This window comes from Microtus pennsylvanicus, chromosome 14 (assembly GCF_037038515.1).
Source record: "Microtus pennsylvanicus isolate mMicPen1 chromosome 14, mMicPen1.hap1, whole genome shotgun sequence".
Classification (NCBI taxonomy): Eukaryota; Metazoa; Chordata; class Mammalia; order Rodentia; family Cricetidae; genus Microtus; species Microtus pennsylvanicus.
In genome coordinates this window covers 33,715,295-33,943,383 of record NC_134592.1, presented here as the reverse complement: position 1 = coordinate 33,943,383, position 228,089 = coordinate 33,715,295, and the positions used below count along the sequence as shown (strand labels likewise).

At 43.2% G+C, this 228,089-nt stretch overlaps 1 protein-coding gene across 7 annotated transcripts; it reads left to right on the top strand.

Moving 5' to 3' along the window:
• The first annotated feature begins 82,099 nt into the window (after positions 1 to 82,099).
• Positions 82,100 to 227,453, top strand: Pcnx1 (pecanex 1). 7 transcript variants are annotated; one of them, XM_075948282.1, is made up of 38 exons: positions 82,100 to 82,252; positions 113,696 to 113,904; positions 124,209 to 124,314; positions 128,971 to 129,016; positions 129,816 to 129,905; positions 140,103 to 141,809; positions 149,971 to 150,103; positions 155,523 to 155,707; positions 168,164 to 168,254; positions 169,767 to 169,824; positions 171,311 to 171,528; positions 177,467 to 177,620; positions 181,112 to 181,144; positions 183,711 to 183,882; positions 184,413 to 184,523; positions 186,928 to 187,019; positions 189,213 to 189,322; positions 189,837 to 189,942; positions 192,413 to 192,505; positions 195,145 to 195,295; positions 197,074 to 197,215; positions 198,322 to 198,499; positions 199,207 to 199,315; positions 200,072 to 200,201; positions 203,520 to 203,578; positions 206,986 to 207,201; positions 208,879 to 209,132; positions 210,967 to 211,197; positions 212,995 to 213,095; positions 213,971 to 214,121; positions 216,850 to 217,080; positions 218,196 to 218,470; positions 219,841 to 220,046; positions 221,620 to 222,062; positions 222,396 to 222,536; positions 222,650 to 224,774; positions 225,230 to 225,423; positions 226,472 to 227,453. In XM_075948282.1, exons 1-36 carry the CDS (start codon positions 82,100 to 82,102, stop codon positions 222,788 to 222,790), a joined length of 7,026 nt encoding a protein of 2,341 aa, XP_075804397.1. In that variant the 3' UTR covers positions 222,791 to 224,774; positions 225,230 to 225,423; positions 226,472 to 227,453. The 7 variants fall into 7 exon arrangements, with proteins under 7 accessions (XP_075804397.1, XP_075804398.1, XP_075804399.1 ...); XM_075948283.1 differs by having other exon boundaries at positions 149,974 to 150,103; positions 222,650 to 225,423; XM_075948284.1 differs by having other exon boundaries at positions 171,326 to 171,528; positions 222,650 to 225,423.
• Positions 227,454 to 228,089: the final 636 nt, after the last annotated feature.

The window sequence follows — 228,089 nt, the reverse complement described above, 5'->3', positions numbered from 1 at the left end:
CTGGCCGGCCCTGGGGACCAGCTTCCGTCCTCTCCCGCCTCCATGCACACACTCACGCCCCGGAACCTTATGGCACGCGATGGAAGGACTCTTCGGATCGCGCTGCTGGCCTTGCTGAAGACTGCACGCGTCTCTGTGAGAAGAAGTTGTTAGAATTCCGAAAGGGAGGTCACCTAGGGGGTCTACCGCAGGCTGGGGAAGTCGTGCGGAACCAACTGGTATGCGCTTGCCTTGTGGAGCTGGCTGTTTCTAGGACCCTGGTGACGGCTATGTAGATCACACCAAGGGCTAAAGCACAGTCTTGGGCAAGGGCCGACCTATGCTATGTCCTTTTGTTACTCATCTTCCGTGCTTTCAACTTCCCTATTTCAAAACAAGCCAGTACTGAGGAATCCAGCCTGATATCTACTAAACTGTATTGCCTTTTCCAAGGCAGAAATAGATGTGATCTATTTAGCAAGAGTTAGTTCTTCACTGTGTGTTTGTGTTTTTGATACAAGGTCTCACTATGTAACCCAGGATGGCCTCACACTCACCATCTTGCTGCCTCATCTGCCTGAGTACTAGGATTACAGGCATGTGCCTCCGTGTCCAGCCAGACTATTACTTTGTTTTAATGTTAGTTTGAGGTTTATTATTAGGCAAACGAGCAATTTGGAAAAATAGCCTGGCAGCTTACATGACCTTGGGCAGTTGTTAAACACCGCTGCATCCTCCTCCCTGAAGTGAGGAGTGGAGGGATAGGCCTCCTGTGTTCTAAGTTGGACATCAGGTGGTTTTGCTGGTGACTGTGGGTAAAAAGTTGCTGTACCCAGATGAGCTTCTCCGCTGACACAACAATCCAAATCAGACCAAATCAAACCGAATTAGAAAAAGCCCAGGTTTAAAGGATACAAACGCTCCCGGATGATTTTTCCAGCCCCCCAGAGAGAACATAGAAAAGGAAGACCGAAAACCACGTATTGGTTTTCTAGGGGCAGTTTAAGATGCGGCAGGTTTGGAGAGAGATGGGGGGAGGGGCTTGGGGGCGAACTTCCATCCAAACATTACAGACTCTTTGAGTAGGGAGGCTGGGCTCAGGTGAAGCTTCCACCAGAACAGTGACTACACTGTAAATGTAGACTGTGCACATTTAAGGTCTTAGGAAAGAGGTGAGATGGTAACTGTCCAAAAGAGCATCCAGGAGGTCCCCAAGATGGAATCCCAGAAGTAAATTCCCAGTGGTCAAGAGTTGGCTGCTCTTTCCAAAGACCCAGGTTGCATCCCCAGCGCAGCGCACAAACATCTGTAACTCCAGCATCAGGGGAACTGACGTGCTCTGCTGGTCTCCATGGGCACCAGGAACGCACATGAAGTATGTGCGTACACACATACGGACAACACACTCTCACACATAGAACTTTTGTTTGGTTTTGGTTTTGGTTTTCAAGACAGTGTTTTCACAGTAGCTTCAGCCACTGTGGAACTCACTTTGTAGGCTGGCCTCAGACTCCCAGAGATCCGCCTGCCTCTGCCTCCTGAGTGCTGGGATTCAAGACGTGCACTTCCACACCTGGCTTTTTATTTTTAAGAATATTTTTAAAAAGAAACACAAGAAAGAAAAATGTTAGCTGTGGGTCTTCAAGTAGTAGGATTATGAGTAATTGGGACTTTTAATTGTCATTTTGTTTCTCTACTTATGCATGCTCTTTTCCAAGAAAGCAGATGAGAACTGGAAGAATTAAGGAAGCTAACTCCCTGCACAATTTAAATGTTTAACACATGTGCTTAAGATCCCGTGAAGAGCCTCTCACCAAACATTCCAACAAGTCACCTGTAAATATTTGTTGAATGGATAAGTGCTAGGAATTCAAACCAGGGGAGATTCTTTAGACAAGAGTTGCCTGGCAGAGATTAATAGTAGGAGCAGAAACAGAACTGGTCCCAGAGAGGTGTAGGGTGGAGCAGCAAAGGGGGAAGGGATGGAGAGGGGTGGGAAATCGTGGGACAGTGAGCCCATGGTGATGGCATGAAAGGATAAGAAAGAACGCTCGAAACCTGACACAGGATTGCAGAGGGCTTTGTCATTATTTGATTCATATTAATAATTATTTAATTGATCATTTGAAATTATTTAATGACGAAGGTGTTTGCCATCAGGGACAGGAACCGGTCTGACTTGTTCCTTACAGCTTTCTGGCATCTCAGAATACCTGGTTCGCAGCTAGTCGCCTATCTGGACGCAGTCACACCTGATGGCTGACTTGGCTACACGCCTAGGAAGTCTGGGTTTTGTTTAGCAAACCAGGGTTATCACAGGGTCAAGGAAATGGTCCAGTGGGTAGGAATGCTTGCTCCACAAGCAATCCCTCGCGAAAAAGCTAGATTTGGCTGTGTGTGCCCGAAACCCCAGCAATGGAGAACCGACAGGCAAATGGCGGAGCTTGTGGGCTGGCCAACCTCCCTGAACCACTAGGAGGTTCAGAGCAGGTCTTTGGGGTAAAATGACAGATTATTGGCACCCTTAGGTTCCTCAGCCTGGAATTGACAAATGTCACCCAGAAAAGCAACCTTTTCTCCACCACACTGGAAAGACTAGAACCAAGCAGGGAGAAGACAAGTGTCACTCAGTGACCACTCAGCACTAGGCAGATCGGATCGTGGGATATCCTGACTATATCCTGAGAAGCATCTGACTTTGTACGAGACAAGATTTACTGTTGTTTTTATTAATTACATAATTATATACAATATCTTTCATTATGATACTTTCATACTTGTATATTTTTTTTCATCTTCCATCCCCCATTACTGTCTCTTGTTCCCTTCCCACTCCTAACTGGTCTTTGCCTACAATCATGTTTGTGAGTTGTGTGTGTGTGATGTTTGTGAGTGTGTGTGTGTGTATGTGTGAGATCTCACTGAACCTCATTAGAGTTGCTTGCGGGATCATGGGCACCTTTCTCCTGGCTACCTCACTGAAGAAAATGGCAAGACAAATTTTTGAAGCTGTTTCCTCATTTATGTAGTAGTGGAACATGCTTTTTATGGATGTTGTAGGGTTAAACAAGACACGATGCCCACAGCGTGCTATTTAGCATCCAGTGGCCATATTTCTTTTTCTCGGTTTCCACCTTTAGCAGCACCTTAGAATGTAGTGGGTGTTGACTGGAGCTAACCTAGAGTTGGTCTCAAAAAGATTAAAATTAAATTAAAAGTAAAAAATAAGGAAGGCAGGAAAAAGGAAAGAGATGAAGAGAAAGAGGGAGAGAGTAAGGGAGGACCAATAAGAGAATGAGGCCTTGAATTTGAATTCTGGTTGATGCTTATAGGCAAGTTAACTTGTATCCCAGGTCCCTCCTGTGAAAATCAAGGCTAGTAACACGGTACCTCTGGCCTCCCAGACGAAGTAAGGGACATGATGCATGGTTTATACTAGTACCTAATTATCACCATTCATCCTAAAATTCAGCTTAGCAAGTGAATGCCACCTCCCCTTAGTTCTTTTAGGAAACATCTTATTGTAATTTATATTGGCATATATTCATGGTTCATAGTGATGGGCTTCATAACGTCTGTATTCAAGTGTAACGTCTACTTTTAACCACATCCATCCCCACCCTCTCTTCTCTTCAGTCTTTGCTCCTCTCTAGTTTTTCTCCCCCAATCACTCTTCTGCCTTCGTGTCATATGTGTGTGTTTAAATGTATATGTTACCACACATAGCTTTATGACAGAGCTATATAAAATGTAATCTCCACAAATAAAAAAAAACCACAACATGTCTATATTTGTTTAAGCTTTTCAGCAAATGATGTAAATTTTTAGAGGTATTTACTATCGTGTGTGTGTGTGTACATGGAGGTCAGAGGACAATTTCATGAAACCTGTTTTCCACCTTTATGTGGGTTTAGATTTGCATGACAAATGCCTTTGCCTACTGAACCATCTCTCTAGCCCTAAAAATGACCTACTTTTGTCTATGGTCAAATTGAATTCTGTTGTGTGCACAGTCAACACTCTGTCCATTCCCCTGTTGATGGACAGGTAGCTGACTTACAATCGGCTCCAGTGAATAACGCTGCCATAAACCTGGTGTGCAAGCTGCCTGGGCCGTGCCTTAGCTCTGCTTTCAGTTTCCCGAGGAAGCTGCAAGCTGATTTTCACAGGCTCCGAGCTGATTTACGTAAGTTCCCACTAGCAGCGTGTGCTGGGAACGTCTTAAATGAGTCCTTCGGTTCTTAAATCCCTCAAGCGGACACTGATCATTTCTAACACAGTCAACAGCGTGTCCCTCCCTCCCCACGCGTCGTCACCGCAGGGAAGGAGCGCCCAGCTCTGAATTCAGATACTCTGCTCCTGTGGACCGCGACCGGAAGCACATGTTTTGGGAGAGTGCGGCAGGGCGATGAAACAGAAGTTTGGGGACACACGGACACCACTGGCTCAGATTCCTGGCTGAGGAGGGATGGGTCCGGTGAGGTACTTCCCTACTTATTCCACTATTCCCAAAAGACAGGTGTAGACAATTGGGTTTCTGTAGATCAGTGGTTCTCAAACTATGGGCCGTGACCCCTTGGAGTTAAACAGTTCTTTCACAGGGGTTACCTATCGGATATCCTGCATCTCAGATATTTACATCGTGATTCACAGCAGTAGCAAAATTACAGTCACCACAACATAAGGAACTGTATTAAAGTGTCGCAGTGTTAGGAAGCTGAGAACCACGGCTGTAGATGGAGCAAGTGGTCTCTGGACAGTACTTACGGATCCCATTGCGATGGATAGTGTGTTCATCTTTGTCTGCTGACAATTAGTGATAGCAAGTGTCCCCTCCTTTCTCCTCTCTTGAAGACCTGGGTTCAGGGAAGGAACAGGTGACAAGAGCTGTCTCATTTGTTCATTCCCTGGAGAGTCCCATCTTAGCAGTCATCAGAGCCTTTCAAACAGACTCACGGCACAGCCAGCCCCCGGCACAGCTCTCTGTGAAATGGCACACTAGGCTTGCAAGGCCTTCCTGTGAGCCTTCCAGTGAAATAGGTTCAGGGAAATGGAGGGAGAGGCCGGGGAAGGAGTCACCATTATAATTAATCATAAAGAAGATATAATGCCTGGGGAAATAATCACGCAGAGTGAAAACATGACCACACTATCATAATCTTAAATTCAATAAATCTGGAGGAAATATATTCCTAGTTTTATGGAAAATAATGTCCATCGATATTAGTGAAAGAAACACCCTGGAATGTGAATGGCAGCCACCTTCATCTCGATAAGGGGTTAGGAGTAACTATTTTCCTCATCTTGATCTGTTTAGTAGTTTCTACATTAAAATGTACAGATTTCTCAGTATAAAAGTGTTAGACTCTGAAAGACATACCTACATGATCTCAATTACATGTGGACCCTGAAATAGTTCAATTCATGAAACAGTAAAATGATAAGAGGCTAGGGGCTGGGACGAGCAGGGTTGGGGGCTGGGAGGATCAGGGCTGGGAGCATTGGGCCTGGGAGAATCAGGGAGATAATGGTCAAAGCATGCAAGATTCCCGTAAGAAAAAAAAAACAAGCAATCTAATGTAAGGCAGGGTGAATATTAATTAATAATGATATATTTTAAACTTGAAAATCATTGAGTATGTTAACTGTCTTCACCTTACATGTATGTGGCAGTACATACATTTACTAATCTGATTTAACCTGTCACAAATTCTACAAACATATTGTTCATCATAAATATATAAGCTTTATGCTATTTAAAATTGTTAAGAACGATGGTGGTTGGAGAAAGGGCTCAGAGGTTGGGCTACTGTTGAAAAACAGAGTTGGATTCCCAGAACCCCCATCAGGCTAATAAACTCTAGCTCCAGGGGAATTTGATGCCCTCTTATGGTCATGGCAGGCACTGCACTCGTGTGTGTGTGTGTGTGTGTGTGTGTGTGTGTGTGTGTGTGTGTTGTGAGAGAAGGAGAGAGGCACATAAACACACCTCACACACACACATAATTTTAAAAAATAATAAAATTTAAAAAGAGGCTGCAAGTAGTGACACCATTCTTTAACCTCAGCACTCGGGAGGTAGAGACGGACAGATCTCTGAGTTCAAGGCCAGCTTGGTCCACACAGAGTATTCCAGGACAGCTGGGAGTACATAGGGAGACCCTATCTCAAAATAAATACATAAAATTATTTAAAAAGAGAGGCTACCACCAAAAAGGAAGAGTTATTGATTGTTACGAAGCATTTAAAAGACATGGGAATGGTTAGGATATGATCACTAGAGAACAACGGGAAACACTTCATGCACTGTCACACATGGAGGTGCATCAAATCTTAGTTTTCTGGACCAAGTAACGGAGTGGGGGGAATTTTTCATTTTTACAAATTTCCCATGTAGCTAAGATAACCATGTAATACTTGTGTAAGTAAAACAACGCACCAGAGAATCACATCTACTGTTGTGCATATGTACTGAGCATTGGATCACGACTACTGTTGTACATGTGTACTGAACATTGAATCATGTCTACTGTGTACATGTGTACTGAGCATGGAATCATGTCTACTGTGTACACGTGTACTGAGCATGGAATCATGTCTACTGTGTACATGTGTACTGAGCATGGATCATGTCTACTGTGTACATGTGTACTGAGCATGAAATCATGTCTACTGTGTACGTGTGTACTGAGCATGGAATCACGTCTAATGTGTACACGTGTACTGACAGCATTGAATCACGTCTACTGTGTACATGTGTACTGAGCATTGGATCACGTCTACTGTGTACATGTGTACTGAGCATGGAATCATGTCTACTGTGTACATGTGTACTGAGCATGGAATCATGTCTACTGTGTACACGTGTACTGACAGCATGGAATCATGTCTACGGTGTACATGTGTACTGAACATGGAATCATGTCTACTGTGTACACGTGTACTGACAGCATGGAATCATGTCTACGGTGTACACGTGTACTGAGCATGGAATCATGTCTACTGTGTACATGTGTACTGAGCATGGAATCACGTCTACTGTATACATGTGTACTGAGCATTGAATCATGTCTACTGTGTACACGTGTACTCACAGCATGGAATCACGTCTACTGTGTACACGTGTACTGACAGCATGGAATCATGTCCACTGTGTACATGTGTACTGAACATGGAATCATGTCTACTGTGTACATGTGTACTGAGCATTGGATCATGTCTACTGTGTACATGTGTACTGAGCATTGGATCATGTCTACTGTGTACATGTGTACTGACAGCATGGAATCACGTCTACTGTGTACATGTGTACTGAGCATTGAATCATGTCTACTGTGTACACGTGTACTGACAGCATTGAATCACGTCTACTGTGTACATGTGTACTGAGCATGGAATCATGTCTACTGTGTACATGTGTACTGACAGCATGGAATCATGTCTACTGTGTACATGTGTACTGACAGCATGGAATCACGTCTACTGTGTACATGTGTACTGAGCATTGGATCATGTCTACTGTGTACATGTGTACTGAGCATTGGATCATGTCTACTGTGTACACGTGTACTGACAGCATGGAATCATGTCTACTGTGTACATGTGTACTGACAGCATGGAATCATGTCTACTGTGTACACGTGTACTGAGCATTGGATCATGTCTACTGTGTACATGTGTACTGAGCATTGGATCATGTCTACTGTGTACACGTGTACTGACAGCATGGAATCATGTCTACTGTGTACATGTGTACTGACAGCATGGAATCATGTCTACTGTGTACATGTGTACTGACAGCATTGAATCATGTCTACTGTGTACATGTGTACTGAGCATTGGATCATGTCTACTGTGTACACGTGTACTGACAGCATGGAATCATGTCTACTGTGTACATGTGTACGGACAGCATGGAATCATGTCTACTGTGTACACGTGTACTGACAGCATGGAATCATGTCTACTGTGTACATGTGTACTGAGCATTGGATCATGTCTACTGTGTACATGTGTACTGACAGCATGGAATCATGTCTACTGTGTACACGTGTACTGACAGCATGGAATCATGTCTACTGTGTAAATGTGTACTGAGCATGGAATCACGTCTACTGTGTACATGTGTACTGAGCATGGAATCATGTCTACTGTGTACACGTGTACTGAGCATGGAATCATGTCTACTGTGTACACGTGTACTGAGCATGGAATCATGTCTACTGTGTACATGTGTACTGAGCATGGAATCATGTCTACTGTGTACACGTGTACTGACAGCATGGAATCACGTCTACTGTGTACATATGTACTGAGCATTGAATCATGTCTACTGTGTACATGTGTACTGACAGCATGGAATCATGTCTACTGTGTACATGTGTACTGAGCATGGAAGCATGTCTACTGTGTACACGTGTGCTGAGCATGGAATCATGTCTACTGTGTACACGTGTACTGAGCATTGAATCATGTCTACTGTGTACATGTGTACTGAGCATTGGATCATGTCTACTGTGTACATGTGTACTGTGCATTGAATCATGTCTACTGTGTACATGTGTACTGACAGCATGGAATCATGTCTACTGTGTACATGTGTACTGAGCATGGAATCATGTCTACTGTGTACATGTGTACTGACAGCATGGAATCATGTCTACTGTGTACATGTGTACTGAGCATTGAATCATGTCTACTGTGTACATGTGTACTGACAGCATTGAATCATGTCTACTGTGTACATGTGTACTGAGCATGGAAGCATGTCTACTGTGTACATGTGTACTGACAGCATGGAATCACATCTACTGTGTACACGTGTACTGACAGCATTGAATCACGTCTACTGTGTACATGTGTACTGAGCATTGGATCATGTCTACTGTGTACATGTGTACTGAGCATGGAATCACGTCTACTGTGTACATGTGTACTGAGCATTGGATCATGTCTACTGTGTACATGTGTACTGAGCATTGGATCATATCGACTGTGTACATGTGTACTGAGCATGGAATCACGTCTACTGTGTACATGTGTACTGAGCATTGAATCATGTCTACTGTGTACATGTGTACTGAGCATGGAATCACGTCTACTGTGTACATGTGTACTGAGCATTGGATCATGTCTACTGTGTACATGTGTACTGAGCATGGAATCACGTCTACTGTGTACATGTGTACTGAGCATGGAATCATGTCTACTATGTACATGTGTACTGAGCATTGGATCATGTCTACTGTGTACATGTGTACTGAGCATGGAATCACGTCTACTGTGTACATGTGTACTGAGCATTGGATCATGTCTACTGTGTACATGTGTACTGAGCATGGAATCACGTCTACTGTGTACATGTGTACTGAGCATTGGATCATGTCTACTGTGTACATGTGTACTGAGCATGGAATCACGTCTACTGTGTACATGTGTACAGAGCATGGAATCATGTCTACTATGTACATGTGTACTGAGCATTGAATCATGTCTACTGTGTACATGTGTACTGAGCATTGGATCATGTCTACTGTGTACATGTGTACTGAGCATGGAATCACGTCTACTGTGTACATGTGTACTGAGCATTGGATCATGTCTACTGTGTACATGTGTACTGAGCATGGAATCATGTCTACTGTGTACATGTGAACTGAGCATGGAATCATGTCTACTGTGTACACGTGTACTGACAGCATTGAATCACGTCTACTGTGTACATGTGTACTGACAGCATGGAATCATGTCTACTGTGTACATGTGTACTGAGCATGGAATCACGTCTACTGTGTACATGTGTACTGACAGCATTGAATCATGTCTACTGTGTACATGTGTACTGAGCATGGAATCATGTCTACTGTGTACATGTGTACTGAGCATTGCAAACATGTCTACTGTGTACATGTGTACTGAGCATTGGAATCTTGTCTACTGTGTACATGTGTACTGAACATGGAATCATGTCTACTGTGTACATGTGTACTGAGCATTGGATCATGTCTACTGTGTACTTGTGTACTGAGCATTGGATCATGTCTACTGTGTACATGTGTACTGAGCATTGTATCATGTCTACTGTGTACATGTGTACTGAGCATGGAATCACGTCTACTGTGTACATGTGTACTGAGCATTGAATCATGTCTACTGTGTACATGTGTACCGAGCATTGGATCATGTCTACTGCGTACATTTGTACTGAGCATTGAATCACGTCTACTGTGTACATGTGTACTGAGCATGGAATCATGTCTACTGTGTACATGTGTACTGAGCATTGAATCATGTCTACTGTGTACATGTGTACTGATAGCAAGGAATCATGTCTACTGTGTACATGTGTACTGAGCATGGAATCATGTCTACTGTGTACATGTGTACTGACAGCAAGGAATCATGTCTACTGTGTACATGTGTACTGAGCATTGAATCACGTCTACTGTGTACAAGTTTACTGAGCATTGAATATTGTCTACTGTGTACACGTGTACTGACAGCATGGAATCATGTCTACTGTGTACATGTGTACTGAGCATGGAATCATGTCTACTGTGTACATGTGTACTGAGCTTTGGATCATGTCTACTGTGTACATGTGTACTGAGCATTGAATCATGTCTACTGTGTACATGTGTACTGAGCATTGGATCATGTCTACTGTGTACAAGTGTACTGAGCATTGAATCATGTCTACTGTGTACATGAGTACTGAGCATTGGATCATGTCTACTGTGTACATGTGTATTGAGCATTGAATCATGTCTACTGTGTACATGTGTACTCACAGCATGGAATCATGTCTACTGTGTACATGTGTACTGACAGCATGGATTCATGTCTACTGTGTACATGTGTACTGAGCATTGGAATCATGTCTACTGTGTACATGTGTACTGAGCATTGGATCATGTCTACTGTGTACATGTGTACTGACAGCATGGAATCATGTCTACTGTGTACATGTGTACTGAGCATTGGAATCATGTCTACTGTGTACATATATACTGACAGCATGGAATCATGTCTACTGTGTACATGTGTACTGAGCATTGGATCATGTCTACTGTGTACATGTGTACTGAGCATGGAATCATGTCTCCTGTGTACATGTGTACTGAGCATGGAATCATGTCTACTGTGTACATGTGTACTGAGCATTGGAATCATGTCTACTGTGTACATATGTACTGACAGCATGGAATCATGTCTACTGTGTACATGTGTACTGAGCATGGAATCACGTCTACTGTGTACATGTGTACTGAGCATGGAATCATGTCTACTGTGTACATGTGTACTGAGCATGGAATCATGTCTACTGTGTACATGTGTACTGAGCATTGGATCATGTCTACTGTGTACATGTGTACTGAGCATGGAATCACGTCTACTCTGTACATGTGTACTGAGCATGGAATCATGTCTACTGTGTACATGTGTACTGACAGCATGGAATCATGTCTACTGTGTACATGTGAACTGAGCATGGAATCATGTCTACTGTGTACACGTGTACTGACAGCATGGAATCATGTCTACTGTGTACATGTGTACTGAGCATGGAATCATGTCTACTGTGTACATGTGTACTGACAGCATGGAATCATGTCTACTGTGTACATGTGTACTGAGCATTGGATCATGTCTACTGTGTACATGTGTACTGAGCATGGAATCATGTCTACTGTGTACATGTGTACTGAGCATGGAATCATGTCTACTGTGTACATGTGTACTGAGCATGGAATCACGTCTACTGTGTACATGTGTACTGACAGCATTGAATCATGTCTACTGTGTACATGTGTACTGAGCATTGAATCATGTCTACCGTGTACATGTGTACTTAGCATGGAAGCATGTCTACTGTGTACACGTGTACTGACAGCATTGAATCACGTCTACTGTGTACATGTGTACTGACAGCATGGAATCATGTCTACTGTGTACATGTGTACTGACAGCATGGAATCATGTCTACTGTGTACATGTGTACTTACAGCATTGAATCATGTCTACTGTGTACATGTGTACTGAGCATGGAATCACGTCTACTGTATACATGTGTACAGAGCATTAGAATCATGTCTACTGTGTACATGTGTACTGAGCATTGAATCTTGTCTACTGTGTACATGTGTACTGAACATGGAATCATGTCTACTGTGTACATGTGTACTGAGCATGGAATCATGTCTACTGTGTACATGTGTACTGAGCATTGGATCATGTCTACTGTGTACATGTGTACTGAGCATTGGATCATGTCTACTGTGTACATGTGTACTGAGCATGGAATCACGTCTACTGTGTACATGTGTACTGAGCATTGAATCATGTCTACTGTGTACATGTGTACTGAACATAAAATCATGTCTACTGTGTACATGTGTACTGAGCATTGGATCATGTCTACTGTGTACATGTGTACTGAGCATTGAATCATGTCTACTGTGTACATGTGTACTGACAGCATGGAATCATGTCTACTGTGTACATGTGTACTGACAGCATTGAATCATGTCTACTGTGTACATGTGTACTGAGCATTGGATCATGTCTACTGTGTACATGTGTACTGACAGCATGGAATCATGTCTACTGTGTACATGTGTACTGAGCATTGGATCATGTTTACTGTGTACATGTGTACTGAGCATGGAATCACGTCTACTGTGTACACGTGTACTGAGCATTGAATCATGTCTACTGTGTACATGTGTACTGAGCATTGGATCATGTCTACTGTGTACATGTGTACTGAGCATTGAATCATGTCTACTGTGTACATGTGTACTGACAGCATGGAATCATGTCTACTGTGTACATGTGTACTGAGCATGGAATCATGTCTACTGTGTACATGTGTACTGACAGCATGGAATCATGTCTACTGTGTACATGTGTACTGAGCATTGAATCATGTCTACTGTGTACATGTGTACTGACAGCATTGAATCATGTCTACTGTGTACATGTGTACTGAGCATGGAATCATGTCTACTGTGTACATGTGTACTGAGCATGGAATCATGTCTACTGTGTACATGTGTACTGAGCATGGAATCATGTCTACTGTGTACACGTGTACTGACAGCATGGAATCACGTCTACTGTGTACATATGTACTGAGCATTGAATCATGTCTACTGTGTACATGTGTACTGACAGCATGGAATCATGTCTACTGTGTACATGTGTACTGAGCATGGAAGCATGTCTACTGTGTACACGTGTGCTGAGCATGGAATCATGTCTACTGTGTACACGTGTACTGAGCATTGAATCATGTCTACTGTGTACATGTGTACTGAGCATTGGATCATGTCTACTGTGTACATGTGTACTGTGCATTGAATCATGTCTACTGTGTACATGTGTACTGACAGCATGGAATCATGTCTACTGTGTACATGTGTACTGAGCATGGAATCATGTCTACTGTGTACATGTGTACTGACAGCATGGAATCATGTCTACTGTGTACATGTGTACTGAGCATTGAATCATGTCTACTGTGTACATGTGTACTGACAGCATTGAATCATGTCTACTGTGTACATGTGTACTGAGCATGGAAGCATGTCTACTGTGTACATGTGTACTGACAGCATGGAATCACATCTACTGTGTACACGTGTACTGACAGCATTGAATCACGTCTACTGTGTACATGTGTACTGAGCATTGAATCATGTCTACTGTGTACATGTGTACTGACATCATGGAATCATGTCTACTGTGTACATGTGTACTGAGCATTGAATCATGTCTACTGTGTACATGTGTACTGACAGCATTGAATCATGTCTACTGTGTACATGTGTACTGAGCATGGAATCATGTCTACTGTGTACATGTGTACTGAGCATGGAATCATGTCTACTGTGTACATGTGTACTGAGCATGGAATCATGTCTACTGTGTACATGTGTACTGAGCATGGAATCATGTCTACTGTGTACATGTGTACTGACAGCATGGAATCATGTCTACTGTGTACATGTGTACTGAGCATTGAATCATGTCTACTGTGTACATGTGTACTGAGCATTGAATCATGTCTACTGTGTACATGTGTACTGAGCATGGAATCACGTCTATTGTGTACACGTGTACTGAGCTTTGAATCATGTCTACTGTGTACATGTGTACTGAGCATTGGATCATGTCTACTGTGTACATGTGTACTGAGCATTGAATCATGTCTACTGTGTACATGTGTACTGAGCATGGAATCATGTCTACTGTGTACATGTGTACTGAGCATGGAATCATTTCTATTGTGTACACGTGTACTGAGCATGGAATCATGTCTACTGTGTACATGTGAACTGAACATGGAATCACGTCTACTGTGTACATGTGTACTGAGCATGGAATCATGTCTACTGTGTACATGTGTACTGAGCATGGAATCACGTCTACTGTGTACACGTGTACTGACAGCATGGAGTCACGTCTACTGTGTACATGTGTACTGAACATGGAATCATGTCTACTGTGTACATGTGTACTGAGCATGGAATCATGTCTACTGTGTACATGTGTACTGAGCATGGAATCATGTCTACTGTGTACATGTGTACTGACAGCATGGAATCATGTCTACTGTGTACATGTGTACTGAGCATTGAATCATGTCTACTGTGTACATGTGTACTGAGCATGGAATCATGTCTACTGTGTACATGTGTACTGACAGCATGGAATCATGTCTACTGTGTACATGTGTACTGAGCATTGTATCATGTCTACTGTGTACACGTGTACTGAGCATGGAATCACGTCTACTGTCTATATGTGTATTGAGCATGGAATCATGTCAACTGTGTACATGTGTGGGAAAGGAAAAATACCCCTTACCAAGAATGACACTAATAATATTTTTGAAAAACAAAATAAAAAACCAGTCATGGTAAAGCCACCTGTGACTGCAGGCTCACCGCACAGCCTTTATTACTTATCACAGCTTTAAGTTCTCGCAGGTTAACAATGGTCCCAGACTCTTAATTCCCCATTTTTCCCTACACCTCCCATCTCACAGAGGGAACGGCCTTGGTTGTGCACACAGATGTGTAGGCTGATTAGCACAGCGTGGCGTTGCTCATCTGATGCTGAAAGACCTTCCTTTGAGTTTTCAATTTTTTCTACCTTGAATTTAAATAAAATGGCTTTTGTGGAGCGTGGGAGGGCTAGTTTTAGTTTAAACATCAACTTACTGTTTGGTTATGAGATTTCAGCCTTATCTGAAGCAAAGGTAATTTAAAGATTTTTTATTTGATATTTAACAAGCCAGTATGATTTGATGAATTACTGAGCCTCACTGTTGTTCCTGTGCACATTTTATGTACAGGGTGGTCAAAGCTGTTTCATAAAGGAACTGGCCCAGCAGTACTGTGAGACAATAGTCGATAGTGCCACCGTGTGGCATTGTGGGGTATGGCACCTCTCTGGGCTTTTTTTTTTTTTTTTTTTTTTTTTTTAAGGTTTTACATTTTGAGTTCTACTAACTTAAGTAGTCACTAGCTGGCGCCCTTTAGGTTTGTTAGAAACCAAGTCCTAGACGGGAATAAACACTGCTGGAACTTGAACTTTTCAGCTTAACTCGATTACATCTGGAGGGAAATTTAGACTCGGATGCACAGGTTTGCATGCAAAGAAACCAGACAGGGTAATGACTTCCTAATGTGTCTAGAGCTAATTTGAGGTCCCTGATTTTTTTTTTCAATTTTTATTTATGTGCCGCTGCATTTCTCATGTGAAGATCAGGGGACATCCGCAGGAGTCAGATATCGAACTTGTTGGGTCCAGGGGGGTCGCACAAAGATGGGAACAGACCACCAAAGACTAATAAACCAGAAGCAAACTTAATTCCAGAAACCAGAATCCAGGGAAAATAAAATAAAAGTCTCCATGGGGTACAAAAGGCTTATCAGCTAGCTGAGACCACAGCCAGAGATTTTTGTTCTTGTTATTGTTTGTTGTTGTTTGGCTAGGCTATGGCAGAAGCCAGTTTTGAACCCATCTTTTTATAGTAGGGGCACCAAGCATTAGGGTCTGAACAAAGGAATTTTTATAATCTCAAGGTAAAACTCAGATACAGATTGTCTTACTTTATAATCTCCGTTAACAGAGTTTCTCAGTTAAACTAGTGTTTGTACTTAATCTATTGTATTATTAGTACTTTCAGGTAGTGTTTACTGAAGCCTTGTGCTCTCCCCTTTGATGCTGCCAGTTTCACATAGCAGGGATACGGCATAACCCAGAGGTCACATATCTATCTCCTAAAAGTTGACTCAGCTCGTGTCCGTAGGCTAGCTCTCGGTTTGCAGAGAGATGCTTTGGCCTTGTAATAGAGCTATGGGTTGTAAAGCGAAATAACCCACTGTTAATAGTTAATCCTCAAGCTTCTGAGAAAGCTGCTGACAGTCTGTTCTCTTTCTCCTAGGCTTATAACTTTATATTTCTTGATTTCTACATTCTTATTTTTGGAATCTACATTTTTATATTCTTATTCTAGGACCCTTCAGAACTCGGGTCATGTCTAGCGTGGTGACTGCCTGTACCTGATGAGCCTTCTTGCTGGCCCAGGCCTCTCATGTTTATTATAGTCATTCATTCACTCATAAACAGTTATACACATGAATTCAATGTATATAAAAGCACTTGGGTTTAACAACAGTGAACAAAACAGGCGCACACACAGGAAAAAAAACCCACACAAACACAACTCTTTTTTTTTTTAATTTATTTATTATGTATACAATAGTCTGTCTGCATGTATGCCTGCAGGCCAGAAGAGGGCATCAGATCTCATTACAGATGGTTGTGGGCCACCATGTGGTTGCCGGGAATTGAACTCAGGACCTTTGGAAGAGCAGGCAGTGCTCTTAACCACTGAGCCATTTCTCCAGCCCCCAGACACACAACTCTTAAAGCTCTTGTTCCAAAAGGAGACTTGCAAGGTTCTGAAAGGAGACTTACAAGGGGCACAGTGTTAGAAAGGGTGTATGCAAAGCAGAAAAGAAAAAAAAAGGTGGAGATGGAGGACATGAAATGTTACCTTCAGTGAGGCCATAAAAAGCCTTTTGACAAAGTGATCTTTTAATACAGATCTCCCCCCTCCCCAAGAACTGAGCAAACCGCTATACAGATGGAGGGGAGGAGCATTCAGGTATATTTGCATGACTGCAGTAGGAAATGCACCAGAAAGGAGAGCCAGAGCAAGCAGTCAGGGGTGTTGCAAGGAGGCCACTTGTTCTTCCTGGCTGCCCGGCTATCTTAGGCCCGAAATAATCACACAGAAACCATATTATTTAAATCACTGCTTGGCCCATTAGCTCTAGCTTCTTATTGGCTAACTCTTACATATTAATTTAACCCATTTGTATTAATCATTAATCTGTGTATCGCCACATGGCTGTGGCTTACTGGCTAAAGTTCCCAACATCCGTCTCCAGCCGGCTACATGGTTTCTCTATGACTCCACCCTTCTTTCTCCCAGCATTCAGTTTAGTTTTCCCCACCTATGTAAGTGTAAGTTCTGCCCTGCTATAGGTCCAAAGCAGTTTCTTTATTCATTAATGGTAATCACAGCACACAGAGGGGACTCCTACATCGTGGTGAGGGCTGCAAGGAATGGCAGGGTCATGTGGGGCTTGCTGGCTGGTGGGAGGGAGACTTTGGCTGCTGCTCTTACTAGGACAGGGCTGTTGAAGAGTGGAGGAGAGGCATGGTGAAAAGAGTAGGCTCACAGTCACCCAGAAGGGGAAAGCAAAGGCAGGAGGCAGGCTGTGCAGGATGCTGTTGAGGGAAGTGCAGATCAGCCAAGCGACAGTGGTATAGAAGTGGATGGCTAAACCCTCCAGAGGTGTTTCAAGGACTGAGCACCAGGCTTTGCTAATGGATAAGACTGAGGACAAAAGAGAGACAGGAGTCAAGGATGATACCAAGGCTTTTGGCCAGATCAACTGATGGGCTAGCTCTTATGTAATAATGGAAGATGGTACAGTACCGATCTGGGGGAGAATCTCCACAGTTTAACATTAGACACGCTAAGCCAGAGATCATGCACTATTAAAGCCCCAGCTAGAGATGTCAGATAGGTAGTTGATAATGTAGGTCTGGAGTCCAGTCAAGGACTGTCGATCAGGACATTGCAGTCAGGGAAAACACCAGCTTCATAAAACTACCAAGAACAAAATAATGACTAGAAAAATTTCGAGCCCAGATGATAAAATACTTTGCATTTAGTGGGTGGGTTCCCACACATCTACCCAGTGAAGTGATTTGAAATGTCTCTGCCTCTCCTCAATGAAGGACTTAAGACAAGTCTTAGGTATTCTCTACTACTGTCATAAGACACCGGGACCAAGGCAACTTATAAAAGAAAGCATTCAGTGGGGCTTACAGTTCCAGAAGGTTAGAGTCCATGACTGTCATGGCAGGGGGTATGGCAGGTCACAGGCGTGGCACTGGAGCAGTAGCTGAGAGCGGTCACCCACAAGCATTGGGGCAGAGACAGAGAGACAGCTAACTGGGAATGCCATAGGCTTTTAAACCTCAAAGCCCCCCCCCAATGATACACCTCCTCCAAAAAGTCACATCTCCTAGTCTTTCCCAATTAGTTGCACCAACTAGGAACCAAGTATTCAAATATATGATCCTGTTGAGGGGCATTTACATGGAAGCCATCCCAAAGTGAGTCTCCTAACACTAGATAGCTCCTCAGGGCATTTGTCACCTAGGCATCTGGGGCTCGCTTTTACGAAGGGTGGAGATGTAAAGGCCTGAAGATCCACATTCCCTCTCTGCTTCTAGCTGTGTGGCCCTCTCTCTCCTACCACATTACCCAGGGTAACAGAGAGATGTAGAACTTATGAGGACCAGACACCAGCGAATTGACGCGCACACCTTTGGTTAGTCTAAAAGACAAAAACCACTTACCTGTCAGCTACCATGAGTCTAATGACAACCAGCATTTTCTGATAGTATTTGTGGTTCGGGAAATGCCTTCACAAATAGGTACTAACCAGAAGCGTTGGCTCTGGAACCAGGTTAACCTCCTCCTTCTACGTGGTCTAGAAGCTCATGTCTAGTTACCGGCACCTGCTTCTGACACCAGCTTTTCCCACTTACAATGTGCCATAGCATCAATCACCCCACCCCCGTCCACGCTGGTGATTTACTCCCCAGAGTCACACGTTAGTTGGCATTTGGAGATGAGGGGTGAGCTAGTTCACTCTGACGCTGATGGGTTAGCAAGGGTGTGGCTTTGTTGTAAAAGCCAGCTCTCCTTGGGACACACTTGCTGTCTTCCCCACATGATGCCCTGTACTACTTGGGACTGTGCACAGTCTCCATAAGCCAGAAAAGTCACCAGATGTGGCTCAGTCACCACATGTGGCTCACTTACCAAGAGCTGTTCAGTCTTCTGAAGCTTGAGCCTACCTAACCTTTATTTGTTTTTAATTTTTTAATTTTTATTTATTTATTTATTTTTGAGACACGGTTTCTCTGTAGCTTTGGAGCCTGTCCTGGAACTAGCTCTTGTAGACAAGGCTGGCTTCAAACTCACAGAGATCCCCCTGCCTTTACCCCCCCCCCCCCAATGCTGGGAATAAAGCGTGCTCCACCACCTCCTGGCTACTTAACCTTTATTCTTTAAAAAGTACTAAACTTGTGGTATTTGGTTCTAACGCAAAAACAAGCTACAAATGCATATCCTGGGAGCATACGCTCTTTGTCTAAAGCCAAGCTTTCTTGTACCTCTCCTATTTCCTGTCGGCTTTGCTGGATTTGGAGGGCGAATAACAGCAAAAATAATCTTGTGGAGAGCACCCGGTCAGGGTGTCAGGCCAGAAGCAAACACTTCACATGCCTTTCCCATTCACCAAAAATCTAGGCAGCACGCACTTTTAATATCTCTTGTTAAAACTGGGACACAAAGCAATTAAGTAAAAGGAGTGGTTGCGCAGGAAACAGGATGGGGACTCCGCAGTTTCTGACCAAAGCCCTAGGGTTTTGGTACAAGAAGCTCTGCCTGCCACAGTTAAACTCTGTACGAAGATCACCGTACACTCTAGAGGCCCCTCTTTCAGGACGTCCCAGGGATAGGAGGGATGAGATTGGTCTGCGACCTTTGGGCACAACTGCAGCCAGCCCGGATGCCCATAGTAGCGCTGTACCTACTAGCCTTACATCCAGAACCACACTTCCGTTCCCTCCCCCGAAACTGCAAGAGGGCGCACCCCAGGCCCAGCCCTCCACTCCCACCTTAGAGTCCGCAGTACCTAAAATTCTGCCAGCGTGGGGTCAAACTGGGACCTGTGAGATTCGTCTGGGCCCCAGGCTCCTGACTGGTGACCTTGCCTGCCCCGCACACCTGCTAGGCACTCTAGGGAGGTCGATCAGATGTGGATCGTTGCCTTTATGTTTACCGACCCAAGGGTTCCAAGCCCCAGAGGGGAACAAGTAAAGTCTCACTTAAAGGGGGCAGTTTCCTCCCCCGTGAAGCTGGGGGCAGGAGGAAGCCTGGAAACCGCAGAGGCAGCTGACTGAGTTTACGTATTGATATGAGATCAGCACCTTCCCCCTTCCTCCTCTTTCTCTTCTTCCTCTTCTTTCTTCTTTTTCCCCTTCCCCGCTTCCCTTCTTCGCCTACATCTGCAGCCCACAGCCTGAGCAAACACCCGCCAAGGTTCTTGTTTCTGCCTCCTCAGCCCCTTAACCTAACGGACACTGGGTTAAGAAATCTCACTTTGCGAGCTTAGAGAGTCTTTTGTGTGGGTCTTGGATGCATCTAGGTGACCGTTCTGTCCTTCGTTTAGGTTACTGGATGTAAATACACGTTCTCGTCCCTATTAATAACCAGCACTCCGGTACACTTGCCTCCTGTCACTCCAACTAATTCCACAGTGCCTCTTCTCTTCCTTCCCCTCCTCCCTGAAGTTCCCTCCATACAGACTGAGGAACTGGGAGCAGCTCGTGGGCCTGGGTACACCGACCTGCTTCGCTCTCATCTTCCCCACCAGGCTTTCTCCCTCTCTTCCCTGTTCATGTTCCTAGGGCTCTGATAGCAGATCGTTGGCTGGGGCAGGGGGATGGCAGGGAAGAGAGAGGGAAAATAGAAGATAACACAATAGTTATTCTGATAAGCCCTCGGAATCACCCATGCCAGCACCTTCATTTTGTTCTGAATGCTGGTCCTGTTTCTCAGAGCTCCTGAAAGCTATGGTTAGTATCAGGGTAGAATTACTCCAGACGGGGCTGGAGAGATGGCTCAGGGGTTATAAGCCTTGCCTACTCTTCCAGAGGTTCTGAGTTCAATTCCCAGCCACCATACGGTTGCTCACAACCATCTGTAATGAGATCTGGCGCCCTCTTCTGGCCTGCAAGCATGCCTGCATGCAGAATACTGTATGTGTAAAAAGTAAATCTTTAAAAAAGAAAAAAAGTATTGCTCTAGAGGAGTGAACCCACCCCAGTCTAGCAGGCGTCTTCCTGGTTGGAAAGCTTCAGCTTGACTCCCACCTCGGTCCCATTCTGCTTGCTTCTTCCCTGCCTCCACTTCTCTCCTTTTTTATAATAGGACACCAAAAAGGGTTTGAAACTTCGAGGGTAAATACACTCTAACCTAAGTAGGGCCTGAGACAGGAACTCAACATCTGCAGGGAGCAAAGAGAAGTCTCTTCGTGGAGGGCAGGGCTCTCCAGAAGATGTTGCCCTGACTCCTGTCTCCAGTAGCTGGAGAAGCTTCTCTTTCCCGCGGGTGGCTGCAGAGCAGAGAGCTGTACCAGATCACGTCCTAGGGTCTTGCCTAGCTCGGAGAAACCAGGGATTGCACAGTGGGGTAGATGCTGCCAGCTAGCAAGGAAAAGAAGCCAGACTCTCCAAATGTGGCCATAGCCCCTTCACCTGCAGGCTGGCATTGCCCTTAGAATTGCCCTGTCCCCTGCGAACACACCCGATCCTCCAGAGCAGTCAGAGACCTTGTGGGAAGTTTCCTTAGCGGGGGACTTCGCAGAGTCCACTGTGTGACCACCACTGTCTAACCATCTCTCTGGCTATACTTCCGGAAGCAGAGCACTTAACACTCTGGGCCTCAGCTGTTTCGCCTGGAAAACAGAAATTCAATGTAAACAATGTCCAACATGTACAGAGAGTGTGGCAGAGAAATCCAGAGGCAAAGGTAAATGAGATGAGTCTCTTCCCTCAAAATTTCAAGTCAACAGAAGGGAGAGATTTTTTTTTAATGGAATCTAGAGCGGGATAAAGTTGACTTAGAAGCAAGAACTCTACTAACTGGACAGTGTACATAACTCTAATCCAGGGTCTGGGGGCTTACGTCTAGGAGTTTGAGGCCAGCCTGGGCAACATAGCAAAACCCAGTTACACTACACACACACACATACTCTCTCTCTCTCTCTCTCTCTCTCTCTCTCTCTCTCTCTCTCTCTCTCCTCCCTCTCCACCTGCTTTTCCCTTTTCTCAAGGTTACTCCAAGAATCAGGTGAAAGAAAGGTTTCCTCCCGTTTATAAGGTACTACACAAATGTAAGCAGATTCTATATCCTCACCTTGGCTGAGTTGTCTGCACAAACATCTTTACCAAAACAGCTCTTACAGCTGAATCTCTACGGTAACTGTGGCATCCTCCACCCCTCGGGTACCATCTTGGCTATTCGGTTAACTGAGTCAAGTGCACAGGCTGAACCAAGCTGAGCCCCTGGGAGCCCTTGTTCTGGGTTTAGGATGGGAATGAAGGGAATCCAGTCTCACTCTGGGTGGGATGAAATCAAAGAGTGCCAGCCTGGCTTTTCGAGACAGGGTTTCTCTGTGTAGCTTTGGAGCCTGTCCTGGAACCAGCTCTTGTAGACCAGGCTGGCCTCGAACTCACAGAGATCCACCTTCCTCTGCCTCCTGAGAGCTGGGATTAAAGGCATGCACCACCACCGCCCTTAGAGAGGACATCTTTTGCCAAAGGCAGCTGTGGTGTGATTCAGGCGGGGTCCTGACAGAATGATTTGCTATCAGTTTCTAAAGTAGCGTGTCGAAGCTTGTATGGAGTACAAGGTAAGAACTGTGCCTCTCACTCAGTCGGTGACTGAGTGTCCAAGTCAATGCCCATGAAAAGGAAAAGATGGATTCACCCTCAATGGTATAAGTCAGCCATGGGTGGCAGCCTTCTGGCCAGCTTGATCTCAAGGCTCCCCACGTCACCCAGTGTGCCCTGGGAACATGGCTGACACCTGGAGCTATCACTTGTGACTGACCCTGAGAACTTCTGCCGTCGTTCATATCCTTTTGCTGCTCTGTCCATCCAAAGGTAACAACCCTCCACCATACACACTTCCATATCCTTCAGGTAATGTCCCTGCCCTAACCAGGAAGTTAACGTAAGGCTCTTTCTGGTCAGGGATGGAGGGATGGCTCGATGGTTAGGAGCACTTGCTGCTCTTCCAGCAGACCCAGGTTTGATTCCTGGCACCCACATTGTGGCTCACAGCTGTCATTAGCTCTGGTTTCAGGGGGAGCCAATTGTGGGGGGTCTCCATGACCTTAATGGACTGCAGACATGAGTTGTGGGAGGCAAAACAGCAGTTAGGCTCAACACAACTCAGAAACTGGTGTTGGTTCAAACTTCTGGAGTTTGACTCCAAGCGGTTTATGTTAGGCATATTTAAGCACAGAACAATTTGGTGAAAATTACTCTGGTGACAATTAACACAATCCTACACAAACAATAAAGCATACAGAGATCTCCTTGAGGAACAAAGTAAGCTAAATACAGATCAAATGTGACTACATAGAAACTCTATGTAAGGTCCATAAAGATAGGTTCTGTAGACTGACTGAGAAAAATAAATTTACAGTGAGGGTCTGAGGGAGAATCTGGTGCTGGACAAGTCTCTACACAGACAGGGCAAAGGTCACCAGGTTAGAAAGCATGCCCACTTCCCACCTTCTGGATGGATAATAGGTATTGCATTCCTTCCCTTGAAGGAACAACCAACCCGGTGTGCTTAACATTCCAGGTTCCCCTAGTGTTTATCTGTTAGCACAAAGACCTCTGTGCTTCCTACATCTCCCCCCACCTTTGTTTTCCAAAGAGAAATATTGTTTTGTAATAGAAGCCAGGGTTGAATGCATCTCCTGCATTGCTAGTCTGACTATTATAGGCAAACACAATAGAATTGTAAGAACAGACAGCAGAGGACCAATATTGTGGAATATTACTTCAACGATATAAAGGTGTGTTACATTTGTTTTTGCTGCATTTGTTTAACAATGTAAAGATGTGTTGCTTTGCCTGCCTAAGGCACTTGGTTGGTCTAACAAAAAGCTGAATGGTCAATAGCTAGACAGTAGAAGGATAGGCAGGGCTGGTGGGCAGAGAGAACAAGTAGGAGGAAGAATCTAGGTCTAGGCACGAGAGAGAGAGAGAGAGAGAGAGAGAGAGAGAGAGAGAGAGAGAGAGAGAGAGAGAGAGAAATGAAGGAAAAAGAGAGGGAGATGCCACCAGCTAGCAAGACATGGAGGAAGCAGGAAAGAATGAAGGGAAGGTAAAAAAAATCCCTGGGGCAAAATGTAGATGAAGAGAAAAAGGTTAAGTTATAAGAGCTGGTGGGACAAGCCTAAGTTAAGTTATAAGAGCTGGTGGGACAAGCCTAAGTTAAGGTTGAGCATTCACAATCAAGTCTTTGTGTCATGGGAGCTGGTGGTCCAAGAAAGCCTGCTAGAGACCAAAGGGGAAAGTCATCTTAATCACAATAGCCCTTCAAAAGCCACTTGAGAGATTTTGTTTATCTCTTCTGCAGATCATCTATCTGCCGCATTAAAGCAACACATGCCAGGAAGTGAAGTATGGATTCTGCTCTGACAAGCTGAAAATTAACACGTAATATAGTCAGTAAACATCTCATCATTTCGAGGTCAGTAGTATTGGGGTCCTTATTGTCACCCCACCGTCTTGGCTTGGTGTTAAAATCTTGATGTCTCTTCAAATCATTGGCTTATTCTTCTTCTTGGGACATCTCCTCTGGATGGGTTTGGTTTTCTTCTTTGGATGCTTCATTTGGTCAGTGGTCTCCAGGGTCCTGGCCTGGCCACGGGCATGGGAGACAGAACCATCTGGGACTTCATTTATGTTCTGGAAAGACACAAGCATAACCTTGCCCTGACGTTAGAAGAACATCTGTCCCTTCCCACTGAAAGTTTCTAGATCTTTGCTTTTAACATACACGTTAGGTTTTGTCCCCTTTAGGGCAAAATGTTTGGACGGCAGCGGAAGCATTATCGCTTAAAGTGAAAAAAAGTGAAGTAAGCATGGATAAACATAGCACAGCACGTGGGCTTTATGTGGCTGTATAGACCTCCTTTTTATTTTGAAAATTTGTCATTTAAGTATTTGATGTTGGCCGGGCGGTGGTGGCGCACGCCTTTAATCCCAGCACTCGGGAGGCAGAGGCAGGCGGATCTCTGTGAGTTCAAGACCAGCCTGGTCTACAAGAGCTAGTTCCAGGACAGGAACCAAAACCACAGAGAAACCCTGTCTCCAAAAACAAACAAAAAAACCAAAAAACAAAAAAAAAATTGATGGTGTTGTTCCACGAGAGCTTGGCACTATGAATGGTAAGGGATTCCAGTAACATAATTAATATCCTTTAAATTGTCAAATTTCTTGAAGCATTTGCGAGTATAAGCAGAACCATTGTCAGTTTTCACCTGTAATGGGACTCCTAGGAGGGGAAGGTGTATAACACATGATTAATGACATCTGAGGTTGTTCTGCGAGCAGAAGCAACAATCACATTAGGAAAAGTATCAACCGTGACATGAGCATATTTTAAACGTCAAAATTCTGAGACATGAGTAATATCTGTTTGCCAAACGGCATTAGATTTTATCGTTCAAGGATTAGTTCCACCAGCAGGTGGCAGTGGAGTGAAAGGACAAACGGGGCAGCCTTGAGCGATTTGCCAAGCTTACTCACCGGGTAAAGAGAATTAACTTGTAACAGCTCTGTATTTTGATGGAAAAGTTCATGAGATTTTTAAGAGGCCCGGAAAGCAAGCATGAGAGGTGAGGAGGGAGCCAGAGCATCGGCTTGAGAGGCGGCAGATGTTAATGAAGCTGACATGGGAGGATGAGCATGAATATGAGTCACGAAAAGACGTGGAGATGATTGTAGTGTAGACGTCTGAAGGGACAGAAATAAGTGTGAGGAAGCCTTGGTCGTGGGGCGGTAGGGCTGGGTTTAAGTCTTGTCGTTCCTAGAAGAGAAACAGTTCGATCACAGATGGAGACTCAGTTAAAACACTCAACGGCTGAGAAACGTGGGACAAAGCTGTTTGATTACAGCGCGTTTAGACTGTTGAGCTGTACAGCCAGCGTGGGCCCAACCTTTTCTGAGGAGGATGTGGAGTTTGTATATAAAATATAAGCTCCGTGTCCTTTTGAAGGTCCATCTGTAAAAGCATTAAAAGGGATCTCTATAGGATTTTTAAATGTAATTTTAGGTAATGCACACGGGGTAATTTCAAAAAGGGGATGTTTAGGATAATGATTATCTATCGAGCCCAAGTAACATGCTAATGCCACCTGACACTTATTATCAGCGTGGAACAAATAATCAACCTGCATTTTATTTAGTGGCACAGTGATTTCTACAGATTTTTTTTTTACCAGTAAATTGTCTAAGATCTGTCCTTCCCATCATTATTAAGCCTGTAATTTCTTGTAAATAAGGGGTTACAGATCACTGCAGAGAATTATGCCATGTGTAAAGTTCTTTTTTCTTTTTTTAAATTGATTTTTATTGAGCTCTACATTTTTCTCTGCTCCCCTCCCTGCCTCTCCTCTCTCCTTCAACCCTCCTCCAAGGTACCCATGCTCCCAATTTACTCAGGAGAGCTTGTCTTTTTCTACTTCCCATGTAGATTAGATCTATGTATGTCTCTCTTAGGGTCTTCATTGTTGTCTAGGTTTTCTTGGATTGTGACCATGTGTAAATTTCTATAATACTTTGTTCATTTATAATCTTAGTAGGTAATGAAGGAGACGAAAGGCTGAGTAACTGGTCAGGGAGTAGGGGATTCTTTCTGTGAGCTACTGCTTTTGCAGCAGCATTACTTAACAAACTAATAACTCACTCCACTTTGGGTATTATGTTTCTGATAGAGCTTAACCAAGATTCTCCAGAAAGTAAATTAAAGAGCAGGGCTAAATCTTTAATAGTATAAGGCAGATAAGAACATACCCAACTGACACGGCCCCAAATTTTTTTGAAGTATTTGAGGGTATGATGTCTGGGAAGATTTAAGCTGAAAGAGGATGATGGCAAATTTGTTGCTGAGTAATAATATATTTTTAATAATTATAAGGTGATTGTTTTTGTATTTTATCTGGAATTATGTTTAAGTTTTGTTCTTTTGGTTTATTTACCATGAAAGTTAAGCGTTCCTTTAAGTATTGATTAGGCAAGCATGAGAGGAGAATATCATCCGTAGAATGAATGACTAATACCCCAGGAAATTTAATCAGCACCAGCTGAAGTGCTTTATGTACATAATATTGACATATAGTGGGGCTATATTTTTTGTCCCTTGTGGTAACACTTTCCCCTGATTTTAAATCATTGGCTATTGATTGTTTAAAGTGGGAACAGAGAATGTAAAATATTTCTTATTATTGGGATGTAAAGAAAGGGAAAAAACAGTCCTTTAAATCAAGTATAATTATGTAATGTCCTTGGGGAATGATAGTAGGAATGTGGAACCCTGGCTGGCAGGCAACCATTGTTTTCATAGTAGCGTTTATGCCCCCTGAGATCATGCAACAGTTAAAAATTATTTTTTCTCTTTTTATGACTTAGAGGAGTTCCCAAGGACTAACTGAAGGTTCTATATTATAAGTCACAGCTGTTCCTGAAATAGAAGTTGGGCCTGCTTTAATTTTTTTCCCATGAAGGGGCCACTGATCAATCCATACCGGGTTGGTTTCCTCCCTGATTCTGGGGCTAGGAGATGCCCCATTGGGAGTTTAAAGTCTTATCATCCTTGTTAAATTTGGATCAATGTTCTGTTTAGCCCAGTGTTTTTCATTTTTATATCATGAGCAAAGGGCCTCAGGTACAGTTGGGGAAGTTGGTGGCAGCCTCAGGGCAGCTTCTGGGTGCTGCCTCCACCCTTCAGCCACCTCTAGAAGCTGGGAGCCACCTGGCCCCCTTGGCCTGATTTGCCCCCCTGCCAGGAAATGCCCAGAGGACCCTTTCAGTCTTTCTAAAGAGGGTTCAAACGATATATCACCACAGCCCAGAGTGCAAAATAACTGACAGGGATTTTATGCCCCTTTTCATGGGGTCTTTTTACTCCTATGTGTCCCCAATTGCCTACATCATCCGTCCCTTGTTTAGGAAACTAAGAATTGAATACTACAGTCACTAGTACAGTGTTGCAGAGCTGTTTTCTGAGTGTTTTGCTCCCCTGGATCTTAACAGACATCTAAAAATAATTGTATAAAAGGCTTTGCTTCAGAGGGTTGAGAAAAACCCGTGTTCTTCCACTCTCTCATTTCAGCTGTGACCCTTGGGTGAGAGGACTGAACTCCGACCCTCCGCTTCTATTTAAAGAAAAAATATGTTTTTACCTTTCCAGAGGATCAAGCCCATGTTGAGTGTCAGATGTGGGGGTATCTAAGACCCTAATGGGCTGTAGAGAGACAGCTGTGGGAGGCAAAATGGCAGTTAGGCACAAAAAGGTTCAGTAGCCGTGTTGGTTCAAACTTCTGAAGTTTGACTCCAAGTGGTCTATTTTAGGCATATTTAAGCACAGAACAATTTGGCGAAAATTATTCTGTTGATAATTAACTCGATCCTTTGTGTACAACAAAGCCTACAGGGATCTCCCAGGGGAACGAAGTAAGCTAAATATAGATTAGATGTGATTACACTGAAATTCTTTGTGAAGGTCCATAAAGATGGGTTCTATAGACTGACTGAAAGCACACACACACACACACACACACACACACACACACACACAATTTACAGTAAGGGTCTGGGGAAGAATCCAGTGCAGGAACGTCACCAGAATGGAAAGCAGGCCCACTTCCCACCTTCTAGATGGATAACAGGTACTGGATTCCTTTCCTTGAGGGAACAACCAACCCGGTGTGCTTAACATTCCAGGTTCCCCTGGTGCTCGTCTGTAAGCACAAAGACCTCTGTGCCTCCTAAGATCAATACCTTCTTCTGGCCCCCAAGGGCATTAAGCATGACCATGGCACACAGACTATATACAGGCACAACACTCATACACATAAAATGAAATCTCTAACAACAACAGAAAGACCCATACTGGTCAACCAAAGTTTCTTTAAAGGGAACCTGAACCAGCTGAGAAGCAAATATGGAGGCCTATGGACTTGGTCCTCTCCCATAGCCACTGTGACAAAGTAGCCCCTTTCATGGACATAGTTACCCCTTTGAATATATAGCCATCCTAAAAGTCATCACTCAAAAGATAAAGATCATTTGAGACAAATAAGCCAGTAAGTTTTTTTTTTTTTTTTTTTTTTTTTTTGGTTTTTCGAGACAGGGTTTCTCTGTGGCTTTGGAGCCTGTCCTGGAACTAGCTCTTGTAGACCAGGCTGGTCTCGAACTCACAGAGATCCGCCTGCCTCTGCCTCCCGAGTGCTGGGATTAAAGGCGTGCGCCACCACCGCCCGGCGCCAGTAAGTTATTTTTAACCAAAGACCCTTTACACATCAAATAAAAATCCTCACTGGGCTTGATAGTGCACACCTTTAATCCTCACACTTGGGAGGCAGAGGCAGACAGATCTCTATGAGTTCAAGGCCAGCTTGGTCTACAAAGGTAGTTTCAGGGCAGCCAGGGCTACACAGAGACTCTATCAAAAAGACGAAACAAAACAAACAATCCTCACTTAGAAGTGAAGAAAAGGGAAGGAAACTGTGTAAGAGCCAAGTTGCATCATATCCCCTACCCAAGCTGCAGCCACAGCCGGGCTCCTGTTTGAAGACCCTTTAATGGATCTGTATTTACCATGTTTTGAAACTTTTGTTTATGGAAATTTACACAAGTCACTTGGCTGAAGGCTGACGCTTATTTCAGGACGGTGAATCTGTTACTTATATGAAACCCCACCCACCCCCATCAGCTCCTTCTGCATCTGCTCATTCTGCCAAGCCACCTGTGCTCATTTCCAAAGGGGAAAAATTCAGAACCCAGAATCCAAAGCTGGGCTTAAAAAATAGACCCAGGCACAACGGTATGCACCCAGAGTCCAGGAGGAGGTCAAGGCAGACTGAACCCAGACTCATCTGAGCAATGGAGACTCAGAGATGGAGGGAGGAAAGGAAAAAGAGAGAGAGAGAGAGAGAGAGAGAGAGAGAGAGAGAGAGAGAGAGAGAGAGAGAGAGGAGAGGCACTTCTAAACTGGGCATGGTTGTACATGCTTGTAGGTCCAGCAATTGGAGGTAGATGGAGAAAGAAGTTTCAGGTCGTTCATTGTATTAGGGGGGTCTGGAACAAAACAGAACTGACAGAATGAACACGCACATACACACACAATACACATATTCTATATATTATATTCATATTATATTATTTATTATATATATTATAATCATATGAAACACATACACATGTGGATTTATTAGAGTGGCTTATGGACTTTGGTCCAAGTAGCCCAATAATGGATGAAAGAAAGGTCAAAGATCTGGTAGTTGTTCAGTCCACAAGACTGGATGTCTCAGCTGTTCCAGGGTGGTGCTGGAGTCCTAGGGAAGCTCTAGAGAGCAGCCATTTCAGTCCACGGTAGAATCCTGAAGAAGTTTCTAACTCCAGTCTCCAGTGAAGGAATGGCACGGGGACAGGATAGACCAGCTTGCCACTGAGAGTGAGGACAAGCAGACAAAAGGCAGAATCTCCCTGCTCCATGTCCTTTTACGTGGGCTGCCACCAGAGGGTGTGACCCAGATTTAGGGTGGGTCTTCTGACCTCAAAAGGTCCAACCAAGAAGAATTCCTCCCAGGTGTGTCCAGCTGCTTGGGTTTTAGTTAATTCCAGATGTAGTCAAGATGAACCATTTTATAATTCATCCTCAGCTATATATCTGATGAAGAGATCCACCTTGAGATTGAAGAACACCTTAGTTTCTGCCTGGTTGATGGTTTTAAGATAGGCAGAGGGACATAGTCTCACAGCACCCACATCCAGGACAGAAGATGCCCTGATAACAGTGTCCTGGGCAGGAGGACACTGTAGATAGGATAGGGGTCATGACAAAACTTGCCTCAATAACCCAAGGGCCTTGTGGAGAGAAAGCCCAAGAATCAGCCATTGTCACCCCAAGGACTCAGTGGAATTAAAGACATATGACTAAGGTGTACTCCATCTCTGTTGAGACATACGACCAGCAAGGATTCCTGGCTCATGTCTGCAATCTCAGCATTCTGGAAGCTGGAGTAATATTGCTACAAGTTCCAAGCTAGCCTGAACTACAGAGCCTGTCACAAGGACAATCAGAAAGCCACATAACCAATGTGTATTGACCTTTCACATTCTCCCAGCTGTTGTTCTAAGCAAGATGTGCAGATAGTTCATCTCATCGGCCTGGTAGCATATCTACGTGGGAGGAATTGGTCGAGCATGGACTTCTACACTGAGCCTTTGGACCCATTCCCAGCATTCCTCATTCGAGGGAGGAGTCATGGTGTACAGGATGATGTTGGCCAGTTTTCTGTTGCTGCAACAAATAACCCTAGAGAAATGGTATAAAAAAAGAAAGGTTTACACTGGCGCATAGATACAGAGGTCTTAGTCTATGATTGGCTTGCTGCATTGGTGTGGGGCTCATAGTAATAGAATATCGTGGCCGTGGGAAGGCAAAGAAGAGCAGAACTACCCACCTCATAGGAGAGAGGGAATGGAGTTGAGGGTGAGACACTCTCCTGGTGGTGACCCATTTCTTCCAACCAGACGCCAGCTCCCACTGTCTCCCCATGAACACCATCAAATTGTAAGTCCTGCTGAGGTCAGAGCCTACATGATGCAATCACTTCTCAGTGAGTGGACCCACCAACTAGCAAGAGGCCGGCCTTCAAAATGACCCTTTTGGCAGGAAACTTCATATCCAAACCATGACTGGAGGAGAAAAATGTCACTCACCACGCCAATACGGCAGGCCAGATTTCAGGCCCTGGCTGTTATGGTGTGAGGGGTCATACCTCCAGACTCCTTGGCTCCTGAAATTCCACCTTGTGTCATTTGAGCACATGGCTATTGCCCCAAAGCCCACTCCAGGGACTGGGTGCTGGGTCAGGATGGCTTTCTAGAGCCTTCATTCTAACCGCACTGGCCTTTCTAACAGGTGCATTGGTTCTTGCTGTAGATTTAGCTTGCCTTTGGGGAGTGTAGAAGCCCTTTGCTGCCTCTGGGACGATCCTGGGCATCAGAACAGATCAAATCATGTTAAATCCCAAGGGAGATGCCATCTGGCTGTCATTAGATCCACCTCACTGATTGGGCATTCTTGGTCCCCAGTGAATATTTCTCTCTCCCTCTCCCCAAGTCAACCACATACCAGTGATGAAATCATTCTCAGCCATGTACATGTCCTATTTGCAGTATTCCTCCAGGGCAGTGGGCTGTCACTTGTCTTAATCCTGTGTAACCTAGGAGCCAATATGGATACTTCTTCAAAGAAGGATCTGAACCCATTCCAGAGAGCACCTCCAGCAGAAGCCTCCCTCTACTGAAATAATGAAATCTTTACCAGGTTTGAGCCCTTCTGCTCGAGCTCGGCAGCCAACAGCATAACTCATTCAGCCTACTTACAGCACCAGCACAGGCAGGGTCCTCTGTGGAGCCAGAGACAGAAAAAAAGATGTGGTTTTCCTAAGTGGAGGGTACATCATTCACAAGGATGCCCCGAGATGTCAGGAAGGACATGAGGAAGGCAAAGGAAAGCAGAGCAGGCATGTGAGGAGAGAGGAGGCAATCCCAAGAAGTCTGGAGACTGTCTGCAAGGCCTACCGGCACAGCCTGACAGTACGTCTATTTAAGGACAGCCCCAACAAAGACACCTTATTAGCCAAAGCTATCAAAATAGATACACTTACTAAATATGTAACCAGACTTCTCACTCCCACTCGGCTCCATATAGAAACAGCCTACAGAAATAATGTTTTTTTAATGAACTCTGAGATGTGTAGTGACGTTTCTGTTTGAAAAGTCAACTAGACGGATATAGTGGCACATGACGGTCATTGTAGCACTCAGGAGGCTGAGGCAGGAGAATTGGTCAGGCCAGCTTGGGCTACATAGTGAGACCCTATCATAACAGAAGAACTGGGACTGGAGAATTGGCTTAGTGTTTAAGAGTACATATTGTTCTTGACGGGGACCCTAGTTCAATTCCCAGACCCACATGGTGTTTCACTACAGTCTGTAATGTACAGTCCCAGGGGAGCCAATGCCCTCTTCTGACCTCTGCTGGCACCCAGGCACACACAGACACACAAGCAGGCAAAACACTCACCACAGAAAATAATAGATATAAATCTTAGCTGGGCTGTGGTGGCACATGCTGTTAATCCCAGCATTTGGGAGGCAAAGGCAGGCAGATCTCTGAGAGTTCGAGGCCAGGTTGGTCTGCAGAGTGAGTTCCAAGACAGCTGGGCCTCTTACACAGAGAAACACAGTCTTGAAAACCCAGGAAAAAAAACTTTAAAAAAGAAGTAAACAAACTAAATCAAGAATAAAAGAAAAGCAAATTAATTGAGGGGAAAATGGCGAGCAATCTGCCCATTATTAGAGCGAGGCAGTAAGAATGCTAGACACAGTTCTGGGGGGGGGGGTCCTCCTGGGAACCTGCTGTTGATTTCACAAATGGCCGGCCCAGAGGAATTATGTATGCGTCATTGCATTTCGGCCACCCCAAGACTCACCTCTTAGAACAACCGTGTTTGCTATGGTTCTCTACCTGCGGCTCACCTAAGTCTCCACCCAGCATCTCTCATGTGTCCGATGTCTTCTGGAGCGATTGGACAGGATTATCTCAGATGACCTCACTTGCTGGCTTGAGTTCTTGGTGCCTGCTGTCATCAGCTGTTCCTTTCAGCTGATGTCATTCGGTAGCCTAGTTCTGTCTCACACCACCGCAGGAGGAAGCCAAGACGAGCCTTGTGGAAGCTACAAGGTCCCTGTCATTCTCCCAGAACATACTCAGAGGGACAACCCTGTAAGAAGCTATCTGCAGAACCAAGAAGAGGCCTAGACCAGGAACCTTGTCAGAATCTTCAACTTTCCGGACTCAAAAAACTGAGATTAATTTCTTTCTTTTAAGCCATCTGGCCTGTGGCATTTTGTTAAGGAAGCGACCTTAGTTCAGGCTACTAAGAGCCCGGGCTCTGGAGGAGCTAACACATTTGTGAACAGTTTTTGTGTGGGGATGGACTTTCATTTCTTCTGGGATATTTACACAAAGGGGGGATGACCTGGCTCTGTGGCACAGATGTATTTACCTTTTAAAGAAACTGAGGAAACCTTCCAGCCTTCCAAAGTAGCTATAGCCATCTTGCATTCCCACCAGCGTAGACTGAGGCGGACCCTCGTACCCTGTGATCACGCTGGTAACAGGAATGGTAGCTCATGCTGGTTTTATTTCCTTTTCCTGAATGACTCATGGGGTCTGTCAGCTTTCCATGTACCTTTCTTTGGTCACCTTCCTGTCTTCTTTGGTGAACTATCTGTTCAAACCTTTTGTCCTTCTGTTACTGGTTCAGAGTTAATTAGATGTAAATTTGAGAAAAAAAAATGTCAGCAGGGGAAATCCAGAATTGTACTGTCTCTCCAGGTCCAGCAGGCTGGGGAGACCAGGATTTGTAGAAAGAGGCGAAAATCATTGAAACCTTACAGGGGTTGTGAGGATGGCAGATAAATGTGGCAGCTTCATGCTTTTGTCTAAGTTTATCCCTCCCTAACTATTTTCTCACCATGAGCACCGACTTCCTCCAGCTCCCCCGATAGCCCCGTCCTTTTGACACTTCCCTCTGGAATTTCCTGGGTCAGGAGTACATCATTTCTACCACTCTTCCGGGAAGTTTGCCAAGTCTGTGGACAGATACGAAGCCACCCATAAAAAGGGCCTAGATAAGATTTGGCCCAGAGTGTTGTCTGGGAGCACCAAGCAGTGTCCAAAACACAGTCCACTCTAGGGAGGACTTTGGAAGGGAGGGAGGGATGGTGAAGGAGGCATGAGGAGAGATAGGAGCAAGCAAGCCCTTGTCATAACACTGAGGGCTATAATCAAGGACATTGTGTTCAGCCATGGGTAACACCAGGCTGGAAGGAGATAAGGGGGAGACGGTGCAGACCAGAGCAGGACAGATGATTAAGGACCAGGCAGCTGAGTTATGAGGCTTATTTAATAGAATCCACTGAAGCTCATCCATTTAGCAAAATGTCGCTGAAGCTAATTTTCCATCCGAGCCCAAAAGGAACCACTGGTAAAAAGATAAAAGATCAGGGACACAGCAAATATAAACGTCAGCTTGTCTGGCAAAGCTGAGCAAAAAGATCATGTTTTCCACATGAAGAAGATCTGACACAATCTGAATCTGAACATGTCTCTCTTGTGTTGTGACAAGCCTCTTGGTGACATTTTTCTATTCCATCTCTCTCTCTTTCTCTTTCTCTCCCCTTTTTCTTCTTGTCTTAGGGTTTCTATAGCTGTGATGAAACACCATGACCAAAAAACAAGTTGGGGAGGAAAGGGTTTATTTGGCTTACACTTCAGCATTGCTGCTCGTCAGTGAAGGAAGTCAGGACAGGAACTCAAACAGAGCAGGATCTCAGAAAAGGAGCTGATGCAGAGGCCATGGAGGGAAGCTGCTTTCTGGATTGCTTCCCCTGGCTTGCTCAGCCCACCTTCTAAGACTCTAAATAAAGCAGATTGGTCTCGAGCCTGTGGTAGGCCTCACCCTACCTGTTGAAGGCCCAACTAGAGCAAAAGGCTGCCCTTGCCAAGCAAGAGTGACCTCTCCAGCAGATGGGCAGACTGCCTCTGAACCTCATCCACAATGGCAGCTCTTCCTGGTTCTACAGCTGCCGCCTGTGGACTCAAACTAAACCCCTTCCTGTGTCCCCACCCTGCTGGCCTTTCCCTTTAAACTTTGGAGTCATTGAGCCTCCCTAAGGTGTGGTAAGGCAATTTATAAACACAAATCTCTTTACGAACACACACAAACACACACTCACACATACACATATTAGCTGTGTTGATGTGTTATGTAAACTATCACTAGCAATGCAGGTAAGCAAAAATCCTTTTAAAATGTGGCCACATCACAACTTCCACAATTAAGGATCCCAAACTGGAAGCTTTTAGGTATCTGTAATTATTACAAGCTCAGATGTAAGTTGGCATATATATATGTGTGTGTGTGTGTAATTTATTTTTTGTAGGGAGCAGGAGTGTGTGTAGGAAATACATATACTCCACATCACTCATGTGCAGGTCAGAGGACAATACTGGGAGTCAATCCTCTTTTCCAGCATGGAAAGATTCCTGGGGTTGAACTCAGGTTATCAAGATTGGCAACAGGCTCCATTAACCACCGAACCATCTTGCTGGTCCCAAGGTACAAGCTTTTGCAAGCAAAAGTCAATAGTCAATAGTTTTTTGAGGTATTTTCAGTGATACAAAAGGCCATTGATAAGAGCACACATAGTTCAACTTGCTCTGAGCGTAGTGAAATTAAAATGTGTTTCAGCTTTAGTTGAGTCATTAAAATTCGTCTCTTTCTATTTAATCATTTCTCTCACAGCTGAAAGACCTTATTTGAAAAGAGATTCCAGTGCCAATTTAATATGGAGATAGCAGCCTTGGCTATAAGATAAGAGAGTATTCACCTCCTCATCAGAATGCTTTGTTAAGTGTCTGTCCTTTGACATGCGCTATACAAAGACCTTTACACAGTGGCTTGAAAAAGCTATCCATCTAAGTGGCCAATGATGATCATTCATTGAGCATCTACTGTGTGTATAATAAAAGCATTACCTGCACAAAGTCCTTATTCTCACAATGAATCTGTTTGGTAGCATACTATAAAGAATTCATTCATCTTCTCCCTTTAGAACTTCCTAAGGGATCATAGTGTCTTTGTCACTCATGGAGGCCCCTGGGATCCGTTTGAGTTGATGTTAACGAAGTGACACAGATAACATTTGCTCACAGGAGAGACCAACCATGAAGTTAGAGAGTTGGAGCTCTGGGCTTGTGATAGGAGTCAACCTATTCCACAGGGCCAGTCTCTTCACCAGCTCCAGCCCATCCTAGATGGCGTAGATGCTATCTCCAACACTGGTGGCAGACACAGGATATCCCAGAGGAGTTCTGTTAGGCTCCAGTGATGATGGTGTACCAGAAACCAAGAGGCCTTGAACACAGACCAGTGACTCTTTGCAGTGAACACTTGACAGTAAAGTTGATGGGACAAAGAGGTGTTCTATACGGCACACTGAAGCCTCCATTGCCACCAGGATGAAACAAGAGGTGTTGGAGAACCCGGAAAGAAGGAGAAGCAAAGAGATATTTCTGTTGTTGGGGTATTTTGTTTTGTTTTGGTTTTGGTTTTATTTGTTTCTTTGTTTGTTTGGGGGATTTTTTTTTTTGCTTTTGTTCACTTGATTGCTTACTTTGATTTGTTTCCTTATTTTGGGTGTGTGTGGCAGGGGTGAGAGGAGGATGGGGGACCGGGAGGTAAACAGAATTAGGGTGCATGATGTGAAACTCCCAAAGAGTTAATAAAGAAGTTATTAAAGAAAAAAAAAGAGTCAACCTGGGAAGAATAGAGCTGGGGAGGAGGGTAGGGAGGAGGGTAGGGAGGAGGGTAGGGAGGAGGGTAGGGAGGAGGGTGGGGAGGAGATGAGTTTGATGGTGTGGCTCATTCAGTCACGACTGTGAAGAACCACAGAAGTAGAAACTCTACATGGCATCCTGAATGTGCAGAGGGGCTGACCCAGAAGTTAGACAGTGTCGCCACCCCCGTTAGCACTTGGAGAACAGGAACTCTGAATGGTGAAGTTCAGAGTTCCCTGGTTGGGGCAAGAGCTGATTATAAGGAGCTACTGGGGGATTTGGAGGAGTGATGTCTCTAGCCTATAGCAAGGCTATATACTTTTGTTAAAAGTCATAGAATTGTACACTAAATAAGATGACTTTTACTATGAATACATGTTTCTGTAAATAAATCCGCCCTACACATTTTTTATAATTATAACCAAAGACTTGAAACTAGATTATTTATTTTTTAAAAGGCTATAGTTCTAGAGGTCGGAAGTCAGATAACATGATGTCACATTTGCTTCATTTCTGGCGAGGGCCTTGTGATTCCTCAGCTTATGGTGGGAAAGGAAGGGACAAGCAGAAGTTGTGGAGGAGGGAAAAGGTGGTAGCTAACCCATCTACAGGAGGAGAGTATTGGTCCAATGTGAAGGCTCCATTTCCGTGATCCAAACGCATCCCATAGCCCCTACCTCCAGACCCTGCTGCACCGGGAAGAAAGGCTGCAAACATGCATGCTTCTGGGTGGATGGGTGGGGTATGATAGTCAGCTTTACCTGTCAACTTGACACAGCCTAAACTCACCTGGGCAGAGTGCCTCAGGGAGGAATTGTCTATCAGGATGATTGTGAGTATGTCTGTGGGAGCTGTCTCAATGAACTAGCCACCGTGGATGGCACCATTTCCTAGACCACCTCTAGAAGGGTGGAAACACCGAGCTGAACACAGCAAGCAAGTGCGCATGTCCGCATTTCTTTCTCTCTGCTCTTGACTGTGGATGCGACGCGACTAGCTGTTTGAAGTCCCCTGCTTTGACTTCTCCACAATGATGAACTATAACCTGGACTTGTAAGCTGAAATAAACCCTTTTCTCTCACAAGTTGCTTTTATTCAGGTTCTTTCCTTCTCAGCAATAGAAATGAAACTAGGGCAGAGGGGCACTCATACAATAGCAAAGTGATGCCTTAGTAAAAAAGTGTGTGTGTGTGTGTGTGTGTGTGTAGGGGTGGCTTGCTGAGCTGAAGTGCCTGCTTGCTTGCTACACAAGCCTGATGACCTGAGCTTAGTCCCTGGATCCCACAGCGGAAGGAAGAACAGAGTCCCCTCTCCCCTTGACCTCTGACCTTCGCACATGCTCTGTCATATTACACACACACACACACAAACTAAAAACAAAAATCAGTGCAGAGCAGAGGGGACACTGGCCTCTGAAGCACTACATTTATCCTCAGCAGCAATACGTGTTAGCTAACACGGCAGCTAGCAGGGCCCCTCCATGGCCTCAGCTTCAGTTTCTGACGCTAGGTTTCCGCCTTGAGTTCCTGCCCCGACTTCTTCCGGTGACAGACTGCGATGTGATGTGGAAGTGAAACAAACCCTTTCCTCCCCAAGCTGCTTTTGCTCATGGTGTTAATCACAGCAGCAGAAGCCCTAAGACATCCATTATAATGAGCCTCCTGGCCTCAGGCTGAAAGACCATGGACTGCCATGCCCAAACTGGGAGCCCAAAGTGAACCTTTCATTTTTATAATGTGATGACCCCAGGTACTTGTTATAGTATCTGGAAGGTGACTAAATATAATACAATATTAATAGATTCACCTTTACACCAGTGTGGTTGTAAAATACACGTTTAAAACTATTCTCTGTGTGAAAGAAGGACTCGAAAAGGCAAAAGTAGCCCAGGCTCTTTTAAAATCACAGGGTAGCTCTTCCTAAAGCAGCTTTCTGTGTGTCTGTAGCTTACAAAATCTCTCTGGAATAACTAGGTCAGCTTTTAGCTGTCTACCACTTAGCCAGAGGGGAGCGAGCCAGATCAGACAGCGCAGCTCTGGCCTCTCCTTCCTGTCCCTTCCTACTCCTTTGTCACCACAGTCCTCTAGACTTCTCAGGTTACACAGCAAGACTCAAGCCAGCAATCAAATGACCATCCCCAGCAGCCATTGCTTTCAGTGTGACGTCGATATACCCATGTCCTCTTAGCCCAGAGTCTTATACCCAAAACACCTGAGTGTGCAGCGTTTCCCTTTGAGTCTCCCAGTTCAGAAAATAATGTTATCACTGTTAATACCTACACCCTTTCTTTACCAGTTCAAATCCAAGTACTCACTAGTTTTTCAAGTAGCCTGGCCTAACTGTTTGGGACCAGTATGTTGAGAATCCTTGGAGAGGCATGTGAGGGTTGGGTTTTCCTACACACACACACACACAGAGAGAGAGAGAGAGAGAGAGAGAGAGAGAGAGAGAGAGAGAGAGAGAGAGAGAGAGGGAGGGAGAGAGAGGAGAGAGAGAGGAGAGAGAGAGAGAGAGAGAGAGAGAGAGAGAGAGAGAGAGAGAGAGAGAGAGGAAAAAAAATTGGTTCTCCTTATAAAAGATGGAAACCCAGGAACTGATGACGGAGAGGTTCAAAGGAGGCAGGGTCAAAACAGAGTCAGGTGCCCAGGAAGGGCAGCGACAGACCGCGTGATGGGCCCTGGGAGAAGCTGATGGGAAATGGGGTAAACAGACAGAGTTCTTTCCGGCTCAGGATGGTAGCCACTAACTATCCAGCTGTGAAGACTATCTCAGAGAGTGTCCCCCATCACGCCAACACTTCACGTGAGCTGGTAGAGAACCAGCAGTGGGCAAGTGAGACACTATCTTACTTCCTTTTTTTTTTTTTTTGCCATGACAAACACTAGGCAGAAGTAGGGGAAATGTTTATTGTGGCTCATCCTATGGGGGAAGGCACAATGGAGTCGGTGGCAGCAGGAGTGTGAGTCTGTGGCTCATCACACCTTAACAGATCAGGATGCAGCGGAGAGGATGCTAGCTGACAGCTGGCTTCCCCCTTTCCCCTCTTCATTTTGCCTGAGATCCTAGAATGTGGCGCACATTCAGGGCATGTTTTACCCTTCAGCTAATCCTCTCTGGAAAGACCTTCACAGACACACCTCATTAACACACCAGGTATTTTCTTAACCCAATCAAGTTGACAGTTAACCATCCCTGGTAACTATTTCTAACTTTTGGCTCAAGAGCTCCAACAACTTCACCAGAATGTCGGGCTTTCCCAATAGAAGGCGCCATATGGAGTTGAAACGGTCCTCGGCCTCCTCAAGAAGGAACTCATGGATCGCCCATTTTCATATGTAAGGAATAACTTGGATACATAACTCACTAAAACCCCATTGGGCTCTCGCGACATCTTAAACAATTAGTCCCCAGACACAAGTCGAATCCATTGGCTCTGAAAGTCAAAGCATGAGCATACTTGCTCCATCTGAAAAGCCCAAACCTTGTATTTAATGATTACAATCTAGCAGGGGACAGTACACGACAAGGCAGGGGAGGCATTCTCCATCTTTTCCAGCTAGTGATGGAAGTCCATTGCGATTAATGAGGCCAGCCACAGGTCAAGGATGATCTGGGAACTTGGAGTGCTGGTTCTAAAGGGTTCTATGACTGTGTGAGTCATGTTACTCCTTGAGCTTTGGCCTCCACACTGGAGACATAAAGACTGCACCTGCCATTTCATCACCTGCCATTGTACTATCTTCCCGGGTCTAGTTCGCACAGCACCCATAAACTGGGTGGCTCAGCCAGCGGATACTTTGTTGTATCTTGTACTTCTGGAGGTTCCAAGTCTGAAATCAAGATGTTGGTAGGGTTAGTCTTCCCTGAGGGCCTTGGAAATCTGCCTTTTGCATTCTTCTGGTTCCTGTAGTCTTGGGAATTCCTTAGCTTATGAAGACGGACATCTTTTCCCTATGGCTTCATGTTGCTGACCCCTGCCCAAATTTCTACTTTTTTGGAAAGACACCATTGGCATCCATTAGTATTAGTGCCAACCCTGATGATCTCATCGGAACCTAATTATCTAAAACGATCCCATTTTCATTGTTTCATTACTTTTTATTCTGTGTGTATGGGTGTTTTCAACTGCATGCATATCTGTGTACCATGTATGTGCGGGCAGTGCTCACAGAGGCTCAGAAAAGGTTGTTGGATTCTTTGGGACTGGAATTGCAGGTGGTTGTGAACCACCATGTGGGTACTGGGAATCAAACCCCGTTCCTCTGGAAGAGCAGCCAGTGCTCTTAGATACTGAGCCATCTTTCCAGCCCCCAAACATATCCCTTTCAAATATGGAGACATTCCTAGGTTCTGGAGATGGATACTTCAACATCTTTTTTTCCCCACTGAGATAGGGTTTCTTTGTGTCACCCTGTCTGTCCTGGAACTTGCTCTGTAGACCAGATTGACCTGGAACTCAGATATCCACCTGACTCTGCCTCCCCAGTGCTGGAATTAAAGGTGTGTGCTGCCACTGGCTGATGAGACTTCAACATCTTTCAATGGGAATATCATGTAACTTATATATTAATTTTCTTTAAAAATCAGTAAGAGCAAACACAAGAACCCACAAGTCCATTGACATGCCCATAAGAGGAAGGACTGTAGGTAGGAACCACAGTTGCCTACCAGCATAGTCTGTGCTTCACACAGCATCCAGTTGAGCTGTGGTTCTCAATCAATGGGTTGCAACCCCTTTGGGGAGTCAATCAACCTTTCCACGGGGGTTGGTCGCATATCAGGTATCCTGCATATTAGATATTTATATTATGACTCAAAACTATAGCCATGAAGTAGCAATAAAATAACTTTTTGGTTGGGGGTCACCACAACATGGGGGACAGTGTCAAACGTAGCATCAAGAAGGTTGAGGAACACGGCAGTAGAGGGAGAATGACGGTCTCTCACACCACCAGAAACAGAAATCCAGGAGCGCAGAGGCAGACACATACAGGTCTATTTGCCCTGTGCACACAGATAACCAGCAACTCTCAAGCACTTAAACCCACACTTTCACACTAGAAGAGAAGTCAGCCGGGCGGTGGCGGTGCACGCCTTTAATCCCTGCACTCGGGAGGCAGAGGCAGGCGGATCTCTGTGAGTTCGAGACCAGCCTGGTCTACAAGAGCTAGTTCCAGGACAGGCTCCAAAAAAAAAAAACAAAAAACAAAAAACAAAAACAAAACACAGAGAAACCCTGTCTCTTAAAACCAAAATAAATAAATAAATAAAAAATAGAAGAGAAGTCAAAATGAGTGTCTTGTTCATTTACTAACTGGTTCCTTCTGACCATACAAACCCCATCTTTATTTTGCCCACTGGGTGAAAATGGAAATCACATTAGCTCACCCAATCTCCCAGACTCCTAGCAATAAAGGGTGAGAGTCTTTTGTGAGCTGCATGTGCAGGCCAGAACCCAGAGACTGTCCTGGGCCCTGAGTGAAGGCCAGTTCCCTCTGCCTGCCCCTCTACCTTTGCCTCTTCGGCTCAGCACTCTGTGAGTCTGTCACATCTCCTTGCCTTACCCACATGATCTCTGAGAAGAAAAGCAACATCTTCGGTGAGTAGCAACCTGTATAACAATGGAAAGAAAAATTCCTCCCTGGATGGCTGGGGACAGATGGGAGCCAAGCCGTTTCCTTCAGTCCCTGAGCACAATGTTTCTCTCCAGTGACTTCTACATCCAGAAAAAGTTTCAAATGACAGGAAAACAACATTCTGAACCAGTCCCTTTTGTTTTTCTCTCTGGAGAGAGGAAAGAGAAAAACAAAAACAAAAAAACAGTCCTTGAAACACCGCCAGGTACGGTATTCCCAAGCCTGTGTGGATGGAGGTTTGAGTCCAGCGGCCCTTTTTATTGGAAGGAAGGAAAGGAAAAATAGGAGACTTGTAAAACGATGGCCTCGGGCGTGAAGAAAACTCTGAGTGAGTGGAGCGAAGACGTTATGCAACAGAGAAGGGACGGAACCAAAGCATTGCTTGAGCAACTGAGACATGTTCCTTTCGCCTGCTTCGCTGACCTGCCTCTCAGTGTGAGCCGGAAAGCCGGTCTAGTTCAAAATTTTGTGTGAGCCGTTCTCAGTTGACTCTAACCTAATAAAACATTGTGATGTATAAGAAGGACACTGCATAATGAGAATGTTACTAAACAAATAACTTACTCTTATAATTTGTGACCTCTAAAATATAAACTGTGTGTCAATTTACAGCACATTTTTTTGTTTGTTTGTTTTTCTTTCATTTGCCTTTTGAGAGGCCCGTTAGCTTTATTCATTTCCTGCTATGTCTGGGCAACTGGTTTTTATGGGTGGAATACCTTCTGCTTGGGGTTAACCAGGAGCATCTCCAAGAGATGAGAGAGTAGACAGGATGACATGTGTCTCCTTGTGTCCATCCCTGATGGGTCACCGTGCTTGGCTGCTATCCCACAGTTCAGTAGGGAGGGAGGATGTCCCTACTCTTCATGTGGCCATGACCTGGCTCTTTCCCTCACCCCACCTGGGCTGGGTTTACACAGTTGCCCTCTTCCTTTCCAACCTTACCAGCACTTTGATGAAACTAGGACTCAAACCCCTCCTAGAAAGTTGTGCAGTGTGAGTGTACTCTATTGCCAGGAGGTGCCCCGCCTGTTCTAACACAGGAGGTCTCTCAAGTGTCATCTCCTTGGAAGACCTGGTCTCCCTGAAGTCTCGCACGGTTCTGTGCACAGACCAAACACTTATAATCCATACTGTTGATGATTTGGGTTAACTCCTTCACTTGGTCTGGTCTCTCTTTTCAAAGTCAAGCTTCCAGACCCACGTAGGGACTCACACAAGAGTCTACCTCACAGGGCTTGAGGTCTCATACACCAGTCTGTCATTCATACGTGAGACTGTTTAACCAACCACGCCTGATCAGTATTGTTGCCCAATACCTTCCCCGAATGGAAGTTTGCTACTTAGGGAGAGTAGTGAGAGGAAGTAGAGTCAGTAGGCGGTTTAGAGCCTAATCATCTCAGACTCATTTCTCAGTTATATTTCTTATAAGTCTGGTCCCTTGGAAAAAGCTAGTGAAAGATCCCCAAAATCACCTTTGTCTTATAAAAACATGAACTGCAGAATTGCCACACCTCTTCCTTCCTCTCTGTCATTATCAGTGTGGTCAACTTGGAGTCCTTTGTACTTTGTGAACACAGAGGTCGGTGGTAGGATGAACCAGGTTCCTGAGGAAGAGTACCTAGAAAAGAAAGGTGTGGCGTGGTGGTTTGAATGAAAATGGCTCCCACAGGCTCATATATGTGAGTGCTTAGTCCCTACCTGGTAGACTGTTTGGGGAAGGATTTGGAGGTGTGGGTGTGTCAGAGGAGATGTGTTTGCCTTTGAGGTTTAAAAAACCTACACCAGTCTTAATCCCTTGTTCTGCTCCTCAACTCCAACTTAGATAAGAAGGAAGCTCTCAGCTGCTGCTCTAGCATAGCCTGTCTGCCTGCTGCCATGTTCTCGGCCACGATGGTCATAGACTCACCCTCTGAAACTGTACACAAGCCCCAATTAAATATTTGCTTTTATTACTTGCCCTAGTCATGGATTATCTTCACAGCATTAGAAAACTACCTAAGACAGAGGGGAAATATCAGAAAACATAAATATTGGCTATACAGTCAATAAGTTAAATATGATTGGGAGAGAGGTGGAGGTGGCAAAAAAAATTATACCTACTGAGGCTAAAACAAAAAACAAGAAGAAGAATACAAAGCAAGACAGACAGAATATTCCAGTACTGCTTGTCCCAAGCAATGGTGATATAGTAGAAGTCCTCCCAGGGAGAGCTGGGCTGAAGGAAAGCAGTTACTCAATGCAGAAACTAGGCCACTAAGTAAAGAATGTATTCAAGAGAGAAACGTGGGAAGCGACCACAGCTCCTTTGTCCTGTTGGCTGAGTGGTTCATGGTAATTCATAATTTCCAGCAAAAGTGCAATTTAAGCCTCCTGACTCTACCAACAAAGCAAGAATCACAAGGCCAAACTCTTGGATCGAGTTGCTGTACTGTTATTGTTTTCTTTCTAGATAAAGACTCTGGTTAGTTGAGGAGGGTAGACAAAGAGGCATCCAGGCATCCCAGCAAGGCAGACTTGTGTGGACAAAAAGACTCCCCCAGGGAAGGGGAGAGGGGGGTTTCATCAGACGCTTGGCTCAGAGTGTCAGCATCATGCTGGGGCTCAGTGTGTTTTGTCAGGCAATGGGCCAAACCTGTATGCCTGCCTGGATGTTGCAAAGACTCACCACAGGATGGCTGGGATTGTGACATCCTCTTCAAAGGGTTGCCATGAACTACTCCAAAGAGACAACATATACACACAGTACCTAGCACTCCCCATAGAGCTGGCAATGCACCCATGCTCTTTCTTTTGTAGAGATTTACAATCTGTGTACAATTGAGAATGGTTTTTTTTTCTGGAAGCATCATTATGGTTGACATTCTGCTAGTTGTCATACCAACTGTGTCAATGGTTCCAAAAGGGTTGTTTTCCACCTCCTTCCTCTCATGATGTTGTGGGTCCTTGACAGATAGGAAGGGGCCCTAACAACAATAATTACACCAAATGTTACAATGGAGTTATAGTGCACAAACATTTGAGTTGTTTGAATTCAACTATATGCTCAGCAACAGAAAATCCAGATGAATATATACATGTAGATGTAACCCCCATTCCTACAATATGGCCCTTAAATTCAAGCCAACGACTTCATCTGGTTCTCAACCAAAGAAACAGCCTAGGCCATCTGTTAAACTTTAGAGGGAAAGCTGGCTGGGCTGAATTTACTAAGATGGCACAGAATGCATAAAATGGTGTGATCTGTACCATGTGGGTGATCGAAGGGGTTTCAGCGAATCTTTTTCTGTACCTGAGTATTGCCATCACAATGACTTTAGAAACCAAACTCCAAGCTTGGTTTCACATTGGTCCATGTACGCTTGACTGCGTGTGTTTCAACTTGACAGACTCTGAGGGGCTATGGAGAATGACTTTGGACAAAACCTTGTGTCATGCTGAGGCTGACAAAAAGGACCATTTGCACCGCCTTATAATGGTAGGGTTGTCTGTGCTATCTTGCTCCATTAGAATCAATTCCTTCTGCCAATTATTTCCAAGTGTTTAGTTAAAAATAAGCCACTTACTGTTCTCTATGACCTATTGGGACCTCTGCTCAGATCTAGGATACCAGAGTGAAGGAATCCAGCTTGATATTGGATCTTCTTGTAGAACTCACTTCTTAAGAGGGCAATCAGAAACACTGAGCTGGTGGTCACAGAATTCACATAGTCACGTTCAATGGACATTAAAAACCAATCATGTGAAAAGATATGTCAGAGGTGCTGGGATAACATGTTCAAAAAATTAGAAACTCTCTAGTAGGAGATTTATGAAAGACATAGGATTGTGTAAACTACATCATAGGTACTTACAGATCCCAAGGAGAAATATTAAATCAAAAGGAAGATTTTAGGGACTGGAGAGAAGATGGTTCATCTATTAAGAGTACTTGCTACACTTCCAGCGGACCCAGATTCAGTCCCCAGCCCCCATATCAAGTGACTCACCACTGCCTTTAATTCTAGTTCAGAGGGTCTGTCATATTCTTCTGGGCACTACAGATATATATATGTACATGCAGCACTCACACAGACACACAAAGTTAACATTAAAACGAGATTGTAAATGGTATGGGAATGGCTTATTTCAGACAGGAACAGCCAAAAGCCTTCCTTGAGATGGAGACCTGGCTTTTTTGTCCTTCTTGTTATTGTAGTTTGTTTGTTTGTTGAGACAGGCTATGTAAGCAAGGGCTAAACATCCCAGGCTGGCCGGAATTCATGATCCCCCTGCCTCATGCACCCTAGTACTGAGACTACAGTCTTGGACTAATATCAGCCAGAAGATGTCCTATCAGTAAAGACCTGAAAGAACTGATTGCTTTAGCCCCATGGATATCTAGAAGAAGGACATTCAGGAAAAGATGGCAGTCAGTGAAAACCCACAGGTCCTTAGCATGGAGGGGACTGTGTAACCAAGGTCAAGTGGTACAGATTCAGAGAGAGAGAGATCTGGCTCTTCTGAGGCTGTAAAAGGAGAAGACTCAGGGAGCTTAAGCAAGGGATCAAGTAATCCGTCCCCTGTATTAATACCATCACTCTCGCTGCCAGAAGTCAAGGGAAGGGTCAAGCATCTAAGGAGAAGGCTGTCGCAATAACGTTGGCAGAATGCGATAGCGCTCAGGCAAATGGGGTGGTAAGAAGTGGGTGAGCTACGGATATGGTTTGGAAGTGGAGTGGCTAGGCCTTGCCAATAAATTAAAAGGGAACAAGGAAAGAAAGGAATCCCAGATACCATCAAGGTTGTTATCTGAGCAATAGGAGAGGGAGATACGGCTACCACTAAGCAATAGAAGGGCTGGTTTCCAAGGCAGAGCGAACTGGGCCGGGTCTTCTTTAGCCTCAGTTGCCTACTCTGGACTGTCTGGTGGACTGCTGCATAGGTGGGCTGGGGCTCAGAGAGTGAGCCTGGAGGTGGTAGGTATTTAGAGGCATGAACCCCCCAAGAGACAGAGCACAGAGAGAAAAGCCCAAGACTGAATGGGGAGGGTGACATGTAAGGATCTAGGGGTGGGATGAGAAACCAGTGAAATAATGCTGGGAAGGATTGACTAGGCAGGTAGAAAAAAAAACCACACGGCTTTCTGGAAGCCAAGAGTAGAAAGCCTATCAAAAAGGAGAGATTGATTAACTGTCAAGTTTTCATTCGCGCTACTTGGAAAGGCCTGGGGTTCCAAGAAAGTGTGTCATGGATGACTCGATTTAGATTGAAGACTCGGGCAACTGATATTTAAGTTGGATGTTAAAGGAGAAGCCCAGGGACATTCACCTTCCTTACTTCATTCCAGTGGTGTCTCCGGTCAGTTATACATGCAGTCTACCTGTGGACCTGTAAGTACCATCTCCATCACATCTACCATCCCAGAGAGCTTGGCAGACAGGCATGAACAACGATAGAAGCTCAGAATGGCTTCAGTGGGAGAGGTGAAACAGCAACTTCCATCCGGGCGTGTTGGCATGTACCCGGGAGACGGAGGCAAAAGGATTGCAACTCTGAGTTACAAAGCAAGACCATCTTAAACTCCCAGGGAAGAAAAAGGAAACACACCTTTTCAACCCAACAGTCATTTGGATGATTTCTGGCAATATATATCCATTTGTCTCCAGAACCTCTCTCAGGGGCTCCTGCTGCGATTGGTTGACACCCATGAAGATGCAGCCAGCAGTGCCAGTAGTTGGGGTCACTATCTGGATTGGATTTGGATTGAAGATGGATTTTCATATTCTTAATGTTTTATTCAATAATGAAATAGATTATTAAATTTATTTTATTGTGAAGTCACACAGACCGTATATTTAAAGTGAAGCACTAGAAAAGATCAGAATAAAGCTACAAGGGAGTAATGGGCATATGAATGACAACATACTGAGGCCCCAGGTTACTGTCTGGTTCTCTTTTTGAGGTCTGAGGATAGGAATAGATTGGATGGCTCTCTATTTTGATTGATAGATTAAGCCACGCAACCACTTCTCTACACGTTCTTTCCCATAACATCCATAGGCATAAGATGACAAATAGGGAATTCTTCCTCAAAGTTCACTTAATGATATAGTTTCGTCTTGTTGCTCATTCATCCCAAACCAGTTCAGGCCAGCTAGGCCTTTTCATCTTTCTATTCAGATGTGACAAAAATAATCCAGACTGAATAGGATCTGTTTCACTGTCATTAGGAAAAGTTCTACCTTTATTTAGAGGGGTGTGTGTGTGTGTGTGTGTGTGTGTGTGTGTGTGTGTGTAGGGGGGTCTGGTTGCTAGGCGTATTGTTTAGAGTGGAGTGTGTGCTCAGCACACATATGTAAGGGACCTCTGCAAAGCACATTATTACTAAAGAGGGTTGTATACAACCCAAGCCGAGTAGGGCCCAAAGCTGCTAAACTGTTGCTTATGCTTGCCGACTTCACAGGTCCTAGAAAGTGGACCCTATTTTTTTCTAAGTAAGAGACAAAGAAGTCAAGAGAGGAAAGAATCCCTGCTGGGAAGTCAAGTGAGATAAACTGGTACAGAAACTCTCTACACCCATGGCTACCTATTTTAAGGAAAGTATTGCCCAGGTGCTTCTTGCTATTTAGACCCTCAGAGGAAGTCAAAACCAATGACCCTGGCATAGCTGGTTGGATTAAAGACTCCATAATAAGTTGCCCAGTGACTAGGACAACTAAGTTAGAGGAAGCCAAAGACATATTCTACAAAGAGAAACATTCTAGATTGAACAGTGTCAAGGTGATTCATCAGTCCCCTTTGGAAAAACTTACACACTACAAATGAACAAAGAGAAGCAAGAGCTTGAATGGTTCTGCATCCATGTTCAAAGCACCAAGACGTTGAAGCAACCCAAATGTCCATCAATGGGTAAACGAGTAAATAAAATGAAGTCTACACATATAATGGAATGTTATTCAGATTTAAAAGTAGGGAAATCCTATAGCATTCCCTAATAAGGCTGAACCCTGAGGACATTATGCTAAATGAAATGAGTCACTGTGCGTGCGTGTGTGTGTGTGTGTGTGTGTGTGTGTGTGTGTGTGTGTGTGTAGTGTATCGGTATATGTGTACATGTCTAACTAGCCAGCTTGCTCTAGGGATCCCATCTCTACCATTCAAGGTTGGAATTACAGGCAGGCCACCACCCCTGTCCAGCACTTACATGGGTTCTATGGGTGTGAGCTCCAGCCGTCACACTTGAACAGCAAGCCCTTAACCACTGAGCCATCTCCCCAGTCCAAAGGCAGCAAACCCCAAAGCCACTAAACCAAACAGAGCTTGCACTGGGGGTAAAGGATTTATTTCACATTTGGTTTTGTTTTCTTTCTTTTTTATATGTGTGAGCACAGACGTGGGTGTGCCTGTGGGTGTGGGCGAACATGCGCTCTCTAGGAAGAACTGGGACATTAAAGACAGGAACAGCTCTGGGTGTCGCTCTGTGAGAGAGCACAAGCCTACCACGTGCAAGGTCCTGGCCTTGACCCAGTGCCCCCTATGCATACACACACAGACAGGACAGAGGGGGTAGCAATCTTTTTGACAGTTTGTTGAGCACTTTGAAACCTATCATATACCTATTGGTTTTCCATGAATTCTGCAATGATGTCTTGATCTTTTCATCACTATGTGCAAATACCTAACAGAAGGCAATCTAAGGGAGTGAGCGGATTCTGTGGCTCATAGTTTACCATGGCTAGGAAGGCGTGGCAGCCAGTAGGATGCTAACTGGGAAGCAGTGAGAGAAGAATGTCAGAGCTCATCAGGCATACTCTTTTTATTCAGTCTGGGCTCCCTAACCCAAAGGATGACACCGCCCATATTCAAGGCAATCCTCAGGCAATCCTTCCAGAAATGTCCTCACAGATACACCAAGAGACAGTCTTCCAAGAATTCCAAAATCAGTCAAACTGATGAAGATTGTTACCCATAGGCTGTGTGCTCTTCACCAACACACAGCATGTGCTGACACCCGTCCGAACAATGGCATGTATTTCCCTCTGTGTTGTTCCCGCCAATGTTTGGCTCTGCTTCAATCTCTTCCAACCTCATAACCTTCGGAGGCACTTACACTTACAGGTGGCTTGGTCAGGGTCAGGAGAGCAGCCGGAGATCTGTGAGGAAAGTAGGGTAGCCACATTCTGGAACCAGAGCCACAGTCTTGGTCGCATCAGAAACTGAACTAACAGCTGAGCACTCCAGGCCCAGAGGAAGTCAGAAATAGCCGAGAGTTTCTTTACACAGAACAGAGCATTGGCTCTTGTGCTTGCATATGTACCACATATGTGTTCCTCTCGACTGGTTCTGTGCATTTCCATCTCTGCCTTAAATATATGCATATAGCATCCTTTAAATACTTTAGCTAAAATGAAGAAGAGCAGAGAAACCGAAATGGTTCTGTTCTGTTCCGCAGCAGAATGTTTAATTCCACAGACTTCAATTCTGCCTGCTTTCTAGCATCTCTAACTCTGGGACAGAGCAAAGAAGAAGAGGATGAAGGTATGATACAATTAAAAAAGAACGGATGGGAAAGAAAAGACAGGACCGAGGAGATGGCTCTGGGGATAAAGGGCTTGCTCCGCAAGTGTGGATTTTGGTTTCCCAGATCCCACATGAAAATCACTTATGTGACTGTCACCTGGGAAACCAGCATTTGGGAGGCAAAGATGGGTGTGGTTGTCTGAAAGAAAATGGCCCCCAAAGAGAGTGGTGCTATTAGGAGGTATGGCCTTGTTGGAGGACGAATGTCACTGTGGAGGCAGGCTCTGAGGTCTCATATATGCTCAAGCCATGCCCAGTGAGTCAGTTTACTTCCTGTTGCCTTTGGATCAAGATGCAAGAACTCTCAGCTCCAGCACCATGCCTGCCTGCATGTTGCCATGTCCCACCATGATGGTCATGGACTAAACTGCTGAGCTGTAAGCCACATCAATTAAATGTTCTCCTTTATAAGAGTTGCCATGATCATGGTGTCTCTTCATAGCAATAGAAACTCTAACTAAGACAATGGAATTCTCAGGACAGGGTGGATATAGATTCTCTAGAATCTGCAAGCTCTGTGTTCAGCAAGAAATCTTTTCTCAATAAATAAGATAACGAACAATTAACTAAGATTCCTGTTAACTTTAGGCCTCTGTCTGCACATGAACACAGAATATGCACACACACACACTATACATGCAATAACAAAGAAGAAATTTTAAGCAGCTGTAATTGGTGTTGGTCCACATTGCTTTAAATATCTCATAATAAGCCAGAAAGATAGACATAATTGTTAGTATGACCTAGCAGTGAGAAACAGAAGCTCAAAAACATGAAGTAGTGGTTTAAAAGTAAGAATTCCCACACAGGAAATCAATTCTAGGGTCTATGCTCTGATTTATTTATTTTCAGATGTATTTATTTATTGGCATGTGGGTTGAACATAGAGTCTTATGTGTGCCAAGCATATGCTCTGCCACAGAGGTATGCCACAGTCCTCGGATGCTACACTCTTACTTTCTGCAGATGTCTTCTTGAACTTGGAAAAGGTAAGAAACACAAAAGTGGGAAAGTGGGGGCAAGGAAATCGGGAGTTGGAAGAGAGAACAAATTAAGAAGGGAGGGACTCAGGTTGGTACTACAATTTGGCCTAATGGATGCTACCTTCAAAAGAGTAGCACTTCCCTCTGTTATTCTAACTCACAGCAGTTAACCCTTCTTTGTCTTTGCAGCACTTCTTAGACTAGCACGACCTACCAGCCACCGTTCTGTGAGTCCCATTGATCCAGCAGTGGATTTGCACAGGAAACACTGACAGATTCTCAGGCCAGCAGGGGATTGCAAGATCTGTGGCAATGAGACCTTTGGGTCACATGCTTTCGGTTGCTTACTGCTTGTCTCAAACCATAAGGCACTGAGAACTAGCCCTGAACAAGGGTGGCCCCCATACACGGTTTTCTACGTAATAAGTCCAGAAGTATCCACATAATGGGTTTGTAGCATGAATAATAAAAAAAACCCAGAGACAGATATTGGGGTTCAAGCTGAAGATCAGAAAAGCAAAGCAACCAACCACTAGAGAGACCTTTCACCTCTATCAAACCTTTAGACCCAAAGGGTGAGATCCTGTCTCCATGAATCCTCAGACTCCACATTCCACGGAGTTCCTGTCTCTTCCTCTTTATTTTCCTCTCTCCATCCAGCCTTATCACTCCTGTCTCCACCTCCCTAGTGCTGAGATTAAAAATGTGTGACTCCCAAACACTGGGATTAAAGATGTGAACCACCACCATCTGGATTTGTTTCTGGGTAGCCCAGGGTAGCCTTGAACCCACAGAGTCTGCCTCTGCCCCCCCGAGTCTTGGTTCATCCCAGCTGTCTGAGACGGGGTCTGAGTTAGGCCGCCCTAGGCAGACTGACCCAGTGAGTTAGAAACATGGTCTTGTGGTTTGAATATAGCATGCCTCCCATAAGGCTCACCTGTGTGAGCACTTAGCTGGTGGTGACTGAGAAGCTTATGTATACTTTAGGAGGAGGTAGAGGCTTGCTGGAGGAAGTACATCACTGGGGGTTGCCTTGAGGTTTTATAGCCCAGGCCTACTTCCTGTTTCTCTTCTTCCCGACTACTGCATGAGCAGCAGGGCTTGTGGTCCTGTCTCCACCCTGCCAGGATGGACTGTATCATCCATGCAACTGTGAGCTGGAATAAACCTTTCTCCCGTAAGTGGCGCTGGTCAGGTAGTTTGTCATAGGACTATGTGAGCTAACTAAAGCATATGGGTTTTTCTAGGCAGTTCTGGAAAGATGCTTACTTGCCTTTAAGACAGGGCCATGGGAGAGTCTTATTCAGCCATAACGAATAACAAAAGCAAACAAAGAACAGCTGTGTCATTTGAAAGTAAATATGTGGAACTGGAGATAATTATGTAAAGCAAAATAAACCAGTCTTAAAAAGACAAATCTCACAATCTTTTCTCAGTGCGGAACCCAGGTTTAAAAAAAAATGAAGATACAATGTAAAAGGGGGAGTGTTCAGGAGTAAGAGGGGGATGGGCAGTGTGGGGCAGGGAAGAGTAGAGGTAGGGTGAGTATAATAAAAACATATACGCGTGTAGAAATGTCATACTAAAAAATGATTTTTGCTGCCAGGTGTGGTGGTGCACGTCTTTAATCACTCGGCAGGCAGAGGCAGGCGGATCTCTGTGAGTTTGAAGCCAGGCTAGTCTACAGAGTGAGTTCTGGAACAGGCAGAGCTGTTACACAGAGAAACCCTGTCTTGAAAACAAAGCAATGACAACAGCAAAAATTATTTTGTGCTATTAATGCATATTGATAAAAGGTGAACGGGGAAGCAAACAAACAAAACGCCGTAGGGCGCCAGTGAGAGGGAAGAATGAACCTAGTAACTAGTAGAAGCCTTCCAAGTCTCAGGAGGCTTTCCTCGGGGTGAAGGCAGCATTGCGGGAACACAGCAGAGAGCCAGGAAAGGGCCATTGGCATAAATGTGTTGTGAGTAACCAACCACTTTCTGATAGGATTTGAACCCTGTGCCACAGGAGAAAGTTGACGCCCACACTGTAAGGTTGATCATAAGCCAAGGACTAGGAGATCATAGGTCTAGAAGGGAGCCTAGGATGGTCATGCAGCATGTCTTAGTTAGGCTTTCTATTGTTGAGATAAGAACACTATGATCAAAAGCAACTTAGGGAGGAAAGGTTTATTTTAACTCAAAACTCGCAAGTCTTCCTTGGTCATGAGGGAAACAAGGACAGGAAATCAAGGCAGGAACCTAAAGGCAGGAACTCAAGCAGAAGCTATGGAGTACCACTGCTTGCTCCCACGGGTGGCTAAGCCTCCTTCCAGCTGCCCAGGAGTAGCACCCACTCTATGGACCGGCCCCTGCTGCATCAAACATTAGTGAAGAAAATGCCCTATGAACTTTCATACTGGCAATGTGATAGTGCTAATTTTCTCAGATGAGGCTCCACTTCCCAGACAACTCCAACTTGCATCAAGTTGACAAATCATAGAACTGCTTTCTAATTGTTTATTTTTATACCTCTAGATTCTGGCTACGTACAGACTAAGCTGACGGTTGCTGGTCATTATTCGCTGAGCGTGTGGTCACTGGTATGCTGACCGTGTTCCAGTGGATGGTCACACACCCATGTACTTATAGACAGCCTTAATCTGGACTCCGTGGGCCATAAAGATGGAGGAAGGAGAGGAGGTGAAACTAGGAAGGGGATGTGTAGGAGTGTGTGCGTGTTAGGTTTTGGGTTTGTTTCTGTTTTTTGTCAGCTGAACCCAAGCTAGAGTCATTTTGGAAGAAGGAATTTTAATTGATCTATTTTCTCTGTCAGATTGCCCATAGGCAAGTCTGTGGGACATTTAAATATATAATATATATTACATGTTTGAATATATATTTTCATATACATATATAGAAAAGGATAGTGGATACACCAAACTCTCTCCTCCCCGGACTTCCTGTATTTAAGTCAATAAATTTATTTGTGATGGTATCTAGTTTTGAGATTGTGTTGGATTACCTGTTACATACGTCTTCAAGTATTCTACTGATATAACCTGAGTGCATACAGCCTGATTTTATCTCTAGGGTGGTTCACTTGTTCCAACTATTCTTCCTCTCTGTGGTTATGACAGCTGTTCCCTCAAATGACTCAGCTTTCTTTTGCCATGGCTCCCTGGCTGCCAAAGCTCAGACAGGAACTCAGTGCCTAGGAACTCCTAGCCAGCCGTCCAGCCAGCTGAGTATCAGTGAATTTATATCAAGCACTCACAGAGAGGAAGACATTTGTTAGAGACTGTAAGCTTATCAAATCCAAAAACACATATAGCTTTGAAAAGGAAAATTAGTTCTGTCATTTCCTCTGATGAAATACACGAAATGGTTGTTTCCAGAGAAATCAGGATAAAATACCACAGCACAACAATAAAGACACTATGTCCAGTTGGAAAGAGTCAGGACATTTCTGTGGAGAAGACAGATTTTGTAACCCCTCTTGGATAATATAAAACGGTTACAGAGAAAATGGGAGAGTTAGAATTCTTGGCAGAGTGGGGCAGAAGCAAAGGCCTAGCAGAAAATCACAAAGAATGGGTGGAAGACTTCTGGCTGGGAAAGAGGACTGGAATTCAGAAGGGTCATGGGAGCCAGATGGGGAGGAGGTGGCTATGGTTGCAGGTCAAAGCGCCTTTCTGGAAGCAGCAGGATGGATCTGGATAATCCAAAGTAGTTTTGAATGAAAGGGGGAAAGCAAATGTTGAACACAGCAGGAGCAGAGAGGAACCTGGGGCAGGTTTTCATGAGCTAGGGTGAGAGATGTATATGACTCTCTTTGTGAGGCAGTTAGGTCTAGAAAGGGGGTCAACACACACACACACACACACACACACACGACACATTAGCACGCGCACACACACCCCAGCTCAAGTGAACATTTAGCCTTCAACTATTTGAGGCGACTATAGAACCTTTAAGACATGAAGTTTGGCTGAGCGGTAGTAGGTCTCTGGAGGTCGGCCTTGGGCTTCTAGCTAAGCTGCTTCCTCTTCCCTCGCCTCTCAGCTTTCTTGTCTTCAGAGACTTGAGCGGTCTCAGTCATACAGTCCAGTTGCCATGAACTCTGCCCACACCTTCCCTGCTACCATGGACTCTACTCAAGCCATGAGCCCAAATCAACTTTTCAGCTCTTTAGATGCTTCTGCCAATTATTCTCCATAGCAACGAACACAGTAACTGTTGCAGAAGGTTAATTTGAGGTTCCATGTAACTAGGTTCAGAAATACCTAGGAACCAAGGACCTATCTGCTCAGGGTGCAGGTGTGGGTGTCTCCAGAGGAGGTCTGGATAGGTTAGGAGGGGAAGACCTGCAGTGTAGGTAGAGACACCAAGAGAACAGACTGAAGGGGAACTGAATGCCTGGGACCTGCTGATGCCTGCCTTGACCATCAGAACCCAAGCTTGCCGGCCTTTGGGCTGGATGACCTACTCGTAAGGTAGGCTCTTGGGCTTTAGGCTTCCAATTATCAATCACAATCAATCACTACCGCTATCACTACCAATCAATATCAACCACTATCAATCACTATCTATCACTTTCCCTTCTTTGCTTACCTTTAGGCTTGGCCTGAGTCAGGCTACCACTCTCCCAGAGAATGAACCCACGGATGACTTCTCAGGCCCCCCGAACTGCAGTAACCTGTTCCTTAATAAGCTTCCTTTCAAAATCCACCTGCATATTTTGTTGGTCCCAGCTCTTTGAAGAACCCTGAGTAGTGCAGGCACTCCCAGACTCTGGGAGCTTCAGGCTATGTCTCATTGGTTAGCACACTATTTTTTTTCTATTCATTTTCTTTTTCTTTGATACAGGGTTTCTCTATGTAGCCCTGGCTGTTCTGGAACTCACTCGGTAGACCAGACTAGCCTTGAACTCAGAGATCCACCTACCTTGCCCTCCAGAGTGCTGGAATTAAAGGTGTGCACAGATACTCTTGTGGGTAGCGAGATTAGGAAACTTTGGGCTCAGAGCACGTGGACCAACATGAAATAGGTGAATGTCACGTGTACCCAGCAGGCAGACAGGAGGAGTGTGTAGTCCTGAGAAGGCCAGAAGGAGATAACTCAAAAGCTGACTGGGCAGAGGCCTCAAAGGCCTAGGTAAAGGGTCAGGAAAAACGGTAGGGACAGCAGCTGAAATGTGGAGACAGAGAAGAACACAGGCCTCAAAATCAAGGAGACGCAGGTTTGAATTCAAGGCTGTTTTTATCAGCGGTGTAAGCTTGGGCGCTCAGTTCTCCTTGACTAAAAGGAGCACAATGCCTATTTCCTGGAGTTATCACAAGGACTGTAAATAATGCAGAAGCAGTGCCTGGCGCTTGGGACATTCTGTAAAGGAGCCCTGTTGTCCCTAGCCACATCATCTCCCTTACTTAAATTGAGTCACAGAGATCACATTGGCTCAGACAGAGACGATAATAAAGGAGGCCGAAGGAACATTGCTGAGAACAGGGCAGCCGGGAGGGAGAGCCAGGGGCCTCTCCAGAGCAGAGCGGAGAAACCATAGCATTGGTCATTTGAAACTGCCCTCCTCAGTGTCTCTTTGGTGCTTGGTAAAACAAGCACCATTAGCACTACTTTCTCCAGCATTGAGACAAAATGAAACGGTTGGACAGCGGTGGTGCAAGCCTTCAGTCCCAGCGCTGGAAGGCAGGGGAAGGTGGAGCTCTGAGTTCAAGGCCATCCTGGGCTACAGAGCGAGTTCCAGGACAGCCAGTGACACACAGAGAAACCCTGTTTCGAAAATAAAATAAAATGAAATAAAATAAAATAAAAAACAGAAAAAAACAACAACAACAACAGCAAAAATCAACCAACCAACCATCCAACCAACCAAAAAACAAAAAGCCCAAAACCAGAATCTCAGGTTTCTGTGAAACCACCCTGATGGCTCGACTGCCCCTAGACTATCCAGTCATCTTTTCTGTGAGGAAGCTGTCACCGAAATTCAGGGACACACGCCGCCTGCCCAGGGGTTCTGGGAGCCTTCTCTGGGGCTTAAGGACGGAACTCATTAGCTCAGTGAGGTCAAGTCTGGCAGAGATAATGCTGACGGGACCTGGGGGAGCGAGGTGCACAGGTACTGATAGGGCATGACTGACCCTGTCTGGTTTAGGGAAGGCTTCTGGGGTAGAAAACTAAGGTCACAGCCTTCTGCAGTCCCTGGGGAGACAGTATGTCTCCAGATGAGCATGTCAGCTAGAGCCTTCACTCTCCCAACTGGTTCAGTTTGCCTGTTCCTTTGATGTTTGGTTAACCTTGCTATTAGCGCCCAATCCAATAATAACCGCATTTATCAAGTTAGTAAGCCTTCACTCAGTGCTAGGTTAACGATCGGCTAAAACTCGCTGCCTTGTTGAATTCTCTCTCCACATTCACATGCTGTAAGTTTCGCTTGCTCTATTTTTAGAAGTTCAGCAAGGCCCAGCAATGTGTCTCCAGTCACACAGCTAATAAAACTGGTGAGCCAGGCCAGAAACTCTGGCTTTGCTGAATCAAGATCTTTAGCGCTGACTTAGACACTGTTCGTCCCTCTCTATAACATGTATGCTGATCACCAGGAGCTCTCTTAGAATGAAGATTTTTGACTCAGTACATCAGATGGAAACTGAGGTGCACTATTGCTAATGAATAAGTAGTCCTGGTGGATTTTGAGGACCCATACTTTGAGTAGCAAGGGACCTGTCTGATAGGTTTGGCCCAAAGTAATTGGTAGGCTTAATTGGTTTGGTCTCTTTGACAAAAGGTTTTTTGTTTGTTTGTTTTTGTTTATTTGTTTTAAAGCACTCACATTGGCTAGGAATTTAGTTCGGGGCAGGGCAATTGCCTAGGATGTGTGAGGTACATCCAGAGGAGGAGAAGAGGGAAGAGGAAGAGGAGAAGCCATTTATAAATTGTGGATTCTCGCTCCACACTGAGTAACAAGTTACCACAAATTTAGCACCTTCGATAACACCCATGTATTTTTCTCACAGTTTTCCCACAAAAACCATGGCAACCCGGAGAGCCAGCATTCTGTTCATGTTCGCAAAGGCTGAATGAAAGTGTCAGCCAGGTTCTGTGAGTGTGTGTGTGTGTGTGCGTGCGTGTGTGTGCGTGTGTGTGTGTGTGTATGTGTGTGTGTGTGTGTGCGCGCGCGCACATGTGTGTGTATGTGTGTGTGTGTGCGCGCGTGCGCACATGTGTGTGTGTGTGTGTGTTTTAGACAGTCTCAGACTGGCCTCATACTCAGGAGCCTCCTGCCTCAGCCTGCGGTAGGACTACAGGCACGTGTCATCCTGCTTGGGTATGTTCTCTCTGGAACCATTGCCCAAACTTACTCATATATTGTCCCAAATTCAGTTCTGCGCTAGGATAAAGGCCTGTTTCCCGGCAGACTCTCCACCCATTCTTAATTCTTAGCCTGGTGTATGTCTAACTTTTTTTTTTCCATAGCTTTGATGATGCAGTACCACCCTTCTGCAGAATTGCTCTCTTGGTCAGGTCAAGTCCATCCAGTCTCCCCACCTCAAGCCTGACAAATTTAAGAACTCATTTCTGTCTCTTCTCAGCAGACCCCAGGGTGGTATTTGACGGAATGCTTGAAATAAGGCTCCTGAGCTGTCAAGCAGATCTCCGCCTCTCCCAGAATTATGCCGGTGTCAAGCATTCTGATTTTCTGAGCCGAGCTGCGTTAGAGACGTGGAAACGGAGACTGTACAAGCTGGCTCACTTCGGCTTTCACGGCTGCTCATTGGCTCTAAGCCTCTTCTTTAGTGTGCAATTTACGAACTATGGTTCCAAAACAAAATCGGATTGTCCGTTCCCAGCAAGTCCCCCTGTGCCCCCTCTTGCATTGGTTGTGTAAGTGGGAAGCGTAAAGCTGCAACTGACCCATAGTTCATTTCGGGCCTCCTCACTGACTCATCAGCCAGGTCCTTGGGAAGCACGTCCAGATACAGGACGGTCAGCTGAAGCCAGTTCTGCATACCCACGAGGCTCTGGATGTTCACGGGTTAGCCAGGCCCTCGGGAAGCACGTCCAGGTGCAGGACGGTCAGCTGAAGCCAGTTCTGCATACCCACGAGGCTCTGGATGTTCACGGGTTAGCCAGGCCCTCGGGAAGCACGTCCAGGTGCAGGATGGTCAGCTGAAGCCAGTTCTGCATACCCACGAGGCTCTGGATGTTCACGGGTTAGCCAGGCCCTCGGGAAGCACGTCCAGGTGCAGGACGGTCAGCTGAAGCCAGTTCTGCATACCCACGAGGCTCTGGATGTTCAAGGGTGACAGGTGTCTACACACCCCAGGGCTTGCGTTCTAAAGAAAGAGAACTTGTGACACTGTGTGTCAAACACTGCACTAAGATGAGAGGAATGAAGTCCATCTCTTCTGACTTGTAGCCTTTTTTCTTCCAACGCACAGCTCATGCTTATGCGCTTAAAAAAAAAAGGCAGGAATTGTTTCTCTAGTCCCCAGATTCTAAGAGAAGTCAGAGAAAGAAACGGGAAGCAAGCTTCTGAAAACCCGAGGCAGTGAGGGAGGGGAGGCTTTCCCAGGGGTTTTTATCACTGGGCGGAATTCTTTTCTGCCCAACCAAAGCCAAGAGAGAATCAATACATCTTTCCCGGTGCTGCTGGGCTCCAGGACAGAGATGATGTTAGTCCACTGTCACTGTAACAAAACGTTATGGACTGGATGACATCTCAATAACAGGAACTTAGCTCTTACAGTGCTGGTGCCTGAGACATCTAAGAACAAATTGCCAGTACATACGGCATCTGGTAAGGGACTAATTCTTGTTTTCATGTGCATGAAGGAGCAGCGGAGCTCTCAGGATCCTTTCCATAAGGGCATCAGTCTCCTACAGGACAGCCTCCACCTCATGACCAAACCACTTCAAAGGGCCAAGCTATCACATTTAGAATTAGATTCTAACATATGAATTTGGGGAGCCTGGCATTCAGTCCGTTGTAGTGGCCCTTCAATAGACAGGGCTGAGCAGGATACAATACTGGTTATTGAATCTCAAAACCATTGTCTTTTTTAGTTGTATTTCCTTTGAAGACTAGTTTTCTTTATTTATTCCTTGATGACTTCATACGTGTCATACATTTGGTGGTTTGAATGAGAAATGTCACCCATAGGCTTAGACATTAAACTCTTGATCTCAAACCTATTTTGGGAGGTCTAGGTGGTGCAGTGTTGCTGGAAGAATGTGGATCACTTGCAGGGGGTGGCTTTGATATTAAAAGCCTCATGCCACTTCCAGGCTCTGCTTTCTGCTTGCATTTGAAGATGGAAGCTTTCAACTCTCATGCTGCCATGCCTGCCACTTGCTGCCATGCTTCCCTATGATGATGGACTCTTACCCCTGTGGTAAGCCCAAGTAAACGCTTCCTTCCATAAGTTGCTTCTAGTCATGGTGTTTCATTGCAGCAAAGGAAAAATAATGAACATATGCACACATACATTTTATAAATATATATAATGTGTTTTATATATAATATATGTGTTAAATATATATTTATGTATGTTAAATATATATATTGGAAAGGGGATTGGAAGGATATATACACATATATTTAACATATATAAGCATATAAATACACACACACATATATATATCCATCCAATCCTCTTTCCAATGACCCCCAGACATCCCTAATATTTGTGCCTCTTCCACTTTTATGTCCTCTTCTGAGATCTCTCCTCTTTCAGTGATCACTAATTGCTAATAGCTCCTCAGCTAGAGGTGGAACCTCATAGAGCCTGCTTCCATGCTGAATTTATTGAATAGTTTGATCTTGTGCCGGAGACTGTGAGCTGCTGCAAGTTCATGAATGCAACAGCCATGTCACGTCCAGCAGACAGCATTCTGTAGCACGTTACCAGGCCTTCTGGCTCTAACATTTTTTTCTACTTCTTTTGCAATGCTTCCTAAGCTCTATAGGGTTGACATAAATGTCCCATTTAGAGCTAAACACCCACAATCATTGACTCTCAGCACTTTGACCAGGTAGGAGTTTCTACACTAACTATTGATCACTGCAAAAAGATCTTTCCCTCATCACGGTTGAGAGTGGCATAAATCTATGGGTATAAAATACATATTTAGAAGGCAGTTTGACAACATGGTTCCTCCTAGGCCTATGATCTTCCCAGCCATAGACTTTGGACCAGTTTTACAACACTAGACATGAATTCCCTGCTATGTAGCTGGCTTTAAATCCAACCAGAGAACATTTGTTTACCCCTATAACTATCATGCCAACATTGTACCTGTGGTTCATCTTACCTGGTATTGTAGCATGTAGGGCCCACTTCTAAGTAAGTCCATTGACAGCTTTTCTCTCTGAGCAACCTGAATTGAATCTTACAGCACTGTGAAAGCTAGCCAGTAGGGAGGATAATGTAGGATATCTCTCTGTATGCTGTAAAGATATTTTATTACCATTGGTTAATAAAGAAGCTGATCTGGCCAGCAGCTAGGCAGAATAGAGCTGGGTGGGAAATTGAAGCAGAGATACAGGGATAAAGAAGGTGGAATCTGGGAGATGCCAGCAACCACGGGGGAAGCAAGATATAAAAGCCATGAGCCTTGTGGTAAAATATAGACCTATAGAAATGGGTTGATTCAAACTGTAAGAGCTAATTAATAATAAGCCTGAACTAAAAGGCCTAACAGTTTCTAATTAATATTAAGCCTCTGAGTGGTTGTTTTAAAAGAAGCTGTGGGACCAGGAGGGATTAGAAACTTCCAGATACAGGAGATTGTTTCCATATCAGTTCCAGATGGATTTATGTGTCCTACAATCATAGTGTACTGGTAAGATGGTCTTCAGCAAGACCATCTTACTATCTCATTAGAGTGGGCAAGCAAGAGCAATGGCAATAGTGATGCCATTTGAGGGTCCTCTAGGGCCTCTGTGACCAATAACTCACAGGGTATCACACACCTGGCACTAAGATTTTAATAACCTATGTCTTCTGGGGGAAGCATTTACCATCCACGGCGAGTACCTCTATTGAAACATCTTCTAAAAAATATTTTAAATCAGCTTACAGAGTGGTGGGTTTCCATAAGGCTTTTTCATGTATCCTTAGTTTTTGTGAGCACCCCTCACCCGATCTCCTTCTCTTCCCCATACTCCTGATGTTATGTGCAATTTTGTTTGTATCTTTAAAGCTCGGTAGCAAGATTATGACGCAGGAAAAAAGCCCCAGTTTTTGTAGCCTCTCATAGCATAAAGCACAGAGAAATACTTGTGATAGGAGAAGCCAAGTGTCCATTGGAACCTTGGGGGTTAGGGTGTTGTAGCATGCAGGGGGATTGCTTGCAATGCTTCTCCCTCAGGAGCTTAACAGGCACAGCCAAGGTGACTGCCCTTAATGGCGCTTTTTGCCAATACAAACAAGCGCTGCTTTGCATTTTTAGTGCCATGGCATCATTTTTGAAATATGAATCATAAAAGCAGCACATTGCTGCTTTGCCTGCTGGGATTTGCCTTATCAGCCTCCTATTTCAGCATCAATAAAATGATGTTGTCATTCCAGCTTGGGGGCATTATGATTGTTCCAGACAGAACTAGCTAATCACATTGTGTGTGTGTGTGAGCATAGAGGTGCACTTGTGCCCTCTTTATGGGCGTAGAAGGGAAACCGTCTCCACCTTGAAATGGATAAATGCATTTTGATGGTAACTGATTACTAAGCTTGCACTTTCTATAGCAACTCTAGCATCATGGCAATTTACTGACAAAGAGAATTCCTTGCTAAAGGCATCATTAGCAAAAAGCCCTATGCCAGTAAGTTCTAAATAGAAGCTTGATTGTAGGGTAGTAAAGTTGAGACTAGGAACAAAATAAGATGGTTTGGGTGAATGATCTGTAAGAACCTCTGTGATTAAAAAAAAAAAGATTCCAAGCTTAACTTTTGGAGTACGTGGAAATGGTACTAAATGATTGAAACAGGGGAATATAAATTCTAGAAGGAATGGAAATCTTCCCAAACGAAGAGCTCATCTGTGAAACGGGCCTTTGCGCTTGTGTGTTCCTCTGTTCTTTAACATTAAGAGGAGTGTTTTTCAGAATCTCAGAGCAAAAGCTCAGGTGGGTGGTGGAATGGAAAGGACTCAGAGGCCAGCCAGAAACCCGGAGCAACACAGGCATTCCCAGAAGGTCTTGGCAGCAGGAGCCAGGCCGAAAACAGGCTGGCACCCAGTGCCAGCGAGAGAGAGATGGACTGTGGTGGGTGGAGCAAGTTGGCTCAGTGCTGAGGTCTGGGCAGCACTGAAATCCACATTGGCGGCTCTGGGTGGTGGCCAGCAGGGACTGCACCTGGAGGGAGAGGCTCAGGGCAGAATTGGGTTATTAAGAGGATTAAAAGGAGCGAGAATATAATATCCGATCATAAAAGGGTCACCAGAATAGGAGCTAGGGACTTGATCTTCAGGCATTTAGGATGACCATGGGAACCAGGGAATAAGTTTATATAGGTCCAATAGCAAGCAAGGCTGACGATGCTGTTCTCTTGAAGAACTGGTGTAAGAATACTTAAATTCTCCCAGGGTATAGAGAGACTTCAGAGGCTGCACAGCCTCCCGCTAGGCTAATAGCCAAATTCTAGAACTAGGTAGATGATTCTAAGGAGCTTAGAATATGGATGCTGTTCTTAAGGAGTTTATAATATGAGAAGGACAGATCAGATCTCGAGACGGAGAAAAGTGTCTGTATAGCCCCGTTGTCTGCCTCACATAGAAGCTGCAGGTGTAGGGGCTGGAGCTAAAGCCTCTTAGCAAAGAATGCAGGGTTAGCAGGTACAAGACCTGAGATCCAATCCCCAGCACTGCGGGGAAAAGCACAAGTATGTGCTAGAAAAATCAAGGAAGGCATCGTGGAAGAGGAGGTTGGGATGGTGTGGATTCTTTAAAGCTGAGAGCATATCTGAGCCCGTGTGGGAGATAAGAGTCCGGCTGCCCTGAGATCTTTCCTATTCTGCTCCTATCCGGGCAGGGCTGAGCATCTCATTCCCTCAGAGGAATCTGAGGGTGGAACCGCTGAAAGTAAGGGTGAGTGATCTCTTAGAAAGTAGGAAATGGAGTTGGCTTGATAAGAGGGTAGCGTGTTTAGAGTGAGTGTGGAGGCAGCCCTGGCCTCTTTCTCTGTCCCTGGGTAATCTGGCCTTGGAGAAGGATGACAGTTTCAAGTCCCCCGGCATTCCTCTCCGTGCTAACAACCGGGTTTTCCCACTCTCATCAGCCCCGTGTCTCGTTTTCCTCCCACGTGTGTTCAGGGACTAGAATTGAACCGAAAATTCCTATTAATGAAAACCTCTGGGACCTTGGAGCCTTAGTCAACCCCTTCCCCCATATATGACATCGTTAATAGTCTACAGTGTGTTCCAGTGGCGGCTCCAAATCCCACTGCTGACAGCACAGGTCATCTGCTTAGCACAGTCGGGATGAACATCACCATCAAGATGATTGCCCTGGATTGAGGGGGATGAGTCAACTCAGCACATTTGTCTACCTTCGTGACTTTTACTGCTGGGGGGAGGGCGGCTGGGAGGAGTTTGAACTTGCTTCATTAACACTGACAGTTGCTGCTCCCAGTCTGCCGTTGCTTAAGGAATTCCTAATAGTTAATGTCAGATCTCAGCTCCTCCTGGCCTAGAATGAGAAAGGAACCCCGTGTCAGAGTCTTGGCTCTTGGCTGTGGTTTTACTCTGCGGGAGCTGAGAGAAATCTGAGCAGGGGTAATCCTTTACTTTGGGTGGGAGCTTAAGTGGACCTGACATTCAGGTTGGAAAAGTCTGTCATGGACTTGGTTTGGAGAAAAGATAAATTTGACCTTAAGAAAGTAGTGCATGCATTGCAATGCTGAGGTCCTTCCCCCCAACAGACACACCGGGCACCCTCCGGACCACCCCTATAGACCTGGAATTTTTGCAAGGACCTGGTGGTTGTGGAAGGTAGTGACAATGATTGCCAAGTGTCTGGCAATTTATAGCACCAACCCCCTCTAGTCCCCCCCCCCAACAAGCCCGAGGTAAGGGGTTACTTTGATATGCATTCCAGAGGTGAGGAAACAGATGCATCTCCGAAAACAACAGGCTATGAATTGAACCCAGTGTTTGTGCAGGCCCCAAGCATTCCCAATAAAGCAGATTTCTCTTTTTCTGTTTGCCAGCCATTTGCGAGATGTGTTACATAATCGTTGATCGTTAACAAACAACTTAGATTTGAAGGAGGTACACTCTAGAAACACAAACCGGGGCGGGCGGTGTTCCGCTGGGTCAGACTGCGGTAAGCTCCTGGGAGAACTACATATAGCAATTTCATCTGTGCCATAGCACCAAAAGGCTACGGATGGTAGAAGCAGTAACGGTTGTCACGATCACAAGTTATTGTCATCCTTTACTTTCCTGTGAAATACCAGGCTTCGATAGCTTCCATCTGACTTCTTCCGTAAGAGCGTGTTGGTTGCGTGAATGACATCCATTCCGAATATCTCCGAGAGGCAGCAGTGTAGAACGCATCTCATCATGCAGCCTTCCAGACGGATCCGACTCTGGTAGTGCACAGCTCAGTTCCTTGGAGAGCCTACTGTTTATCAAAGCTGTGTACTCGTCCCTAGCACGCACTCGTGAAGTAGCTTTTCCCTGCAAAGAAATGTATACATTCAACTCTTGCTCTGCGGTTCAGGCTGAAGGCAAACTCCTGAGCATCTCCCATCTCAGCATCCAAATAGCTGAGACTACAGATTAACCTACAGCACCAGCCAGCCTGCTCTGAGTTCCTATTTGTACATAAGGTTACAATTGTAGTATGCTGTTATGGCCCTAACTATTACCATATAAATATAAACTATGGAAAACTGTGTGCACTGTTATTGCACAAATTCTGTAAAAAAAAAATCTCAAACAACTCCTGGCTAGTCCCCAGAAGTTAAGAGGTAGAATTAGCAAGGCAGACACCCTGGAAATAGTTCATTCAACTAGACAGTTTCACAAAGTATCACTGTTGCTTTTCTTTTAGGTTTAAAGGGGCACGTTAAAAGGGTTGCAGATATAGCTGTGGCAGAGCCCTTGCCCAGCATGCACAAGGTCCTGAGTCAGGGCCTCAGCACAGCCAAGAGAGAGATAGAGAAAAGGGCACATTTTATGTAAGAACACAGGACGAGTACACACTGTGGGAGGCTTCTGTCTGCATCAGAGGTTCCCTACTTGGAAGGAGAATGGAAGCATGTTTTTGCCCCTCACCTGTAAGAATGCTTAGAAAAAATAAAAGACATTTTAAAAAAAAATGTGTGTGTGTGTGTGTCTATGTGTGTGCATGCTTGCCACGTGTCTGCAGGTCTCTCAGAGGCTAGAAGCCCTAAAGAGCTGAAGTTAGAGGTAATTGGGAGTCACCTGATTTGGGTGCTGGAAACCAAACTCCAGTCCTCTGCCAGAGCTAGTGCTCCTAATGGCTGAGCCATTGCTTCAGCCCTTTCAAACGTAATTGATGTTTGAGATGGCTCAGCCATTAAGAGGACTTCCTGTTCTTGCAGAGGACCTGAAGTCAGTTTTCTGTACACCTGTTGAACAGCTCACAGCCACCCGTAGTTCTAGCTCCAGGGGATCTGACACCCTCTTCTGGCCTCCTTGGTTACTCACCCACACATGACATACACAGATACTTGCACAGGAATAAAAGCAATTCTTTTTAAAAATAAATAATAAAATCTTTATTTTAAGAGGTATTTGTTGTCACAAGGGGGGTCTGGTGGGCTAGTGTTTGTGGCATCTGGAAGAAGGGCCCAGTGGTACTGCTGAACAACCCACAAGAAGGCCTCTTTCACCCAACACTCAATCGTTTGGCCCCAGATTTGAAGCTGGGAAACTGTCCTGTACTACCACGAAGATGCAAGTCTGCAGGTTCAATCACAGAAGAGAAGGTGGATGCTAACATAACCCAGCAGCCACAAGACCTTCAGCCTCCAGCCCTGGGTAGACAGACAGTCACTCCACATGGTGGCGGTTTACAGTGACTTGCTTTCACTGTGGGCTGGACACGCTTCTGCCACACTCACTGTGCTGGCCCTGTTCCCAACCATAGCTTTCAGCTTCCGTATCAGCCCTGCCTTCTTGACCACTGTGCTCCCGGTTGGGGACCAATTCTCTTTCCTCCTCCAGGAAAGCTGTCCCTTTATATGTCCCTACTGTGGGCTGCGGACTGTCGCTGACGACAGACCAGGGTGGATTCAGGCTTCTTCACCACAGGAAGGATTTAGCTGTCCCTCTAAGCTGCCAGAGTCCCTCACACCCTCCTCTTTTCAGATTCTTATGCTGTCACTTGAGCAACCGGCTAAAACTTCATAAGCTCTTGTCCCTTCCTTACACAAAGCAATTTACCCTTCTTTGTTTCTCGTTGCTTGCTCTGGGTAGGATGGGAATGGGATTACTCAAATAGGAACATCCAAGTCGTTCCTGAGACAAACAACTGCAATCAGGAAACAAAACAAAAGCCATATCTCCCCCAGGTAAAGTGTTCTCCAAAGGCAAATGTGAGTGGCTGCCCTTGTTTTAGACAGAATTTCTTTTCTTCTCAACACACTGGGGAGAAACAATGTATGCAGCTGCTCAGAGCTGTGGGCACAGAGTTATGTGGCCTGGGCTTTCAATCCTGCTTCTCTTTCATCTGTTACCCACATACTGACAGATATAGTTTGGATCTAGAATGTTCCCAAAAGTCCACATGCCAAAGCCTCAAAGCCTTGGTCCCCAGGGTAGTGCTACTGGGAAGTGATGGAGTCTTCAAAAGGTGAGGCCCATGGGAGATGTCTAGTTGTTGGTATGCCTTGAAAGGGAATCGTGGGACCATAGCCCTCTCCTGCCTCTCCTCTGCTTCCTGGATGTGAACTGAGCAGCTTCGCTGTCACATATGCTCTCCATGGGCTGTGCTGCTTTACCCTAGTCCGTCTCACAGTAACCGGGGCAACGGACCACAAGCTAGCCACTCTAAAACTGGGGCCAGAACCAAACTTTCCGCTCTGTAAGTTCATTATGTCAGGTCCTTGCCGAAGCAAACCTTTACTCGTTATAAATGACTCCTTCGAGTATTTGTTCTAGTAATGAAAAGCTGACTGACCTAGTCCATGGCCTGAAGGGAGCTACTGTATCTCTCTGTTCTTCAGCGTCTTCACCATCCCAACAGGGGAAATGTAAGTACCCACGTCACGGAGCTGTTGTGAGAGGTCAAGACAAGGTGACACTTGGGATGGGCTGTGGGGCAGGGGCTGACATTTGGCAGTGGCTCAGCAAACAGTGAAGAGTGGGACATAGCCACAGACTGTGCCCAGGAAAGCCAGCATTCAGTGGGCACATTCCAACAGGAGGGGTGAGCGTACCAGGCCGTAGGGATTCAAAGCAGACAAAGAGCTTCGGCCCTTCAAGAAGCCCTGCCTCCTGGGAAAGACAGAACAATAAACAAATAACTGTAATAGAATGTGACAGACCTACAGAAGCCTGCGCGGACGTGTCAAAAGATTTTACTCGGTGGTGGCTGTGACATCCTGTTGCTGTGACAGAGATCAGCTTCTGTCCCACTAGAGACTGATAATGCGTATCACAACCTCCTCAGAGCGAAAGGGAGTTACGTAACTCGTCCCTGGTATTTAGATTTGCCTAGTCCCACTGCCAGGGTTCACAGCTTCCGGACTCAAAATGTGTCTCTGTTCCGGCTTGTACCACTGCGCTCCTGTCCCTGGGGAAGTCTGGGAAAGGCTTCACGCCCCTTGGTGGGATTAAAATGATGTCTTATCAACATGACAAATGTGAGCCGAACAAGGATGACACCAATGGACATGCTGAAGGGGACAGTGGAAAAGCCCACGAGCCTCAACCCTGTACAGACAACTGTAGGCGACCAAGGAAAGGGGGGAGCAGAAGAGGTGGGCTTCCCTAGGGAAGAGTACACCTACTGGCTGCCCAGTGCCCAATGGTCAGTTCTGAAAACATACATATCATACATAATGTTACTTCTGTGATACTATAGACTACACAGGAGACACACGCACGCATGCGCACACACACACACACACACACACACACGCACGCACGCACGCACGCACGCGCGCATGCAATGACAAGTCCTGAAAAAAGAGGCCATGAATTTGAAGAGTGGGAATGGGTATATAGGAGAATTTGGAGGGGAGAAAGGGAAGGGAGAAATGTTGTAATTATATTATAATCTCAAAAAAATCTTCTAAAAACGGTGGCCGTTAGAGGCTGAGGACAGCATGTGTGTGTTGGGGAGGTGGGGGACTTGTTGATGAACGGGTACTGAGCTACAGTTAGGCATATCTGGTTCTGCTGTGCTAGTGCATAGACAGGTGATTAAGATAACAATAATAAACTATATATTTCAAACATGCAGAAAGGGGGATTTTTAATTATTTTCACTGTAAGGAAATGAAGTTTTAAGGATATGGATATGCTTAATCTAATTTACACATTACACAGCATGCTTATGTACCAAAACATAACAATATGCTGGACATGGGCCACACACCTTTGCTCCCAGCACTAGGGAGGCAGAGGGAGGAGAATGTCTGAGTTTGGAATCCCTGAGTTCAAGGCCAGTCTGGATACATAGTGAGATCCTCTCTCTCTCTCTAAAATCACAATATCACATTAATGCGTATAATTTTATGTTTCAGTGTATCAGTTAAATGCATAACACACACAACCTCTTATTAAAATTAGGCATAGAAAAAGATCTATGAACAGGGTCACAAGATAAATGATAAACTGGATGGATATTTGAAGCACTCCTGCAGACCAAAGTCTAATTCCTCTGGATGTAATGAGGCCCAAATATCAGAAAGCAAAAGGTTAGTTCCATAGAAAAAGAGGCAAAGGATTTGAACAGACAGGGCCTGGGGGAGGAAGGACAAATGGCGTCTTGGCACATGAAAACAGCTCGACCTTACTCACAAGAGTGAAAATTTGAATTAGAGATCTCCGATTTTGATGATCAAATTATTGAAGATCCAAAAATCTGACAAGCTTTGTTGACAAGGGAACTGAAATTTTCCTAGAGTATTTTCAACCCCTGCCAATGGGAGCATACGCTGGTTCAGCAGCTAGAGTCCTGGCAGTCACTGTGCTATGAAGCACCAAGGCTGTCTCCCACATCACAAAATTAAATACATACCATGTTATGGCTTGAGTCTGAAATGTCCCCGCTCCCAGGCTCGTGTTTGGAACATTTAGTCTTCCAACTGGTGGCGCTTAAGGAACTTTGGGCGCCTGAGGTCTAGTTGGCAGATACAGGCGGACAATGGCTGGCCTTTGTAGGTCTCAGGTTTCTGGTCTATTTCTGTTTCCTCATTTGCCAGGGTGTGAAGAGCCTCTGCCACACCCTCCTGCCACCATGGACTGCCATGTCTTTCTTGATATGATAGACAGAAACCATGAACCAAAAGAATACATCCTTCCTCCCTGTCGCTGTGTCTGTCATCTGTATGTTAGAGAAACAACGAAGGGGACTAATCTGTGCAATATTATTCATTATATCAACGTGTGTGTAAGTGTGAGTCAGAAATCAAACCCAGGGTCTTGTCACATTACACAATGGCTCTACCCCAGAACTACATGAATTTAAAATTGATTTTATTTGTCTGTGGCAGTGTGAATGTATGTGTGTGGACACGTGGCCAAAAGAGGGTGTCAGGTGTCCTCCTCTGTCTGTCTCCAGCTATTCTTTGAGGCAGAGTCTGTTTCCTCAACCCGGGGCTTGTGTTTTCTCAGCTAGGCTGAAGCTGCCAAGCCAAGGCGAGCCTAGCTTATGCCCTCCTTGGAGCTGGAGTTGCAAGCGTGTGCCAGACACCTGGCTTGTTAAGTGAATGCTATGTTCCCCATGATAGTGCAGCAAGTGCTAACTGCTAAGCCTCTCCAGCCTCAAATCGTTAAAATTATTAATGAACTGAATGCCCATCCATAGCCATGACAGTAATTGGCATATTCATATAGTATAAGACAACATAGTTTACAAAATAGGATGGTGAACCTCATTGTGTGTGTGTGTGTGTGTGTGTGTGTGTGTGTGTGTGTGTGTGTAAAATGTAATTTCCCCCTTTGTCTATTGATTCAGTGCCTTAATGGCTAGGGGCAATGATAAAGAGAAGTTGCACTATCTGTCTCTATTACATATTTATTGAGTCCTTAATTATGTAAAGCTATTACATTTTAAAACCTTAAAAACTGACATTAAAAAATACTAACTGACCAAACACTGCTGAAGACTTTATGTAGATGTACATTGTAGTTTGTATGCACAAAGTCCGGGTTTCTGAATCTGTGTGTGGTTGGGCACCCGTGTGTTTGGCTTGTAGTCTTCCTCTCAGATCCTTAACGAAATCCAGTTTTCTTCAGGAATTTATCCCTCTCAACCGATTTCCTATGCCTCAGTCCTCATCTGGAAAAAACAAGCCTAAGGGTGATTCCATTTTCCTGGCCAGTAATTGGTTTATGAACCTAGGCCAGACTCAAGTAGAGTATATCAGTGCCCTGAAGAGAGGCTGGCTCAAAAATCAGCACAGGACCAAAAGCATGGCAAGGTTCTTGAGGAAGAAATGTCTTTGCTTATGAGTGGACTTCTGGTCAATGGCATCTCCGAGGGACACCAAGAATGGTAACAGCCATTTTGCTTCCAGGTCAACGCTGACACACAGATAAGACCATCGCAGGGTTCTTGGGCCACAGCGGACTTCTGCTAGGAGTTGATGATGCTCTAACCTGCAGCAGCAGGCTACTACCCGCAAAGCCCAGAGAACGCTGCCAAGACTCTAAAAGAAACACATGGGCAAGTCAGAAGGAAAAAATGTCTCCCGAAGTTTCTCAGACTGAGCAAACTGCCAAGGCACATGGCATGTGTTGACATAAAACTTTTCCAAATCAGACACTGGATTCCACCAGGAATACGGCACTGAGCAGAGGGGCGGAGGGTGCAGAGACTGAGGGCAGAGGGGAGAGGGGCGCAGAGACCGAGGGCAGAGGGGAGAAGGGCGCAGAGACTGAGGGCAGAGGGGAGAAGGGTGCAGAGACTGAGGGCAGAGGGGAGAAGGGCGCAGAGACCGAGGGCAGAGGGGAGAAGGGCGCAGAGACCGAGGGCAGAGGGGAGAAGGGCGCAGAGACTGAGGGCAGAGGGGAGAGGGGCACAGAGACCGAGGGCAGAGGGGCGGAGGGCGCAGAGACTGAGGGCAGAGGGGAGAAGGGCACAGAGACTGAGGGCAGAGGGGAGAGGGGCACAGAGACTGAGGGCAGAGGGGAGAGGGGCACAGAGACTGAGGGCAGAGGGGAGAGGGGCACAGAGACTGAGGGCAGAGGGGAGAGGGGCACAGAGACTGAGGGCAGAGGGGAGAGGGGCGCAGAGACTGAGGGCAGAGGGGAGAAGGGCGCAGAGACTGAGGGCAGAGGGGAGAAGGGCGCAGAGACTGAGGGCAGAGGGGCGGAGGGTGCACAGACGTAGGGCAGAAGGAGAATAGGGTGCAGAGACTGAAGACCAAGACAACATATATTAGCTGTGACTGTAACTGGGTAGGGGCTTACTAGCTAAGTGCTAACTTTTCTATATCTTTCTCATAATATATATACACACACACACACACACACACACACACACACACACACATATATATGTCTATATAATTTAAAGGGTTAAACACTAGCCAAAAAAAAAATAGACCAATCGGATGCAAATTGATAGAGACACTGGCCCAAGCACACTCGTAATAAGTCACTTCAGGCTTTCAAAAGACAAACCTGGGACTAGGGTGTGTGTGGATCAGGGGTGGACCCTTTGACTAAAATTCATGAGGCTCTGATTTATTCCCAGCACTGGAAAAAAAGTGAAAAACACAAGTTAAATGCTGATTAAACATTCCTCATACATTAGAGGTTGGAAATTTAGCAATCCTTCCTATTCCTGAGGGATTTAAAACAACCCCAACTATAACAAATACAGATTAGGGCTGTGAAGTTGAGAGCAGAATTCATGACTGTGTTCTTCCGACCACGATTTTTAGAAAGTTTTTGAGATGCCCTACTTCTAATCTCTCTTGAGGAATTTGTTTCCATTGTCCGTTACCTCACGAGGTTGAGGGTCACTATCTCAGTCAGACTGGAAAGATATTTTATCTTTTAGAACAAAATGCGCCATGGAGATGAATGATGGAGATGTCTCCTCTCCTTATTAAGGAGGGATTCACCTTGGATGACGGAAAGAAAGAGAGAATTCCATAGAGGAGACTTGAGACAAAAGTGAGCAGGCAAGTGGAAGCGTGGAAGAATGAGCGAGGACCCCGAGGAAGCTGAGGTTAAATGTGGCAGGGATTGGGCAGCACCTTTTGGATTTGGAGTCTAGGAAGTAACTGCCTATGTGGGCAACAGCAGGGATGCGCCACCGGTGGGAAAAGTCCTGGGTTTGATCCCTAGCATAGTAGAAAACACGTAGATGCACACACACACATATGTGGAATAGGTATGGATATTAATCCTCTAATTCGGCGACACCTAACATTGTGGTGGCTTTTCTGGTTTGGGGGTTTTTTGTTTTGTGTTGTTTGGCTTTTGGTTTTTGAAGACAGGGTTTCTCTGTGTAGTCCTGGCTGTCCTGGAACTTGCTCTGTAGGTCAGGCTGTCCACAAACTCATGGAGATCCACCTGCCTCTGCCTCCCAAGTGTTGGGATTAAAGCACATCCCCTGAGCCATGATAGCTTTTCTAAAGCTTCATATGTAGATATAGTGGAACTTAAGAGTTCTGAGGGTTTTTAAAAAATATTTATTTTCATTTTATGTGCACAAATGTTCTGCCTGTGTGTATCTATGTATGTGCCTACATGCATGACCGGTGCCGGAGGGGGCCTGAAGAGGGTGTTAGATCTCCTGGAACTGGAGTTACAGATACAGAAAGCTGTAAACTGCAGTGGGGATTCTGGGAACCAAACCTGGATCCTCTGCAAGGGCAGTACCTTTAACCATGGACCCAGTTCCTCAGGCCCGGAATTCTATGTTTTTAGCAGAAGGCTATGGTTTGGGTGGTTTGTAGACTACACAGGGAGAAAAACGTCACAGGGCTCAAGGTCATAATGAGTCTAAATGATGGAAATGCCAAGAAAGGGAGAAAACCAGAAGAACAGGGAGTTTTTTTGTTTTGTTTTGCTCTCTACTGTGATTTGGAGAGATTTTTACTCCATGCATAGCACTCTCCTAGAACACACACACACACACACATTTATATTTATATTTATGGCACTTTTGTGCATAGTTGGAAAATATTATGTATATTATCATTGGCCAAATCTCGTAACAAACAGGCAAAACAATTCCCCTATCCAAACCTCAAAACTCAAACCAAATGAATAAACAAAATTAATAAGAAACGCATTCCCATGTACTATCAAGGGTTCCATTAAAAAAGCTATAAAAAAATCTCCAAGGGATATGACTTCTTATTTTATCCTTAGAAATGTTCAGTTTTGTTATTAGGAGAGGGAAAAAAAACCCTCCATCAAAACTAAAAGCAATGAATCTGTAGGCCTGAATACCCTGGGAGTCTTCGGTTCTGTTTGGTTGGCCTCACTTAGGTTAGGACTAATTTAGAACGTGGCAGAAGGTGGCTGGAACCCAGGTTTATCCGATTGCACACACTATGATCTTTCCACTGTGAACACTGTGGTCCCTCCAAGGAATGTTCCTGGCACTCCTTCACTGAAGAGCCAGATATCTGGCTCTTCCAAGACGACAAGTCTGTCATTTCTGCCCAGCTCCTGAACAGGCAGGTGACCCACACTGCACAGGTAGCTACTAGCAGGTGGCCAGGCTCTTTGGAGGGCATCCTTGACATCAGCTCAATAGGTCCTGCTAGAACTGTGCTACCCTGCCTGAGACAGAAGGGTAAATGACTCTTTATGTGACATAGACACTAAACTACCAGAGGAATCTTTTAAAGATGAAAAACAAGTGCCCATAAAGTTTCTAATTTAGGAATCCCCAATATTCGGGGAGTTTCACAACATCAGACGTATTTCCCTTTTCCTGCTCTGAAAGTGTTGGGTGTGAATTAAAGAAAAGTTTGGTGCTTTTTTTCTCCCCAACAGCATACTCTCAGGATGACACAACGCTGTAGTGAGAACTACCCAGGCTGTTAGTGTCAGCTAAAAGCTGTCCCTTTTCCTTCATTTGTGACAGGGTCTCATGTAAACCAGGATGATCTCAGAGCTCTATCTACCTCTGCCTGAGTGCTGGGATTAAAGGTGTGTGCCACCAGACCTGGCTGAAGCTTGTCTTAAAGTACACAGTGGAATTGATATTCTAAAGCAAACGGATGGAATTGGGGTTTCCAGGGATCATCCCCCCCAGGCAGCAAGAAAACCACAACACTTCTTTCTGTTTTCTGTGCTGTGTGTTCCGACACTGGCCGTTGCTTCCTGATTACCATAATAAGGTTTGGGGACTTCTCCTCCCTTCTTTTGACGTTTTTCTGCCTGGTGTGATATAAAGTGGCACCTGGCAAACAGCTGGTGTGATATCTAGGGCACTTCTCTTCCAAATTCTCTTCATCTTTTTTTCCCCACAGTTTTTCCTTTCTTGAACAGATCTTCTAAACTTCAAGAATGTTTTGTTGTTTTTTTTTTGGGGGGGGTTGTTTGTTTTTCTGTTTGTTTGTTTGTTTGTTCGGTTTTTCAAGACAATGTTTTTCTGTGTAGCACTGGCAGTCCTGGAACTTGTTCTATAGACCAGGCTGGCCTCGAAGTCAGAGATCTGCTTCTGCCTCCTAAATGCTGGGATTAAAGGCATGCACCAATACACACCTACCTCTTTGGCTTTTGGAATGTTTTTTAAATGTAGAAGAAGTACCAAATAAATGGTTTAAAAAATAAATTTAACTCCCTGATTGGAAAGTCGCTGATTCCTGTGCTGTCTTCTGCACCCCATCTGTATCGAGGGGACTGATACAACAGCTTCCCAATGGGCACCCGGGACACGCGGAGAAGCACCTTGCCCTCAAGGAATGCATTTCATTTGGAGGCATATAAAGTAACAGACTATTAAGTGCTAAGTGAGTGGAACCTGTAAGCAGGCTGGCAGGCTGTTTCAAAAAAAAAAAGGGGGGGAGTTTGAAAGAGTTTGTAGTAGTCGTTATGAATTTTAGAAGCCAGGTAAAGGACTAAAAGCTTCTCGATACAGTGTCCATAACAGCACACAAGCATATTAATAACTGGGTGGTTGATGAACATACTAAGTATATATGCTGATACTCACCAATAAAACGAGTTCCTGCCGGGGAGCAGAGGAGTTGAATGCAAGAAAATATTCAGGTTGTAGGGAACCGTGAATGCTTGGCTAAGGACCATGCCTTTACTCCCGTAGCTTACTGAAGGGAACTAAAGGCTTTTAAGAAAAGTAGATTAGGGAGATTAATTTGCTGGTAGAAGGTACAAAGGTTTTGAAGGGGGAGAGACTAGAGGCAATGGGCTATTGGGTAAGAGCTGCCAACAGCATCCACTCGGAGCACCGATCAGGCAGCATGCTGGGAGGGGGTAGGAGAAGGAACACGGGTTTAGACCATAGTCGAGGGCCCAAGTCTGAGCAAGTAAGGAAATGTTGGTTTCCCTAAGGGAGGGACGAGGATCTAGTCTCAGAAAAGACCTGGATACTTTCAACTTTGGGTAGTTGGCAAGACGTGGGCCTTAATATTAGGCCACCTAATAGACAGAGCTGTAGCATGGAAGCCTTTGTCCCAGGTGACCCAGGTAGGGTCATTAGAGGGTTTGCATGTTCAGCTTTGTCCCTTTCAGGGCAGGAGAAAGCACCTGGTGTGGGTGTTCCCAGTCCTCTAGGGGCCTATGAGTTAGTCAGGGGAAAGCACTTTAATAAGATCAGCTGACAGATGAGCCAGTGTCAGGGGGTGGTTTGGCAGTATGTCACGGGCTGCTAACTCTGACACGTTAAGTGTGACATTATTGATGACTTTTGCGCCTGGCTAAGAGTGTTGACAATTAGTAAATTAGATCTCTTCATTTTTGTCTTGCTCTTAACATTTTATGGGCGTGACAGAGGGTGTAACCTGGGGCAAACCATTTAACCTTTCTGTGCCCCTGCCGATGACACAGGGAGCCTGTGGGAGCGCTTATAAACAGGGAAAGCTGCAGATGAAAGGGCACGTAGGCTCCACCCACTTCCTCCCGTGACTGAGTCAGTCATCTGGGAAGGGCAGCCTTTTCTAGGCTTTCTTTCAACTACTTGTTAATAAGCATTTTTTCCCCCTAAAATGCTTCTGCCAGTTCAGGGTGGAAAGAGATAGTTTTTAACTGCCCCCTTTCACATTCTTGCTGGCCGCTTTTCACCCAGGCTTTTGCCGTATAACTCCCATCTGTAGGTTCTGGGATTAAGCCCGGGAGTATTGGAAGGGAATAAGGGTTTTATGCGAATATCCAGGGGCCTCAACATAAGGCAAACCCACTCGGTGTGAAATTTTGGCCCAGTTCTAGGCATGAAGCTATTTTTTTTTTCTGTAAGTTTCACTCCATCCATCAAATCTGGCTTTTGGATATTTGTCTTGTTCTCCAGGGTCACCAGAATTTTTCCAGGACCTGAACTCAAGGACATGAGTTTGGACCCCGAAAACCCCAGCAGTGAGGCTAGGGTCTTGCAATAAGCAACATATTTTCTCATTCTTGCCATGATTCCCTCGTGTTTTTCCTGCCCCTTGAGCTCTCCAGGCAACCTTGCAGCCGTCCCTTGGCTTCTAACACACTGGAGATACCTCCTATCGGCTGCCTTCCTGGCTTGCTGAAGGTTAGTTCTACATCTGCCACCATAGTCTCTTCTGGTCTCATCTTATGGGCGCATTTAGTTCTAGACTCCATTTCTCCTGGTCTGCCCCACTGTATGGCAGTTCATTTTCCATATTAAACCACGGCAGATGTTTGCTGGCATGGAAACTGATGTGCTATTGGAATTTTAGCCCTGTTTACATCTTCCTTTGTGTTGGAAAGCTCGGGATCATGTCCAGTTTCTCAGAGAGCTTTCCTGTCTCCTGCAGGAGAAACAAAAGAAAACTGCGACTGTCTTGTGCCAGTGAATCAAGCCACTAGGCCTTATTTATTTAATTATAATATTGTATTATTTCATCTTAATTTTGTTTTTAGGCATACATTTAAAATACATGCTGATGTGAACTTATTCATACCTTTTAATTTTAAAGTGTTTTTAATCGAACTTAAATAGCTTTATGATTATACAATAATAAATCAAAGTTGAGAAGGGTGTTCTCCCTACCTGTTCCTTTAAATCCTCTGGAAGGTTTGTTAAAACTTGCTAGGTCTCCCCCACTCCCTACCCCCAACTCCCTCACCCCGCCTGAGTTTCCCTAAGCATTAATATGAGAATTTCCATTTCTTAGTCATTCTTAGGTAACGCCCCTCACACCCCTTTGAGAACAGCTGACCATACTAATTCCTACCTGAGTGGATCTGGAAAGCTCTCACAGTCCTCGCAGCAAGAATGAATGCTGACTTCTAAGCTCTTTATGAGAACCTGGGCAATCAGTTTGAACAGCACAGCCCTCATTGATAAAAAAATAAGGATAGCCAAGGCATTGCCTCAAAGGAGCGTTGTGAAGGGTAAGGGAAACAGGTGTGAAAATAATCACCTCTACAGTGGCATGGCGCCCAGAGGCACTGCAATGGGTTGTTAACCACTTTTTAAAAACGCCATCAGCTGCTCCGGCTCACTTGCTCCCCCCCATTAATTATAGCAACTTTAATCTGGGGAAACAGTGCACATTTATTGCTACAATAAACTCAACCTTCAAACTCTTAAAAAAAATCATCCAGTGAGATCAGACATTAGACAGGGTCAAGAATGAGTCCCAGTTTTTCACAACTATAAAACGAGAAGGACAAGACCCCATTCAAAGTTTGGGTGGCATCGGTCATTTTTCAACCCCGCTGAGACTGGCCCATTGAGGAAAAAACTGGCTACTAGCTACAACACATGAAAAAGAAAAGTTGTGGTGCACATATGACTTGTTCATGTCATACTTTTATATCTCTTGCAATTTGCATTAATTTATGCCTATTGGGAAGCAGTAAATGCTCACAGTTCTCACCGTCGTCCTTTTTCTCACCCCAACTGCCTCCGGCCCAACCACAGGGCTAACATAGTTCGTGCTCAAATTGTGGGCGCTGTTGACTTTTCCACTCGGCTGCAGCCTTACTTCTTCCAGGCCTGTGGCGTCAATCTCAGTTTACCCCCAAATGTTTTTAGGTCTTGGACAAACGCCACAAATGCCAGCCCTGTAGGCAAGGTCTACCAATTCGCAGCCTGGAAGGCCATTCCCCTTTAAGGACTGGTAACTGAGCTTGCGGGGTGTGTCGTGCCTGGCGCAGTGGGGTACCCTGGCACGTGCCCCCACCCCACCCCATCCCACCCTACCCCACCCCCCACTCCCTCTCCGCGTCTGTACGCTTCTCCCGGGCACCCACAGGAGGCGCTCGCGCGACCGAGGCGCTGCGCGTACCGGTGGGGCCCGCTCCGCGGGCGGAGGGAGCGGGAGGAGGAGCCGGAGGGGGCGCGGCTTCTTCCGCGTCCTCCCGGGCGCCCGGTCGCCTGCTCCGCCAGGCCCGGGCTGGCGGCCGGCGGGGGTCGCGGCGGCGGAGGCGGTGGCGGCGGAGGCGCTGGCGACTCAGGCTCGGGTTCGGAGCGTGGAGACAAGATGGCGGCGGCGCTCCGGAGCCTGGCCTCCTCCTCCTCCTCCTCCTCTTCGCCGCTCTCCGCCCCACCGCTTGCCGCCTCCTCCTCCATCGTCTCCTCCTCCTCCTCGTGCAGCAGCAGCAGCACCAGCGAGCGCCGCGGCTCCGGGCCGCTCTCCTGGAGCTCGGGAGGGGGCTAGACCGGGCCTTGGGCGAGCAGGCGACGAGGCCGAAGCTGGGGCCCGGGCGGGGACGACGACGGCGGCGGCGGCGACGCCGGGTGGGGATGGGGTCGCAGACGCTGCAGATCCTCCGGCAGGGGGTGTGGGCCGCGCTTAGCGGCGGCTGGTACTACGACCCGCACCAGGCCACCTTCGTGAACGCGCTCCACCTCTACCTGTGGCTCTTTCTGCTCGGCCTGCCCTTCACGCTTTACATGGTGAGTGGAGGCGGGGACGCGCTGCGATCGCCTCTGGGGGGGGGCACCTCGGGGGTTCGGGGGTCGCGCCCCTGTCTTCCCGGTGTGCGGCGGTCCGGGCGGCGGACGGACGCTCCCCTCCCCCGCCCCGCTCTCCTCCCCGGGTTTCCCCTCTTTTCAGCACCTCCCTCCCGCCGGTCCCCGGCCGGCTCCCGCTTCCTCACGCGCCGGGTCTGCGTAAATTGCACCCGAGGCCTTCCCTCGGGGTCCCCGGTCCTCCCAGGTCTCGGGCTACCCTTCCTGCCCCACTCCCCGGGGCATCCCCACCCGCACCTCGGCCCCGGCTGTGCGCAGCCTGGGGGAGGCCGTGCGCGCTCCGCCTGGAGCAGAGTCGCGGGGTGTCCCGGCTCGCACTCGCTTCCCTGGCCCGGGGGGAACCCCGAGCGGGCTCGAGCTTCTGCAAACCGCTCATCGGTTGGGTGCGGGTTCCATTCGGTTCAGCCCCACGACGAGGGGCTGTAGTGTTGCCAGGCCAGCGCTGCGGGCAGGGAGCGGGGAGACCGGGGAACCTGGCTGGCATTTCACCCATTTGTTTTGCGTTGGTTCAAGGCCTTTGACTGGCAGGGAAAAGGAAAGTACCGCCTGTTGCTTGGTGCACTAGGGCCAGTTTCTCTGAAGTGTTTTGGTGTTCCCGGACTGTTTCCTTCTATAGCCAAGGCTGGCCCTGAGACTCGCTGTGTAGTCCAGGCCCTAGAGTTACTGGGATTACCAGCGTGAGCCACCTCTCTAGAAAGTTTTTAAAAGATGTTTTCCTGAAAAAATGTTAGCACATTTCTAACAAAGCAAAACAGCACTGTATTTTAGATTGGGGCATTTGAGAAAATAAACCTTTCAAATTTTAATTTGGAAGGAAGGATAGTAACTTTCGTTTTCAGGGAATTTCTGTTAACTTCGTGGTTCTTCAAGGTGCTAGAATAAAGGTGCTGGGTTAGAAGATCCGGGAAGAGGAGTATAATAAGTGCCACAAGTTAGGACAGCCTATTTGCCTCATTGCTCAGTATCACTAATTGGCAGGAACTTGCCTTGGGGGATGGTGAGTGTGTGTGCTAAATGTCACATTGCCAAGCAGATTCTGATTTCTCATAGAAATGTATTTGAAGGAACTTACACGAGCTTAAAGGAGCTATTTTTAAAAACGCTGATGGCTTATTACAGGACTTGTTCAGTCTTGTCAAGATCGGAAAATTTATCACCAAATGTTATAATTTGAATTTATTTTGGCCGACCAGGTTCCCTTTACATCTGTGTACCTTCCAGCAATATGATGTCGTTAATGAGCAGCTCCCGTGGCTTTGGTTGTGGGGATCCTCAGGCTCACAGGGCTTTCAGAGCTGGCGTCTCTTGTGTCCTGACAGGTTGTAGGTTTAAGACAAAATGATTGTCCGGAGGTCAGGATTTGTTGCCGTGCCGCTGTAAGGTTTGTGTCGTAAGCCTCTTTGTAGAATTAACTGAACCACAGACGAGACTAGGGGAATGGCTCCTCTGCTTAGACCTGCTCTCCTGGCTTGCCTCTGCCGTGTCTACAAGCAGTTCACCTGCTTCGTAATCTTCCTAGCAGCTGATGTGTTGCTGCTGTGCCCTGGGCCATCTGCACTTGTTCTTCCTACTCTTGGGGAGGGGGGGTTGGGAGGGCACAACACCGACTCTTCCCTTCTTGGATAGTTGGGTGGCTTGCTTTGGTTAGATTATTTCAGGCTTCTGGCATGTGAGACTTTCCTGGATAAGTAACATAGCGCTTCTGAACTCTTCTGCCTGCTTTCTAACTAACATTTTCTGCTGGATGATACATGTACTTAATGTTTTGTCACCTTGTTACACTGTGTAAGCTAATAATAGACTATGCGCTCTGGCCAGGTGGGGGCTTCATTGCGTTCATTGCTGCTTTCTCGGGGCTTAGAGCAGTGCAAGGCACATGAGATGATTAGGAAATGAACAGGACTCCCTTTCTTCTGTCAGGGAACTTAAAAGTCTAGCCTAGGGATCATAAGCAGCAGCAAGTGTTCTTTCTGATTGTAGGGATGATGATGAATGATCAGAGTTCATGGTTGGGGAGTCAGCAAAGAGGACTTGTACCCTTTTAGGAAACAGGCTAGTGCTATAGGATTGAGATATCTAGTATTGAGATAGTGTGACATAGATATCCAAGTTAAAGCAAAATTCTGCCTTTTGTATTAAAACCTCACGCATGGTTATTATTCATGTGTTCTTCCAGTAATAGTTGCAGGTGATGGTGACTTTACTGAGCCTGTGTACAGGTTCTGAGCCCTGCTAAGTATCCTCATTGTGACTCGTTTTATTGCCGTAGGTAGGCGTGAACTGGGATTAATACAGAACTTTTTGAAGCCAGAGTCACCATTCAGGATCCCTGTAAGCACACACATACACACACACACACACACACACACACACACACATACACATGCACACATGCACGCACACACACACGCACACACACACCCTTTCAGCTTTTGTGGGTCTTTCAAAGGGGTAGGATACAGTTTCTACAATTAATTTCTAAGTAGTGGAAATCAGGAAGAAAAGCTTCCTGCTTATCTGATTATCTTCTGTTCTACTTGTTTACCCCTTTTATATTGTTCTAATGGTAATGGGCATGACTTGTCATGTGTGAGATTTTTGGGAAGTATAGGGTAGCTTTTTGGGGGGTTGGGTGGGAAATAGGTGTTATCATGATTTTGATCTTGGCCTTGCTGTTGATTTGTGCTCTTTGGGCAAGATTACTTTCCTGAACCTTGATTTGCTCATGTGTGACATATTTCATGAGTATTTTACAAGAAAATATTTATGAAATAGGTTATTCACCTTGAGAATAGCCTTCAGTAAATGACATTTCAAAGAATGTCTAGGTAGAATTTTTCTCTATAGTGCTGCATGCCTAGAAGAGATTAGATAACTCTGATTTATCGAGTGAAACCATTGTCCTAACATACTGCTCCACATACAGTCACTGATATTAAGAGTTATGTGTTTAGATGATGAAACACTAAAGTGTATTTACATTAAGATAGGCTGAGTGTAGAATGCTTATCTATCATACGTGAGGCCCTGGGTGCAATTCTGGGCACCCCTCTTCCTCCAGTCTGTTTACATAAGATGTTCTCAGAGTTTAGTTGACATCAAATTGCTTGACAGTGTTAAAAATGTATACTTGTATAAACCTGTTCCAGTCAGAACATCTGGAGTGTGGTTCATTCATTTATATACTACGTGGTAGGGAAGTACAAAGAACTTGATCAGTATACCTATGATTCCTAGCCTATTTTTAACTTCTGAGCTGGTAGTCACATGTCTTCAGGATGCTCTAGAGGCATCTAAGAGAAATCGTGTCTAAAACCATTCTGAGGGGCTTTAGCAGTGGTCCAGTGGTTAAGAGTGCTGGCTGCTCTTCCAAAGTGCCTGGGTTCTAGCCCAGCCCACATGGCAGTTCACAACTGTCTGTAACTCCAGTTCCAAGCATCTGTTGCTCCTTTCTAGGCATTTAAGGGCACCAGCCACACAAGTGATGTAACAACTCCTATACACATAAAATTACAAAAACAAACTTCTGAATTTTAACTGGATGGTCCCATCCCAAAACAAACAAATGAACGGAGGAGGAACCTTCCCTCACTGTTGCATATTGGTTAATGGTATAACCAATTCATTCCCTTGCCCTTGATGTAGACACATACATAATACACACCTACCTCTCCTTTAACCAAGTCTGCTGTCAAGAGTAGCTCAACTCTTCGATTCACTTCCTTCTCCAGCCTGTTTAGTCTGTAGTTATTATATAAATACATACATTAATACATTATATATGTATATATATAAACAGGATACATAGTATATTGTATCAGCCATGTAACTGTTTCTTGACATCTGTTCTTACCCCTAACTCTTAGCATAAGCAGAAGACTTAAATCAGTTGGTGCCACCCCCTTTTGTATTTACTGGTTTAAATGTTTTTCATACAATATATTTGATGATATTCTTTCTTCTCCTCCAACTCCTCCCAGATCCTCCTCAGCTCCCTACCCACCCAAGGAAATGTTTTCTCTCTCAAACAAAACAAAACAAAAATCCCCCAGAACAAGAAACAAGAAACCAAAAACAGAAGCAAAAAAAAAAAATACAAAAAATATCAAAACAAAATAAGCATACACACAAGAAACATGGTGTCCATTTTGTGAGCATGGGGCCTACTGTGGAGTGTGGTTGATATATACCCAATGTCACTTAATTGATTTTTTTTCTCTCCCAATAAATATCAGTAACAAATTGCTTCTTGGTTAGGGGTGGGACTTGGACCCACTTGCCCTTCTCAGTGCTCAGATTTTATCTGGTTGGAACTTGTATGGGCCTTGTGTGTGCTGTCATGGTTTCTGTGAGCTCAGAGGTGGCTCTGCTCTTGTGCTTAGAAGACACTCTTTCCTTGGAGTGACCCATAACCTCTAGCCCTTATAGTCGTCCTGCATAAATCCCTGGGGGAGGAGTTCGATAAAGGCATCTCATTTGGGGCTGAGTGCTCCAAAGTTTCTCACGCTCTGAACATTGCCCAGCTGTGAGTCTCTGTGTTAGTTATCATCTACTGCAAGAACAAGCTTCTCCGATGAGGGTTGAGGGACAATGCACTGGTCTATAGAAATAGCAACATGTCATTAGGAGTCATTTCATTTCTATGTTCATCCAGCAGAATGATAGTAGGTTTCCTCCTAGGGTCTGTGAAATATCCAGTCTCAGGCCACTCTGGCAGTGCCAGGTATGGCTCCATGTTAAGGAGTGGACCTTAAGTTCAGTTTAAAAGAGCAGTTGGCTACTCGTATAACGTTGTGCCGCCCTTGCACCAGTATCTTAGAGGCAGGATGCTGTTGTAGGTCACAGGGTTCATAGCTGGATGATGCTGATGAATGCTTTTCTCCTCCTCCCAGCACTTTAAAGTTAGTAGAAGTGAGGCTGCTAGTTGGGCACCAGCTCAATTTCCCCATGTCCCATGACATAAGCAAGTGCTATCTTCAACAATAGGGTCTTATCATCAGCTTGTGAAGGGTAACCAATAGTATTGATAATAGCCTGTAATTTTTTTTCTGGGGGTATCTGTGGTCCCTTTTGGCCAATGACTTAACAAAATGTAACTCCTTCCTGGTACTGGTGGTTTTACTTGGTATTGTAAGCTGTCTAGTTGGGGCATTGTCTTTCCCATTTTATGGTAACTTCATTAGATTCCTTTTGTGTGTGTGTGTGTGTGTGTGTGTGTATATATATATATATATATTTAGGAAGTTTCTAGTTTCTACAGGAGTAGACTTCGATGTGGTTTTTCAAAAGGCTAGTGTTAGTTGTCTCTCTCTATATTCCCACCTTTACCCTTTCTTCTTATCCCCCTCCCCATTTGATCCTATTCTAGTATCTCTTTTATATCTTCATAATACTATATTCTGTTTCCTTCATTGGAAGACCCTCTCCTCCCTGTTTCCCTGCTACCTGCCTAAGGGTTACTTGGATTTAAACACACATCTGGAGCTCAAAAGCTAACATCCACATATAAGAGGAAATGTGCAATGCTTGTCTTTTTGGGGCTGAGTTACCTCACCTAGTATGTTTGTGCCGTTACTGTAGAAATCAGTGTGGAGGTTCTCTAAAAGCTTAAAATAGATCTACCATAGTATCCAGCTTTACCACTCTTGAGCAGATACCCAAAGGACTCTATACCTTACTGCAGAGATACTTGCTCATCCATGTTCATTGTTGCTTTATTCTTTTTGTTTGTTTGTTTTTTTGAGACAGCGTTTCTCTGTAGCTTTGGAGCCTGTCCTGGAACTAGCTCTTGTAGACCAGGCTGGCCTCAAACTCACAGAGATCCGCCTGCCTCTGCCTCCTGAGTGCTGGGATTAAAGGCATGCACCACCACCGCCCGTCTGCCGCTTTATTCTTTACAGCCAGAAGTTGGAAACAGCCTAGTTGTCCATCAACTGATGAATGGATAATGAAAATGTGGTACATTTACACAGTAAAATTTTATTCAGCTGTTAAGAAAAATGCATGGAGCTAGAAACAATCACTTCTGCCTTTTTAATATCTTTGCCTGATTTACCTTAGAACTTAGACTAGAAATCAAGCATCTCTACCAGGACCACACTGAAGCCAGCTCTGCCTTTTCTTAGTTTGTGCAGTTTCTCCTGTGCTAGAATCAGGTGGCCTCCTTTCCTTCTCCTTTTCCTGCTAAGCTGCTTCCTCTTGCAGGAGCTTTGCTCTGGCTGTGTCTCCCGAAAGGAGACTCTCCTCCGGGTTCTTCTCAGGCTGATTGTTGCAGGTTGTTTGGGGTTGGACTTAAGTTTCCTCTCACAGAAGTGTAGCCCGGTAACTGTAATCAGCAGTTGTCTTATTTCATCTCTTCATCTTGTCAGTTTCTTTCATGGCTCTTCACAACCATGTATTCGTATCTTTGTTTCTGTGTTCGCTGTGTAGACAGCCTTACTGCCACAGTACTTATCAATTCAGTGAGGGCAGGGACCAGATAGAATAAATACTCAGTGTCTTCTTTGAATAAGTGTTTGTTGACTGAGAACTGTATTACATATGTGGACCTTCTTTAGGCTGACCACCAAACTGATGTGGAATAGTTGGGTGCAGAGGGGATGTCTAGGAGGTTGTGTTGTCTGGCAGGGTTGTTAGTTTCTGTGGCTGCAAAATCATATGCCGGGATGATTCCAGACAACGTATGGGTTTTGTGTGTACAACCTCGCACAATTATACGCATATAACAATATATAAAGTAATATATGCTAAGTACCCTGTGGAGTGATTATCTTAAGTTTATCATTCATATAACATTTATGGTTCTAACTTTACTAGTTGCTGTCATTACTCATTTTTGTAGTTGATCTTTATCATCTGTAAAGATTGCTTTGAAGCCCTCAAGTAATTTTCTTTCCTAAAGATTCAGAAATTTTAAAGATGACTAAAAACTCATACTTCATACAGTATGGTTCTCTTATGATTGGTGTCTTTAGAGCCCTAACTAGCAGGGGCTGAGGATGTAATTCATTTGACAGTATGCTTATGAAGTATAGCATAATACCCTGAGTTCAGTCCCTGGAGGTGCACAAACCAGACCTGGGGTTACAAGACTCTAACACTCAGGAGGCAGAGGCAGGAGGAGCTCAAGTCCACCGCCATCCTTCTCAACTACACAGAGCTTGAGCCAGCCTGAGCTATATGAGACCCTGCCTCCAAATAAATTAATTAAAATCAAACCCTCTAGCTAATGGTCTGTTCAGATGCTTAGGAGTGATCTAGACATGTCCGTAACTTACTGTCTTAGTCGCTGCTCTGTTGTGTGAAGAGACATCATGACCTCTGCACCTCTTATAAGAGAAAGCCTTTAATTGGGGCCTGCATACAGCTTCAAAAGCTTAGTCCATGATCATCATGGCAGCAGACTTGGTGGCAGGCATTTCAGGCATGGTGCTGAAGTAGTTGAGAGCTACCTCTTGATCCAAAGGCAAAGAGAGAGTTAAGACTGGCAGGGACTTTTGTGACCTCAAAGCCCTCCCCCAGTAACACTTCCTCCAAGGAGGCCACACCTCCTAATCCTTCTAATCCTATCAAACAGTTCACTTTCTGGTGACAAAGCATTCAAATATGTGGGCCTATGAGGAATGTTTTTATTTGTTTGTTTTTTTGAGGCCGAGTTTGTCCGTGTAGCCCTGACTGTTCTGGAACTCCTTCTGTAGGCCAGGTTGGCCTTGAACTCAGCAGAAACACCTGTCTACACCTCCAAAGTGCTGACTTTAAAGGTGTGCTCCACCACTGCCTGGCTAAAAATGACAAGGTTTGATATTCCTAATAAGAGCAGAAAACAAATCACCACACTAATTCTAGAGATATCTCCTTAAATAAGTGGTCAGACATAGGGATCTACAGAAGAAGGCATGGGATGCAAAACCGGAGTCAAGTGGACAGTGCTAATTTCAGCTCCTCTGTCTAAAAGTTCTCATTGGTAAAAGGCCAGAAATTTTAACTTGTCAGGTCAGTGAATTGAGAGACTTCCTGATTAAATCTGTGTGTTCACAGGCTGGAAAAGAAACAGAAACTCCTTTAGTTTTCCAACAATTAAATGATTTTATGGCTTACAGTGGTTTCTGAAACTGTGGTATTTAATCTTTAACAAACATAGCAGACAGCTTGTAAGTGCCTATAATTCCAGCTCCAAGGAATCCAATGCCCTTTTCTGGTTTGTGTGGGTGCCTATATATTTATGTTCCCTCCCTTCCTCTCTCTCTCCCACCCTCCCTCCCTTCCCCCTCCTTCCCCCTCCCCCAAATAGTTCAGTTTGCTTTGCAGTGTTGTAGAACTTTTTGGTTTCTTTTGACTGATGTTTCCATGAGGGAACATGAGGGTTTTTTTTTTGTTGTTTGTTTGTTTATTTATTATGTATACAACATTCTGCCTTCATGTATGCCCGCACGCCAGAAGAGGGCGTCAGATCTCATTACCGATGGTTGTGAGCTACCATGTGGTTGCTGGGAATTGAACTAAGGACCTCTGGAAGAGCAGCCAGCGCTCTTAACCACTGAGCCATCTCTCCAGCCAGGAACATGAGTTTTTAATAGCTTCCAGAGGGACCACAGTGTGATGTGTTACTGTGGCAAATCCCTTTCTTGATTATAGGTCAAATATTTTCACTTTATAAAAAACTTCAGGGGGAATATTTTTGTAATTAAACATTGTGGCTCTTTGGTTTAAATTCCTAGGGATAGGAAAGGGTGAGTGCTGATGGAGGAGGAGCTGAAAGTTGAGATCCATCCTGTAGGGTCTTTGTAACCTGTTGAAGTACAGGGTGTTGAGAGTGAGAGGGAGATGCAGAGAGTCCAGGTCTGAGCGGGATCCAGGTATGCAGTGCTTTCCTTCGTGAATGGGAAAGCGAATTGACTGTCGATGTCAGACTGTGAGCCATACGGAGGGCATCTTTGTGACTGACCGGAGAACTGGAGTTCACAATGTTGAAGAGGAATGTTCAAGAGAAATGTGGGGTAAAAGTTATTTACTTGAAGTTATTGGCATATAAATACTGTGTTGTAGAGCGATCCTAAAACTAATTAAGAAGAAAATATCATTGGACAGAACTCCAAGACCCAATAGCATCTAAAAATGGGCAAAGAAGGTTACAATGGCAGGAAAATGAAGAGGAGTAGAGCCAAAGGAAAGACTGTTTTGAAAAGGAGAGAGTGGTCAGAGTTTGCCAAGTTGTCCTCCCAAAGGTTAATGCAGACTTAAGTTGCCATCAGCTGTGTTGAGAGCACAGCCCAGTATGCCCTTCTCTCCCCGTGCAGCTCTTTTAACACAGGTGGCATTGTCTTAAGCTGCTTAGTCAATGGAATATTGAATAAAACATTTCAGTAAAATTTTTGTCTTTGATAATGGCAAGATTCTTTCAGAGTACCTTTTCATTCAAACTTAGTTCCAATTAAAGCTCTTTGCTGCACGGATATACCATCGCATGGCAACTTTGATCTGTTTTGTTTTTCTAGTTTTGTAATTGTTAATTCTGGGATGACGTTGCTTATTATGTTATTTGGTTAAGTCAGATGATTTTCCCTGTCTCTAAGTGTGCTTGGGGGAGATGAGAAGCATTGTCTGGATGTGCTTGAACTCCTGGGTACAGGAGCAGGGGAAGCCAAGACCCCAGAGGATGTTTTGTAGACCTCTTCTTGACTTTGTCAGGTTGCAGGTGAGCTTTACCAGAGCCCAGTGGAGTGAGTGGGGGACTCTGATCCCCTCAGGTGCCCTGGGAAGCTGGGGGTATGCATATGTGTTCTTTGGTAGCACTGGAAAGCCATCTGCACTCCTCTTTGGTCCTCGGAGGTTCTGATTCTCAGAACTTGCAGCTGATGCCATTTTTGTTAAGATAAGAAAGAAAAAGCCCAGGGAAAACAAGCTGTTTCCTTCCCGAGGTTTTGGGCGTGGGGAAAGAAAGTCCCATTCTGTAGAGCTTTGTGTAAGCCAGGCAGAGCCCTGAGAGCCAGCTGATGTGGGCAGCCAGGAAACCTAGTCACAATTTGAGAAGCTTGGATCCTGGAGCCCGCCGCCCATCCTCTTTTCCTCCCTCTCCCTTTGTTACCCTGTTGTCTAGACATAAGCCAAATAGGGCCAACCACCTGTTATCCTCCGTAAAGCTTTCCATTTGACATAATTTTAGGGTTATAGAAAAGTTACAATATTGTGCAATTTCTATGTACCTTTTCCAGCTTCCTTTTATATCAAAGTGTTGCATAACCACAATGTGTTTATCAAATGAAGACATTAGCATTGGTGCAGGATATTAATGGACCACGAGTTTTGTGTGGATTTTGTCAGTTGCCATTTCTGCTCCAGGATCCATCCCAGAACTCTGTGCTCTATCATCTTTAACTTGTGGTTTTCACTCTTTTCCCTTAATGGGCCAGGATTGTTGTCTTTGCAGATTCCACATATATCTTTTCAGAGATATTATGTTTGTGACTGATGCATTTTAGACTGGGCAGAAAGGAAGAATATTCGGAATATTTTTGAACTGTGCACTACTGTCCTGTAGTAATAAGCTGTTTGAAAACAGACATTCAGCACATGCAGAATTGTGCAAAATGAAGACTCCAAAATGAAAAGTCTTGATACCTTATTCTTGGCAGAATGGGCACCTGTGCCTTCCTATATAAGCTGCTTTTTTCTTAATTTATAAATTAGAGGTGATGAGACTAAGGTGATGAATTCCTTCAGTGTCCTAAGTGTTCTTGTCCTAGGATGCTTCATGCAGGGGAGGGAGGAGGGGGTAGTCCACCCATGAAGTGGGGGGAGGAGGGTAATCCATTCTTGCAGGGAGGGGGAAGGGGGTAGTCCATTCATGCAGGGAGGGGGGGAGGTAGTCCACTCTTGAAGGGAGGGGGTAGGGGAGTAGATTAGGGATGAGGGTAGGGGTAGGTTGGGGGTGGGTAGTTCATAGTCCATACATGCAGGAGATGTGCTTGTATGCCTATGCTGGGTCTCCAGCTCTGTTCTTTGTGCTGTTCTGGTTTCATTACCTTCTTATCAGGCAAATGGATCTTTGTTCTGAGGAAATAATTGTTCATTAAAAGAATAAATGCTTTGGGGTATAATGTCTTATTGTTGTCTGGTATTTCATTGTTACACATTCAGTGTAGTGTTAGTTTCTCAGTGAGTCGCTTTTTGAATCTGAGAATATGATTTGTGCTGTTAAGACTACCATCGTGGGCCAGTATCTGAAACAGTCAGAGGACATAAAAACAAGCTGTTGAGTAAACGCAGTTACCGTTCGCAGGAGCCCTATTTTCTCTTATTCACGCTCCAGCTATGCCGTGTTAGACGTCGTTTCCACAGGCACCTCTGACCCCGTGGCAGAAACAAAGTGAACTTGGCAGGTGATCAAAAGGATCCTAAAATTTGTTTTCCTTTTGGCATTTTGGTAACATGAAATGAAATGTTTTAAAAAGATAAAAAATACAGCTAATCTAAAAAGATTATATATTATATTATCAAAAAGATATTTAAGTTTGTCTATTACTCCATTGGCACAGCAACATTGAAGCATATATGTTATTGAAAAATAAACTTAACTATTTTTTCTACTGTCTTCATGACTTTCAGATGAACAGGAAAGTTACAAGATGCTGTGTGATCATTTGTGCCTCCATCTAGATTACATTTGTATATTGAAAATCCTATTTTTTGGACTATACAGTCAGTTTGTACATATGGTGTTTAACAAGTCTGTGGGACTTGTTTGAGAGTGTGTACTGTGACCCCTGGCCCTGGGCTTCATCTTCTTTTAATGATGATCACAGTAGTAATACTCACACCACACTGAAAGTAGCTGACAGTCATCTGCTAAGATGAACTGTCTGGTCCATGTCAGACTTCCCCAGTTATTTTTAAAAACCATTTCCAGACAGATTTCCCAACCCAGGATCCAGATATAGTTAACCATTCTTTCCCTTCCAACTGACTTTTTAATGCTGGCTATACTAGGTGCTACATACCTTTATTTTTTTTTTTAATTTATTTTTCCTTTTTTGTGACAGGATTTCTCTGTGTAGCCTTGGCTTTCCTGTAACTCCCTCTGTAGACCAGGCTGGCCTCAAACTCAGATATCCACCTGCCTCTGTCTCCTGAGTAATGGGATTAAAGGTGTGCACCACCACTGCCCAGCAAAGATTTATTTATGTATTTTATGTATATGAATGCTCTACTTGCATGTATGCCTGTGCACCAGAAGAGGGCATCTGATTCTATTATACATGGTTGTGAGCCACCATGTGGTTGCTGGGAATTGAACTCGGGACATCTGGAAGAGCAACCAGAGCTTTGAATCATTGAGCCATCTCTCCAGGTCCTTTTTTCATTTTTTTAAAGATTTATTTTTATGTGTATTGAATGCTTTGCCTGTATGTATGTATGTGTGCTGCATTCATGCCTGGTACCCACAGGTGTCAGAGAGGTTGTGAGGTCCCTAGAACTGGAGCTGTGAATGGTTGTAACTTTGATGGGTGCTGGGAATCGATCCGAGGTCCTCCACAAGAGAATCAATCAGTGCTCCTAACTGCTGAGCCATCTCTTTAGCCCACTTTCCCAGTTGACATTTTAAAAGTCAAGGCCGAATGAATTATTCTGCTTCACAGAATAATTTTTGCTTCATTGTGCCGCTCCCCTCCCCTCAGTCTCTGTTGCTCCTGCAAGCCTCAGCTGTATTTTATTGTCCAAAGTTAGTTTGCAGAATTCTCATTTATAATAACATAATTCTCCTCCTTTGTAGATTTCTCCTCCTTTGCCTTTGATTTTGTCATCTTTCTCTCTTACTGTCAAATGTCACACTTAGGCTTTGTCAGTGTCACTCAGGATCCGTGTCTCCTTTGCTTTTCTTCCTTAAACACATCTAGGTAAAATCACACAGCCCAGCCCCTCTCTTTACTCCAGGCATTGACCTGTGGCCTTCAGCTAATTATACCTACCTGTTTCCCTGGCTGTTTATTGGGGAGAAGGAGTAGAACTCCTCATGTGATGTTTGGAACTCCACCCTTGGTTGCATCCCCTGCCCTCAGTTCCTGTGAGCCTCTTGGTTCTCTTTTCCAGGAGATAAAATCTGTACCACAGCACAGTTAGAGTGAGGTTAGCCCTGGGAGAAGGCAGACCACTCTTTGTTCTGTTTCCTTTTAAATTAGGGGATTATTCTTTTGCCTTAGAAGAGTATTAGGGAACTTTGGTGTTGCTCTGGTTGTTGTTTTGACTTTGTAGTTTATTATGATATTCTGCCTGAGGATTGCTGGCCTGAGGAGCAAGGCATGGTCTTCTACACAATTATTCATAGCACGGAGCAGTCGTTACCTTTCTTTAAAATAAAATAATGAAAAATAATTTGTAACTAGGAATTAATTACCTTTCTTTAAAATAAAATAATGAAAAATAATTTGTAACTAGGAATTAATTTGTCTGAGGTTCTGTTTTGCTCCACTTCAATGCATCAATATCTGGGGGACAATTCTGGGCATGTGTCTTGAAAAACTCCAAATCAAACCTCCCTAAGTACACCAGCAGTGAAAGCCTTTTTGTGATTGAGGTCCGATGCAACTAGGCTTATCCTAGGAGGGCTTAGCCTGTTACTTGTGTGTGTTTCCGGCTTAGTTCTCCTTTAATTTAGCTCTTTTTCCATCCCAGAGAAATAACTGAAGAACTTTGAGTCTTGCTACAGTGTACACTCTTGTTACTCTTTGTGTGTGTGCATATGACAGGCACATGTGGAAGTCAGAAGTCAACTTTGTTGTGGAGGTGATTCTTTCCCTCCCCTCTTCTCTCTCTCATTCCCACTCTCCTTTCCTTCCTGTTTGATAGAGTCTCACTATGTAGTTCAGACTGGTTTAGAACTCAGTTCTGCCTGCCTCTGTCTCCCAGTCCTTTTCTTCCATCTTGATTCTACAGATAATGTAGGTTGTCAGGCTTGGTGGCAAGCACCATTACCTGCTGAGCCATCTCATTAGCCCCAGTTTTCTCTTCTTTGGTTATCCTGTTTTCTTCCTATAATTGCTTTACACAATAATATTAATTTTATGTATTAATACCATGTATTAATGCCATTGGAAATGTGGACAGTTTTGTCCTGTCCCTTACTGCAAGGAATTCTTGTATTTTAATGGAAATTCTAGTGTTTTTGTTTGAACATTAATTCTTTACTGTGTTACAGAATCATTCATCAATTTTCCATTCACTTCTGCTCAGTCATCAGACTAATACATCCGTATTCAGTCCACAAATGTTAGCGGTTGGCATCTATTTTTAAGCGCCTCTGCAGTGTCTAAACCATATGTGGTCAGAGATCTGTTTGTTGGTCTTCATTTTGTCACTATGGAGTGTTAACTTTATTAAAAGCATCAAATATTTATTATGCTGTTGTGTACCCATACATCACCTCCTTTCAAGTTTTCTGATGTAACCCTCAGCCTAGTCTGTGAGTGGAGGAACGTCACTCACGTTTAGAAACGGAGATTCAGGCTGCTGGGAGTGAGGCACCGGATTTCAGACCGCCTCCGCCATTTATTTCCTTTCGACATCAGGGCTCCCTTCCCAGTCACTTTCAGTCCTTCTGTTACATGTAACCATGCGGGATGCTTCTTATGAATCTGCTTTTGAAAGCCAACCTCTGACTGATTTGTGATGCTCTAAGTGCCCCCTAGGTGTTCTCAGAGTATGTTCTGAATCTAGAACTCTCAGAGCTGTCATTTCCATCACCATCTGTGTGTTCTTAATTCTGGCTTTGCTTCTTGACTAGCATATTATATGGATACTGTGCAAGTCCATTTGTAGAATGCACTGCTCTCCTGGGATTTAGTTATGGCCTCATATACTTACAGTGAGATCATTTGTCTCACTGATCATTTGGGGTGGGGGTTAGCCTTGTTCTATGACACTTGGTAAATGGAGCTATTAAACTTTAATGTCCTTTCAGTTACTGGTCTAATGTAGGGTTCTTTCCCTGCTGTGTTTAAACTAGTTATGACCGTCTTGCCCCCACTGCTTCCGTTATGCCTGCTGCTTCATCCTAACTGTGGAGATGCATGTGCCGTGTGTGTGTCCCGTCATTGTGTTTGTTATGGACAAGCCCAGAATTGGCAGTCCTTACACCTGGCTGGGGTGTAAGGATAGGGGCTTTTGGGGAAAATTTTAACATGATTTTGTCTTGGGCAGTGTCATGGACTTCTGTTGGATAGTTTCAACATCCCATGATACCCAGGATAGCACCCCACACCAAGAGTTGTTTGAACTAAAGTGTCAGTAGTGCTAGACCTGAGAAGCCATCCCAGAGCACGCATTCCCAGAGACAGCCATTGAGAGAACAACAGTTAGTTCTTGAGTGTATGTGACATAGACCTTGTTTTTTAAAATATAAAGTACAGAGAGGCGTACACCCAGTATATACAGATATTAAGCATATCCGTGGTATTAAAATTTCAAGGGGCCAACATGATTGGCAGAAGAAAATATCTAAAAGTTTTTTTTTTGTTTGTTTGTTTTAGGAGGGCTTTACTGGGGCTGGGGGATGAGTTGAGAAATCTTGCCTTGGTCTAGACCATCTAGTTGGTGATTAAAAAACTCAGACCATGATAGAGAGATGGCTCAGTGGATAGACACTGGCTGCCAAGCCCGATAACCTCAGCTTGATTCCTGGGACCTGTGAGGTTGAGCAAGAGAACCCACTCACAAGTTGTCCTGTAGCCTCCATGTGAGCAGTGTAAGTAAATAAATATAATTAAAAAAACAAAATGTCTCAGACGTTAGGGACAGACAGGATATAATCCTGTTTCTATCTTTTTACTAGCTCTGGGCAGATGATTTTATAGCCTGAGTTTGTTATCTGTAAAATTGAAGATAATAACTACTTTCTTCTAAGGATTAGCGTGAGATAAGGAACCAGATTAGCCATCCTGAGGGCGCCCGGGGAGAACAGTTCATATTTATTACTGTATAAGCATCCCTTAGAAAAGTGCTTGAGACTAATGTGTGCCCAGGGGTAACTGGTGAGCCAATCAGTGGGTAAAGCTGTGATGCACTGGGTATGTCCAAGGGCTCTAATGGAAATTCTGGTGGTGGGGGAATTACATTTGAAGAGAAAGTACTAAAACTGGGCCATGCTTTGTACCCCCGGGAGGGGGGGGTAGATAATTCACTTTAAATGAACATTACATTACCCAGTTTTAGTTCTTTCTCTTAAAAAGTAGACCTGGATTATGGGGTAACCACTTTGTTGCAGACAGAGTGAGTGAGTTTAGGGCAGCTGTGCTGTAAAGATGTGTGGGTCAGAGTCTTAGGAGTGAGTGCTGTGTACTTCTCATTTATGAATCTTACTGGTTTTTATTTTATATTAGGACTTTAGCTTACAGTCCACTTCACTGAATTTTAATGAAACGAATGTAATCAAATGACTCGATACTCTAATCTTTGTGTATTAAGATTTAAAATTTTTCTGCTTGACAGTTTTGATTTTTTTGATGTGACTATAAAAGTTTATCATAATTTGAAGCCCTAAGTTGAGCTATTATGTTATGACATTTTCCTGATTGCATAGTGTACTATCTATAAGAACAGTTATACTTCTGTGGGAAAGCAGGGTCTCATTATATTATGTGTATAAGGTAATTCTGTCGAACACAAATGGCATTTTTTAAAGGTATGGTAACTAAAGAACCTACCTGCCATTCTATAGCACTGATGTTATGTTGACAGATCTTTAATGAATGTTTAACTTCCCTTACTCTGAATACATCAACAACAAGTGTGAAGGTGTTGAAGTTAGACTGTGAGATAGCTTCTGGTCCCTTTATTTGCATATGGAAATTCAGCCGTGATTTACCCATGGATTTATTTAGACTGATTAAACTTTTGTGGAAGGGATGGCTGTATCATAATGTCACGGGTTTATCAAAGGAGATAGTAATCAAGAGAATTCTTAGTGTAGAACATTCCACACTCTTTCCAGAGTGGTTAGGTTTACTTGGAAAACCACATATAAATCAAACAGTATGGAGATCTCACAAGTCACTTTTCACATAATAATTCTCTCAGACCTGAGGTGGGGATTGTGGTTGAGTGTAGTCCCTAAATATCCTCTTGTAGGGCGCCTCCTGCTCTATGGTATGGTTCGCGAGGGGATCGAAACACACACACCCACACACACACACCCACACCCACACCCCATCCCTGAAACAAGAACACCAAGAATGCCCCCTCGAATCAAGAATGCCATCTTTATTGTGTTCCAGGGCAGCTTATGTAGGTTCTCCTTGACTAATGGCCACACCTAACTCTCAGCTGCAAGCCCACCAGAAACCACTCCCGTTTTGTGCTCAGAGCAGCTGCAAACACAGGAAAACAGGTTGTTTACAGGAAATTCAGGGTCTCCGGGGGTCCACAGTCCCCTACATCCTCTGAATGATGTAAAGGATGCGTGTTTTGCAGATTCTCTTGGATGAATAAATACTTTTACTTCTATGGTTTTATTTGCTCAAACAGTTGTAATCCCCAGATGTCTCAGTTACTTGTAGTTACACTTAGGTTTGCTAAGGCTTCCTGGCCGTCACATCAGAAAGCATTTCAGTACAGAGGATGGAGTAGTTTGGGGAAGGTCCATTGATTCCATTACCAAGTTTAGGCTGCTGGGCATGTTGCATTTACAGGTTTCTTGGTTATAGTCAATCTTGAAAAATTCCACAGTGTGCTATCTTTGACAAATGCTTTTGATAGGAATTGTTTGTGGAGACCCTTTGGAATTATTGAAAGTTGTTTATTTCCCTTTGTTCTCTGTAATAATTTAAAGATGGTTTTGGAAATGGGAGAAGCTGTGCTGTGGAAATCATCCCACTCTCTGCCCTGCACTTTGCTCTTGTTTTGCAGAATTTCTCTTCTCATCTATATGAGCCAGTTGTCTCTTGGTATTCTAGTGGAACTGGTTCCAGGACCTTCCCATGCCAAACCCCAGAATGCACAGTTCCCTATGTGAAGCAACTGTATGCTTAAGTCTGCGTAACATGCAGCACCCAATACAGCATACGCGCTGTCAATAGTTGTTAGGCTGTATTGTTTATAGCTATGGCAAGAAGAAGCTTGCTCATGTTCAGGGCAACTAGAACTTTTTTCTTAGGTTATTTTATTCTAAGTGTATGAGTGTTTTGCTTGCCTGTATATATGTGCACTCTGTGAGTGCCTGGTGCCCACAGAGATCAGAAGAGGGTAGCAGATTCCCTAAAACTGGGCTTTTGGGTGATTGTGAGCCCACCCTGTGGGTGCTGGAATCGAACCTGGCTCCTTATCAAGAGCAGTGAGTACTCTTAACAGCCAAGCCACCTCTCTGGTTCTGGAATTTTTACCCAGGAATATCTTTATTTTGCTGTTGGTTGAACCCACAGATGTAGAATTCGTGGATGTGGAGAAATGTTCCTCTGCAAGGAAAGCAACCCTGTCTTTGGTTTCTCAAAGGTAGATAGATGCTCTGCATATTTGCCACATGCCCAGTTAATGTTTTCTCTCCCATTTTCCTTTGGGTGTTGGCAACATGACTTGACTTTTGAAAGGCTTAAATATCACCACATCTTTAATCCCAGCACTTGGGAGGCAGAGGCTGGCAGCTCTCTTGAGTACAAGACCAGCCTGGTCTACAAAGTGAGTTCCAGGACAGCCAGGGCTGCACAAAGAGAAAACAAAGAAACAAAAGGCTTAAACACCTTTATATAGGTTACACTGTTCCTGGTATTACAACTTACAATGTGAGAATATTGAATACCATCACAACCCATTGTTGAAGATAGGAGTATGTATAGAATGTGTGGAAATATGTATGGAAAAGAAGCAAATCAGCAAAAACTCCTTGATGAAATACAAATGAATTTTCATATAAATAGAATTCCTAATAATGGTGTCATATTGTATGCACTCAGCATTGTAACTCAAAAATTATGAATCTTGGAGCAGTTGATCAGTAAGTTTATGCAGTTAATGCAGATCAGCGTCATAAGATCTACCCAGTGCTGTGGTAAAGACTGAGATGAACGAACTGAGCAAGAGTGTTTAAAGAACCAAAAGGAAAAATATGTCTAAACGTAGTTTATAAAGCAATTAAATGTGAAGACCTTGCTCACCAAAGTTTATAAACCCAGATTCCTTCAAAGCTAGCTCCCTTGGGAACTTTTAAGAAGTATAGGAATTATTTTAGTCCATCAGTATATGACGGACTTTCCCAGAGCGCTAGAGTACCTGCTGGTGATGAACAGAGTGCTGCATTAGTTAGTCCCGTGGATGGGCATACATTCTGACTGTTGTTTCCCTAAGAAATGCCTTCACCTGCAGCTGAAAATATAAATATTTTATGGAGTGGTATAAGTATGGGGTGCAACTATAAGATAGTAGCTAGTACTCTTAATAATTCTATTTGTATTATAGAAAAAAAATCCAGAATTGAAACTACTTGTGAATTTGTTGCCTTTAGGGAAAATATATTCTGACTTTGTTACAATTTCCTAGCCAGGCCTTTGGAATTAACCTGACCTATTGTGTGGATGGACTTACAGAATATTTTCCCTTATGGAAAAGTGTGCTTGAACCTCAGCACTGGGCCAGTGTTACTCCTTTTCTGTGTAGCATCATCTTTGGAAGAAAACATCTAACTAGAATGCTTCACCTCAACCCCAGAGGAGAGCTCGGCCAGAGAGCTGGATCCTCAGAGTCACAGCTGCTGCTCTCAGGGCCTTTTCTAAGTCCTTTGGGGGCAGCATGTATGTGACAATTGGAAGGCTTATTGAAAACATTCATCTTTCTAAGTCCCCTCTCATCATGATGAGCAGGTGTTTTGTAAGTTCTTAGGCACTATTTAATTACTGAGCTCTCTTCCTTTTTCCCGACATTCCCTTAACCACTAACTGGAGGTGGCCTAGCTATAAAATGCAGTTCCACACATTGCAGGCTTCTTGTTTCTGTCTGCCTTTCTTGTGAATAAGCCAGAAGTGATCTTTGCACATAGTAGGTGGAGTATACCTGACCCCCCCTCCCCATAGCTCCAGGTGCACAGGAAGTAGAACACAGGGCTGAGTGCCTACTTAGGTGTGTACTTACACAGAACGGTCATTCTTTTCCCAGTTAGTCACTTGTACCTGGTGGAAATAGCTATAGGTCTGACTGAAATTCTGACAGACCTAAAGGACACTGCTCTCATGCCATTAGGACTTCCTGACGGTGCTGTTACTTGGGGTGTGCGTGCTAGGCAAACCCGACCAGTGCACTGCATTCCCAGTTCTCTTTTGACTTTGAGAAAAGGTTGTTTGAGATGGCCATGACCATGACTGTAGTCTAGGCAGCCCTTGTAATCCTCCTGCTTCAAGCCTCTTCAGTAGCTAGCATTTACAGGCCAGGCGTGGTGAATATTTAACTTTTATTTCTCTTTCTACAAGAGATTGGCAGAACCCACAAAGACAGACAGACATTACTTGTCAGTTAGGTGTTTTAAAATGCTTTAAAAGTGTTTTTGTAAAGAATGCTTTACTCCCAACTCCAGAGCCAAATTATTAATGTCCCTGTCTGGGACCAAGTAGCTGACTTCCATGTACCTCAGCTTTTCTGTCTGTAAAATAGGAGACCAATAGAGCCAACCTCATGAAGTGAGGCCAAGTTAAATGAGTTGCTCCTACATAAAGCACTTAGAAATGCTAAAAAAAAAAAAAAGAAAGAAAGAAAGAAAAGAAAAAAAGAAGTGTACATCACACGTAACAGCTCAGACCTTAGTTATCACTCTAACATAATTGCCAGAGTCACTTTAGTGGGTGGAGCGTGCCTGAAGTGCCCCAGGAGGCACCCCGCCACAGTGCAAGACAAGACAGGGACAGTCCTGAGCACAAAGGCGGTAAGCATGCCGAGGGAGGTGGCTGTCGTCCAAGCTGATTGTTGCCATGCAGAGTGCTGGTTTGACGGAGGATCACTCGCTTGGAACTGGAGTGCAAGGTTGTCTCATGACTACTAATTCTGTCTGCTCTTGAGCGTGTCTGTGATCCCAGTGGCTTCTTCAAGAGTCCTGTCAAAATGTCTGAAAGGTTGCACAGCTTCAGCCTTCTACTCCTGGATGAAGTCTCACCGTGTCTTATGTTAAAAATAAGCTTCCAGAGTCAAGGAGAACTGAACTGGGTTGGGAGTGCCTCTGTCTCACTGCTTGGTCCTAGGCATTTCTTTTCTCCTTTCCTCACTGGAGAGAAGACACAATGAAATAGTCATCTGTCTGCTTCCCCTCCCCCTGTCTGTCTGACTCTTTCTCTCTGGTGTCTGCATGTGTGAAGGCCAGAGGTGGATGTCACGTGCCTTCCTCAATGCCTCTTCACCTTAAATACCCAGGCAGGGACTCTCACTTGGACCCAGAGCCTTCCTCCCCACCCTTCCTTTTCTAAATTGTAAAAAGGACCATACTTCTTTATATGCAGTACAATTTAGAACATAAAGAAAAATACTCGATCACACTAATGATCAATATCCTCTGGTTTCCACTTGGTGTGCCATTGAAATCTTGGCAAATCATTTATCTATTAAAACAAATCAATAAAAAAAGACCTCTACAGGAATCAGACTAACAGTTATCTCTCTACACAGTGAGTTTTCCTCTTCAGTAGTCAAATTGGCATCTGTTGGTGATGGAATGAGATGCAGGCCCAACGATGATGCTCATTTATAAGAAGACGAGTTTTCTCTTGAGTATGAAATTAACTTTGCACAGCACAGACCTGATATAACTGGTAGCTACTGTGTACTCAGAAATACCCCAGAGGTCACATTTTTTTTTTCTGTACAACTTAGCCTCACAACTGAATGAACATGGTCCCTCAGGCCTAGATCCTGAGGAGATACAGGGTGCTCCTCCCCCTGAAGGGTCCTTTTCTTCACCTTGGCTTCATAATGGTATTTTGGTGGTGGGTGGCAGACTCTTGTTTGTGATTGTCACCGTTCCAAAAGTCCTGGCTGAACCTAAATGTAGCATCATATCTAAAAAGATGTTCTCGGGGTCCAGAGGCAGAATTCTGTTCTTTGTATGTGGTACCCATTGGCTCTTCTGGGAGACACATCATATCTAAAAAGATGTTCTCGGAATACGAAGGCTTCTGTACTTTGTATGTAGTACCCATTGGCTCTTGTGGGAGACACAATTTCCTTCCTGTCTGTCATGTGTATCCTCATTTATGGAGCAACCAAACCAGTTATTATTGGATTTGTCCTGTCCTGCCCAAAATAATGTAGGAATTCTTAAAAGTATTGAATGATGGATGCATTGTGTTCCACTCCTCTTCATCCATAGGCCTAGGGTAGTCACACTGTGTGCTGGGCCACTTGATCAGTCTCTTCTTCTGTGACAACCAGAAAACCAGTGTGGGTGAAAATCCATAGAACTTGCAGTGGCTTCGTTTGTGCTCTTTGGATCAGGGTGATGGAAGTATAGTTAAATTGGCAGAGATGGAACATCACCCTTGACTTAAATCACCCCCTCCCTGGTCCTCTAGACGAATGTCAGGGAATGAGAGAAGCCAGGTTGACCCTGGTAGGCCTTCTGGGTTTGGGGCACTTTGGAGAGAGTTGTGAAGGACAGCGGTCGGTCCCACAGGTCTTGCCAAGCTTCATCGTGATTTGTTCTCCAGCCTGCCTTTTTTTCATGAAGTCAGAAAAGCTCCTGGAATGCAAGTGTTAACGCTACTGATGTCCAGGACATAGGCTGCCTGGACTCGCAGGGGCTCCTGAGGTGCTGCCTGGATGACCTGGGTGGGTAGGAGGGAGGATGGCAGTGGACTGGCTCAGTGAGACTCAGGCCCCTCCACACGGTCCATCCTGTTGCCTGAATAGTCTTCAGGCTCTTGTAGCAGCCAAGTTTTGGAGACTTCATCTCCTTCCACCATTCCCCCCACCTCCACCCAACATTAAAAAAAAGAAGAAGAACAAAGTACCATTTTGTCTCTTTTTATCTTTTCAAAAAATTCTGAACCTTCTTTTGAGTGAATAGTGCCATAGTTTCACTTCAGTTTCAATTCCATATGTCAACGAGTGTCTGAAAATGGGATCTGCAGGAATCTATCTACCCTTCAGATGGAGCACTGTTGTGCGGAGGTGCCTGCTTGCCTGGGAAGGCACCATCATTTTAGATGCACCCTCACTGTATACTCTGTTCACCAGTTAGTCCTCCATTTGTCTTGGTTTTAGCTTCGCTGTGGCAAGAATGCCACATTGTTCAGGCACCTTCTGTTTTACCTAATGGGCCTGCCCTGTCTAGTTTTGTGTCCCCTTGACATTGCTAGAGCCATCTGAAAGGAAGGAACCTCAGCTGAGAAAATGCTGCCATAGGATCCAGCTGTAATGCATTTTCTTAGTGATTGAAGGGGGAGGCTCCAGCCCATTGTGAGTGGGGCCATCCTTGGGCTGGTGGCCCTGGGTTCTATAAGAAAGCAGGCTGAGCAAGCCAGTAACCATCAGCTTCTGCCTCCGGGATCCTGTCGTGTTTGAGTTCCTGTCCTGACTTCCTTTAGTGGTGAACAGCTGAATAAACCCTTTCCTCCCCAAGTTTCTTTGATCATGGTGTTTCTTAACAGCAGTAGAAACCCTGACTGAGGGCCCAAAGCTCCAGGGTAATGGCAGTGGTGACTCAGACACACTGAAGGGATGGTAAAAGATACTTCTTCAACATGAAAAGCTCAAGTTCTTGAGATGCACATGCTGAGGTTGAGTCAACAGATGACCATTAACCTCATACTGTGCCTAATTTATTAATGAAACCTCATGGTGTGTAGGAAAACACACGAACACACGTGCATAGGGTTTGTTTTTGCTGCTGTCTACATAGACATTCACTGGGGGCCTTGGGTGTGTCTCCTCCATGGCAAAGGAGAGATGGCATTCAGTAATATCAAATATTGCACAGCGCATTTCAGAATTTCCCCATCTTCCAAAATCAAAGCTATGTGTATTAAATAACACCCTTTCCTCTACCACTTCTGCCGGCCTCAGATAACTTCTAGTCTGCTTCTTGTTTTGTGGATTTGGTATGTGTATGTGAATTCATCAGAAATACTGTCTTTTTTTTTTAATGGACTTTGGTATTTTGCCTGCACGTGCGTCTGTTTGAGGGTGCTGGATCCCCTGGACCTGGAGTTGTAGATAGTTGTGAGCTGCTTGTGGGTGCTTGGAATTGACTGGGTCTTCTGGAAAAGCAGCCAGTGCTCTTAACTGCTAAGCCATCTTTCTAGCCCCTTGAAAGAAAGACTGTCATTTTGATACTACCTTATCTCACTTAGCAGAATGTCCTCAAGGCTTCTGAGTATTGTGGCGTAGGACAGGATTTCTTTGCTTTTTGCTGCAGAGCACCCTGCGTGACTATACAAGCTAGTGTTCATCCACCAGTAGGCATTTGGGTTGTTTGTGCTCAGCTATCAATAATGCTGTAAGTACACATGTGTGAGAAAGCTCTTTGCGATCTCTTCCAGTTCTTCTGGATGTGTGAGTCGGAGTAGGCTTGCTGGATGATATGTGGTTCCCTCTTTAACCTCTCAGAAAGCATGCATCATTTGTGTAGGCATGTGTGTGCATGATGCTCGAGTGTGGGTGCCCGTGCGGGAGTCGGGATAGTGTGGTGGAGTTGGTTCCTTCTTTCCTGGCTTCTGGAGATTGAACTCAAGTCACTAGGCTTGCGTGGCAAGCACCTTTACCTGCTGAGCCATATCATCCCATTTTTAACTCTGAGGAATTGTTACACCATTTTCACAGGCTGAACTGTTTGTTCTTCCCATCAACAGTGTACAGGGAAGGGTTCTCCCACTTTGGCCACTATCTCTACCATGTAGTCCTCTCTGCCCTCTTTGGGTCAGATGGCTTTGAATTGTGGTTTTAATATTTCTGTCCCTCAAAAATTTTTTTTCAAGACAGGGTTTCTCTGTGTAACAACCCTGGTTGTCATGGAACTCACTCTGCAGACCAGGCTGGTCTTGAATTCACTGAGGTCTGCCTGCCTCTGCCTTCTTAGTGCTTAGTCACCACGCTAGGCCTGTCCCTCCAATTTATTTTCTTTTTTTTGGGGGGGGGGCTTTGAGACAGTGTTTCTCTGGGTGGCTTTGGTGCCTGTCCTGGAGAGAATAAAGAATTTTTTTTTAAGATGTCATAGATATGAAGGAAAGTCAGAGACTGCCGGGTATGTAGCTTGATCTGTTGTTAATCAGGCATCATTGACATGATGTAGATGCTTGTGTTAAAGGTGAAAGCTAATATACTCTTCTAGGAAAACCTTTTTATTACTGTTTACACCTTAGGTTTGGGGAGGGAGTGTTAGAGAGATAGCTCTTGCTGAAGACCTGTGTTTGGTTCTGAGCACCCACTTGGTACTGCACAGCCATCTCTGCCAGATCCAGGGCATCTGACACCATCTGGTCTCTGTGGGCACCTGTGTCTGGTGACACAGGTGGTGCACTGTTGTGGAATATTGTTTTAAGATGTGTTACATTTGTTTATGCTGTGGACCATTTGTTTAATGATGGAAAGAAATGTGGTGCATTTTTTCTGTTGCATTTGTTTAACTCTGTAAAGCTGTGTTACTTTGTCTGAAGTACCTGATTGGTCTAAGAGCTGAATGGCCAATTAGCAAGGCAGGGGGGAAGGCTAGGCAGGGCTGGGCTGGCAGGCAGGGCTGGGCTGGCAGGCAGAGAGAATAAATAGGAGAAAAAGAAGGATCGAGGAACAAGAGAACAAAGAGAGGAGGCCATTAGGGGCCAGCCACCAGCCAGCCACGGACTAAGAGTGAAAGTAAGATACACAGAAGTAAAAAAGGAAAAGCCCAGAGGGTAGATGGGATAGTTTAATTGAAGAAAAGCTGGCTAGAAACAAGCCAAGCTAAGTCTGGGCATTCATAAGTAAGAACAAGTCTCTATGTGTATTTATTGGAGCTGGGTGGTGGTTCCCCCCAAAGAGCCAAAGAACAAAGAGTAAAACCAACCAACAATAGTGCACATACATACACATAAATCAGAATAAATTTTTCTTTTTTCCCAATTATACAAGAAATATACACTCTTTGAGAGTATACACCTGGCACTTCATGTTGTATTGTGTGCACTGCAGGTCTTACTTTTCACTTCCATAGATTACACTGATAAGTAGCCTACAGTTTTCATGCGGCAAGATTGCTCATGGGTAAAGGCACTTGCTGCTAATTCTGGCTCCCCGAGTTCAGTCTTTAAGTTGTCCTCTGACCTCTGTGCGCACTGTGGCATACAAGGCCACAGATACATGTGCCTGTGCACACATACAAATAAATAAATGTAAGAAGAGTCTCCAATTCTCCAGTTCTGAGGGTTGGTTTTCAGTTGAGATTTCTTATATAAAAGTCATCCAGTACTGTCTGTATTAGAATTTCAGTTTTATGATTTTAAGAGGAGTTGTTGGCTCTAGGTTAAAACTGACAATTTATGTTTTCGCTTTTTAGCAAGCTACAGAGTTTTGGTGCCGGGAATCAAACCAGGGTTTCCTGGAAGAGCAGCTGGAATTCTTTTTTCTTAAGAGTGAAAAAGGGATTGGGCAGTGTATGGAATTTAGTAGTTTTAGTCTCGCCAATTTATGTTGACCGTACATCACTAGTGCACACAGTGTGACCAATTTATGTTGACTGTACATCACTAGTGCACACAGTGTGATCAATTTATGTTGACCATACATCACTAGTGCACACAGTGTAATCAATTTAGGCTTACAGTACATCACTTATGTGATCAGTTTACACTAATATTTTAAATGTCTGGTACCAGGGTGTCTACTGAGCCATCTCTCTCCAACCTCTCATGTAGTTTTTTTTGGTTGGCTGTACTACCTTTGCAAGGTCTCCTCCTCCTTCCTATCCTCTTGCCTTTAATATTTTCTCGTGTTTATCACTGCTCTGAAGGAGGTCTTCATATGTCTTGTCTCTCCTCTGTATGTGTGCACACAGATCTCATATGTCTTGTCTCTCCTCTGTATGTGTGCACACAGATCTTATGTCTTGTCTCTCCTCTGTATGTGTGCACACAGATCTCATATGTCTTGTCTCTCCTCTGTATGTGTGCACACAGATCTCATATGTCTTGTCTCTCCTCTGTATGTGTGCACACAGATCTCATATGTCTTGTCTCTCCTCTGTATGTGTGCACACAGATCTCATATGTCTTGTCTCTCCTCTGTATGTGTGCACACAGATCTCATGTCTTGTCTCTCCTCTGTATGTGTGCACACAGATCTCATATGTCTTGTCTCTCCTCTGTATGTGTGCACACAGATCTTATGTCTTGTCTCTCCTCTGTATGTGTGCACACAGATCTTATGTCTTGTCTCTCCTCTGTATGTGTGCACACAGATCTTTATTTCGCAGGTTTTCTAAATGCCTCATTAGTCTGTGATACCTAAATTTAGTAAACAGCACCTTACATAGTGAGGAAGTTATGATTTTAGAAGCCCCAAGCAAGCAAGCAAGCAAGCAAAAAAGACATCTTATGTTAAAGATGGATAGTTAAAAAGAAAGCTTGCTTAAAAATTCTTTTGAAGTCTTGATGTCAGTTGTAAGTGTTACCCTTAGCCTCACACTACTGGATTGTACCTGCACTGGCTGGAATACCTGTGCATCACTGCACACTAGACAAATCGCAGGGACCACACAACCACCTGATTATCATACTGGAGAAGTAAAACCCACTAGCTTGCCTTCCTTAACTTAGTCCCTTGCAGGCTCATGCCATCTGAAACAGTGCTCTTAAGACCCACTGTCTGAGGTGTGTGAGGAGCTGCTTGGAGCCCTCATGGTGCCACAGGCCTTTATCTGTGTGCTGGGAGCTGTGACCTTTATGGTTATTTAATGAGGGCCTTGTTTGTCCACCAGTAGATGCCAGCTGCTCTGCTGCCTTTTCATCTCTTCTGTCCACTGCTTGTGGTTTGTCTTTGGCCTTAACTTAAGGTAACGCTCATAATAAAATTATATAACTTGAAGATAAAAAGTGTCTTTTTGGAAAAACTGGAACTTTGTGAAGTATTATTTGTAGAACAGAACTATTATGAAGTCAGTAGTTACTTTCCAGAAAGATTAAAAATAGAGATTTTAATGTAGAACTTGCTATGTCAAACAATGCATACACATTATACTTTATATATATATATACAATATATATAATGTTTATATATTTTATATAATGGCTATACTTTAACCATTAGATTAAGCTAAGCTGTTATCTTGCCCGTTGCTTTCTCTCCCAAAGTGCCTAATTTCCCTGGACTTAATACTTGTTGCAAATTAGAATTCTGAGTGTTTCTGAACACGCTTTCCTTAAAACATAGCATGTGTATTCTAATATTCTAAAATAATGCAGCAGTCAAGCAGGGAGCTGAGGGGTAGCTCAGTCCATAGAGTGCTTGCTCTGCAAGCTTGAGGACTTCATTTGGAGCCCCAGTGCTCAAGCTGGGAGTGCAGCTCCACCAGTGGAGGACGACCACAGAGAAATGGACCCCTGAGCCCTTCGGCCAGTCCATCTATCAGTGAACTCCAGGTTCAGTGAGACACCCTGTCTTGAAAAATAAAGTGGAATGTGACTAAGAAAGTGTGTACCAGCACACACACACACACACACACACACACACACCCTTCTAGTGTGTAATCCATAAAGTAGAAAAAGTTTCAGCTAACTACTTTGCAATGATTTTGTGTATGTTTGGTTCAGGTGTTTGCCCTAGAAAACAGTATAGTGAATCACACTTGTAGCAAGGTGGATGAACCCTAAGACTGTATGCTAGTGTGGCTGTGCAGCAGCTTACATGGTGTCTGCTTCCGTCCCTGGAAGGTTTGGGACTGTGGCTGGACTCAGGCACCTGACGCGCAGAATGGAAGGACAGACGAACACTTTTGTAATCTGAGTGTTCTGACCTGACACTGTTGCCAGTATGTAAGGTTCTCCTTAAATTTCTTAAGGAAAATTCATTTTCAGTCTTTCTGTGATTAGTATCTTTTCAAAAAGTGATTTTCTGGTTGTCTTTAAACCCTCACATTTCAATGGGTTTGTTTAAAGAACATTTACACTGTTGTTAGTAGTATTCGGGGTATGAGGACTGACATTATTTAGATGAGCTTTGAACTTTGACAATTCAAAATTAAGTACTCTTTCATTTATTTGTTAACATTTCCATTGAATTTGTTTGACACAGATGTTGGTTATTTCCCTTTTGTCCAGTTCATACAGTCAGCCATTTTACCCTTAATGTAGACTGTGGTGGGTTAGGATGGAACTGACCTATTTTATTGACTATGAAGATGGAATTGGTGTGTGATTTATGACATTGAAATGGGCATATGAGTTCCCTTAATGTTAAGATGTTAAGATAGGTAATCTTGGCTAAATCTTTTATATTCAGCATACCTTAATATCCTATCAGGAAACGGAGACATTGAACTAACAGGCCTTCAGGGATTCTATTTTTGTGCGGAAATTTCAGAAGGAAACAAGCACCACTCAGAACTTTGTAAATTCTCCAAATGGGTGACTGGTCTCTGTGTCTGTGCTTCACTCCCTCTCTGTCCCTCCCTATGTCTCTCTCTGTGTTTATATCAGTTTCTATTTTTCTCTCTCTGCTTATATCTCCTCTCCATCCCTTGTGTGTGTCTCTGTTTGAGAGTGGCCTTTTCTGTTCAGAAGATTCTTTGGGGGTATTTGTTTTTATAGTGAATATTAGGTTTGTTAAAGATACAAATCAACTAAGAATCTTAAAATGTCCTTTTCTCTGAACATTTTAACCTTCACTTTCCAGAGGTTTACTTTTTGTATCTTGTTGTACCTTAAGATCTCTTTAATTTAAATTGAATTTATAAATTGAACATCTTAAAGTACTTACATGATAAATCTTACAAAATGATCTACATCTGATATTTATTAATTTAAGAAAATAGGTGTTTAAACAAAATCACAAGGCTAAACCAGTTATTTAGAACATTTTAAAGGTTCAGCAATTTACCTTTTCAATTATATTAATATGTGGTTTTTTAAAAAAAGATTTATTATTTTATGTGTGAGTGCTCTATCTGCATGCATAGCTTTATGCCAGACAACATGTGGTTGCTGGGAATTGAACTCAGGACCTGTGGAAGAGCAGCCAGTGCTCTTAACCTCTGAGCCATTTCTCCAGTCCTATGTAGAGTTTCTTAATCCAAGTATTTCAGAAGCCAAATGTACAACTGTTATTCCCATCCCAACATAAAAACTGGAGTGAGGCTGTGGCCTTTGTCTCCTTTCCTAATTCTCAGGCCACTTCAACAAAACCTACACCACATATTTCTGTTGTGAAGCTTCGGCTTGTCAAGGAAGGCTTTTTCAGTTTCACCGTTTCAGTCTGGGGCTTCCTAAGCTTGTTTGGGGTTCTGCATGGCAGTGGCTGAGGTTGAATCTGATGATAACCCATGAGGTTATCCTGCACAAATCCACGATGCTTGATAAGTTCAGCCTGATAAGTTTATGCTCTTTGACAGTGGTGACTGAAGCTTTGCCTTCCAAGTGGGCCTGGCCCCAAGCCTGCAGCCCTGGTTTTCGGGTTTCAGGTTATTTTATTCTTATATAGAGTGGGTCTCCAAGTCTTCAGAATAGGTGACTTATTTCAATTTACCCTTGATTGCCTTATTATTTTCTAAGTTCTTCTGTTCTTTTTAAAATAAAACGAATCTATTTTATGTGTATCAGTGTTTTGCCTGTATGTGCATGCCTGGCCTGGTGTTCATGGAGGCCAGAGCCATCAGATGGCCTGGGGCTAGAGTTATGGATGGCTGTGAGCCTCCATGTGGGTCTGGGAACGTCTGCAAGAGCAACAGGTTCTCTTAATTGCCGCAGCCATGTTTCACAGAGACATCAACAGAGACTGCTCACATATACAGGGTTATGCAATATCTTAGCTGTTCGGTTTGGATTATAAGCGCCGCTCCCCCACTCCCCCACCCCCAGACTGCGTCAGCACTCTGCAGTAGCAATGTAGTGTGGGCCACACAGGTAATTTTAAATTTTGTAGTAGATATAGTATTAAAACAAGTGAAATTATTTCCAGTAATTTTTAGCTAAGTATAATTCAAGTTTTCCTACCTGCACTCAGTTTAAGAATTGACATATCATACCTTTTTCACACTTAGTCCTAACTAAGCCACATTTCAGGTGTTCAGTAGCCACATGAGTAGCCTCTGTTTTGGGTAGTAGAGTCCTTTACCTTTGCAACTTAGTATTATAATTGTTTTGTGTATAACTTCATTATTTTAGGTACAGATTTCTAGAATAAGTAAAATATAAAGTATTCTAAAACACATATATTTCCTTTCTCTTAAAGGCCCTTCCTTCTTCCATGATTATAGTAGCAGTTTATTGTCCCGTGGTAGCTGCTGTTTTCATCGTTCTGAAGATGGTCAACTATCGACTACACAGAGCACTTGATGCTGGAGAAGTTGTAGATAGGCGTACAAATGAGTTCCCAGACCAACGAGCCAAAGCTGAACAAGGCAACTGTTCAACAAGGAGGAAAGACAGCAATGGTCCAAGGTAAGAGAGGAGTATGCCTGCGCCTGCCTTCTAGATCTAAGTGATGATGTGTGTTCTGTGTCCTTGTAGATGGGATGGTGTGTGCACAGCTGTATGTTTGCTCTCTGGTCCCTGTTAGCTTAAGGTTTTTAAGCAGCATTAGTCTACCACTGTAGATAGTGACAAGCGCACTATCTACACGTAGAACAGAAGAATGTAACTAGCGTGTTTGGAGGATCATCAGTACTCATGGCCTCATCACTGAACAGCTTACAACAGTAATGCTTCTGCATAACGGTCACACCAAAGACCAAGACACAGGAAACACAACTGAAGGAAAGTTACGCATTGTTTATAAATCTCAGCATCACAACAATTTACACATACAGAAGCCAGACAAGCCGGCACATAACTATAATCCTAGCAGGTGGAGACAGGAAGATCTTGTGTTCCTGGCCTCCCGAGTCTTATTCTGCCCCAGGAAAAAGAAAGAAAAAAATGCCCATAATTAAAATGTATATATAGCTTAAGAAAATTTTATATTGTATTTGATATAATCTGTATTTTCCACTTAATCTGTTGTAAATAATTTTCAGTCTTACATTCTTATAAGTACCTCTGTTGCTTAGTTATATTGTAGCATGTTTCCTTGGCGCCACCAGGGCTTTCTGTTTTTGACAGAGGGATCTAATTTATCTATATTGTCAAAAATTTCTTGAGATCTTACAAAGTAGTGCACACCACTAATGTGAATCTAACAAACAGTTCCTGTGTGAACAGGATGTATGTAAGTTGATTTGGTGCTTAAAGCAATTCTGTGAGGTAGATACTGCCAGTCATCCCTGAATCACAGCTGTGGAACTGAGGTAAGACCACCCAATAACCTGAGCGCTCAGATGGAGTCTGCTTCTAGCCACGCAGCATAGTATGAGTGATTTCAGGTTGCACTGTAAGGACAGTACAGTAGCAGAGGTCGCATCCATCCAGGCACCCATCTCTGTATGCCTCCCGCTATCGAAAGGCTTACTTCCTGCCTTTCCCTCAACCATTCTGCAGCCACCTCATCTGTTTACTGAGCAAGCATTTTACTCTTGTAAAAATTTTGCTCATTTTGGTGATCACAAACTGCCATTATTTTCCTTAGCTTCTTAAAGTTGGGGACCTTGATTTTTCCTATAGACTATTTTCAGCTCTTACATCAGTGTTTGGCACTGATAGTTACTCACTGATTGCAAATATTTGAAGTAGTAAAAGTGCTTTTTCTAAGATATTTCTAATGACATACACTGCCTTGTACAGATGTATTGTAATTTAACTTCTATTTTTTTAGATAAATTATTACTATTTTGCTTATTGTATGTCTGTGCACATGTACATGCCTGGTGCCTTTGGAGGCCCGAAAGAACTGGAGTCAGAAACCGTTGTCAGCTGCTCTGTGGTGCTGGGAACCAAGTCCAGCTTCTCTGCAAGAGCAACCTATGCCCTTGTCCGCGGGCCATCACTCTAACCGCCTCTTTGTAGCTATTTTAATATTTCAAATTTAAATTTTATTGTGAAAAAGATCACAGTGGCACTCATTTTAAATTATTGTATTTTAATCTTAATTTAACAGAAGTGTAATTATTGAAAAGGCTACATGTTTCTAAGTTCTCAAATGTCATTAAGTTCCCAAGTTTTGTTTTGTTTTTGTCATTTTAACCACTATAATCAATAATTTTTGGCCTCATTTATTTTCTTTTAGTAACACTGAGTATTTAGTACTCTGACAAAAATGTCATTATTGAAGTTTTAGATTACTAATGGGTTAGAAGTTTTTCATGTGTTACTTCTGTTTGTATTAATCTGCTGTCTATTTGCTATTTGTAGTACTGCTTTTTCAATGTTGGGATTTATTAACGATATTTTAAAATAGACTTTAAGCACGAGGAATGCAAAAAACAAAAACCAGGCCCATGGGAAGGAAGGAAGATATACCCCAGAGCATGAGTGTGGGCTCCTCTCAGAGAGGGTTGCTGTCAGTGATATTGCCATTAATTTGATGAAGATATATATTTATGGTGTTAGTCCTCTGTGGTCTGTGTCAGATAGTTCCCGGAGCTTTAGCATTTGCCTGTTTGTATGCCACAGATTATAGTATGTGCCGATTCATTGTTTATTAGTTTTTCCTTTACTACCAAGTTCTGTAAGAATGTCTCCCCAGTTATATAAATATTTGCTCTGATTTCTTTCTTATTTCTATTTTTTTGATTTTGCTCTTAAATTGTATTCAGTTAGAAAACATCCTAATTTAGTTTAGATTTGTTTGTCCCATCCATTAAATAATAAATCCATTAAATAAAAATATTTTCTTTCCCAGCAAGTTGAAATGCCTTTTTTCCTTGCTGCTGTTTTCATCTCACGTAGTGACTCCCCAGCCTGGCTGCCTGGAAGCCCAGAAGCTCACGTCCTCTGTCTCCAGAGTGGTGGAGCATTCGCCCATCTCCACCACTCGGCCTTCTTTGTATAGTGTAGATCCGTAGTGACTTAAAACCTAATGCAATGTATGTGAGCTGTGCAGGTAATTGCAGTGTTTAGGACCAATAAGAAGAACATTCATACATGTTTAGTGTAGATGTTAATGTTTTTCTTTTTCTGAATACTTTTGATCCACACACAGCTGTCTAAATCCCTTGGTTCACAGCTTGCAGATGTGGAGGCCAAGTTTATCTCTGCCAGGTTCTGTGCTCTGTTTTCTGCCTCGGTTCTTTTTTCTGTGTCTGTGTGTGTGTGTCTGTGTATGTATATGTGTACACATATATATGTATGTATATAATTGCAGTCCTATAACAGGCTCACTGTTTAGTACTATGAGTCCTCCTCAGTGGTTTCCACCCCTCAGTATTACTTGGCCATTCTCATGTGCTTATTTAACTTTTCTGGTGAGATGTGTACTTGCTTATTCTCCCCAAAATTTTTCATTGGAATTTTGATGATTGTATTAAATTTGAAGAAACTAAATCTTTCAAATAGGTAATTTTCAAGAATGTAGTAGAGATTTTACTTATTTTTATCTATTATATAAAATTTTATAAACTTAAAAAAGAGTTGTGCATATTTCTTTAGCTTATTACTTCCATATAAAAGGAAGATGGGCTTGAGGGCCATTAGCATTCTGGAAACAGAGCGTTTGAAGCCACACTCCCACAGGTTAGCAGCAGAGCACAGACTGCGCTAATCTGGGGTTTGCATTATTTCTAATCGTGTGGTCTTGGCAGAGTTACCTGAGCTTGTCAGGTGATGAGGCCAGTGGAAGTCCCATTCCGTAAGCTCATTATAAAGAATAAGCGAGTTAGTCTGTGTGCAGCACCAGGAATTGCCCTGGCACAGGGAACTGCTCTGTGATTGCTCTGGTTATGTGTAGTATGTGTTAGTGCTTCTGTTGAGTTTCTTTTTTTCTTTCTTTCTTTCTTTTTTTTTTTTTCAAGACAGCTGTAGTTGTTCTGATCTTGTACACCAGGCTGACCTCAAACTCACAGAGATCTGTCTGCCTCTGCTTCCCGAGTGCTGGGATTAAAGGCGTGCGCCACCACCTCCCAGCTTTATGTTTACATTTTCTTTATTTTAAAGAACTTATTGTGAAAATGTGTATGTCAAACAGTGTACCAAATATAAGGATAATTGAGAGACATAATTTAATATTCAGGTCAGTATGCAATCCCTCATCACACAGCTTAGGACAGAGCATTGTACAGCTGTGGAGAAGCTCATGCATCATTTCCCATTTCATTCATGTGGTCAGTACTGAACATTTGCTGGACTTTTTGGTTTCATGCCATGATCCTTATGGATGTCCTAAATGTATTTATTATTTATTTTGTGTACTTTGGGCTCTGCCATATTTCTCTCTGAGGGGCATTTTTTGCATAGGAAGTTTACTTATGTTAATGTTTGTAACTTTTATTTATTCACGTTCACCAGCAAACAATCTAGGGAGAGATTATGGCCTAGTCATTCCACTAGTGGCCATTCAGATTATTTCCAACTTTCTCCTCTGATAATATTATTGAATATCTTCTGGTACACTTATGCAAGCTGGTTCTTAGGGCATCTCTGAGTTCATCTTATTAGGTAATTCCAAGCTGTTTGCCAAAATGATTTCTGTCTATTAGTTTTCAAAGTCCTTATTGTTCCCTATCCACATGAACATTTGGTAATGGTGAAAATTTAACTTTTAGCCAGACACAGTGGCTCACACCTACAGTCCCAGCACCTGGGAGGTTGGGGCAGGATTACTGTGACTCTGAGATCAACTTGGCTGCAGAGGGAAACCTTATCTCAAAAGACAAGCAGCACTTTGCCATTCAGCAGTCTAACTGTGCTTCACTGTGACTCCAGTTGGGCCCTGATTGCTGCTGAGGTTGAACATGACGTTGGCAGCCGTTAGCTTCCTTTTCTTTCCTTTGCCCATTTGTGACGTGGGAAGCTGTCTTTCTTTTTGATTAGTTGTTTGTTTATTTATGCCATTGTTTTATTACTTATGTATGTTAAGCATCTCTGAGTTTGCATTTTTCTTTCCTTAAGTTTTCTTAGGGTTGTTAATACTTTCGTTGTTGGCTTGAGATTGGCTCTCAAGTCATACAGGCCAGCCTTGAACTGAAATAGCTGAAGATGGCCTTCAATTCTTGATTCTTTTGCCTCCAACTCAAGGTGTTGGCTTATAGACTAGTACTATGACGCTTGGCTCAGTTACCATGCTTCTTAAAGTTGATGTGTCTTTTGGATATTGTTGGTCTAGGAATTGAATCCAGGACCTGGGGAATGCAGGCAGATTCTCTACCAGCTGAACTGTATCTCTAATCCTTTCTTGGATTTAATAAAACAAAACTTAGCCTTTTTAGTAAGTGACATTTTTCTGTCTTCTAAAAGTATTCCCTGTAGAGTCATCTGATGTTTTTCTATGTTTTTTAAAACTTTGTTATTTTATTTTTGCATTTGAATTTTATATGAAATTACTTTAGTCAATAGTGTCATGTAAGGGGTCAGTGTTGTTTGAGTGACTCTTGGCTGGCAGCCACTGTGTTCTCTCTGTTAGAATGAACTCTGCACACAGTGGTGTGTTCCCGGCTGTCCTTTCTGCTGTGCTGCTCCAGTTGTCTGTGCCTCAGTCTGCTCATTACAGAAACTCTGTGCCCGGCTCTTGGTAGCCTCATTCCCGCTTAGGAGTACTGTAGTCATCTTGGTTGGGCTTTGATCTTTGATACAGACAAAGATCTTTGGCCTTTTTATTGGAATTGCTTTGAAAATATAGATTCTCTTTTTGAGTGTATTTATCTGTAGTATTAAACTTTTCTCTATTTTATTTTTCAAAATTCCATTTATCATTTCTCCATTAAAAATAATTTATTTTTGTTTTCTACCTGAAAAATTTAAAAATTTTGCTGTCTTTTTCTCTCTCAAATGTAGCCGTTTTTGTTGTATCTAGAAATCTTACTAAACTTGCCTGTCAATGATGCACTTCGTGTAATTTCTTGATTTCCTGTGTGATGACATTTTATTTTTACCTTTGTGATTAGAGCAGCAGTGAGCATGGCTGAGCAAGGATCTGTGAAGTAGACTGTTGAGTCCTTTGGGTGTAGCCAAGGAACTGTGTAGTTGGGCCATAGGGTGGATTTAGGTTTAGTTTTTTGAGGATTCTCTATCTTTTTAAAACTTGCCTGTTGAGATTTCTGCTGTAGGCTTTTGTTTTTACATCTCCTCTTCACTCTCCCACTTGTCTCACATTCTGTTCTGAGGGACGGAACAATCAGGACTCCATAGAGTTCCTATGTAGGCCACCGTGCTTGGTTCCTTAGGGCAGTAGTTTATTGCATGAGTAAGTAACTCTTGGAACCATTTGGATTTTCAGTGTCCTCTCTTATGTGATACAGTAGTTCAAAAACCCTTAAATCTTTACCTTAAAGAGTTAGACTCTTTAATGCCTGTATTGTATATTTAAAGTATGAGTAGAAATTAATCATTGAATTTAAAGATTTGGATGCTAGTATTCTGGAGACTTGTATTTTCTGTTTCTATAAACCAAACCTCCGTTTAATCTTTTTGTTTGTTTGTTTTGTTTTGTTTTGATTTGGTTTTTGTGAGACAGGGTTTCTCTGTAGCTTTGGAGCCTGTCCTGGAACTAGCTCTTGTAGACCAGGCTGGCCTCGAACTCATATGGCCTGCCTCTGCCTTCCTAGTGCTGGGATTAAAGGCGTGTACCACCACCGCCCAGCCATTTAACCTTTATGAAACTGGATTTTAGGCTAAGATCTACTCTGCTTAGAGACTTTTTTTTTTAAAAATCTACTTCTATTTTTATAAACATCATTAGAATCTAGATTACAATTGTAAAGTTAGCATTGTAAGGGTGTTATATTGTTTCTGACCAAAGCCTGAGCGTCAGCAGTTGATATGATAGTAATGATCCGAAACCTAGTTTGTGATGGCTCCCCTGTAATTCATGGTAGACTTCTGCTTCTCTGCCTTTCCTTGTACCTGGTTTGTGTTTTGTTTTGTTAACAGATGGGGAAATTAAGGCATAAAGGTAGAGGTTCCTTGAATTTGACATTGCTTGCTGCAGTGAACCCCTTTGCCTCTGTAAGAATTGTAAACTGCTGAACTCTACAGGTGTGTGTTGAGCACACTTTGCTACACCTAGCCAGTCTCACTCCTAAGGAACACTGTACCTCACCGGTCTGTGTGTCAGACTGTATTCAAGCCACAATTTAGGGTTGTGGAGAAGAGAGAATGATAGTTATTTCATTAGAGGATGTTTAAAATAAAGGAGGCATTCTTTCTTTGCCTTTTAGCTTTGTCCTTTTGTTTCTTGAACGTTTCCTTTCTCACCCTCACATTGACTAGGGACCAGTGTTTGGTCTGGGTCATTGCTTTTCATCTGGGAGTGATGCTGGCCCTGGGTGTCTGGCAATTCTAGGAGACTCTCCAGTTTTCACAACAGGGTATGCTGCTGGCATCAGTTGTGGGAGGGTAAGGACCAGAACGGCTGCCAGCCATTGTGCACAGCCAGTCCCTCACAGCCATGACTTACGGGCCCAGTGTCGACAGGGATGGCGTGAAGAAGCCTGCCCTAACTAATAGTTAATAGTTGGCAGTTGGGGACAGAAGAACCTCAGTGTCTGTTGTTAAAGGGCAGGACAGTTTATTAGAAAGTGTGTGTGGCTTTATATTTTATAGACCTGGTGTTCAAACACACATGCACCAAGTGTATAGCAAATAAAGAGCAGATTTGTCCACATACTGTAACTTCCTACGTCACCAGGTTAGCTTGTTCACTTGGAGATCTTCTGCTAGAGTTTACCTCTGTAATATTTTACTTTTTTATATGTAAAACAAGGATAGAAACATTTACAAATTTTAGGGAGGATTTCATCAGGAACTAAAAAAATAATTATTTCTAAAACTGGGATAGACTCATTTACATTATGACTGCTTGGATTTTTTAAAATCAGAAATAATATATGAAAGTGAGTGAGATAGTTTTGCCTCTGGCTGAAGAAGCAAATATCTGTCCATACAGTGGAGTGTTGTTTGGCCACAAGTATAAATGAAGTGTTGCATGTTACAATGTTACGTCAAGAGGAGGAAGCCATTATGTGCACCATACTTCCTATTTCTGTTGATATGAAATGCCCAGGTGGGCACATCTGCAGATCAAAAAGTAGGTCAGTGTTTGCCTAGTGCAGGAGAATGGAAAAGACAGAGAGAAGCAAGAGGTGTTTGCTTATGAGGTGATGAATGATGATGGTTTCATAACTTTATGAATGCCTAGAAATACTGAGTTATAAAGTTTAAGTGGATGGGTTCTGTGGTATGTGATGAAGGTAATATGTGTACACATACATGTATAGACAAACAAAACAAGAGGAAAGCTTCCATCCTTCCTCTGGTATTGAGTGTTTATTTTCTTAGTCTTCATTTTGCTCTGCGTCTTTTGGTTGCTGTGGGTCTGACTGAGAGGGTGCATTTTAATGGCATTACTGGGCGTTTCTGTGATGAGAGTCGCTACATTATATACTCTTAAGTTCTTGGTGTAGGCTTTAGAGCTGGTATGAATTAATACAGAACAGCTAACAACCTGGAACACATATATTCCCTCTCCTCACACAGGAGTTAGTGTACTGAATTAGCCGTGAACTTGGTATCTAGTTTCTAGGATGCTGTATTTATGTAGATGTATAACAGATTAGAAAGTTCTTAGTGGCCTAAATCCTTAAGCAAACCAGGAACACTGCCTTTAGTAAGAGAAGGAACATAAAGCAGACTGCTGCTCTAGTAATACTTGTAAAGATGCATTGCCAAGTGAGTTCCCTTCTGATGGCAGAGACGCCATCCAGACACTTAAGGGCTTTTTGTCTCACGATACTAGAGAATCTGCCTGTGGGGCGTCTTCAGGTGTCTCACCTCAGGACGCTGCTTCCCATTTTGGTATCCAGATTCTGATCTTTCAGTCAGTTGCTGCTGCTGCTGCTGCTGCTTGTTTTTAACTTGAGAGAGAGGACCTCACCATGGAGCTCTAGCTGGCCTGGAATTTGATATGTGAACCATGTGACTCAGATAGGCCTGCTGCTGCTTCCTGAGTGCTGGGAATAAAAGGTGACCACCTCCATTCTGGCCTCAGTGTCTGCAATAGCTCCAGGTTTTAAAGTCATAGCTTCAAGACTACCAGGTACATGGACCAGAGAGATGGCTCAGCAGCTGAGAACACTCGCTGTTCTTCCAGAAGACCTGAGTCTGGTTCCTAGCACCCAAGTGGCAGCTCACCATCACCTGTAACTCCAGTTCCAGGTGACACAGTGCCCTTCTCCTGTCTCTCCGGACACCAGGTGCACACGTGGTGCCCAGACATACACACAGGTATATTCACACACATAAAATGAAGACTAAAATAAAAATGGGCAGGCACAGAGAAATATATTTCAACTATGGGACTTTTCTGGCCTGACCCATACTAGTTTGAACTGGACTAATGTGCCTTCTCTAGAACTAGTTCGGTGGCCACAACTGGGCTGTTTCTACCGCCTTTGGTGGGTAGAGCTCATGTGTTGGAGTCAATGTAATCTAAACGTTGTGAGAGTTTGGGGTGAGGAAATTAGAGTGCTAGAAAAACGTTTTGATCACCAAAATTTTTTGGCTACCCAGGGATTAGATACTGGCTGGCAGGGTTTTAAACTTGAACAAGTAAACAGCTTCCAATAAAAACAGGTTGCTTTAAGAGTTGTGTTCTTGAGGAAACATAGACCATGTTAAGATTTTGAAATTTGTTAGTTTTTTCACCTAAGTTTTGCTATTATTTCTAATTAGTATATTGGGTATCATCAGCTCTTTGAGTCTAATACCTTACTCTTTGATTTTCTAAGACCTGCTATTAACCACTTTTTATCATTGGAATTCTAGCTCAGCAAACAAATCTTTGTTTTTTTATTTTGTTTTGGTTTTAGGTTTTTTGTTTGTTTTTGTTTTTTTGCTGTGGAGTCTCTCTGTCCTGAAACTGTTCTGCAACTCACTCTGTAGACCAGGCTGGCCTCTAATTCACAGACATCTGCCTGCCTCTGTCTCCAAAGTGCTGGATCAAAGGTGTGCGCCACTATACAGGCAACAAACATAAATTTAAATGCACAGGCTTCTAGTTCTTTACAGCAACTAGATCCCAGGTACTTTCCCTTTACTTACAAAACACAGCTGAGCAGTTCACCCAGGATGAGTCTTCCCTGGTGTGTGTGTGTCTGTGTTGCACAGTCACATGTGTCTCTGAGACATCAGCTCACGTGTTATCTGATTGTTTTCAGTTGGCCTCTTTGGCTTGCTCTTGGGAAACAAAAGGCAGTAACTTCTTTGCAAGAGTGGTTTTATGGCATGTGTCATCAATTATTTACTTTCTATAATTAAGGCCAGTTTCTTCTCACTGAGCCTTATGTGGACAGCTTGAGATAGGAATTGTGAGTTCCTCCAAACAGTGCTGTGGTTCTTAGATAGTTCCAACTTTCAGATTTGCAAACTAGTCCTCATTCTTTGTTTTACTCTTTGAGGAAAAAAAACAAAACAAAGAAAAAAACAGGACCCCTGTCAGGCCCAGTGGAGCATGCCTTAATAGCACTTGGGAAGCAGGAGAAGGTAGATCTCTGTGAGTTTGAGGTCAGCCTGGTTTACAGAATAGGTTTTAGGACAGATAGAATTAGTAGAGACCCTGCTGCAAAAACCAACAAGAGAATAAGAAACAGAACCTCTTGGTTTTACAGAGAACCCTTAACAAAGGAGGTTCATAGTTAATGACAGTTCTCTTTCTCTTGCAGTGATCCTGGTGGAGGGATTGAGATGTCAGAATTCATTCGAGAGGCCACACCTCCGGTTGGTTGCAGTTCAAGAAATTCTTATGCTGGTCTGGACCCAAGCAACCAGGTAGGAATGTGTTGCTGTGTTGTGCCCGGTTCCCTTCTCCTGGCGGTGGGGCTGTTGGTTGTTCTCCTACTTGGAGCCATCAGTTCATGGCTCGCTCTCTGAGGATCATTTTTGATTGATGTTTACTATTTGTTTTTACCATCTTTATTTGTTCTTATTTTTTAATTTGATTTGTATGGTGTTTTGCACCATGAATGTTCCTGTCGAGACATGAGGAGCACATCAGATCCCTTGATGGTTGTGTGCCACAGTGTGGTGCTGGGTACCAAACTCAGGTCTCATGGAAGAGCAAAGGACCTTCCTGAGCCATCCCTCTGCTCCCCAATTGGAATTTCTTCGTCGTTGTGGTTTTGATTGTTTTCGAGACAGGATTTCTCCATAGCTTTGGAGTCTGTCCTGGAACTCCCTCTGTAGACCAGACTGGCCTTGAACTCAGAGATCGCCTGTCTCTGCCTCCCAAGTGCTGGGATTAAAGGCTTGCACCAACACCACCAGGCAACTAATTGTTCTTCCTTACTAGCTTTTTCACAGCACTAATATGTGTTTGCTGAATGTGTACCACATGCTCTGTTGTATTTACTTTTGATGAAGCAGCTGTAAATGCCGTAGGACTCTAGCTTACCTGGCTCCATCTTCCCTACCTTTCCTTGTCCATATTGGAAACAGAGAAGTCTGCGTGGCTAAAAAATAAAAAAGACATACCCCAAATCTCAGTCTTGTAAATGCTAATGGTAAAGTGAGAAGTAGAATGTAAGTCTGCTTCTGACAATTGTAATGTATTTCTGTTGGGTAACTTTATTCTTGGAATGTAACTCGGAAAGTGTTTCCGTAGACAAGGGGGTAGCCTGCTGCATGTCTGACCTCAGCTCTGCTCGTCTGCTCTCACTTGTTCTGAGCGGTGCTGCTTCAGGCCAGGCCTTTCCCGCCTGATTTCTCAGCAGATCGCTGGAGTGAAGGGGGAACTTTTCACAGAAGAACTTTACCCCATTGTGGGGTTTCGGGGTCACTGTGTCAGTCCTTCTATCATGAAAGGGAGGCAGCCGATTTCCATCAGGGGCTAGCAGAGTACTCACTTCCTAATCTCACTCCAGGGCCCTTGTCACCTTCATAGCTCGTGATTGAAATGCTCTTTCCCCTCATGTCCCAGAGAGACACTCGGTCTCCTGTCCTACTTAACTCTCTGGAAACCGCCCCCAGATCCTCAGTGTTTTCAGACTGTGGTGTTGGCTCTTTTTGCACACGACACTTATATTTATTACGTTAGTTCTCCGTGTATGACGTGTGGCGAGTTGGAAGCCCGCAGAGTAGACTTCTCACTGCTCTGTAGTGTGCTGCCCGTGCTCAGCCCACTCTCAGTTCGTGGTTGCTAATTACCTTCCTGTGTAGATAATCAGGTTCTACAGATGGAATTGAGCTCAGCCTCTCTCTTAGCGGTAGCCAGCCTGGTTCTCTGGATGCTCGCTCACAGTCTTCACCTATGATGCCGAACACTAAGCAGCATGGTGAGATTACCACAAACTGAACCAGAATCTTGAATACATGTGCACAGTTGTGCTCCAAGTTTAAGTGAGTTCTTAGTAATGGTTTTTATTGTGAAACCGTTGCTCATGATAGAACAAAGAGAGTGTTAAGTTCTTTTCGTCATCTATGGAATGGGGAAATTTGGTATTTTTTAAAAAATGCGGAAAACGACTATTGAGACAAAAAGGCCGATTTCCATGAGAACGATTGGTACTTTGAAGTTACAGGTTGTACAACATTTGGAGTAAAGCCCTGCTACCCAGCTTCTTGTTCTTTTGGTTGTCTTATGCTTTCCTCAACTTCTGTGTATAGAGTAAATAACTGAATCCTTAATCACTGTGACTGTGTATTCTGTGTTAGCCCTGGCCCTCCTACAAGTGCAGGCACCGGCAGGTTAGCCCTGGGAGTTAGCCTATGTTCCCACTAGTGTTTGGAGAACCAGTCTTAATCTTTATTTATTTATTTATTTATTTATATTTATTTATTTATTTAAAGGAATTTTTAGGACAGGACTGGACATAGCAGGGGCCAGTCAGTCACCTTTGGATACCTGCCCTTGGTGTCCTTTCTGTTGATCTGTCTCTAACTGTCTTCTGGAGTATAATTGAAGCATTTGTACATCTAAACACATACTGCAGACAATTATGTTTTTCTTAAATTGTAATTCTTACATTACAATGAAAATATTTTAAGCTATTTTTTTTACTTGGTGTTTTAGACTTTATAATGTGTAATGTTTTCAACATAATTATTTTTACCTTTTAGATTAGTTAAAGTGAAGAAGTTAATTTAGGGTATTAGTCAATCCATGATTGCTACCAATATATACAGACGCACTTTTTCTTGTTTGTTGTGTAACTTTCCTACACGCCGTCATGGTTGTTTATGTGACTGTATTCTGTACCCAGTGGGACCATGTCCGTGTGGAGTTAGCACATCTTCTTCCCTTTGGCTCCTTCTAACTGCTTCTTCCCATCTTTGCTGTTCTCTGTCTTAGTCATTTCCCTCACTCCCCCTGGCCTGGGTGTGAGTCTGGAGGCTGCTGGATGCTGACTGGCACTGTCTCGGTTCTGTAGGTTGTCCTGGGCTCTGGGGAGAGTACAGCAGCTCCTCTCTGCTGTTGGAGACGGAGGGAGTAGTGGGGCAGGGGCAGAGGCCTCTCTGAGCACAAGGCATCTCTGTTTGGACCCCTCAGAGACTTTCCCCTTATATTCAGTCATCAGACCTAGGGCCTGTAGCCCTCTCTTGGTGAGTCTGGGATTCACTTCTCCTGGACAAAAGACATGGAGCAACATCTGGACAAAGTGGGGAGCTTAGCCAAGAAGAAGAACGGGCGCATTTGAGGATTGTGAGCAAATAGCTAAAACTCGATTTAAAAAGTTTATTTTCTAAGTTTAAATTTTCAGAAGGATATACATTAAATGATGTTTGTATATACCTTTTTAAAAATTCGATCTGGGAAGTGACTATGTGTTCATATTTCTGGTAGACAAAAATAATATTTTTATATAAATTGCCTAAACTGAACTGTTAAACATTTAAGAATGGAACTTTGTTATGCAGTAAAAAAAAATTAGGGGCTTATTTATTAATATTATTTGTTTTTAATTTTGGAAATAGGTTCTCACTATAAAGCCAGGCTGACCTCAAACTTGAAATCTTTCCCTTTCAGCCTCCCTTGTGCTAGAATTATGGGCTGGTGACATCATGCCTTGTGACGGTTTCCCTTCAGGGCAGTACAGTGCCTTATCATGTATTTAAAGCAGGTGTTGAGAAAGCCTGAGAGGATCAGGTTTAACAAACAGCCCCAAAATATTACAAAACTTAATGTGCGTGGTGTGTGTGTGCATTTGGGGTATGTGTGTGCCCACGCACCTGTGTGTGTCCATGCAAGGGCTGGCCAATGAATCCTAGAGATGTACTTTCTCCACCCATCTGGTGACGGGCTTGCAGAGCTCCCACTGTTGACACGGGTGCTGGGGATCCAGAGTCTGATCCTCCTGCTTGCACGGCACTTTGCCAGCAGTGTTCTCTCCAGCCCTGCAGAGCTTGCTTTTTATTGGTAGCATTGATTTTACTAGTTTTGCCTGTGTGTGTGTGTGTATTTTTTAGTTGCCTTTTCGCTGACCAGTTACTTACACATCGTAGCACACATCTCCAGTGTCTAGCTCACCAAGTCTCTGCTGTTGACAGCAATCAGTGGCCTTTCAGGTTAGCTCAGCCCCTCCTGCTCTCCCAGAAGTCTATGTATCACCTCTGCTCCAACTTTATTTCTTGTATTCTGCTGTTACAGTGACTTCATGAAAGGAACAGGGTGTGGGCAAAGTAAGGAAGGCATTGTATGAGTTAAATTGTATTTACAGTGCTGAATGTGCAAAACTGCTCAGAATCCATTGAAAACAGATTTACTGGGAGAGTTCTAACGCTTGCTGATTCAGTTGACAAAATCATGCTGTATTTTGTTCTCTTACTGTGTGTGTGGAATTGATGATATTTGTTTATATGGTTTTTATGGTTGTGTAAATAATGTGTATAGCATTTAGGGAAATGTCAGGCCATCTTGAATATAAACATTAAAGACACATCAGTTACATTTTAGTTTTCTAATTACAGTTTGTGCTTAGAATTCATTTTTTTGTATGATGGTTAGATTTTTTATTATTTTTAAATGTTCTAACTGGCTATAAAAAGTATTTTATGTCTAGGAACCAAGAATAGTAAAATTTTCTGTTGCTCTCTGTGTATGTTAGTATATTTTGCCCCTCAAACTTTGTGGTTATGTTCTCTAAGAAGTCTTAAGTTTATTTCCCACAGACTCAGTGTGTGGCTTTGCTTTGGTTTATAATACAAGCATGCCTGATATAATGTCAAAAATGGTCATAACTGTGTGCTGCAGTTTGCCTGAGTGGCAGATGTTTGGCTGCAGAGACTCCATCAGTCCTGAGTCCACAGGGGGCTCATCCACGTGTACCGCAACAAGCAGCTGTGCGCCTCTGCTAGTGCGTGTGCAACAGTGTCTCTAAGTATTGGTAAAGCAACTGACAGCATGCCAGAGAAGATAGCTTTAACAGTCTTGATGCTTTGGACTGGTGGTGTGTTAATTGGTCTTACTTCACCTTTTTGTCTTACTTTTAGATTGGATCCGGATCCTCTCGCCTTGGAACAGCGGCAACTATTAAAGGTAGACACAGTCTAACTGAGCATTGACTGACTATTCATCTTCTCTCATCGTGTAATAAAGACAGTATTCTCGAAATAACGTAACATTACACTGCCTGATTTAAATTATATTATTCTTTCACCATCTAAATATCACAGAAATATTTGAACATTTGTATTGTTTATAAGTTTTGATCTATAAGAAACCTTTTTGGTATAACCGGACATGCTTTCCTAAGTATGTGTGCAACTTGTGAAAAATTAATTTGCTATGAAATTTTTAAATGTGAGCATAATTGAAACATTAAAGGAGAAAACACTCTTTCTGTACATCTCTCTAAACTAAATTCACAATTTTGCTCCACAGCGCTGTAGCTGCTAACCTCCCTCAGGGAGGGATTTCCTTCATTTCCGGGTTCTCACAAGATATTTGGCATTTCTATTTAGACTCTGTTTTATTTTGTTTTTCAAGACAAGGTTTCTCTGTGTAGCCTTTGCTGTGCTGGAACTCACTCTGTACACCAGGCTGGCCTCGAACTCACAGAGGTCTGCCTGCTTTGCCTCCCAGGTGCTGGGATTAAAGGTGTGTGCCACCCCTCCCCCCGATCTGTTTTTAAAGAAGCTAACACAGTCTGCCATCTTGCTTGCATTCTGTGGTATTAGTTACATGGCCCGTGGCACTCGGCATGCAGTGCTTTCGCCACATAGTGTCTCCTGTTGTGCCGGAGCTGCTGTGGCTGGTAGGTCTCCCTCTCTGTGGCTGTTCTCTGCCGTCCTTTTCTGTAGTGTCATGTCCTCTTGTGTTTCTCTTATCTTTGTAGGAGACACAGACACTGCTAAGACTTCTGACGACATAAGCTTAAGTCTGGGCCAGAGCTCCAGTCTCTGTAAAGAAGGAAGTGAAGAACAAGGTAAGACATCAGACCTTGTAATGTGTGGCGAATTTAAGAAATACCTTACTTTTTTTTTTTTTAAATGGATGACGACTGCTCTGTCTGCACGTGTGCCTGACTGCCAGAAGAAGACACCAGATCTCATTACAGATGGCTGTGAGCCACCATGTGGGTGCTGGGAATTGAATTCAACCTCTGGAAGAGCCGCTAATGCCCTTAATGGCTGAGCTGTCTCTCCAGATGCCCCTTCCTCACATTTAACAGAAGCGTTTGTTTATTCATTTTCTACACAGTCTGTTGCTCTATAGCCCTGGGTGACCTGTAACTCATCTTATAGCTCAGATTGGCCTCAATCTTAGGTGATCCTCCTGCCTCTGCCTCCTGGGTGCTGAAATTACAGGCAGCAGCCATCATATCTGTCTCTAATATGGTTATTTTTAGGAAACAATAAAATAAAATAATTTACTAGAATAGTAGTCATGCAGCATTTTAAGTGTTTTTACCATACCGAGTTAAGTTAGACTACGCAGAGAAAGAAATTTATGAACATGTGCCCCAGTGTATGAGATGATGGGTGAGAATCTGCTGTTCTTTAGGTGCCCATTAACTTGATGCCTTACCCAATTCCATTTCTTTTTTTCTCTTCTTTTGGAGACAGGCTCTCAATGTGTAGCATTGACTGGCCTGGAACTCTCTGTGTAGACAAGGGTGACCTCATGGAGATCCGCCTGCCTCTCCCTCCTGTGTGCTGGATTATAGGTGTGCCTTTCTCCTACCCCACCTTCACTAAACTTCAGCTCTTGCAGGTGTAGTCTGTTGCTGGTGCTTGGAAGTTTATCACCTTTCTTTCTCCTCTCTTGTCATTGTTAATTTGCCCCCCACCCCAAGGCCTCTGAACATACTGCATGGCATGAATTTCTTTTTCTTTTAAGTTAAAGGTGAATCAGTTACTTTGCATAGTGCTATATCCATTTCTATAATCCATACCATGATAATGTCCTGGCAACAAGGTCATATAATCTTAAGAGGACTGAGCCTGTCTGCATTTCGGAGTCATGTGCCTCATTATCCTTCCATATATCTGAAAAACACTAAGCAAAGGTTTTGTTTTGTTTAATGATAATCTGGCAGGTTGAGGTTTATACACATACAACTCTATCATTGTAGCCAGGTACAGAGTAACATAGATAAAATGTCTGGCATTCACTTGGCACAGACTGTTGTCTAGGTTGGAGGTTCACATGCTTGTTTTGCAAAGGCCTAGGTAGCTTTGCAGGTCAGTTGGTACCCAGCTCTGCGATTGTACAGGGAAGGATGCCTAAACCATTTCTAAGTGATTGGGCATGGCTGTGCCACACGGACACTTCCTTTACAAACATGGCCAGGCTTTGTTCCATGGTCCTGTTGGTGTCAGCCTTGGGGTTAGTTCTCTGTGTATGCATTTACTCGTTTGTCCCTTTAGATATCTGAATTCAACACTGTTGGCATTTTTACTTTACAGAGTGTCATATTATGACTTGAGGAGTAAAAGGAAACTTTCCCACTATCACAGCTAAATTCTAATTACTATATTACTTTAAAGTAGTTCTTTAAAAATATTTGTGTGCATGCATGTCTGTGTGCATGCACCCATGGAGGCCAGAAGAAGGCCTTGTATTCCCCAGAACTGGAGTTAAAAGTTGTTTGTGAGTCCCCTGACGTAGGGGGAACTGAACTCAGGTCCTTTGCAAGACTAGCCAGCACTGTTAATGGAGCAGCCCTCTCTCTAGTCCCTTAAGTAGTTTTATAACTTGCTTTGTTCATGCAACATACCAGTTTCTGTGTACGTTTAGCAGATATTTTCATGTTGTTATTATGTGCACAGCACTGTTTTAAATATTGGAAATAGTCAGTGAACAGAGAGCAGTTTGTGCCCTCTTATGGCTCCCATGTTCCCAGTATGGAGTTGTATTCCTGTGAGTCCATTATAAGAGCACATGGATGGAGAATGGAAGTGGTGGGGTTGGGAGAAAGGTTATCTTAAGATACCTACAGCAGAGACCTAATGAAAGGGAAACCGAGGTAACAAGCCCCTTCTATGCAAGGGGAAGAGTAAGTGCAGGAGATGTAAAATAGGAACATGCCTGTTGGCTTTGAAAAGCAATGTAGCTGGCATAGGATGTCTGTGGGGCTAGGACTTTGTAAAGTCTGAGAGGCCAATTGTTTTTTTTTTTTTGGTATTTTATTTTTTTGTTCTTTTTAATTGTTTTTATTGAGCTATATATTTTCTCTGCTCCCTCCTTCCGCCTGCATCCCCTTCTACCGTCTCCTATGGTCTCGTGCTCCAATTTACTCAGGAGATCTTGTCTTTTTCTATTTCCCATGTAGATAAGGCCATGTCTGTCTGTCTGTCTTAGGGTCCTCATTGTTGTCTAGATCTCTGGGATTGTGATTTGTAGGATAATTTTCTTTGCTTTATGTTTAAAAACTACTTATGAATGAGTATATGTGATAGTTGTCTTTCTGTGTCTGGGTTACTCACTCAAAATAATGTTTTCTAGCTCCATCCATTTGCCTGCAAATTTCCAGCTGTCATTATTTTTTTCTGCTGTGTAGTACTCCATTGTGTAAATGCATCACATTTTCCTTATTCATTCTTTGGTTGAGGAACATTTAGGTTGTTTCCAGGTTCTGGCTATGACAAACAGTGCTCAAACATGATTGAGCATCCTTTGGATATATACCCAAAAGTGGTATTACTGGGTCTTAAGGAAGGTTGTTTCCTAATTTTCTGAGAAATCGCCACACTGACATCCAAAGGGGCTGTACCAGCTTGCATTCCCACCAGCAATGCAGAAGTGTTCCCTTTACCCCACAATCTCTCCAGCATAAGTTGTCATCAGTGTTTTTAATCTTGGCCATTCTTATAGGTGTAAGATGGAATCTCAGAGTTGTTTTGATTTGCATTTCTCTAATGACTAAGGATGTTGAATATTTCTTTAATTGTCTTCCAGCCATTTTAGATTCCTCTGTTGAGAGTTCTCTGTTTAGGTCTGTACTCTATTTTTTTTTATTGCATTATTTGTTCTTTTGATGACCAATTTCTTGAGTCCTTTGTGTATTTTGGAGATCAGATCTCTGTCTGATGTAGGGCTAGTGAAGATCTTTTCCCATTCTGTAGGCTGTCGTTTTGTCTTGTTAACCATAACCTTTGCTTTATAGAAGCTTTTAAGTTTCAGGAGGTCCCATTGATTAATTGTTTCTCTCAGTGTCTGTGCTACTGGGGTTATATTTAGGAAGTGGCCAATGCGTTCAAGTATACTTCCCACTTTCTCTTCTATGAGCTTCAGTGTGACTGTCTTTATGTTGAGGTGTTTGATTCATTTGGACTTAAGTTTTGCGCATGGTGATAGATATGGATCTATTTTCATTCTTCTACATGTTGATATCCAGTTATGCCGGCATCATCTGTTAAATATGCTTTCTTTTTTCCATTTGATATTTTTTGCTTCTTTGTCAAAAATCAGGTGATAGAAGATGTGTGGATTGATATCTGAGTCTTTGATTTGGTTCCATTGGTCCTCCTGTCTGTTTTTATGTCAATACCAGGCTGTTTTCAGTACTGTAGCTCTGTAGTAGGGTTTGAAGTCAGGGATTGTGATGCCTCCAGAAGTTCTTTTATTGTACAGGATTGTTTTGGCTATCCCATGTTTTTTTGCTTTTTCATATGAAGTTGAATATTGTTCTTTCATGGTCTGTGAAGAATTTTGCTGGGCATTGCTTTATCTATAGATTGCTTTTGGTAAGATTGCCATTTTTACTATGTTAATTCTTCCTACCCTAGAGCATGGGAGATCTTTCCATTTTCTGGTGTCTTCTTCAATTTCTTTCTTCAAAGATTTAAAGTTATTTTCATACAAGTCTTCCATTTGTTTGGTTAGAGTTACTCCAAGATATTTTATGCTATTTGTGGCTATTATGAAGGGTGATGTTTCTCTGATTTCTTCCCCAGGCCTTTTATCATCTGTGTACAGGAGGGATACTGATTTTTTTTTTAAGTTAATCTTGCGTCCTGCTACATTACTGAAAGTGTTTATGAGTTGCAGAAATTTCTTGGTAGAATTTTTGGGGTTGCTTATGTAAGCTATCATCTCATCAGCAAATAGTGAGAGTTGGACTTCTTCTTTTTCAATCCCCTTGATCTTCTTTTGTTGTCTTATTGCTCTAGCTAGGACCTCAAGAACTATATTGAATAGATATGGAGAGAGTGGACAGCCTTGTCTTGTTCCTGATTTCAGTGGGATTGCTGGGAGTTTCTCTCCATTTAGTTTGATGTTGGCTGTTGGATTGTTGTATATTGCTGTTATTATGTTTAGGTATGTTCCTTTGTATCCCTGCTCTCTCCAAGACCTTTATCATGAAGGGATGTTGTGTTTTGTTGAAAGCTTTTTCAGCATCTAATGAGATGATCATATGGTTTTTATTTTTCAGTTTGTTTATATGGTGGATTACATTGACAGATTTTCGTATGTTGAACCATCCCTGCATCTGTGGGATGAAGCCAACGTGGTCATGGTGGATGATGGTTCTGATGTGTTCTTGGATTTGATTTGCCAGTATTTTATGTAGTATTTTTACATCAATGTTCATGAGTGAGATTGGTCTGTAATTTTCATTCTTAGTAATGTCTTTCTGTGGTTTGGGTATCAGGGTAATTGTAGTCTCATAAAGAGTTTGGCAATATTCCTTCTGTTTCTGTGGTATGGAACAATTTGAGGAGTATTGGTATTCGTTCTTCTTTGAAAATCTTGTAGAATTCTGAGCTGAAACCATCTGGTCCTGGGCTTTTTTTTGGTTGGGAGACTTTTGATGACTGTTTCTGTTCTTTAGCAGTTATAGGTGATGACCAATTTCTTGAGTTCTTTGTGTATTTTGGAGATCAGCCCTGGGAGGTTGTTTTTACAGATACCTGTTTTAATTTTTAGAAAGATGAACTGCTACAGTGACTCTGATCAAAGGGATAAATGCTGAAATTGAGAGGTCATTGTAAGGGTTAAGGCAGTAAGAAGTTGCCTGGCCCCATATTCCCCCACCCCCTTGTGTGTATGTGTACTAATAAGATGTTGTGTTGGTGGATTTTAGTGTTCTTCAATAAGATTTTATAATACTCATGAGTGATTTATTTCAGACAGTTTTGCGTTGAACAGCAGGGAAGATGGGGTGTTCCTTAACTGAAAGGGGTGTTTACTTTCAAAGACAGGATAGCATGGAGGGTAGGATGTGAGTTCAGTTTGTGATTCTTTGGGACCTCAAAATAGCCATGAGGAGGAAGAAGTCAGATTAGATGTTTGGATTGGACATCTAGAAGTTGTCATTGTATAAATACAACTAACCATTCAGCACATCAAATATGGAGTTAGAGCTGGGCATGGTGGGTCTCACCTGTAACTTTGGAGGGTGAAACACAAGGTTTGCCTTAATTCAGAGCCAATCTGGAGCAGTAGAGTGAGTTTCAAGCCAGCCTCCACTATAGAATGAGGCTCTTTCTAAAAACAAAAACAACAACAATAAAAGAAAAAAAAGGTGCAAAGCAAAACCAGTACAAAAGCACACAGTGAGCTGGATTCTTCTGAAGAACCCTACAGGGATTTCATGATCCTGGCTGTGGTTTGTCACCACCTAGTGGCCATTGCTTAACCAGCTGTAATACTATTTAGGACTGGCTTGGCTTTAGGTGTTTAATTGGTTAGCATTTGGTTGACAAGTTGACACTCATTTTGTCCTAAGGTTTCAGATTATTACTAGAACCAAGAATGTGGAGTGCACCTGATTCTTCCCTTCCAAGGAGGAGTTCCTGACAATTTCCCTTCTCCTCTCTCTCATGTCTTCTTTGTCCAAGATCAGAATTATAGCTCACCCCCATCCCATTCAGGCCAGACAGAATATGGAGAAAATAGTCCTAGATGTTTCCGAACGTTTATCCTGATTCTGGGAAATTGAAAGAGATCTACAAGGAGGAAGTATAGGTCGGAAGCTGAAAAATCTCAGGGCTGTGACCGGAGCCAATAGACTTGCAGCCATTTAGACTAAATAGAAACAGCTTATGGTCCAAAGAACTCTGAGCCTGCTAGATGCCAGCATGATAGAGAAAGTTTGATCTCTTTGCCAGTTCTGCTTCTGAATGAAGAGATTTGAGAATGGGGCCATTAAAAGCATTGAAGATACTGCTTATCCTATAAGGAAGTTTCATGCCTTAGTATTAGAACCTGTTGAAACTGGGCTGTCACTGGGGGTGGAATGCTCGCCTAGTCTGTGTGTGTTAAGGTCATTGGCTCAGTCTCCAGCCTACAAAACAGAAAACAACCTGAGAATTAAAGAAAAATAAACCACCGTGACTATTAATTACTCTTCCAATAAATTCTTGCAAAGGAGAAGAGAACCAAGCCAGTAGCTAGCATGAGAAGTGAAAGATAAGGGTTGGAGTATAGATTTTAAGAGAAATAATAGCATGTTTGTGTCATTGGTAGAGATGGCCCAAGAGAGAAGCCTATAGCATGCTTTTTATTTATAAATAAGTGTGGTAGGTGTTAGCGTCAGAAACAGTCAGGTGTGAGGTGTGACGTAGTCATGCTTCTGCCATTGAGAACATTCGGGTCGCCCTTTTCTGTGTGCAACTTTGTGTCCTGTTTTCCTTTTTGATACGACTTTCATGCCATAAAACCGTCCCTTCTGGTTTACATACTTTTTAGTGTAGCACAAGTTTATATTCCTGTTATCACCGCAGAAGAAACTTGCAGCTGCCGCCCTCTTTGCTGCTTCCGCCTGCCCGAGAGCGCAGGGTGTTTGTCTGCTGTTTGTCACCTGTTCTGAGTACTTCCCAGACATGAATCTCTATGATGTGCGGCTTTTATGCCGCCTTCGTTCATTTACCATGTTAGAGCAGGTATCAGACTTGATTTCACTTGTGGCTAAACACAGTAGATCTCTTGAAACACATGCCGTGCAGCCCAGCACTGTGTGTGGACTGCAGAACAGAAATTATAGTTTTCATGCGGTACTGCCGCTTTTTTCGTAAGTGCTGTCTCATGGTTTTACAGAATGTTCAAAATGTGTCTAGTGCCTCTATAACACTGTCAGTAGATTGTATAATTTACACAACCATTTTATTGGTCATTGTTAAAATTTTTATGTTTTAAGAATTTTTATAAAAAAAAGGAGCCTTCTGTAATGTAACTTTCATCCACTTTCTCCTAAGAATTTTCATATCAAATGAATAAATTGGGAGAACCATGGAAAAAAAATCCAAAATGAAACCTTTGGGGGTAAGATCTAATGCTTTACTCTTTAGCCATCATTTCTAAAAGTAAACCAATAACCCGAGGGTAAGACCTTTCTTCTGAGAGTTTAGGGGCTAGGGAGATGGATCAGCCAGCAAAGTGCTTGCTGTGAAATAAAGGACCTGAGTTCCGTCCCCAGCACCATGTAAGAATGCCAGGTGTGCAGAACACACCTGCGTTCCTTCCTAGGCATGACGAAACAGGAAAGGCAGACTGCCGGAGCTTGCTGTCCAGGCAGGCTAACCAAGTCAGTGACAGACCCTGCCTCAAAAAGTAAGTTGAGAGCAGTTGAGGAAGACACTTGACATCAACCTCTATCTCCACGTGTTCACGTGCACACAGCCCACCTCAGCCACAGTTCTTAGAGGAAAGTTGATTTTGATCATTAATGTTAAAAAATTTCAGTATTTATCAAATTATTTTTATGTGTATGGGTGTTTTTCCTGCGTGTGTGTCTTTTCATTACTTGCATGCCTGGTTAGAAGAAGGCATCAGATTCCTGCAACTGGAGTTAACAGATGTTGTGAGCTGCTCTGTGGATGCTGGGAGTTGACTCCATATCTTCTGGTAGAGCAGTCAGTGCTCTAACTGCTGAGCCACCTCTCCAGCTCTGATCATTAGCATGTTAAAGTCCCACTTCATAGAATAGTTGTGCTGGTGGTGGTGTATGTGTGTGCGCGCGCCATAGAGCAAGCACACATGGAGGTCAGAGGACAACTTGGTAGAGTCACTTCTCTCTTTCCACCTTTACGTAGATTCTGGGGATCCAGTTCAGGCAAGCCTTTTCTCAATAAACCACATTGCTGGCCCCAGATTTATGTTCTTTTAAAGTATATAAATATGTATAGTAGCTTCATTTTTATTTTAATCTTACGCAAGAGTGTTTGCTTTTATCATTGATATTCAGGTGAATAGAATCTGACTTACAGTTTGCTCACATGGTTACAATAATTTTTCTGGCCAGGTGATGGTGTCACACACTTTTAATCCCAGCACTCGGAAGGCAGAGGCAGGCGGATCTCAGAATTTGAGGCCAGCCTGTCTATAAGAGCTAGTTTCAGGATAGGTTCCAAAGCTACAGAGAAACCCTGTTTCTAAAAACAACAACAAAACAAAAACCAGAATAATTTTTCCTTTTTGTTGTTTTTTTATTTCTAACCCAGGCTGGCAGGTCCTGATGCCCCTGTCTCCAGGGTGCTTAGGTTAAAGGCCTGTGTCACTACATACAAATTAATAGTTTTCTTTTGTGTGAAGCTGACATTGGGTTTAGGCATCCTTTTCTGCCAAACACATAATTTCAAAATCAGCTTTTGTGTAGGCAGATGGAATTTTGTATATCCATAATTCTATTTATGATGCATATGATAATTTCAGTCCGTAACTCCTACCTTAATTGGAAACTAAGGAATGTTCTATACAGGAATGTAATACAGAGCAAGATGTATTTTTTTTGGGGGGGGGGATCTTATAATTGTTTCATCAGTGATGAGAGAAAATGCAGGATTTTAGCCTATAATTATTATTTGTTGTTGTTGATACTTAATATATTCTCATTGAGGGCATATAACATACGTCACGTGATTTTTATTATACTTGTATTCTTGAAGAGTTTTACATCCATACAGTGTATTTTGATCACATTCATCCCCACTCTTCCCCCAACTCCTTCTAGACCTATCCCCTGCCCCCCTCATCCCAACTTGGAGTCTTCATTGAAGAAGAAATACACACACACACACACACACACACACACATACATATATACACACAAATATACATCACTCTCTATATATACAAAATTATATACATTTGTATGTATTTTTTCCCTTCTAATTTGTGCTGTTGCTGCAGTCACGGGTGTGGGTCCATTCAATACAGTACCCTCCAAGGGCCTTCTCTAAACTGATTCTTCCTCCCTGAGAGATCACCAGATGTCATATCTTCGAAGTGAGGCCTATGAGTTTCTGTCATTTTGTGACTGTGACAAATCGTGAGATACCTTGCATCACTATGTGGTCTCTTGTTTGAGCATTGATCAGCACTTTAATTTTGTTGTTTATTTCTTCTTTCTCTAGGTTTTAATAACTTTTTTAATCTTCTTAATATTTGTGTGTGTATGGATAGTGTAGACTTGAGTTGCTGTGGTTTGCGTGCGGAGGTCGGGGATAGTTGTATGGTGAATGCCTTGTTTGCTCTCTTTACATGTGCTCCTGGAATCTCTTTGCCCACCGAGTGATTTTGGAGACCCCCATTCTAAGTTTTTAGTTGTAAAATAATTCTGTTTTTTCCAAAGAATTAAAGTATTTCCTAAGGTATAATAATGATAGTTATTATTAATTTTGATTTTGTATGTGTAACTATATATGTATATATTCAGTGTCTACTGCCTACTGCTTATGAAGTTGTTAATACATTTTTTTAGATGAAGAGCCAGTCTCAGAATGATAACTCAAGGCTACCTATTTGTAAGTTAGAAATAGAACTTGGAGCAGATTGTGGTGACGTACACCTGAAATTGCAGACTCAGCATGCTGAGACAGGAGGATCTTAAGTTCAAGCCTAGCCTGGGTTAAATAGTGAGACCCTTTTCAAAAAGGGAGGGAGGGGAGGAACGAACACACAGAGAGTGAGAGAGACAGACAGACAGACAGGATGGAACTTTTTCTGAATTCTTTTGAAGACCTCAAAAAATTGAAAAGGTTAGTTCATTCCATCAGTTAGAATGTTTTCTTTGTGCAGTTTTAAACAAACCAGCTCTTTGGGATGACTGGCCAGCTTGTTCAGTGAATTGAGAATTGCTTAGACTTGATTTCCTGTGTGCTGTGAATTCTTTCCTTTGTTAGACAGTGAGGAGCTGATCACGCGTCTGTGTTAACATTTTCAAATGTGTTTGGAACAGATTTGGCGACTGATCGCAAGCTCTTCCGCCTGGTCTCCAATGACTCCTTCATCTCTATCCAGCCTTCCTTGTCCTCTTGTGGACAGGACTTACCAAGGGACTTCAGTGACAAAGTGAGCCTGCCAAGTCATAGCCAGCACCACCATGTCGATCAGTCCCTGTCCAGTGCCTGTGACACAGAAGTGGCTTCTCTCGTACCTTTACATTCACACTCTTACAGGAAAGAGCACCGGCCACGAGGAGTACCACGGACTTCCAGTTCTGCTGTGGCTTTTCCTGATGCCTCTCTGAATGACTTTCCTCTCTACCAGCAGAGACGGGGATTAGACCCAGTCAGTGAGTTAGACTCTTCTAAGCCTCACTCTGGGTCTAGAGAGTCTTTAGTAGAGAAGTCCTGCCCACCTGCAGAATTTCAGCCTGCTGGTGACCTGAGGAAAAGTAATTCTCAGCCACCCACAAAGTGTGGGAAGAGCAGAGCACTGAACGCTGACAAAAGTGTGGACAGCCTGAGGAGCCTGAGCACACGGAGTAGCGGGTCCACCGAGAGCTACTGCAGCGGGACCGACAGGGACACCAACAGTACTCTGAGCAGCTATAAAAGTGAGCAGACCAGCTCCACTCACATCGAGAGCATCGTGTCTGAGCACGAGGAGTCTCCCAAAGTGGGAAAGAGGAATGCCAGGAAGAAGGGCTGCTCTGACTCAGCAGAAGAGAGGCGCCACGGTGCTGGTGACCAAAGGACTAGCAGTGACAAGACTGCCCCAGAGGGGAGTGAATCTGGTGGGCCTCCTGAGGACCCAGATGCTCAGGCATCCGGGGAGGTACCTGACCAGGTTGCTCCTAGCAGCTCTGCATCAGAAGATGCCAATAAAAACCCCCATGCAAATGAGTTTACTGTCCCTGGGGATAGGCCATCTGAGCAGAGTGCAGAGAGCAGAGAGGAGCAGAGTGAGAAGCCCAGCATTTCCACAGACCCCAGAGTTTGTAGAGACAGTGGTGGGAAGCAGAAGGAAGGTGATGTCCGACCCAAATCCTCCAGCGTAATCCACCGGACAACCTCTGCGCACAAGCCAGGCAGAAGGCGCGCAGGAAAGAAACGGGCCAGCAGCTTTGACTCCAGTCGCCATCGGGACTATGTTTCCTTCCGAGGCGTCTCTGGCAGCAAGCCTCACAGTGCTGTGTTTTGTCACGACGAGGACTCTAGTGATCAAAGTGATTTGAGCAGAGCACCAAGTGTGCATTCTGCTCACCAGTTCAGCAGCGATAGCTCTTCCAGCGCCACCTCTCATTCGTGCCAGTCTCCTGAGGGCAAATACAGTGCCCTCAAGACCAAACATGGCCATAAGGACCGGGGCACAGACTCGGACCACACACACAGAGCTCATGCAGGCCCAGAGGGAACCGCCAAAAAGAGGGCCACTCGAAGGACTTCCAGCACAAATAGTGCCAAGACGCGGGCGCGGGTGCTGAGCTTGGATAGTGGCACTGTGGCCTGTCTGAATGACACAAACAGGCTGCTGGCACCTGAAAGTATAAAGCCCTTAACCACTTCAAAGTCAGATCTTGAGGCCAAAGAGGGAGAGGTGCTAGATGAGCTGTCTTTGCTGGGCCGGGCTTCCCAGTTAGAGACAGTCACTCGGTCTAGGAATAGTCTGCCAAGCCAGGCTGCCTTTCCTGAAGGGGAAGAACAAGATGCAGCCCCTGGAGGTAAGTGAGCCACAGGAACTCAAGGGTCACTGCTGACTGTGACTGTGCTCGGAGTAGTCTAATAGAAGCTTCAGAAAGTGCCATTTCCCCGTGTTAGGAAGCGGCTTCTTTCAGTGGGAGTAGTCTCTGATGGTTCGACTGTCTGATGGGACACATGAGTTTATTCTTGATTGCTTCCCTTTTCTAAGCTAGTTTTGCCATTAATAACCCAATTAGTTCTCTTCTTTCTACAATAGCAACAGTTTTACAACTATATGAGGGTGACAAACGGCTATAGCCAAGTCTTCACAGTGTGCTGCTGAACTCCCAGAGGCAGCCGCTCACCCCGTCACAGAAGATTGATTCTCCAGATACTACTGTGGCACTGGGCTCGTTCTGTTTATGTGCTTTTCTCAATTCAAGTTTTAGATACTAAGAAAATGATATTTTCCCCATGATTTCTCACTGTACTTAAGGTAAATTAAGTTGAAGTTTATAATTTATATTAATTAGCATTCTATTTTTTATATGCTTATTTATATTTTGATTTTTGAGACGGATCTCAATGTGTAGTCCTGGCTGGCCTAGAATGTACTATGTAGATCAGGCTGGCCTCAAACTGTTCTGTTAGCTTTGCCTCCTGAGTGCTGGGATTAAAGGCATACATCATCACTTCCTGCTGTATTAGCATTTTAATCTGTTAATTGATGCATGGTATTCCCTATGATGGTGATGGTGTTTGGGTAAAGTAATAACTTACTAATTTCAGGCTTTGGGGGAGTTGTACAAAGTTGGATAGGTGATATTGTATCAGTGTGTGTTGACCTGTTTTTCAGAGGTGGTGTTCTTCACTGTTTTCCTCCTACCTCAGACTGTTGACTGTTTTGCTGATTATAAAGTCTTTCTGGGTACAATGAAAATGAGGCCTTCTGCTGTCAGCACACATGAGTCTTGGAGGGTCACAGTCATTTGCTATAATAGTGGTGATTCTCTCCTTAACAGTTAAAGTTGATGCTCTGTTCATACAGGCATTTCAAACGTGTCTACACTTACCTTAAAAGAATTTCAGGTTCATCTGGAGTATTTTAAAGATCATACTGTAAAGATGTTCTTGCTTGTATTTATTTTTTTTCTATTTCTAGAAAGCTTCTAACAAAAATTAACTTATAATGGGATTGTAAAGAAATTATTTTTAGTGCTGAAGGAGTTCTCAAAGTAGTCTTCTAAGCTGTATATTAGAGGTGATTGTATCTGAAGTGGTTCTTACCACTTGGTTGCTGCATAAATGTCTTACAATTTTGACCTGGATGTCATTCTATAGTTTATATAGAGACTTCTCAGAGAAGCTTTCTCATGTGTGTCTGTTCTTGATGTCAGTGGCTCCATTGGGTTTTAAAAAAATAGCTTCTTTAAGTTATCAAAATAAATTTTGAGAGTGAACATGTTATAGTATATTCTAAATATTGCTAAAATAAATGGTATTGCCAGAATATAAATGTTACTAGCATATATACAAGATGTGCTATGGAAAGTCTCTATCTTTGCTTTCTTACCGTCGTTTCCTTTCCATAGTGAATGTTGATTTTCCTTTTTTGTTTTGTTTGGTGGTTTTACAAAATTGCGTGGAAAGTGTTATTACCTTCTTCATGCAGTTCTGTGACCATGTAAGTCTTCATATTTCCAGATTCCAGATTTGTTTGTTTGTATCTTTAAAATCTCCACTAAATGCTAATAATAAAACAATGAACTAAATTTTTAAGATCTCAACTTTAGTTGAAGAAATTCACTAGTATGCGGGAGGTTGAAGATATTTTTTTGTCAAATAAGGGTACTGCTAGGGTGTTTATTTTGTTTGTTTGTTTGTTTGTTTTTATTGTGCTTAGAATGAAAAACAAAACAAAATGATTTAAATGTGTTAGAGATTTCTGTGTCCATTACACCTAAATACAAGGGTTTGCTGTGTTTTAGTTGAACTTCCAGAAAACTTGGAAGTAGCAGGAAGGAATTTAAATGTTCCTGTTTAAAATGGACATAATTTCAGTGTGTGTCGATATGAGCGTCATTCGTTACAGCCTTGTCTGGTGATTTAGGAGTGATGTGTCTGGGTTGTGCTCCAAAACATGATGAAACATGATGGCACACATGGTTCTCTCTCTCTCTCTCTCTCTCTCTCTCTGTTTCTCTCTCTCTCTCTCTCTCTCTCTCTCTCTCTCTCTCTCTCTCTCTCTCTCTCTATGTCTCTCTCTCTGTCTCTCTCTCTCTCTGTCTCTCTCTCTGTCTGTCTCTCTCTGTCTCTGTCTCTCTCTCTCTCTGTGTGTGTGTGTGTGTCTCCTGGACAGAAAACCGTAAGTGAATTTTAATCTGGGTAGATCTGGAGGTATTGCAGCCTTCTCCAGATACTTTATTATTGGGGTGAATGGTGTTAGGGTGGAGACATGGAGTCTGGGAAGTACTTGAAAGTGTTAAAATAAAGCCCTGGAATAGAGGTGATGTAGCCTAGGTTCACATGTGTGTTAGTGTTTGGGCTCCACTGTAATTGGTACCCTCAGAGACCTGTTTATCTTCATGAGGCCTCCACATTGTCATCTGTGGATGAGGTGAGAACATTATCTGTTGCCTAGCGAAAGATGAAGGGAGTTCATCTGTAAGATGCTTAGAAAGTGCCCGGCATGTCGTAAATGTTTAATAGCTACTGTTATTGGGAAGCAGACTAGTGCTGTGCTACAGAAATGTGTCCTGTCCTGTTCTGCTCTGTTGGTCCGGAGGTAAATACAAGGAAGTAATTACATATTGAAACAAATTAGAGTTGTTCTACTTGTGTAAAACTATATAATAGTGAAAATACAAATGATATTCCCAATTTCACACTTAACAGGAAACATTTTTAGTAGCTAATCTCTTAATGTAGGTTTTGCCTTTTGGCAGTGACACGCCATAACTTACTGTATGGTATGTAGTCCTGTCACAGTGCTTTGCTTGTGTTCTTGGCACTGTGTGGCCAGACAGGCTCTCTGCAGCGGAGCTGTGCCACCAGCAAGCTCCCCTGTCTGTTTTAGGATCTCTTAGCCTTCATCAGGTCTTCTGCTCAAAGTCACATTTTACTAATAATTGTCTGCAGTTGTGTAGGTGAAACTTTTTGAGTTCAGTTTGTTTTTTCATTGACCTCTTGCTTTGTACTTAATTTTTCTTATAAGGCATATCTCTAATTTATGACTAATACTTTGAATAAAAAATACACACACACACATAATAGAAAAATGTCTTGTTTTTGACTTGTCCTATGTCAGATAAAGATGGTCTTCTCTTGGGCCCCTAAATTTATCTCCTATATGATACGATAGTATGCTTATAATATGTTTTCTATATCGGTTGTCAGGTTATAAAGAATATCTGAAGTCGAGGGGTTTGTGTGTGTTTTATGGTTTATGCAGTATTCTGCATTTCTGTGGGGTTTTTTTGTTGTTGTTTTGTTTTTAAGACAGGGTTTCTCTGTGTAGCCTTGGCTGTCCTAGAACTTGCTTTGTAGACCAGGCTGGCCTTGAACTCACAGAGCTCCCCCTGCCTCTGCCTCCTGAGTACTGGGATTAAAGGTGTGTGGAACCACTATCTGGTGATTTATTTATGTTATTATTTTATGTAACTGAGTGGTTTACTGTGTATGTGCACAGTTGCACAGTGTAGGTACAGAGGTCAGAAGAGGATCCTTGGAACTGGTGTTACAGATCGAACCATCCTGTGGGTGCTGGGAATTGAACCGTGGTTCTCTGCAAGTGCTCTCAGCTACTGAGCTGTCTCTCCTGTTCCTACTGAATTCCTTAACCTGTATCTCTCTGAGAAAAGTATCTTAAAAGAATTTCTTACTGTCATGTATTTTATGTGTGTGAATGATTTGATGACACATATGCTTGAGTAACTAGTGTATACTTGTTACCCTCAGAGGTCAGAAGACCCTAGGTCTCCCGGAACTGTAGTTATAAATGGTTGTGAGCCTCTGCACATGTGGGTACTAGCTCTTGGCCTGGGATCTAAACCACTGAGCCATCTCTCCAGCCCCTGAGAAAATTGTTTTAGATACATTGTTTGAACCACTGTTCTGTGGGCTACATCCCTTGTCCCTGAAGTCAGTGTTTATATATACACAGTTCTCAAATTCAGTTCAGTGCCAGATTTGCCAGGGAGGAACAAACAATATTCTCTCTCTAAGAGCAGTGGAATTCTACATGAGCAATCCGGTGAGTCCATAATCCACGAACTGCATGAGTGAAATAGTTTATAGAAAACTTCTTTACTTATTTATACTCAGAACTCTCGAGCTTTGAAGATTTAGGGGGTAGTTTTGGTTCTACTGCTCCAGAATCTTCTATTTAGTGTACATAGCCTTGGATGCTTTTCTTGTTGTCATCCACAAAGCCAGCTGATAGTGTTTTAGGGCATCCGTATAAACAGAAATTGCTGTACCAAACAGTTCCATATCAAATGTGTAGAGTTTCTATAACTTTCTGAAGTAAATTAAAAATAACCCTAAGGTTTGATTTTGCATTTCTTTTTAATGGTCAGGAATACACTATCCCATCGGTCTCCAAATGTCCAGGATATTTGCCTGTTTTCTATGTTATGCATTCAAGCATAACCCTGATCGAGAGACTGCATTAATATAAAGGAAATAAAGCCCAGAACTGTAGCATTTTCTTGGGATCCCTGTGCTCTTGAGGTCAGACAGGAGAAATGGGAGTTTGAGGTCAGCCTGGGCTGCCTGAGATGTGTCTCAGAGAGGGAGGGAGGCAGAGAGAACACAAAACTGAATAAAAGCTGAATTTTCTGAGATTATCGTAAATTGTGTCTTTTGAAGACATTTTAATGAGAATAAGGAAATTATTAGAAAGTCAAGACTTATTATAAAAGCATACTTAACTTAAAATATATCCTTAATTTTTGTACTTCATATATTCATAATTTTTGAATCACTGGACCGCTTCTGAGTTTTTCTTCTTTACCTACATATACATACAAATTAGTTCTGCTTAGAGTGCTTAGTTTTTCACTGTTTACATTTGATAGACAGGTTTGAACAGTTAGCTTGTTTACTTGCTAGAAAATCCTGAGTTTTATGTAAGGTTAAAGAGCTAATTTTAAAAGATTTTGTAGCATTTTTTTTCTCCCTTCTGGTGTCCTAATTTAAAAAAAAAAGAAGAGGAGGAGAAGGAAGAGAGTTTCTTCCCAAGGCTTAGGATTTGATTCTTCAGAGGCCTCGTCAGTTATTTTTTTTAAATGTTCTTTCTCTTGTAAACTTGAATGATTCGTAAAGGCTGGAAGATGACTTATTAGGTAAAGGGCTTCCTGTGCAAACACAAGGACCTACGTTCAGGTCCTCAGTGCGTCTATGGGCGTCTCCACAAATGAGCACATTCCAACACAAACAATATGCATATATACATAATTAAAAGACTATTGTGGAAATACGTAATTTATATAACTATTTTGTAGATTGAAATATGAATGTGTAAAATTATTTAAAGTTTTTCTTTAAGAAGAAGCCAAAGAGATTTTTGTTGTTACTGTCTTATGTATATGAGTGTTTTATCTGCATATGTGTGTTATGAGTGTGCCTGGTGTTTACAGAGTGCAGAAGAAGATATCAGATCCCTGGAACTGTAGACATGGTTATGAGTCACTAAGTGGGTTCTGGGACTCAAACCTAGGTCCTCTGAAAGAGTAACCAGTGTTCTTAACCACTGAACCATTTCTCCAACCCGCCAACAGAGTTTTCTTTTCTTTTCTTTTCTTTTCTTTCCTTTTTAGTTAAAGAAATGGACACTGGCAAATTTTCTTTCTTTTCTTTCTTTTTTTTGTTTAGATGGTTTTTTAATTTTGTTCTTGTCCTTCTTAGAGACTTAGCTTTCCTGTAAAAGTAATACCTCCAAGAGTCTCCAGTAGAAACAGATTAATAAAGAAGAGCATTTCCCTTTTCCTGTCTTATGTGGTTAGTGATCATATGCTGCTTTCCAAAACTCAGCTCATAAGATAGGTCTGGGTTCAATTTTCTGTTCATTTGCAACAGAATAGAGATTGAAGATTCCATAATGAAGTTGATTCAACCAGTAAAATTGATTATAGTAGTTTGTTGTTAAGTAATGGTTTGTAAAAAATGGGATATAGTTTATTTCAACTTTAGAATAAAATTTTCAGTAATGTGGTCCACAAGGTGGCTCTTGAATTGAGTTACCAGCTAGTAATTGTATCTGTAACGTGACCTCTCTGTGCTGGTGTCTCAGAGCTGTGACAGGTGTAACCTACTCACCTCATTGTTCTGTCTTCCCTCACCTGGTGTGTTCCTCCTCTGGTGGCTGCTCTGCCAGTGTGTGCTTCTCTGCCGATGCAGAAGCATTTCCGTTCATCAGGTTGTGGTTGTCAGTGGTCGAAACCTGCTTTACAGTTTATGCCAGCGAAACAGCAGCCTCGTCTGCATCTGCTTTCTGTTGCGATAGGCAGGTTCCGTGTCCGAGTTGTCCAGCAGTGATCAACATGCTCCGTGTTACTACTGAGTGTTAGGTGTGGGTCAGGAGGACTGGCTGAAGTTATAGTTTCCACTAACAGAAATGTGAGTAGCTGCTGCTGGCTGGTTAGTGGCCTCTGTGTTAGACAGCCAGGCCTAGGTGACTACTGCTGGCTGGTTAGTGGCCTCTGTGTTAGACAGCCAGGCCTAGGTGACCACTCCTGGCTGGTTAGTGGCCTCTGTGTTAGACAGCCAGGCCTAGGTGACCACTGCTGGCTGGTTAGTGGCCACTGTGTTAGACAGCCAGGCCTAGACGTCCACTGCTGGCTGGTTAGTGGCCTCTGTGTTAGACAGCCAGGCCTAGGTGACCACTCCTGGCTGGTTAGTGGCCACTGTGTTAGACAGCCAGGCCTACACAAGCAAGTTCAGTCAGCTTCATGGTTTTCTGCAGACATGTTTGACTTTCACAGACAAACAACAACTTTTCACATTTAAAGGCTCTTTCATGTTTGGAAAAATGTTTCTGTATGAGCTTCTTTATTCTTTGCTCATATGTTCACATCAAAATATCCTTCCTCAGAATCCAAAGAATCCCAGAAGACTTAGAGTCCTGGGGAAAGAGCAGTTATTTCATGTTCACCTGTGAAATCATTTTACATTTTACAATGATTAGATTGGTCAGTTAGTGTGGTTTTATCAAAATGTGTATAATTTCTCATGGTCTCTGTTGCAATTTTATTGTTGTCTTCTTGTTTTAGCTTGATTCCAACTTAAGTGATCCTCCGTGCTTGGTTTTTATTTATATCTGCTTCCTAATGCTGAAGAGACTAGGACCAGGGCCGTAAAGTTTCCAAATAAAGTTTTGCCAGCACTTTCTGGTTAAGATATGTTTGTTACCTTGAACGTTTGACAAACTAGTTCTGCCAGCTGTCAGTCAGTTTCAGAATTATAGCCTGGGGTGCTGGGGGATGCAGCTCACTCCCCTACTCCCCTACTCCCTGGCATCTACAGTGAGTAGTCTGAAGTTGGGTGGTTCGAAGCTTTCCCCCTTAATGGCGATGCAAAGCTGTCACCATTTGGTAGAAATCATGCTTTGGATTTGCTCTTCTCCTGGGTGAGCGATAGGCAGTTGACTACTGCCTCAGTGTTGGGCAGTGGTAGCAGCCCGAGTCAACGCTCCCAGTCAGAATGTACCTGCTGAATTGAGTGTGTGTATCAAGTGCACCTTTGACCCCTGGTGCTTTAAGTTAATGATGGTTGATCAGATTGTAGTCCCAACCAAAGGTAGGGAGCATCCGTGTGCTTGCACTGCTTTTACTAGTCCCACGAGAAAAGGAGCGAGCACTCATTCCCATTAGGGACACTCACAGCTTTTCAAAGGCTGACTTAATTAAAGGGCAAAAGGAGGAAGAAGTGCCAAAAATAACGAGGCTTTCGGAAAAACATTTAAAGTGGCAGAGATCCTAAAATAGAAAGTTAAGGATGAAGAGAAAGTGTTGAGGTCAGATAATAGATCCAAAATGCTATTTTCCAAAAAACTAACTTTGGAGAAAGGGTACATACTTTGTATATATTCCCTAATGTGACAGAAGACCCAAGTGTTCCTTCTCCCAAGAGGGTGGGAAGTCCAGAGAGAGACAGGCTCAGCTGACCTAGGCTCATGTTTGACCTAAGTCTGTCTTAATGCAGCAGCACAGGCCAGCGAGGAGGCAGTGGCCTTTCGCCGTGAACGCAGCACATTTAGGCGCCAAGCAGTACGGCGCCGGCACAATGCAGGGAGTAACCCTACCCCTCCTACCTTGCTCATCGGATCGCCCCTAAGGTACGGTATTTTACAATTCCACCAAGTTTGGCATGCATGCAGTGAACCTTCTAACCTGTTCTTTCCAACCCAGGCAAGCTTTTGAAGAACGCTGCTTTTCTTTCTTTCTCTGCTATACATCTTCAGCTCTTAGGTTTCTTCTGCATGTGACCCTGAGCTTACTGCATTATGCATGCCTTATGTTGTACTGTTTAAACAAAGCCAGCAGACTGATTTTGTCCAGTTTTTAAATTGCAAGAGCATGTTAGCAGTTATAGAAGTGAAAGCCTAGCCATTAAGTTAGATTTATTGTTTTACCTACTCTAAATTATTAGTGCAATATCTGACAGTGTTTAATAGGGACAATTACAGGAAGAGTGGTGACCTCATTGAGAAATAGAAATCTGACCTGACCATATAAAGTCAGTTTGGTTATTTAATGTGATTGAAAGATTACATTTTATCTTATTTATATTGTAAAGTTTGAACCTATTGAAGGACACAGAACTAAAATATTTTATTTATGAACGTGGTCAGCTTTATATATGTTTACATGTAGAGATGTATTGAACTTCTCTACCTCCATCGTGTATTAAAAAACATTTTCATTTTTACAATTTCTCAACTAAGAGAGCATCCATTTATGATATTGGGATAACCTCTTGTTGGATTTTTAGGACTCTAGAGAGTCCATGTCTTGATTTAGAAATATGAAGATCTTTTCAAAAGACTTGCGATTTATTTCATAAGAACAAACATGAGCATCACATGATCCATGTGCTTGCCAAAGCATATGGACAAAAACCCTCCCCTTTCCCTTTTCAAACTTGTTTTTAAGAATAGCGAAATTCTATTTTTAAAATTCATTTTATACCCCCTAAGATTTCAAACTTGGTTTCTTTAGTTTTACATTATATCTAGGAATTTCATCTCCGTTTTCTAATGCTTTAAATAATACACAACTATATTAAATATATATTTATACATAGACAATATTTAAAACATTAAAGTGGAAATTAACTAATTTAAAGATACATTTGTTGTAGAAATGTTTGGAGCTCTCCACTTATGTGTCCTCCCTCCCTGCTGCAGGGCTCCTCTCGGCTGGTGAATGTGGGCACAGCCCCCATGTGCAGGGGCTGCTCAGCAGCAGCTTCTGTTCTGTTTTGTTTAAGCTTCCTTTTGCCCCTTGAATAATGCTTGCTGGTTGTAGACAAGTCTTTTGCCTTCCTGCTTTCTCCATTTTTTCCTTTAATAAACATTTTTAACCTATTTTAAGAAATTCTTTCATTCTTTGCCATGAATATGCTGACCAAGTTTCACTTGCCAAACATTGTATACAGAGTCATTTTTTTCCTCTGCCTGGTGGAACACAAGAGTTATCATAACTCAGGCCAGACACACAGTACTTCCACTTTCTTTGTAGAATTTGAAATGTAGCATGTCTTAGAAAATGGTCTGGAAATTACTCCTCCAGGGCTTATGTTGGACCCTTTAGAAGTCTCCTTCTTGTGGTCAGCATGCAGGCTTTGTTGAGATTCCAGGGAATTTTCAGCATCATGTTGCATGTGTCTAAATAGATGAGCCTTATTACAGGTGAAATAAAATAAAATTTAGCTGTGAAGAGTTAGGAGAAATACCAACTTAGTAAATTACCTTTTGCAATTGGAAAAATCCCAGGTAAAGTAAATTGCCATTATTCTTCAGTGTGATCTACTTAATAATGTTATCTTTAACTAAATAGGGAATAGTATAGCTATTTAAACGTTGGGGAAACATTTTCTCAAAGATTAGTAGATCCAATGTGGCAGTACTTTCACTACAGTTGCTATGTAAATACCAGTAAAATCTTCTGTAAATCGTTCCCCGTACCCATGGTGGGTGGGACAGAAATGTTCTGAACATTCGTACAGTAACTTGAAGCCACGGCCCATACAGTGCCCTATATGTGTATAGTATGTCTCCCCTCACTTTGACTCATTCTTATGGTATGGTGTAATCTATAAATTCAACCCAGCAAGAAGTCAACAACAATAGCTACTAACAAAGTAGAGCAATCACAAAATATATAAAGGTATTAAAAAGTGTGGCTTTATTTCTGAATTTTCCAATTTGATGTTTTCAGATTGATTTTGACTGTAGGTAACTAGGGTCAAAGAAAGCAAAACTTCAGAAAGAAAGACTATGAAAGCTTATTGTAAACTTTGGTGAGTAGCTTAGGCACCCCAAAAGGCATGTGATAAAATACAGATGTGGAAGAATTCAGATTAATGCATCAACTTCCTCACAAAGAGAGTTTGCCTGCTTTTAAAATCTTATTAGAATAAGCTCCTTAAGAATTATTTTAAATTTTTAAAATTAAGTAAGCTTTGTAGGTAGGTAGGTTAATTCTTCTTAAGTGATTAGAGCTAAAATAAACACAAATATTAAAATTTTTTATAATACAAGGAATTTGATATTTATTACCGTAATGTCATGTTTTCAAGTCCTGAGAAGACTGGGGTGGGAGGAAAACATCTTATTTTGGTTAAAAACGTAAAGCTTCAGTATATCTTTAGTTTCATTTAAAATATAGGATTAAAAGATCTATAATAAAATAAGGTTACAGTCATGGTTGAGAATCTATGGTTGGAAATCCATGGGGTCATTTTGTGTTCAGATGAATTCATCATTTTTGTTTTGTTTTGTATATTCAGGACATTCTTTTTCTGGAACCTGTATGGTCTTTGGAATAATGGTGTCATACTCTTAGAATTTGCATTTTAGTAGGAGAGATACCTGCCAAGGTAACTAACAGTAAAGCAGTATTGCCAGGTACCTACCACCTTGGTGTGTGGAGGAATGGATGGCCAATGCCAGTTGTCTGTCATTTAAATTGGGATGTTGATCAGTATGCTTGCCAGCCTGGAATAACAGACTTAGATTTCCTTTTACTGTGTGTTAAAGTACCTACTACTGCTAAAAAAATAAAAAAAGATAAATTTATGCCATATTCATGCCTGTTAGCCTAAAGTTAGTCCACCCTTTGGGGATCTGATTCTCAACCATTTATGCTAAGAACTGACCTTTTCTGTCACCTGTGAGGGTTTTGAAAGCAGGAATTAAGGGATATAAACATTTATTACTGACTTTTGATGTTTAAAGTACAATGATTATAATAATAGATTTTGTCTAATTTCCTTCATTTGTTTGGGAGTTGACGCTCATGCACCGTTTAATATTGAAAACATTTTATGTATTTGTGCAGACTTTGTGCATCCATAGCTTGAAGATTAGGATAGTCCCAGGCCCGTTCACATTAGAATGTGACTAACTGTGATAGGACCTTTGCTTATGACTTTGAGTGAAAAAAAAAAAACTGATAGAAAAATTTGAGTACAAATTCTTTGGTTAAGTTGTAAGCTTGATCTGAATTTGAAAGTCCATGATATTTGAATTTCCTGGGACTTCTTCCTGTTTTCTTGTGTGAAACCTGTTCATTTTGATAAGATTCATGGAAAAGTCTAGATCGCTTCTGATGAAGAGGGATGTATCAGCCATGTGTAGAAGATAAAACTGTTTAATTAACATGATCATCTTTTCTTCTCTAAATTTGCAGTGCTGGAGGTGGACCCATGGTTTGACACATGTAGGCAAAGGCCCCGCCACTCAGCTACATGGCTAGCCTCTCACAGGCCTCTCTTGACTAGCAGCTGCTAGGAAAGTCTCCCAAGGAAACTACTAAACAAGTGCTCTGCAGCATGGCTAGGAAGTGCCAGTGTGAGCCGCAGTCTCGCTTTTCTCACGGTAGATGCACTCCTGCACCCGGCTTAGAATGCATACCGCTCAGTGGTTCTGAATCAAACCTGCTGATTTGTAGGCCTTGCGTGATGGGATAAATATTCTTTAATACATGCTGTCCAGTATGGCAGGCAGTCGTTGTGTGCTGCTGATCGCTTTGGTTGTACTAGCTGCGGTGTGTGGTTGTTGTATTTGAAATACAACTGTCATGATGAAGAGCTAAAATTTAGTTAAATATCCCGGGGGACTGGTGTGCCAGAGAGTGTAGTGTTGGATCGCCATAGCCGCAGCTCAGCCTTTTACTTCACCGCCAGTCGACAGTATCTACGTTTTTTGTTTCCATTGTTTTGTTTTTAACCAAAAAACCAGAGGGACAATTGCAGTGGATTCAAAGGATCAGAGAGAATTTAGTAGAAAATGATATTATTAAAATAATAGGCTACCCAGGCCATGTTGAGTCACATCCTTCTTGTTCTAGTTGTTTTAGTGGCAGCCTTTGGAGTTTCTCAGAGTACACTTAAATTCACCGAGTGTAACATGCTGGGACATGGTGCGGAGAATAATGTGTGATAGTTAAAACAGTTCAGCAATTTCAACAGTTTAAATTAGAATAAATCTTCTATTAAAAATATTAATAATAGAGGCAGGTGGATCTCTGTGAGTTTGAGGCCAGCCTCGTCTACAAGAGCTAGATCAAGGACAGGTTTCTAAGCTACAGGGAAACCCTGTCCCGAAAAACCAAAAAAAAAAAAAAGTTAATAATAAAATCCATATTATCTTAAATAATCATAAAAGTAAAGGAGTAAATAACATAGAAAAATTAAGTTTTATAAATAAAATAAATTTATATTAAAATATAAATTTTTGAAATTTTAAACAATTTATAAAACACTAAAATATCCTTTGAGAAATTAAGATTTTCCAGTTACTAAGATTTTTCTAAAATAATGTATTCTAGTTGAGAATTCAATATGGACTGGAAAAAAGGAATAGCAATTGGTTATAAAAATCTAATTGTTGTATATGTTTTATCTGTAACTCTTAGCCTTTTCAAAATATGGAAGCTTTTACAAGTAGTACTTTATAATAATTCTCCTTCCAGGATCCCTGTGGCCATCGTGTATCACTCGGTCCGGCCACACACTCTGGTTCTCCTGCAGTAGTTTGTGATGTTCTTTTGCTTACCCTTGTATTTTGGTTGCATTTGATAGAGAGTCTTTGGCTTTCACATGTGTAGGAACTTGGTTTTATTGTGTATCTGAATCTGTGATCTTAGGACATTAGAGGAAAATAGCAGTCATGCTGGTGAATTTTACCCACTGGAGCTCAGCACCGAGCCATGTCCTTGAGCGCCCCCTGCTGCTCTTCCTCTTTAGTACCCAGTTGGGTTGAGCTGAAAGAAAGTTGCGGATTGACAGTTAACATCGATATTTTGCTGCACTAAATATTGTTAAATATTTACTGCATTCCTCCCCATGAATCAGATTGGTAACGACCAGAACAAGTGTAAACTGTGTAATTGTACAATGCTTCTTGGCTCTTTCTTTGGTTATTTGAAAAAGTGTCATTTTTGAAATCAGTGTTCTCTATTGATTTCATTCTAGCTGTTGTTTTCTCTTTTCTTCCCTGTAATGTCTCCCCAATCCGTGTTTTCTCCTAGCCTTCAAGATGGTCAGCAAGGCCAGCAGTCCACAGCCCAGGTCAAAGTCCAGTCCCGCCCCCCATCCCAGGCTGCAGTGCTCAGTGCTAGTGCCTCCTTGCTGGTGAGAAAAGGGAGTGTCCACTTAGAAGCCTCACATGACCATGCATCTGCTGTAGGCGGCAGCAGTTTGCACGATGAACTTGGTATGCAGGCCCGTGTAATCTCGGTGGTTGGAAACTTATTGGCAGCGAATGGGTAACAGCGATTGCAGTTCTTTCCTGAGGTGGCTTTACTTTGGAGCTATGTATCGGGGCGCTGTTTGAGTGGGTTTGTTTGCCATGTGTGTGAGAAAATGACTTGCTTTTTCTTTCTGTATTTCTCTTCACTTTTATTTTACTTTTTCTTTTGAGCATGTCTATTACTATAGGCAACTAATATGCTAGTAACTGTTCTTAAAACTCTAACGTTCTGTTATAATAATTTGGTCATTCCTATTTTCCCAGGCATCTGTATCATGTGATTTTGAGAAAACTTTTATTTTTAAAATCTATTTGAATATGTTCTTCACAGGAACTGTGGACATGCTCTTTAATAGGCTTGTTACTACAGTCTTGCTGTAAGACCCAGCATTTTGCAATATGTCCATCTCCTGCCATAGGACTTGTTATAATCCTAAATGTAATGTTCTTAGGACAACTTGGCTCTACTTATGACTGATAAGTTTATAAAATATTTTATTATCTGTTAAGGTAATATATAAATATACTCAAATTATGAAAGTTAATTTTTAGAAACGCAGCATATTTTAAATCCTCAGTAATAGCAGATTTACTTAGAATGCATGGTTTTTGCATTGGCATATTGTACACTACTTTAAAGTTTTATCTCTTTATGTTGATGTGTGTGTGTTCATGCACATGTGCATTTGCACGTATCTATTGAAGCCAGAGGAAGACACTGGGTGACTTACTTTTTGAGGCAGAATCTCTCACTGAACTGCTGCTGGCTGATTGAGCTGTACTGGATGGCCAGAAAAGTTTAGGGACCTATCTGTTCCTTCCCTCCCCCAGCTCTGAAGTTATATGTGCAAACCTTGCCTGACATTTTTCATGGGCACTGAGGATCTAAAACCAAGGCCTCAGCTTGTGCAGTAAAGCTCTTTACCAACTGAAATCATGTTCCCAGCCCCTGCTCTTGGATTCTTATTACTCTGTGTGACCCAGATTTTCTGTGCTCAGTTTCAGAGTGGTTTAAATTAATCTAATAAGGAAAGTCTGTTATTAAGTAAGACTCACTTTAAAGCATTTACTCATTCTGATCTTACTGGCCTGTTATACAGGCTTTTCTCTTACAGTGACTTTGCAACTTATGTGATAACTGGAAGAATATATGGTAATAAGGAGCCAAACTTAGGTTTACTATAACTTGGTACGCTGTTTATTCACTGACTTCCTTTTCATTGTGTAAAACTCAGGACTACGGAGAGGTGTCGTAGATAGGTAAATGTGAAGGTCAGATCTTCAGAATCTGCAAACTGGTCACTGTGATGGTTACAGCATTGCATGTCTGGCGGGCAGTCCTAAACGCAGTGAGAAAACAGGACACTGAATGCAGAAGCTTTCCCTTCTGAGTTTGTAACCTGAAAGAGAAGGAAGACTCTCAAAGATGTTTGGGATGAAATAAAATTGAATTCAATTCAGTTGCTTTATTGGTTTCAACTGGCAATTTTTAGATACGTAATATAACATAATATAATTGTTATAATAGCAATACCAATTACATGTAACCCAAGATTACTGGCAGCAAAGGATTCGTGAATCTACAGGTGTAAAGTCCTGGTCACATTTAATTGCTTCTGGCCATATGGTAGTGGATTGGCCTCAGTAAAGGACTTCATTCTGAACTGTTTCAGAGTTTTATGCGAATAGACCAAGCATAAAATAAAACAAACTCTTGATAATTTTCCCCAATAAGATACACACCTGATAAATAAAAATGTTAATAAAGAGAAAAGTTAGCTAGAATGTTCCCTAAAAGTATGACATATTTACAAAGCTTGCTATTTTTCAGATTTAGTTAGTTCTATTGAAAAAAATTCCCATGTGATTTTTGCATGTATATATACACACGTACAGTATATTTATAAAAGACATGCATGTATACATAACTATACATGTATCCTTATATTCATACAAATCACTATTTAGCATGCATGATTGTTAATCATTTTAGAATCTGAATTATAAGCAATATAATTTAAAGAAGCAACTTGGAATATTGCCTTATAGAATTCATTTCTGTGCAAGGTTAGTAAATATGTTTTAAAGGGTTCAAATGATACCCTTTAAACCTAGATAAACTTTGAGCATAACATCACTTTAAAGATTTATCTTATTTTTGAGTATATACATGTTTGTGGGTCTCTGTGTGGGTCAGTGCAGGTGTGCATTGAGGCCATCAGTGATGGATCCTTCAAGCTTGCCTCTTGTCGACGGTGTGACCTTAGGCAGGTTGTTCCTCTCCCTCTGAATCACTTTTCACGTATATCAAAGGAGGCAATAGTAATGCCAGTTCCCAGGCTTATTGCAAATGTGCCAGTGCCTGGCATTAATAAGTTAGCCAAATGACCATTGTATTACTGACTAATAAAATATTACTAGGTCATAGTTTATTTAGTCAGTTAAGTAAGCTCACTGTTGACTTTTCAGATGTCTCCTGATGCTTGCTGTTGTAGTAAACCCTTTGCTGAAGGCGCTGTACTTGAGCCTATGTGGACAGCAGTGTTTAAATTCTTCAGGATTAGAGGTAGACTTACCAGTCAAGGACAGTGACAGTCCCTATAGCTTTGTGTCCTGCTCTCAGTTACTCTGTTGAGAGCTCAAACCTTGTTTATATTGTATCTGGCAGATTGGAGGTTTTTGTTTTATTTTTAATGCTCACAAGAAACTCATCCAAACTTTTATTTCTTAAATAATGCTCAGAAGTTTATCATAGAAGAGCTACAGAGTAATACTTTAAACAGTTTTGAGTACCTGAATTGCTCCAGGAGTTTTACGGAAGCTCCAAGGACTGTCCCTTACTAACATACTGTGAAGAGGCCTTTAATATGAAGACCAGATGGTCTGCACCCCGATGTTACACACTCTTAAGGCCATAGACTAAAGTTGAGGTGCCTGAGTTAGGTAGAATGAAAGCTGGATTCTTGGGAGATTCTCCCCCTCCCCCCCGAATCAGTGCCTAAAATGATGATATTTCTGTTCTTTTCTAAGGGTGTCCTAAGAGCCATTCCCTGCAGATAGCCTGGCTCTTCTGTTTTCCACTTGTGTCTTTCCTGCCTGGTTAAAGAACTGCTGTGGTTGTTGAAATTTCCCAGCAACAGGGGAAGAGGGAGAATCCAAGTCAGACACCTTAGCCTGGATGTTCTGTGTAGTGACTTTGAAAATAACGTATCTTTTACTTTCTTCTTCCTCCCCACCAGTGGCCTAGATAAGGTTGCTGTATAACTCTGAGCTGCAGGAGAGTAGCTGCTTGGTTAGGGGATGGTGTAAATACTAAACGCGTGGTGAGAGGATGGACCCTGGAGCTCATTTATCAGCCTTTGGCACGGGAAGATCACAAGGATTTTTCACCAATAAAAGGAAGATCACAGACCTGCTAGAAAAGCCAAATGGTTAAGTGGGCATGGAGGTCAGGGAGATGGGGACCAGGAAAGGTTGGGGGTTGCCTGGGAGATGGGGGAACAGGAAAGGGTAGGGGACAGTGGTCAGCCAAAACCATGAAAATGCAAACAAAAATGAATTTCAAAAAGAAATATGAATGTAGTCATAGACCCAAATCTTGACCTTGCTCATGAGTCTTAGAGTTAAAATTAAAAACAAACCTTAGGATTCCTTTCATATTGTTGAAACTAGTGGTGTCCATGGCAACAAGCCCGGAGAAATGGGTGGCTAAACAGCAGGTCATTTTTTAGAGCAGGTTAAAGTCACAGACCAAAATGTCCATGTTTTTGTATCCCCAGATTTTATAAACATGAATTTTAATGAACTTAGTCACCTAGTACTGTTAATAATTTTGAAAAACTGTAAAGAAAGACCTTTTTAGTGCTCATTGATAGAGAACCAGTTATAAGTGATAAATTGCATAATCCAGATCATAAGAGTTGTTACAGTAGAGGCTGGTGCAGTGCCTCAGCCATTATGAGCACTGACTGTTCTTCCTGAGGACCTGGGTTTGATTCCCAGCACCTACATGGCGGCTTACAACCATCCATAACTCCAGTTCTAGGGATCTCTGATACCTCAGGGCATGAGACATGCATGTATATGTGCATACGTGTGAGCAAAGCATCCACGTACATGAAACAGTTTTTAAAGAGTTGATAATATTCAGATCTTAGTAAATCTGTATTAGTGGTATGGGTGTATACTTGAGTATGCATGTAGAGGCTTGAGATCAACATAGGCTTCTATCATTTCCACTGTGTTTGAGACAGTTTCTCTCACCCTGAACCTGGTTTCAGCTAGACTGGCTGGCCAGAGAGCCCCTCCTTGCACCCCTGTCTGCCTGTCTTTACCTTCCCCCCTTTCCTGGGATCACAGGTGTGTACCACCATGTCCTGATTTTACATGGGTGCTGGGATTTGAACTCAGGTCCACATGCTTGTTCAGCAAGTACTTTATCTACAGAACCATCTCCCCAACCCATAAATCTACACTATTGACAATGAAAGCTGGCTGAGAAGGGGTCAGTTTCAGAACAATATATGAGAGGAGAGTGGTCCATTTTTTTCTTGGGCCAGAGTGTTCATCAGATTTGTTTTGAAGAACACAGAAGATGCTCTTGGCACTGAGTGTCTTAGAGGGAGTTGGGAACATTTCTCACTTTTATATACTCTGGATCCTCTAAGATTTTTTAAAAATGAGGTGCAAATGGCAAATCCTCGGTATCATTCCCCAGTGTCTGAGTAGGGTTCTGTAGGCGTTCCAGCGTGTATATACTTTGACACTCGTCAGTCCACCCAGACTCACCTGGGTATTCCTTTTTTAACCTTATTTTCCCTCAGTTTTATGGACGTATTGTGTAGATACAGTAAGCTTCACCCATTTAACATGTACAATCAGCTCAGCAAGTTTTATCAGGTGGTGTTCCTGTAAATATGCCACAGGCTAGAGTTAGAGTACTTCTGTCCCCTTCGGAAGACCCCATGTGTGACCCAGTGCAGCCCCTCCCTCTCTCTCCTAGTGGGAAACCACTAGTCCCTCCCCTTTCATAAAATGTCTTATTTCGCTGTTATAATGGAGAGGTTATGAATGCGTGTCCAGCATGAACACAAAGCTTTGTAGTGCTGTGACAGATGCTTCTGAGGAGTTGTGTTGCTGGAGGCAAGGCACCCGATATTTACAGGGTCGTTAAGCATTAAAGGCCCTAAGTGGAATGGTGCATTAGGGAGTGTGAAATGTGAAATAATAATGTGTATCCAATGCGTAAAATTAATGCTTGATTTCTGACATTTTCCTAAAACTTGGCTTTTGTGGTTTACCTTTCGTGACCTTTCAAAGGAGAATAAGTTAGCGTACTCTCAGAAAGCCAGACCAGTTCTATACTAAGTTGTTACAAGAATGCTATTATCTCTGGATAATATCCTGCCGAGGTCAGTCATACTGCCTCTCCAGGGACCACTGTGGAAGTCAACTCTGACACACCAGTAAGTACATGTGACTTCTGAAGCTCGTGCATCCAGCGTGCATTTGACATCGCCAGCTGGGTGCAGCACCATGCCAGGTGCTGTGGAGGGGAGCGTAGCATGGCCATACTCCGACAAGCTGACACTTCTTCACTGGCAATGCTGTAGCCCTCCTCACTTGTTCTAAGCAGCTTTGTGAAAGAAGAGTCAGGAAAAGTATGTTCATCCCTTATTTTGTTTGATCTCTGAAAAAAACAATTCGTGTCAGACTAATCAAGCTTTAAAAAGAGAGTTGAGGTGGGCATGGTAGTGGACACCTTTAGTCTCAGCTACTCAGGGGGCTAATGTGGGAAGGGCACTTGAGCCCTAGAATTTGAGGATAAGAAACATCTCGGGCTGTACATCAGTTTAAGGGCTGGTGCCCCTTGTCAATAATATGGCACAAACTGAGAACTGGATTAGGTGTGTAGCACCTTTGGCTCTTGATGAGCCATTGTTTCATTGTCTTCCGGCAGTTTCCTGCACGGCATAAGCCCCATTCTGCATTCTCAGACATTGCTCTGCTTTCTGTCGCTGAGGTCTTCCCTCTCCTGGAAGCAGATACAGTGGGTTGTGTGTGGTCTCCTGTGTTGTTTCCATGACACGGCTGTTGAGGCTCATCATGTTGTATTAGTTTGTTCCTTACAATCAGTAGTACATTGTTGTGGGGCATATTATATATGACTTATCCGATTGCCTGCTGATGAGCCCTTATGTAATTCCTAATTTATGGATATTATAAACAGTGTTTAAACTGGTTCTCTCTCTCTCTCTTGTATGATGTTGGGGATTGAAGTCAGGGTTTTGAGTTTGCTAGGCAAGTACTCTACTACCATTGAGCCTAGCTCAATCCCTCTGTCCCTCTTTTCTCCCCTTTCTCCTTTCCCCCTCTCTCCCTCTCTCTTAATTAGGGCTAGGAAGATGACCCAGTGGTTTAGAGCATTTGTTGTACAAGCACAAGTACCTGAGTTCAAATCCTCAGCACCCATGTAAACAACTGAATGAAGCCACATGCACATGTGTGAAGTAGAGATGGGATTACTGGGGTGTGTTAGTCCCTCGTCTAGCTCAGGTGCAGTGAAAGACCCTGTCTCACAGAACAAGGCAGACAGTGATTGAGCAGGACATCTGATGTCCTCCTGTAGCTACACCACACGTATTACCATCACGGCCAGTAACAACCAAGTCAATTCTGTATTCCCACCAGCAAGTTCATTTGCTCCATCCTTGCTGGTGTTTAGCTGTCATTGGTATTTACATGTTTAACCCTGATGGATTCATGATGGCATCTTACTGTGGTTGAAATGTGGATTTCTCTCTTGTGACTATGGATGGTAGACATCTCATAATTTGGGGGCGGGGCATGTATATACCACAAATATCTCAGTATTTCTGTCATGTCTAAGAACTAGGTTGCTGGTCTTCTTCGTAGTTTAGATTCTACTCGTTTGTCAGTTGCAGGTGTCTTCTGCTGTGACTTGACCTTGAGCTTGCTTGACCTTGAGCTTGCTTGACCACTCCATATATCATAATACCACCACAGTGTGTGTCCCTTTGAACTAGTGTGTGGGTAGATGATGAAACCAGAGAGGGTGAGTTTGTGTGTGGCTTTTGGAAAGTTCAGCTGATCTGGGGATTAAGAAGCAAGACTGGAGCCTTAACAGGGAAATAAGACAAATTGGAACCTGAGCGTGGGGCCCATTGAGTAAAACACACCAGTCACACGTCTGCTGCCAAGCAGTAGATCCCTGTGTAATTCAGCATCCTCCGCAGCCCTTTTTAAACCAGCCTTTCACACCTGCCTTCCTCGTCACACTCCTAAAGCCCTGTCACAGCCTTGCTTTTTCCAGGAGAAAGGGCTGGTTCTGAATAATAAAACTTGAAATTACAAGCTGACTTTTGTTGTATCTGAGGAATTGAGGTTGGCCTGGAAACCTAGCTCCGCAGTTTAGAGTGTTTACTGGTCTCGCAAAGGATGTTAGTTTGATTTATAGCACCCATGTGGTTGGTTGGTTGGTTGGTTGGTGTAGTTGGTTGGTGGCTTAAACTGCCTATAACTCCAGTTCCAGGAGATCTGATGTCCTTTTCTGACTTCCACAGGCACTCCACTCAAGTGCTCAGCCCACACTCAACACACACACACAGACACACACACACACACACAGACACACACACACACACACACTGAAAATAAAATCTTTTCAAAGGAATTAAAGGGTTTAGACGTCTGAAACTCAGGGTCTAGATGGAATACAGATTAGTATACTACAGCCTGTGGGCTTTAGTACTGCTTGGTGCTGGGTTTTTCTTGTGTTTTAAGATTTATTTACTTATTTATTATGTATGCAGTGCTATGCCTGCATGTATACCTGCAGACCAGAAGAGGGCACCAGATCTCATAGATGATTGTGAGCCATCATGTGGTTGCTGGGATTTGAACTCATGACCTCTGGAAGAACTGCCAGTGCTTGCAGCCTCTGAGCCATCTCTCCAGCCCAACACTTGGTTTTGTAAATAAGCTAGAGGATGTGTGTTTTCTGTTGTGTGTTGTTTGGTGACTTGATGCTAGAGTGACAGACCTGAATGTTAGGAGTATTTGCTATTGTAGTTGGTGGTGTAACTTGGGAGGATGGGGCCTAAACATCAGGTCAATTAAAGTCTCATGGCAATAGCCAGCTTTATTCAGAGCATCAGACAGTTCATATTCTGGGGGTGAAAAAGAACCACATGAGTAAAGTGTACAATCACAAGGGCAAGCTGCATGTGGCTGCCAAGCCACTCATGGCAAAAGCATGTTTCCCCATAAAGGCATGTAAACAAATAGCCATCTCCAGTTGTCATACACAATCTGAAGTGAACTCACTCCTGTGCACGACACCTGGGAGGGGCACAAAAGAATTTTCTGTGTTTTGAAGAAACTAAGGTCACTTAGACTCTTATTTCATTTTCTTGGGGCTTTCTCACAAGCACTCAGAATTCCCTCGAGCAACCTCGTTCTTGGACTGTGTTCTGACAAAAGAGCCTCTCGAACACACAGCCTGAGACGTTTGTCACCTGCTTCCTCATAGAGAAAGCTCGCAGGCCACTGGTGTTGGGAGACACAAACCCATTAGCCTGTCAGCAGAAAGACAGTGAGTCATTCCTATCTGGGAGACTTAGAGTCAGCACTCATGGAAGTAAAGAGCTGCCATCCAGGAAGCCATAGCCTCCCTGAAGCCTTCTCCCTTGAATGTATAGTTCAGTCACAGAGAGGTGGAGCAGACCAGACGCATTAGTACTTCCTGAGAGTGTGTGGCCCACCAAGTTTGTAAATGCATTTACATCTCTCCCCTCCTGTAGCCTGTTCTGCCCTAAGTGTAAACACTTCCTAAGTGGGAGGTTCCAGGATAGCACGTGTCAGGTTCAGGCTTGGAGGACCAGAGGGAAGAGCAGACTCAGAAGTCTAAGGAGAAGGGTCCGGGAAAGGAAAACAGCTCTTGTTACTGGGTCCTGGAGAAGCAGAGAGAGGTTGGCCCTAGTAGCCTTCTCCTCCCAGAGCATACAGGTGTCTAAAGCAAGCATCAGGGATGCCGAGGTTTTGAAGGTGAGCGAGCGTCTGTGCCTACGAGTCGCCGCTTGTTGTGCACCGTGTGCTGCGTGTCCTACAGATGAAGACACTGGAGAGTCAGTCTCCTTACTGCCCCATGTCTGCAAGTGGTGTGCCGTGATGTTTAGAATCTCTGCTCTGCCGTTTCTGGCTTCAGTCTTTAGACATTAGGTCTCCGTTGTTCATGCTTCACGCTCTACACTTGGGTTGCTGAACAGCTTTCCTGTGTAGAAAAGATTTTACATGATTAACAAGTTGAGTTTTGTTGGCAGTAGCATTAATTGTTAAGTATTCATTGGTGGAAGTGCTGGGTACCTTATCTTTTGTCTTTAGAGGTTGCCTTGTGGATGAGAATATCATTTTTTACAAATTAGAAATCCCAGCTTTAGTGGGTTTTGGTCACAGATTGACCCGTTTTCTTCTTGTATAATGCCTGAACCATTCAAGCATGGGTAATTGTGGGATGGAGAGGGCGTTCTGCAGAGATGTCCAGCTCTCTGCATTAGGAAAGAATGTGCACTTTGAGGGGGTTTAATTGCTAGATATTAAATGGATTCATAAGAACATTTTGAGTTTAAAGTTTAAAATTTGAAGATATTGTTATAAACAAAGTGGCAGTGTATAGTTCTGTCTCCGTTGGGGAGTAGATTGCCCTTTGCTAGGTTGTTGGGTTAGTGCGTTGCTGTAAATGTTCCACCGAATCCTCGAGCTGTGTATTTCTCGTGTGCTTTCCCCTCGTGTTTGTGTCATGCATAAAATGCAGCACTAGCAGCATGCTGTGAGTGGAGAAGCCAGTGCAGGAGCTTCCGTGGGTGTGCTGCCACATAGACTGCCGGGGCTCTGGCCCTAAGCTTCCCTTCCGCAGGGGAGGCGGGCGGGAGACTTACCTTCTCCAGAAGATCCGTGCCGCTGGAGCCCTGCCCGTCTGCTCATCTCCTTTCTAGGACATGGTTTATGTTTCTGTTGAAATGTCTAAATTTTATTACTTTAATTTGTTAAAATTTAATTACATTGTTTCCCCCTTTCTATTTCCTCCCTCCAACCCCTGCCATGCATCCCCCTTTCCTCTCAAACTCATGGCTTCTGGTGTCTTTTCCTTTCATTGTTGTTACATATGTATTTATGTATATTCCTAAGTGAATTGTTTTTTTAAATTATTTTAAATTCATGTTGCTCACTGCTGCATTTGGCAGTTACGAAGATAGTATCTTTTGTTGATTGGTTGTCTAGACATACAATTTTAAATATATGGAGACCGAACACATTTCTGAAATTCTGTGTAAATTTAAATATTCCGAAAACCCTGAAGTAATTTGAACTGTTGAGTACAAAATGAACTGGTCTCCTAAATACGTACAGATCGTGGCTTGTGACAGCGTGTGCATTCCTCTCTTGGTGACCTACACACACCGTCGCTTGCTTGCTTCCTTCACAACAACTTGTGCAGCCCCCTCTGCCGTTCGTGAGGGCAGTGCTCAGGGACTCCTAAGACGGAAGCAGGGTGACAGCTTTAGCAGCTCGTTTTTGGCCACTATGTGGTTTTTTTAATTACTCGGGACTGCTGGAAAGGGGAGAGAAAACAGTCTCGGGCAGTCCATGTCCACTCTTTGAAAAGAAAACTCTACTATGTGGGCTAAGTATTTCTCCCCTTTATGTTCACTGTAGTGGTTAAAGTATTGGAGCTCGTCCCTGTCGCCGTGTTTCCCCTTTATTGTACACTTGAAGAGTTTTCCCCTCTTTGTCTCTGTTGAAATGAGTATTTCATAGAATTGTTTTCCCGACTTACCTTATTGTATTATTCTGACAGACAATGCAATAGTAAATTTTCACATACTTTATCTAGTGACCAATAGAATATAATCAAGGATTTATTATTTACCAGAGAATTATATTTGGGATAGAGTTCTGTTAAAAATGAAGTGACAGCTGAAATGTTCTGTAAGTCTTTAACTATAATATCAGGATATTAGCAGGTCTTTTGTTATTTAAAAGTTCTTGTAATTTAGTGTTTTCATTTTGGATGTAGAGAAATCTGATCTTTCACCTTGGCATTTAGTTGAAATACTCCCTTTAAGAGTCTTTATTTTGGGTGGCAGAAATAAGAACTCATTGTATAATAATTTATATGTATATATAAAATTGTGAAAGATTAAGTTTAATTTTTAAAAATTGTAAAGATTGCTCATATTTAAGACTAGGATGTAGCAGAGCTGGTCCAGTACTTGTCTGGTGGGTACAAAGCCCTGAGTTGGATCCCCAGCACTTCATAAACTAGATGTGGAGATACACCTCTGTAGTGCCCACACTCTGGAGGTGGAGAAACTGCAGGCCATCCTTGAGTAGGTAGGGAGTTCAAGGCAGCCTGGGTATGAGACGGTGGAATCCCAGTAATTCCAGCTTCTCAAACAAACAGCTATAAATTCTCAAAGCCTGGACAGAACCATGTAGTTGCCCAAGTATATGCCTTACCTCACTGGCTTCTTAGCAATTCAGATTTATTTATATGAGGTACTTATATACCCTCCCCATCATAGTTACACCGCCATGAGCCTTGGGAAGACATTTCAAGCAGTGTTTCTGTTTTCAGATACCATTATTAGAAACTATTTTATATAATGGAGTTTGTTTTGAGACAGCTGGACTTTTGTGCTATTCTTTTCTTTTCATTTTATTTATTTTTCCTTGTTCTTTCCAAGGATAGAAAGGCAGAGTGTTGTAGACAGGGCCATGGTTATAGGTGTAGGACATTGTAGCAGGGCTTGTTTGGAGTGGGGGATGGGATTGAGCTCAACTTCCCATAGATAGGTTTTTATCTACGTACATTGTAGTCAGTTTAATTTGTAATCCTTTTAGATTCTATAGAGCTAGTTGGTTTTAACAGTTGTCATTTCTAAATGTTTATACAACTCTTATGGAAACATTGTATTACTAATGATGTTTATTAAATAGTTTAGCACCAACATTATTTAACTTCCTTTGAGCCATTTGACTTTTCAAAATTTCTTATGAACAAAATAAAAAATAACCATTTTATTTTCATGAAGATTGAACTGCCTCATCCTTTAAGTAACTTTGCATAGGGCCATTCAGGCAGGCGACTTCTGAACATTAAATCTTTCATCAACACAGTTACTTTAATTGGGAGGGAAAAAGGAAGCAGACCCAAGTCTCCTCCTTTTAATACTTGATCACGTGTGCTGCCGTTTTACCATTCATTGTTCTGAACTGCATGGGGATTGTGGTTTTAAAACGGATTGTAGAATTTTAATAATGTAAAAAGTTAGGAAATTTAGTATATCACAAAGGAAAACTTCTGGCTATCCTGACTTTTCAAAATTGTTCATTTGCTAGGTAAGTTCTCATCTACGCTCTACGAGACTGGTGGCTGTGACATGTCACTTGTGAATTTCGAACCAGCAGCAAGAAGAGCATCCAATATCTGGTAGGTGTGGAGACACCAGGAGTGTGTGTGACTTATGTTTAAAGGTTTAACTCTTGAAGTAGAGAAGCATGTTTTAAAACGTATTTCTTTAAAAGATTTATTTATTTATTACGTATACAATGTTCTGCCTGCCTGTGCTCCTGCAGACCAGAAGAGGGCACCAGATCTCACTGTAGATGGTCGTGAGCCACCACGTGGTTGCTGGGAATTGAACTCAGGACCTCTGGAAGAGCAGCCGGCGCTCTTAGTCGCTGAGCCATCTCTCCAGCCCTATAAGCTGTATTTTTTCTAACAGACAAAAACATTGCACACACTGCTGGTGTCCGCCGTGACGTTTTGGAATATTGTATGTGTTGTGGAGTGGCTATACCTACCCTGTTTATATGGCTATCTTATTTTAAACCACGGTCTTCTCTCACTTATTTTCAGAGTTATAATGAATTGTTACTGACTGAAAGTTGCCATGTGCGATACAAATTATTTTGAAAACATTTATATGAAGTTTATTAATCATAATGCTTTTGTTTCCATAGAATTAAGGGCTTTTCTGTTGACGTTTTGGTGTGGGGGCGGGAGAACCATATTTAAAATATGTTATTCTGTCTTAAAATAATTAAGTAAAAATTTTCATTAAATCTTACGGGATAGAGTTTGCCCGGTTCCAGATCTAACTAGATATCTGATGCCCTCGCTATATTGCATGATATAAAAAGCTTATCAGAAAACTAGCTACAATGAAGTTCAGACTCAAAAGTTAGTTTTCTTCTATTAAACAGTTTTCAGTTTTTATATTCTTTCAAGGAAGGAATTTGCAAGGTAATAAAAATGTTAGGAGAATACAAATAAATTAGATATTTGAACCTTATAGTATAGAGTGTATTGATTTTTTTTCCCTAAAATTTAATCATATTTCCATTGTTGACTTAAAATCCCAAAGGCCATTTGGTTGTTATTTAAGTCTTCCATTTAATAACAGGCCATGTGCTTCTGTGTGGTTCACTTTTCTTTTCAAGTGCCTTTTAAAGCAATGGAGCCTTACTAGTTTAGCTGCTGATTCTGTGATGGTGGAGCCTTGGGTACCACCCAGTCACTTAGCAGAAGAGCGTCCTATCTGCTGGAACTGTGGTAGAGCTTGACTGCATTGGCACATGCCAGACTGTTTTATGTAATAGATTAAGTTTATTTTGTCTGTACTATTCCAATCAGTTTAATTGCTTTCCTTAGCTTATCTATTTAAACAAAGTCTAAGAGCCTGTGATAGAGGCACTGTCATTGGTGTTACTGTTATTGGACGTTACTGATGGGAAATTGAGATCTGAAGATTTCAGTCATCTGGAGAGGTGGTCTGACCTCAGGTGCTGACACAGTGCTCTGGGTCACAACTTAGGAAAATGGTGATTTTGATGTTTATGTGGAAGAATGAAGATAGTATAAATGTTGCCTAAAAAAGCAAACAAAAAACACTGTTTAATAAGCTGTTTATTCCCTAAAATCCTTTTCATTTTATTTTAGTGACACGGATTCTCATGTATCAAGTTCTACCTCAGTTCGATTTTATCCACATGATGTGGTAAGTGTTCTCATTTTTTTATAATGTGGTACATTTTTAGATTCAATCTGAAAAGCATATTTATATAACTAGTCATCAAATCACTCAAATTAATGAAATTACAAATGTTACTTTTGTTGGAAATTATAGCAAAATCCCCTTTGTTTTGTCACCGTGAGTCTTGCACCCTCCCAGACTTCAGTTAGCCATACGTATGTGTGAGTCAGAAGTTACACTGCTTTATACTTTGCAGGTCTGAAAAGGCCCACTTTCCATTGGTGTGTGGACTTGTGTGTGCATGAGAACATGTGCACATAGGGAGGTCTGAGCACACCGTAAGGGTCCTGGAGATCAAACTTGCCTTAGGCTTGACAGCAAGTGCCTTAGCTTGCGAGCCAACTATTGTATCCCGCAATTTCACCTTGAATAATATAATTTGGTGCTGGTTTTTAACTATCTGTTAATTATTAACTCACTTATTTGACTAATGTATGTGTTGGTGGAAAACTGAGTAACATTATATGGAAAGTTATTGTCTGGGAGAAAATGGGGATTTTAAAACACACCTTTTGCCATCAAGTTGGAAAGCAGAAGGGGTGGATTTATTCTGAGCATCTGCCTAACGACTGCTTGAAGATGACTTCTGAGCAGGATTTAAGGCCGGGGCTGTGAGGAGGCGTAGAGCAGTGTGCAGCCAGTGGGTGTTGACTGTGTCTGGAAACATTTTGACATGAATGTAGGAATGCCATTGTAAACTATAGACAGGGACCCGCGGTGCCAAGAGACGTTCTGTAATGTTGGGCACAGCCCCATAATGAAGATTATCTAGCCAGAAGCATTGATAGTGCCAGAATGGAGAAACCCTAGAATAGATAAGAAAATGTTTGGAGAAGTATCAATCAATATTTAAAGATGAAACCCAGCAGTTTTTCTTGACTGTTCTTGTGTGTTTGAATATTAAAGATTCTGCCTGCTAGAAGCAGGAGGGAAAAGATGATCAAACTGGTGTCTTCCACTTTTGAGTAGCACAGGAACCCAGAGACAGCACAGTCCTGCCCTGTGCTTGATGTTTTCAGAGGAAGGGCAAACTGTAGGACTGGTGACTAGAAGAGTTGGAACTTTGCTCCATAGGTTCAGGTGAGGAGGCTTCTAAAGACGTAATACCAGCGATGAGACCTAAAAGTCTCTTGGACCCTGGCAGCACAGTTGATAGCTTAATGAGAAAAGGGCTTAAATGAGATGGAGGTGGGAGGCCCCCAGGGGCCACAGCCAGAGGTTTTTGTTTCGTACCGGCTGTATCTTTCAGACACCTGTCCTAATGGTCTGGTGATCGAATTTGCTTTATTTTGATTTATTTCCTGTTGCCACCTTTTGTAGATTCTAGGTTTCATGAGTTATCACAAGGAGTAAACTCGAATTAGGGGCTCAAATAATTTATAAGCTGACAAACTTTGAATCTTGCTTACATCAAGAATATTTAACCCTTTCAGTGCGGGCATGTTTCTAGTTTTCTCTCCCACAGATTCGGTTGAACAGGCTGTTGACCATTGACACAGATCTGTTGGAGCAGCAAGACATTGATCTAAGCCCTGACTTGGCAGCCACTTATGGCCCCACTGAAGAAGCTGCCCAAAAAGTTAAGCACTATTACCGCTTTTGGATCCTACCCCAGCTGTGGATTGGTATTAACTTTGACAGACTCACGCTTTTGGCGCTGTTTGATAGGTAAGACCATAGCATGGTATTAATTTGTTGGTTTATTTGTTTTGTTTTCCAAGACAGGGTTTCTCAGGTCCTGGCTGTCCTGGAATTGGCTCTATAGAGCAGGCTGGCCTCAAACTCACAGAGATTTGCCTGCCTTTGCCTCCTTAGTGCTGGGATTAAAGGTGTGTGCCACCACTGCCCAGCGATACTATTATTAAAGTGAATTTTTTCTAATTACCCATTGATATTTTCACCTGAGTATCATGTTGGAAAATACTTTCAATTTTCATCCTTTCAAGATCAAACTTAACAGACTTTTAAATATTAACTCTCTTAAGCTGTTAAAAGCTTTTTTTCTGCAATTCTAAAATATTTCTATAAGTTTTTTACTATTAGTGTGAGTCATGCAGTTGATTGTTAAGAGAGCATATGAATTATTTTATGATCTTAAGGTTATAGGTGGTATGGAGGATGAAAGGGGGAAGAGGAACCCTGCTGCCCTGTTGTTCAGCATTTGTTTATTATAAGCTTGGTGACCAGTAGCTGCTTCCTGTCAACAAGTAGGATTTACCCTCCCTGTGAAATATAGACAGGCAGAATCTTGGAGATAAGTCAGTACTGACAGTGACCCCGGAAAGCGGGAGGTTGGGGGTGTGGACTCTAAATCACCAGCACTCTGTGTGTGACACAGGGAGGAGGAGCATAGAATTCAGTACATGTCTTGAGTTAAAGAGATGAGTCTGTAGTGTAAAACATCACAGAAGGGAGCTGTTGAGAGAATGGCAGCAGGATTCTGCAGACCGTGATTGGCTCCTGTGTCTGAAGAGCTGTCTGCTTAAGAAGCCCTTGCTTTAAATGTGTGGCAGCATTAGCCTCCTGTACCACACTTCAGACCTACCAAACAAATTGTAAAAGCAAGACCCCAAGGGATCAAAGTAGCATAACAGATTCAAGCTTTATAAAAATCCAGAAATACATACCTCCCAACAAGTAGTGACTGCCACCTGGCATCTACTCAGAGGTGACCAGCTATGCAAAGTGAGAAAACATGAATCAAGGGGAAAAGAATAAATCAAGACCAACCTATTACCAGTAGGGGTGCTAACTGTTAGATATGGATTCTTAAATAATTCCAACTGGATTCTGTTTACTTCAAAAATTAAGTAGAGACATGAAAAAATAATTACAGAGTTGAATACTACAACATTGCCATTAAAAAATAATGTACTAGTAGGATTGCCAGTAGTTAAAACTTTGTTGAAAAATAGATTAGTGAACTTGTAGGCACATCAGGAGATCCATCTAGAGTAAAGCAGTGATAGGAGCATAAAACCAAAGAGTGTCTTGTGGAACAACTTCAAGAAGAGACACGACTTGCAGAAATAATAGTGGAAACTACATATTATATGAAAACTACCAATGCACTCACGAGGTTCAATACAACCTAAGCAGAGGCCACATGAGAGACCTACCTAAGGGACGTACTTGCTCAAGTCCAGTCTTTAAAGCCACAAGAAACCTATCAAAAGAATACTCTGTGCAGAGGAATGAGCATGGGGAAAATAGCCCGCTGCCTGAAAGTTAGGCGTGTGAGAAGACAATGGACATGGCTAGCAGGATGGAAAGGACAAACACTGTCAACATGCAGCCATTTACGTATCTTTAAAATACCCTGCAAATGCCCTTGGATTGGGGTTGGAGAGATGATTCAGAGGTTGAGAGCACTGGCCACTCTTAGGTGCAGACTTCAGAGCAAAGGTGTCTTAGGGTTTCAGTTGCTGTGAAGAGACACCGTGACCACGGCAACTCTTATAAAGGAAAACATTTTAATTGAGGTGGTTCACTTACAGTTCAGAGGTTCAGTGCCTTATCACGGTGGGGAGCCTAACAATGTACAGGCAGATGTGGTGCTGGCTAAATCTACATCTTGGTTAGAAGGCAACAGGAAGTGGATTCAGACCCTGGGCAGAATCTTGAGTGTAGGAAACTTCAAAGACTGCCCCCCACCGTGACATATTTCCTCCAACAAGGCCATAACCACTCCAACAAAGCCACACCTCCTCATTGTGCCACTTCCTATGAGATATAGGGGCCATTTCCATTCAAACTACCTCAAGAGGATATTGCCAAAGATAAAGAGAGTTATTTCATAATGATAAAGGCCCAGTTTAACATGTAAAATGTAATAGTCCTAAGTTTCTGTGCCTAAAACAGAGCTTCAAACTTCATAGAGACTGATGATGCATCTTAGTGACACAGCAGATGCTGAACATGCAGAAAGACAGCATCAGCACCCCTAACACCTCAGAAAACCGTAAAACAGAAACCAATAGAAAGAGGAGAAGCAGATGAGCCTACAATTATAAGTAATCTTTGCACTCTGTTGCAATCAGCTTGCTGTGCCATGACAAGATACCTGAATTACCTTATAAAGGAAGGTTTGCTTTGGCTCACAGTTTTCAAAGTTTCAGTTTGTGGTCACTTGATTCTTTGCTGTGGGGCCTGTGATGGGCAGAATAGCAGACTGAAAATAGCAGAAGACTATGTTTATTACTTCATTGCTGCTGGAAGCAGAGACAAACAGGAAAGGGCAGGGCTTCCAGCAGCCCCTCAGAGGCACACCCCTGACTTGACTTCCTTCAACAGGGCCGCACCTCCTCCCAGGTGCCACAGCCTCCTAATAGCTGCATAGGCTGAGGAGCAAGCCTTCAACACATGGTCCTTTGGGGACACTGGAAACCCAACTATTACAGAGATAATTGACTTGCACATTTGATTGGCACTCTTGGAGCAGCCACCTGTAATGAAATTATATATTGTAGGCAAAGGTTTCTGTCCTGCCTGATACTGCAGCTATTTAGTCCCAATAAACACACAGAGTCTTATATGAATTATAAACTGGTTGGCCTATTAGCTAATGCTTATTATTAACTAGCTCTTACAACAAATTAAACCATAATTCTTATCTATGTTTAGCCTTGTGACTTGGTACCTTTTATCAGTGAGGCATTCTCATCTTGCTTCCTCTGCATCTGGCTTGCAACTGACTCTGCCTGTCTCTTCCCAGAATTCTCCTAGTCTGGTCACCCTGCCTATACTTCCTGCATGGCTACTGGCCAATCAGCATTTTATTAAACCAATACAAGTGACAGATCTTTACAGGGTACAAGAGCATTATCCCACAGCAACATATTGTTTGATTGTTCATGGGATGTTATATAGACTGACCAGATTCTGATCTGTGAGGGTCAGTGAAAAGAATTAGATCACATCGAGTGTGGTCTTTGACAACAGAATTAAATCATTGAGCCTTGAACAACCCTGTTATATTTGGAAGTTAATAGTTTTAAATAATCCGTGGGTAGAGAAGAATTTGAGGGGAAACTACAAAGTATTTTAAAGTAAATGAAAATGGCTTCTTTAGTACTTAGGAAAATCTGTGGCACTGAAGACCTAGGCTGGAACAAGACCTCAGTTCTGTGATTCATTTCTGTACTAGGAACTAGAAAGACAAGCACTTATCTAAGGACACGAACATAGTATGAAAACAGAAAAATCAAAGAAATCTAAGACTGCATTTTTGGGAGCGGTGGTGAAACTGATGAACCCTTAGCTGCCTGATGACCAGATAGGAACTGTGAGGTGTGAGGTCACTACAAATCCCACAGGCATTAAAGAGCAATAAGGAAACATTATCAACAGCTTTGTGTCAATAAATTAACAGTAAACAATGAAAAGGACAAATTCCTTGAAAGATTTAATTATCATAGACCCATCTAAATGGAAATACCATTAGGAACCCTCCTGGAGAGTAAGCTCCACGCCCAGGTGTTATTTAAGAACTATGCAAATCAGTGAAGTGGAGACTTGGCAGTAAAATAGCAGTTTCCATATGCAAAAAATAAAATTTGAGTCCGTACCTTGTACTATATCACAAAAACTAAATCAAAATTGATCGTAGATATAAATGTGGTATATAAGACAGTAAAATATGTGAAACAAAATATTTATCCCCAAGGTTATAGAAAACATACTAGCCTTGTCATAAAAAACCCAAATCAACAAGAGAACTGATTGATGATTGGGTTCATGACATAAAACACTGTACAAAGGCCGTGTGTTTCAGTCATAAAAGAGATGGTGACAGCAGCGTGTGGATGGGAAAGGGAGTTGTGGCCGGTCACTTTTCTGCCATCTACAGTGGAATGAAAATACCAGTACTTCTTGATTTGAAAACAACGTTGAACTCTTGAATGGGATAGTGACTATAAATATAGTCTTGAGTTAATAAAAGTGTACTTTAAAATTTTTGTGATTATAAATTTTTTACCCACTGAAGATTTAAGTATGTAGAAAATTTTGGAAATAGAGTTGCATACAGTAATCCCTCCATAAAGCTATTATAAATAATAATTTGGTGTAATGTGGGGGTTTTGTTTTATTTTGGTTTGGGATTTTCAAGACAGGGTTTCTTTGTATAACAGTCCTGGCTGTCCTGGTACTAGCTCTGTAGACCAAACTGGCCTTGAACTCACAGAGATCTGCCTGTCTCTGCCTCCCAAGTGCTGGGATTAAAGGTGTGCGCCACCATCACCCAGCTGGTGTAGTGTTTCCATTCTTTATGTTTTCAGTAACAAGACTTATACTTTGTCAGTTTTGATTTATACAGTAGACATGCTATGCATACGTCACTTAATATTCTATAAATGCAAGGTGTTTAGCAAGTATTTCTTCAACATTTATGAATAAAACTTGTAAGAAATTATTAGCTTTTTGGTACAGCCTAAAATCTTCATTTCTGCGTGTGGTATCTCAGGTATCATGTTACAACTTTTACGGTGTGAGTTTGCTGTATAGAATTGCCTGAGCAACTTTGATAGAGGCAGAATTGAGTCTAGTTGTACTTCATTCTTAATGTATGTAAGATCTTGTGCTTAAGTAGTTTTATTAAGTGTGTTTTTGAATTATTTCTGATTAGGATGAGAGATGGGGAAACAAAACCACTTGCTACTTGCTGCATGTGGTTGCGAGCTTTATGTTATAAAATAGCATATTTCAAATTTTCAAAAAAAATTTTGAGATTTTGATTTTTAAACTTCTTCCTATGTCAGCTTCATTTACCATCCAAATTGGTTAGTTATTTTACAGAGAAGATGTAATGAGAACAATTTGTATTATGTTATCACAGGACAGCTGTGTTAGAGGACCCTGCACTCCCGTGTGTCACAGGACCCTGTGTTAGAGGGCCCTGCACTCCCGTGTGTCACAGGACAGCTGTGTTAGAGGACCCTGCACTCCCGTGTGTCACAGGACCCTGTGTTAGAGGACCCTGCCCTCCCGTGTGTCACAGGACAGCTGTGTTAGAGGACCCTGCCCTCCCGTGTGTCACAGGACCCTGTGTTAGAGGACCCTGCCCTCCCGTGTGTCACAGGACAGCTGTGTTAGAGGACCCTGCACTCCCGTGTGTCACAGGACCCTGTGTTAGAGGACCCTGCCCTCCCGTGTGTCACAGGACCCTGTGTTAGAGGACCCTGCCCTCCCGTGTGTCACAGGACAGCTGTGTTAGAGGACCCTGCCCTCCCGTGTGTCACAGAACAGCTGTGTTAGAGGACCCTGCCCTCCCGTGTGTCACAGGACAGCTGTGTTAGAGGACCCTGCCCTCCCGTGTGTCACAGGACAGCTGTGTTAGAGGACCCTGCCCTCCCGTGTGTCACAGGACAGCTGTGTTAGAGGGCCCTGCCCTCCCGTGTGTCACAGGACAGCTGTGTTAGAGGGCCCTGCACTCCTGTGTGTCATGTCCTCAGACAGTAGTTTCTTTTTCTGTATGACCTGAAATGTTCTTTAAACCAGGCATTCAAAATAAACCTCAGCAAGCCTCATGTTGATTTCTTCCCCATTTTCAGTCTGAATATTTTCTTGTATTCATGATAGACCTCTGTGTTAATTTTTCCATCTACAGAAACCGTGAGATCCTGGAGAATGTATTAGCTGTTGTCCTGGCTATTCTTGTGGCTTTTTTGGGATCCATTCTTCTCATCCAAGGCTTCTTCAGAGACATCTGGGTGTTCCAGTTCTGCCTGGTGATAGCTAGCTGCCAGTACTCACTGCTCAAGGTACCAGTGTCTCTGTCTTCTGTGCTGTGTCTAAAGCCACTCACCAGTTCACTGCAGAATGATAACTTTTAGGGATATTTTCCATGGAGGTTTACATTAGATTATGTAAGAACCAGAGCAGGGTTTAAACTTAAAAAAATAATTGTGTGCCGGGCAGTGGTGGCACACGCCTTTAATCCCAGCACTCAGGAGGCAGAGGCAGGCGGATCTCTGGGAGTTAGAGGCCAGCCTGGTCTACAAGAGCTAGTTCCAGGACAGGCACCAAAGCTACAGAGAAACCCTGTCTCGAAAAACAAAGTAAATAAATAAATAAAATAATTGTGTGTACACTGAATTTACTAAAAACAAATTCTTTGCATTAAAAGAGAAGACTCGTTAAATTAAGAATTTGCATCTTTGAAACTTATTTCTGTTTAATTTACCAGCACTAACCTTTCTTTTCTGACCTTTGAGCTTTCTGTTCTATGGGTGGGATTTATTAAAATGTCATTGGTAGATACCAACATGTCAAAAACTAGAAATAGTTTTTATTTCTAGGGGCCATCAAAGAAAATATTGATGTCCCTTTGTTAGTGACTCAGTAGTGGCTCAGAAGTATCCATGTTGTCATTGTAAACGGTGGGAGAATCCAGCACGTCAGCTGATGACTGGCCAAAGCTTTGCCTTCTGCTGTTAACAGGGTGCTTCCTTCTTAATGAGCCTGTCTTACTCTGCAAAAGCTGCATCCCGTAGAGATGCTGGTGTGCTGCCACAGCTGCTTCAGTTCTGTGGATGCTCTCTACTGTCTTTGATTTTTCTGTCTGTTTATAGCTAACATCTGAAGTAAACCATCTAGGTTATTGCTCTTTCTGTATTGCCAGCCACATTCTCTGTCATTCAACGTCTGTTAATGCTGTCTCCTCTCCACTGCCCTGTGACCTTGCACAGCCTAGGTGGCTCTTGGTCCTCAGATGACTGCCCTCTATTGTTGCTTCTTTATTCTTTGCGTGTTGCTGACTGAGAATTCTCGGGCCTGAGTGCCCTATGCGGTTGTACTGCTTTAGTCAGGATGGATGGGAAAGCTTTGCATCTTTCGCAGGCTTTAGTCCTGACTGACAGACAGACACGGCTGGAAGTAGCATGTTATCACCTCTGGTCATTGGTTTTCTTTCATGTTTTCTGTTTTTGCAGTGTTAAGTACCATAAGTTCTTTTCTTCCTTCCTCAATAAGAAGTAATCAAGTCTCTTTGGTTAAAATTGCTGTTCCTTATTGTTGCCCTTCCCTCAGCCATCTTATCTATCCCTTGGTTGCCTTAATCCATTAAAAACTCATTCTCTGGTGCTAGTGTGTCTTGTTTGTTAATTTTGTCCACATTTTCAGGTTAGTGTGGTTAAACAAGGAGAAAGGCGACAGGTTGCTATTGTGGTGGTGGTGGTGGTAGTTGAACTAGCTGGCTAGAAGAGCAGCAATGTCATAAACAGAAAAGGGAAGGCTGGAATCAGAGTTTCAGAAGGCACTGAGGTTGAGAGGACTCAAAGATTACCCAGGCTCATATCCAGAGAAGGACACATGTCAGACTCCACTCACCTGGTGCAGTGTGGTGATGGACTGTCTGGGAAAGGGTGTTGTGTGCCACTGGAGATGAACGAGGATCAGGGAGAAGTTCTGATTGAGGAATTACATGATGACATTAGGACATTTTCATAGGATACAGCAGGATTGCCTTTGATTATTTTGCTGTGCAAAAGCAGATAATAAATTTATTTATCACAATTTAGTAAACTTAGAATCTGTGAGTAGAACTAGAATTTAGCTAACCCAAGTTCCTGTGTGTCTCCTGAGTAGAACAGTGGCCTGCAGAATATGGTAGCTATGCTTACACATAGTAAAGAGCCGTGCTGAAAGGTGGGCTTATCTACTGTACGCCAACTCAAACATTCAGCTGGGTAGTTGTAGTCATTAATTGGCTAAAATAAGCAAAAATGAGAGGCAGTGTGCACTGTGTTTATCCTGGTAAGCCAGTTCCTAGAGCTGGTGCTTCATGTTTGGAATTAATGTTTGTGATTTCTTGGTTGCAAGACATTGCCTAAAATCACTTCAGAGCATTGTAAAAGTTGTTTTTGACAAAAACAACTACAGGCAACCAAGGAATGCTGGGAGTGGGAGAAATAGTCTTCCCCAGGAAAGAGCCCCTTAATTGGTTGTCCAGTGCCAAAGGGTCAGCCCTGAAAACATACTTACAAGGAACAAACAGACTGAGTAGGTTAAGTGTTGTGATAAGGAGCGGCAGCGGGCTGTGTCCCGCCACCCGGCTAGCTTTACCTGAAATAATTACACGGAAACTGTATTCATTTAAACGCTGCCTGGCCCATTAGTTCCAGCCTCTTATTGGCTAGCTCTTACATATTGATCTAACCCATTTCTAATAATCTGTGTAGCCCATGAGGTGGCTTACCAGGGAAGATCTTAACCCGCGTCTGTCTGGAGTGGGAGGATCATGGCGACTCCCTGACTCAGCTTCTTTCTCCCAGCATTCTGTTCTGTCTACTCCACCTACCTAATTTTCTGTCCTATCAGAGGCCAAGCAGTTTCTTTATTACTTAACCAATGAAACAACAGATAGAAAGGTGACCCTCCTCCATCATTTCCCCTTTTTCTGTTTAAACAAAAAAAAAGGAAGGCTTTAACTTAAGGGTCATCTATCTATCTGTTAAGAAAATATGTGTTTATCCATATGTGCAGGAAACAAAAACTTCAAAGGCCATGAACATGAAAAAAGGTCATGTAGCAGGAGTTGGAGGGAGGAAAGGGAAGGGAGAAATGTATAATCTCAAAAAATAAAAAGTGGTTTAAGAGTTTAAATAAGATGGATACATATATACACACAAAGGATTTTAACTCATCTATAAGGAATGAATTGATGGTGAAGGCAGGCAGATCTCTTTGAGTTTGAGGCCAGTTTGATTTACATAGTGAGTTCCAGGACAGCCAGGAGTGTATAAAGAGACATGTCTCAAAATAAAATAAATGTCATTTTCATTAAAATGGATGTAACTGGAGATCATCGTGTTAAATGGAATAAATGAAATTTAGAAAGACAAATATTACAGGTTTTCTCTCATATGCAGAATGAAGATGTAAATATCTGTATATGCACACATACATAGTTACACACACATATAAAGAGAGTTGGATATACACATATAATTGGATACATACACAGTTAGGTACTGAAGGCACACAGAGCTGTATTAGACATGAAAGCAGAAAGGACAGTACCATGGAAGGAAGAGGGTGCAGGTGAGATGGGGAGAGATGAGGAAGGGATGGACGACTGCTACTAAAACATGCTCATATGTACAAAAGACAGTCTCATAATGAAGCCCAGCATTTTGTGACTTAGCTTAAAAATGAGAATAAACTGTTGGGGTTTTTTGTTAGTTTGTTTTAACTTGGCTTGTGGAATTCCTGAGATTGAGTAAAATAATATGTCTTTCTGCTTTATTTCTAGAGTGTCCAACCAGATTCTTCCTCTCCCAGACATGTAAGTCTCCTGGAGGGACTGTAAGTTACAGCTCCTTGACCCCCAACCACAGCCTGTAGTTTCTCCTGGGTGTACCAGATTGAGTTACATTTGTATCTTTTGTTTCATCCAAGTTTGGCCACACTGTGTAGTTGACTTATGAACATGAAAGGAGATAACACTGTGCCGACAGACTCTGGATCCTGGTTGAGATGAGCATAAGAATGCATGTTCTGACAGCCTGTCTCAAGAGAGTGTCACTTGAGCAGACATAATCCATATAAGCTTGATTGTTTGCATTTACTACGATTTGAAAATAGTGAATAAGCATTGAAAATAGAATTTTGAGGTAGAAAAGCTTACCTTTGAACAATTAAGAGCAAGAACAAAAGCTGTACTGGATTCAACTGCTATTTAAGACTTTTGTGCTAAGTAATGAAATTAAACCCTTGCTGATTACCCCGTGTCTGCTGGTCTGGTTCTGGATCTAACAAGCCATTTGTGTAGTAGAAGTACCAAAGGACGTCCTCTGTACAGTAGTGCAAAGCTGGGATTTGTGGCTCACACCTTTTATCCCAGAACTTAGGGAGCTGAAGAAGGAAGGTTACAGGGTGTTCACAGTGACCAGAACTACATAATTTCCAGGCCAGCGTGGGCCAAAGAATGAAATCCTGTATTGTTTTTTGAAAAAAAAATGAATGAATCAACTAGATTAAAAAATAAGCTCCAAGAATAGTGTTTAGTAGAGCTCTTCTTCCTGAATATAATGATTTTGTCCTTCTATTGCAATAGTAATGCAACCAGAGCAGAAAGTAAATCAGGCAGGGAAATAGTTTCCTCCTCATTAGTGATGTTCATCATCTGTAGGAATACTTTTGAAATGTGATGATATTGGATGCTTTGCTATGTATCATGCTTTGCACATGGGTGCTGGCTTGCAGAACAATGTCAAGGGACGTAGAGAAAAGCTGATGCCTGTCCCCCAGATTCCTGGGTTAAATTCTCACGTTTGGCTCAGCCCTTCCTTTCTCACTCTGTTCTCTCTCCCCCTTTCCTTTCTTCCCTTCCTTTGCAAACATGATGTCTCTTTACTTCCAGTACATCAGTGTGTTTCCTCAGAGCATTTTGTACATTCATTCAACATGACTGTCAAAGTTAGGACATCAGCCCTAATATGATGCTCTTGTCCAGTCTATAGGTGTCTCTCAGGTTTGATCTGTTCTCTTATCTGGCAGTAGAGTTCCTGATCTGGTCTCTTAACTCTTATAACCTGGAGTGGTTCCTTAGTCATGATACTGAAATTGTTCATAGATCAAGGCCAGTTATATAATAGATTATCCTCCAATTTATGTTTGATATTTCTTTCTAATGGGGGGGGGTACTGATTTCCCTCCTGCTGGTGGTGTAGCTCGAGTTTTCCTCAGATCTGCAGTGTTAATGTTTGGGCTGGACAAGGCTTTCACGGAGGCCAGAGATGTCGTGTACATTGAGGATCCTTCTTCCAAGTAGAGGCCAGTGGCAGTGGCTGTCCGTAAGACTGTGTCTACAGTTGCCACGTGTCCTCTCTGAAGCAAACACCCTCTCTGTTCCGAACTTCTGCTTTACTAGAGATGTCATCATTTTCACCCTTGTAGTTCTGAGTCTCTTATTGGGACTTGGAGTCTGTATGCATATCTTAGTGATTCACAGACTTTGGTTAACTTGTTTTATGTTTGAATCAGACATTGTTTGTTAGTAGCTAGGTATTGATCTTCTAATTCCACTGTTCTATGTTAGTTTATTTCTCACTAAAAGGAATAGATAGTTTTATCTTTTGACTTAACTGGTTATTTGTGGTGTTGGTAATGAACCCAGAACCTGTGTGTATGAGACAGTCATTGCACCACCACTGAGCTGTACCCAAGCCCTTTCTCTGTCTCTGTCTCTGTGTGTGTTCACGTGTGAGATCAGTGTATTTGTGTGGACTTAGGGGTGTATTATAGTGGACTATAGTGTTACAGTACTTGCTTTGATACTGAGGTTGTCCTTCACTTAGCCATTTGAAGTCTGTCAGACTGTTCGGTATCCTTTTGACATAGCCCTGTGATCCTTTAACGGCCTTTTTTCTTTTCTAAAATAGGAGTGATCATGATCCAGGTTGAATTTATATTCTCCTACTGGCTCCAACTATCTTCTCCTTCCTATGAGATTTTGGCTCTTTTTGTAAATACTATTTGTAAACTAAGATCAGGATACTAGTAACCTTATTACTGGAATTTTATTGTGTCCAGGTACTTTCAGTGGGTAAAACTTATAAAACTTATACATGTACATTCATATTTATGTGTATACTTCTCCTGAATCTATTTATATGCCTATGAAAGCTAATGAGTTCATACTAAAAGCTCTGATTTCTGATGGTATCACAGGGCTCATTCTATTCCTCCCCCTTTCTGTATTTATCTTGACATTTTTCTGCAACCATCAGAAACCTGCCTTTCATATGGATATGGTTCGAACCATTAGAACATAAGCTAGTAATGACCTCAGGAGTTAGTTTTGGCTTTCAAAATGAACTTCACTGACAATGAAAATGTATTGCTTACAGGGTCATAATCGTATCATTGCCTACAGTAGGCCAGTTTACTTCTGTTTATGTTGTGGTCTTATTTGGCTCCTGGATTATGGCAGTAGAAACCTAACTACAAGCAAGTTCAAATTGTATGGAATAACTTTCACCAATCCACTGGTGCTTCTGTCAGCCAGGGATTTGGTTATCGGTGAGTCGTTTATCTCTGATCTTAACATCAGTTTATTTGTTTGCAAACAGTTTACTGACAAATAGATAAAGCAGCTTATTTTGCTTAAATTGTAGTCCTGTCTGAGAATCAGCTATAGAGCTTCTAAGAATAGCAAGGTTAATGGTGAATAAGGATAGTGATTCTGATTCAGTTCTCGAAGAGAGCAGGGTAAAGATAATGATGATGATGATACATTTTAGGTTCACGTTACATAAAAAATGGTTGAAATGAGTTTTCCCCTGTGCTGGAATTGAATATAGGGCCTCATGCTTACCAGGCAAGTGCACTGCCATTGAGTTGTATCCCAGCCTCTTAAGATGATTTTAAAAGGTGTATTTTATAGGTGGAAGAATTTAATAACCTAGCAGCTCTGTAGCGACATTAATTTTAGATCCTATCTTTTAAAGACACACAGTATAAAATGTTAAATTTGACTTCATTGCGTGTGGGCTTTAACTGAACAAGAGAATGATGCAGTCTTTTTAATAAACTTTTCTTTCCTTCCATAGTGTTTACACTCTGTTTCCCAATAGTATTTTTCATTGGTCTCCTGCCTCAGGTGAACACGTTTGTAATGTACCTTTGTGAACAATTGGATATCCATATCTTTGGTGGGAATGGTGAGTAAACCGCAGTTGCTGTGAAGTAATAAACTGAACGTTAAAATACTGCTCCACTTCTCACTTTAGAATTGAGATTAGCAAAGAAAAGGTTTTTATTTAATAATTGAAGCAGAAAAGCAGTTAGTTGTAGTTAAGAAAAAGTAGTCAGGTCTGCTATTGTTAGAAAGATCAGTGTGTAGAAAGTAACAAAGTAACTTGCAAAAAGAAATTTATACACTAGTCCATGCCCCTCACTCCCATCCATAGGTGATATATTCCAAGCTATGCTGTGGCTATACCCGTAGATACTGCAGATAGCAAGAACCTATATGGATTGTCTTTCCCATATTGTACCTACATACCTGTGATGGAGTTTAATATATACATTAGGCACAGTGAAGTAAGCAACAGTGACTAATAATGAAGAACAATTAATGCTGTTTATCCAGCCAGCCTAACTGAATGTATGAGCTTCCTGTCCAGTGGGAAACCCTGTCTTTAAGCAGTAGTGCGGAGGATGACACCAGCACCCTCCTCCAGCCTCAGCATGCACTTGTGCACACGGGTGCATGCACCTGCACTCACATGCTACAACATGAGGATGACACCAGCACCCTCCTCCAGCCTCAGCATGCACTTGTGCACACGGGTGCATGCACCTGCACTCACATGCTACAACATGAGGATGACACCAGCACCCTCCTCCAGCCTCAGCATGCATTTGTGCACACGGGTGCATGCACCTGCACTCACATGCTACAACCAAGTAAAAGTTATGGGATGTAGCCTTTCTCTTTGTTTCTCTGGGATTTTCTATGGTATGCGTTTGACCTATAGATGCTCACAGGTAATAGAACCTGTGGAAAGTGAAGCTGCAGAAAAGGAAGGGCTGCTGTGGAGGGTTTAGCTGTGATCTGTACTCAGTCATCAGGTGTTTAAAACATCGTCTGTGCTGAGCAGGTTGAGTCTGATTGTACTTGGATTTTGTTTTAGGGTGTGCATTTGGCACGCTCATGTACTTGCTTTCAGAGCCAAGGCCAGAATATAAAAGCATTTTACTAAATCAACTTTTAAGAATTATCTCTGTTTTTGGAGTAGAATATGTATACATTAATCAATAACTTAAAAAAACAGTTTTCTTACCATGAACGTATTTTATTTAAAAAAAAAAAAAAAAGTCAACTGCCAATCTGGAAGATAGTGACCCGCAGAGCTCGACAGCAGCGCTGTCGGCAGGTGGCGTAGTCAGGTGGCATGCCCTTCATCATTTAACATTTGTTGGAAAGAAGAGCATGCAAACAGAGGAAATACTCAAAAGGAGCGCCATTGGCCTCATACTTCATCTTCTTCACACTTCACACTTGTGATGCTCATTTGCCTTCTGCAAACATGCACTGAAATCATCTCAGGTAAAATGCTGATGGCGTGGCTTAGTTTTCAATTTGATGTGCATAAGATGGAGTGTGGTGTGTGTGGGGGAATAGGTGCATGCACCTGTGTGCACGCTGAGGCCAGAGGAGGGTGTTGAGTGGCTCGCTCTCTACCTCCTGCCCTGAACCAGAAGCTCACACTTCAGACCAGGTCAGCTGGCACATGCAGCCATGCCTAGCTTTTTATGTGGGTGTTGGGGATTTGAACTCAGGTCCACTTTTACTTCTTATTCCTAGTCAGTGAGTAGGGGTCATTTGCTTGTTGTTGATTGTTTTAGTAAATCTGATTTACACAGTTTTGTGTGAATTGATGAGCAGTGGGAATGCAGACTTCCTGCTGTGAGTGAAACCAGTCGTTTTTACAGGGAAAGCTGTTTTCATTGGTTAATACCTCCAGTTTATTTCAGGCCTTTGCAAGCTGTGTTTTCTAGTACAGCTTAGTAAAGTAAGATACATTTTTAATTAGGTGGTGTGTGGGTACCTGTGGCGTACAGAGGCATCAGACCCCCTGGAACTGGAGTTACAGGTGCTTTTGAGCTGTCTGATGTGGGTGCTCGGAACCAAATTGTGCATGTGCAGCGCATGCTCTTAAAACCGAGCCAACTCTCCAGCCCCCAAGACACATTTTGAAGCCTATTATAGGTACAAATGTTTTTTCTGAGATTCTGAGGTAAATATATATTATCGAAGATTGAAGATGGCAGGCAAGACATGGTACCTGATAACCTGTAATCTGAGCACTTAGGAGGGTAAGGCAGGAGGATTGCTGGGAGTGGCAAGCCAGTCCTATCTAAGAGTGAGACCCTATCTCAACAAAGTATTGGAGATAGAAGTGTTTCTTGTGTCAAGTATAATGAAAAAGATGAAGTAGCTGTATTTTAAAAGTCACATGAGTAGATCAATATCATGTTACTTGATAGAGTTTTCGTGAATTTGAGTTTTTTGCTGTGGGTGTTTGTAAAATCCTGATTTCCTTCCTCCTCACTGTCTAGCCACCACCAGCCTGCTAGCAGCGCTGTACAGTTTTCTCTGCAGCATTGTGGCCGTCGCCTTGCTGTATGGGCTGTGCTATGGAGCTTTAAAGGTAAGCTGCAGACTGGTGTGCTCTGGGAGTGTGCACGTGAGTGCCTAAAACTGGCTGCAGGTTCCCTTTTGCCCTGCCCTTGAGACACTAATTTCCCTGCCTTCCAGTGCTCATCTGTACGCTTACTCTGTCTTACTTTGAATTTTAAAGTAATTTGATAATCAGTCGTTATTAAAGGAAAATTCTTTTCCAAACAATAATCCTAGGTTACTATTTAAAGACTCTTTAGAACTAGACTCATTTGCACCAGAGGCAGACATGGTATTGGCAGAATATGCAATTAAATGTCTATTTCTGGTTTAAAATGTATGTAACTACTACCTCTCATCTTGATTTACTTATGAATATAAATATTTACAAGAAAATGTTTTGGTTGGGGTGTAGCTCAGCGGAAGAGTGTTTGTCAGGCATGCTCAAGGCCTGGTGCTTAGTCCCCAGCACAGCACCCAAGACAGAAACGAGTCCAAGGGCTCCAGGTGACGGTGTGAAACAGCGCTGACACACACTGCTGGTCTGATGGATGGAGCTGTCATCCAGCCCATGAGCCATTTTAACACTGGTTTATAACCCCTCACATATTTCTGGATTTTTTGTCTGTTTTGGGGTGTTTTTTTTTTCTTAATGTATACAATATTCTTTCTGCGTGTATGCCTGAAGGCCAGAAGAGGGCACCAGACCTCACTGGGAATTGAACTCAGGACCTTTGGAAGAACAGGCAATGCTCTTAACCACTAAGCCATCTCTCCAGCCCCTTGAGGTTTGTTTTTAATAAAGCAAGATAACGAGAAAATAGTAAGGTTCAAAGAGCTGTGTTCAAAGAAGTGACTCCCATTCTGCGTCATTCTGTCTGTGTGTCTTATGAAGTGGCGCTGTCTGTAAGAGTAGTTTCCTGTTCATGAGGAGCTTGTAGGTCAGCTGTGGATCCCAAGTCAACAGCATGCGGAGCCCAGAGTAATGAAGGCTAAAACCACGCTCGAATGGTTGTGTTTCACTGAAGCCCGATCCCATGGGTGTATTGGGGGACTATATGGAAGAAGCAAAGAGGGCTAGAAACAGTCTAGCCTCAGCTGAGGCTATGTAGTGGCGCCTACTAGATGATAGTAGAAATCCTAGAGTTTAAGAACAAAGGATTTTTTAATGTGAACACTTTATTTGTTCATATTTATGAGGTCCAGAGGCACATAGTAGTAGTTGTGTAGAAAGAGATTTCTGTTCATGCTTGGTAGACAGAACAGTCATCAACAGAAATGAGTCATTGGAGACTGCAACTGTGGGTTGGCAAGAGAAAAGTGAGTTTGACCTCTGAGAGATGGCAGTTTTTAAATGTTAGCTAAAATAGAGACCCACCAGGAACAGTCAGAGAGGCCTAAGAGTCCGGAAGGTTCCGCTGGTTGTCGCACCTGATAGACTATCAGAGACTTAACAAAGGTTTGTATTGGATGTGGTACCAGCCTGACTATCAATGACTTAACAAAAAGAGTTTCTTTGGCCTTTTAAGGAAGAAAACTAAAATAAGTTAAAGTTTGAAAGGAAATGAGAAAATGCGTTTTGTGTTTTCTAGACTATAGCTGTGAAGCACATGGATATGAAGGGTTTGTGTTCTAGTTTTGTTTGTTTGTTTGTTTAAAAAGATCTGAGAGTTGATTTACAGTTAAGGGTAAAGGGGGAAATAAATTCAATATCATCTATAAAATGACCACTATTTATAATGTGAGAAATTATAGTAACAGATATGAGAAATTATTCCTATTGTGAATAAAACTTTAATACTGAGAGATAGATAGATGGATGGATGGATGGATGGATGGATGGATGGATGGATGGACGGACGACGGATGGACGGACGGATGGATTAATGGATGAAGCTTTCTTAAGACAAAAGAAATCTAGTATCTAGATCCCAGGTCTCCAGAAAACAGTAACAAATGTGGGGTGGTGTGCTTGAGAGGCAGGCAGGGTTAGGAGTTCAAAGCTATCTGCAACTACATAGCAAATGTGAGGCCAGCCTGAGCTACCTGAGACCCTTTATCAAGTGAAAAAAATTCTAAATTCATCTGGAATAAGGTACAGTTGTTAATATATAGCTAAAACACTTTAAACTGTAAATTTGCTGTTTCTAAATATTGATGTAAGAGGATTGTATGCTAGGTCATAAGTTACAAGCATCTTATCTTCCTCGTTTTTTTCCCTCAGGATTCATGGGATGGCCAGCACATTCCAGTGCTTTTTTCTGTTTTTTGTGGTTTGTTAGTGGCCGTGTCCTATCATCTCAGCCGACAAAGCAGTGATCCCTCTGTACTCTTGTAAGTGAGATCAGTCATTATTGTTGAACATTTAAGTATGCTGGCATTTCTATAGTCCCTAAAGCTAGCACCTTTCCTAATGCCTATCAAGTGGTGTGTGTGTGTGTGTGTGTGTGTGTGTGTGTGTGTGTGTGTGTGTGTGTGTGTAGCTTCTACAAGAGTAAAATGTACTCTTAACTGTTGAGCCATCTCTCCAGTCCCATGGTGGTTGTTTGGGTTTTTTTGTTTGTTTGTTTGTTTTTGTTTTTTCGAGACAGGCTTTCTTCTCTGTGTAGCTTTGTTTTAGGTTTTGTTTGTTTTATGATGTTTTTCTTCCCAAGTTTTAATTGCAGTATTTTCATTATATCCTTATATATGCCAAAATGAACTTTTTAGAATTTCCATGTCTCAGTGATTGAATGTACTTGGGTTATTTGATTTTATATCACTAACACCTTTGCTGTTTAAATTGCTAGGTTTCAAGCTTCATGTATATTTTCTATTGAATATATTCTCTTACTTTTTTCAAATAAAGCTCTTTGATGCAATCCAAGATTTTTCCAAAAACTGAAGAGAAAAACCCAGAAGACCCTCTATCTGACGTGAAAGACCCACTGCCAGAAAAGCTTAGCAATTCTGTTGTAAGTGTCTCATTTTAGATGATAGTACTTATGATGAATGACTGTTAAATACTCAGTACTTTTGAAGGTCTTTAGTAATTGGAGGAAATACAGCATTGTTAAATATTACTCATTGTATTCAGTCCAGATTTTAACATACTGGTTAAGCATCCTCCTTCCCAAAAGTCCAGAAGAATCTGGATCAGAATCTCAAACTGTTGGAATGTTGACATGATCACACCATGGAAAACTACACATTTGGTCTGATGTGATCAATCATAGGTTCACTTACAGTACTATTTACTGTGACCTTCTGCCTGTTAGGCCCACAGGAAAAAATAAACTTCATTTACTTATCTATCTATCTATCTATCTATCTATTTATCTGATTTATTTATTTTTTATGTGTGGCTCATCTCCCCAAAGTATGTCATGTTATATATAAAATACCCCCAAACCTGCAAACATCAGCAGTCTCTCATACTTCTGGTCCTAAACATTTTGGATAGGATATAGTTAGCCTGCATAAGAAAGGTCCTGTTCTCACACGTGGTCACAGTATGGAAGAATATGTCAGAAGGTTTCATGTAGAGCAAAATTAAGTCATTTCGTTGATCCTTCCCGGGGGCACAGGGGTCTGAAAGTTGAATACAGGAGGCAGTAACTCTTTATCCTCAGCTCCCCTTCCATGGTTTCATTTACTGGTGGTCAACTACAGGCCAGAAGTAGAAGCTGGAAAAGTCCAGAAATAAAGAATCTGTAAGTTTTAAATTGTACACCACTCTGAGTAGCAGAATAAAATGTTGCGCAGTTCCACCCAGACATGACGCATACCCTCGTCCAAGTGCTGCTGTGCAGACCGCTAGCACCCATCAGCTACTTAGTAGACACTCGGTTATCGGTACAGCTGGAGGGTAGAGTCCCCTTAGTAGTTCTAGGTGTCCGAGAGGGTCATAGAACTTATTGCCTACAAGTAAGGGCAGACTGCTGTTTAAACTGTTTAACATAAGTTAGATTTTGTGATTATTCCTCTTGGTTTTAAAAAAAAAACACCTCTGTCTTGTGCTTCGTTTCTCAAGGGCACTGTAAAAAGTGTATTTGGGGGCTGGAGAGGTGGCTCAGCAGCTGAGAACAGTGTTGCTCTGCTGAGAACCTGGGTTCAGCTCTCACCACCCTGGTGGGAGCTTGCATTTGCCTGCCGCTCCCATTCCAGGAGACCTAGCACCTGGTTTCTGCAAGCACTGCTCACGTGTTGTAGACAGACATGCATACAGGCAAGACACCTATCCACATAAATACATGGGAAACTTAAGGTGAGGTTTCCAGGTCAAAGAAAAGAACAGTCTGCTAATATATACCTATTAGGGTATTTCTTCTCAGTTCATTTTAGTGGTCCATAGTGTCACTTTGTTCCCTTGAAAAGTGAATTCTAGAGGTTCCTGTCTATTATGTAGGGCAAAACACTGTTTTCTATTTTATTTTAGATTGTTTTTCTTTTGTTGTGCTGGAGATTGAACCCAGAGTCTTGCTTGCAAGGAAAATACTCTACTACCAAAACTATGTCCCCAGTTCCTCCTTTTAGATGATTTATGTCTGAATGTTGAACTTACCCTGGCATTAATTGGACATAGCATTTATTTCAGTGAATATGACTACTCACAGCTTTCTAGAAAATTAGAAGTAACAGACTATCTCAAGATGAAATTGAAGCACATTCTCTGAGTTTAGTTTCTGTGTTCATGGTAAGCATAGTGGAATGTCAAAAGCAGCTTATATGTCTGCTGATCAGTAGGTGGCCAGGGATAGCAAGAGGATCCTGTTTATTACTACAGAGTTGGGATGCTTCTAAAATTTCAAAACCTGACATGCTCCCAAATCATTCAAAAAAAAAAAAACCAACCACAACAAAAAACCCACCTTGGATTTTAGAACATTTCTGATTTCAGATTTTTCAGTTCAGGGATCCTCAACTGGCAGAATCCAACAAGTGCTGGAGGCTTAGTGGAAGCCAGAATCAAAACCACGTTTGGTCCTAAATTTAAATAAGGGATTCTCAGCCCTGAAAGCCACTGGAAGAACCCGTCCTAAGGAAGATAGGGAGTGCGCATGCAGTCAGTGTTGGTGCCCCAGAAGATCAGCTCTTTTTGTCAATAGAAAAGCAAAGTGTACTGACCCATGAGGGACAGTCTTCTAAAAGACTCTCCGTTTACAGCATTAAAAAGTAGGCAAGTGTTTTTGTTTTCTGACGTACAGTGCTAAGCTCTGAGGAAACCCCAAATACGAGAACATTGAGGAAGGAAACAAGATTTATTCTACATAATTATTTTATACAAAAAATACCTAGAAATGCTTGGGAGGTGGAGTCAGGAGGCTCGGGCATTCAGGGTCATGCTCAGCTGCTAATGACTTGGAGCCAGCCTGGATTGCAGGAGACCCTATCTTAAAAACAAAGAAGTGTGTAATTGTTTCATGATTGCCCTCTGCCCCACAGAGTGAGCGTCTGCAGTCTGACCTGGTGGTGTGTGTCGTTATTGGCGTGCTGTATTTTGCTATCCATGTCAGCACGGTGTTCACAGCACTACAGGTAAGGAATCCTCTTGTTGATAGAAAGTGACCCAACTGCTGTGTGATGCTGTGGCACTGAAGTCCTTGAGTCCTTCAGTCTTTTTGTTTTGTTTGGGGTGAATGATTTTAGTAGTAAGTTTTGTTCCCTCATATTTTTATATACATATACTGTGTATTCTTGTCACACACCCCACCTCTCTCCCAGCCCTCCCTCAAATCTCTTTTCCCTTCTCAGTATTGATTTTGTTTAGTGTCCTGTGTAATCGAACCAGAACCTAAGTTTGGAACTAATTAGGAGAACCTGGTGGACTTATCAAGGGTACACAACTGACTCCTGTGCCCCCTCTGTTCTGGCGTCTGTTGGGTGCCACAGTTCAGCAGGGTAGGGACCCATGAGTCCTCTCCCATCCCTAGCCGACTGTTAGGAGGGCCTGACTTCTGTGAACCCAGGGCCGGCATACATAGCGGGTGCCTCTGGAAATATATGAGTTTTTTTTTAAGTATTTTATTGTGTTTTTCCTGGGCTGTAAATCTTTGTGAGTGGCTTAGGAGCTTTTCCTGTTACTACAGTAGTCTGAGGTGAGCCGTGTGCAGTCATCTGAGGTGACTTGTATGCAGTGTTCATTTCCTTACTGCAGTAGTCTAAGGTGAACCTTGTGCAGTTCTCTCAGGTCTGATGGATCATGTCTCTGCACCCTTCCTATTTCCAGCTCTTCCTTCCACTCTCCTTCCACAGTGTTCCCTGAGCTGTAGATGGGAACTGTGAAGCTACCTGTTTTAGAGTTGGGCCCACGTCTCTGGCTTGTTCTCTGCATTTGGGGCAGAGTCTGTGCTCACACTGTTCGTCGTAAGGATAGGTTTCCCTAGCTAAGGCTGGGAGCTGCTTTTGTGTATAGGTATAAACACGTGTATTTAGAAGGCAGTTTGCTCCTGTTTCAGTGTAGTTAACCATCAGAAATACATTCCCTGCACGAGCCTGCCACATCCCCAGACGTGAGTTGCTACCAGGCTTACAGTACCAGACATTGGTCCCACCACATTCTCTCTGGAGCAGGTCTCAAATGCATTCAGAGAGCCATATGGGAATTTCTGAGTGGATGCCAACAGTGTAAATTTTACCTTGTTGGGTGTTAAATTTTGTGTTTCCAAAAGTACTTGAACATTGTCCTTAGATACCGTTAAGTACTTGTTAGCATTCGATCCCCTAGGGGCTTGCTTTTGTTAAAGCAGTTTCTGTGGTGGGATGGGGCCAGCTTTTGCTAGACCATGTATTTCCCATCACTAAGGGTAGGCAGCCTTTAGGCCTCTGCTTGGTGCGTGTGTTCCTTAACATTTCCCAGGCTTGTGAGGGTGGCACTTTTCCAACCACGTGATAGTATGCTTTCTTGCTTGATGCCCTCCTAGGATTCCTCATAGCTTCCTTGTGTGTGGGGGTTCCCATTCCCATGTATACTTGAAGGGCTGTCTGCAGATCTCAAGCATCTCCTCTGCACTTTCCCTGGGTTCATGGGAGCCATGAGCAGGGCAGGTATAGCCCCTTCCTTGGTTCCCTGTCCTCTGGGCACAGGCTTATTTCTGTAGATCTTACCTGATACAGAACACTGGGCCGTGTGTTCTGTTTAGTGTTGGCTCTTTTTTTTTTTTTTTTTTTTTTTTTTTTTTTTTTTTTTGGTTTTTCGAGACAGGGTTTCTCTGTAGCTTTGGTGCCCGTCCTGGAACTAGCTCTTGTAGACCAGGCTGGCCTCGAACTCCCAGAGATCCACCTGCCTCTGCCTCCTGAGTGATGGGATTAAAGGCGTGCGCCACCACCGCCCGGCAGTGTTGGCTCTTTTATGTGGGAGATCAGTCGCTGTTATTCCTCCTGGACAGTTATTTAATAGTGTTAAATATGTTTGCTTGGTTTTCTGCTCTCCAGTTTGAACTACAAATTCCTGAACTCCCTCAAAGTGCAGCTGGACACTCCTTCATGTTTAGGGGCCTCAGGGTTTCTAAATGTATATGACTTGGTTTTAATATTAGAAAAAAGGTGTTAATTCCTCCTTCTGTGAATCTAGTTGTGCTGGGCACCTGCCTCTGACAGCACAGCATGCAGAGACAAAAGATAAAGCCCTTTCGTCTGTTCATTCTGTTCCTCTCTCGGACTTAGCTTACGTCCCTTATCTCTCCTAGTTTGACAGTTGAATCCCTTGCTCAGATAGTCACACAGAATATTTTTGGGGTTTTTTTTGTTTGTTTGTTTGTTTTGGTTTTTCGAGACAGGGTTTCGCTGTAGCTTTGGAGCCTGTCCTGGAACTCCCTTTGTAGACCAGGCTGGCCTCGAACTCACAGAGATCCTCCTGTCTCTGCCTCCCAAGTGCTGGGATTAAAGGCATGCGCCACACAGAACATTCTTGAAGCAGGAAGCAGCACTTCTAGTCTCTTTCATTGACTCTAGTGTCAGACACCAAAATAATTACCATATTTCAGATGTGCATTAGAGTCAGCTGACATTCAGTGGCTCATTTGGACAGAGAAAGCTACAGGTACAGAAATGGTAAGCTGTGGTTTTTAGATTCTAAGAGCTGTTCTCCATTATCGAATGAGAAAACGGAACCAACGATCCGAGAACTCTGCAGTGAGCCTGGCGGGGCACCTAACACCCTGAACTCTTTGTTTCAGCCTGCTCTCAAGTACGTGCTCTATGCACTGGTGGGCACTGTGGGCTTTGTCACCCATTACGTGTTGCCCCAGGTGAGGAAACAGCTGCCGTGGCACTGCTTCTCCCGTCCTCTGCTGAAGACGGCCGAGCACAATCAGTATGAAGTTCGAAGTAAGTAGTTGGTTAACCCCTTGGTCTCGTGGCTCACTTCACCATGCCCGTAGGTGAATTAGACGGGTGCCATTGAGCCACACGTTGGTGAGCCGACGTCTCCTGTAGGGCACCGTCTTCAGCTGAAAGAGCACCTTCTCAGCATAGACGTCGTGCTCTGACTGTTCTCAGCCTGTCACTGATGGGTCTTCCGCGTGACTTCTCTCTCTAGCAGTCCCTAATGTATATACAGACAACCCACCCCTCCCCGCCTCCAGTCCTCTATTTGAAAGGCTTTAACTTAAGCTGTGGAAGGAAGAAGGCCTTTGTCCATTATTCCACTAGAGACTCTGTTCTCCTTAAGAACGACAGTAGCAGCCTTTCTGCGGTGGCTGCTCGTTTGGGGATAAGGTATAAAATGACTAAAAAGGAGATAGAAGGCCTGTCCATTTAGCAGCTTCTCCCTTGCCACTGTAAACTGTCCTTGTGCATCAGCCCTGTGTGGTGCGGGCCTGTGCACAGCAACTAAGTCAGCCCAGTGAACTGCTGTCAAGAAGGGGACTCACCCAGACATTTAAGATGAGTTGATATTTTTGAAGAACACCGAAACCTTTGAAACTGTAGAACAAAGTTGACTTTCGATCCTCACGATGGGCGTCTTAGTGAAGCAGCACGGTGCCTCGGTGCTGACCACCATCAGACCCTGGAGAGACAGCGGAATACTGACAGCAGGGCACTGTGGAGAGTCTTTGCAAGTCATTCGCCTTTGTCTTTAAATGTGCGAGTGCTCTGCATGTCTGCATGCGGCCAGCAGAGGGCAGCAGATCCCACCGCAGATGGCTGTGAGCTACCATGTGGGCGCTGAGAACTGAACTCAACCTCTGAAAGAGCAGCCAGTGCTCTTAACCGCTGAGCCATCTCTCCAGCCCAATATGTGCCCTTTTTATAAGGGAAAGTTGTATGAAACTTTAAGACTTGGGATTAGCCTGCTTGGCATCAGGAAAGTAGCACAGAGTGAAAGGCTTTCGTTTTTTTATGATGAACTGTTTCTATCCCTGTTACAAATAAATAGTACCAAATAGATCTAGTTTGCTTTTAAAATCAAATTTACTGGTTGTGCATTTCTTTAATAAGTCTAAATTTTTTTCAGATTTTGAATCACCACAACAATTTGACTTAGTGAAAGTACTAAATTATAGTAAAGGTATTTTTCCTTGTACTGATATTCAAAGTAAAGACTTCCTAACTGCCTGCCATACTGTTTTCAGAAAGCCAGAGAGTGGTGATAAGTTAATCTTCATATGCTGCTGGTGATGAGAATGACTTTAATAAACTGGGTGAATCTAAATCATACATATGTATATCTGTAGCATATACCTTATCATTTTAAAACCAGATAATTTAAAGGTCTTATTTGTTTAGAGGTGAGACACAGCCCAAGAATCTTTAATAACTTTTTCTATATACAAATAGAGAAAATGAGAGAAGTCATAGTTAAAATGGGAGGTTTCACTGGAGATGCAGTTCGTGGTGAGCATTCGCCTCCCGTGGCCTGACCCGCAGCTCCACACAGACAGCTTATACAAGTAAACTTACTTACGTGTGAGTCGTGTCTAGGTTGGAAATCTGTGTGTTGGGGGCCTGGGGCGTGGGGTATTTCAGAGCAGTTAGAAATTGACTGTTGAACTACGGGCTGATAGAACGGATCCAAATCTAAGTCAAGTTGATCCTTCTTACCGCACGCCCAGCTGCTCTGATCATTGTGTAAATTGTGATCTCTGGACTTGTTGCCTCATCAGATGCAGCCACTATGATGTGGTTTGAAAAACTCCACGTGTGGCTTCTTTTTGTGGAGAAGAATATCATCTATCCACTGATTGTCCTCAATGAACTTAGCAGCAGTGCAGAGACCATTGCCAGCCCAAAGAAACTGGATGCAGAGTAAGTATAGTCCTCTGATCTGTGTCGTTAGATTCGAGCAGTAAGAAGCAATGCCTTACACTTGGTAAACAGCCTTGAGTCCTTGGTCAAGACCCTTAAACATGGTGTCTCTGGCACACAGCATCAATGGATAAAAGGCTCAGGTGAAAATTTTTTGTCTTTGCTTTTTTGAACATCACTGTTTTTATTGTTCTTGACTTCTTACTGTCAGTCAGTATTCTTAGAAGAGGACACTTGACAAGTAAAGTTAGTTTGGGGGCTGGCCGGATGGCTCAGTGGGAAGGTCCTACTGCCAAGCTTTATGAGCTGAGTCCAGTCCCTGGACCCACATAGTGGAGGAAGAGAACCAGCTTCAGCAAGTTGTCTTCTGCCCTCCACACAAGCTGTGTCAAGTGCGCATGCACGCACGCATGCACTTATGAAAGATAATGGGAAAAATGTAATTTAAGAAATTAAAAATAAAGCTAGTTTTTACTATTAGATGGCAACTTTGGGAGGTGGTTGTTGTGTACTGTGTAAATCAGACTGTGTAGGTGGTCGTTTGTCAAATGATTATCCTGTAATCGTAGTTTAGCTCCATGGTATGGCATGCTAGTACATGTTTTTCATGTAATGAATGCAGCTATTGTTAAAGTGATAAAATTAAACTAGAGAGCTAGGTTTCAGAACTATAGCTTTTTATTTTTAAACATGCTTATTTACGTAGAGAATAAAGAGCATAGTATAAAAAAAGAATACTAATAAAAATAATATTATGTTAGTGCCTTTCAGGATGTGATATGCTTATCATGGAATAAATGCCATGGAAGTCATTGGCGTCTATCTATCTATCTATCTATCTATCTATCTATCTATCTATCTATCTATCTGTCTATCTTCTACCTACCTACCTACCTATCTGGACAAAAGAGTTGACACTGAACTTGTGATCTCCTAAGTTCTGGGATTATGTGTATGCACACCCACCTGGCTCTTATAAATCAATACCAGAGGTTTTAATTTGTTCTGTATCATAAGCTTAGTGAGTATGTGGTAACTTCAGGGTTAGAGGAAGCTGGGTGTTTTCAGCCGCAAACTGACGAACCACGCCAATCTGTCCGTGACAGGTTGGGAGCTTTGATGATCACCATCGCTGGCCTGAAGCTTCTGCGGTCCTCCTTCAGTAGCCCCACGTACCAGTACATCACGGTCATCTTTACTGTGCTCTTTTTCAAGTTTGACTATGAAGCCTTCTCAGAGACGATGCTGCTGGACCTCTTCTTTATGTCCATCCTGTTCAGCAAGGTAATTTTTCACCAGGAGCGCCTGCCTGCAGAGATGCCGCTAAGTGAATGCTTGCTGAGGTCTGTGCTGCTGTTTCAGTTGCCCTGCTGGCTCTTAAGTACTGCTCCTCTTCAGTCACCAGTTACTTTCCCAGGAAGCCGTGCTTGTCACTGTGGTTCATAAGAACCAAAGTCAAATAGGACTTACATGTGGTCTGTCTCCACTACAGCAGTTGGGGTTCAGAAGATTGCTGTCCAATAAACAGTGGCTACTGTGTTAGAGAGGTTGTTGCCTGGCTCCTTGTGACTTTACATTTGGAACAGATTTTCTCCAGTTCAAGGGTATTGTGTCCTGGAATAAAATACGTGCACGTATTAGAGACACCTAGAGTTTCTGCTCAAGGACAGCAGTTTTGTTGCCTCTGCCCTCCTTTGCTTACAGTAGTAACAATACCGTGACTGGCCAGAAGAGGGCAGATAACTCTTAAACACCAGTCCGTAAGTCTGTAGCTTTACATTTAAAAAAAACAAACAAACAAAAAAAAAACATGTTTATATTAAAATAATGCCAGTGTTTTGGCAGTTGATAAATCTTGTCTTATTATGCTATTGGAAAATAATTTCAGGTCATTTCCATGATAGGAAGAAGACACATCTTATAGACCTTCTGTTCTCTGGTTGAAGTGCCTGCTTACTATTTCCTTAACAGCTTTTCCTCTCTTCCCACAGCTCTGGGAGCTCCTCTATAAACTGCAGTTCGTGTACACCTATGTTGCACCCTGGCAGATCACGTGGGGCTCTGCATTCCATGCTTTTGCCCAGCCCTTTGCGGTGCCCCGTATCCTTCACTACAGTGTGTGAGCATGGCTAGTCATATCCTTGATGAGAGCGTCAGTCTGCAGTCCGGCTCCCAGCACACATGCCAGGGATCGTGACAAGCCGCAGGCCTCACAGGCTGTGGAGAACCGCCTGTCCTGGTTTGGGTTGTGCAACTCACAGATCGGCCAAACATGAGGAAAGATTAAGGATCTGTAATAAGTAATGCCATTTTTAAGTTTTGTATTTAAAGTGTGAGCTATGGATGTCATTAAAGTCTAGGAACTTTTAATGTACTTGGAATAAACGAATAGAACATTTTTCATAGCAATCATAATTAAATTTCTGGGTGAAATTTCCATCCTCCTCTTGCCTCAGAAGCACTTTAAAATAACTGATTACTAATGACTCAGGCTGTGTCTGAGTGCAGCCTTTCAAGGCTTGCAGTTTTAAAAAATATTCATTACATGTATTTATTTGTGCGTGTGTGTGCGTGCGTGCGTGCGTGTGTGTGTGTGTGTGTGTGCGTGTGTGTGTCGCATGTAGAGGTCAGCAGACACCTGGGGAGAGTCAGTTCTCTTCCTCCAGCATGCATGCTGAGGCCTGGCAGCAATCATGTCATCTCATGGCAGCAAGCAGTCATCTCATTTGGCCCCAAATTCTGGTTTTGACCTTCATAAAGTTAGACTTGGGTATTTCATCCCAAGATTGACATGTGGGCTTTCTCCCTCTTTCTTTTTCTGTTTGCTGTGTTTGTTCCTTAACCGTTCCCCCGTAGACTCGGCTATGCTGTTTGTTCAGGCAGTGGTATCAGCCTTATTCTCCACGCCGCTAAACCCCTTCCTAGGCAGTGCCATCTTCATCACCTCCTACGTGAGGCCCGTGAAGTTCTGGGAGCGAGACTACAAGTGAGTAATGGGACACACACGACCAGTTTCTGTCCTCTTTACACGGAGAACACATCCTTAGGAAAAATTGGTTTTGATTATAATTTGTGGTGATAAAATACTTTTTTGCCAAAAATTTACAATTCTTTTGTTTGGTTGGTTAGTCTTTGGTTTTGTTTTTCAAGACAGAGTTTCTCTGCATAGCCCTAGCTGTCCTGGAACTCATTCTGTAGACCAGGCTGGCCTCAGAACTCACAGAGACCCACTGGCCTCTGCCTCCCAAGTTCTGGGTTACAGGTGTGTATCACCACTGCCCAATACAGTTTTTTTTAAATTTGAAGATTATATAGTATTGAGGAAATTGATCTTTATTTTCTCATCTTTTTATGTGATTCTTAAAAGTATAGTCCTAACTATACTCTTGTGCGTTTTCTTCAATGACGTCTTGGAATTAGTCCCTGTCAGTAACACTGTGACATGTGATATACAGCATTACACCATTGTACCAGCTATGGTGAGCTATAACATAGTTAGAAATTCTAGAGCTCACCTTTTATAGATTCCTTTGCCTCTTCAGGAAGGAAAGTTTCTGTTCATTCCAACAGTTTCCCGTGCAGACTTTGCTCATTAGACTGTTTAATCTGCTGCTTAGGATAGTCCTTGCCCAGAGTCTGTCCACATATGCTCTTATTTAAGGAAAGTTGCTGAAAGAGGCATTCTCAGTAAGGGAACAAGAACATTTGGGCATGTATTAACATGTTGGGTGTGTAGCTCTCACCGTCCCACAGTGCCTCTCTCTGCACTGCCTGCCATGCAGTGGCGTTTTTACTCGGGAAGATGGTGGTCTCAGGACATTTCTGCTCTGCCCTCTCCTAACACTGCAGGTGGTGGTCACCATTTTGGTGAATTTTCATTACTTTCTATGTCCTATTCTAGGCCAAGTTCTAGCCAGAAGTTATATTGTGTGATATCAATTCTTAACAGTTTGTAGCAATATTTTTGGTACCCATAAAAATATTCAAGATATCATCGTATTTAAATAGAAGTTTTATTCAATAATATTTTCAAAGAACCTCTTTAAAATGCAAGTGTCTATTTATTTAAAAATAGATAATAGCCACTATGTTTATAATTCCAGAACTCAGAAACTGAAGTGTGAGGATTACAAATTTGAAGCCTGCTTGGTCTACCTGACAAGACCCTGTCTTTTTTTTTTTTTTAAAGCATATCCCATATTAACATAAATATCATTTTAAACTAAGAGTATTTTCTCCCTACCAAAATTTTAATAAGATTGCATTGTTTCCAGTTTGGCAAACCTTTAATGTCTTGCTTGCTAAAAGCCAGGTTAGGTCCACACTTTTGTATCCACTCTCTTGCAGTATGTCATTTGATTAAAATGAAGAAAGAAAATTTGTCCTCACAGATGCACAGTTGAAGAAGACTTTTTACATGTTCTGAATGTTTTGTCTGCATATGTGCATGTGCACTGCGTATTGACTGGTACCCGAGGAACTGAGAAGAGGGCACTGGATCCCCTGCGTCTGGAATTAGGGATAGTTGTGAGCCACCATGTGGGTCCTGGGGACCCAACCCAGGTTTTCTACAAGAGCAGCCCATGCTTTTAACCACTGTGCCATCTCTTTAACCCCAAGACAGTTGTAGGTGTCTTTCTTTGATTTTTCACCAAAACACAAAAAGTAAATGGCAGTGTGGTTTTTTGTTTATTTTTGTTGGGGGGGGGGGTTATTTGCTTGTTTTTTTTATTTTGTTTTTCAAAATAGGGTTTCTATGTAGCCCTGGCTGTCCTAGAACCCATTCTGTAGACCAGGTTAGCCTCAAATCCAGAGATTCACCTGCCTCTGCCTCCTGAGTGCTGGGGTTAAAGGCGTGTGCCACCATTGCCTGGAAAATAATTATTTCTTAAAAATAGTTGTGGGGGGGGTGCTGGAGAGATGGCTCAGAGGTTAAGAGCATTGCCTGCTCTTTCAAAGGTCCTGAGTTCAATTCCCAGCAACCGCATGATGGCTCACAACCATCTGTAATGGGGTCTGGTGCCCTCTTCTGGCGTGCAGGCATACACAGAATACTATATACATAATAAATAAATAAATAAATAAATAAATAAATAAATAAATAAATAAATAAATAATCGTTGTAGGGTAGATTCTAAAGTGAATCTCGGAGCGTTTAGAAGTTTGTCTTGTCTGGACTGATCCATTCATTTTCTTTGAATGAGATTTTTGCTTGTACATAATTTCTAGCATTTATTGGTCATTTGAAAATGGCATGGTTGAGTAACTTGAACTAGCTCTCCAAGTCTCCTTAAAAAGGCATTCACGGTGTCACCAATCTCAGAAGAGTCGTGAAGTATTGCTCTAGGAAGTTGTCACACTCATGGCTGGAATACAAGTTTTCCAAAACTAATTTTTGTTTTTGAACTGCCTCCATGTTTCCCTTAAAGTAATGGGCTTGCCTTGTCTGTGCTGCGGAATGCCTGTAAGGCAGCACATCTGAGTAGTCTTACACTTTGCTCACCGTCTTGAAGGAACTGGTCCTTAGGGGAAAGTCACCAGTTGAACTGGTAGTAGTCCCTCCAGACAGTGCAGCATTTCAGGGCGGGTGGAATGCTTTCTGCGTTGTCTCGTCTTGCATATAGGATAGTTACGTGGCCTGTACCAAGGAGTTGAGAGTTCAGACTTTGAGCTTTGCTCTTTCTTTGGGACATTTCTAGAAGATGAGTTAACTGACCTAACGTGTGGCAGTGAAGGCTGAGTACTGTGTGGGCCCTGCCTTGCTTCATGCTCAGGTACCACTTTGGAAGGCTCTGCTTCTACGCTGCCAGTGCCAGTGTCACGTGGTGAGAAACAGCGAGCGCAGTTCAGTGTTAGGATAGTTCTGACCTGAAAACCGAGAGCCTTTGGTCTGCTGACTCCATTGGGGAAGTTGGCCTTCTGTGGACCACAGGACCTCTGGACGTTTCTAGGTGTGCGTTCCCTGGGAAGAGACTTCCATAGAGGTGCACTTGGGAGAGCTGTATGCAGTCTGTGTTCTTTTCTTCTGGTCATTTCTGTTGGCAGTACACTCGTAGATGTCTTTTTAGGCTCTAGTGAAACATGAACAGGGGAGAGCTGTTGTGTTTATGTGTTGTGAAGATGCAAAGGAAGAAAATAAAAATTTTAACTGTAAGTCTGTGCTGTCAAGTTGGTTATTATCTAATCATAGCTTTTCCCCAGAGGTTTTCCTACAGAAATGGAATTTATCTGTGTCTTGTAGTTTTTCTCTTGCCTTTTTTTTAAAGTATAAAATACTAAAAATGTTTTGTTTTGTTTTCTTCAGCACAAAACGTGTGGACCATTCAAATACCAGATTGGCTTCTCAGCTTGATAGAAATCCAGGTAATAGTCCTGTCTGTAACGAGGCAATCAGAGGATTTGCTTTCTGTGTGTTCCTGTACACGTATCCGTGCGTGCACACACACTCACACACCCAGCCTCTCAACGTTCATAGCTTCACTCCCTGCTTGCTCTAAACCCTCTAAAAGTTGTTCTGTTTGACACAGGATCTCTGTGTAGCCCAGCCTGACTTCAAACTTTCAGTGTAGTACAGACTGGCCTTTAATTCACTATCCTCCTGCCTCAGCCTCCTGAAGGCTTGGATTACAATATTAATTTCTTGAAAACCATATATCCATTTTTTTTCCTTTTTACCTTAGCAAAGCGTAGCATATATGAACTAGAATATTTCCAGTGTATATACTGTTTCTTGATAGGGTGTATCTTACGAATGACAACAAAAATTTTACATATGTCATTTGAAGATAGTCCTTATGTAAGCTAAGTAGAAGTCAGATGAAAACTGGATAAGAATGATGCGCTTGCCAACATGTGTCCTTCCTTACACCTTTCTCTCAAGTGTTAAGTAAATATTAAAATTGAATTTTATTTAATTAATTGTGTGCATAGATGTCCTGGGGATTTTCCAATACTCACCCAAGATACTGATTCAGTGGGCAGAATTTTGGTTGTGGTATCATTATCCAATGTTTGGTTTTTAGCTTATTTGGGACATCTCATTTTATCAACCAAATCCTAGGAACCTTGCTGCTCCAATTATATGAAACTAATGAGTTAGTTAATTAGCTCAGGAAACTATTTATCATTGCTCCCAAATAGACTGGAATATGTTTCCATTTAATGCATAAATTTCTTCAAATGCTCTGTCCATCTGAGAAACCAAACTCTAAGAATCAAATTGATTTTCAGTTATAAAATTAAACTAGGAAGAGCCCCTTACTTGGCATTGCTCACTTACAATCTCATGGAGGAGAAAAACCATTTCCAGCATATGCTCACACGGGCTTGGAATTCTCAGATGCTGGTAACACCATCCTTAGGAAGAAATCACACACCTTTTTTATGGCCAGACACATAACTGGATGCAATTAGACTCTCATTTCCCCCTCATTGTCTTAATGTATAGTTAGTGTAAGTTTAAAAAAATTTCCAAGCCTTGAATATTTGCTCTTCTCCGATACTTAGACTACAGCCCAGGTGTTGCTGCTGGGGTGGGATGCCAGCGAAGGTGGTTGGGGCTGTCGTGAATCCGTGGTGCTTTTGCTTGTGCTTTTCTTCAGTGTGACCTCATGTCCAGCTCTGCAGGTGCTGCCGTGTCTGCTGCACGGGAGCTTTCACAGTGTTTGGGTTTTGACTCATTTCTCTTTGTTTAGTTTTGTTTTTGTTAAAATCTTACATAGTCTTACCAACTTCCTTTACCAGATCATCTTTTTGTTTCTTGGATTCTGTATCCTGTATATTTTAATGGAAAGGTGTGTTTCATTAAATGACAATAACAGTCCTTGAATCATAAATAATGCCAAAGGGTGCATCCAATCGGATCCCTGAACTGCACAAACTGAAACCCTTAGAGGGGTGTTAGGACTCCTAACTCTTTAGGGTTTACTTTCTAAGTGCACATGAGTGTGTGTGCGTGAGTGTGTGTGTATGTGTGCGCGCGCACCCCGATGCTAGAAGAGGGCACTCCTAGAGCTGGCATTGACAGGGGCTTGTCAGCAGCTGAAACTCAGATCCAGCCCCTTGACTTTAACCCTGGATTCTGAAAAGTTGTGCATTATCTTATGTGTGTTGATGAGGTTTCCACTGCTGTGATAAAATACCCAAGATAAGCAGCTTCAAAGAAGGGTGGATGTATTCTGTTCACAGTGTCAGAGGTGCAAGTTTGTGGTTGCCTGGCTCCATTGAGCTATGTGCTGTGGGCTTGTGTTGAGGCGGAACCTCAAGACCAGGAGCATGTGACTGCGGAGTTGCTCTTGCCAGGATGCCAGTCACTCTCGCAGCCTTGTCCCCATGCCATGCTTCCTTTTTTTATTTTTATTTATTTTATTTTTTGTGTTTTGAATACATCCCAGAGTTTCCCCTCCCTCCACTCTTCTAGTCCCCTTACCTCACCCCCCAGATACACTTCTTCTCTGTTTCCCTTCAGAAAGGAGCAGACCTCCCTGGTGTGGGAGGTCCTTCTGTCTATGTGTTGCTTTTATTGGTTAATGAATGAAGAAACTGACTTGGCCTATAGCAAGGTAGAACTTAGTTAGGCAGGGAAAGTTAGGGTGAATGCTGGGAGGAAGAGGGCAACGTCAGAAGAAGCCATGGAGCCACTGCCAGAGACAGATATGTTAAAACTTTGCCAGTAGGCCATGAGCCTCGTGGTAAAATACAAAATAGTGGAGATGGGTTATTTCTATATGTAAGCACTAGCTGGCAATACGTTTAAGTAATTGGCCAAGCAGTGATTTAATTAATACAGTTTCTGTGTGGTTATTTCGGGAATCTGGGCAGCCGGGAACACACTAGTGGCCTCTTACAGCATCTCCCCAAGATATAAGCTGAACACAGCATAAGAAGTTACAATAAGACTAGGCACAAACCCTCATATCAAGAGAGAATGAATGAGGCAACCCAGTAGGAGGGAGTCCCATGTGCAGGCCTAAGAGTCAGAGACACCCTCCAACACACACTCCCATTGCAGGGAGTCCCACTAGAACACCAAGCTACACAACCCGCAAGGTATGTGCAGAGAACCTAGCCCAGACCGTCCATGCAGGCTCCATGATTGTCAATTCAGTCCCTGTGAGCCTCATGAGCCCTACGTAGTTGATTCTGTGTGCCATGTTCTCCTGGTGTCCTCTACCTGTCTCTTTCTTACAATCCCTCCTCCCCTTCTGCGGAGTTCTGAGCTCCAAGGGGAGGTACCCACTGGAGATCTCCAGTTGGGGCTCTCTGCCTAATGTTTGCCTGTGGTCTTTGCATCTGCTCCCATCAGCTGCTGTGGAGGCCTCTGTGATGATGATTGGGCTAGGCACTAATCTGGCTTCTGGAAGCTGGCACAGCCTTTGGTAGAGCTGCCGTACTTCCTTCTGCTTCGCACCACCTCCCACTGATGTCACATGGCTAGGCATGAGCCTTTGTGGGACGTGGTACGCCCAAACCATAACACCGATTTGTTTTTGTGTACAAATTGTAGAGGTGTGGCATGCATCTTTCTTTTTCTTGTGAAAGAAATGTAAACACAGCCATAGAGGAATTTAGTTTTAGATTGTTCATTTGTTTTGTCTCACTCGGTATCCCAGGCTGGCCCCAAATCTGTGGCAGTCTTCTTGCCTCCCTCTCTTGAGTGCTGGGATTGCAGCTACATTGACTAGCTAGTTTTAGTATTTTTAATGATCTTGTTCATCAATACAACAGGTATTTAAAGTGAAATCAACTTTTCTTAAAATCTTTTCTTACAGGGTCAGATGACAACAATCTGAATTCCATCTTCTACGAGCATCTAACCAGATCCCTGCAGCACAGTCTTTGTGGGGATTTGCTGTTAGGAAGGTGGGGAAACTATAGTACCGGGGACTGTTTCATCCTTGCCTCTGACTATCTCAATGCATTAGTACACCTGATAGAGATAGGCAACGGCCTGGTCACTTTCCAGCTGCGGGGACTTGAATTCAGAGGTAAGATGTCCATTGCCCCTTTACTTTCAGAGAGCGCCTAAGTTTTCTATGTTTAAATCCCAAATGAGAAGTTCAGAATTGGCTGCTGGGGGATGGCTTAGCTGCAAGAGCATTTGCTGCTCATCCAGGCTGAGGTTTAGGTCCCAGCACCCAGATCAGGTGGCTCACGACTCCGATTCCAGGAGATCTGACACCCTCTCCTAGCCTCCAAGGGCACTTGCATGTGTGTGAGTACGTGTACATGTGCTCAGGGACACGCGTGTATACATCAAATTATAAGTAAATCTTGGGGGGAAGTTAGAAAATAGATCCCTGCGATTGTAACACGGTATTGGACCCCTCCACCCAAGTCTCATTGAAAGAAGAGTGATGTTGGTGCTGTGGGAGATCGGCCAGCTCGCCTGCAGGTGCTGCCTCCTTGCTTGTTCTTCACTTGCCAGGCCCCTTGTCACCAATTGTACATGTCTGTTCAAGGATGAAGGTGTAGATAGAACACTGAGTTTTTGTGAACCAGAAAGTAGTTAACTGAGCCATCATAAAATGCCCTACCATTATCCTCAACAGTTGTTGGTGCTGGTGTTGTTTTCAAGACAGGCTATTGTGTAGCCCTAGCTGTCCTGGAGCTCACTATGTACACAGGCTGGCCTCAAATTCATAGAGCTCCACCTGCCTCTGCCTCCTCAGTGCTGGGATTGAATTGTGTGCTGCTACGCCCAACCCTCTATAGTCTTCTCAATTAAAATGAAATCACATAACCTAAAAACAACTGTTTAAAAAAAAGGAAGTGGTGACCTTTAGTGTACATTCACAGTGTGCAGCCGCCATCTCTAGTTCCAAAACATCATTACTGCAAAGTAAAACCTTGAATCAGTTATTCCTCATTGCCCCCCACCAGCCCTCTGTAATTCTGTGTGCTGACAAACCAATCAGTTCTTTCTCCATAGAAAATCATACATTCAGAAAAATACCAACTTGGGTTATCAGATCCTGCAAAAATAACTAGTTTATCTACATGAGTGGTATACATGAAGTTTGTTTTATGGAGATTTCAAGTTTTGTTTTTGAATATATTTCTAATGAGGATTATGCATCTGGAGAGTTTTAGCCTAGTTTCTAAGAAGGTCTCTGTGGTGTTTTTAGTTTGTAAGGAAAACAAGGAAGCATTTTCTTGGGAAAAGAGCCAATCAGAGGATAGTTTCTCTTGTCAAGGTAATTGGCCTGGGAAGTGCCCAGGAGATGAACAAACTGTACTCTGCTGTGTCTGTTTCCATGGAGCTCCTATCCTGACGGGGTAGCATCCGTCCACTGTTCACTGGTGATGAGTGCACATCTTTAGGGGAGGAGCATCTGCTCATTGGCCTTTGCTTGATGTTAATGCAGTTATAATACCCATTAAAAAATTGTGGAGAATCATTAGTGGAAACTAAAGCACTACTTCATAGCACAAATCCCAGGCCTTCATGGCTAAAGCACGCTGTGCTTCTACAGATGACAGAGTCGGCCTGGGCTCTGGAGTTCGCTGCGGTTTGGTGGAGACTACCCTAAGGCAAATCAGTCATATACCCTGAATTGCCAGAAGAGGCATCTTTTCTAAATTGTTGGTGCTCAGTAGGCATTTATTTTCCCAGTTGCTATTTTTGTTTACCTTTGTCTATAATGATCTTGTCTTTTTTGAAGGTACCTATTGTCAACAGCGAGAAGTGGAAGCCATCACAGAAGGTGTGGAAGAAGATGAAGGATTTTGCTGCTGTGAGCCTGGCCATGTTCCTCATGTGCTGTCCTTTAATGCTGCATTTGGCCAACGCTGGCTGGCTTGGGAAGTGGTCGTCACTAAGTATATTCTGGAGGGCTACAGCATCACAGACAACAGTGCTGCTTCCATGCTTCAAGTCTTTGATCTCCGCAGAGTCCTTACCACGTACTATGTCAAGGTAAGGGTGTGTGCCTCAGACCTGAGCACCGGAGGGCTTTCTTTGGAAAGAAACACACAGGCACATGCACACACATGCATGCATTCGTACGCACACACACATGCACACACAAAGGCCTATGTACATTTATAGTCATTCATTCATGTATGCATCCATTCATTTTTGCTATGCTAATAGTATATGCGTACCAAAGATGAAGCTCGGAGCTAGGTAAGTACTCACGACTCCCCTACCTTCCTCTTCCTAGCCTTTCAAACTTGTGCTTTGTTTCTGAGCAGTGATTTAAATTGTCTAGTATCTAGAGAACTCAATTTAAATATACCCATGGAAAAAAATAATGATACACCCCACCCCACGCAGGTCTTACTATTTCTTGTTACACTAATAACTGGAATTCATAGTTTATGGTTTAGGACTGTTGCGTATTCATGCACATGCATGGGTTTGCACGGCTCTTAAGACACTTAGATCTACAGTCAGGTGGAGTTGACAGAAGTTTCCAGATTTTCTGAAGGTCACATTGAGACTATGAAGCTCAGTCCTAGATGAAAAGACTTATCAGGCCGGAGGGCAAAACCAGACCCCCTCATTGGCCAAGCATAGTCCTTTATAGGTGAAGAGAATTTTTTGTTTTTGTTATTGTGGGTTTGTTTTGTTTGACCGAGTATCACTGTATAGCCCTGGTTGCCCTGGATCTTGTTATCTAGACCAGATTGATCTGGAATCTTCAGAGACATATGGCTTCTGTATCCCTGTTGGGATTAAACGTGTCTCACAAGACCCAACAAAGTCAGTATTTTTAAGAAAGGAGTGTGTGGTAAGCCATGCTTTTATGATTGCACATCTGAATTTTTTCTGTTTTTCATTATAACCACTAAGTTCTGGATTTGTGCTGATTTCAATGGACCTTGAGTTAGACCCAAGAAGCTAAAGAACTTGATTTGCATTTTTCTTAACTTGGGTGTTTGTGCCTACGTGTGTGTGTGTGTGTGCATATGTGTATGAGTCTTCATGCATGTGTATGAATGTGTGCCTCCTTTTATGTTTGTTTTTTACTTTATTTCGATTTTTATTTTATTTTATATTTATTTTATTTATTTATTTAGGAGCACTAAAAGTTTAAATAACTTCTTGTGAGAAAAATTTCAAAATAAATACAGCATACTAATTTTCCACCTCTTTAAAAATACCCTGAATTTAAGCACTGAAATTGATAGGCTACAAGTTGCCTTACCAGATTTATGGTGTTAATCCTAAGATTCTCAAGAGAAAGAACAGTTCTACAATTTTGAGCCAAATTTGAAGCAAACTTTAATTAAATGCAGGCCACAAAGATGGTCTCTGGTCAGGTCTACCTCTAGGTTCCCAGAGAATGGCCACAAGTCATGTTTTGCAGGGACTTAAAAGGCAAAACCCACAATTCCTTGCCTATCCCATCAGATCCAATCAGGGGCAAGCATACATCCTGACACATTTCCTGCCTAATTACCTCCCGTCCACGTGTGATCAAGCATGTCCAGCACAGTTGATTCATACAGACTAGGGGAATGAAAACATGTGGCTTGTTATTTCCCGAGAGCTACAACACCCACATTTCAGCAAGTTTTCTGGTCCCTTTGCTGGTGGAGCTTACAGGTTACTTGGCTCTCACAACGGTTGATTATACAGCACTGGATGGTGTTTCCATCTAGGAAGGCTCGAAGTAGCTTTCTTAAAATTAGGCACGGGACATGGTGTTAAATATTTTGAGCTAAATTATCTGTAGGTGTGATAAGAAATTGGAATGAATTTTTGCATTGTGATTTGATTGGAATTTCCTGTGTTTCTTAATTAGGGGATCATTTATTACGTCACAGCCTCCTCTAAGTTAGAGGAGTGGCTTGCGAACGAGACAATGCAGGAAGGACTGCGTCTGTGTGCAGACCGAAATTATGTTGACGTGGACCCGACTTTTAACCCAAACATTGACGAAGACTATGACCATCGTCTGGCAGGCATATCTCGGGAGAGTTTCTGTGTGATTTACCTCAACTGGATAGAGTACTGCTCTTCCCGGAGAGCAAAGGTAAGCTGTTGCGTGGCCTTTGTATCTCTCTGAATCCAGATTTTCACAGAATGGGAGAATATCCTATTATTGTGAGTCAGTTTTTCCTGCACTTCTCAGATCCTCTGGGTTAGGCAGCATGCCTGTGTCAGAATGAGCCAAACCAGCTCTGCCAAGGCAGCTCAAGAGCGTCCTTTTCTAGCGGCCTGCTGGCATTTGTTTTACTGTAATCCTTCTAAATAGCCTGCTTGTGCAGCCGTGACTGCTGCTGGAGAGTGTAGACCTAGGACTTTCAGTACGAAATTAGGTAAAATTCAACACTTTGAAAATAAAGAGTGTTTTAGGTCTCTCCCAGGAAACTCTGATTCCGGAAATCCAAATCATAGACCTAAAATAGGAATCTCCCCATGACATTGATGCAAGTGTTTCCCCATGCACACGTCAGGACAACTTGTCCTGCCCTAAAGTAAGATGAAGTACAGACTTTCCAACTACTCTTTCTTCTAGGCGTATAGCACTGTCATGTCCCTGGCCAGCCCTGCAAAACCACAGACCCCAAGACTGGCTAGGGCTCACTGTCTTCTCAGGGAAGGTCTGTGGAGCTGAGCACCCAGCATCCTGTTTACTTGGTATCCTGGAGTTAGCAGTGCCTGACAGCCAGTGTCTGTGGCTTTACCAAACCCGTTAGCCCTTCCCAGCTGTTTTCAGGAACCCTGCCATCTTAGCATCTTGGTGTCAGTAGGAATGGAGTGCCTTTGTGCCCCTCTCTGAGTGGCAGCCTTTCACTTTACACTGAAGTGCAGCGGAGCACATGCTGACGGGAGTCACCGTCCTAGAGCAGTGAGGAGTAGGCTGCACACCCTTCTAGGCGGGCCAGCCAGGGACGTGCCACAGGCAGCTAGGTGGTTCATTTGTTTTGCTTTTTTTTTATACATGTGACATGCCTAATGGGTTTTTGCCCAATGTTTTCAAATTTGAAGGGCATTTGATGCATGTGGGCATGTTGTTATAATATCCCTTTTGTGGCTTGGACAGGATTGAAGTACATTATTTTCTTACTCAGAAATGGCCTCCATCCTCAAGTACTCTCAGGTTATTGGACATTTGGCCATAGCTTGAAGAAATCCTACTAAATGCCCATACACCATATATTCAAAAGGCTCGCCTTGGGGGCTGAGAAGGTAGCTCAGCATTTAGTGCACTTGCTGTCCTTCCAGAGGACCTGAGTTTGATTCCCAGCACACACGATGGCTCACAACCGTCTGTAACTCTAGTTCTGACCTCAGGCATGCCTGTGGTGCACATATATATATGCAGACAAAATACTCATATACATAAAATAAGCATTTTTGAGGCCCAGTTCTGATCTGGGTGTCCCCAACCCCTTCAGACAGCCCACTCCGCCCTGGATATATTCTACCCACTGTATACAGTCCCTTTAGAATAAAGTTATTAGTGGTATTTTCTAGCCATATCTCCCTTCTGCTATAGTTTTTCTTTAATCAAATCAAAATTGTTCCCATCTCCTTAAGAGCAAGAATTCTGCTCCCATAAATCCCTTCCCAGAAGGACCTCCTCCTAGAAAAGCCCTCTAAACTTGAAGATGCGCTGGCTCCGAGCTCAAGGACACTCACAAGTGTGGCAGGCCTCTGCCTCATTCTCTCCTCTCTCCCTCTGAGACAGTATCCCATCAATAGAACTCTTCTCTGACAGTAGAGTTCAGCTCTTCCTTTCTCTGTCTGCCTTACCCGTGGGGTCTTTTCTGATTTGTTACATACCCACAAAGCTTCCCGGTATCTAATGTTCTTTATTTTAAAGCCTCTAGATGTGGACAGAGACTCTTCCCTGGTGACTCTTTGCTATGGACTCTGCGTTCTGGGCCGGAGGGCTTTGGGAACGGCCTCCCACCATATGTCCAGGTAAAGAGGCCGCTCTGTTTTCCAGAAGGTATTGGGAAGGGGATGGGGCTGGAGAGATGGCTGAGTGATTAATAAGAGCACTAGCTGCTCTTCCAGGAGACCTGGGTTCAATTCCCAGCTCACATGGTGTCTCACAACTGTCTGTAACTCCAGTTTCAGGGGATCTGATGGCCTCTGTGAGTACTAGGCAGGTGTGTGGTACACAGATTCACACGGAAGCACAGCACACATACAGTAAACGAGCATGAGAATCTCTCGTGATGTAAACTAAATGTGTTTTGTTTGACTACTTGGTTGTGTTTTGAAACATTCATTTTGGGATATTTTACTGCAAAGTTTCTGAAAATTTCATTTTTCTATAAATGTTTTTGCTGAACATCTTATGTTGTAGTAACTAACTGGCTTTCAACCTCCCACTTGAGAATAGCTACTAATTGTGACAATTTAATGGACTTTGAGCATTTTATAATCACTTTGTAAGATTTGATTGGTCTCATATTTTATCTATTTTTCTAATAAATTTCCCTGGTTTGTTTTCCTATATTTATTCATAATCTTTGTCTATATCATTTAGTGTAATGTGTATTTTAAAGGAGTAGTTCCTACTTTATAAATGTCTCTGGTTTCATGTTTCACACGAGATTCCTTCATTTCCCTCGCTACACAGGCTCTCTCCCATTGTCTGTCTCTGCGAGCCATTTCCCTGCTTCATAAGCAAGGCTCCCAGGCAAACAGGACCCATTTCCTGGGAGTCTCACTAAGGAGTTCAGACTTCAGTTTCTGGAGTCCCAGACAATTGTGATGCAAAGCAGCTAGGAGATTCAGTATCATGAAGACCTCTGTCAAAATATGTGCCGTTTCTCTCCCCCTCACAGTAACCTGGAGTCCTTCCTCTATGGACTGCATGCCCTGTTTAAAGGGGACTTCAGGATTTCCTCAGTCCGAGATGAGTGGATTTTCGCTGACATGGAACTGTTGAGGAAAGTTGTAGTACCTGGAATCCGTATGTCCATTAAACTCCATCAGGTAAGAGATGAGTTGGTTGTGTGTTTTTTAATTCATTTCAGAGGTTTGCTGATACTTCATGGTTTGATTTCCATGCTGTGTTTTGGGGAACCTTTGGAAAGGCTCTCATCTGAATCTAGGAAAAGCCTGACTCCTAGCAAGGCGTTAAATCCCAGAAGCCTGAACCCATGTTTCTCATAGTAACGGTAGTAGTGAATTTCAGTATTAATGTCCATCACCATTGATAATCTAAGAGCCGTGGCAAACTGAAAGGAGAGGGCTGTACCCCTGAAACGCTTGTTGGATTTCATGTGTTTGCAGTTCCTGTCCCCAGCAAACACCTGACAGCCGCAAGTGCCTCGTGACTCCTGTAGGATGGTATGCTGCTGCCTTTTGCTTGGTGTGTCCCCGAGCGGCAGGCAGTCAGGACAGGCTCAGTGGTCACTGACAGTACTACTAGGGAGTGCAGTGAAAATTGGACCCCAAAATGTATTTGCAAAGCCCTGGACCCTTTGAGGAACATGCTGTGGATTGTGTGCTGGCACTTGTTCCTCTGGTCATGTCACTCAACTGTGCTTACAGATCTGCGGTTTGAGACAAGACTCGGTACATTTAAAAGAGAAGACAGTGTCCAGGTCACTGGGGCGGGGAGTACTGTCTAGGGATTCAGCTAGAGTCTCCTGCACTCCAGGCAGGTGCTCTGCTGCTAAGCGCTATCCTCAGCCCGCTCTGAGAGACAGAGAAAGGTTCCTTAGGTTGTCCGGGCTGGCTTTGAACTAATGAGCGTCCCGAGTAGCTGGGATTACAGGCTTAAACACAAGACTCCGGCATAAAAACTTGCGTTTTCTGTAGTTGGAGCCAGTGAGAAGAAGCATTTGGACAAGACTAACACCTGCAGTTAGCGTGCCTGACAACGTGGTCGGTCCTACTGCCACTGTCAGTTCCTCTCATCCCAGTAACCGGTGGGTCCTACTGCCACTGTCAGTTCCTCTCATCCCAGTAACCGGTGGGTGGAGGGGCCACAGTGTGCGAGGTGTCGTGTCTGTGGTCCAGGCCAGTGCAGAGTCGTTAGGAGTGCTCTTATCCGTCAGGCAGGTCACAGACTTTATCTATAGGTTCTGCAAAGGCAGAGCTCTTAAGAGATTAATCCGTGGAGCTAGAGAGAAAGCTCAGCAGTTAAGAATTCATATAACTATTTTTTTTAAAGATTTATTTATTTGTTATGTATACAGTATTCTGTCTGCATGTACGCCTGTACACAAGAAGAGGGCACCAGATCTCACTACAGTTGGTTGTGAGTCACCATGTGGTTGCTGGGAATCGAACTCAGGACCTCTGGAAGAGCAGCCAGTGCTCTCTACCTCTGAGCCATCCCTCTAGCCCCATACTACTCTTGACAGAAGACCCAAGTTCAATCCCCTTCACCCACAGCAGGCAGCTCACAACTGTCTCTAACTCCACTCCAGGATCTGACATGTACAGGCACCTGCACTCGCATGCACATCTGTACACAAACGTGTATATTTATATATACATAAGCAAAAATAAAATGAATTGAAAAAAGATTTTCATTGTAAAAGAGATGAATCCCAGTGTTGGAAGCTGTGTTGACCTGGGATTACCATTTGTGAACTTTGAACCTGGGAAGCAGTTCTGCCCCCATTGAGTTTGAGTCTTGCTACATGTAAAGGTGTTATCCAGCCTCCCTGGCAGGTGAAGGGAACAGGGAAGGGAGGACAGGCCACTGTTAGTCTTTGTCACTCAGGTGCACAACATCATTTTCATAGATTGCACCCTGAGGGCTGGCTTTTTACTCCTCCTCTTCCCTGCCAGACATGAGCTGTAGTTACTGGGGTTGAGCTGAGATGCGTATATGCCTGCATCAACCTTCTAGCTATGTGCAAAAGCAAACAGTAAGACAGCTGCATTTCCTGAATAACATTAGATCTGAGTTATGATTATTTTGATGTGTATCTTTAATCCCCTGTTAACTTGGAGGTTTTAAAAGGGATGCTCCCTTTGTCTCGTTCATGCTTCCTGCCTCAGTCTTGCAGACAATAGATGGCACATGTCCATCGTAGGGCTGAGTGGTCATAGAGACAAAGAGGCTCTTGGAGTGGCACTGGAATACCGAATCTATGTACAGTCACATGTAGAGGAGGGGCAAGGGTAGGATAATTGGCATGTTGCAGCTATTACAAATGTGTGTCTTTATAGAAAGTTTATTTAGCTTATAAAGAGCACAATGTAGAGACCTTTCGAGGCTCTTAACTTGTGTGTGCAGGTCAGTGAGACGGCCCAGTGGGTAAAGGCACTTGCTGCACAAACCTGAAGACCTGAGCTCAGTCCTGAGAGCCTATGACAGGGTGGAAGGAGAGAACCAACTCCACAGAGCTGTTTTGTGACCACTACATGCATACATACTATACACACACAAAATTATAAACTTTAAACATGTGTAAATAAATATGTGAAAACTACCTTGAAAGAGGTAAAAAGACAATTTATGAAACTTGGAAATGATGCTTAGTTATGTAAAGCCTTGGAGAAAGTGTTGGTTAAAGAGCTGAGACATGTATAAAACAGTAACCCAGTTAGTAGAACAGTAATGCGCATGTTCATAACAGCACTCATATGTATAATAGGAAGTTAAGCCCATTTGTAAGAATTTTTGCTTATTATCCTAGAACTTATTTTCCTTTTTTCCAAAACAAAACCAAAAATCTACATGTGCTATTTCTGTGTTTAGGACCATTTCACTTCTCCAGACGAGTATGACGACCCCACTGTGCTCTATGAAGCCATTGTGTCTCATGAAAAGAACCTAGTGATAGCCCACGAAGGGGACCCAGCGTGGCGGAGCGCAGTGCTCGCCAACTCCCCCTCCTTGCTGGCTCTGCGGCATGTCATGGACGACGGCACCAATGAGTACAAGATCATCATGCTCAACCGGCGCCACCTGAGCTTCAGGGTCATCAAGGTGAGTCTGCAGCACAGGCCTGTGACAAGGGAGATTGGTCAGGCGTCTTAATCCAGCCTCCCAAGTGTGGTTGTTTATACCTTGCTTTATGAACACTCACTTTCAGAATTCCCTCCCCCCTGTGAGGTTTTCTTAGATGCAATAAAGCCTTTAGTTTGTTTAGTTTATTTCAGGGCTGGTGGACTTTTATCCATTACATATGAAATCTGAACAGTATCCTTCTTTAAAAGCCCGCACTTGGCAGGCAGTGGTTGTGCACATCTTTAATCCCAGTACTTGAGGAGGCAGAGGCAGGTGAATCTCTGTGAGTTCAAGGCCAACCTGGTCTACAGAGTGAGTTCCAGGAAAGCCAGAGATACACAGAGAAACCCTGTCTCAAAAAGAAACAAACAAAACAAAAACAAAAAAAAAACAAAAAAAACCCACAGCACTCCACTGCTAATGAGGTGCTCTCCTCATTTAAAAGAGAATAGCAAAGCTTGTGCTTCATTGTGGTTCAAAGCTGACTGTAAGTGGTTTGTTCCTTAAATTCTCTCTCACCCTCTCTCAGTCTGCACACACGTGAGTGTTCATGTATGTGTATGTATGTGTGTAAATGTTTTAGGGGTTTAGGAACGTTGGTTTTTGAAATTAAAAGTTTATCATGATTCACTTTGATCTCTTTAAGAGTGCATGTGTGCGCGCACACGGCCGGCGTTCTGTGGAAGCTGGAGAACGGCTTTCAGGAATTGGTTCTCCTTCCACCACACAGGAGGGCGCCAGGGGTCACACTCAAGTCACCCGACTTAGAAGAAAATAGCTTTACCTGTGGAGCCATCTTGTCCACCACAAATCTTTATCTAGTCTTTTAATCAACCACAAACATCCTCTCAAATTGAAATATGTGTTGCCTGTCTTTTCCATCAAAACCATTATCTAGTGCACTAGCTTGGCAAAGGAGCTCATTTTACTTAGTTTCTAGAAGGTGTAGCAAGAGAAAGTCTACCATAGGTGCCTACTACTTAGCAGTCAGCTATTCAAGAAGACATTGACTAACTCCTTTCACAGTTGTGTTCATAGCTTTTCAGTTGGTCACCACACTGTGTCACCCATTTCTGCCCTTCCCTGTCCCGTAGGTGAATAAGGAGTGTGTCCGAGGTCTCTGGGCAGGGCAGCAGCAGGAGCTGGTTTTTCTCCGGAACCGGAACCCCGAGAGAGGCAGCATCCAGAATGCAAAGCAGGCGCTGCGGAACATGATAAACTCGTCTTGTGATCAGCCTATTGGCTACCCGATCTTTGTGTCACCCCTGACAACATCTTACTCTGACAGCCACGACCAGCTCAAAGAAATTCTTGGGGGACCAATCAGCTTGGGAAATATCCGGAACTTCATAGTGTCTACCTGGCACAGGTAGTGGGGTTGTGTCCTGGGCTGCTTTCTCTCAGCACTGTGTGTCAGCTCACCTAGGAAGCTCGTAGGGAAGATGGAGATGCCGGGGTGTAGTCCACCTGAACATCAGGAGGTAGAAATCAGCTGCTTACCTTCAGAAACCGAGATGAACCTTAGTCAGGCTCAGCTAACAGTGGAGCTCATGTACCTGTGGCGATGTCAGCAGAACTCTAGCTTTCCCTTTGCCCCTGTTCCTGTGTTTAACTTCCTCATTCTGCTGCGACATCTTGCCTCTCGTAAGAGAAAGACATTGGAACCTTGCATGTGGATTGCTTTCTTTGCTCCTGCACTCCTTCTCAGCAGCAGGGAGCACTCCACACAGCCAGTCGTCACCCAGATGCGGTTCCTGAGTGTGCTGGAGTATGTGTATTGTGTTTCCCTCTGCCTTCATTGTCAGGTGAAGCCTGACATAGGTATAGGTGTGTCATAGTTTGGTGGATGGTAAGGACAACTATAGGTTATTGTTCTCAGTTTCTATTTATCAGAGCACTAGGAAACAGAATGTGAGCTAGAGCTACAGACTCTTTGTGGTGTCTTTAAATTTTCCAAGGACTAGCCAGTGCTTAAAGACTCAGGTTGGGTTACTGTCTAACAGCATAAGCCAGAAGAGTATTCACAGGGTTTCATTTTCAGAAAGCCTCTGTTAGCTACAGTGCCTGCCAGAAACTGACCCCTGGGAGAGGTAGCATACAGATAGGTTGCTGGGACCAAGGGTGTTCGTGGCACAGGGTGTCCAGTACCAAACCGAGGTAAGCCTGCCCCATTAGGGCAGCTGTTAGTCTTCCTGTATTTAAAACAGCAAAAGCCAAACAGCAAGATGAAGCAGCGCTCTAGCAGCAGATCCCGCAGCAGTGTAGACAAACTGGGTCTCTGTGCTAAACAGATACTGGCAAGAATTCTGTTGCCAAAGCTTGGTGTGGTGGCTTATACCTGTGATCCCAGCATTCAGGGCACTGAAGCAGGAGGAGAATTTAAGAATATATACAGAGTCCTTGAGCAGCCTGGGCTATAGGATGCTGTTTCAGATGACAAAGATTGCTGATTCCAGCTGGGGTCCTGAGAGCCCAGCTGTTCAGCAGTTCTTCATTACACTGTATGGACAGTGGGTGCAGAACTGTAGAGTTGGTGGGAGGAGTTGGGACGCGGGGGAGGGGCACGACGTGCTTCTCAAGCCACTCTTGGGAAGGGGACTTGTTCCCGAGCCTCATTTTACCGTAATGACGTTGGGAGGTAGCTATGACAGTCCTGGTACCCCAGAAGAGTGGAAAGGATCAGAGGGTTGTTTGAAGTGATCCAGGGCTAATGCTTTCTACCTTGGAATTTGTCTCCAGGTTAAGGAAAGGTTGTGGAGCTGGCTGTAACAGTGGTGGCAATATTGAAGATTCTGACACTGGAGGTGGCACTTCCTGTCCTGGTACCAATGCAGCCACAGTCAGTGATCCCCACAGCACTGGGTCCCAAGGAAGCACTGGAAACCAGGGACAGGCAGCAGGATCAGGGCTGCACCCACCCACCACGTCGTATCCTCCAACACTAGGTAACTCAAGAAAAAGTTATGTTAGATGTTGGCCCCTTACCATGCAGCCAGCGTGTGTGTGTGTGCGTGCGTGTGTGTGTGTGTGTGTGTGTGTGTGTGTGTGTGTGTGTGTGTGAAGTAGGAGTGTGTATTGGTAATGGGAAGCATGGTGTTCCCTTGATATCCAGTAGTGCATTATAGCATTGTTACATCAGTCATTGATACACATGTATAAATCTTGTACTTCACTTGCTTTATGCAAAATATTACGGGTTTCTGTGCACACCTTTAATCCCAGCATCTCTGAGTTTGAAGCCAGCCTAGCCTGTAGAGTGAGTTACAGGATGGCCAGGACTATAGAGATAGACTCTATCTCCAAAAAAACAAACAAATATATATATATTACATTTTAAAAGCTAATAATATATGTTGTATTTTCTCTAATTTTTATCCTGTAGTGCTGTAGCAGGCTTCTTCTGACTTTACAGTATTTTTGTATGTAAATCTTTGTAATCACAGGGACTCAGTGTGACAGACCTTGTAAGTGACCTGATGTCCAGCCCTGAGAGTCTTTGCAGGAGGTTTCCCTAAGTGGGCATCCTCAGAGCCTTCCACTATGAGCTTCTCCTGTTACCTGCCTCTTGATAAATCTAGCTCGGGCACAGCCGTGTCCTTGTGTACTTGCCTCTCTCTCTCTCTCTCTCTCTCTCTCTCTCTCTCTCTCTCTCTCTCTCTCTCTCTCTCTCCTCAGTACTTTTCAGGCACACAAATCTTAGCACGCACTGTAGCACTGAGCCCTGTGCTGCAGCCCCCTCCAGAAGCTGCCCTTCCAGCCCTGCAGCCCGCGGCCCCTGCTTCCCACGCTGCCCCATCCTCCGCGGCCCCTGCCTCCCACCCTGCCCCATCCTCCGCGGCCCCTGCCTCCCACCCTGCCCCATCAGCTGCCGTTCTGCTCTCGGCCTCTGAGTTTGACACTTGGATTCCACATGGATGTGAAACCAGGCTGTGTTGTTATTTTTATTTTATGTGTGAGTGAGCACATATGTGCAGTGCCTGTGGAGGTCGGAAGAAGGGGAAGAAGGAGTCACATCCCCTGAAACTGGAGTTACAGATGGTTGGAAACTGTTAAATGTGTGCTGGAAATCGAACCCAGGTCTATGCAAGAGCAGCCAGTGCTCTTACCTTCTGAGCCCACACAGTGTCTTTAAACATTTCTGATTCTGTCATCTCCAAAGTAACTTATCTCATTTATTTTTTTTACATTCTTATTTGTCTGAAATATTTCTGTAAAAAAATATTTTAGCATTTATTCTAACCTTAAATCCAAATATTTGCTGTAAATTATTTTTTTCTTATACCGTAGAATTTGAATTTTAAAAAGCTTTTAAGAAACAACAAAATAATTTTATAGAAATACAAGAAAATAGATCTCAGGTATTTATTTCTTTTTTGTAACCTTTAAAGTTTTAGACATAAATGTTAAATTCTGTAAAGTTATGGAGTGATTGCTGAGGGAGACATTGAAGAAAGCACAGCACGCAGCCCAGGTGTGGCTTGTCTTCCGCTGATGGGGGCTGTCGTTGCTTCCTGCCAGGCACTAGCCACAGCGCCCACTCGGTGCAGTCCAGTCTGGTCAGACAGTCCCCAGCTCGAGCCTCCATGGCCAGCCAGTCATCCTATTGCTACAGCAGCCGACACTCGTCCCTCCGGATGTCCACCACGGGGTTCGTGCCATGTCGGCGCTCCTCCACCAGCCAGATATCTCTTCGAAACCTGCCCTCATCCATCCAGTCCCGCCTCTCCATGGTGAACCAGATGGAAGGCAGCAGCCAGGGCGGCACGGTCTGTGTGCAGCACGGCCTGCCCTCCTCCAGCAGCTCTAGCCAGAGCATCCCGGCCTGCAAGCACCACACCCTTGTGGGCTTTCTTGGGGCAGAAGGCAGCCAGAGCGGAGCCCCTGAGGCCCAGCCGGGCAGCACCTTAAGTCCTGCCAACAGTTCCCATGCCAGAAAGGGAGAGGTGATTTACAGGGTCCAGGTGAGCAGGCCAAGAGCCTTCCTGCTGCTTCGCTTTTGTCTGTTGTCTTGTCGAATGGGGAGCTCCTGTGAAAATGTCATTTACTTAGGTGAGGGATTGGAGCACTTTGCAATGTTGGGGAAATTTTTCTGCCAACTTAAAAACTGAGAGAGGAAGTTTGTCCAAAAGGAATTGATTTGGGGCTGTTTAGATTTTCATTCTTTAAAAAAAAAAAAATCCACAGTAAGCAGTAAAGAATTTAAAATGCAAAGAGTCCTCTGAGAGAAATTTTGCTTAGTCTTAGGTTTTTTCATCATCTAGGGAAAATATGAATTGAAATATGTATCTGTCTAGATTGTGGATCTCAGTCAGATTCTGGAAGGGATCAACCTGTCAAAAAGGAAGGAGCTTCAGTGGCCTGATGAAGGAATTCGGTTAAAAGCGGGGAGAAACAGCTGGAAAGACTGGAGTCCTCAGGAGGGCATGGAAGGCCACGTAAGTTCCCCTTTGGTTTGGGCTGTGTCTGCTTGAGTCCTTACAAAGCTGCCCTGGGGGCTGAGTGTATGGCGCCTTCGTGGCCTAACTGCTCCTTTTGTTCTGATTACCAGGTGATTCACCGATGGGTGCCTTGCAGCAGAGACCCAGGTACAAGGTCCCACATCGACAAGACAGTGCTCCTGGTCCAGATTGACGATAAATACGTGACTGTGATTGAAACTGGGGTGCTAGAACTGGGGGCCGAAGTGTGAGCCTGCGCTGCACCCCTGCGCTCCTTTCTCTGGCTTGAGAAAGTACGGTTGCCGAAGTTCACCTGCAGGGACCGCCTGCCCTTCACAGCAGAGACTTGAACAGCGGCTTGGTTAAGCGCCTCCAACCCGACTCCTGTCGCTGTCTCCATCCCCAAATAAAGCTGAAATATTTTTTTAAGTTAGCTGCATGAAAGGCAAAATTCTGTTGGGGCCTGTCTGTGAAAGGCTCTCTATGCATTTATGCTTTAACCCACAGACTCTTGTCTCTAACTCTGAGCTCATATTTTTCTAATTTCATTGCCAAAAACAGTTGCCATGGTTTTTGTCGTAGAAAATGAAATCCATTGACCATGATTTTTACAAACAGATCCATGTGGGAACTCTGGGTTCGACACCTAACAGTATAAAAGTTTAATGTACAGTGAGGAAGATGATGGGTAGAGGTAGGTTTATCTTATTCCTTGAAAGCTAAAAACTTTAATGAAAAAAAAACTGCACTAATTTTTTACAGCAATGCACTAAATCTGAGATTTCTCAGAACATTTATTTATATATGAAAATAAAATACCATTATTTAAATTGCCTTCAGGATTAGCCCCTCCCTTTCCTGACACATAGCCAGCAGGAGCTGCTGTCCCCTTTCTGTTAGTGTGCTGGACTCTGGAGACACACACATAGCTTCATCCCTGATGTTTCCCAGAGCTGGTGACCAGAGGTTCGGCCTGGCGAGCGCCACCGCCAGCTGCCCTGTTGCTTCTGACGTGTGCCGCGCGCTCCTCCCAGCTGGTGGCAGGCTCTGTGGAGTTGCTTCTGGAACATGCTTTTGCTTTGCAAGAAGATGAAGGCCCAGGAACTTAAAGGATTTGCCTTTTATTTGAAGAGTTCCTAGCTCTTGAAGTCATTCACATGAAGTTCGGTTTCTCAAGTAAAATTTTTTCAAACAAAATGGTCTATGTGGCACCGTTCTTGTCCTGCTGTCTCAGCAGATCTGCACTTTGCTGCTTCTGTGTTTTTTCTATTACTTGAATTTATTTCCTGTAATTTATAGTGCATACCTGTCATTTAAAATATTTATAACTGTGAAGTTGACTTAATTCATATGTTGTCTCATAATTCTGTTGGTATTTTTAGGAGCATGTGTTCAGGGAAGTGTGTACCTTGGTTAACGTGCGGCTGCGTGCGAGCTGCAGTTTAATTTCACTGCAACTTTAAGCATTTTCTAAATGCTTTCAAATCCCCTTTGTTTTAAACTCCAAAGAAAATTGCCCGTCTCCTGAGCACCTGGGAGCCGCCATCTGTCTCCCCATGGACAGACGGCAGGAAGAAGCCGGTCTTCCAGCTGAACTGTGACCACTCCACAGTGTGGCACTGGCCAGTTAACTCAGGGGCTTCTGTGGGAGCTGAGAGGAGAGAGCTGTTGTCCCCACTGACTAGGCTCCTGGTCACAAGTGTCCTGACGGTACAGGAGATAGGGTGAGAGCTGACAGCAGCCGGGAGGTTGCTTCTAACCCTGTTGGTTTTTCTCCTTGTTATTTTAAAAATCAGTGGTCATTCAGAACCCAATGTGCCTTGTACTGACATTTCCATAGACTTCAAACTTTGCAAACTTTATTGTTTAAAAATATTTGTCAAATGACTTAATTGAACCTTTTCAAAAGGAGCCCTTTCTATTTCTAAACTGACTACTTTCAAGTGTATTTTCCTGCTCCCGTTGCTCCATTCTGTTAGCTCGTGTGCGCAGATCCGTGCTGTGCGGTATGTTCAGTAGTGGTGATCTTTCTGAAGCTGGAAATCCAGCCTGTCTGTCTGTGTTGAAAACTTCCCAGCGGAATTGTGCTCCCAGATACTTGTGTGTTCCCTGTTCAAAAATGGGCTTGATCTTTTCCTAGGTGGAGAAGTGGAGGGTGTGCAATCTAAAGGGGAGACGATCCGTCTTACCACAGAGAAAGCATCAGAAGATGAACTTTAGGTGGTTTGGCCAAAGGTCAGAATTGTATTTATGCCTGGTCCCCCTCATAACTGTTAGGTATTATATGCTCTGAAAGTAGGATTCCATATGTAAGACGGGGTCCTGTATGGAACATGTGCATTGATTTGAGAAAGTTGGACATTTTTCTTGAAATAAGATGTTGTCACCATATAACTTTATTAAATTTATAAATTAGGAACCCAAGAGAAGTCTTGTTTTTAGTTTTATAATCTAAAACTGGTGACCTTAAAATCACTTTTCTAATTACATCAGGGGATAGTGATAATTGAAGATTTGTGTTTTAAGATTTAATTTATTATAGTTTTTTTTTCCTCCCAGTATCCACCTGGATAGCAAGCTAGTATTTTAGATTTTCTGCCCAGCCTTTCTTCTCACTAAAGTACAAAATTCCAGCATACTTCAGTGCTTTTAACTAATTTTGCAAGTAATTAACTTTCGATTTCCTTTAGATACAACTGTACGAGTGAAGTCCCTGACTTTCTTATCTCGCCCCACTTTGAGAGGACAATCCTGGAATGGCCTTGATTTCATCTTCAGTGACAAAAACAAAGTCTGTTTTGTGTCCCTAAACTGGGGCCTCCCTTTCTGCGCCATTTTCAGGAGCTGATAAGACTTTTTGCTAAGGAGCTTTACTTTTTTGTCCGTGAGTCTAGATTACCATGCAGTGATGCTGCATTTGGGACTGGGGAGGGTGGTGATTGGGGGGGGGGGGACTTTACAAGAAGACAGTAATTACTTTCGAGGTGAGGGAGCAAGAGTTCAGTGTTCTGACTCTGTCTCCGCTAGCAGGGAATAAAGGTCCATTAGATTGGAGGTGTTTTGAAAAAAATTTTTTGCAAGTATATTGATGATAATTCCAGTCTTTGAACGAGAAGATAACAAACAATATTTCTCTCTTGAAAGACACCTAGAGAGTGACTCTGGGTACTGACTGTCAAGCAGTGCACATGCAATCTTGTAGGAAACGTAACTCACTATGAACACTTTGGAGATTAGTTTATATTTCTGTCTCCTATCAAAATAGAAAACACAGCTCACACTTGAGCAAGGGACACATTGCCTATGTAAATTCTGCCCCGTTTCCTGCCAGCACCTTTATGCCTCCTCAGCCTAGAACTTACACGGTGGTTGCTGTCTTGAACAATTCATCAAAAGCTGGGTATCTAATGTTTGCCCAGTGCCTAAAATTGTCTCTCTTTTTAGCTAAATTTCTAGCATCCTTTGTTCTAAATATGTAACTCGGGGGAAAAGGTGGTGTGTGAGATCTCTTTGAATTTCTGTTTACTAGCTACTTAAATACAAACTGCTGTCCAGTTTAATTGCTCTTAGATTTAAAACACTTCCTCATTGATACAAGCAGATTTATCTCTGGGTTTCTATTTGTAGGTCATCAGTATTCTTTCTCATCTCTTTAGTAGTCGTGTAAAGTCACTTTGGACACAGACCCACTCAGCTTTTCCTTGTGGGACAGTACTGTTCAGATAGGAGCAGTCCCTGCTAGAGGCATTTTCTGTAACTCCAAAACCAATGGAGACACAGTTAAGACTCAAATAGTGCGTGGAGGTAAATTAGATACTGCAGTGTATGTATGTTTAGGTGGTATGAATTTTAATGTGTTGGATAGGAGGCATTTTTAAAAATAAGTGTTTAAAGCCAGCCCTTTTCTTCATTTCTCTTTCACAATCATCTAGTTGATGCACACCCAAGCCGTCTCGGTTGAAACGCGTTGCCTATTCACAAGCTGTAGTCGGAAAGCGAGTGGTTATCAACTAGGTCCGGAAGGATCTACCCTTGCTTGAATACGGAGGTCTGTTTTGTGATGAGGCACCTCCCCGGAGTCACCTGTCAGGAACCGTGTGTGAGCTGAGGATTTCTTTCTTGCCTAGGAACAGCTGTTCTTTCTGCACTGGGGCAGACGCTCACCTGTAAGCTGAACATCCTGATGTCTGCTTTGTGGACTCAGCATAGAGGTGTCTGGGGAACTCAAGCTGGTGGCCATGTAGGCTACCCACAGCTCTGACGTCACGCCACACCTATTGTATAGGCTCTCCCTTCATTATGATTCATTGGAACCGATAGGAGGAGCAGAGGTCCTCCGACAGGTAGTGAGGATGAATCCCTATCACCTGCACACTGGCCACGGAGGATGCGATGGCTGCTCCAGATGACCCTTGGGTTTGGTGTGCTTGTCTTTGGACAGAATTCTCTGTATTTGAAGCTTGAGTCTGAAATCAGAACAACAGAAACAGGGAGGGTCGTATTGGCGTGTGCTTTTTTTAAGCAACAGGTTCAGTAAGTTGTCAACACTGGTTACGTTAACCCTGTGCACGCCTGGCAGTGAGTTCCGCATGAGGTGAGGACAAGGGAGAGGGCATGTTGGGAATAGTTGCGGGTGAGTGGGCCCGTGGGAGGAGTGTGGCTTTGCCTTTTCTGATCATGGGCTCTCAAAGGTCATTGCCATCACTGCATTCAGTATACCAGAGATAAGGATATGACGTGTCCTTGCGTGTGCGTGTCTGTGCGTGTGTGAGTATTACTGTAAGCAGCTTGTAAACACTGCAGTTGTTTAAAATGGAAATAACAGCCAAGAGGTCTTTTGACATATATTGATCAGAAAAAAGACAGTATTGACCATGGATAAAAACACAGGAAATAAATTTTTTTTCATTTTGCCTTCTGTCCATTCTTTGTCAAGTTAAGAAAAAAAAAGTAGAATACCGTATTCTGTATATTTTTGAAACCACACTTGGTTCTGAAGTAGTTTTAAGCCTGTAAACATGGTTTTGGCTTACACCAGATAAAAGTACACTGTGTTTCCTCCCTCTGAGTTAAATATTACATGTTAATGGTAGAACATGTCAGGTGATAAGCATGCACTAAGTCAGAATGCAGAGGGAGAAAGGAATCTCAGTGTACGAAGGCTGTGCACTCACAAACCAGCGTCTTCACAAGTTCCTCAAGATGCAGGCATGTGTGCAGAGGATTTGCATGCTCTGGACGAGGTCCTTGTGCGGCACTTCAGCCTCTGAGAACCAGTTGAAGCCAGGTTATTCACTTTCTGCACCAGAATCGCCAAGAGTTTGCTCCCCTCTCCTGGCACAATGGTCTGTCTTCAGAACAGCATAGGTCTATAACAGGAAACCTGCCAGGGAAGCGAAGGAAGGAAGGGGTCCTCTTGAGAGTCACACTCATCTCGGAGTTGAGGCCTGGGCTGTTAATAGCAGACGTGCATCCCACGAGACCTCCACCTTTCTTTTAGTGCAGTTCACTTAGGGGTTTTCATCCCAGATGATGTAAGGATGCTTTACT

Coding starts and splice junctions, on each gene's coding strand:
- Pcnx1 (XM_075948282.1), top strand. CDS start 82,100: ATGGGGTCGCAGACGCTGCAGATCCTCCGGCAGGGGGTGTGGGCCGCG. Junction 169,825..171,310: donor GATTTTATCCACATGATGTG/GTAAGTGTTCTC, acceptor GCATGTTTCTAG/TTTTCTCTCCCACAGATTCG. Junction 203,579..206,985: donor TCAGCTTGATAGAAATCCAG/GTAATAGTCCTG, acceptor CTTTTCTTACAG/GGTCAGATGACAACAATCTG.